The sequence below is a fragment of the Drosophila rhopaloa genome, unplaced genomic scaffold, assembly GCF_018152115.1.
Source record: "Drosophila rhopaloa isolate 14029-0021.01 unplaced genomic scaffold, ASM1815211v1 contig_2, whole genome shotgun sequence".
Classification (NCBI taxonomy): domain Eukaryota; kingdom Metazoa; phylum Arthropoda; class Insecta; order Diptera; family Drosophilidae; genus Drosophila; species Drosophila rhopaloa.
In genome coordinates, this window is record NW_025335083.1 from 17520183 (window position 1) to 17808540 (window position 288358).

General features: G+C 39.5%; 18 protein-coding genes and 1 long non-coding RNA gene across 28 annotated transcripts in view; 9 read left to right on the plus strand and 10 right to left on the minus strand.

Moving 5' to 3' along the window:
- Window positions 1-34, minus strand: part of LOC108041724 (mucin-2) — a 3739-nt gene extending 3705 nt beyond the window's left edge. For both annotated transcript variants that reach the window (XM_044459774.1, XM_044459775.1), the window contains exon 1: window positions 1-34. This exon is cut by the window's left edge. In XM_044459774.1, coding sequence (XP_044315709.1) covers window positions 1-28 — 28 coding nt within the window. In that variant the 5' untranslated portion in view covers window positions 29-34.
- Window positions 35-424: 390 nt separating this feature from the next.
- On the minus strand, window positions 425-18482 carry LOC108041723 (mucin-5AC). The gene is made up of 6 exons (XM_044460270.1): window positions 17999-18482; window positions 4371-4800; window positions 1967-4305; window positions 1500-1637; window positions 1230-1437; window positions 425-1172 (listed from the first exon to the last, which is right to left on the minus strand). Exons 1-6 carry the CDS (start codon window positions 18098-18100, stop codon window positions 862-864), a joined length of 3528 nt encoding a protein of 1175 aa, XP_044316205.1. The 5' UTR covers window positions 18101-18482; the 3' UTR covers window positions 425-861.
- A 4630-nt stretch (window positions 18483-23112) lies between these two features.
- On the minus strand, window positions 23113-36618 carry LOC108044935 (dual specificity tyrosine-phosphorylation-regulated kinase 2). Its single transcript, XM_044460487.1, has 7 exons — window positions 36489-36618; window positions 35562-35928; window positions 34492-34664; window positions 34151-34428; window positions 27330-27468; window positions 27087-27258; window positions 23113-25309 (listed from the first exon to the last, which is right to left on the minus strand). Exons 1-7 carry the CDS (start codon window positions 36510-36512, stop codon window positions 24264-24266), a joined length of 2199 nt encoding a protein of 732 aa, XP_044316422.1. The 5' UTR covers window positions 36513-36618; the 3' UTR covers window positions 23113-24263.
- Window positions 36619-36650: 32 nt separating this feature from the next.
- Window positions 36651-75258, minus strand: LOC108053617. 3 transcript variants are annotated; one of them, XR_006417638.1, is made up of 5 exons: window positions 74762-75258; window positions 70381-70385; window positions 62839-62903; window positions 57509-57556; window positions 36667-36720 (listed from the first exon to the last, which is right to left on the minus strand). It is a non-coding gene; the product is annotated as an uncharacterized LOC108053617 (long non-coding RNA). The 3 variants fall into 3 exon arrangements; XR_006417637.1 differs by having other exon boundaries at window positions 57509-57559; XR_006417639.1 differs by lacking the exon at window positions 57509-57556 and having other exon boundaries at window positions 36651-36720.
- Window positions 75259-110419: 35161 nt separating this feature from the next.
- Window positions 110420-181445, plus strand: LOC108052228 (laminin subunit alpha-1). Of its 3 annotated transcripts, XM_044460403.1 has the most exons (16): window positions 110420-111516; window positions 127476-127798; window positions 135881-137775; window positions 138233-139044; window positions 172395-173754; window positions 173963-174218; window positions 174283-174679; window positions 174777-176464; window positions 176522-177274; window positions 177340-177622; window positions 177684-177834; window positions 177893-178550; window positions 179457-180075; window positions 180137-180270; window positions 180375-180603; window positions 180789-181445. In XM_044460403.1, exons 1-16 carry the CDS (start codon window positions 111117-111119, stop codon window positions 180941-180943), a joined length of 10113 nt encoding a protein of 3370 aa, XP_044316338.1. In that variant the 5' UTR covers window positions 110420-111116; the 3' UTR covers window positions 180944-181445. The 3 variants fall into 3 exon arrangements, with proteins under 3 accessions (XP_044316338.1, XP_044316339.1, XP_016990066.2); XM_017134577.2 differs by lacking the exons at window positions 110420-111516; window positions 127476-127798; window positions 135881-137775; window positions 138233-139044 and adding exons at window positions 152564-153302; window positions 160297-161408 and having other exon boundaries at window positions 180789-181442; XM_044460404.1 differs by lacking the exons at window positions 179457-180075; window positions 180137-180270; window positions 180375-180603; window positions 180789-181445 and adding an exon at window positions 178693-179443.
- LOC108053618 (mediator of RNA polymerase II transcription subunit 22) lies at window positions 123762-127215 on the plus strand. 2 transcript variants are annotated; one of them, XM_044460405.1, is made up of 3 exons: window positions 123762-123959; window positions 126460-126519; window positions 126574-127215. In XM_044460405.1, exon 3 carries the CDS (start codon window positions 126660-126662, stop codon window positions 127080-127082), a length of 423 nt encoding a protein of 140 aa, XP_044316340.1. In that variant the 5' UTR covers window positions 123762-123959; window positions 126460-126519; window positions 126574-126659; the 3' UTR covers window positions 127083-127215. The 2 variants fall into 2 exon arrangements, with proteins under 2 accessions (XP_044316340.1, XP_016991809.1); XM_017136320.2 differs by lacking the exon at window positions 123762-123959 and adding an exon at window positions 126346-126389.
- Window positions 181446-181682: 237 nt separating the features above from the next.
- Window positions 181683-187794, plus strand: LOC108052238. Its single transcript, XM_017134589.2, has 10 exons — window positions 181683-181974; window positions 182025-182371; window positions 182695-183799; window positions 183863-184629; window positions 184932-185735; window positions 185943-186559; window positions 186671-186825; window positions 186879-187089; window positions 187149-187256; window positions 187318-187794. The coding sequence occupies exons 1-10, from the start codon at window positions 181731-181733 to the stop codon at window positions 187679-187681; spliced, it is 4722 nt and encodes a 1573-aa protein (XP_016990078.2). The 5' UTR covers window positions 181683-181730; the 3' UTR covers window positions 187682-187794.
- Window positions 187795-189747: 1953 nt separating this feature from the next.
- On the plus strand, window positions 189748-206134 carry LOC108052229 (non-lysosomal glucosylceramidase). Of its 2 annotated transcripts, none has more exons than XM_017134579.2 (7): window positions 189748-190159; window positions 200809-201078; window positions 202471-203069; window positions 203731-203986; window positions 204046-204419; window positions 204478-204711; window positions 204831-206134. In XM_017134579.2, exons 1-7 carry the CDS (start codon window positions 189885-189887, stop codon window positions 205688-205690), a joined length of 2868 nt encoding a protein of 955 aa, XP_016990068.2. In that variant the 5' UTR covers window positions 189748-189884; the 3' UTR covers window positions 205691-206134. The 2 variants fall into 2 exon arrangements, with proteins under 2 accessions (XP_016990068.2, XP_016990069.2); XM_017134580.2 differs by having other exon boundaries at window positions 202552-203069.
- On the plus strand, window positions 197204-199252 carry LOC108052231. Its single transcript, XM_017134581.2, has one exon. It carries the CDS (start codon window positions 197377-197379, stop codon window positions 198985-198987), a length of 1611 nt encoding a protein of 536 aa, XP_016990070.2. The 5' UTR covers window positions 197204-197376; the 3' UTR covers window positions 198988-199252.
- Window positions 206135-206183: 49 nt separating the features above from the next.
- LOC108052232 (transcription termination factor, mitochondrial) lies at window positions 206184-207778 on the minus strand. Its single transcript, XM_017134582.2, has 3 exons — window positions 207315-207778; window positions 206646-207226; window positions 206184-206592 (listed from the first exon to the last, which is right to left on the minus strand). The coding sequence occupies exons 1-3, from the start codon at window positions 207724-207726 to the stop codon at window positions 206344-206346; spliced, it is 1242 nt and encodes a 413-aa protein (XP_016990071.2). The 5' UTR covers window positions 207727-207778; the 3' UTR covers window positions 206184-206343.
- A 469-nt stretch (window positions 207779-208247) lies between these two features.
- LOC108052227 (defense protein l(2)34Fc) lies at window positions 208248-210727 on the minus strand. 2 transcript variants are annotated; one of them, XM_017134575.2, is made up of 2 exons: window positions 210692-210727; window positions 208248-208866 (listed from the first exon to the last, which is right to left on the minus strand). In XM_017134575.2, exon 2 carries the CDS (start codon window positions 208859-208861, stop codon window positions 208382-208384), a length of 480 nt encoding a protein of 159 aa, XP_016990064.2. In that variant the 5' UTR covers window positions 208862-208866; window positions 210692-210727; the 3' UTR covers window positions 208248-208381. The 2 variants fall into 2 exon arrangements, with proteins under 2 accessions (XP_016990064.2, XP_016990065.2); XM_017134576.2 differs by having other exon boundaries at window positions 210688-210704.
- Window positions 210728-211509: 782 nt separating this feature from the next.
- LOC108042543 lies at window positions 211510-212044 on the plus strand. The gene is made up of 2 exons (XM_017120870.2): window positions 211510-211738; window positions 211797-212044. Exons 1-2 carry the CDS (start codon window positions 211546-211548, stop codon window positions 212042-212044), a joined length of 441 nt encoding a protein of 146 aa, XP_016976359.2. The 5' UTR covers window positions 211510-211545.
- On the minus strand, window positions 212033-214523 carry LOC108052234 (nucleolar protein 10). The gene is made up of 4 exons (XM_017134583.2): window positions 214378-214523; window positions 213918-214319; window positions 213142-213863; window positions 212033-213079 (listed from the first exon to the last, which is right to left on the minus strand). The coding sequence occupies exons 1-4, from the start codon at window positions 214441-214443 to the stop codon at window positions 212098-212100; spliced, it is 2172 nt and encodes a 723-aa protein (XP_016990072.2). The 5' UTR covers window positions 214444-214523; the 3' UTR covers window positions 212033-212097.
- A 63-nt stretch (window positions 214524-214586) lies between these two features.
- Window positions 214587-218525, plus strand: LOC108052235 (ras-related protein Rab-14). Of its 2 annotated transcripts, none has more exons than XM_017134585.2 (5): window positions 214587-214905; window positions 216962-217075; window positions 217134-217314; window positions 217381-217563; window positions 217754-218525. In XM_017134585.2, the coding sequence occupies exons 2-5, from the start codon at window positions 216970-216972 to the stop codon at window positions 217929-217931; spliced, it is 648 nt and encodes a 215-aa protein (XP_016990074.1). In that variant the 5' UTR covers window positions 214587-214905; window positions 216962-216969; the 3' UTR covers window positions 217932-218525. The 2 variants fall into 2 exon arrangements, with proteins under 2 accessions (XP_016990074.1, XP_016990073.1); XM_017134584.2 differs by lacking the exon at window positions 214587-214905 and adding an exon at window positions 216679-216902.
- Window positions 218526-219025: 500 nt separating this feature from the next.
- LOC108052239 (polypeptide N-acetylgalactosaminyltransferase 35A) lies at window positions 219026-222064 on the plus strand. The gene is made up of 2 exons (XM_044459681.1): window positions 219026-221171; window positions 221732-222064. Exon 1 carries the CDS (start codon window positions 219186-219188, stop codon window positions 221085-221087), a length of 1902 nt encoding a protein of 633 aa, XP_044315616.1. The 5' UTR covers window positions 219026-219185; the 3' UTR covers window positions 221088-221171; window positions 221732-222064.
- Window positions 222065-222690: 626 nt separating this feature from the next.
- Window positions 222691-226594, plus strand: LOC108052237 (DNA mismatch repair protein spellchecker 1). The gene is made up of 6 exons (XM_017134588.2): window positions 222691-222809; window positions 222870-222919; window positions 222981-223762; window positions 224006-225093; window positions 225150-225382; window positions 225559-226594. The coding sequence occupies exons 1-6, from the start codon at window positions 222761-222763 to the stop codon at window positions 226105-226107; spliced, it is 2751 nt and encodes a 916-aa protein (XP_016990077.2). The 5' UTR covers window positions 222691-222760; the 3' UTR covers window positions 226108-226594.
- Window positions 226595-240667: 14073 nt separating this feature from the next.
- On the minus strand, window positions 240668-243506 carry LOC108052226 (pickpocket protein 28). The gene is made up of 7 exons (XM_017134573.2): window positions 243026-243506; window positions 242702-242965; window positions 241932-242442; window positions 241724-241863; window positions 241537-241667; window positions 241239-241479; window positions 240668-241006 (listed from the first exon to the last, which is right to left on the minus strand). Exons 1-7 carry the CDS (start codon window positions 243292-243294, stop codon window positions 240745-240747), a joined length of 1818 nt encoding a protein of 605 aa, XP_016990062.2. The 5' UTR covers window positions 243295-243506; the 3' UTR covers window positions 240668-240744.
- Window positions 243507-254197: 10691 nt separating this feature from the next.
- Window positions 254198-275669, minus strand: LOC108052225 (zinc finger protein Elbow). Its single transcript, XM_044459454.1, is given in 4 exon segments — window positions 254198-254885; window positions 254888-255457; window positions 256148-256949; window positions 274552-275669. Coding segments are annotated over 4 exon segments (1617 nt in total). The 5' UTR covers window positions 274621-275669; the 3' UTR covers window positions 254198-254709.
- Window positions 275670-283579: 7910 nt separating this feature from the next.
- Window positions 283580-284094, minus strand: LOC108038166 (partner of bursicon). The gene is made up of 2 exons (XM_017114913.2): window positions 283830-284094; window positions 283580-283770 (listed from the first exon to the last, which is right to left on the minus strand). Exons 1-2 carry the CDS (start codon window positions 284082-284084, stop codon window positions 283600-283602), a joined length of 426 nt encoding a protein of 141 aa, XP_016970402.2. The 5' UTR covers window positions 284085-284094; the 3' UTR covers window positions 283580-283599.
- Window positions 284095-288358: the final 4264 nt, after the last annotated feature.

Genomic DNA, 288358 nt, shown 5'->3' on the forward strand with positions numbered 1-288358 from the left:
TTATTCCGTGCGATGTCAGTCCTACCATCTTGAGCTCTTCATGTGCACTGCTACCTTGAACTGTAGTGCAACTACTTATGTAAAAATTGGCGTTCAGTTTTCTTTGTTGTGGGAAAGATAACCGAATGACAGTGCTTCCACCCTTGTCAAATGCAAACATTCAGTAAAATCAGTGCAGCCAGGAAGGTGTAAGATAACACTCTCGTCCTCTGATAAACAATGCAACTGCATTCCGAACTATTTTAATTCTTTAAAATAAATAAATACAATAATTTTCCTAAAAACGTTATTGATATTTATTTTCGAAATCATATTTAGATTATAATCAGAGGATTTTATAACTGACGAAGTATTTTCAATATCGTAAATTTAAATACACCTCTTATGGTCGGTAACCTTTAAAATAAATAAAACAAATGCCAAATTAAGCTTAACTATATTTTATTTATTTTACAGAATTTTGTAAATAAGCTTGCATTTGATTTAATGCCAAAAATAAATTATATGTGAACTTAGCTTAGATCCCAATTAGATTCCACTTCTATTGGTTTTTTTTACACATTCTTTGCTCCTTTCTTAAATTGAACTATTTGTAATGACTGTTTTATGAAGGCGAAAAAGAAAAATACAGAAAAGTTTATGGAAGCACCAAATCGTTGCGTATATCTTTTACACTCGATGGATTTGCACCAGTTCTATAAAAGATTGTAATTTCTTAAGTCCATTCCAAAACTTTGGCAAGATTTCGCTAAGAATTTTGGATGTGATTGATGAAACTCCTCCTCGCTTAAACTAAATCTTAAGATTTAAACAAAAAACTGCTTAAAGAAGGGCCATTCAGGCCCGGCAGTTCTAATCTCTTCACGCTAGGACCCCATCCAGGGCATGGATCACTCCATTGGTGGCTGGGATGTTCGATGTGACCATCTGGGCATCGTTCACCTTGATCTTGCCAGCGGACGTCTTCTGCAGGATGACGGTTTTGCCCGTTGACAGCGAGTCCTTGACCTGGTAGAAACGCATTCCGGCGGAGAAGAGAGCTCCGGGAACAATGTGCTTCATGGCAAACTGCTCGGCGGCCTCCTTGTCGTTGTAGAGCTTCTCCAGAGTGTCCGAGTCCAGTTCGCTGAAGCTCTTGTCCACAGGAGCGAATACCGTGTAGGTTTTAACACCTATAAAATTGTATTTGTTGTTATATTTTCTTTTTATAGGGTTAAATTTGTTCTTACCCTTGCTTTGCAGCTTCTCGGACAGTCCAGAGGTGTACAGAATCTTGAGGAAATTGCTGAAGCGACCCTCGCGATCAGACTGAAGAGTCTGCAAAATATCTCCAACGGGCAGTGGGAACATCACGCGATCGACGGCGTGGGCCACTCCTTGAGGGATCTTTATGTCCTTTTTGTTCAGCACAACCATGGCTCCGTTGATGGTGGTGAGCTGCAGGGGAAATGCATTACTTTAATTTTCATATTAGATAAATAAATCTTAGCTTTTCTTACAGTCACATCATTCCACTCCTGGTCGTGCATGTTGTACTGATTGACTCGCAGTTGGGTTCCGGCCAGAGATACGCCCGTCATCTCGTCCTGCAGGGTGGCAATTTCAAAGGACCCGGGGATCACATGGTGGAGCAGCAGCTAAGCAGAAAAATAATAATAATAAAAACATAAATAAATTTTTAAATATAACAATTTGTTAAAAAATATCTATACAATTGAAATTCTTTTTATTTCTAAAGTACTTTCTATTTTTAGTATAATATTTTGTAGTCGAAGTTGTAAACTGTTAAATAAAGTTTTGTTTGTAAAAATTGGGCCAAAATATTTTTTTGTTTGGATAAATAGAGAATTAAAACTAATAATTAAACAACAGAATCAAATTATTAAGCTGTGAAAAAGATCTTTTTTTTTAAAAAGGTTTTTAAAAATGTGTATAATGAACAAAATGTAACTTTGTTTCAACTTACCCCACTCAGTAGTCTGGGATTGGACTGGAACTTCTCCTCGGCCCTTTCGGGACCGCCCAACTGCACCAATAAGTTCTTGAAGGCCTTGTCCGTGGGCACAAAGATGGTATAGGGTCCAGTCTCGTTGAGAATGCTGTCCAGGCCGGACTGCCTCAGATATTTGGCCATGGCGAAGAGTCCGTTGGTCTTAAGGATCTGCAGCAGATCCTCGCTGGGATTGGACAGCACAGAACTGGTCGCCGGACTGACCTGTGCCGCCTTCTCGGTGTTCTCCGTCTCCTGGACGAGGGCATCGGCATATTGGGGCACCGGTGGCAGCAACTCGGGGTTGTTCACCACATCAGACAGCCGTTCGGTGACCACTGGCAGATGAGTGGATACACCTTCCAGATATGGGGAAACCGTCACCGTGGAACCACCGTAAATGGGAGCGGGAGTGGTGCGGATCAGACTAGCCGCATTTGCGTGGCTCGTGCTGCTCTCGAAAATCAAATTGTGGCGGGCTGTGGTGGGTGCGGTGGTTGTGGTGGTTGTCGTCGAAGTCCTCGACGGGTGATACTGCCTGTGGTTGCTGGGCGTTCCGCGGGAAACAAAAGGCGTTGGCGTGGTAGTGGTGGTGGTGGTGGTTGTCGAAGTTGTCGTTGGCGCACGTGTGGTCTGTATAATCTTGCCGCTCTTGATCTCCACCAGCTCATCGTTGGGCAAGGTCAGGCGGGAAACGGAGGGCGGCAACTTAATCTCACCGCTCCTAATTCGCTCCAGAATGCTTTCCACTTCGGATCCAGTTTGCTTTGTCTCCTTCTCGCCATTGGCCTTGACTCCTTGGATCTTGAAACTGCCATCGGCCTGCTCCTCGAGATACACATATGTGGCCTTCTTCTTGGGCGGCAGAGTGGGTGGTGGTGCAGCGGTGGCCGGTGCCTGCGACTTTGAGCTTAGACCCTCGATCTCATAGCCATCGGGGATGAGTCCCCGCTTGGCCAGCTCTTCCAGGGATGGTGGATCATCCGAATCCGAGGTAATGACTGCGGAACTGGCTATGCTGTTTGCTCCACTGCTGATGCCCTGAATGTCACCTGCACCACCGCCATAGAGGGCGGCCAAACTGGACAGATCCACGCCACCGGGCAGAGAACCAGTGGGCAGGGTGTCCGACTCCTGGGGATCGGGTGATCGCAGGATCTGCACCTTTCCACCACCGGGCAGCTCGAGATCCTTGCTCTTGCTGGGAGCCACATCACTCAGACTGAGCTTGGCATCGCCACCCAAAGCCTGTTGTGCCAACAGCGTTTGCAGTTGCTCCTGCGAGTAGGCCTTCTGTCCCTGCACCAAGTTGGGATCGGTGGTGCGGATCACCTGAACCCGCTGTCCATTGGGCAGTACCAAATCCATCTCGTCGTAGGTCTTGTTGCCAGTCAGCGGTTGCTGTGGTGCCTCAGACAAGGCTGCCTTCAGTTGCTTCAGCAGATCATCTCGAGCGATCGTCTTCACAGGTTTCTTACCCTTCTGACTTGGATATTTTCCCAATTCCGATTTCACCTGAGCATAAATGTTCTTTTTCGGTGTTGTCGTGGCCTCAGTGGTTGTGGTTGTTGTCGTGGTGGTTGTTGTTGTCGTCGGATGCTCTTTGTAGTACTGCTGCAGGGCACTGTTAAACTGATTGTACTCCGTGGGATGAGCCACAGGTCTTCCACGTGCCGGTGCGGCAACATAGGGTGAGTTCTGGTAGTTGCCATTGTGCTGGGTCACAATTGTGGGCAGGATATGCTGCTTGATCTGGTGTTGCTTGATCAAGAACTCTTCGTGCTGCTGACGCACCTTGTGTTGCGACTTCTCATACTGTTTGGCCACGAATTGCTCATGCTTCTGGATCAGCTTTTGTTTGTACTCCTGGTCAGCTGGTTGGGCTTGAGGTTGGACAGGCGATTGGGCATTAACAAACTGGTGCTGGAACTGTGTCTGTTGCTGTTGAGTTGGAAGTTGCTGCTGCAGTTGCTGCTGCGGTTGCTGCTGGAAGGTTCCTCTGGTGGGCTCCGGAAAGGGAGTGGCCTGGACATTGCTAAAGATCTGCGGCACCGGCAATCCCAGCTGCGGAGTCAGCTGATATTGCTGCTGACTGGATTGTGGTTGATAGTTAAACTGGGTCTGCTGCTGGGGAATGGTCTGGAAAGTAGGAACTGGCGCCTGACTAGGGAGCTTTTGGGTTGTCTGGGGCAGAACTTGGGGTCCGAATTGCTGGGGTTGCTGGTAGGCAAACTGCTGTTGCTGCTGCAATTGCTGTTGCTGGTAGGTTTCTGGCGAAGGTTGAGGTGGAAAAGCCGTGGACTGCAAGCGGGTATCTACGTGGGAGATTGCAGATAGTTGTACAGGTTGAAGATCAAGAAAGATTTCGAGTTCTACTTACCGAATTGCTTGTGGCGCTGTTGCTGGGGATGTTGCTGTTGATGTTGCTGCTGGGAGCCAGCAAAGTTGCGCAAGTCCAAGAAGTTTTGATGATGCAGATCTATGCCCGCGGCGGAAGAGGGTAACTGCTGTGGCTGCTGCGGGAATTGCGGAGCCGTCTGCAATTGGTTTTGGGTCGAACGTTGGAACTGCTGGTTGTTGTGGGGCTGTTGCTGCTGCTGTTGCGGCTGATGTTGCTGCTGCTGCTGCTGTGGGAACTGCCCGAAGCGATGCTGCTGCGGTGGCTGCTGGTGATGCAGATGCGTGTGTTGCTGGTGGGGGCCATGTTGGGCGCGGTGGGGAATGGGTAGCTCCACGCCCGCCTGGACAAAGTTTTGCTGATTGTACTGCTGCACATTCAGCTGGCGGCGCTGCGAGTTGTGAAAGGGCGGCTGCAATGAGGGCAACAAGCGAGTTACAACTTTCCATGGCGATCATTGCATCATCCCGGTCAGAGCAGAAAACCAGCTCCAGCTCGAGATCCCTCCACAGTTAAAAGATAAGTCAAACATTGAGCGAACGCTCCTAAAATAGACATGAACCAGTTTCACAGGTGGTTGTAATACCAATCTCCGCTCCATTTTTGCAGGCAAAACTAGACTGTGTGTCTGGTTTGGCTTTGGGGTCCTTATTGGCGGGCACTCGGTCAAGTTGAAGTCCATAAAAAATGGCAAACTTGTTTCAATTACAAAGTCGTACGTATTAAAGTAGATGAAAGCAAAGGTAAGCTTACCTATTTCTAATTTAAATGATTGTAATCTTAGTCGTAAAAAATGATTGCCCAAGAAAGTTATTGCCTTTCATGCAGTATGATTTCACATCCGAATTCAGCATAAATTTAAGCGGTGAATAATCTGACTAGATAATGACAGTCTCATGCTTCCTCCCAATTGAAGTCTGCTCTATTCACTCGGTAACCCACTTGTATTGTTTCCCATCTGCAGTTGTCATTAGTGGATCTCTCTCACCGAGCGACCTGCTTATACAATCTTGCAGTTAAGACCGACCCACCGAACTAACCGTCATACACCGCGTATACGTATTGCCAATTGAGGGGCCAAGCAATGGTCAGACATCGGGCAATTGTTTAACAACAGTTATCCAACAAAATTTCCAAAGGAGAAGATGAAGCTTGCAGATGCAAGGCGGCAGGCGTGGATTTTGTTTGTTTTTCAGTGTTTTTTTTGGCTTATGGATAAACTGCTGTATGTATAATTTAATTGCCTTGGCCATAAATCTTATTTTTTGCCTGGCTCTGTCGATGCCAGATTGAGGCGTTATCAGGCTACTCCAACCCCTGCCTTTTCTTTTGCATGGTAATTATGTTGTTGCCGCTAATGCCGCACCTCATCATGACGCGCTGTTGTTTTCTGATGATGCCGTCAAAAGATGGCTTTGGATTATGCAACCTAATCGTAATGATTAAATTGGAGAAAAGTTCAGGGGGTTCGAGCAGGTGAATGAAAGGGTTAAGGGGCTTAGTTATAATGGAATAAAAGCTTACTCAATTACAAACTCAGTCATTCTTGGGGTTTATTTTCCCCTGCAATCACTTTAAGACCGCCAAAGCCAATCGAAAAAATAAACCCATGCCTTGTCATGCATCTTCATCTTCATCGTAAATATCAGTTTTTTCTCCAGTCACAATTTTCTTTCTTTTCCGAAGATGACTTTTCCCTGCAAATTGCCTGGCTGGTGAAAACGTCAATCAGTCATCAATCAAGTGCCAAAGCAATCAGCATCCCCGTCCAAAAAACACCAGTCCTCATAGGGCTTTTCATTTCCATTTTTCTCTTTCAATTTCTATCTATCCGCAAGTGTGTGTTCGGCATGTGTTCAACATGTCAATTTCGTGGTTTAGCGTATTCATTCAACATTTTCACGGCGCTTGTATGCAAAACGCTTTCGTTTTTAAACGCAGTCATCGATGACCAGCTGTTAATACGCTGCGCATGCGCATTAACCCATTGATGGGCAGGTGGCTGTAGCTGTCACCAAATGCCACCGCAACCCACACGATTGATACTCAACTGTTTGCCACTGGGTTAAATGTGCCAAATGATTGACAATCGGAGTGTGGGTGTTATTCAAGCGGCAGAAATCAGGAAAGTGACTAAACAATGCCTACGAACATTAATCACAATAGTCAGTTGTGAGTGATGGTGTATTGTTTGTACTTCATAAAAATTAGTTTAAGGCAATAATTTGTATTCGGTATACTCTTTGAAGGAAATATAAAATATCTTTTAACAAATTTTAATTTTGCTAAACAAAAATCAAAATTTTTACATTTCTTATTCCAAATAAACAAACTCTGAAGAAATGGAATATCATTTTGTTTATCAAAACTTTCCTTAACAAAACATACATGAATTTTCTCCAATCAAATTCGAGATTTTGGGCCCAAAAATAACATTAATTTGTTAACAACTAAAATATTTTCTTAGATAAACAAAGAAAGTCCCATTTAGTCAACAAATGGGGATGGGCTCCCACAACCAACTTTATTTCGTTACGTAAACTCAACCATTCGATGGCTGTCAAATCAAATGAGCATTATGCTAATCGGAGAAGATACACCATGAGATAGCCGGCAACAGGTAGAAGTCACTACATTCCACCGGATCGAAACCAGTTTAAAGTAACAATTTTCACATGATCACTGGGGCGTTGTGATCCATGATGTATCTGTCAGTTACATGACTCCGACTGCCAGCTAATTTGTTAATAATTCATAATTGATTTCTCATCACACACCGGGTCGAGACGGGTATTACGAGAGTTAGCTTCAGTCAGATGAGATACAAAATGAAAGCGAAATTTTGGAAATTTCTTTTCGTGGTCAGATTCGGTTTCGTTTCGCAGTGAAAGTGATTTGCTTGATATTTAGTAAGCATTTAAGCCGTTTATGTTAATTAGAATTTAATAGTCAAAGCCGCAAGACCTTCAAGCCCCAAGAAATGGTGCGCTAATTAATAGTCACCCAAAATCAGAGGCCGTAAATTCTTCAATTCTTCCCAAGTTGCGCAACAGCCTGAGGTATCTGCAAGATGCTTCTCGAGTCGCACAATTTACAAGTTTTCCAATTTTTTTTCGGTCATGTCAATGGCCAATGGCATCCAAGCTGGCCTCGTTTTCCAAGATTGCCTTTCGGATTTCCTGTCTGCCCCGCAGCCAAGCAAGAAAAACCAAATGCATTTGCCTTCTGCTTTTGCACTGGATTTTTGTGTGTTCTTTTTACCACTCTGGGTTTCAATTTTGTTTTTCGGCCACCACTTTTTGGTGATTCGCGGAGTTTCAAGGTTGTTTTGGCCACAACTGTGTGTTTGTTTGAAAGATGTGAGGATCTTTTTCAGAGGCGATTGAAGACATGTTGTGCAATTTGTGTTCTGACCATACAAAGAGGTGAACATGTCAGACGTCAGTTCGAGCATCAATCTAATGGCTAATGAGGCTCTATGTTTTTGGGAAAATCACAGATTCTTGTAACTTGGGAGAGTTAAAAACTACATGTAAAAAATGGAATAAGTGGGGCAATTAATATACATTTGTTAGTAGCTCATTCTTATGATAATGTCTTAAATTGGTTTTGTACGATTTTAAGCTATGATCACTGTAAATAAATCTATTGCCCTCGGAAACCGATTACTCCATCTTCATAAAATATATACCTTTATCTATATTAAGAGCCCATTGTATTCTTCCACCAAGCCTTTAAACATTGCAACATTTTAGGACAATGATTTAAGGGTTCCCAAAAACTAAGACCGATCGTTGTTTGAAATTGATTTATTACTAAGCTGTCATCCAGATTAAACGGCTCATTAAATTGTTTGTCTAACTTATCAGAGCAGGGCATCTTGATCTCAGTTAAATCTCAGAAATCGTGCTCACATCATTTCCACATCTCAGATCAATAAAGTCCAGAACTGAGTGCTTAACCAACTTCGATCTTGTGGCACTTACCAGAACTGGTTAACTTGAGGGGAAAACCCCTGTTATCCTCAGTTGACAGTTTCCACATTACAGAAAATGTGCATAATAGGCTTTTGATGGCAGTTGATGGCTTAGTTTTGTGTGGCGGCTTCGTTTCGTTTCATTTTTTTTGAGACTTGGTCAATCTAAAGATTTAGCAATTCCCTTTCACTTTTCCGGACTATCGAGATATGACTGCAATTTGCAAAGATGGCCCAAAAAAATAGGCGAACAAAATATTTCTGTGGATTTCCTAAAGGCATTTTAATTGCCAACAAAATAGCTAGCTGGCTAAGCAAATAAGTAATTAATTTGCTGCCGCACCAAAGAATGGCCAGCAACAATAGCCACAGCAGTAACAGCAAAAAGTGAAATTTACATAAAATTGTGTAATTAACTGAGGTAAATAAGAAATTGCCTCAAGCTCTTTGGCCAACACCTACACCTACAAGTGCCCTGAAAAAGGGGCCAAACACATGAAAGCGAAAGAAGCCACCGGCCGAATAACAAAAACAGCACAGCAACAATGAAAAGATTCCAGGCAAAAGCCGCCAGTGGATAATACAACCGAAATGAAACAAAAACAAATATTATTTAACAATTTCTTTAAAGCCGCACAAGAGAAGGCAAAAAGAAACTCAGCTAGGTTACTCCTCGCGTACGTATCCGCAGATATTATCGCTGGAAATACTTCACTCTCACAAAACCAGGGAAAAGTGCTTGAAAAACTGTTTACAAACAAGGCAATTTATCAGGCATATACCAAAATTGACCGAGTTTGCAAATGATGTGATCCGCGCGATTGCTTGAGTAATTACTAAAGACAATATCAGAATTATTGGTCTTATAAGCGAGGTAAATTATGAACATATTTTTAATTAGCTCTTTAATAGATGTACAAAAATATTTCAAAGAAATTTATATAAATAGCTCAATTTTATATATTTAATTATATACATTTTTCGATAATATAACGTTTCAGGAATTTAAGAATAAAACTCCATTAAGATATTTCAGCTAGATATTTAAGTATTTAAGAAAGTTATCAAAATGGAACTTAGAGCCACAAGTTAACCATCTGCTTAAGCATCCAATGGAGTCAATCAACTTGTTAAATCACTCTCAAACTTAATTATGCAACTTCTGTCTGTTGATACTCTACCAACTGTTTCTCCCTGTTAATTTGAAACTTACACAAAGCTCTTCAAGGATTGCATAATGGCTTGCAGCGAGACAAAATTGTGAGTTAATGCAATTACAAGTATCTTGGCACTTCAAAACTTGAGTGGCATACAAATTTAATTTAATTGAAGAAGCAGGCAAGTAAGTTTGCAAATCAGGCAAAATGCCAATGGCAAAAGTGGCACAAATTCGCTTCCTGTTGAAGTCGTCGGTATCTGTATCTCAACGCCCACACAGGTGGCTCAAATCCGCCAAATGCATCCGACGACACTCCACTAAAGTTGTGCATATATGCTTAATTTGACACACTCTGACACTTTTTACGAGCACCGAAGATTTATTATATCATTAGCATCGCCAGGGGTAAGACTTGCAGTTTCTTTATCTGGTAGATACTAAACTAAACTAAGCAGGTGTAATTTAAATAAACCCACTTCTTTTTTGTTTTGGTCGCGGTTTGGGGCATGAGAAAATTTGGGTTTATGGGCCATCTGTTTTTGGGTAATTAACATGTTCATATGGCTAATTGCACCGTGCAGACTTTTTATTGTGCGCACAGATACCGTCTTATGATTTTCGGATGTTGGTCTTAATAGTAATTGACGAGATGAGAAATCGTGTACAAAACAGACAAAGGTCAGACTTTGGCTAGAAAGTGAGAATTTCTGTTCACGCTTAAGACTAAAATGTACGTAAACGAATTTAAGTTTCTTTATTCCAGTGCAGGCAGTAATTTATCAAACGCAACATCTTTTCGAACAAACAACTCAATTTTCAACCTCAACACACTTTCAATTTCAAAACCACAATATCAGCCGACTAATATCATAACACAATTATTATTTGGCAGACAATCGCCTGAAAGATCCTCATAATTATCAAAGGCAAATTGCGTGCCAGTCCGACATAAAACACAAACCTCTAAAAATTATATTATTGTTGAAAATAAATTTAAATACGCTGCAATTTTTACTTTCCAATTCAATAAATTTGGCGCACGCAGCTAAGCGAATTGCGTGCCATATATCTTTGAATCTTTGCCATGGCCAAGATATATAATACTTCAGGTAGGAGTTATTTGGCGCCCACATCTTTCAGAGGCAAAGATATATTTACTGAGCTTTGTTGATGGACAGTAGCGAACAATCAAGAGAACCGTCGGGAAAATATTACAATTTCGCTTTGAAGAAAGGGTGTACCACAGATTTGCATTTGCCAGATTTCGTTACTCAACTTTACCGTGAAATTTCATTGACAGCGGTGCCACACGCCCAAAAACCTTTCCACGGTCATCATCCGTCAAAATTTCGAGCCTTTGTTAAAGTCATCATTCCAAACTCTTATAATTTTTGTGCAATTTTTCTTCCTTTTCAGCTGTCACTGGGCATTTCAATGGCGCCAATATAGCAAAACATACAAAAGACTTTAATACGCGTATTTCAGCCAACTCTTGTATTTCGCACTTGTATTTACTTTAGTGACTTCAGAGCCATTGAGTTGGGATTGTTTGTCTACTCATTTCCATGGGCTGTCACTTGAATTGAGCGCCTCGATTTCAATTGATGTCGCGTTTGTTCGCGTCTATTTGAAATATATGGGTCAGGCCAGTGTTTGTTTGGATGGTCTCTGGGCAATCTCATCATTTATACGGGTTTTGACCTTGGTTAACAATTCAGTTTGGCGAATTGTGGGAAAAGTGTGAAGCTGTAAGGTCGTGATGAGTCTTGGCAGATTTGATTCATACATATAGCTGCTTTGGTAATCTTCCATCACTCAGTTCCATCCAATTAGGCATTCCTCAATTTCTCATACCAATCCTCTAGACACCTTAGATCTTTCTAGCGATCCAACTTAACGCTTGTCTAATGCTTTAATTACATATTAGCATTGCCTGAGATTCCCAGACATGCGATTGCATTTGGAGTAGACTCCTCCACCATATCATTTGTCAAATGGACTGCCATTGTTTTGCAGTGTGGAATGGAATGTAAAACTTTTGATTTTCTTCCACTTCGCGTTCAGTTGGAATTCATAATTTATGGGTTAGCAGTGCGCCAGTTCCGAATGCTTTGGATTCGAAAGTGAAGTTCTTATAATTTTAATTACGTTCACCGAGCGGAGGAACCAATTAAGTCGTTTCCAGATTATATCGAAGCAACTCGTTGGTCTTGACTCGCCAAATGCTCACATTGCTGGGTCTCGTGCCCGCTTTTGGTCACGCAAGCTCAGTCATTCCGAGAAATAGACCCCATGCAAATTAAGTAGGGTCGTAGGGGCGTCGAGGGGGTCCAGGGGTTGGAAGGTCTATGGTCTGGCAAATGTTTCAAATTGCCACCGAGTTGGAATAGGTGGGAGCCAGAGCCGGAGTCGGAGTCGGAGTAGGTAAACTGTGTTGCTGCAGTTCGTGACAGTTTTTAGCAATTACCCGGATGGGCCGGAACGCGACAAAGTCGGAGACCCATCTGGCCGGACTGCTGACCATTGTTTAGCGGTTAGTAACCCCACATGGAGTTCAGCTAAAAATCCCTCAGATTTCTAAAAGTTTCTGGACTGCCATGCCCCCCACTTGATCAATATCCATTCAAAATGTCTACACCCTCGCCAGGCCAGGGTTTTCTTTTATATAGTTTTCTTAAAGAAATCGAAAGCTCAATGCATTTCGCCTTGCATGCCCAACTGATGCACTCAAATGCGCAGGCAATGCCGCAGTGAAATGAGAAGAAAAAGTACCAAAAACCGCCGAGCAAATTAAAATTTATTATTTGCAACAAAACGAAACACTTTGGGTGCCGAAGAAGCGAGTGGAAAATGCAACTGAAATGCCAGCAATATCTATGGAACTTTTGCGGTGCATAAAACCAGCGAAGCTTGCGAAAAGTGTTTTTCTTTTACTGCAACTCTTGTTTAGTTTTCTTCACTCCATGCCGCCAACGAACCGAAAGTGGCTGACAGAGGCTGCGGGAGTTGTTCACTGTATGTTTTACTGTAGTGGGGTATTCGGTCTGTCGGTGGCGATAATGTGGCATGAAGCAGCCAACTGTAGTGCGAAGTGGGTTGCTGCAAGTTGGGGGCGTGTTCGCAACTGACAGGTACTAAGCAGAGTATCTCCCTCTACGGGGGCTTTGACTTCCTGCCCAGGGAACCTTCAAAGAAGGTGAAAAGTGACCTAGGAGTTGCATCAGCGGTGAGTAAATGCGACAGCCTTGGATGCAACATTTACCATTATCATTAAAAATATAATATTTTTCTAGCATATTGCACAATGAGTTCATTGGTGTTCCGCCTTTCCCTGCAATTTATTCATAAAAAGCATTCCAAATTCCAGTCCTAGTTTATTGTTCACCCATCCATCCAAATATTTAAAATGAAATGAATGGAATTTATTTTAAATTTATATTCAATTACAGCTGTTATATGCAGTTTTTCTAAGAGTGGAAAAAAAAGTGTGATGAGTTTCATAAACTAGTCAGCTGTTTTTGAACACATAACTTAATGTTTTTCTTTTTAACTATACTATTAAATTTATTTGTCCCTACTTCCTCTATCTCCATTTCAATGCCCCTATAAAAATATATTTCCCATAACCTATAACCTTTTGCCACCCAACCCGAGAGATTTTTGCATACATACCAGAGGAAAGTAAAATTGTTATCTGCTTATTTCCATTACACCATGCCCAACCGCAAAAATGTCATTAAATAATTTCGCTGCGCATTTGCAGTGCTCAAAAAAAGTAGAGAAATAAAGTGCAAATCGATGGACAAGTTTTCGGTGCTTTGGGGCAGAGCAGGCGGCTTAAAAACTGTGACTCCCACTTCGCCAGACCAGGCAAAAGGAAAACACCACACACACACACACACACAAATTATGCAACTCTTCGTCGGCTTGCAACATCTTGGGGCAGACCAACCCGTCCAACAGTTGCAGTTGCAGATGCAGCAGCTTGTTGAAAATCTTGTTTTGGAACTGTGAGCCAGCAACAAACGCTTCTTCATTTTCGCGCAATAAACATTTCGCTCCAGACACAAAGGCACAGCAACAATAGCAACAGCAACAGCAAACAGTAAGAAAACGAAAGTGCAGCAACATCGGGCCATAACGGGTTGCCCAGTTTGAACCGCCGTTGGGCTTGGCTATTGCTATTGCTATTACTATTGCATTACGTGCGGTTGGTTCCTCGCCGAGGATCGTTTGACTTTTGGCCATATTTGCGTTGAGTTATGCCGCGAAAGAAGATGCAGCTGACAAAACCCGTTTCACGTGGCGTATGAGTAACGCGGAAGTTGACACTTGCTGCACTTGGTACTGTCGGTACGGCATCGACGGTGGTGGGTGAAAATTGCCTTGATATATTTACTGCACATACCTCAACTAATTGCGGCATTCGTCAGGCGACTTGCGACTTGCGACTTGCCACCAACCAATTCCTATTTGTTGTCGCTGGCAATTAGGCAACAAAAAGCTATGACAAATCCCATTTTGTTTTCTGCATCTCTGATTTTGTGGTTGGCCAATCCAATCCAAGCGACTTTTAATGACCCGGCAGAAGAGATGTGCCATCCGGCCAGCCTGTCAATATCCAGCGATGAGTTATGTCGCCGAGCCCTTTTACTTTCTTTTCCCCCATCTCGGACATCATTTTAACGATCCCCACAGTTGGCATGTGAAATTATTGTTTATAAGTAATACCGTTTTTATTTTTCACTGAGCTAATTTCTGACGATCGTTTCCATGAAATTATGCGGAACCAAGCCTGCGGTTTACTGACTATGTTAATGGCTTAATAATTGAGAAGGGGTAATGAGGAACTATAGAAAGCGGAAGATGCTCTAAGCCCATATATATCAGCGGGAGGTCCGCAATTCTCAGAAGAAGTTTGCTATTAACTTTTACCCAACTTACATTCTACTTTGCATAAAAAGTGGGTCAGAGAATTGACTACACCAAGTTGTAAAATTGCATCAAAGCGATGTTGGCTAAAATTGATTTGGTAGTCCACGAATTCTTAAGCATTAGAAGAGTCTTTCCTAAAATAGTCTAAACATCGGGAGAAAAAGCGTTTTCTATAATTTGCAAGGTGAGAAACTGCAATTCAGAAGATTTCATAATGCCGCTTATATCACCAATAATTGCTTTTTACAATTTTATTTTCCGGGCAACCCTTTTTTCCCTTCTCCGACCAATCAGGCATGACACTTCGTTTTCATTCACTTTTTCAGGCAATTTTCCTCTCATTCAAAAACGAAATTGATTTAATTCTCAATCACTCCGAAAACAGTTGGGTGCAAAGCCAATCAAATTAAGCCAGACCAAAGAAAAAAATACAGAAATAAATAAATAAGGCAGACCAAATCGGACACTCGCTGTCCCGGTGTGATTAGCGTTCAATTATTTTATTTGTTTGTGGTTAGCAGCTGAAAGGCGATCTCAATGGGATTACTTTGGATGCGGTTCGATTTAAAGTGGCGCCAGGCTAATAGCAGCTCGTTACTTTCCTGAAGTGGGAAAAATCGAGGTCCATAATCAGGGGCGATTGAGGTGCGATGATTGGGGCCCTGAGCCTGATTAGCTTTTGAGCACAGGCAAGTGCCAGCATCTTCCCCCTTCTCTTTGACACTTTCCTGTTCTTTCACAAAAACAACTTTCATTTTTCAAGCCAAATCCATTAAGAGTTTGTCACCTCTCTACGCTTGGATACCGAAATATCTTTCAGATAAATATGCAACCGAACAACAATATTGTATAAAGATCTCTCGATTGACCCACTTTCCTTGCCTTGAAATCGGACAGAACCCAGCTCGCGAAAAGAAATTACAATGAAATGCGGCTTCTTATTATGATTTTTGCTTCATTTTTTCTGCTGTCTGATGTTGTTGCGACAACAAAAGCCGAAAGCACCGAAAATGAACAGGTTGTAGGGCCTGTCACAAATATTGGCCGACGTAAGTCAATGTGAAATGTCTGTTGTATTTATTACTGGCTCGGGGCCACATTTAATCGAAAATGATAAGCGGTCCATACCATGGGAAGCTTAATGTGGGCATTTATTAGTTGCCTTGGAAACAGAGAGAGTGAATTTATACGATGAGCAGCAATTTGCCATCGATTTCTTAACAAGCCAAATTTATAGATACGTTAAAAGATTTCTTAATTGTTTGTTGCACTATTATGTGATTAATGTGATTAGGGTCTCTAAAAGAGAAATGTAAAGAAATCATAAAATATAATTTTAGAGTTTGCAGGTTTTATTTACAAATAAAAAGAGCTTATAAAATTTTTTTAAAAATATCAGAGGGTTTTTCGGCGGTGAGAACTTAAAAAACAAAAAGAACAAAAACATCTGAAACATAAATTTAAAATAATTGATCGATTCTAATGTTATTTTTAGTTTTATTGGATGTATTTTTAGCATCTAGAGTATACATTTTATTAACCCTAACAAAAGTGAAAGTAAGGCAAGTAAAATAACCATAAATATGTTAAATAAAGGCAAAAAACACACAAAAACAAGACAACAATTTGGCAGGCCCAGAAAAACATGTTCGAAGACAGCAAATGGTAGTTTCTGCCGGGATACGGATTTCGGTTTGGAAGTCCGACTGCAGCGCCTGCGCCGTGAACTGTGGAACTGCGGATGGACGATGGACGATGGGCAACAGATGGTACTGGGTACTGAACAGTTGACTGCCCGGCTGCCAAGTTTACACGACACAAAGACACAACTGCAAACGCTACGTGAGGCAATATATACAAAATAATAAAAGTTCAAATTAAGCAATAGCAAAAACAAAAAAGAAATTGCACAGCCGCCAATAAGCCGCCGAATCCCGAAAAACAACAAAAGTCGCTTAAGACAGCCACTGCAACTTTTGACATCGACCAGTTCCTGTTCATTGCCAGACAAAAGGAAGATGATGATACTTTTTTTTTTCTTCTGCAGGTTTTGTTGCTTGGCCAAAAATAAAAAAAAATTGTTAAGATGCAATCGCAGGCCATTGCCACAGCTTATGTCAATAGTGAGAGATGATGTTGGCAAAAATCTGGTTCGAACACGTTTTTCTTACGTTATGGGAAAATTGTGCAAGTTGCCGAAAAGGAAATTGGCAAGTCAACCGTTGCACGAAAAGGTTAAGGACAAAACCAATTGAAAGATGAATACGAAATAGTTGAACTTCTCTTATTCGCTAATTGTCTGCCCTAACACTCAGTAACTTTATACATCTTTACGATGATCAGGGCCATTTAATCTGTCCATTCAGCCATAATCCCATATCAAAACATTGCCCGCGGCATAAAAATCATCAAAATAAATCTTTTTACGTAATCCAAACCTCAATTATAGGCATTAGTTCATCCAAAAATAAAGATTAAACAAACGAAAAAAAGAGGAGACAACAAAGCTGCTGATTTCACATCATAAATTGTTGTGGCTTTTGGGCAAATTTTTTTCGGGGCTTCATCCGTGAAAGTGAAAACTATAACAGCGGATGGCAAACATGATCAGATTACATCAACATAGAAACTTCACTGGATCTGGATAGGGTAATCAATTATTTAGGAGACCTTAAACTTGGGACGAAGCCATGGGAAGTTCTCAGATGCCCACATGACTTAACAGTTTTTTTTCTTATTTTGTTTCAACCAAAAAGGTGGGAGATTGGTTTTCTTTTCGATATTTGGTTTCCTGACCACTCCAAGCGAACAGGTTTATAATCTACCAGCGGCCTGCCTTAAACGTTGTCTCATGACTTTACGGCTTTTACTCTTCCTTTGCATCTTCATTTAATCGAGTCCCCACCCCCGACTGAGCGAAAGATAAAAATATTTTTGTGAAAAGGGAAAGTTCATTGAGGCGTTGAAAATCGTTTTCGTTTTCAGTTGCGGTGGTCCTAAATGTTTTAACAATTAATATTGAAATTCCAAAACAAATATTTAAATAATTGAATTTTTAAATAGGCAGTCAAGCTGGTGGGCTCCAACTGAGATCAGTTGGGGGTTATCTTGTTGGTAGAAAGTCTTATGCAAGCCTGGATAGTCAGTGATAGGCGCTCCAAAAATGCTGGCTCTTTGACATATTTATGCGAGTACTACTCAACGCATGGCAACTTTCTTTGGCCGAGACTCGAAAAGATCTAAAAACTGTGTCAATTTGGTCGGGACAAGCGAAGAGTCCACAAAGCCAGATTTAACAATGAATATTTGCATATCGTTCAATGGGAATGCAAATTAAGTGATAAATATTTTTTCTTCATTTTTATGATTATTTGGCACATATTTGGAATGACGTTTATGAGGTATTGCCTTTGTCTAATGGAATGTGGAACACCAGAGACGAGGCTTAAAAGATTTGGGATATCGGATTGTAACAACCGAATGTTGACATAATGAAAAGCGTTTTAAAATTTCATACAAATGTGATATTTCCCAACTTACCCCATTGCGAAGCCCAACATTGGGTGGTGGTATAAATCCTTGTGCATTCGCAGTGACCACCCACAGGCACAAAGTGCCCCACATTGCCAACGAGACTCTCATGATTCACTCGGGAATTCCAGATGCGATATTTGCTCAATAAACTGTTTTTGTTTTCTCAATCAATCCGATATCAATGCACTATTTTCTTTCGAAACAAACACGATACCGCTGGGAATGTCCCAGTAAAAAAGGGCGCGCGAAAAAAATGTCAGTTATGCGACGCGAAATAACAACACTTAATCCAAATCAACTTTGGCCCAAGTTATTTTCGTTACGTTTTCTATTTGCTTTATGCAAATGATGCAGTTTCTGTTTTTTCTTCGCTCTCGGTTTTAAAATTCCGTTAACGTTTTGAGGCGCGATGGGGACTTTTCAAGTGACTGCAAATGTTAGCAGCCGCAGACACGACTTGTCTGGTAAAAGTTCGAAGCTTAACTGAAGATCATTAAACGTTTGGTAACAATTTAAGCCAAGCTCGCGACGAAGATGCCAAAAAGCCATCGCAGTGGCAACGAAGACGCCAGCAACATGCGCACATCGGCAACATGTTGCCGAAGTCGAAGAGTTGGCCATTTGGTCGAAGAGAAAGCAAAGAGCATGGTTTTGTGGCCGAAAGAGAAAGTGTTGCCGGGCTTGGGTTGGCAACATGAGGAAATGGCTTGTATCTGCTTATCAGTTTAGCGTGAATCACAGACTTATCGAATCCAGAAATGGCATACCCGAAACTTAAATCTCTGAAAGCCATTTCTACCTCAACCACGTAGCAGACTCGGAAGTGGCGATAAGAACGCGGATCGGGGGCGTCCGAGAATTTGATCTGCAGCCAAATTATTTTATTGCATTGCACCGTTTAAGCCAAATACGTGTGGGTCTCATCTGTAACCATGTAACTACAGTAGCTAGCCATGTTCAAGCTCATTACCGCATTTATTACCGATTTTTATGGACAAACAACGCGTCTGTAGACTGATTCATATGTTTATGATTCGGGCATGATTAATGCTGAGCTGGAAGCCCGGTTGAGTAATGTGTTTGGCGATCCCCGCTGAGATCGCATAAGGCGATCTACTGAACAGCACCTTACCCCTTACATCATAGCCACTTGGCTGTGAGTCTACATATTTTGCTTGATTTGATAACTTAATAGAAGGCACCATATGAGTTGCTTGCAGGGATCATCGGATTAGTGGAATTCATTTATCATTGGATTGAAAAAAAACAACAAAATTCCCGCGACCTATAGAAAGAAAGAAAGGTCATCTTTAAAAGTCCAATTTACTTTGCCGTTATAGCAGAGGACACTTTTTATTTAATAACATCCGCTAAGTCAACTAACTTAACTTATATTTCATTACCTTTTGAAGTGGAAGAAGTGCCCAAGATTTCGAAAACATTATCTTAAGTTATTATAAGCAATTGCTACCAACAATGATTTTTCCAAATATTACCTCTCTTTAGTTTCCAAAATTTTCTATTGCTAAGCTCACTGATAAGGTTAGTTTAATTGTACAACAATTCCATAGAAAAATGCATTTTATATCAGAGAACCAGCTAGACAGATCAACAAATTATTGCATTTCCAGCTTTCCATCCAATTATTTTCAGATCCCAAGCAATTCGGTGGCGACTTATCGTCTAATCCATCAATCAACTCACCAAACAGACATTTCCTCGCCGTGTTTCATAAATAACTTTTCACTTTCCGGACGCCCAGGAAAACAAAGTGCAATCCAAGGCCAATTATCTGGGGCCCAAATGCAATTCTATAATAAAAGACCGACCACAGGTACCTTTAAGTGGCGATTGCATAAGGAGCAAGCGCCAGAGAGCTTATCAGACTTGGCTTCTTTGTTCCATTCACAGACAATGATAATGACCCGTGATGATACTAAAGATCGGACCCCTCGGTTGTCCAAGTCATCTCTCCTCGGGTCTTTTGTAGTGCGTGCTTAAATTTTATTTGATGACTTTCTTTGTTGACCGATCGGGCTGTGAGAAAAACATCTGCGCAATCCCCAAAAATCGGTGGAAAATATTTTCACCTGTTGCTTGATTGAATTGTTTGCACAATCCGTAGAAAATATTGGCAGGAAGTCAACCCCTTGTCAAATCCATTTCTAATTACATGAATTTAATTTCTTTATACTTTAATTTTTGGCTATTTCTGTCTTTCTCTGTGTGTATTCCGCAGCGTGCTCGTGTTTCTCTAATTACTTCCCACACACGGCGAAAACTGTGAGTTATAATTGCCAATTTCGCTTTTTTATTAATGGTTTGCCATTAAATTTTGACTACCAGAAACATAGACAAGGTAATGCAAGTGTAAAAATAATAAAATATCCAGTGGCAGTTGGGATCTTGTCTTCGATCAATTACAAGCTATAAAAGGTGGTGCAACAAATAAGTTGATACTCATAAACTGTAATTGAGTAATTTCTTACGAATTCAGTTATAATATTTTTGTATTTTTAAAAACATTGTCCCAAGTGTGTGTTTAATTACTATAGCCTTGCCTTCATTGTATCCTAAACCACTAAGATGACCTCTGACAGAGACATTTATGGTTTTTGCCAATTAGTTTTATGCCACAAAATAAACATATATTGGGCAGCCGCTCCTCTTATCCAAAAAAAAAGATTTTTATGAATCCCATTTACATTAAGAAAAACAGGTAAATTAAGTGAAGACATGTTTGAAAACTATATTTACAGAACAGTTCTGAGGCATTACAAAACTTAAAATACAACAGAAATAAATTGCACTTTAAAAGTCTAGTTAAAAATCTTGATGAATGGGTAGCCAATGGACAGTTCATATATCTGCCCGAGATTAACAAAAAACAAAAGCCATTGCCATACAGACGGACAACAAAAACTGAAACACCGAAAAAAGACTAAATGCTTTACAAATACCCAACAACAAAACGCTCGGGGGGAAAGACTTTCACCTTGCGACGAATGATCGAAAGAAAGAAGGAAAGAAATGTATGGGGCGAAAATAAAAAAAACTAAGAAAAAGGCAGGCAAGTTAAGGCAGAAGCGGCCTTCCAGACAGATGCCATGGACCCGAAACCGAAAAACCAAAAAACCGAACCCGACCTGCAATGGCCTCACCTGGCAACAACAAGTGGGCAACCCGATGATCATGATCATGATCATCAGCAGGCGCTGAAGAAGCCACCATCGTACGTCAATAAACCTTTGACTCAATGACGCTTACAGCCCGAGCTTATCACTCGATCCCAGACCCTCGTAGGGAATTGTGGTCGGTGTGAACGATCAGCGGAATGAACGATCGTGAGCCGGCAACTTTTACTTTTCATTCAAGAATGGGGCGGGCATGGCATTGGGGATTAAGTCATATGGCTGATCCGTTGCGAGTACTTAGAATTCTACTTTCCCCGAAATCTGCCGACTCGTTAACCCCCACGCAGACACTTGGGAATCAAAAGTGAAAACAAAGCGTTGGGCATTTGAAGATGACATGTTTGGGACAGGCTGAAGATCTTCAGTACGGCCAGTAAAGTCGAATGTCGGAATCTTCAAGTCATTTAGGATAATCGTCGACTATTTATTAAGCAACTATTGACACCATCTACTAATGGCTTAAACAGATACAGTTATTAGTAGAGGGCCCTATTTAAGTTCAGGCACAATCAATCTACAAAATATACAAATATTAACAACACAAAAAAAAATGGCAACTTTGTTGTCTTTTCATTATAGACGCTGTCGGAAATTGCATAATACGTGCGAACGACCCAAGATTCGATAAATTAATAACAAAAACTAAATGATTGCGGAGCCCTCGCGGCAAACTCAAATGGTGTCACGTGGAATCATTATGCCCAACACCAAAATTGAGAAAGACGAAGAAGCCGGGCTGACAAAATTAGACCAAATATGAATGAATCTATATAAACACATCCGCTCGAGATAATAATAATAATTGAAGGTTTAAAAAGGTTATAAAGAAAATTTAAATGAGAAATAAATGAATAATTGCTCATTCGATAAGCCCCGCTTAAAATGAAAATATATTTTTTAAAGTGACTATAATTTTTTTATTGCAAAAAACTAAAAAAAACCCACTGCGCCTCAATCAAAAAATAAATAAATTTAAAATCTATAAGTCTATACTACATATTTTTGGCAACGTAAGATAATAACTATTAAAATAAATTTAAAAGCCGCGCCAACTGTTAAAAATTTATCAATGATATATGTATTACTTTGTTCCTGGTTAGCCCTTATAAGTAATAAGGGCAAGAAAAGATTAACTATGTTTTAATAGGTTTTAAAAGTTTTTTAAATATACATTTATAAAATTATAAAAACATAAAACAAGTTAAAATATTTAGCGCTCTCTAGTGCTCAAGTTAGCTCACAGAAAACAAAAAAATTTCGCTCCCTCGAATTTTGCCAGAAATTAAAATGCCTGAAAGTAGGCAAACTTTTATCAAGTCACTCTTAACTAATCACTTTAAATAAAACAAAACAATCTTTTTTGAGTACATAGTTTTTTTTTCATTTATTTATTTTTTTGCTGTAATTCTTGTAATTGTAATTGATTACATGTTGTTTTTCTTGATCTATACAATTAATATGCTTCTTTAATTTAAAATTGATATATCTGTACGTATATTTTTATAATTATAAGTTCATCATTGTTTTTTGTCAATTAATACTAAACGTTAAATTCGAACACACTTTGTAAAACAAGTTTTGCAATTGGATTTGTTTTTGTTTTTGTCAAAATTTATAATAAACACATAAAGAAAGTATCAGAGATAATTACGACGAGTGGCAGAGAAAACATTTATAAATAATACGAAACAAGCTCCAAAGGATCGTAGCTGTGTATATATAGACTTAGGTATTGTAGTCCTATATGATATATATCCAAAAGTCATGAGCAAAAATTGCAATTTGTGTACAGTGTTATCTAAACTTACAGGATTACAGGTTACAAACTTCGTTCAAATTACAGTCTGGATTCGGTAAGCATGCTTACCCAGCTCAAGTTCCTACTAAACTGTCTGCCGTCTTGTCTCTTATTTGTAGTACACAAACTTTAATTTGAATAAAACATTATTTATTTGTTTTGCTTTTGCCTCCACTAATACGGTTTACATAGATGTGGCGCACTACAATTATTGTATATTGGGTTGGTTTATTATTCGGTTGTGATATTGGCCATATTTTGTTTCTCTATCCGTCTAGATTTAATAGATTTATAGTTCATTAAATATATGTGTTTTCATTAAATTATGACATGTATTCCGTGTGGATAGGGTTGATCGGTGATAGTTCATTTATTTTCCATGCGGATTACAAACTTATCTTGCATTGGTAGACTAAAGAGTTGATTTGCTTCAGTGTGATGTATGATGTTGGCCATCGAACCTCCAAGATCTTAAACTACGAATACAATTACAGTTAAGATATAGATACATTTCGGTTTCGCATATGTAACTAATAACAGCCTTGATACTGTTGCAAAAGACATGGAAGCTGTATGAAATTGTTACAGATTTGAGTCGTAACCCTATAAATATGTATGTATCTTTGAGTTCGGGTGAGTGGGATGCGTTGGGTGAATCGTTACAAATGTTGTCTACAACTATGTTTAGTATATGCCATATCTAATAAACTATATCTAGGTTATCTTGTTCCTTTGAGCTGGCTTCTGTTTTGTTTTCTTTTTATCTGGTTTCTTTTTACTCTTGAAGGTTTGTTCATGTTGAATACAGTGTGAAAGGATAGCTTGCAACACCTTGGTAGTTGGAGGGAAGAGAATACTTTGCGGAAAAGGTTTGTGGGGGTGTAAATACGATTGCGAATACTTTGAGCTATGGCAGTAGCGAAATAAAATAGGGTTCAGGGAAACTGAGAATACTGCAAAGTGCTGCAAGAAAGGACTACCCCTAGCTGAGATGCAACTATTTCGAATGGGGGGCAGGGATTTCCAGGAGCAAGTGGGTTGACAACAGCAATGCGCTCGCATTCAAATACAATTCACACACACGTCTATAATTCCTATATAGCTTACATATAACAATAACTACAGCTAGGTGCGAGGAGGCCTACTCCTTCTCCTTCTCCACCTCCTCCCGTTCCTTAACATCAGCGCAGTGCTGTGGACGCCACTTCTAGCTCCAGAAGTCCATCATGTTGACCAGCTTGCACTTCTTCAGCTCCAGCTTGGTGGGCCTGGCCCGGAGTCAAGCCCGTCCAAAGATGGCCCTGTCGGAGACATCCCCGGTGGACTGTGAGTGCGACATGGCCATGTTGCCAGCTCCTCCTCCCGACGACGACGACTGCTGCTGCTGCTGCTGTCCCCCTCCGCTCACTCCATGATGGTGGTGGTGGTGCGTGGCCGTGGCAATCGTGGCCGTCGACGCATTGTGGTGCGTCACATTGTGATGGTTGTGCGCCAGCGTCGAACTGCCGTACTTGGAGGTCATGGCGCCCACAATTCCGTTTCCGGTGCCAGTCAGATGCTTCCTGGTGGCCGCCGACGAGACGTGGTGGGTGCTGCCACTGCCCACGCCCCCGTATATGCGATGTAGCGAGTACTGCTGCACCGACTCCAGATCCGAGACGCTGGACGTGATCTTTGAGCGCACCGCCACCTTCTGCATGCTGTTGTACTTATCGCTGGCACTCAACTTGATATCGGGCAGGTGTCCGTTCGACTGGGCGTGGCCGTGGCCATGGCTCTGGACCGCCGGCTGTTGTCTCGACTTGGTGGTGGCCATCGCCGCATTGTGCACCGCCGTGGTGCTGGTGATCGAGGCCACCACGGGACCATTGCCAGTGCCTGGGGAGATCTCCGAAAAGCTGTAGCAGGAAGACTTCTGGGAAACACTGTTCAGGCCCGAGCTGGACGAGCTGCTCGACATGCGGCAGCTGCGATGGCGACTGGAGGCGGAGGGCTGCAGGAACTCGTGGTGGGCCGCCTCGTCCGGCGTCATCCGCTCCGCGGGATCCCACTCCAGACAGCGCTGCAGGAAGTCGATGAAGTAGCGGTCCTGGCAGTGCAGAATCTGTGCCAGCGACTTGCTGCCCGGCGTCCGTTTGCGGCCCTTCGTGTTCGTTATGCAGCGCGGGGCATCCCGGGAGTCGAAGAACAGACGCCGCCGCCTGGCCACCGAGATGAGCACCTTGGGCGGCAGGCCCAGCACCTCCATGATGCAGGCCAGCTGCTCGACCTCGTTCTCGCCGGGAAAGAGGGGGAATCCCGTGTAAAGCTCGGCCAGAATGCAGCCTATAAAAATCAGAGAGCAGAAAAGTTGACATGTAATTAGTATTGATTTTCGGTGCTTGATGGGGGGCCGCAATTGCTGCAGTCATTTTGGGGCGGTGGTCAGACAGGCGCATTGACCTTGACTTTGTAGCGAACACGTGTCCGTCCCCTTGAGCTCAAGAATATTTATTTTCTACCGCACTTTCTAATGGACTCCGAGTCTGAGTGGTGGTCTGAGTGGATGGTCAGTCAAGGAGAGATGTCACTGCAAGATGGCCTTTGATAGACATTTTGTGACTCAATAGTTTTCCCTTGAATTGAGGCTATTCATCTCAATTTGTAATAGCTTGTTGTCGCAGTAAATTGAATTGAATACCACAAAAGAAATATTCCTGGTTAGTGACTAAGCTACTTACATTTTTAAATTTCAGTTACCTTAGCCACGCTCAGTTCATTTATTCATAAGGTAACAAATAAGGTTATTGGAGCTCAAAATAGCTTTCCTCAATGCTGAATTTCTAACGCAATCTCATATGCAACTTATCAGAAACTGTGTACTGAAATTCTGCTCAAAGTGCATCTGGGAGTTTACCTCCTCCTGAAACCTAATTTACCTAATGAAGCTCAAAGCAATCAAAATCCACACGTATCTATTGCAGATGGTCCACTCTGTGGGGGAGCTGAGTTTGCTAAGTGCTCACATCATTCAACACGTAACCCATTTCCATCGCCTACTTACTCTACATGCTCAGTGCACAGTAACTCGAATAAGCAGGCCGGCCCACACATGAAGAAGCCCAAGACAGCGGATAAAAATAAACTGAGCTGGCTTTTATTAGGGCCCAGAAATAACAACCTGCCACCGACAACCTCACGTCCGTGCGCACATTTAATGAGTCCTTTGTTGTCGACGGAGCTCACGATATTTTGCTTGTGCTGCTGCTGCTGACCGGACGTGGTTGTGGTCGGAAATGGGCGCTAAAAGGATGTGCGCGATGAGGCCGGGAGTGGCTAAAGGTCCGGACTGAACTGAACTGGGCTGGGCAAAATTATTGTATACATAAACTTCAAGTGGGGCGGCACTTGTTGAGTGTGGCCCCTGACCCGCACCTCCGGCACCTCCATCGATATCTCATTGTTCGCTCGGATGGAGGAGGTCCTTTTCCGCTTTCGCTTTTGCCTGTTGCTACTAATTGGCCTAGTGCGTGTTCTTACACTTCGCTGAGCTTTTCGGTATGGGCTAGGTCATTTGAACGGGTAAAGTGGGAAGACTTTACTGAGGAGAAAATGTTTAAGATATCTTATAAGTTATTTCTTGTTCCATTTCAAATTGGAATTAAATTCATTAAAAAACCGTTAAAATGTGAGTTTACTTAGTTTCATTTAGAGATTGAAGAACAGTCTCCAGTTGAAATTGAAAAAATGTGTTAATTCTTTGCCAACCTAGAAAGGGTTTGAGCATTTAATTTAAGCAAATAAAGTAAACTCTTTTAACTACAGATTGTAATTAAGAAATTGTGTGTTGAGTTTAATTTTTCTACCTATTTCCCTTATTACACCTTATTTCCTACAAACACAGAAACTCGTCCACGTGCTGTATAACCCACAAATGTTTAATATTTAATCCTTCCCACCATTGCGGGGGATATTTATAGGGCCAACGTGTGTGGGCCATAAATTTGCCTGCCAAATGCAGGGCAAGCATTTAAAATTTCATTGCAAGCAACCGGCTGCACATGTTTGCCAGCCCACTTGGGAACACTGGGCGGAATGTTTTTAATTAAAAGTGGACACTCACCCAAGCTCCACATGTCGATGGCGGTGCCGTATTGCAGGCCGAGAATCACCTCCGGGGAGCGATAGAACCTCGATTGGATGTACGTATAGATTTTGCGATCCACGTAGCATGAGCTGCCAAAGTCGATGACTTTAATAGAGCTGCTACCACGCTGTTTGAGCAAGATGTTTTCCTACATCCATGTAAACAAGAATTAAATAAAGAGTTAATAAAGGAAAAGGACATTTAATGCAATGCACTTACCGGCTTGAGATCACAGTGAATGATGTTTTCCTTGTAGAGCAAACGCAGGCACTTCACAATCGAGTTGCAGAAGCGTCTTATGAGACTCATGCTGAATCCATTGTAGTTATTCTTCTTTATCAATTCGTACAGGTTCAAGCTGTAAGGACAAAAGGCAAAATGGTGTGTTAGTGCAACCCCTTGGCAAAAGCGATTTGAACATGAGTCAGCGACAAACTAAACCCCCATCGGAATCGTTGACAAAACAAGGGACACTCTCGCGAATGGAGAACAAAACAAGGAGTCAAGTCAAACGCCGGCCGCTTTAAGTCCTCGTTGTATTACGGGCAACATGCATTGAATTAATTCCCATTGCATGTCGGGCTCGAATTTGGGCATACAACGATAACGTTCTACGACAGCAACAACAATATTGACAATGTCAGTCATGAGCAGTCGGCAGACGACAACAGAAAGATACTAAAATGGTGGCAAATCAAGCCGAAAAGAGCGGCCAAACAATGTCAACAGTGGGACAAGAAACAGTCTTCGTTTTAAACATAATTATAAAAACCAACCACTTTTTTTTAAAAGCTCGAATAATTTTATGGTACTCCTTTTTAAGTAAACTTTTAGACACTAGACACTAAATTGGCACCTATGATTAGACATTATCTTAGACAACCAAATGAAATCGTGATTCAAATAAAATATATAAAACAATATGTGAAAAATCAACTAACATGTTGAAAGAATATTTTTGTCCATAAAATCAAAAGGCAATATCTACTTGTTTTCGTTTCATTATTCTCCTTAAAGTCCAACGCTACCTTATACATTCATAAAGTATAAGGGTTCTGCCAAAAAACAAAAGTATTTTTGGCTATAACAAATATTTTATAAATTTACTTTTTTTAGAAGTTTGCAATGTATGATAATTTCTATATTTTTTAAAATCTTTTTAAATTTGCTAGTTCAATCCTTTTAACAAAACAATACAATCACTGTGTGAACTCCCTCCCTCAATTCCAAAAATGTGCCCCGTTTGTCAACCCTTTCGCTGTTTTTTTTTACTTTGCGATTTCTGTGCCATGTTTCGCATTCGCAGTTTATGTCGATTAATTAACTGATAACAAAGGAGTTTTATTCCCTCAATGTCAATGCAACCACAAAAGAGACAACAACCTAAGATTACAGCTGGCGGTGGGTGTAATGTACTCGTTGATCAAAAGTTTGGTCAATTGTTGTTTGCCAGTGTTTGGGAACCGATGATTGATGACTTTTTATGGCAACGTCAGACGGTAAGATATTGGCCTTCGTGCTCTATCTGTCCATGAGATTTCCTCCCGTTCATCATCATATATATCTCAATTTATTGAACTCGCTTTCATTTCCGTTTTTCCCATAAGCAGTTATATACACATGGCCATCAATAACTTTATCGCCTGCTGATGAGAGCTTCCTCGACATGTTTGACCTATATAAAAGTGTGTGGAAGATGGCCAAAAGTAATAACTGCTTCTGGAATGAAAGAGCTAGGAACTTGTGTGTGGGAGTAGATGAATTTCTAAAGGTTGGGGAGTGTGAAAATGAATTTCTGAATACTTCCTAGGCAAATAAAACTGGTAAGCAATACGAGTTGAAGATTACACGTTTCGACCCTATTTGTAAGCCAAAAGCTTAAATAACTTTTTATTTGATTTCACACAGCTAGCTTAATAGCTTCTTGAGGCTTTTAGCCATGTTCTACAGCCTGTACATGCCGTAATCCAATTTAAATTTATGTCAGCCAACACACACTCTCTCCGAAAGGCGCTAAGAGCGTTTAAAAGCGCGCTAAGCTGATTGAGCTAACAGAGTGCCAAGGACGTTTTCTCGTGTTTTCCCCCCGCAAAAGCCACATAATGGCATGGATGACTGTCAAATCGTTGAGCAACACTCAGGCTAGAATCGCGGGAATGGAGGAGGCATCCACCCAGACCGCAAAGGTCACGCTGCTTTTAATTTGAAAACTTTCTCATTGCACTGACGCGTCTGTTGGAATACCAAAAATATCAGACCTTAAAGTGGCAGGCTTTAAAGAAAACCGACTGCTATTGATTTTAGGGCCAGCCAAAATAGATGACGAGCGGTTGTGGGAGGAAAGGCCTTTTTTGGCAAACAGACGAGTCTATAACAAACCAATAAGAAAATCATCAAAATGTCATAATTTCAATCGGCGAATCGGGACAGTGTACATGTGTATGCTTAGAAGTCTGCATATTATAACTGCATTATGACATGCCACACAGTCGGCGACGGAGAAGCCAATGCCAAAAGTCCATGAGTCTGCCATGAACTTGAAAATTGTTTTCAGCTGCCTGGGGCGTCTTTTTCCGGGCCGTTTTCCGTGCCGAAATTCCGCTGGTAATTTGATTGATTTGCCCCTGCGCCGTTGCAACTGCAACATGCAATTGTAACGAGCCACTAATGCCTTGCATTTAGCACACCAAAAATAGGACAATATAATGCCAAAATCGGGTGAAAGTGAATTCGGATAAACAAAGCTTGGAAAATCGGATGACGCCCTTAATAATCTAAAAATACGGAGATAAGATTGACTTTTTTTTTAAAGAAAGCAACGACAATAATTTTTTTATATATTTTGTTTAAAGAACATACCCACCTCTGTCAGTCATAGGAATTTTTGGTAATAAACTTGTCTACGTGGCGTGAATTGTGTCACCTTGTTTGTTCGTTGCTTTCGGGCAACTTTTAGCATAAATTTTAAATTGGTTTTTCTGCTGGCTGAAAGCGAAAAGGGAATGCCATTGATTGACAAGGGACTTTGCCGGTGATGAAAGCTTTCCTGTCTGCATTTACATACGGAATTTCAACGTGTAAGCCAACTTGGAGGCGGAATTAATTTTACTCTGCGGTTATCGATTACAATCCCACTTTTCATTTAATATTAACGAGGTCTTTCCAAAAAAAAAAATTTAAAATAAAGCTGTTCTTGCATTGTCATTTTTCCTAGTTAATTTCTTCCTAAATACCCATAAATATTCAAAGTTAAGCGGCTTAACCGAAAAGCTGCCTTTGAATTAATGATGCTGTCCATGGCTGGGACATTTGTGACCTTGGTTTTTGGCTTAGGACTGGCTAAATTTCTCTGCAAAATATCCTTTTTGGGACGTTGTCAAGCGGCATTCTAATTAGTTGACGACTGTATAAAACAGCCAGCTAAGTAGTCGAACCGTAAATAGTCCCAGGAATGCAGAAAAATATACTGCCACAGCGAGGAGTGGAAATAGAGGCGAATTTACCTTTTAGCAGATGATAAATGACTTGGCCTTGGCCATGTTAACTGGCTTCCATCTTCCACCGCGACGGGCTTACAGCAAAACAAACTTAATGCTCGGCAAAAATGTCAATTAGCAGTAATTACTGTGCCATGGCACGGCATAATAATAACCTACATCAACATCCGCGAAACAGCTGACACCGACACCGAAGACACCCTCCCCTCGTCCATTTCCGTCCCCTCGAGTGTTTATTCTCCTGGTAACTCAATTCGCGAACTCGTCCTGCCATCATCGTCCTTGCCGCTCGCCCCTAATTGCAATTTACACGAGCTGAGTGCAAAAATTAATTAAAAAGAATAAACTTGCAGGATCTGCTCATTTGCATGACCACGCCCACTGCTCACGCACACCGCATGTTGCATTTTAATTAAAAATCATTTCGTCCTGTTCTCCCCACATGACCAAAAGGCAGCGGAATGCCGGCGACATCCTGTCAGTTGTCTATGTCACTTTCACGTTGTCGGTGTTCATGTCTGGAATAGTCAATTACATGCCTGATGACAGGCGGCAACATGCTGCATCTGTTTGACATTGATTGGCTTTGAAATGGAAAAGCTGTGGTCATAATGTGGGTCACCATGTTCATAAAAAGCGATGGGTTTTTTCGATTTAAAAATGCCATTATGTTCAAAATTACTTAAATTGAATTTAATAGGAGTTTTATTTATATTCGTATTTGTTGGATTTAAGTTGAAGACACATTTTTAATCCAGTTTTAATGACTACCTTGTGACATTCTACGAGCAATTTGAATAATAACAAATCAATTTACTTATTTTCACAAATTTCATTATTTGACTTATTAGTCTAATAATCAAGAATCCTTGAGTTTATTTGTACAAATTATCACATTGATTTAAGTCTTTTATCGAGCCCAATTTATTTGCAATTAATTTAATACACAATTGCCAATAAAATCTAAGACCTCGTTAATTTAAAAAATTAATTCCCAGACGATTATCGCCAACTTGATCTCGTTATGAGCCATAAAAATTGAAATTAAATCATGACACATTATTGCAAATCCAAAACCCGCCAAGTTGAGAGAGGAAGGCAGTGACATTGAAAGCGAAGGATGGCGACGCAGGATACTTTGCTAGGATGCTAGCCTCCCGGGCAACATTAGCTGAAATTTATGTGCTTGACACACACCCACAGACCTTAACACACACTCACACAGAGAGAAACTTGGCCACACAAACTCGCAAGGCCCTAAGCTTGTTTTTTGGCCAAAAAGGAGCAGACAATATGCTGCATAGCTATGGGGGCTGAATGTATGTTCCCTGTCTTTGGCACTTTGGCAGCTCTCATTTTATCGCTGTCGCTGTAAATTATGTGGCTATGTGGCTCATAATGCTAGAAACAAGACCAACACAGCCCCATGAAAATGCCACCTGCCAGGGTCGAATGTGGGAAATCACCCAAATAGCTTTGTGTGTGGGTGACTGCGAAATGTGTCACTTGGCGTCAATTTAGTTCCTCCCATTCCAGATGCTCATCATACCGCCCGCTGTCCTTTTTGCGAAATGAAGTCCTTGAATGGGTCGGGCTCCGTGTGGAGGTGAAATAAGTGTGTCACTTTAGGGACCAGGATTAAGTTTCGTATTTGCAGACACACACTGTCCGCTGGCTAATTAGCTAATCAGATTGTGCGGCAACTTTCCAACGAAAATGGGTTTCTCGTTTTCACAGCAGCATTGTAATGAAAAAACATGGTCACCACAGTGCTCACTTAATTTTCATTCCAAATGAAATAGGTTTTCTTTGATTTAATTACTTAACCAATTTCTATCAATTAAACCGCTGGACAGCCTTGACTTTCTATAATCTAAGCCCGGCTTGTCCTATCAGGCAAATTAAATCATTTCATCGGAGAAAATTTTACCCCTCACGGCATGCAAATTAAATTGCGTGCACGTAAATTTAATTACGTAAAACTTGCCATACAATTTGTTTACTCGTTCAAAACAAACTTTAAAACTTGCCGCCGAGTTGTCAATGCGGTTCCCCGGCCTCCTGGTCACTTGCAGGCACAAACTTTGTCCGCTGCAGGGAAAACTTCTTAAAAGCGTAACAAAAAAGAAATCACTAAGTGCGCACTCCACAAGCTTCAAACAGAAACGAAAAACAATTTTGCGGCTAATTAGTCGCAGAGCAAATAATTAATTAAATTTGTGTAGCTGTGCTGCAGTGGGTAGAAAGGACTTAAATTTGTTTATCCATTGATTTTTCACTGTCGCCTGCAAATTGGGATTATTTGCTTCTCTTCGATGGCGTGCCAATGGCCCATTTAAATTTAGAAGCCCAAAATCAGTTCTCAAAAATGTCAACTCGCAAAATTTGTTAACTCTTTTTTTTTCTTAGCCAGCAATTAAGACAAATTAGTCGTCCGTCGGCTGACGGAAATGTCAAGCTCAATGGGAATAGCAGGCATTTGGGAGTGGGGGAAAAAGGAAACAACTACAAGACCGCCGACCTTCGACGTTCGCTTTCTTCAACTTTGGCTGTTGCATCGCGTGCCGTTTCCGTGCCTTCTTGGGGATTTATTTTTACCATATTTGCGTTGCCTGCTGTCTAAACTTTGACATATTCAGTCCGTTTTTATGCCCCCCTCGTGCTACCCTCTATAATAGTCAACACCAGCGGATTTCAATGCTGCCAATCAATTAGATTTCTGCCTATACACACACTGCAAAAAAGCAGGCCCGAACAACAGGTTTTCCTTTGGGCATATACACATGTGTGTATAATGGGTGCCAGGGGGCGTGAAATGCATTTTCCTGCGCCTGCCAGTAGGCCACACAACATTCAACATTTAAATTGAAATTGATGGCCGAGCGGCGTCTGCGGTCTGTTGCTGTTGTTGCCGCAGTTGATTTCGATTGTGTCTGCCTCCGTCGGTTGTATGCGCTTTTGTGGCATGGAAATTAAATAGATATTTATATTGTTTACTAGAAAATATGCGGGTATAGCCACGGTTCTATGTTTAAAGAAAATATATGATACTAAGGAAACTACCCTATCCTCACACTCATTATTAAATTAATTTGATAAAGTCGTAAAAAGAATTATGAAAACCACTTGAGAGCATTTATGGGAGGATTTATGGGCTTATAAAATGGCAAACCAAACTCATTTGATACCCAACACACACATCGGCCAATAAAACTTAACTGGAAGACAATGAAAAACATGCGGAAAACGCACATATGTCGGGTTCAGAGGCAAAAGTGAAGACCAACTTCTCATATCGCAATGCGTGCTAGGTACTTGGAACATGGAAATTAATAATAGCCAAATTTTATGGCCACCAATCACGCAACGAAAGTTGGCGAGCAATAATTGGCAGAATGTTAATAGAAATGCGAGTTATACGCGCATTTAATTGAAGACAGTAAAAGCCAACTTCACTTTTTTCCTGAGACTAGAGAAAACAAAACTTCAATTCGACTGCATTGACGTCAGAAAGAGACATAATTCCTTATGTTTATAACTTACCTCATCAGCTCGAAGGTAATGCACAAATGCTTGCGGAAATATGTGTAGTCGAGCATGTGTATGACATTGTGAGATCCATCCGCATCCTTTTCGCGCAGCTCATCGAGGATATTGAGTTCGACGACGGCCTGGTTGAGGAAGCGCTTCTTGTTCCTTATGATCTTGATGGCTACGTGTGAGTTGGTCTTGTGATCCAGCGCTCTGATGACCTGGCCAAAACTGCCTTTGCCAATCACCTCCAGAATCTCATAACGGAAGGCTATGTGATCGTGTTCGATCTGTTAAATGAAGATTATACTTATTGACTTTGCTATCAAATCATATGCCTACACTTCACTTACGATCTTGTAGTTGCCATTATCATCGTCATAGCCCAGATTGGTGGTGTTGGCTGTGGGGGCGGGTTTGTTGTAGTTCTTGCTGGCGTGCTGGCCAAAATACCAGACCTCCTTGTACACCTTGAGCTCCTCGAACTCCAGATCGGTTAGGTAGTTGCGGAACTTCTTCACCAGCTCTGTTAAAAAAGGTTAATAAATGATTTAGTCAATACTTTTTTTATAAACCAAAATACCTTTTTGGGGTAAAGTTTTTACTTTTTCGCTATTTGCATCCCTAGCTGAAATTTAATTTCCGTCATGGCTAAAAGCTTTTTCGTGCTTACTTCACTCTACTAAAGCAACTTGTACCTTTTTTTCACTTTGTAACCACTTGAACAGGTATAATTGAGAATTTTCCCATGTGGCAACTGCCACTCTAAAACCCTATTGACCCTGACCTCAATGCCATTTCACTTTTATTTCTAAAATGTATATAAAATTAATTAGAGAGCCGGCGAATGATGGAGTGTGGCTACCAAATGCCTGAAGGGCATGCTCAACTAATTGGCATTGGGCTGCAGCGATGCAAACCGGCAAACGTACAAAGCTTCGCTAGGCTCTGGTCCCAAAAAAGGGCAGCCTCTTTTTTAAAACACTGGAATGTGAATTTAGTAACAAATCATATTATATTTTCGAATTTTAGTTTGTATTTTCAGAATAAAACTAAAATAAATCATTTTTTATGGACATTTGAAGTGAGCTATTTTTTAGTGAAACAGTAAACCAGTAAGAAATAAAATTTTCAAAATCGAAAACAAAAAAAAAAAATTTAAGTTGATGACTAACCTATTCAATCATTTTAAATAAAAAAGAAATCATCAAATGTCATTGAGTAATGCTTCAACAAGAGAAGTAAAATTCTATTTAAATGAATATAATTTATATATAAAGAAAATCAAAGCTTAGAGAGAAAAAATAATCAGCCAAGACTTTGCAGTTTCTTTTCTCTGGTCTCGCTATACACAAATTAAAGTGAAAATGGGAAAAGCTTTCCCAGCCAGGAATACAGGGTTAAAGGATGGGGATGTGCTTACCAGATGGCGTCATGGGAGTGTTGCATTTGAGCTCGGCACTTCCTGTGCTGCTGGCCGAGTTGCCCGAGCTGCCGCTGCCATTGCTGCTGTTTGATTTTGTGGACGAGCCGCGCTCGTTGACGCCATTACTGCTGTTGGTTGTCGAGGAAGAGACGGGTGATCCTATGTTATTGTTGTTGTTGTTGATGCCGTTGTTGTTGCTGTTGCCATTGCCATTCAGAGATGTGGTTGTAACCGTGGACTCGTTGACTGCCACATGGTTGTTGTGCCCATCCAGGCGTCGCGAGCCATTGCAGAGCTGTGGCAAATCCAGTCGAGAGCCCGTCAATCGAACATCCCGTCGCAGCTTCTCGTTGTCCAGCTGGATCTGCATGGAAAACACATAATCATTAGTCAATTTTCAATGAGGGATCGCATCGTATAGCATACTCCCGGGCAGTTAATGAGCTCCGAATGTAGCACTTCGTAGCCCGTGACTCTGTGCCGCAAAAATAAGCCTACTTTTCGGCTAAAGTCTTTACTTGTAATACGTTTGCGTATCTTCTTCCATTTCATTATTGTTTATTCTTCGTTGAAGTTCTACTTTCTCTTTTCCTCGTTCTTAGAATATTTTATTTGTAAAAATATATTCTTGTCACAAAATTCAATAAAAAAGAGTGTATGTGATTTGAAATTGTCAAAAATATATTATTTTATTTTAATATGCACAATTTGATTGCTTTTGGTTCTTAAACTTTAATTTTAATAACTGTATGTAATAGTCAACAATTTTTAAAGGCTAAAATTCGTAATACAATGGTTTCTGGCAAAACATTCAAACTAAATTCTGATGCTGAATGCTTTACAAACAAACTCGCTAATCTTAATTTACAAATCTCTGTTTACAATTTGTTTACTTCCTCCATATTATCAAGACAATCTACTTACCGGCATTTCGCATCGATCCAACATTGTGCCGACTTCGCTGTGTTGTCGATTTTATCCAAAAGAGAAACGTATCCACAAAGAATTGTTGCCCGGTGCCTGTGTGTTGTCACCCTGAGCCCGGTGTTTAACTGGCTGAGTTGTATCTCCTCTTCCGGCAAACAATTATTGATAACTTTCGTGGTAATATGTCTTTGGGGCGCACATTTGCATTTGTTTTGGTTGTTGGGGCCAACTGTAAAGAGGTTGAAAAAGAGGGAAAAAGTCCATGAGAAATACAATGCCAAAACAATGGACGACGCAAGTCTTTAAGCCCTTGACTTTTAACCCTTTTTCCGGTAACGAAACGCCAACGAAAAGAGAATTCAACGAAATATAGTAATAATAATATAATATAGGAATCAGCGGGCGATGCGCATTCCAAGTGCACACCATAAATAAAACGATAAATGGTAAACAGCAACGCCCCCGAACTATCAATGACATGGCAGGGCATAGGCCATAACTAACTCAAAAAGCTGGCAACAAGAACGCCAGTCCGTCAACGGCAGTAAGCAGTTAGCAGTTAGCAGTTTTCATTGTCAAGGCGGTCGACGACAAGCGGTCTCATCAAAAGTCCCGAAAACTTTATTCATATTTTCTCCACAAGGGTCGTAAAGAACCAGTCGTAGACCCCCGAAAAACCCAACCCAACCCACTCCATAGATCCCATTCCCCCCAAAAATGAAAACGGCCGGTTTGGCTGACAGGCATAAAAACTCGGAAACCAAAGTCATGGCCAATTATTGGCCTTTTTCTCTTCCGCCATGTTTTTTGGGCTCGTTGTGCATTTGACAGTTTGAACGTTCGTAAGCGATCCCAAAACTCGAACTCGCACTCAATATGCATAATAATCCTAACCCTTTTTTCGAAAGACCAAAGCCACCCTTCTGCATGGCTAAGTGCAACGGGAAGTTTGGTTTGTTTGGTAAGTTTCCTTGTGAATGGAGGCATAATGAAAGCAGTTATTCGGAAGTGCACTGTAATGAAATTATAAAAGTTTGTGGTGGATTTTAATACGCCTTTTTAAAACCCTCATGTTTCTCATTAATTATAAAACAATTGAATGTGGAAATAGATAAATAAATTAAATATCTCTGAAGACATATAATTCTTTACCCTACTTAATATCCTAAGAACTTCTCTCACTGCATATTTAATGTGGCTCCAAAAGTTCCGAGATACCCCTGAAAGTGGTAACCACTTGACTAGTTCCTATTTTACTTAACCATTTTCTCTCCCATTTTTATTTTCCTTTTAGCTGTCTCTATATCTTTTGCGGTTTGGCATGCTCAGTTAAATTTATTGGCTTTAAAAACTTTTCTGTCATAAAATCATAATTTACAGCATTCGTTTTCTTCATCAGACTGTCAGTTACTGTGGGTTTGGAAGGAGTCTAACGGTGGGGGTTGAGTTCGAGGCTTTCCTATATATCAAAAGGTATTTCGGTGTTGTCTGCTTGTTAAGTCGTTAGCTCTACTTGTTTCTTTTCCCTACTTTTGCCGAAGTTGGATGAAGTTACTCGGTTTGCCCACCAAACGGCTTACTCAGTCATTCAGGCTGTCTGTCATTAAATGCACTTTTTGGGTTTGCCATTTTCCGACTGTTTTGAGTTAAGCCATTTGTGCAGAAAGCCAAGAGCGACTTGAAGACCAAAAGTCAGGACCAGTTTCACATGGTGTGTCTGTCCGCAGTCTGATAAGCGAAAGTTTTTTGAACCCACCTTCGACCTAAGCTCTTGGCAAGGTTGAACAATTATGACTAAATTTAGACCGTTCAAAAGGTGTCACACCGCTGACGGTCATAAGTCCGCATTGTTCTCCCAGATTTAAATGACAAATCAATTGAAACTGTATGGATACGATTGCGGACTGGCGACTGCCGTCAATTGTAAGTAACTTCAACAATTACACGCCTCAGCAATCGAACCATTTATCGACGTTTTATGAAGCCGTTTTTGCTTTTGCATTGATTCCAATTGAGAAACGTCAAGATCATTGGGGATCGTTTGTCATTGCTTTGACACCCACCCGATGTCTGCAATTTCTATTAATGACACTGAATTTTAAATGTCAGACTGAATGTTTGATTTTTGGCTCAAGTATACGAAGATGTCTTTTGACAAGATCTGTTTGGGTTGATTTGGCATTGAGGTTTTGCATTGAACAAGTCAAATCAAACTTCAAATTGAGAAACTTAAACAGAAACAGAAACCTCCAAAACGACAGATCGATATCAGATCGCATTTCAAACCGAAGTGGTCAATTCAAAGCGATACCACACTGATTTATATCCCCTGTCTTAGTCATCTTAATCCTATTGCGGAATTATGTCCGAGTCCAAGCGAAAGTTGACCCCCAATGAACCTCCTTGATGAAAAACCCGCTTTAATTTGGTAAGCACCCATTTTATTTCTCCCCATTGCATAATCCACTTAGTGTCCGCTCAACTAATTTCGCCTTTGATGATGATGCTGCTGCTCCGCTGACCCAAAGCATTAAAACAAAATATTAAGCCATTAAATTGAAATTTCTACGCCAAGTGTCGGCAGACACCAGAAAAAAAAGAAGAAAATTGGCCACTCAAAGTAATTGAGTTGCACTAAGTTAACATTTCGTTGCCTGTCTCCAAAATTAACAATCTCAAAACAACAATAATGAAAAAAGGGGAGAGAAGATGGCACGGCAACTTTGGTGGCAATAAAAATGTCAAGAAATTTATGTGAATAATTTGTCAATTTATTACCGAGACTTATTTTGACAAGTGCGGGAAAATCATTTCAATCTAAAAAGCCGAAAAAAAGTATCCGAAACTGTGGATGCACTCACTCAGTGCATTTTGTTTTTGGGCAAACCAACTTCCCAGACTGCTGAGGTTTTTATCTTTACTTTTTATGTTTAATAAATGTCAATTGCTCACAGAGGCGGAGAATTTGTTAGTGCTCCTCTGTTCGTCAGCCAGGCAAACATTGAGGAGGAGAAAAATAAATAAAAACAAAACAACAAAACGTGACATTTGGTTGTTGACTTTTGACACTTGCAATCATTTTGGGCAGACCCGAAGCGAGATTTATATGCAAACTCGACAGATCTTCATGTAATGTAAGTTCTTCTTTTTCGCTATATTTTGTTGCAAAGTTTTCTTTTATTTTTCGCATTGGAAAAACCTTCGATGGCAGCTGCAAAATGTCAGACATTGTTAAAGGAGTGCTGCCATTTGTAAACTTTGTGTGGAACAGTGTCAACCAGAGGATGCCACCGGATTTGGTCTTCCCCAGCGAAATGCCAGCAGGAATTCTAGCACTCTCGGCTTTGGAATCTCGATGGCCTCAACGTGTCAATAAGCTGTCTAAAATTGTGTTGGCCAACTCGCCCCATTGTCTGATTTGATTTATTGAAATGTTTTCTTTTGATTATTTGACGCCTCAAGTGCCGCCTGCCAAAAGTCCGTATCAATGTGCATACAAAACAGAAATTTTACATTAAAAATATTTTTTACAATTATTTTACGATTGCGAACGGAACATGTCCGAAGTACCTTAATGAGTCTTGAAGACATCACGTCTAGGGTTTTTATTTTATAGTCTTACAACCGGCACATGCATGAAATCGAAAACGGCTGAATCTATTGTTCAATCAGATTTTATTGATTTGTCTGTGGCCCAAAAATGCCAAACAATTTTTGACACTTTGAAGTTTTGGGGGTAAAAAACACATTAAGGGGCTTTGATCTTTGGGTTTCACGGAATGGGCTTGGAGATTCTAAAAACAGATGCAAGAAATAAGGTGAATATTCAAACTGCTGTAAACATTAAACAGTCTTTAATAAGCTATTGTATAAAATAGGAATCAGAAATTTTGAAGTCCATTAAAGACCATCGAATAAATAAATATCAAATGCATATATTGTTAAAATAAGTATTACCCAATCATCCATAGTTCCAATTGAAAATTAGTTGATATTAAGGTTTTTAAGATTATGACTTGTTGCTCACTTTTTTTCTCGTTAAAATGAGCACTCATTAATATTGGTAAAAAAAAAACACCTTTGTTTTTTCAGATGCCTATTATTAACCTTTAATACTTTTGGTTATAAAAAGTTTAAACTCTTTCGAACTTTTTATAGCCATAATTAACATCCTAATAATTTTTGCAAACCCAATTTAATATTACAACCGGTAGTCTGCATAAATGCACCAAAAGGGCATGCATGTCTAGTTTTCGCATGCCCATCATAATGTGCAACAATTTTATATACATTTTTTATAGCTCTTCGCCAGACATGCATGTTAGGCTCAAATTTTTCAGGAAATTCACAATGGTTTACATGGAGCCACTTCGATTCGGTTGGATATTTGGCACACGTGACCCAAATGGGCGTTACTCTATTTAATTATGTGGCACACCAAGAAACGAGAAAATAAAGCATCATTTGTCAACCGGCAAAATTTCGGTTAACTATTACCTCGCGTGGCCCAGAAAAGAGCCAGCCCACGAAAATAGAAAATAAATAAATGCAAAAAGAGCGCCAGCCCAGCCAGGCGACATGCTATAAACATTTTTGTTCATTTAATTTCGCGCAGACATGAAACATAAGTGAAATTCATTTAGTTTTCATTATTACGCTTATTTTCGTACGCCGAAAGCAGGCCACAAATTGCATGCCACCTAATTTGGTTAGGGCACCGAAATGCCTTTTCAACCGGGCATTAACCAGCCAACTATCCGTGGCACAGGCCCCCTAAATGTGACCTCATAAACCATTGACCCACTAACCCCAACCCTAAGTAATGACCCCAGGGCGCAGAATGTCAACAAATCCATATAGATTTCAGCTGGAGGGAGTCCGAATGGAGAGCGGAAGTGGGAAACGATTCCACTCGGTTGGTCGGTTGGTGTGCTGGGGTCACCAGAGGGGAACCACTCGGTGGTCAGTGCTACAGTTGGCATAGGTCGATGATGGTTAGGATATGATACTCTATATAATAACACTAAAAAATCTAGAAACTGTAAATTTATGTTTACCATACTGACATTATGTCAAACAAATTGTGAATTAATCAGAAATACTTAATTTGTTTCATACCATATTGCTGCTTTGATGTGATGTATAACAACATCATTATAATTATAACATTAATCAAAATTGGGATACAGTTTTTTGTTAAATTAAATTTTCAGCTAAAGTAGACAAATTTTAATAGAGATGTATTCACAAAAATTTTATTAGTTTCTAAGAAATAGCTAACTGCAAAAAACGAACTTGTATAATATAAAATGACTAAGCTCAATTATCCAATTATTAGTTTATACAACTACTTAAGCGAAAACACGAAAAGTAATTCAGTTTTCCAACTATTTTTATCACCGACAGCAGTAAATTCTTGGCCACATTTTCAACCCATACAAAAACCAGAGCAGCGCAAAAAAATAGAGTGCAGCAACAGATGGCACAATGCCTAGATGGCGAGGTGTGTGCCTGACATATAAACCCTAATACCGCAACACCGACAATCGCCAACCCCCAACTGCGAAGGGCCAACGCTGCGTATGGGTAATGGTGGTCAATGCACTGTTTAAATCGGAAAAGCTCCCCAGCCATAACCTCCAAGCTGTGGTGCCCTGTGGAAAAAAGGTATCGGTTGGTAGGAAAACAGAAAGGCAAAAAACAATAACCATTTTAATAACTTCCGTTCTAGAAACACTTTTGACTGGCTATCGAATGCACAAAGACAATGGAGCCAAATGGGGAGCTTTTTGGGGCTTGGGACTGGGGTTGGGATTGGGCGGCATAACAAGTGCAGCGGCTAACGGATTTTATTGCCCATGTTTCTGTGAATTATTCTTTATTGAACCCAACTGTGTGGCAGTAAAAACAAAGGGGATCGCCGCCGTTCGGCGCTATTTTGAAATCGACTAAAGTGGCAACTGGCCGTTTTTGGGTGGAACAAAGTGAAGTGGAGTGGTCGCTTTTGTTGTCGGAAAATGACAATTAGCCGTGTGTTTTCCTCCTTTTCTCTCTCGGCTCACTCATTTGACAGTTGACTGCATTTCTCTTTACCCACAAATGCAAATGGGAATGGGTAAATACAAATAAAAATACAAAAGAAATAGGCACACAAATATAGATGCATTTCATGTTGATTTTCGTAGCTCGTCGCGGAAGTCTTTGAATGTAATTCCAGATTGAGTAATAAACATCCAAGTATCTGTGTGTAACAGCTGCAAGCGCACTGCAGATTTTGGTTAATGGGTCTGTCGACGTCGAGATGGAAAATGCAGGAAGCGAAGTGAAACTGTTACAATCTGAATCAAAATTAGCCACGGGGGATTATTTGTTTTCAAAATAGAGTTAACAATGAAGAGAGTAAGCTGAAGCTAAGAGGGGAAATCGGGCGGAGATTGAGATCCCCAGTAACCTTTCGACTTTGATTGATATGTAGACGTTGCAGTGGATGGAGGCCTTTTTAAATATTTTTTTTTGGAATAGTTAATTTCAACCAACAAATCTGTATGATATTGTAGCTATAAGTTTTAACAAGTTTAATTGGATTTGATTTTAAATACCGTTTCGTTTCAATTTTGTATAAATTACAATCAAAAAGCTTGTACAATAAATGAAAAACTAAACAATTACATGCTGGAATAAGATTACAATAATACTTATAACGAATCGATTCTTCTTGCGACAAGAGGGGACCTTTTAATTTATGTTACACAATCATCTCATAATCAGTTCTAAGTGCCTGAATTTAAATGCCTCCATTTGTATCACCCTTTTAATGCCCTCTTTACGACCCAAGCTGATAATTACTTCACACACATTGCCATATGCTGGGCATAATTTAACAACACCCAAAAAAGAATCTTTGCCACTTATTCAATTCTCGGTTAATGGTCTGCGCAACCTTGATGTTCATTAACCCACCAGACCGCCTCAAGTTCAATCACAAAAGCCTCAGGGCAGACCAAAATAAAAGAAGAGAAGGCAAAAAAAAAAATATATCAACTAATCAAAATGTCACACTTTCCATACAGAAAGCGGTGAAAAAATCAGCTGACAGCTGACAAAACCAAAGCAACCAAAACCAAAAGCCAGCAACTACAAACTGCGGGTATGGTGTGTGTAGTTTCTGGGGGCGGGGAAACACGGGCGTTGGCGCTTTACAATGAGCCATGGAATACTCGAGCAATTGCTGGTGTGTCTGCTGGGTGGTGCAGGGTGGTGCAGAGTGGTGGGGCACAGCACCACGCTCAGATTACAGCAGACAGGGGCCAGGGAAAACGCCGAGCGACGTTGACGACTCGCGACAATTGCCTCAACTTTGGCGTTAATGAACATGAGCACACTTTGCCAAAGCGAGACGAGAGTTTTTCATGGCTCAAGCCCCCTTTTCGCCTCTCCATCGCCATTCACCATCATCACTATCACCATCCCATTTCAAGCCCGATTCCAAGACGGCGTAATGAATTGATGTGGCTATTGCCATGGCGATGATTATGATGAGATCGAGACGAGACGAGACGAGAAAAGCGTTGATGGAGGAAGCAGTGCTCGTCCATAATTTGTGAGAGAAGCGAACAAAAAGCATTTTAACATTTAATAATATCAAAATAATTGAAGCAATTATTAAAAGCAACATACACAAGTGACAGAGCGAAGGCACGATCAACACAATTAACCATATTGTAGTTTCTTTATGATCCAGACCGTTTGCGCGACAATTGTTATATAAAAGCAAGGAGAGATCGTGTGAGCTGTAACATCGATAAGTTTTATTAATTTTGAAACATTTTTTTAAAGGCAAGTCAGGCTTGTATACATTGTAGTACCTGATTTCCTTTAATAATATGTCAAAATCTGTCATTTACTAATTTATTACTTACAAATCAAGGGGTTCCTTTTCCAACATCACATTACTGTTTGATTTGCAATCGAATTTCTGTCACCGATATGTCAATAAATCAGCTATTTTTATATTGATTCGCCTTTTCCCAGCTTTCGGTTAATAGTATTAACTCTGCCACTTGTTTTTGTGGTCGATTAGTTAACCGGCTCGACTTACCAGCCTTTAAACTAGCTCAATTACAGATATTTTTCCTTTTCCTCTTGTGTATCTCATTCTTCCACTAACAACTTACTGAAAAAAGCAGAAAACTAAACAAAACAAATAAGGAAAAAAAAACAACCACAAACAGAAACAATTGACATTTGATTGACTGACAGTTGTTTGTCAGTTTTTTGACAATTAGGCGTCAAAGTGAAATTGCTTTCGATTTCTAATGGAGACGGAGACAAATGCCCCACAATTGCCTTGAAAATTGATTGGGAAATTCTGGGACTAGCCTTGATTGCCGTGGAACTATTTTTAGCACAAAATCTATTTTTTTACTATTTTTGCTGCTACCCAAAAAAAGTCAGAGAGAATGGTTGCCGAAATTGGGTCAAAATTCTCCCACTTGGCATGTGAAATGAAATGGCAAAATGACGAACCGACAAAGAGAAAGAAAAATGTTTTGAATTTGAATATAAAACTAATTAGGGGTTGTGCAAAAGTCTTCTAATAAAATTATCAAGTGGTCGGAGATCTTTCATCGGCTATCATGATTACCCTCATCGCTTGAGAATGGGAATTTTAGTGAGCTCAGCGGGAAGTGGAGCTTCGAAATTCACAAAATCCATAACATTGAACCAGTTTTTTTTTTGCCGGACACGCAGTTCGTTATGAAGATAAACACATCAATCGTTCAAATATAATAGTATTTATTTGGTCTTGGTATTTTTATTGCTAATTTTCACAGCTTGTGCTTTGCTTTATTACATTTTCGAAAATCAAGACAAATATTTGTTGGATGACAAACAATAAGTTGTGTGTGTCGGCTTTTGTTTATAATGCCAAATTTAGAGGTTCACTGAACTGAACCGCTTGTCGCGTGGATGTGAAGAGATGTAATTAGTGATGGCATCTGGTCTGAATTCCACTATTGTCGATCGAACTCTTAGTTTATTTCACAGAATCCAACCGAGTGCTTGGTGCAAATAAATGAGACACATCAAGTTCGGCTTCCCAAGCATCGATTACGTGCAGAGAATCCGTAACGAGTTCAGTCAAAGTAGAAGCCACAAATTGCATGGCTTGCACTAAGCCCATTCACTGCACATAGGAACCCTATAAAGTGGTGGGTGGTTTTTTCGGTCGGGCGGAAAAACAGCTTCTCAAGTGCTTCGCTGCACCTGGGCCAAAATCCCACACGAAAAACTATTTGGGAGTGTTTTTTATTACACTCTTCAAGGCACCTGGTGCGGGGTAAGCCCATGTGCTCAAATATTCAGGGACAAAGTAAAAATGCTTTCAGGGGATTTTATTTTAAGCCTCCCGAATCCATTGTTTCTGATCAGTTTTCCTTCAGCTCTTTCTATGTACATATACACGCTGGCGGCCATTAAAATGCGCTTTTATGTCGCGGTTTTATGACTAAATTTTATTTAAATCTGGACCGTTTCAAGAGTTTTCGTTGAGGCTGGGCAAGGTTTTTATGCAACAGCAAGAGAACAGGCGAATTTCTTTGTTTACTTTTTGTTTGCGAGGAGAATCATTAAAAACTTGACCCAGTTTATCGGGTGAGTCAAGCCCGTGCCAATTTTTTGAACTTTGCTACGGCTATTTCTATTATATAACTCGCACCTGGCATGCACCGGGGCCAGCGATAACGATTGCCATTCCGATTCCGATGACCAGCCGCAAAAATTCAGTTGAAAAGAAACCAAAACACTGGCTCCGACTTTGCCTTTGCCTTTGTTTCTCATTTGTTTGCCAGCCAAGGCTGTAGCAAATCCATTCACTCGCCTTTTGCAGTTCCAGTTGCAGTTTGAGTTTCAGTTTTTCGTTCATCTTACATCTTTCGAACAATGAAAAATTGGCAATCGTCATGAAACCAAACGAAAAATTAAACACCGAAAACGCCGCGAAGCGCAAAGCAATTAGACATGCAATTCTCGAAAGTACAAGTAATGTCAAAGTTGTAATTAAAACACGTTCGTAAAGCTGTTTAAATTTTTAACAGATCATCGCAATGAGGCAACAAGAAAATAAATATAATAAAAAATACGAAATAATAACCTGGCACGGTCCTAAATGTTCGGCTTCAATTGTTACTGTTATGGCACTCGAGATGAGCTCCGTTATACAACTCCTGAAAGTGACATATTATGCATGCAAACTATTTATTCCATTTAGGCTAAAGTCAAACCATATATCATTTTAAGCGTCGGGCCACTCAACGCAGTGCAGCAGCAGCATCATCAGCAAACCACAGCACCGACAAAGTCAACTCACAAAAGAAATATGAGAAAACTCGTAAATAAGAAATGTCACAAAATTTCCATTTGAAAGGTTTTCTTTGGGTAGGAAAAAACAGTCCAGAAAGTGGAAGTATACATATAAGAGCGACCAAATCCATTCAAGAGACTAAAAGTCAAGGTCTGTCAACTCTTTGCCGCTGGAACATTTAAAGCGGAATAAATAAATTACCAAAGCAAACCAATGAAAAGCTGAACGAAAATGGAAAGTAAATGAGTGTCGGGAAATGTCTGGCAGCATTTCAATAAAACCTACAATTTTCACAACGGAAAGTGCAAGTTAAAGGTCTGAATATTGATTGAGCGGGGGAAATACTTAAATGAGAGTCAAAGACTGTCAAACTATTTGGGAAAATTCATTATGATGCTTGTCAATCAGACGTGGAGAAACCTTTCCCATTGATTGGTTAAATCAGCCAAAGTTTTGCTAATTGTACTAGAGGGGAGGTGGGCGGCGGTCTGCTAAAATCCCTAACAACTTGCTGGCCAAAGCCGCAGACCTGAACTCCTGGGGTCCGAAACTTGCTAAACTGGCTTCGGAGGCTTTGGCTTTGGCTTCTTTCACATGGCCAGCGTACTGGCACTGGCACTCTTCGATTGCAGGTTTTTGAAGATCATGGTCCAGCGAGCTAACAACTTGTTGTTACTCTTGTTGTTGTCGCCAAACGCATGCCTCTTGGTGGTTGTTGTTGTTGCTGTTGTTGTTGGTGTTGGCGTTGCACTTAAGTGGCTAAAGATTTTTAAGGTTAATGCACTTGAGTTCGTTGTCGCTTCTTTGCTGACCAAACTTGGTTGCCAAGTTGCAGTTGCTGCTGGCACTACTCCACTCCTTTCGTGATCTTGTCGCAATTTACATTTTCATGCACCAATAAATGCGTAAATAATAATTACCCGTTAGGCTCTGCACATAAATTGCCATCAATTTGCTTTTGTATCTTGTTTTCATGTTTTCTCTCTTGATCATTTTTCGCGTCTTTTGAATTTGACAAATATTACGCATACGCAACGTTGCACGATGAGACACATGCCACATGCAATTCGGCACTTTCACTTGTTAACATCAGATGGTTAATTTAGGAGACAGATTATTTAACTTAGTAATTTGTTATGGAAAAATGAGGAGAAGGCGGCCCGGAGAAAAGTAGCCAAGTCTAGTTTATTGACATTGATTGGAGATACTGGAATAAGTTAAGCTTTTCAAGCTAAAAACTTAAGTTCTGCATTTATTTATCTATATATATAAATTAAATTCAGAATGGTACGTTTTCACCTAAAAAATGCTTTAAATCTGTCTTTTAAGTTATTTCTTTTAGTCAAATAAATTTCAAAACAAAACTTGTTATAAAGTAAACAAAACAGATCTTTGCATGAAATCGTTTTGCATTAATTTTGCATCGTTTTCGGATGTTTATTCATACAAATCGTATAATCAAAATCACCGAAACGTGATTTTATATGCATATAAAACTATTTGTGATTTTTGTGGCCAAATGGGTCAGTGCTGTCAGCAACCGCTTGATTTGGGTCAAATGTGCCCACAGAATATTAAACAAACCGTTGTTTTTCGGCAAAGGAAGAAGGAAAAAAAAGAATAATAATTATTATTACCATTCGCATGGCAATAAAAACACACAAAAACTCAAGAGATCGTAGAAACCCGAGAGGAAGTTGTTAATTAATACCCAAGACAAGAGAGCTGGAAAAACTTCTGGGGAGCTCCGTTGGCCGGCAAGTCTGGTTTTTTAATTAAAAACTGGAAGCGTTCGGTTCTACGATTTTATTTGTGGCCACAATTCTTTTTTATGCACGGGTAATTTGGTTACATTTCAGCTACTCCGTCGAGGGTCATCTTTGAATTTTTTGTGGATACTAAGAAGGGAATTAATGGAGCATTGTCGGCCCCTTCGCTAAGCGAAAATGCCTTAGTCAGTCTGTTTTGGGGGCACTTGGCGCCCAAAGAAATTTCTACTTATTTGGCTAAATGCTTTGTCATTACTTACAGCTTTTCAAAAAAAGGTAACAGAATTTTTCTTGCCCGTTTCGCTTACCTGAAATGAGAGGGAAATTTGAGTGTTGATTAGTGAAAATTGTATTTAATTAAATTAAATAAAATGTATTCTCATGCTAAAATATTGAGAGTAGTCTCATGAATGTTACATTTCTTTCCCATGATAGAGAACGTGACATTTCCGTCATTGAACTCTTAGGAAGTCACTTGGCAGCTACTTTCTATTGATAATCCCGATCAGAGATAGACTTCCGCCCATTTCCTGTATATCTCGAAATTGTCTCCCGATGCCGTCTAAATGTTGCCTATCTGTCTGGCCGCATAACTTGAAAAAGCATCCAAGAAGCTAACCAGAGCGTACTGCCGGCATTTTAAGGGCAGCCAGGGTCGACTTGGCTATTTATAAGTACCTGTGCGTATTTCTGCCCAAGTTGTTTGGTTCTTTTTGCTTTGTTTTCGTTTTGGCATGCAATAAATTTGTGTTTTCTGGTCACTTGCAAGGAAACGCGCTGACAGCTGTCAGTGTCTGTATCGCGCCGTCGAAAAGTATCTCAAAGATAGCTAAAGCCGAAAGATTCGCACTCGTTTTTGAATTGGTTTCCCTGCTTCGTATCCGCTACAAATCAAACTGCAACTTTCCAGTGATTGCGACAAATGTTTTCACTTTTCATTTCCAAACTAACTACCAACGCATTTGACAGCCACGCCTATTTCCTTAACAATCCAACTTCAATTGATTGATTGATGCACTGGCGCGAGGTAATCAATTAAATATTAACTGCCATTGTCAATCAGTCAGTCTTACATCAGTCGCAAACAGGCGGAGTTGCATTAATTACCAAGAGGAGCCGTGACTTTAATCAATCTGCAGTTGCATCAGTTGAGCCAAGTCAACGAACCAAGCCTGCTCAACCCAATTTCCTATCAATTGCCGCCAGTTTTTTTTCTGTTCGTTGTCATAACAACAAAAGCAGCTCTTTAATATATAATAGACAAGATCGAGTTGGAAAAACAAAACCAAAAAAAATACAAAAATTGAAAAAGTGGAAGCTTTTGATTTAACCACTGCCTGCAGCCACAACCATGGCCAATCAATTTTTCTGTTTTTGTTTTTATTACTGCGGCTGACCATTGACCAGCACCTCGACATCATCGATTCGAAGCCGCTGCTTAATCATAGTGGAGCAGAGCCGAAATCCCATCCCGTCCACTCCACTCCACTCCACTCTACTCTACTCCAATCAACTCCAAGACCAAGACCAAGTCGAACAAGGAGCTCGCTTCATTGTGCCAGCAGCAATTTCTTCTGTCCGTGCAGCAGCAACAGTTGCCATGTTGTCGCTGCTCCGACCATTGGCAATCATTGAATCATTTCACCCTTTCCCCCGATATTCCACCTCCAACATACCATCTATCTATCTATCTTTCTGGCCATCTATTTCGGTTCGATTCACTGGCTCTGACCTACGATAAGTTTCGCTCTGCGCCTGATTATACTCGTAAAACTTTCGTATCTCCAGCCAGGGCATGCATAATTGCCTGCTCCGGCATTTTTGGATAGAAGCCGAGGTCTCTTTTGTCCATAAACCTTTTCTTTTGTGGGTCACCGGGGTTGAATATGGTTGAGATATGGCTGAATTCCTGGAGCACCGCATACATTTTGCATTTGTAATTGCAATTAGATGCAAATATGGGCGGGTAGCGGAACATATTTTGATCACTGATCGCTTTGGCTAAGTTTATATTACAATAAATTGGAAAGTTTAACAGGATTCATTTCTTATATACAAATAGGTTCAAAATAAAAGCCGTTTTTGCATAACTAGAGCAGAGAGCAGTTTCAAGGAATTTCTTAACCTTAGTATTAAGAGATGACTTGTTAAGAAAATACCAATTTTGATTGAGTGATGCATCTTTTTGTCATTAAAAAGTTCATTCCACTCTTCTATGAGAACCACATTCCGCATTCCTATTAATTTTCATTTTCAAATTTTCTCAACCATTTCCTATCAATGGCAAAGCAATTAGCCCACTTAGAAACCGCCACCTGTTAACCACAGGCAAATATTTCTCAATAATCCGAATAAATTGCTCAAGCAGAATGAAAATTCAGCGGTAAGAAGCGTCTGCATTGACTAAGAGCTGAAGCATCTAAATAGGAATAAATAGATACAAATCACAGGCGGACTGGATTTTCCAGGGGGCAAAAATTAGTAAACAACCGGAGAGGTGGCACTGTGGGACGTGGGGTTACCTGATGTCTAAGTAAATAAACACGAGAGCGGCAAAAGCAGCAGGGAAGAGTTAGGATCGTGCGGTGGCCCCCAAAAGATCGGCAGTTCGATCACCACACATAAACCAAGCCAGACGCCATCGAGACCGACCCAGTGACCAAGTTATGCTGGTCTAGAGAGGATGAAGCTGAAAACGAGGTGGAGAAAGGAAAGGAAATGGCATTCCCCGCAGTGTAAAGAATTTATGAGAATTTTCGTTTGTGCCCGAACACGTAACTCGGCGATAATGAACGATCATCGTTCATAACACAAGGAGGGAGATGGAGATCTGCGATCTAGAACGCAGAACGGGCGATTAATGGGAACAGTTGGCTAACTGCTGTGAGTGTGGTGTGTGGCGCCCCCTGGCGTCGAAATTGTCATTGCTTTGAAAATGAAAAGCGCCTGCGCGAACGAGTTTCGGCTTTTCCACTGTTTTTCCTGCCTACCGCCGGTTTTTGCTTTCGTATTTTCACAGTGAAATCGATATCGTCGATGTGTGCACGTTTTATAATTTTCCCAGTGAAATTTCCTTCTTGTTTAGATGCATCTTCGAACTGCTAATATTGCTTTTGTTGTCTGCTGCGAGTTGCTTTTGTTTCTGTTCGCTAATTAGCGCTTCTTTCTGTCTGTTTGAACTGCTTTCCAATTGAATTTTATTTTTTCATCAAACGAAACAATTTTCACGCGCCAATTCCTGGCATTGCTTAGGCGGCACGTAAGTAAAAAGTTTTATATTTTTAGAAATAAAATGCGAACAGAAATGCTCAACACTTTAGAGGATTAATGGGATTACAGTGGAGTTTGTTGCAAAGAAAAAAGTTGATTAAATTCAATATGTTGTTAATGATGAGTAATAAACTACTTGCATCAGTAATTCGTTTTATAGTACATTATAATTGAAATATATGTTCCTGCAGAAGAAATTGATAATTGTCCATAACTGTCTGCACAGCACTGCAACATATTTAATCGACTTTCATTTATACTGCAGACAATTTTAGTATTTCCCCAAATTGATTTATTACATCAACAGTATCCTTTGGCTGGGTACCCCCATCTGGTTTCCACATTTCTCCGAAAATTTAGACAACACTTCCATCTATCGGCAGTAGTCAAGTTGTAAATTTTCAACAAATTTGTCAAAAATGCCATTAAGTTGCTTAAGGGGCTCGAATCACATTTGCATTCAAAAAGAACTTAAACACCATGTGGGTCAAAGAGAAACACGGAGGGGGCCTCTCACACACAGCAACAGTCGAAGCAGAAACATAAACAAAACCGCGGCCAATTTATGACACTCCACATAACACTGACAAAAAAGATTTCCAAATGCAGAGAACCCCCTCAAACTAATTGCATTTCCTGTCGGTTCTGTGGACGGGGGATTTCCACAAAACGCATAAATTAACAACAAGCACAACTTCCGATAGACAATAGAACAAAATAACATAAAATAAAATGGAACAAATGAAGCAGAAGAGAAATAACAATCAAATAGGGGAGAACAATTCGAATTCCATTCATCCCAAAGTGGAACCAGGGACTTCTATTTAGAACAAATTCCAGTCAACTCAAGGGGAGTTGTCAGACCCGGGAACTGGGTACTGAGAGCCGTTAAAGCGTGACGAACGGAGTTTTGACTGCAGTACTGCCCCCATCAGTTTCGACCGTAAATGACCGCCAGAGCAGTGGCGTAGATAGGGGGAATATAAAAGGGGTTTTCCCCAACTTTATGTTATGGCAAACATTTCTGACATAAGGCAGATTTTTCTATTTCTATTGTAGCAGGAAATGAGTTGTAAAGTGCATTTAACGTTCCCATTAAAATATATATATATTTTTTTTTTTTTCATTTTTATAGGTTGACCATTATTTATTATTTGTTCAGTTACTCTGAGTAATTTACTCTGAATTGCTTAATTTAACATTTTTTAGTACTTTGTTCTAATAACCTGTTAATTTTATACAATAAATATTTTTTATTATTTTTAGTATAAAAAAGTCATGATCATAAATATAGTAAAGATTTCATTTAGTGCAAGCTTAGGCTTCTGATTATAAGGCCCCGTTGCCTTTCTCTATTGGATTTTAAAATATCTTTTGGAAGAATTTATAACCCCCTTGCATTTCTGCACTGTGACTATCAGAATACCACATGCTGCACAACTCCATTGGATCCCAAGCAAAGGAAGGGGAATTTTAATTAGTCTTGCTTTAGCATGTTTATGTTGTTGTCTGTAGTTTATGTTGCCTAATTTAATGCGCTGTGCAATTACATTCCTGACCAGCGTTGAAGCTCGGACAACTGTACCACAATACTCCTTCGCAGCTACATAAAAAAGAAGACGTGAGTGTATAACTCTATTGCATTTTTATAGCCCTTCTAGACTACTCAACGACATCGAGAACGGATGCTCTAGAATAACAACACTGGAGTTTTCCAAACGGTTTTCTAGTTAAAATCCATAAAACGAAGAATACTTTCGAGTTTTTGTTGAGAGTCATTAGAACTTGCTGAGGCGTATAATAATAAAAAATGTGCATAAATTATACGTTGTAATCGAGGAGGAAAGGAATAAAGATTCATTAAGATTCGGTCAGTGAAGCGCAGATAACTATAAATAAAAGAAAAAAGAATTTCATGGCTTAAGAAGTTCTGTAAAAAAATGTAAAACTTCTAGACATTTTATTTAAACTTGTTAATAAAGAAGTGATTACTTATTATAATACCACATAAAACGAAAAGAGAATGTCAATGCTGTTAATACAAAAATAAGCAATATAGCTTATTAGTAATTCAGCATGTTTGCGCGTTTTGTTTGCAAACACTTGTTAGCATATAGCGTTACTTTTCCCTGCCTTGATTTGCAATTTCCTGTTTATTATCCAAGCATTAACAATAAACAAACATTACTATATAGCAATAAAAAAAAGTGACGCATATATTTATGGGTTTTTATATATTTTTTAGCTAGTCATGACTTAAGAATCAAAAGCCTTGACCACTTGCTGCCAGTCAAGACCTTCGAATGCAAGTGCAACGTCATTTTTGCAGCTATTAGCTAACAATTCAATGCATCCGAAAGGTATATATCTCGATGTATTTATAGTGTTCGCCTCTGCCTTATCTAACCCACCCGAGTGACGAGCAGACAGTCTCATCTGTTCTATATAGAATTACGCGTGGCACATACACAGCCTCAGGCAACAGATTTCGTAATCTTCTGGCAAAAGTGGGTTGACTTGGGTTTGGTGGGCAGGAGAGAGGGTTATGGGTTGGTTACGATTCTGCCCTGCCGTCTGCTTTTCGCTTAGTGTGTCAATCTAAATATATACTCGTTCATTGTTTCACCGCATTTCAATTGTGCATTTCATTTGGGCATTACAATCTCAAGAGATCTATGCCAATTGATCAAGAGATGGACGGGCAGGTGGGAACCAGAGACAAAACGTCGAACTGTTTTACAAATAGTTTCTTATCGCCTTCGATCGTCCCATGTGGGTTCGCATTAATTTGTGGGAATGAAATGAATGGCGTTGAAAGGCGATGATTTCTCGGAGGTTAACAAACTAACGTGAACTAGTTTTATTTGAAACTATATGAATACTAACTGCATGAACTAAAAATTTTAAAATTATTCATACTTTCCGTGACTACATTTTGTATATAGGGGGTGAATAGTTTAGATAAACTGCAAATTTTATATTATTCTATTATATATTTTAATGGGTGGTTGTTAAAAATCTCAATCAGAAATGTTTTGCTTGTAAAAATACAATATATTTTCCTCACTTCTTTGAATATTTTGATGTGAAAACGAATAGAGCAACTCCACTTCTTTATCTCAGAATTCATCCCAACGACGATTTCCATGTGATATCTTTAGCTTAATTGTTGCTACGTGTATTTTCAGAAAAATGTTTGTACTCTTGGGGTAATTGTTGCTTATTTGCCTGTATGCTTGCCTGCCAGTCTGTTGATCGTTTGACCGATCCGTTGCGCTTGGCTGTTGTATAATGTCAATTACTTGTGATTTACGACAGTTTAATGATAGACGACTATGCTCATGGGTTGGCTCGATTTTCTTATGGCGTGTATGCGTTGAGGGCCAGCAGGAGAGGAAGGAGCCGAATCGCATTCACATAATAGTCGCTACATGATGCGAGCTTAGCATGTGATGGATGTGATATTTCAGCTCTCGAATGGTGTGTTCTTGTGCCCAGTGTTGCATGTAATTGGCTCATAAAACTTTGCCCAAGTAAAAAAAAAGCGGAGAGAATAGCCTTTGATGGTCGCGGAGAACCTCAACTCCTTTCAAAGGGCAAATCGATTAGGTGGCCAAGCTCACTTTGATAGATGTCAACAACTTTTCTCATCAGATAAGTGTCGCAGAACGTAAGTCACGTAATAAAGTTAACCTGAACTTATTCTGAACATGAATATGCACCGATGCCTCATCATTTGATTATTCATGAGACAAGTCCAAAACTTCAGGTGTTGGTGGCTCTTCCAGTCGCACTAAATTTCAATTAGTCATATAAGGGAAAAGCTTTTTTGTTTTATTTTTATTTTAAAGCTTAGCTAATTCGCCCATTTGGATAGTAACGAGTTTTTGAAGTGGGGGCGCCAAATTTCTCTTTGAGGTGACGCCAACAAATGGACAAAGCAAAGTCGATAAATTAATCGAAATCTTTGGGTCACTAATCAAGTGGAAAATTAAATAGCAGCTTATTAAACGTATTACGAAAGTTTGAATGCCAAATATTCATAAAGCCACCTATTTCATTAATTTTTTTGCAATAAAAAGAAATTACTAATAGTCATAAACAAAACAAGGTACTGAAGCAATCTTTTGTGCCAAACGCCATTATAATAAATTCATATAATAATAAATATGAAACATAATAAACTGTCAAATTAAAGAAGTCATAAAATGAAAAATGAAAGATAAGTACAAAATATTACATAATTAGGTAGCAACAACTTTACAATTTCTTTTTGTGAGATAGCTACAACATGAGTAAGCCAACAGGTTCTGTTTTAAGTTTTGCGAGATGTTTTACCTTGTTCTTTCCAACTTTGTTTTTTTTTCTCTAGATGGCTGTTTTTGGTTCTAAGCTAAGAGACCGACCACCGACTGACTACCGAAAGGGAAACGAACTCATTGAAATTCTTGACAGGTTAGGCGCGCGAATTGTGTGGCATAACAAAAGAAGCACATCAAACCCATCTGTAGAATAAAATAGAAAGGGGAAGACATGGAAAGACGTCAGTTCTTAGGAGCTATCATCTGTTTTGGAGGGAGGACGACCTCATGTGGTGAGCTCTCTACGTGTTGCAGCCACTTTTCCCGCCTTTTAACGCTTTTCCTTTTAAGGCGGCGCCACTGAACCCACTAAGTCCTCGGAAAGTTAATTTCCAACTGCCTTGACAGTCGGCCACTAATAAAAGCTAAATATTGCAAAAGTGTTGATCCCACAAAGTAGAAAAGTTTTAATTAGAAAAAAATATCCTAGCATAATAAAGAAAAACTTTTTGTAGAAACTTTAAGTCCTGCAAAATGGGTGGGCATGGTCGAGTGGGTTAAAGGCAAGGACCTAGGACAAAAGCCAGAGCTCAATGACAGCAGCCACAGTGGCAGACAATATAGTTGACACATATTGGAGTGCATATTCATATTCATATTCATTGTTTATCGCATACAGGAAGCCGGGGAAAACTCGACTCGGGGTTATTACACTCCCCAGCAGACAGCTTCTGTCAGCCAATGCACTGATTTGTAATTGTTCCTTTTATTATTCGCTTTCTATCTTCGTTTCATGTATTTATCAAGCCGCAAACTTACTGGCTGATTAGAGAGTCGCGTCGCGTTGACGTTGCCACTCAGAAGTGGGTCACCGATTTGTTGACTCCAATGGGCGGCACTATAAAAAGTATCACTTGGCGGCACATATTGATAACTCTCGTTGGCAGTTGCACTTTAGGTTGCATTATGCATTTGGCTTTTTGTACCACTTGGCGTCTCTTTGTCATTTGGCTGGTTTTATGGTAGGAATTTACGATAGTTTGGGGGAGTGCTGATTCCATATCAATCAATCGGTTTCGTAGCAGTAGGTTAGTAGAGCAATTACGCCCAGATAAGGTAGATTTTGAATGAGGCTAATGGGAGATTATTGACTCGGCGACCAATGACCCATGCTGCGATTTCGAAACAAAGGCTTGTGCAAGAACTTCTGCCGCCATTCGATACGCCTCGCAACAAAATTCAATTAATTATTTTTTGTGTTCCCTGTTTCGGGGCAACATGACACTCCAATCGGACTGCCAAAGTTCAACTCACCTTGTCCAAAACAAAAAAGGTTTAGTCTTGCGCAATTTCTTGAGACGTCTGCTAAAAAAAAACAAGAAAAATACTATGGTTAGATAAATGCCAGACAGAGTTACCAATCATATAAAAATAATTATTAATTACAGTCATCGAGACAACTTGTTCTAGCAAGGCTATTAAAATTAATCAAAGTCGTTGCGTTACAACGCATTTTCATGTAGGAGATAATAAATTGTGATACTTATTCTACCTGAACCACATAAACAAAGTGACACCCACCACCGACCAGGCAAAACTTGTCAACTGTAACGCAAGACAATCAACAAAAAATGCATAAATTAATAAAGAGAGAAAAAGGGAAAAGAGTCTATAATGCCTTCGAATGATATCGAGTGCGATGACGGGCCATGTAACTGCTGCAAATTGTCATGAAAGTCAGGGTTATTTACGGGGAGGCACCTTTGCGTAGACGAGGGAGTTTCGTACTATAGGCGGTCTGCTGCACGCAGCTAATTTCATGCTCAGTGGCGCAGTATCTTTTATAATTGATAGAGGCTGGGGCAAAGGCAGTAAAAGCAACTTTGTCCTAAAGTGGTTATATGATATCACAACAGACACAACTTGCCGGGGGCCAGACAGAATTACACAGACTGATGACAAAGTTGGTGAACTTTGGTAACATTTTACTTTGATGCAAAGAAGGAGATTGTGTCATGAAATACAAAAATTCTTGGAAAATATCATAAAACAAAAGTTCAAGCTAAGAATACAGTATTCTTTTAAGTTTTAAGTATTATAAGGTTTCATTTTGAAATAAACTGAAATCTAAAGCTCTATCCTGCAATATATTAAATGTATGTACAAAAATTTGTACCTTAAGTTTGCCTTAAGGGACCTTGCAGAATATTTAAAGTTCTGTCACTCCACATGTAGTAACCTCTTGGCAATAGCAAAACCAATTTTCCCAGTTTAATAGTTGTCAACACACAAACAACCCCATCAAGATATCTATTTTATGTACTTCATAACAATTTCTTACGCATTATCGCTGCTCTGACACACTCGTTTTACTTCTTTCTCCCTTTCTCCAAGTTGTAACCTCAAGTTCATTAGCACCCATAGAACCCCTCCTATTGCACTAAACTCGGGTAGTTACTACAACAAATTGCCAATCAACATCCAGCGATTGTCGTCGTAGTTGCCGTTGTCGTTGTCGTTGTCCTCGGCGTTGTCGTTGTCGTTCGTTGGCCCCAAAAAGGCGAACTATTCACCGGCAATCCCATTCCACCCACAACCAATCCTCCCTGTTGTAACAGCTGATGACACGCACTTTGCGTGTTTATTTAATAAATAAAAATTTGCATAAATTTGCCAATGTGAGTGAACGAATTGCAGAAGCGCTGTTGACATTTCTCCCTCTCTCGTGAAGCTTTGACGCAAAATTGAATAGAAATGCAAACAAATTTATTCTGCCATTCGTTATGGCAAAAAAGAAGGATTCATTGTGCTACAAAATCAAAATATAAATGAATGCCGACATACAATAAGTCATAAATGGTTATATTTATGGGCACCTAAATAATGGGAAGATTTGTTCAATATATATATCAAACGACAACTCAATTATTTTTATGGTCCTCTGACATTTTGGTATATGTTCGAGCATTGTATTTTAATTTAATTCTATTTAAAATGTATGTGTAGATATATAATATCGCCAATTAATCTCTAAAGGTAATACAATTACCAATCCGTTTAAGGTTCAAGTTTTAAGTCGTACTTCCAATGGATATTTAGATCTACAGTTCTAATATCCCTTCATTAATAAAGCTATGAGCAATACTCCTTTAATGTTTTAATGACTTTAAATTATCCAATTTAATCTCCCTTAAAAGCTTTTGCACGTGTGTACTCATATAATTAATTTATCTCAGCTTAGTGGAGCACTTCCCTCAATCCATTTGCCCCATTAGAGGTATGTTCTTAAGCCGTGTCTTGGATTGCCTTGAACCCAGCCTAGCCCCAAGTCTGATGTCAGCTCAAGTTACTTCTCTGCCATCCACTCATCATGTAAGCGATCAATCTCCAACTGCTTTGCATCATAACCCAGGCGAACTAATAACCCGCCATCAGATTTCTGGGCGCCCCGCTAAAGTGTAACTAATATGCGATCTTCGCGATGGCTAGACCGTAGTGCCTTTTGATTAATGGATGCCGCTACTGTTTCGAAGCGGGCAGAGCGGTGAAGATTTACAAAAGCATAGAAATTTATGCGCGTTTTGATTCGAGACGCACGACGATCGCAACGGATCGGATCTCAAAACAAAGCGAAGAGCCAGAGGCGCAAACTGCAAAATTATGGAAGTTGAGAAGATCGAGTTCTCGATCTCATTCTCCATCTCGTTCGGTGTGGGCTTTCATTTGGCTATGGAGTTAATCGACTTTAAGTGATTGGCCAGTGTGTTTGCCTTAAACGGCCAATCTTCAATGTTGAACAAAATCGTTTATCTTTTCCCCCTTTCGATGGCTATAGTTAGAACCAAGCTGGTTTCCTTTCGCCTAGTCTAAGCCCAACCTCAATTAGCGACAATCATTTTTCATTTGTCAGCAATCAGATATCAGACTCATACAAAAAATATTACTGGTTATCTGGTCATTATCTCAGAGACTCAGACTCAATGTCAAGTCAAGCCGGACCGAACCACTTCCCAAGTAGTAGTAGTTCTGTTTGCCCAATTCTCAGTGCAATTTTGTATCTTACAGATACACATAATAGTTGGTTGTGCTTTGCAGTTCTTTTCAAATATTCGTTATTATATAACGGGTTTTTCTCTTTTGTTTCTCGTTGCTGGCTTCGGAATAATTATTCCAAATATTCAAATAAATTATCAACTAGAACAAATGCCGGGGTGGAGATTAAAGAGGGGAGGCTGAACAGCTGCACAGTAGCTGCGATTTGCCAGCTTTTGTTGTTCACATTGTTGCACAAAAGTTTTACATGATAATAAATTTAAGTAAGCGAGGGTGGGATAGAGATAGAGGTAGAAATACTGGCTATTCGCCTTTTCTTTCTTTCCTTCGGCGGGGGTTTTGAGTGGGCCAGAGATGAGGCTATTGTTTGGCGGCTTGGCTTGCAATAAAGTTAGACTACACATTTTCTAGGGTGTCGGCTTGTCAAATGACAAAAGAGCACAAAATCCAAATGGTTATAAATTAGATTATAGAGGAATTCAGAACGAATGAAATTATTTCGTTTAAATGGGTTAGTGATGTGAAGACGAAGTTTTCTACTAAAAATAATTGCAAGGTTAGAACATTTGAATTTGATTTGTCAATGAGAGTTCTTAATTAAATTTACTTATAATTTCGTTATAGATAACAAAAAAAAAGCAATTAGTTATCCTTCTATTTATCCTTCATTCATAAATAAATCAGAAACCTTCTCGGAGATTATACCCATTTCCGGACAATACCTTTTGCATATTGAAAAGCCTTCGAGACGCGGCATTGGCGTGAATAATTATTCATATTCATTATGGCCATTAGCCATAATGCTGGTGAATGGAATAGCTTACACTTGTCTAGTTTTGTGTTGTCTTGTCTTTCCCCCCATTTTCCCCATTTACGGCATGGAATTTTTTCCGACAGGGGCCGAAAGAAAATGCAGCGCGTACAAATGCAAATGCCAGGCGAATGCCAAAGAGTCGCCTTGGGATTGGAGGTGTTGTCTTGGCACTTGATTAAAATGCACCGACAGCATTTCGATGGCCATAAGTGCGGCTGCAACTGCAACGATCTATGGTCGTTGCACTTGTGATAATTCTTGATCCGGGAATTTGCGGAAGTTTCACTTTACTTAACACACAGCTGGAGGGTGCGGTCTGAGAACTTTGCCGGGTATCTATTATACCCTCTTTTTCCGAATCCTTCGACTTTTGTAGTTTGCCGACCAGCTGACATATCAAATATTTAATTATCGCATGTTTTTACCTTTAAATTTATTCTTCTGCGGTTTGTTTATATATATATATACATATATGCTTTTGTTTTTTACGAGCGCTTCTCGTGTGCAATAACCTTGCCAACAAAAGCTCAACAAACTTGACATGGAAGCATTTTACATAAACACAGCCAAATCTCAACAAAAAAGGAATAAAAAAAAAGCGAAGCGCTCCATCTAAGATAAGTTCAAATTGGCATTATTTTTGATGTTTTTCGTTTCTTAAACCGATCTTGTTTAGCGCGGCAAGCATGAAAAGTGGCTCATTCAATGCTCTTGTTTAGCTCGATTTTATTGTAGTCACATATGTATGCACATTCATTCGTATTTTACGATGTTTACATTTCACTTTGTTTGTTGCGATTTATTTCGCTTCCTAGCCGCACAAGGCTGAGGTTGACTTTCACGCATCATGAAATCATCCGTCTCGTGTTGAATTCCATTTCATTACCTCCATTTACAGTTCTTTATTATTTTGTAATTCGAAATCGATTTCGCTTTGCAATTTGTGTGGAAATGGCTGAGCAACAAGGTTGTTGTTTGACTACTTATCGATTGTGTTTTTTGTAGCTTTATGGTTTTGTTTTACGAAACATCTTATCACAAAGAGGTATCAATTTTAAGTGGAAGGCAACGAGAACTTTGTGACAACAAAATAATGTAGAGTATCAGTTTTCAGATTTTAAATGTTTTATAGGTAGTAGAGATAGCAAAGAGTTTTTTCCCGAGATATTAATAATGATTATTAGCAGCCAACTCATTGTTGTTTCATTCGTTCCGGAAATATTTTCGGGAAATTGTATGACAAATTTTTCGACAAGTGATTTCTTCCTTGTTCGACAACAATTAATGGCATTTATTCCTTATCGCAACAGCTCGTTTCCAGCTGGTTTCGCAGTTTACATTGAAATATGCACGAAATGATATCGAGAAATGGTCAGAAAACAATAAACAAAGCTGTGCTCCCTCATTATCGTCTGAGAACATATTGCGACGCCAGAAACTTCATAGAAATGCGTTTTTAATTCAATATTTGTAGGAATTTTCTAAAAATGCAATAAATTGCAATTATTTATGCATACATTTTTGACGCTCAAGATAATGTCAGATTGAGAAAAATGAGTCTAGTTGGAATGAATCCACTTGCTATTCACTGCGCAGCCATTTGAATTTCATTATCGCGCAGTTGCTTTAGCTTAAAAAGCAGTTTAATGTATGACAGTTTATTTGCATAAAAACTAAATGCTGCGATGCGGAAAATATGGTTCAAGAATCTTTGTTCAATATTATATCAATAAGAAAGTAACAGAAAAATGTAATATATAATGTATCATAAGTTTACCTTAAATTATATAAGCTCGTGATGAATAGTTTCTCACTATATGTTCTTATCAAACATAAAGATTTCTGTAAAGATAAGAATTGATATTGATATAAAAGAACTGGGAATTAATCAATCAACAAAATAGTATAACTAATCTCTTTCCACCTTAATTTTTGACCCATTTATGTCATTCCTATTTTGACCCTGTTCCCACCGAAAACCCCCATCTTATCTCTTTACAAATTTTACTGTCCCCAAAATAAACCAAATCAAACAATAGTATTACCCCACATTCAAATTATGCAACGGAACCAGTGTAAATTCCTTTTATTTATACCTAATACCATCTCCACCTTATCGAGGTGCGTGTCTGCAACGTAAATATTTAACTGATAAGAAAGGGTAAATCAAATCTGCGGAATCCAACTTGCCTAATCAGTAATTGGGGGCGTTCATATGTGAGTCAGTTCTTGATAGCATGCGGGAATCCAATTTGTTATCACATTCGTTACATTATTCATAACATCAAACAAGAGTGCCTAATGCGTCTTTGGTATAAATTAATTAGAATGGAGGAACTTAATGCAATATAAAAAGTAATGAAATAAAAAAAAGGCTCTTATTTAAATATGTAACATAAGCTTTTAGGTCGTTAATTAAAATTATACAGACAAACATTTAAATTTAACAGCTAACACAATTTATTTACCCGCAATTAAAATACCGCAAATGTTTTATCAATGAAAGAAATACAATAAAAATAGTTTAAGTGAACCCACAATGAATACGTTTATCAGAAACTGATTAAGAAACATAAATTCAGCGAATTTAAAGCTAAAGACAAACAATAAATTAAGAGCTTTACTGCAGATATTGCCCCTCCTTGTGAATGGCAAAAATCGAAAGTGTCGACGGACGGGAAAAGATTTTGCAAGGCTCACAAATCTTGGGATCGTGTTGGGTCCGGGGTTTGTTTGCTTGGCTGTGAATCACGTCGGAGATTCAATATATTTTGTTTTGTTTCGTTTAATAATTTGCATGTCTGGGCAATTTTTCATTTTATATTTACTGAGCTTCCTTGGTTTCCCCATATTGTTTATGTTGCGAATGCAGCTGGCAGAGGCAACCACCAAGCCCCCAAAAAAATATACCCAATAAATTTGTTATATCCTGTCATTATTTATGATTAAAAAAACAATGATAAGCTAGAATTTAAATAGATTGTATTGCATTACGGAAAACAGCTCTGGATAATAAAAAATATACTATTGTGTTCGGTGAATGTGGGCACATAAAAATCACAACAAAATTGGCAAGTGAAAGCGCCAAAGAAAAAATTGCCACGAAAAAAAGATCAGATGGCTCCGCTGATCAAGCATCTCGGCAGCTGTTTCAATTTATTTTGATTTTGAATCTATTTTATGGACGACCAAATGGATTTCTATCGGTTTGAGTGTGCGCATAAAGTAAGGCAAGCAAATAAATTTAATTGTAGAGCCACTCCAACTGCTGGTCATAAAAATAATAATAAATCATTGCCATCAACCAAAGACGTAATCAACAATGTGAAGATCATTAAATTAATACTATTATTTGGGCATTCGGAGACTACCTACACACTTGCACCGAAAGATATCTGTTATGAAACAGTTCTCAAATCCAATTGACACTTTGGACAATGCCAAATCAGAGCGAGCCCAAAGCAGACATGGCAACAGTGTTTGCCAAGACGGAAAATCCAATTAGGAAAATCACATAGAGTCAGCAAAGCGCGTAAAACCAGAAAGACCCCAACAAAAAATGTGCGAGGAGAAGCGTCACTTATCTACAGTCCCCAGAGAGACAAGAGGAAAACCCGAAATGAAATGCAAACGACAAAAACAAATCTCTTTCAGCTGTTTTGCGTATTAAAGTATCCTGCAAATAAAAAATATGCTGTCTGAGCGCAGCTGCTAATTTAACAACAGACAGATGTAAAGAAATATGATTAACCGCAGAGTAACGATACAAAATGGGTGTTGCAACTCGCAATCCAAGTGTGCAACACCAAGCCAGGCCGAGAAAAGTCAAGCCAAAAGCCGTGGCCATTGCATGATTTTTCCACTCATAATGAAACCGAAAGCAGACAACAACTGCTGCGAAAATCTCCTCAACAGTTTTGGCGTAAATTAACGTAAAATACTCGAAAGCAGCTTGGCCAAGACACCAGACACATTGTACAGCCCCCATGGAGAGTGAAGTGCGGATTTGTAGTTTAGCTTAGCCGTCAGCTTTTGCCGTTGCCCCAACACACCTTGATTTACCTGCGCACAGTAGTGACTGCCTCCATCTCCATCTCAATCTCCGGCTACCGATCCCCTAAATCTAGCGGGCACGATCATTATGAGGAATAAACAGCATCTAAACGATTATGGCTTGGCTTCCAAAACGGCCAACAACTGCGACTGGCAGTAGTTAAATTTGTCGCTGGCTTATCTACCATCTAAAAGGTATCCTAAGGTGTTCAAAGCACGTGCAACCTGGTACTCATGTTGATGGAGATAGGAGAGGCATTCAATCTGCATAAAGCACTGTTAATACCCTTTTGTTTAAATACAAATTCTATAATTTATTTCACGAAGTAAGACAATGTTAATGGCAAAGAAAAGAAATACAAATTTTATATTGTCATGAGTAAAATAATTTTGCTGTCAAAGTTGTCTTTAAAAGCTAAGCTTAAATTTCTTTCGTATGTTTCCTTCTTTTTATTTAGAATGATAAAAAAACTGTATCCTACTTTCTTTTTACTTTTTTCTTTTAGAAAACCCTAGTTTTGGTGTTTCACAATACTTTTTTTTTGCAAAATCAACTTAAGAAATGACTCAAAGTGTGTAAAATGAACACAATCATTAACAAAGTATTTGATTCCTCATTACCAGCAACCAACGAAATCAAAAAAAGATTGCCAAAGAGGCAAGAAAAATGTAAAGAAATAAAACACTTTGTTGCCTGCCTTTCAGCAATTTCCAAAACACATTTTGGCCAAAAAAAAATATCTTAAGAAAATAAATGTTAAAAATTATGGTGCGCAGCAAAAACTATTTTTTTGTAATTATTTTATGGTTTGAATTTCTTTTGCAGCCCCCTTAACGCCACTTCCACCCACTTTGACGCCTATCGGTGAGGTGAATTGCGAGTACGCCTACTTTTTACATCATTTATTATGTGGGCAAACTAATAATGAATGCGTTTGGCCAAAGAGGGGTATATTTTTGAAGGGGACTGGCGATATTGCATGTTTTCAAGTGGCACGCTTCGTTGATTGCTCCTGCGTTTGTCGAATCACTCGGCTGCAACCAAAACCAAATGTATGATTCAATAAATCTCTCTTTGAGTCTATGTTTCGGCTTAAGTAGCCAACTTATGGCTAAAATATTTTACCCACAGATACACTTCTGTATACGAGTATCCGTGGGCGTCTCAACCATTTCGTGCGCTCGATGAGTGTCAAGAACTTGTCTTGGCCATAAAGAGAAACCGGCAGAAATGTGCACCAAATGCAACAGTCAAACAATTTTGATTTTAGTTTTGCAAAAAGTTTAACCAGTTTCCCCACTAGTTGACAGTTGGCAATTGAAGTCATTTTATGGCAACTTGCAGAATGAGGAATACGTTAACTGGCTGACAGCCAAATGAAAGAGTAGGCCGCAGCTCAACTAAAGGTTGCGATCATGGACCATGAGTAGTTGATGTTTGGCGGCTGAAGTGAAATAATTCAAAAACTAAACCTTAAACAATAAAACCAATCAACAAGAGACAAAGTCAATAAACTTTGGATGAGGTTAACCATCCCACAATCACAACAGACCTGCGCTCAGAACAAGTTATAACCGATTCTGCACCACGATCTTCAACTGATAACCCCCACAATACCAACTGCAAATAAAAATTCTGAGCTTGCGAAAAACACAAACAAATCAAAACTAGAAGTGCAGCAGTAAATGAGGGAGATATATACAAAAGCTATAGCCAAAGACTGAGGCGACTTTCAACAAAGCATCGCCTATGAACCTGGCAACCGGTTTTGGCTCCTCCATATAGACAACAAACAAATAGTGTAAAAATACACAACACAACACACAACCTGAGAGGCCATAAACCAAACGAGCGAGTCGCAAAGGGCAGAGTACTGAGAACTGCGACCGAGACTTGAGCCAGACTTTTGAGATACTCGCACTTTTGGGGTAGATACAAAATCGAGTTTCTCCGGATCCCAAAAGAAGTCCAGGAGCCTTTTGGTCAATGACTGGTAGAATTGCGGAGGGGCAGGGTGAAGTGGAGAACTCAGTTCTCCCCCTTCTGGAAACAGTTGACTTGACCATCATTATCATCATTCATTTTTCATGGCTGAGTGCCTGGCAGGCAGTTAGCTCTGATTGTTTACAGCTGCCGTAGTACAAGTTAAAATCTAAACTGGTTTTCCGCCCAGCTGTTAGCCCGGTCCCAGAAACTCAATATGCCCAGCACAGGATGCAGACAGCCGTCAAGTGGCTCAGCGGGTTGAGGTTGTGTTGACCAAGGAGTCACTGAGCCGATTGGCGAGCGGGTGCGGTTGAGTTTGACCCAAAACGCTTCTCGAAGACACCGTCTGCGGGTAAGAAAATGATGAAATTCTGGGGGCCCGAAAGCGCTTGTCTTTGTTCTGCTGGTCTTTTTTTCCTTTTTTTTTTTGGTGCTGTTGCAACTCATTATTTTGCGGTTGAAGAACCAACTTTTGTTATGGCGTTCAAGTGCATAAACATCTTCCTCTTTTTGCCTTTTTAAACGGTAAATGATATACACTGATGTTGTTGTCATGGCAAAATCTCAGAGGCATTTATACAAGTCCGAAGTCTTAGTCAGAGATCTTCAGCGAGATGAAAGCGGTTGGGTTCTTGTGGGTGATGAAATGTGATGATCGTATTTGCGGTCACCGGAGTGAGTGGGGCACTAAAAAAGAAGCTAACGGAACACTCGTTTCATAAAATTAATGGATGAGTATGCAAGAAGCGGGAGGTAAAAATACAGTGCGATTCAAGAAAAGAGATATACAAAATATTTTTAAGTAGTTGATACTGAAACCTACAATTAATCAAAAATCTACGAGGTATAGAAAATACATTTTCTAGAATAAGAAAAAATTGAATTTTAGTTCGTTCTAGAGTAAAAATTTTATAAATTAAAAGTGTTTCTTCTATTTGATGATTAAAAAAATATGTTTTATGAATTTATGAAAAACATTTTAACATACAAATACTTAAAAATATTTGACTACCATCACTTAATAAGTTAATATAGTTATTAATTTTCCCTATATCAAAACCTTTTTATAACAGCCTGATAAATATGAAACGTAATGTCTGCAAATGAAACATTATGAAAACGTTTACTTTTTGGGTTTCTTTTTAATTGAAGTTTGGGTCAGACGAGGAACTTCATTTCATTTCTTAACCGTCATTTCCATTTCTGTCAGTTATAATTAAAATTAATTTATTACCCCAAAAAAGTGAATTAAAAACTTCAATTAATTATGAAAAAATGAGATAACGAAGTAGAATGGAGTTCATTTACACAATCAGCTAATCAAATCACAATGCTGAGTCATGGCTTCGGAGAAGTTTCTCTGAGGTCTGAAAATACCAATTACATTTTCTGGAATCTTGTTGAGAAAATTCAATCCATACCATATACTCAATCATATCGATGCAAGCCCACAAACCCGACTTAAAATATACAAGTTTTTCAATTTGCCGCGATTTCCATATTCTTTGACAAATTTCGTTGCCAAGCAGGGGGAAAACTTAATTAGGCGTCTCTTTCTTGTTTGCCAGTGGGCAGCCTACTCCTCACCTGGCTCCCAACCTGGTTTTCCTCCATCGATACCGCCTCGTCGAGTGTTTGAGCAGGTTGTGTAATCTTTTGAGCTAAGCTAAAAAACAAACTTGGGCCTGACACTGTAGCTAATGCTAATTTGAAAATAATACAAGGAAAATTTAATAAATCTTTAGGAAAAAAGGTTGCCATAGGACTTTTATTCAGATCTTTCAGTAAAAAAGATTTATTTGCTTTTTCATCATAAAACTAATCATAAATAAGTATAATGAAATGAAATAAAATTTTTTAAGAACTTTCGAAACAAATACTAGTTGGGCAGACAAGATATGCTGATGTTTCTTAATTATTTAAAACTCCCAGCAACAGTCTCGGGTTTGAAACAAACTTTTAACGACTCTTTGTCGAGTTTCACCCATCTAATGAACTATTCCTCGCCCCGTCTAGACAAAAATCAATGCCAATCAGCATTATTATCTGGCCAAGGTGTTAACATTAGAAAAAATACAAATAAATAAATAATTAAACAGTAATTACGACATCTAATCGGTCGACAAGAGGTATGTAAATGCAAATCACAAGCGGCAACAAGAAAAAAAAGTTGACTAATTGCAAAGAATTTTGCGACAAAAGTGTAAGTGATAATTAGAAAGAGGGAGAGAAGCAGAAACGGAGACGGAAAAATAAATCAAAGAGTAGCAAACAACGCGTCGATAATTAAGAGTTAATTACAGCTTTTAAAAACATTTTGCGATTTCACTTTTTCTAATGCAGAAAAAAACAAACGATTTAGACTTGACCCACATATCAACACAGTGAGTAGTGCGAGAACGGAGAATTGAATAAAATTGAAAACCGAAATATCCAAAGTACTTGGCGCAGAGTTTGCTCATCAAGTGCGTTACGCCCCCGTGCGTGTTTCTCTCACGACCAAGACCCAATTTCCGATGACAAAAAGAAAACGAATTCTCATTGAGTCAACAGATTGAATGTCTTTTGCGTGGTGGTCTCGATTACAAAGGCAGAATCTAAAAAGCAGCCAGAAAATCTAACAAAGATCTTGGCGACAATTATAACTACATGAGCATGTTTCTACAAAAGCGCTGGCCTCAAACACGCAAATCTTGTTGGACTTTTGCTTATGTTTCTGCCCACTACACCAGCAGTGCACTTGAGGTAGTTCATCATGGCATGCCGCCTACGAAAATATGTGTTTTCAACATGGAAAGTCCATCGAAGGTCTCCTTTTCCTTGTCAAAATTATCTGCGGTTTAGCATTGGGGGAAATTCCTAGAAATCTACACTTAACATTGAGATTTAGACATTTAACCGTTTTAAATCATAATTGGTTGTCAAGTCAAAGTCTTTGTTTTTTTTGTGGTGCTTTTGTTAATTAAATAAGTGCGTGGATGATGTCGTCTCCATAATCAATTTCAATTGAAGGTGTCAAGCTAGGCCCAACTGAAATAGAAACTGACGTAGGCAGACTTTATTGTTTGCCATTCGAAAATTCTCCCAAGGAAGGTTATCTGTGTGATAGAATTTATACGAGTGGGAGGAAATCAAGGGAGCTCATTTAACAAAATATAGGGCAATTAAATTGAAAATTCTGATTTAACATTCTATTACAACTGGTATTGAATCTATTTCACTGCTTACCCAATTTAAAGGAATTTACTTAATCACTGTTGAATAGGCAGATTGACTCACCGAAACTGCAAATAGAAAGGGAAAAGGGAAATTAAGATCTTGTTTATAGTAAATGTGATTAATTGTTTCAACAATGTAGTCAAGTGCTAAAGGAAATGCCAATTTCATTATTTGCTTGAGACTTATTGTTAACGAGTCACGGGCTTATTTAAACTTAGAACAAATGCACTTGCTGAGTGTATGGAATAGAGACCCACCAACCTTCATTAATCTTAAAGGAGTTTATCAACTGAATGGTTAATCTGTCCCATTTATCTATCTAATCATGCTTAGATGTTGTATGCAAATAAACCACTCAATTTACATAGCGAGTTTCATGGTCCGCATAAAATATTCGCCAACAAATTTCTTCTCAGCGACACATGCTACTAGCAATTAACAAAATGTTTCTGTTTCTTTTATCGCTTTAAAGCCTAGCGATAAGGAAAACTATGAACTGATAATTATTGACCGTGATAAGAATATTGACTGGCTGGAAAAAGGAGGCAGAGGCAGAACAAACGAGAGAGAAATAGCGGAAGTAACACATTTGAGACGTATAGCAAACAAATCAGCTGATTCTTTCCAGTAGTTTGAGCTTAGGCTAGATCAAGAAACCCTAGAAATACATACACACAAAAGTGCTCCACGTTTACTATATGCCAATCTTTCCGACAGAAATTCTCAGAGAATTGTGACGCACTTCTCTCCCAATGCTAAATGCTAAATTTAACAATAGAAATAAATGTGTAGAGCGGCAATTTGTATTCTGCGTGAGTCTCTCCCCACAAGTTTTTGTTGAATAATCAGCTGATCGGACAATCTCTATGAGACACCTGCTCTTTCTGCTTGATTCTTCAACTTTGTTGGGGTTTTCTCGCCGGATTCATCTTAAAATTCGTCGGAATCATAAAATTTGTCACCCAATTTATTCGGAAGTTCACAAGCACTATGCCTTCAGCTTTCTTCAGTTTGTTTCAGGTTTATTTCACTTGATAACAAACCTGATTTCTCATCAATGACGTATTTACATTAATCGTAATCGGGGTTTTGACGTGTTTGTACCGCAGAGTTGAGTGATAAGACGGTGGCTATCTGCATTAGTCAAGTTCAATCAATCCTTAACTACAAATATCGTATTTTTTCTTTGTTAGTTACGGTAGTCTATCAAATTACCGTCAATATAAAATTTTATTGGGTAGATAGAACTTTGGCACATGGGTTCAGTTATAGGTTTTCAGTTTATTCTGATAATAACGAGGGTGTGTGTTTAGGCACTGTGGGACATGTGCGTTTGAGTGTTAAGACTCAACAGCTTATACTTGAATGTCGAGTATCTAAGGACGGAATATTTCTTGTTTGCTTAAGGGGCTAAAATTATTTCAAGTACTCGACTCAGTTTAGGAACATCAGATTGAGGCAATGACCCAAAAAATAAACATTCTTCGGGTAGGTCCGTTTATGTTTCAGAATAAACAACATAAAATAGTATAGGATATTACACAATCGAAAGGAACTGCGTAAATATTTAATTGGATCTAAACAAATGTATTAATGCTTTAAGATCACTCTTTTGTTTTAATATACTTTTCTGATACATATCATCTGGCATGCTTTTTCGTTCTTGACAGACACTCAACGTTTTCAGTTTGATAGTTTTTCTTTTTCTTTATTGCCACATTTCATGCAAATTGGTTTGGCCCCTCGAGGGTTGGTTGGGGTCACCTAACGGCTTTTTTATTGCTGTTTATTCGCCCGGACCCAAAACTTACTCGACTTCTCTTGAGACGAGGCCGCAAAAAGTTTTGCTCACTTCATAAAAAATTGCGCAAAACAAGGTAAACAATAAAGAAAACTACAAAATAAATACTTATAATAATAACATTTTAGGGTCCGTTAGGAAACCCCTTGTGGGGCCAATGTGGGTTACTTTTTTTATGACACTTCACTCAGGCCGAGTTAGAGATATGAAGATCCATATGCAAATTGCGAGTTGGCGTAGGAACCCAACGAAATCACACCTGAGGGCATCGCATAATTGTGTCACTGTGAGTGAATTTCATTAGAATTTCTGAGCAGGCTTTCATCAGAACAAGCCGGCACAAAAAAAAATTCATTTAATTTTCTGCCTCGAATTTGCATAAGCTGATGAGTTTTGGTTCTTTGTCAAGTAAATATTTATAAATATGAAATTTCAGTTTGGCAAACACAGTCTGATGATATTCTCATTCTTGATAGTGAACCAAATTGCATTCCCCTGTCCCATAAATAACAAAGTGCTTTAGAATTGCTAATATCTTCATTAGGCGCTTTTCAAAGAAAATTATAAAACTAAGAAGTCAAATCATTTAGCTTTCAAAAACCTTTAAAATTATTTGAGTCCCACAGCCTTCAGCATTTGAATTTAATTAATTGCGTTTCTCAAATCCAATTAGCACCCAAAGTAAACTTTCGAATGCTGATATGTAAAGATCATTCGATAACCTTCTCATGGAAATGAAAGATGAGTTTCGGAGCCCAAGAAATGAATGTTTTTTTTGGGGCTGCGGGCGAAGACAGAACATCACTTGAGTGAAATGGAAAGCTAAAAGCAAAACAAAAACCCACAAAACGTGTTGCAAATTGTATGCAGGCCAAGAAAAAAATAAGACAAGCACTCTGGCAATGATTAACAGAACCGAAAAGATTAATAACAATGGTTAGGAGACCCGAGACAACCACGCGTTGATTAGCCGGCCCTAGGGTAACATAACAACTGAGGAAAGTATCTGAAAGATACGGGAGAGTGTGGCGAGAAATTTCACTGCAGCATGTTTTTTTCCGCCTGGTATCTCAATCGGATTTCGTGAGTGACAAGAGTTTAGTCAGCTTTAATGTGAGCCAGCAGATTTTAATCTTCATTTAGTGCCGCTGATCGTTATCGATCGCTGGAATCGCAAATGGCCTGGCATTATAAATTGGCCTAGTCTGGTTCTTCGTTTTGTTTCATTCGCCCACTGGCTTGTGTTCTTCTCTTCTTTGTTTTTCCTCTATTGATTGTTCTTGAAATATGTTTGACTTTGAAAGGCAGAGGCAAAAAACAAAATTAGAATACGAAATCCGTTTACGTCTATCCTCGACCAGAATCTTTGAGTAGATACTCAGGGCATAAGGTCATAAAATCGATAGTTGTTTTTAGAAACACAGTTCTAATGGTATTTTAAGTTCATAAACTTGTCCAATGAGATTAAATGCCTTACAAAATAGCAATGTCTCTATGGATTTCCTCACTTTTAATAACAGGTGTCTAGAGCGAGCTTCTCTCGTACTAAAAAATAATCTCATCTGCCGGCTGATGCATTAAAATTTTGTTTATAAACACTCGGGAGTGTTTTAAGAGAGATTAGCGAAATTTGAGAGAACGTAAACATTTGTCAAAAAGTGTGATATAATACTAATTATAAAACACGATTATACATTAATTCAAACAATAATTTATACTTAATGTCAATGTACTCGGCGAATATGTAAGGCAGAATTAATTTATATTGTTTTAAATGAAATAATCAGCAACAGCTGAGATCGCTTATAATGACTAGCAAATTGCTAACAATGTTAAAATGTTTAGGTATTATTTCAGCGCCATATGGGAAGCTTTCTTTGTTACAAAATTAGTAATTTAAAACTTATTAAATCATTTGTTGATTATTGGACTATCATAACAAAATGAAAAAGGTGTCGTTTTTCAAGCTTCTTAGAAGAGTTTACTAACATCTGGGCAACTATAATTAGGTTACTAAGGAAAGTAAACATGTTTGTAGGATTGAATTTACTAGATATTCTACCTAGGATTTCATTACCTAAATTTCATTAAAGCTAAATTTTGGGCTTTAAGAAATAAATGGGATTTATTCGGTTCGAAAAAAAAAGTTCTCTCAAGCATTAAGATAAGGTCAGCCTAACAAATATGTAATAGAAGAACCTTCATATTTTAACACAAACCCTCCAATTCCACATTTCTATTCATGATTTCCTTAATTGAAATTTTATCCTTTTATTTTTATCCCTTAATACTCAATCTCCTCTTGTGATTTCCCACTCTTTTGTGCTCAGATTTCAATGGTTTTGCCGCTCTCAACTTCTATTTATTGCCAAGGACATTATTGCAAAAGTTCTCATACACGCACACACACACACTCTCAAACTCGCATCCTTGATGCTGCACAACTCTCTCTCTCTAGCTCTCTCACTCCATCTCTCTTCCTCTCTCGTTTGCGACAGAAAAAAACTTCGTTTTGGAGTTTCGTACTTAGATCTCTCACATCTCTCGCATTATTGTTGCTTTTCGGGGGGGTGGGGAAACCGAAAACTCCACGAATGTGTATACCTTTATGACAGACCAAAATTCACATATATTTCGTACCTTCTTTCGTCTGCAATCTCCGGATCTGTGGCTCTGTTTTGGTTTCTGGTTTTCTCAACTTATTGCACACCAAATCACCGATTTTCCTGTTATTTTTGTTAAACTGTTAAACACTTTAGCATCAGCTTTGCAATGCTAATTATTACGATCAGAAACTTTAAGCGGCTTCAATAATTTGCAATTGAATTTGATTAATTAAGCGGGATTTGTGTTTGGTTGCTATTCCATTCATTGAACAAAAATCGCGTTGACTTTGATTTACCGTTGCGTCGACGAATTTCACTTTCGACTTGCGAGCGTTGTGAATTGGAAATTTTGATGTGGGATATTATTCGATTTCGATTCCGAGTTTTGAACGCCTGCAGTTCTCCAAACGAGCCTCAAACAATGCGCCCGAACAGAAAATATTGAACCTCCGCTGGTTTTTCTTTTCCAACTCGTCCGCTCCGCACAACCGCACAAGCGCGAGATTTTGAAGCGAATGAAAGGCACAAACCGAGCACACCGAATAAACCGAACGGTCCGAGTGGAGCAGCTGCAGCGCAAAACCAGAAAGCAAAAGCAACCCCAACCATCAGAGCTGCCACGGTTTTGGCTCGGAAAAAGCTAGTTCTGGCGGGAAAAAGTATGTGAGTAATAATTTACATCAAAAATGAAAATTAAAATGTCAATAGTATTAATAATCATAAAATTCCTTGACGTAAGGTTGGGACAGCCTATGAAATTCAAATAAAATTATACGATTAAAATTGAAATATTTGGCTTACTATAATATATATAATATATAAAAAATTTGTATTCACTAGTTACTATAAGTTTCTATTGTTATATGATTAAATATTGTTATTTTATTTAATGGAACAAAACCATCGTGTTACCCCCGAGAAAAAAATTCAACAGTTCTCATTTATAATTTAATATATATACTTTACTCTTATATACTGAATACGGTTTGATTAATTCATACTTAACTAACTTAACATAACTTTTTTCTTATTAGCCTTATATCTTAATACCGCTGATATATTGGCATCACTGCCGAACAACAACACAATGATGCGTGGCAAACGCAAAGAGAGCGGAAGAGATAAGAGAGAAACGCAAAGTAAATAAATATCTGGAGAGAGAGAGAGATTATAACCGAGAGAGTACGTTCTTGTTTATTGTTGTTGCGTTTGCTTTTGCTGTTGGGGACTAACTATTGTTGTTGTTGTAAGTGCCACGGCATTGAGAACAAAGCACAGTGGGAAGATTGACATTTGTTAAAGAGGGGCTTAGGACTTTATTCACATTACAAATATTGCTTGAAATAACCATTTTAAAATTATTTTTTGAAGTTAAAATAAAGATTAAAAACTCTAAACTTTAAATTACATATTTTTTAATTACCGGAAAAAAAAATATCTTATTTTTGGCTAATATTTGGGCTAGTTCATTCATTCAGTCAGTTGCCATATGTGCATCCTTCATCTGTGGTAGTTCTCACAAACTTCCCCGTTGGAAGTTCCACCCCAGCAGTTCCAATTTCCAAATCCCCCAACAAACCACAACAAACACTACAAAGCCCACATTAAATATGAATTAACATTAGGCAGATCGATCATGTTGCATGCCGCAATCTCAAGTGAAACCACCCTCATGGGTGTGCGTAATGACAGCTCATTACTTGGTTATTTGGGAGGGAATGCGAAACATGAAACTTGAAGCACGAGGCGTTTCCGACAAGATACCCGCATTCGACCGATGGCCATTGAAATTGCATTATTACGAGGTTGATTGGCCTTCCCCCAAGAGACACCCACCGATCGAATTCAAATACCACCCCTTGGCTATTGATAATTGTAATTTTCCAAGGAAAATTTGCTGATCTTGAAATATCAAAAGGCAGCGACACTCCAAAAGGTAATGTCAATATGCAAACACATCTATGCCCCACTCCAAGCAAACACAAAAAGTAAAAGCAAACATACAAACTCTTTCTTTCTGGCTGTTTTACTCTCTCCCTCTCTCTCTATGCTTGCTCTCCTGCTGTTAACAGCGCTGCGGGTGGTTGCCTTTAAATCGCACTGTTAACCTAACAGGGTTACTGTAAACAACAGTTTAATTTTAAACGCGCTTAAATAATAACATAATTAATGACTAAAATTGATATAAAGCCGGAACTGCTTTGGTTTGACATTTAGCAATCGGTACTGATAATGCGTCAACAAGACAAAGAAATCGAGGTCTCGCAATCTTCTGCGGCACATTTCAGTTCTTATCAAAAAAAAGAAAGAAAATACAGAAAAAACAACCAGCAGCCTCAACAGCAACAACAATTTGTTTATTCAAATTACAACATGCCAACAGCTGGAATTAGAAATCAAAAGACACACAGACCAAAGCCACCAAGCCGAAGTTCTTATACCCTCTCAACTTAAAGGAAAAGTCCGAAGATTGTATCTACAGCATATATATCATAATGTTAACCGATATCAAAAAATCTATCTATATGTACTCACTTATGTTAAAAAATAATCTAGTTTAAGGTAAATTTCAAAATCTCTTAGTCGTTGTTTAATTTTGTAGGTGTTAAACGATTGTTGATGTTGAATATAAGTAGTAAGATCCGAAATTAATGGACCATATTGGTACAAAATACCCTCTGTAAGAGTATAAGAAGACCAAGCCCCAAGAAAACAAGAAACCAAAACAAGCTCACAACTTCACATGAGAAAACATCAGCAGGAAAATTATTGAGGATACGTCTCTGAGATTTATCGTACAAAATCGATGATAAAACGCGATGAAGACATATGGTTTAGCTGACTTCAAAATGCTGTCGACATGACGGATCGACTCGCCTGCATATCGAAATGGGGCCTGCCTTAAACTCCGGGAAAGTAAAGATAAATAAATATGCTTAAGAACCGAGTGAAGAAATTTCAGGCGGTAATAAGAGGGCATTCTATAAAAAGAGCTCAATTTAAGTTATAATTTAGATTGTTAATATGATGATATAAAATATGAATTTTTTAAAGAATTGAATATGGAATCTTAAAACTAGTTTCCTTAAAGGAAATATAAGGATTATGCTATTATTTATGTTCCTCTCATCTAAATTTAGAAGGTAGGATTCTAAGCTCATTTATTTTCTTGTCATCTGAAAAATCTAGTTTAGAAGGTTAGCAACAACAAAGCGATATGACCTTAATATTATCAAATAACATATTTCCCACTCATTTTTTACCACTTCCCGAATGCAACCCATTTGCGACCCTACTTGTAAAGAAGTTCTATCCAGAACTCTCCCACAATTCATAATTGCGTCCACACCATCATAGTGAAGTTGTCAGAGACCTGAATCTTAACACATCAACAGATTCACCCGGGCCAAAAAACGCATCTTGAATGATAAGTCAAAACAGCAGAAAATAAGTAAGAAAAACTTAAAGACAGGCAACCACTTCCATTAGGGAGAGACTAAGGGAACTGGAGGCCCCACAGCAATGTTGAATGTTTTGGACATATCTTTTGCTTACAACACTTACGACAGGAAGAAATCCATCAACACGATTCTTTTGGCCTAGGCCTGCCTTCGGGCCAAAAGACTTTCCACAAGAAAAAGTCCAAGAGAGAGAAAAAAAATAAACATTAAATAAAAGTTGCATTCAACACTCGCTTTCTTTGCGAGTCATGTTGTAATGGTCGCTGGAGGGCCCGCAGACGACTGGTCGACCCTTTAGCGTTAGTTAAACCCTGCACTCTAAAAAAATGGTGACCAATTTGGACGATTAACTTGCATTTATGAAGATTTTTAGTCTAATAAGCACAACATTTCTTTAGATTTTTCTATTAAAGCAATACAAATTTACGAAATACGTACATTTACTAAAGTAAAATATTAACTATATTACATAATATATAAAAATAATAAGTAATTCCTTCTAAAAAATTTTTTTTTTTTAATTTTTTAATAAATATACATTAAAGTAATAAAATCTTTAAGAAAAAGGATTTTATTTCTTATTTTAAAAAATGTTTAATGCATTTCGAAATGAATTTTTACATTTTTCCTAGTGTTTTAGCGCCTTAACGGCCTAAAGCCCATTTTACACTGTCACGGGAAATTGTTTGTTTAACATGCGCGGTGCGTTTAAAATTACATGATGAGCAGCATTTATCAAAAAAACATAAAGAAATCAAAACAACCAAATGGGTGTGATGAAACGGGAGGGGGTTACGGGGGATTAGGGTTGGGGAGGGGGTGCCAGTGCAGCTGCATTGTCTGCGCCTGATCTTGCAGATCCTACGCACTTTCTGCCTCCACTCTTTTCCCTCGATTACATGTATATTTAGCTGCCTGTCTGGGGTCGTCGTCGGGGTCTTGATTCAATCGAAGGAACGACGAGACAACGACCCCCTTTGCACCCCTGCCAAACCCACGCCCCTGGCCAATGGCAATCATTATCATTGGCGTTGGGCTCCGGTCTTGTCTGGCGACCTATGCTGATTTCTCGGAAAGAAATTATGATATTTCTTGCGGTCACTCGATGATGAGTTGCCATTGTCTCATCGCTTCTCGAAGCGAAGAAAAGAACTTCTGGCTTCTGTTGATTTTTCCACGGATACCTCCCACTCTCACAAAATTAATGGTAGACGGGCGTCTTATTACTTAATTGAACTGATCGGAAGAAATAGTATAATTGGAACTGACTGCAGAGCTGCAGTTTGAAATCTTCGGGCGAAAAGGTGATGGAAGAAGTCAAAACTTCGAACTCTTAAATTAGCAATACATATTCTTCATTCTTTATTTACATTTATTCATTAATATTTTTGTTTAGTCACACAATGATGAATACATTTTGAAATAATTATTAAGTAATTGTTCTAGATAATTGGGAAGTTCCCATGGATTGTGTTTTTTATGAGTTGCTGGTATCTGGTTTTATTAATAATTTTATAAAAAATTTAACTAAATTGCTAAATATAAACAAAAATAAAATTTAAACAACACTTTAATTTTTTCCCTTTATATTCTCCGAGTCAATACCATAGTTGAACAAATACTAATCATTGTTAGATTGCTAACAAATCATTCCGAATACTTAATCACACTTTAATTCACAGATTCCATTGCAGTGACTCAGTCCTGATACCAAGTCCAATTGTAATGGGATAATTAAAGCTCATTATGATCAGCGAATGAAAAAAACTTTGCCAAAAGAGTCCGTCTCCAGACTTGTGTTCCACTTCCTTGGCTCTGGCTCCATAAATATCCGAGCCGCCAGCGGAACGTAAATCTTCATTTAGTCTGGTTTGTTCCGAACTTTCCCTTTCCCCAGCTCCTTTCCTTTGGGGAAGTTCCCCATGCCCAAAGTTACGCCCTTTGTGGATAGTTGCTTGAGCCGCAGTAAAATTATATTCCCTCACCGCACCGCAAATGTTGACAATTAATCACAATGAGTAGGGCTACGGGTGTATGTGGTCATACAGTGCGTGGCAAGTCAATAAAACTGTTGTAACCAGATAACAGTAAAATAAATTTTGAACGACCAATAAAATATTGAACTTTATGTTTTCATTTTAAGCGGCGGATGTTACCAATAAAATGGGTAAATTATTATTTTATTGGTAGACTCTATAAATGGTTTATTTATACTTGAGTCACCTAAAGTCAAAAGCAACAAATTTTTTTAATGAAAATTTGAATTATATATATGTAATAACGTAAAAACATATATAATAACATATGAACAAAATATTGTGTATTATTTATAGCGCTCCTAAATTAAAAACTTCTACCTCGTTAGCTTGAATTGAATGAAATTCGTAAATGTTTTATTATCCGAAAAAAAATATACTTTAAATATTAAAATGATTAAATTATGCCATCTTTAGACACTTTCTTAAATCAACAAATATTTAAATCAATTATATTCAATGAAATAAAACTAAAAAAAGCGAGTTTAGCTTTTTTTATAGGAAACAATTGCAGCTAGAACCGTTTGGGAATTATAGCTACTCATGCGCGATATCCAATTTTTTTTAAAGGCTTGCCATATTGTTTTGGGTTACAAAAATATAATATATTCTGCCCCGAAACGACTGTTCACGTCTGGTCCGGTTAATAATTACAAGACTGGAGGTACCCCTCTATAGGCCCCTCCCCCTCACACTTTCCGACACACCCAAGCTCCATCCGCACTTGAAGACTTGAACTTAATCGGCTCTGAAAGAGGAGATAAGACTACCAAGTCCCCCTGAGATTGCCCTGCCCGCTTCTCATTATCAAGTAACGGTTAATGTACGCATAAATTAATTATTTCACAGGGCAATCAACGAATCAAATCCGAAGCTCGTACCCAACCAGAATGTTAATTACCAGATCCAGAATCAAAACAGAAATAGAAATGAAAATGGAAAGAGTGGCTCAGTGAAGAAATGTTTTGGTAATGTAAACAGTAGATCAAAGTGCTGGCGATAAAATTTTCCCTTCTCCTTTTTCGATTCTTGAATCTTAGTTCTATATTCTCTAACGAATCTCAAGTACCCAGAACCGGTTGAGCTGAAAGTTCATGACAGCAACGCATCAAGCATAAAGACCCTGGTCGAAGTCCAACCATGGGAAATTAACCAAATAAATCAAAGCGGAAAATGGTTTTTAGGATGAAATATGTAAAAGTTCTCTGGGGTTATGCGCTTATGCCCCAATGGGAAATTTTTAAAGAGCAATAAAAGAAATTCCGTTATGTGTGGCAAGTTGATTAATTGCGAGTGAATTCTAGCCCTCTTCAAAATGGCAATCAAAAAATGTTTCATCTTTGACTGCAACTGCCTCTCAAGTAGCTATTCACCAAGTAATTCGATATCACGATTGCCACACAACAAGAGTAAAGGGGGAGTAAATTCCCCATCAAAAAATATGTGCATCGTCTAGTCTGCGTTGAGATGATTTTTTACGACTCGTTGCCATCACAAATTGAGCGAAATAAATATAACGATTTTATTGAGAAAAAAAAGGGTTTTATGATATAAAGAAATGTGAGGGACTTTATTTGGAATATGTGCCATTTTCAATTATTTATATTGGTGAGGAAAAATAACTTTAAGGTCTGCATCTGAAATTTAAAAGCTTTGAATTAATGTGATTTCCTGGTTATTTAATTAATGAACCTAAATTTCAGTAACGCAACCTTCAAACTTTTCCTGATCTTGAATAATACGAATTGCACACATGTATCGGGGCAAAAATAGTCTTCACCACTTGACCTACTCTCTGTGCAATTGGCGTAATTAAAACCTTCAAATAGAGGTCTCCAGTTTACAGTCCAGAAGGCACGAACAACAAGTGCGACCCAGACATAGACCTTACACAATCGCCGGGGAGATCAGCCAAGCGATTCCCCAGCACCGACCCACATACCACTAAAAAGCCGAAAATATGAAAATGGGAAAATTACTACATTTTCTCGGTACGAACAGCATAATCGCAAAGTAAGTGAAATCTTTCAGTTTGCGTCACTTAAAGGTCGCTTTCTGCACACCCTAATGGGTTAATTACGCTTCAAGGGTTAAAATAGCAAAGGTTTTCAACTTGCAACACGTATGTTGTGTTCGTTTTTTATTGCAACTCTAAGTATTTGGCTTTTTGCCTGATGACGGTTTGACGTAAACATGAGGAAAATAGAACGCATCATAAACTATTCTCGCTTTTGGGTTGCATTCTTTTGCTCTAGAGCAGCGTGAAATTAGCCTAAAAGCGCATAGAAGCCTTTACTCCCACGGTTCGTTCACTCAACAACTCAGAAACTATAAAATGCACGCGTTGCAGTCCAAGCAAAAAAACAAAAGATTTTCCTACAAGCTCGTGCAATGCAAACAGCGAAAGCAAAATAAATTTTTAAGGCACGCACTCGAATGAGCCAGATGGTTTCGAAAACTTTTCCGAGGCAGGAAAAGTGTGAATATAATGGCGCCATATAGGGCTGGCTGTTATGATCTAAGCAAACTTGGAATGAATGTGAAAAGTGCAAAAATAAACACGGAAGCTGTTAAATATTTCGGGGTTTTCTTTGTACAAAAAATTATGAAGCTTTTTCATCTTTCTGCATCTTTTAAAATCGAGGAATTCTCTAAGAACACAAATACTTTTCAAAATTTACGTTTAAAATTATTAAAGTTTAAAGAACGACATTTTTGGATCTGGTTAAAAAAAGGACAAAGCTTAAATAAAATTATAAAGCATTTTCTTTTCATTTTGCTATAACAAACATTGAGAAAAATGGAAAACTTCTTAAATTGCAATTTCTAAGGATTAAAGTGAGAAAACTACACACCAAATTATATTAAGAAACAAATCAGAAGAAAAGTCAAAGCCAAATGCTGAGCCACTAAATTTATGTGCATTTTACGAGCTTTGTATATCAATTGCAAAGTGGGAAATTGAAATGCGGAATTCATTCGAGAAAATTGAGCAAAAATACCGACTTGGAGAAAATTCTTGCGAAATATATTTACAAGTTGATCCACCTTTCCATGTGAGCACTTGCCAACCTTGAACTTTTGCTAGTGGCAGGCGGAGAATCAACCGAAAGTGAGTATGAAACCCCTGCTCCTAATGAATACCCATTAATTTTAATGCGCACTCATTTGTGGGGTTTGAGGAGGAGAGAAGGCGTAGCACCTCATCTGGAATTAATGAGTTGCTACTGATGCATCATCAGTAGCCAAAGGGGGAGTCTCCACCATACACGATATCCATCTTGGGCCTTTCGACTTAGCTTCCAGTTTATCTGTCTGTCCCTCGGTGTTTGCAAATGTCAGACACTCAATCACGTGCGGATTGCCACGATGCGGCAGAATAAATGTAGGCAAATCGAAGGACAGACCAGCAGGACAAGACTTCCTAGGATTCAACTGTCAGTTTCAGGCTGTAAAGGAATAGTAAAGATATGCAGCTAATGATTGATGTAAAGGGATTGGATATAAAATAAGTGCGGAGGTTGCAAATATAAAATACGGATTAGTGGCACTTAGTAAAATCCGAAATTCCCATTTTCATTATTTTTCGTCATTTTTAAATTTTCAACATTTTCGAAAAATGGGTTTGCAGAAAAATGACCAAAAACCTGCACTTTTAAGCCCATAACTTTTCTTTCAGAAATCCGACTTTAAAGTGGCATACTTCAAAATGATTGTGGTTTAATTCCCTAAAAATCTGTGTACTCATCATGGTTTGTATTTTTAGGTCGATTTTTCGTCTTTCCAAATTTTCGAAAAATGGCTCTGCCGAAAAGTGACCAAAAACCTTCACTTACATTTTCTAACTTTTGATGACTTACAAAAGTTTAAAAATGTACTGATATTCAAAAATTTTTATTTGGCTCTCTTGTCTCATTAATTGGTCATATAATTTCTGATTTTATTAATGAACTCACAATCATTAAGAATGTTTCATAAATTTTCAGTGAATTTTTTGTTATAGCTTTTTAACAATCTCTTAATTGAGTCACTTTCTGTTGGCCGACCAAATAAAGAGGAAAATAATTCTTCGAATGCATTATACACCTGACAAATTGTAAGAGGATCAAAAATACTCAGAAATACAAGAAAAAACCAAAGATGTTTCAATATATTTCCCGTTGTTTTCATGATACACAGCACACGGAAGCCGGTTTCGGATGAAAGTAGCCAACGTACATATTTTTTCACGATATATTTCGCATTACTCAATTAATTTGGGGTAGCGCCGGAGCGGGAACGGTGCCAAACAAAGCACAAGGAAATGGGAAAACGGCGAGAAGGTCAGCAACCTGAACTCGGGGAGAGATTTCGCTTTTGCCTATTAATCAACAAGTGGACGACTGTGACATGTCCAGACAGGCGCGGCTCACACTTTATGAATCGACGGCTTTGTGAGTAATTTATTTTATATATTATATTTATTTCTATCCATGCAAGCATATAACTCTCATGAGGTTTTTCGAGTCACGCAAAAGTTTTGTCCAATCCAGAGTCATTGAACGTCCAAAGCGGAAATCGCAGCCCAGTCCGATTAAAAACGGAAGTCGTCGCATTGTAAAGGATAGCAAGTAAAAGTATCTTATGGACAGATTGCATGCCAGCAAACTGCTGCGAAAAATGCCCTGTCCAGGAGTGAGAAATGAGGATTGGGCGATCGAACGATGGGGCCACAAGCTTTGCGTGTTCAATTTTCCCAACTAAATTAAATTATTAAAGAGTCTGTAAAGGCTATTGTTGGGAGAAGGGAAAATATGGGGATAGACATAACACACCAAGCGGGGAATGCTCTTTGGTCAAAAACAAATATAAATAAAAGAAGATAAAATATATAATGTTTTTTAGCTTCCTCTCCAAATTTATGTTTTATCAGTTGTGTATTTTATTTTCATATTTTTAAGTTATTACATAAACCACAGCAATAAAAGAGAATATTTCTTATTAATTTTCAATTGTAAAGTAAAAATGTTCTATAGGACTATAACTACTTAAACAATTATATATTATATTTTGATTACTTTAGTTATTTACTTATTGCCAAATCACATGTGTAATTTAAATAAACTTCAGTTTAAATATTTATAGTGTAGTTTTGATTAATACTAACATAAAAAATAGCAAGATAACATTTCAAGCGCTGCTCTTAAATAAAAAAAACTATTTCTAACAATAACAAATATTATTTGTAAATATATTATTCATCTTTCCAAGTGAGTTGGATACTCTTTTCTATATGGGAATTCCCACTCATTTAGTCAGCATACCTGAACGCTAACTGTATTAAACAAACTTTGTCCAGCTGCCAAAAAAAAAAAAAGAAATATTTAATGCTGGAAATTGCCCAAACAGCGTTTACCAAAATTATTAGAGTGCGTCAACACCGGCAACAACAAGATTAATGGGCAATAGATGATCAAATTTGTTGTTGCTGCGACGGCATTCGTTGCCCAAAAGTGATCATTGACCGTCACGCCTGACGCCCGAAAACGCTTTCCAAAATCGTGTGCCTTATTTTGAGTGGGTGGCAAATGGCTGAGGGGAGCAAAGATTCGGAGAATAAACTATATGAGATTTGGCATCAGAGATTTGCATTTATATTGGCATAACAAAGCTATGATACAGGTTACATAGAGATACAAAATCCGGCGATGTGAGTGCGCCATGGAAAATTAAATTATAATAAAAAGAGGCAAATTTGCCGCAATGTGAATAAACTTTGGCGTTGAATAGAAGGCGGAACGGCGGCGCACGGGGCGTATGAGTGACGATGCTCGCGAACTAAGCGAATGTGTGTCCGTGTCGGCATGTTTAGATTGAAATTAATTGATTGAGGCAAACGGGAAGGGGAACATGTTCCCCAACGGTTGCCATGTGCGGATTTATAGCCACGTTAATAGTTCACTCACAAATTATATCGGCAATTTTTGGCGCGACGCAACGGTGTGAAGAGTAACAGATTAAGATAAATTACAAAACGAATTTTCGACAAGATAGGCTTTTTGTTGGGCTAAATTTGTTGTGTCAAATAATTAAGCTTTGATTCGAGATTAGACATGGAAATGGTAATTTAATGTAGCTACATATATATACAGCTATTTAATTGGAACAAATATGCTAAGCCAATTAATTTAAGTTTTAGCAGAATTTAAATTTTGATAATAGACAGCATTTTAATTGTGAAAATATTTGGTTCTATCTAACAATAATAATACTTAATTGGTTTAATATTCCTGTCCGACAAAGAGTACATAATTTGAGGGCTTAAAACTAATTTTGTGTTATTTTGCAACGTCGGTAAATATGCGATAAAATGAAAATAAGGTTTTAAAGCCACAAATTGTTATTCTGGAATTGCCAGGCATTAGGCAAAATTGCCCCAGGCTCAACTGAGAAAATCCCAAACAGCAATCAACAGCCTCTTTTTGGCCAAAGGCAAGCAAGAAACAGTATATAAGGGTGTACTTATGTATAATTTGTAATTCAGACACACTTTATTTATCACTTTCTCCTGTTCCCCTAAGCAAAGTACTTTCCATATACATACAGGGAGAAGAAAATGAAGAAAGAGAGGATGGCAAGAGGGAGCAAAGTCCTGGCAAAAAGCCTACGTCAACAGCCTGGATGAGTCATCGTCGAGATTCGTTTCGAAACAGGATACATTCGCCAGACAAGTCAGCATCCCATTTTTCCCTAGTACAACATTTTAGCCTAATTAGGCGGAAACTTGGCAGCACTTTCAGTTTCACCAAAAAAAAAAAATAAAGCTGAAATGCAGAAACCATTTCTATGTTCTAGCCAAAGCATCCATTTGGTTTCCTTTTTAGAAAATTTGTGCTCGTACTGGCCAACGCATACCTCCCCCTCACTTTTCCGGTGTCTATCTCGTTCCGTTTGTCTGGGGGCTGAATTTTGGCATCCTCTGTTGACTGTAGCCTTTTAATTTTATCGATTCGTATCTACCACAATGTTGTTCTTGCCGCCGTCTGTTGGGAGTCCTTTTAGCTGAATTTTTCGGCCGCCAAATGTGTTGGGTGAGGTTGGGAAATTGGGTGGCTTGATTACGACTGTTGGACCATACAATGTGTTTTTTATTGGTCATGGGCAGCCTTGAGTACGCAAAGAGAAAAGCAAAAGGACATGCTTTTACTTTGGCTTGGTTTTGGGGTGGTATTTTTTTTCCTTTGGAAGCTAGGTATTTTATTTTCAATGAGCCTTTAAAAATAAAAAAATTGTTAAGTGTGGTGTTCACTTTTAAAAGATTTATTTTTCTTATTTTCTTAAAAAATATTTATATCTTGTAAAAGAAACTTTAACTGCAAATGCAAAAATAAAACGCAAAATAGACCAGTTTTACGTTTAGCTTTTCTTGACCTTTTAGTGGACTTGTAAATAATTAAAAACTGCAAAAAGGAAAGCCTAGATGGTCAGCTGACTGTTGAAACTGTTGCCTACCTAGTTGGGCCAGGGAAATAATTAAAATGCCTTTTTGATGTACACATTATGGTACTCTCGGGGGAACACATAGATACCCAAGGTATACGACTGCGAATTTCGATGGATGCTGTGCAGCCGTCTCTGTCCAATGGCCTCGGCAAATGTTGAGTTCAAGGAGACGTCACTGTTGAAGTTCTGCTGCCAGGAGCAGCATCCACAGCTGTTTGCCAAAAAAGCCGAAGGACACTCACGGCGTATGCGCAATGTGCCTTCTCTCTCCCTCTCTCTCTCTCAATTTCTCCACTCAAACTGCATCTTTAAAAACTCAACAGTTATGCAATGTTACCAACATTTCGTGTCTGTTACGAACAAAATCTGTGGCTGACATTAACATTCTTCTCACTCACTTCCCATCATCAATGACGTCAGACTTGTGCGCACAGACTCCCCACTGTTATACAAGAGTTGGGTTTCTGGTGCTGACACTTACTCAACACTATGACGTCAATACGGGACGTGGGAACTCTAATCCCAAAATGGCTTAAGTCACCCACACTGCTTGTGCGTGCGAAAAGTCTAAGAAGGGATATTTATAGCCAGAAAAATAAGGATTTGAATAAAAAAATAGATAATAAATAGAGACTAGTGTGTACTTTAAATTCTAGTTTTATTAAAATTTGTATAAGACCTCTGCGATATTATTTAAAGTTTTTAGAATAACACAACAATTAAATTTAATTTTCTAACTAAAGATAAGTTTTGGAACAATACCAATTAAACGTTATATTTTATAATAATTACTAATAACATCTTAAGTAAAGAGTTCAAAACAATAACAGTTTTAATAAATGTACTTGTAGAATGTTTAGAAATCGTAAAAATGATAATGAAAAGATTTCGATATAAGAAAACCCAACAATCTTCTTGTTTAATTCGATTTTGATTTGAAAAATCAGCTACTATTCACAAAATAAATATCTTTAATAAATTATAAATGTACACTCCCCAATTTTTTAAACAAAAACAAACAAATAGCTGCAACAGACGTTTTTCACCTTGGTGATCCGCATCGGAAAATAATTTTTCTTCTCGCCTAAACAAGGGAAACTGATGAAGCAAGCGCAAGTGGAAATCAGTTATTGAGTTGCCCCTCATGATCTTGTTGAGATATAGCTGCCGGTGCAACAACAATGAGTGCAGTCAATGACTGACAATAACAACAGCAAAAAAACAGCAGCATCATCATCAGCAACAGGCACACTAACAACAAACAGCAACTAGAGATAATAACAATAACAAAAGGCTGCAATTGTAAACAAAACGCACGCGCCATCGTCAGAAAAGAGAAGTACGAGTAAATTCAATTTCGGTTTTTGCTGCTTCAAGACGAAAACGAAAATTTCACTGACGTTGCCTCATATGGAAAATTTCACTTGCACGCTTGAAAAACTGCAGTCTCTAAAGGGGGAGGGGGGTTGTTGAGGAGTTAAAAGGGGGTGGTGTTCCCACAGCTGCTGCTACCGTTGAGTGTGGTAATCAGAGACTTTTGAGGAGGGGCGAAGGGGAGGGGGCTATCCAATGCAGTGCGTTTTTGTTTATTTGTTATTGTGTCTCACTCGTTTCTTTTCACACAAAAAACTTTTTTTGAAATTGTCACAAAATATTAACAACTTAAAGATCAAAACCTAACAAAATTATTTAAAACATAATTTTATAGCAGTAAAAAAAAAATAAATTCTTGAAGATTTTATTCATTTTCAAAAAAATCACAATAAAAATAAATAACCATTTTCTATATTTTTGATTTCTATTTTAAAATGTATGTTTTATAAATCACAATTACGTTTCTTACGATATAATAAATTAATTAAATTGACTTACAATATTTGTCGGTCTATTTTCAAGCTTTTGTTTTAATAAACAGAAAGACATTCAAATGCATATAATAGTAAATCCACATTAATACAAATGTTTAAATTCTAATAATATTATTTTAAAACTCCCTACTTTTTCTCAGTGCATATCACTCTTCTTCTTGCGTTTTGGCACTTTCACTCTCCGACGCCCCCCAGACTTTAGTTCGGTTCGTTTAGTTTCGTTTAAATATTACGATATGTTTTGTGTCGGTTGGTTTTTGTTGTGTTGTCAGATAAGCGCCATTTCGAAGTCGGTTTTATTTTAATTTTGGTTTTTCGTTCCGTTTTCCTGTTACTGTAAATATAAACAAGAAACGAATGCAACACATGGAAATTGAATTGAATTTGGAGTTTATTGGCTGGAGTTTAGCCGAAGACTAGTCGAATGGGTTGCCTAGTGGCCAAGGTTCAAGTCGTCTCGCATAAATATTCATGAAATCTGGAATCTTTTTCAGGGGGAAGATGTGGGCGACTTTTGATTGGATTGACTTGAATTACTGGATGGGCTTGCATTTGGTTTGATTGGGGTTATGTAAGGGTTAACCAATGAATTGAAATGAAGTTCAAAATGCCTATAAGAGATCTTATCAAGCGATTATCAAGATTTGTATAAGCCACTGAATTTAAATTCATATTGTGCACATAAACCACCCACACAAACTCAAACTTTAAATTGCATATTTATATTATACATCACAAAATGTTTACTTTGCGGATTATATTTTATCGTATGTAAAAATCGTTGCTTTATTTTTAATATTAATTTTAGATTTTTGTAAGTCCAATATGCATATGCAATATACTTTCAACACGTTGCAATTGACCATCTGTGGAGGTCACCCACCAGCCACCACATCCAAACAAGGTGAGGCACAGCCAGATAAATCTGGAGCAATTTTCCATGGACTTGCATTAAGGTTAATTCTGTTTATTGCATTATTGGTTTAAGAACAATAAACACCGACCAAGGAAACTCGTGGCAACACGAGAAGAAAAATAAAACCTTGCAACGATAATACAAATTGCACAAGGCAATCAATATGTTGCACCCTTCCTTGAAAACTGGAGGGGATTTGAAGGAGGATTTGCAACCAGTGGAGCATCTGCGCACCACATGGTGCTACCTTGTCTCCCGACTTTATTGAACTGTCAGCGAAATGAAGTAAAATTGCGTTAAATGCAAATCTCACATTGGATTTGCATGTACTCCTTACCCCTCCATAAAATGTATTATAAAATAGATGCATAAGAGCTTGCAAAATATATTTCCAACCGGCTCAGTAAACAATATTTCCAAATGCAAGTGCAACCTTAAAGATATGTGAAGAGCATTCAAAGTGTTTTTCGGTCAGACGAACCTGACTAATGGTTTCCACGCATTTCGGGGGCCAAACGATTTATGTGGGGGCGTGGTCGCTGTCAAACGGCAGCGTGTGAAAATTGTTAACAAATTGCGGTGTCGAAAAGTCTTAGAAAAAAAGTTTTCATTGACTTTATATTTAGAAAATATTTATAAATATTTCCTTCTTGCCTTGCGTTTGCGGCGGTTGAGTAAATGCATTGGGTCGGTGCACTCAAAAGTGAAATGTGTGAAAAATTAGAGCTCATTTATCTTAAATTTTGGGTGCCACATCTTGAAATTAGCGTGGGTAGAACATTTTGGTTTTAATTGACAATTTACTTGGGTGAGTTTGACTAATGGGATTGGCCGGAACGGAATCTGTCATTCAAAATGACTTAAAATAGCTATAAATTGAACTTAATAACAACCATTGCCGTAATATAAAAGGAAAAGAAAATAAATTACGATTTGTTTGGAGTATTTTCTTGTTAACCTTCAAATATTGAGGATAATTAAACAAGCTCCTACGGCAATGAAACTTCTTTATTTGCTGTTCTATACTTTAGTGCTCTATTTGCAATATTCCATTCTGCAATTCCTCATCATAATGAACGCAATTATTGGCAGATCAGCAAATAAACGAATACAAATTCTGCCTGCTCATTGGGCGTCAATTTGGGTCACCACCAGCAAAATTGATAACAATTTACACCTTAATATGGAACACATTTTGCGCAATTAACCCACTTTGGAGTGGCAATTCCGTGCCTGGAGCGACGATCCTCCTTCTCACTCAAATCATTTCGAACAGAGGTAATTTGTGAAAATTACGACTTCCCATCATTCGGACATTTTATTGTCTTTGTTGTTAATATAACATTTAGGCTACATGAAATACTTTCGCTTGTAACACGCTTTTGAAGGGTATAAAGGTTTTAACTAAAGTCTTGCAACTAAGATAAATAAAACAGTAGCTAAATATTACTTAGGGGCATTTCAAATAGAAAAATAAATTCATACAAATTTTAAATCTAATATTTTGATTTTTAAAAAGAAACATATAAGTATACAAATTACTTTATAATAAATTACCATTAAAAATACTGTTAGTTTATTTATGAATCGACCTCGAAAGTGTATTTTCTTTCCGGTTTTGCTGTCTGTTTTCTTTGTTTTGATTTTTCAGCTCCGTTCCGCATTTAATTTGTACTTTGCCTTTTTCACATTCTACTCACACGCACTTTCTTTCACAAAAGCGACCAACTTGACTTGGATTCAAGTGCAGAAACGAGTCCCATTACGTGACAGACGAAGAGTGTCTTCTGGCACTCCATCCTCCGTCGGTGCTGTAATTTCGCAAGATTTTGTAATTTGCACATGCGTCAGGGCGTCGGTAACCCGTTTTCACCGTTAGCCGGTTAAATCTGTTGCTAAATTCAAAAATAAATAACAAATGCGCGCGCACACACAATTTGCGTAAAGCAATGAGTAATGGATATCTGATTCATTTGGCCAGCGTCGCTTGTCAATTTTGACAGCTATGCCCATTGTGTGGCTTTTTTCCCGACCGCTTTGTGGAGCAAGGACGTAAACACCATCGATTTGGCCAGACCTTGTATTTCCTGCTTTCACCCAATGTCGTTTTTGTATTTTTTTTTTAGTCTTTGGCCCGCCCCCACGTGCGCAAGACGCCCAAATTTGGTTAGGGGGCAACTCGATCGGTGTGTCTGGCCAAAAGAAAGCCTCATTAAAATAAATCAACTCGTTTATATGCCCGAAAGGTGTGTAATCGAGGCGTGAAATGGGGCGACTTAAAAGAGGCGGGCGGATAAAGACCATGGGTGGCTGGGGCTGCCAAATTCAATTTGCATTAGTGGCATTTTAAATTGCAAATCAGCATTTTCACTTGGTGAATAAAAAAAGGTACTTACTTACTTTTTATTTAGAAAAGTTACTTTTAAGATACTTCTAATCATTTTCTTTGAGTGCTATGTATTGTGACTAAGGATTCAGGTAAAAAATTAAATAAAATCATATCAATTAAAAAAGTGTGTTTTTAGCTTTAAACAAATTCCAAAAGATTTTTCATTGGGGTAACTTAATTGGCTTCATCAAAAGCTTTGCTATCTTGAGATAAGCACTATTAACTAGTCTTGACTTCGGCAAATAAACGTCTCTCTCACCTTTCCGACAATTAGATAGCAACCTTCTCGAGTACAATACCCTATCGATTTTCTCGATGTGGCGACAACATCCAGACAAAAAAAAGACACTTGGCCCGGGACTCAGCTTGCAAAGTCAAACTAATCCGCTTAAAAGCCTCGATTTCCGACTAGCAGCAGAAGCTGAAACAGAACCTGAACAAAACCAGAAAATGAACCCAGACAACGACAACCTCAGCGTCGCCTGGTCATTTGCAATTGAGGCGAGAACTAAGCTCCGCCAGGCGGGATTTGAATGGATATTGATTTCCAGCTGGGAAAATAAATGAAAGAGACTTGGCCAAGAAAGATGAGGTGGTGAATGAGGTGGTGCAGGAGGCACGTGACAACGCAGGTGCTACCCATGTGATTGTACTGGTTGGGGGTTTAACCCACTAAATACCGCACATTAAACTGAGAAAGTATATTAACAAAATAAAAAATTTTGGAAATGTGAGCGAGAAATGTATCTACAATAAAAACTATTGAAATTTTAATTAAAAAGATATATCTTTACTTCAAAAATTGCGTAAGAGAGATGACATTCAGAGTTCTAAAATAAACAACAAAAATATATATTAAAAAATTTGTTTTTCTTTTTGTTTTCTATTTTTAAAGCTCTTAGTTCCTAAAAGACATTTCTTTAGCTGATATAAACAAAAATACCCTAGGTCAAACATCTCTTAAGTTTTCAATGTCTTCCGTTTGGTCTACATGTTCATATAGGAAATCGTTTTTTAGACAGGTGACTAATGGGTTAACGTGTCTATTTTTGTGCACCTAGCTGACACTAAGTTGGCTTTGGCTGGGCTCGGGGATAAGTGGTTAAGACGCCGGCTAATCAAGCCCAAAGCCAGAGCCACGAACCACCCATTGCCCCACCCTTCGGCTGGTGACCCATCCGCTGGTGACCCACTTGAGCATGCACCGCTCGTGACATTCGGCAGGGAAACGTGCAGAAGCGACGGGAAATCGACGAAAAGACAAACAAAACAGCGAAACGTGCAGAACGTCACTTTTGGAACGCTTCTATAGAGCGAGATGCGTCACAGCGAAAAGTGTTAAGAAAGAAATGTACGGAAAATCAGGAAATGTAAGCGGTGAGAAATGCGCATCGCACTGCACTGAAAACACGCACGATAGACGACAACCAAATAAAGCCAAACAGCTAGAAAGACAGCCACCATGTTGACAATTGTTGAAACTGACAGTTTGACGTTTTAACTCACGCGCCAAACGCCAAACGGCAGCAACAACACAATAGCAACATCAACATGCACAACAGCAGCAACATTATAGTATAGCTCAACAAAACAGCAATCTAGGCAAATCCACGGAGTAGACAACTCAATGAGCCATTTTGATGGACATCTCCGACGACAGCAACACGGCGAATGAATATACATATTTGACAATTATTTATGCTTGATTTCGGCAGCATTAACGGATCGGTGCTGCAATCAATGTTAGAAATAATGGATAATAACCAGAGGTCAACAAGTTGATCTGTCAGCTCGAGTCGCAAGCAATTGTTAAGTATTATTTATAAATTATTTGGGACTGTTCAAGGTAGCATAATTGTAGTTTGGTCTTGTATCCTGAATAGGAAATTACGGAAATAAATATCCATGTACCATAAAATCACAGACTTTATCATTCATAATAAAGGAAATTGATAGATAGATATTTAGTGTCACAACAAACCCCATAATATTTATGTTTTTTTGAATTGAATATATATAATAATTTATATCATTCGAAAACAATTGGCTCACAAAAATAAATGTTCTCTTTTTTTAGTGCCAATAATATCAAGTGAAATATTTGCATTTCCAATGCAGCTTTGCCCCAGATGACCCATCTTTGATCAAAAATAACTGAACTAACGGCCAGGAATGGGAATAAACATGAGAATATTTCGGTTCACAGAATGTGACATGAGTCGCGTGCGATTCGTCTCGATGATATTTTTATTATTGTGTCTTGTTTGCTATCTTCTTTTTATAGTATAATTGACACTCTCTGCCCAGAGCTCATAAATTAATAGCAATTGGCGCAATGTGCACTGTAAATTGCTGGCTGACCAGTAGAGAAAAGAAAGAAAGATGCAACGACCCGATCGGAGATCTTTGTGTGGGTTGTCCACTTTTAAATAGCGGAATGCCATGGGATGGAAAGGCATGCGGTTCATCATACATAGTTAGAAAGAAAGTCGAGTGGAAATTAGTCGGACAATGGAGGCTGTAAGTGTAAGTGAGTTGTGTAAACGAGACCAGGAAGAAATGTCTAGCACTTTGTTGTGGTCGCAGCACAAATTATTCAATGTTGACAGAAAAATAAAGAGGTCTTCTGTGTGGGCTGAAGCCTGGGACCGAAGTCTAAATCCGAATTGGAAAAGTTATATTTGTGTTCATATAAATTTTGTGTTTTACTAATCCACTAAGCCTGTACTTATAAATTATTTATAAATACATATGCTTTTAGTATAATCAAGTTCAACAATAATGATGAATGGTAGTCATCTTATCTTACCTCCAGTAATTAATTAACTAATTTGTATGGCTATAAGTTGTCCTGTATTTTCACCAGCTTTTGCTTTGCTTATTAACTCTTCATAGTCACAGTGCTACATTTTGGTAACTTCTTTTTCGCTTGGTAACCGGCCAGAAACTGAAGTGGGAGCCGCTTGTTGACGGCTGATGCCTCTGATTCGATACGTTTACGCACTATTCACACAAAAATCCATTGTATGCTTAGGACAATGACGACAGCAGCGACCTAGAATAGAACAAACATATTCCATATAATTGGCTGAGCGTGTTAGTTATTACATCACACAACAAAATAAGTATAAAAAGGAGGCGCAAAGGAAAAGTAAGCCCTCTGATAAATTTTTCCCTTGCCATTTTCCTAGCAATTTCTTTTCCCGCATGTTGCATACTTTTAGGAAGCGAAGAAAATTTGCATTTTGTGCGTGCGTCAACAGAATTTAATTTGATTTATTTTGCGGAACGGAAAAGTTTTCCTACTGCACAGCAAAAAAAAAAGACAACATAAAAAAGTTTGTTGGCTTATTATTTTGGTAACCTGTTGGTAAATTGTTTGGCATATAGATAAGTGAAGTATTCAGCAATGTATGTGGCTCACTTTTAAAACTGGTTACTTTAGTATGCCGAGAACATAATTATAATTATAATTATATTCCGTTCGGTTAACTTGATTAAACACAGACAAAATATTCGTTATAAATACAAAAACATTATATGATTTTACAAACATGTTGGTTAGTTTTCAATTGTATGTTAACTTGTATGTTTATAAGCAAGCACACTTTTGGGCTTATTTTAAAACCTACAGCAGCAATAGCTCTCAAACTGTGTTGGATGATTTATTCTGGATATAACTTACAAGATGCTTTTTATAAACCTATGCTAGCCTTACTACTCACAACCAGAGTTCTTTCCTTTAAAGACCAATCGAAAAAAGATGATCTGCGACAGAATCTCTGGAAACTAATTTGCATGTAATTTGTTGTGTCGGCACCTTGGCCCTATTCGATTTCACTGCCTTTTTTGCCACAACATAAACACACCAGCAGCAAGTCAATATTTCGTATTCTTCGGAGTGCCAGCAAGATGGTTATCATGGTGACAACAACAACCGAGCCAAATTGGACTGCAACTGGTGCAGCTTGAGGTCTTTTGGAACGGCACTTTGCATATTCCTGGATCCGCAAAAAAATATCAAGTTCATGCTGTGCGCCGTTTGTGTTACCTGATCCCGATCCCCATTCCCATTGTTGTTGTGGCTGGGATCATGTCTTCTTTTGGGCAAACTTAATGCAAGATCATTGGCAAAGTTGGCAACTGTCGGCTGGTTTAACCAGAGCTTCTGGAGGATCGAACAAAGTGTGTGTGGATCCCACTGATCTGGTTTTTGAAATGCGGAAGCTGCTGTTTTGGTGTTTGCCTGCGAAGGTGTCATTGTGTGCTTCTTGGCCATGATTGATTGGATTCTGGGTGAAACGTAGTTCTCTGGCTTTGTTTTGTGACTGCCGATGTCACATCTTCCATGTTTGAAAAGAAAATGAGTGGGTGGGTGGCTTACAAAGTAAAATATAGTACAAAATCCATTATAAGTTGTAAAATTTACAATAAAAATATAAATTATTGCAAAATGTATTTATTTATTTAAAGATAGAACTTTAATAATATTTAATTCTTTGAAAAATAAACAGAAAAGTGTATTAAACTTTAATTATATCAATCTATCTTAAAGGGTATCCACCATAATATATTTATTATTGTTAATTAACTTCCTACACTTTCATATTGAAAAGATTGCTGAAATAATTAAACCATAATTTACCAGTGCAACCCAGATTTGGCCATATATTTTCTCCCAATTATTTCGGAACTTATTTGTTATCGATCTCCAGACTTTCTGCTTTCTCCACCTACTTCACACCCAAGGAACCGTTCGTTTACACCAACCCACGTCTGAAATTTTCACCGCACCGGCAAACTAAACGCTCTTGGCCAACACTTTAATACCTTTAATTACGCCCCAAATATTATGGCTACCTCTTCATAACCGATATGCGATACAATCTGGTGTTTAATCAGAAAAGTAAAGAAAATAAAATGCAGCCAATGGATGTGGAGATGGCAGGCCGAACTGCGAAGAGGACTGGAATGTTATCAGACGCCGGGGATCGGAGCATGCGCCACAGCCTCAGCATCTGGAAAAGCAATTACATGCCGTGTAAGAGTAGCCAGCTTACTAAACTATATAGTATGTGCCCCACTACACCTGACAATGTTGCATACTCACATACTCATATCCACACACTCGTATATGCCGACTCCGTTTACCTTGAACCTCTGCCGTTGCTACTGGAACTGCAACTTCAACTGCTTCTGTTCGGCATGCAAATTGTTTCGTTAATAGACGATAATGCATCTTGTGCTAATTCACAGTTTACATTTCACAATTGCTGCCCACGCGACCGAATCGTAAATATTCTTTAGCTATATCGTCTGCATTTTTACGATCTTTTAATGGTTCACTTTACGCTCAACTGAGGTGTAATATTTTATAGGGAGTGCTACGTGAGCTGTGTCTAAATATTTAACATTTATAAAGATGACTCATTAAAGTTTATTAGCATGCGAAAAAAAAACAATTCAAATAACTAAACTTTACCCAAATGGTCTAAAGATATTACTTATACCTCTTTTTCCATTATTATTTAAAACATTATGGATCTTTAATGGTGAACAATTTAAAATAAGAAACAATTGTTAGCAAGTGCTTAAGACAACTTTTTTCTTTAATTATAGTTCTTAGTGCCTTTCATAAAAATCTAAATGCCATTTAGAATTTTAACTGCCAATTTAATCCCAGTCCTACTGCCATTTCTGATCCCTCAATTATTCGGAGCCTCTTACAATCTTGCCACTTAACTGTCGTATCAGATATGCAAACCGCAAAAAGGAGAGAAAAATAAACGTTAACCCATTTATGACCTCGTTTCTTTATTGGTGTGTCTGACAATAGCAATTAATGGTCATGCAACATAGACAGGCGACTCCAAACACAGGGCAGACAACTTTATTAGCTTAATTAAAACTCTTCAAAAGGTTCATCAAAGCCTAGGGGGCCTAGGAAAGCCGAATCGAATAGAACATAGCCGAACCGAACTGAAGTCCATTGGTTTCGCTTCTCTTGGAATGAAAAATGCGTTGAATGCCGGCAATTTAGCAACTTTACAGCTCCAGCACTCTGTGAACAGACCTTGCAGCTAATAATGGAAGCCTATCCCGAGTCCATAGTACCCAGTACCCAGTACCCAACTCCCCAGTTGAATGACGTTTTACTTGATTGCAGTTAATTTTTTTTCCCTCTTTCTCTGTCCCAGCCTCGAATGCAAATTCCCCAGCTTCGGGCTTCCCTTTCCCTTGGTGTTTGCCTGGATTTGTGGTCTTGTGGCGCTGAAGCATCTTAAATCCAATTGAAGCCACAAACTTTTGATTGTTTGTCCCAGTCTAAGTCCCAGGCGGAGAATGGTCATAATAAAAGGAATTAAGTTGTAAAATGTTGGAAAAACGTGTTGAAAGATTTTTAGGCCTAAACGAATTGGGATGCATTAAAATTTTAAAGACCATTTACGGAGATTTTGTTAAAGGGATTATGGTTTAACGTGAAGAAAGGTTCAGAGTTTATTAATTTGTGTGTGTTTTAATCCTAATTGGATTTGATTTGTTTATAGATTATATAAAACAATAATACTGTTTTGAATAGTAATGCAGCATTATTAAATTAATAAATATAATAAGAATTTTATATATTTTACTAATTACTTAGTAAATATTTTGAATACAATTTTTCAATTCCCAAAAGTTAGTAAGCTACAAAATCTAATTGGTATTAATATTTATATTATTTTTTTCTGAAAAACCAACAATCCCTTCTTACAGGGCAAAGAAAAATGTGAATTTCATGACTCTTTTATTGTTGGCCATTGCACTGTTCACCATTGAACTATTGACCTGAATAGTTCTCTTCAGTTGCCCACGAAGTCGTCAAAGTGATGACGTTGATGCTGATGATGCAGTTGTTGATGATGGCTCGAGTCTGATTTGAGTAGGTCTGGGCATGACTTTGGATTGAAACATTTCGCCAATCGCCGAATGCAAAGGTGACGGGCGAGGTCAGGCCAACAATGCGAGGAAAACTCAATAAAAGCTATATGAAAATTGCTTTGTTGATAAACCAACAATTTGCGGGACCAATTAGTTAGAAGGACAACTTCCGTGGCGAAGAGGAAACCCGTTCTGAACAAAAGGAAAACTTGTTCTTTCCGACCAATATCAATTACACAATGTGGGGGCTTGTACAAAATTAATATCGCAACGAGCAACATGGGCAGAATTCCCGGGGCCTAACTCGCTTATCTAATAGAGTCATAAAAAAACCCACACACACTGATACCAAAAACTTTTTTTTACAGATTTACCAATAATGCTGGAAAAAGAGAGACAAAAACATCAGTACCATTTATGGAGGCCATTTTTGTGGCAATTAACAGCATCGGAGTTCGATGCACAATTAAACGAAACTGTCAACAATTTATCTTCAACGACGTGACTTCCCAGGAAGACTTTTGCGCCGCCTTAACGGGGAAATAGACGTGGCAATGAGTGCCTAAATGGAATGGAACTGGTACTGCAAAAGTAAAAGGTCTCCTCTAATTGGCACCATATTTGGGGTCAGAATCTTAGCTCAAGGCTGAAGGAATTTCCCTTGGCCATATGAGTTATGTCAAAATGTGACAAAATGCGTGTAGTTGAAGCCTTTCTCCTTTCCCGATAAATCCACAGCACATTCCGGTGCGATTGCCATTTAAGGTGTTCATTAGTCGCAGTTCGTTGGCAAAAAGGGACCTACGGGCCAAAAATGGTTATAAAATCTCATCAGCCGGAGATCACAGAGCGAAGATCATCATTATCGGCCATCGCGATGATGAAGGTAATGATAATGTCTGGGGCAAACAGTAGACCATCGATCAGAGATCTGTATATATATATATATATATAGTGATTCTCTGTCCTTTCCTTTGTCTTCTCCTGTCGCTTTCGATTGGCATAACAGTAAAGTTTTTTTTCACCAGCTCTCTTGAACGCCAAAAGTGGCCCGAAAACTTGTCCAGTTCGAGTACGAAAATTAAGCGATTTTCACTGTACAATTTACATTTTGAACTGAATTTCGATTATTGTCTGTCGATCAGATAGCTGTGAAGGTGTTATGCCCAAAATACCGAGTAAAATGCAACAAGCAACTTTCACTTCTCTGACAGGAAAGATATGCCACATGCGCCGCAGGACAAAAAAGCTTAAGAAGCTGTTGAAATCTGGTTGGTTTTAAACGATTTGTCACCAATTAAATGCTTAATTCAAGGTTACAAAAATCGCAACTTAAAAAGGTGTGAATCGACATGGTAATTTATTAATAATTTATATTTTTATTTATGCTTACTTAGTTTACTATAAAAAAATATTTTAATATGAACATTAGTAATTTCAAACTTAAATTAATTTAATTTAAGCTGAAAAATAAATGAAGCCAAGTCCCCAAATTCTAAGTCCCAAGATCCCTGTGCAATTTCCACAACTAAAACATTTTACTATCTCCCTTTGTGTACATCGAGAATTAGGGATGAGTACAAAATAAATGGCTTTCGGTAGCCAAAAGGGCATATCCAAGGAGAATGGTGTGGGAGTCGCCAGCAAGTGGCGTCTGGTTAATCAAAATATTTAAAACAGCATCCCTGGGGGAAAAACGAGTAAGGGGCCTATAAATAGCCTTGGCAGGCAAAGGATGAGCCGCATCTGCCGGTCCAACAGGCTTTATAAATTATGACAAAAAGTAAAACCAAATGGGGTCTCCTCCTCTCAATAATCTACAGCAGTTGCCTATCCCTTTTCTCGTGACCATTTCATAATATTGCATTAAACAATATGCAACTTAACGAATGCGCTTAATCATTGAAAGCAGGGGGAGAATGTCGATCCGAGGGATGGATGTGGATGAGAGGAGGGCGGGGCGTTGAAATGACTTTGTAATTGCGCATGCGCGACATGCCCCAAGCGGCGACAACAACGAGATGGCGGCCCCTTTATATCTGCCTCGTACTCGTATTTTTCGTATTGATAATGCCTTTTACGCGGCCAGCATTGATTGGCCCCAAATCACAGCTCCCCCCTCGAACGCATCTCCATATCTCCATCGCCCTGGATCTTTGGATCTCTGGGTTGGGGTCTCCATCCGAGTGACCTACTAAACGCCAAAAAGGTTGCCCGCTCTCGTCACGCAACATCGAACAGTTCTGGGCGTGATTTGGCATTTCCCTTTCGTTGATTTGAGCTTAAATGTATCTAAGGCCATCCAATAAATATATATTACTGAAATGAATAGTTTGGTTACTGCGTGCTAATATATGTTTTTATAGGTGATCTAAGTTAACTGTAGACCCCTCTAAAAGGGTTAAGAAATTATGGTTCAAGGTTTGTTTAGTAAGAATTTAATGAATTTAAATTATATGTCTGTATTATTTTTTTAAGTTTTGTTATTATTATCGAACATTTTTATTAATAGGAAAAGTTACGATTTGCTTAATTCTAGCTTTTTAATTTCATTATTTACCAAATAACTTATCCACACCTTAAATGAAAAATATTTTCAAAAAGATATACTGAAGTTAAAGAAAATTATTAGGAATTTGTTAACAATATGTATTATTAAATTATATAGACAACTGAACCTTTACATATTTAACAATCGAGATCAGAAACATTTGTGTTATTTAAAGCCTCGAAATTGACAACTATTTCCATAAAAAAGTGCGTGACCTAAGACAAACATTTTTTCCAAACTTGAGTCACTTGTGCTCTTCGCTTCATGACCACGCATACCAAACATCTCTAACGATCTTGCAGTCGTATAAAAACGAAATAACTCCTTCCATGTATTATGCACAGACGCAACCTGCCCCAAAAAGTTATTCCCAGAAATTCCTTCGGAATGAGCAAATTATGCAAGCCGAATAACTAATCAAGTGAGGGTAGATGCATCAGAAAAAAGGGAAAATAAACTTCTTAAGTAGGCACTCGAATCTTTAAGCACTCCACAAAAAAAAATATCGACCACCCCGTGAGTTGAAAATGTGTTCTCTAATTTTTCACTGGTTCTACAATAGAATAATGTTAACGCCTTCTTTTTCCCCCAAAAAAAGGGGTTCATCTTGAATTTACGATTTTTTAAGTGTCATGCTGTGTTTTCCGATATTGACACTTGGATCGCTTGGGTAAGGGATTTAATGTAGTTTGGGTTTTATAGCCCCTGGCTGTGCCCTAAGCGGCGCTTTGAATGGACCCACTAATTAGAGAATTTTATGGGAAATTAATTTGTCTACGCCTCCTGAACAATGCTGTAAAATTAAGTTATAATTGTCGGTCAGGTTTCTATTTTTCAGAACTGCTCGGGGGTGGGATGAATCTCAAAAATGCCGACTCGTTTAAATGAAAATGGTGTAAGAGGCGTTCCTTTTGGTAATTCGATTAGCTAATCCAATTTTTAGCAGGGAAACATATGAAACACAGTTTAAGATTAATGTAAACATTTAAAATAAATCAAAATATAGCTGATCTTTTAATATGGATACAAAATTATATATATCCGCAGCTAAAGGAAACAAATATGTGTGTGATATTTTAAGAAAATCTAAGATATTCGTCGTGGAATAAAATTAACATTATAAAATTGGATAAAGAAATATACACATTAGATCTCATTGAAAAATTTCTTTAAAAAATAGATCCATGAACCGTTCCTTTTCACTTATTTTTTCCAAAATGCAACGGTTATTTATATTTTCTTGATCATTACTAAGAGATACCCCAAGGGTTTTGTTCCCACGCATCAGTTGAGTAAACTATATCGTAACTCATCATTAATTTCCAGGAAACCCAAATATCCTGCAAGGCATTACTTTTTTATGAAGCCCGCAAGAATTGCTACCTTATGGTCGCGATCCTACTCGAAATGCCTTGTTAGCACTGGGACAGCACTTCACCCGCAATCCGAAAAATCGTCGGCAATTTACATAACAAGACCAGTTCCCAAGGCAGGCCAAGTCGGCAAAAGAAACAACAACTGGGAAAGACAATCAGTGGCGCTCTACAAAAACTCCCGAAAGCCTGTCAACGCATAATCCATCAAAAACAAAACCGAGGGACATGTGAGATAGTTAACAAGCGGGGAATTGTGGTGGCAACTACTAGAAACAAACATTAGGGGGTTGGCTGGCGATGGGAATGGGAATGGGTATGGGAATCTGAATGGGTATGGGTATATAAGGAGACCCCCTCTGGGCGATCGAAATCAATTTGGCGCTTTACCACACGAACATGCCCCACACACGACACGCCCACCCGTCCGTCTGTCTCACTGTCTATCTCCATTCGGAGTCGCACAAATGCCCCACAGGAATTGCTTGCAACAGGCCTGGCTAAAACAGGGTAAAAACAAGAAAGGAAAGCTAACTTCGGGCGGAGCCGAAGTTGATATACCCTTGCAGAATACTCTTGATATTATATTCTCCAAACTTATTCATATGATGCATTCTTAATACTTATAAAATATCCCAACTTCCTAACTTTAAGAACACCAAAGTTATGGCATTTCCGATCGTTCAGTTATATGGCAGCTTTAGGATATAGTCGGCCGATCCTTATGAAATTTGATAGGTCGGATTGATTGGCCAAAAATAAAAGCCATTGAAAATCCCAACTTCCTAACTTAACAAACACCAAAGTTATGGCATATCCGATCAATCAGTTATATGGCAGCTATAGGATATAGTCGGCCGATCCTTATGAAATTTGGTAGGTCGGATTGATTGGCCAAATATAAAACCCATAGGAAATTCCAGCTTCCTAACTTTACAAACACCAAAGTTATGGCATATCCGATCAATCAGTTATATGGCAGCTATAGGATATAGTCGGCCGATCCTTATGAAATTTGGTAGGTCGGACTAATTGGCCAAATATAAAAGCCATAGAAAATCCCAGCTTCCTAACTTTACAAACACCAAAGTTATGGCATATCCGATCAATCAGTTATATGGCAGCTATAGGATATAGTCGGCCGATCCTTATGAAATTTGGTAGGTCGGATTGATTGGCCAAATATAAAACCCATAGGAAATTCCAGCTTCCTAACTTTACAAACACCAAAGTTATGGCATATCCGATCAATCAGTTATATGGCAGCTATAGGATATAGTCGGCCGATCCTTATGAAATTTGGTAGGTCGGACTAATTGGCCAAATATAAAAGCCATAGAAAATCCCAGCTTCCTAACTTTACAAACACCAAAATTATGGCATTTCCGATCAATCAGTTATATGGCAGCTATAGGATATAGTCGGCCGATCCCGGCCGTTCTGACATATATACTGCGTGCAAAGGAAAGAAGGGTGTGTGCAAAGTTTGAACTCGATAGCTTAAAAACTGAGAGACTAGTTCGCGTAGAAACAGACAGACGGACAGACAGACGGACAGACAGACGGACAGACAGACGGACAGACGGACAGACGGACAGACGGACATGGCTATATCAACTCAGGAGGTGATCCTGATCAAGAATATATATACTTTATAGGGTCGGAGATGTCTCCTTCACTGCGTTGCACACTTTTGACCAAAATTATAATACCCTCTGCAAGGGTATAACAAGTAAGAACAATGTGCTGGATTATTACAACTATCAGATACCCGATACTGCTTGATTTGGTACTTTTGCCATCTTGATTTTTGTCATAATATAAATTTTATTTGCAGTTTACTTGTGAACCAATTTATGTCCTTAAACATTTTAAAACGTACGTAAGGCTAAAAGTTTATTTTTGTAGCTTACACTTTTTATACCCTTGCAGAGGGTATTATAATTTTGGTCAAAAGTGTGCAACGCAGTGAAGGAGACATCTCCGACCCTATAAAGTATATATATTCTTGATCAGGATCACCTCCTGAGTTGATATAGCCATGTCCGTCTGTCCGTCTGTCCGTCTGTCCGTCTGTCCGTCTGTCCGTCTGTCTGTCCGTCTGTCTGTTTCTACGCGAACTAGTCTCTCAGTTTTAAAGATATCGAATTGAAACTTTGCACACACCCTTCTTTCCTTTGCACGCAGTATATAAGTCGGAACGGCCGGGATCGGCCGACTATATCCTATAGCTGCCATATAACTGATTGATCGGAAATGCCATAACTCTGCTGTTTGTTAGGTTAGGAAGTTGGGACTTTCTATGGGTTTTATATTTGGCCAATCAATCCGACGTACCAAATTTCATAAGGATCGGCCGACTATATCTTATAGCTGCCATATAACTGATTGATCGGAAATGCCATAACTTTGGTGTTTGTAAAGTTAGGAAGTTGGGATTTTCTATGGGTTTTATATTTGGCCAATCAATCCGACGTACCAAATTTCATAAGGATCGGCCGACTATATCTTATAGCTGCCATATAACTGATTGATCGGAAATGCCATAACTTTGGTGTTTGTAAAGTTAGGAAGTTGGGATTTTCTATGGGTTTTATATTTGGCCAATCAATCAGACGTACCAAATTTCATAAGGATCGGCCGACTATATCTTATAGCTGCCATATAACTGATTGATCGGAAATGCCATAACTTTGGTGTTTGTTAAGTTAGGAAGTTGGGATTTTCTATGGGTTTTATTTTTGCCTAATCAATCCGACATATCAAATTTCATAAGGATCGGCCGACTATATTCTATAACTGCCATATAACTGAACGATTGGAAATGCCATAACTTTGGTGTTTTTAAAGTTAGGAAGTTGGGATTTTTTATGAGTATTAAGAATGCATTATGAATGATTTTGGAGAATATAATTTGCAGAATATTCTGCAAGGGTATTTCAACTTCGGCTCCGCCCGAAGTTAGCTTTCCTTTCTTGTCTTTAAAATGATGTGATTAAAAATTACGCAATCTCTATAAGTTGCAGTATTAGATATTTTGAATAAGGAAGTCCTAAGAATTAATTTCGAATAATGATTGTTTTGATTTTATATTGCACCTTTATAAATAATTCTTAATCGCTGGTGATTTTAAAAACTTTATAAGCATCATATTTTGTATAGTTACTCATAAAATATGTAATAAATTGATTTAAAATCCAACGCAATATTTGTTGTTAATTTAGAGTATATACTCTTCAGATCTAATATTACAGGGTATGCTGGCTTAGTCCGAGCCAGAGCAGCCACCTAGCTCTAATTGGGCATAATTTAAATTCCGCTCGTGAGCGCCATGAATTTAACGTTTTGGCGCTTCCCCAACTTGGGAGTTGGACTCTCTTCAGGCTGCCGGCATTGGCGGTAAATTTCATTTGATTTTATTTGGTTTCTTCCAGCTGGGCTACCGGTGCAAGGCGCTAGGCCTAAGGAGTCCAGATCGCAGACAACGATCCTCCTGGATACTTCCTTATTTGTTTCCACCTTTATGTCCGTTAGTGTGTTTGTTTTCGATACTCCGCTTAATTGGTTTTGCGCCTAGAGCTGGCCGAAAAACCCACTCAAAGATATTTGGGGGCGAGAGAAGCTATTGATAATGGTTCGATGCCTCAGTTTTGATTAGGAGGCGGCTATTAGAAAATTGAATATACGTTTGTGTGTGGAATTGCTTGTTGCTGGTCTGCCGTTGTGTGAAAGTCGTTAACAAAAGGTTGCTATATGATTTTTATCCAGTAAATTGTTTGGCTATTGGCAGAACTTTGCCAAAGATCGTGCAGTTTTAGTAGGTCGATTTGCAGTGAACGGTCTGCGTGGTGAGCGGAAAATAATTTCTTAAGATTGCGTCGAAATAGCTAATCCAAATAGTATTTTATTGTGGTCAAAACATGTTGGCTAAGAAAAGAGTTTTAAGTAAATACATGAGTATATGTATTGAATTTCTATTAAAGTAATCTGACTATTACATGTCAGGCCTGAATAAAACAAATATCTTCTTCAAAATATTTCAACACTTATAGAGTTATTAAATTTCAATTGCTAACAGGAAGTCCTGTCTGGTGTTGAAAACATTCCTAACTACCTTTTTGTTCCAGGAAATCCTTTTAGGAATTCGAAAATTCTTTTAAAATCCCCATCCCTTTCTGGTGCACTTGTGCCAAACAATTTGTAAGCCATCATTTCAATTAAGATGCATAAATCACGCCGAAATCAGCAGCCTCATCAGGGTAGGAACGACATCATCATCATCGCCGCCATGATTATCCTCCGCGACCGCGTACACATCGTTATCCTCAAGTACGTCGGGCACTTAAGGCCGGGCATGCGCACAACCTGGAGGAAACCCTTTTATTTTCCTCCAATCTCTCGTTCGAGTTCGTTTCATTCGATGCCGCCTTGGGTTCGGTTTTCGATTCTGTTAAACGAACCAATTTAAACGGCGCATCGACAATGGATAAAGTGTGCGGGTGTGCCGGCGGCATGGGTATTCGGATTCTCAATTCCGGACTGAGGGGTAAGGGATAAGGGCCTTGCTCAATCCTTTACAGGGGCCAAGGGATCGACAATTGCAGCTCTTTTAGCGGGCTCGTGAAACTGCTGTTTCACGCTTCAACAAATGCTCTTTGAGCCACAGCAGAAACTGCAGAGGCATCAACAAATTGCAGCAGATACAAAACAGAGATGCCAACAGGCCCGTTCTGGATTCCACTCTTATTTATGGGTTTCAAAGTTAAATTAAATGAAGGGAATCGATCCTTATTTTTAGATCGAACATTGTGCAAATTAAAATTTTAAAGAAGTTACACAGCTGTTTTGATTTTTTAAATTTTAATATTTTGATGTTTGAAATTAGAATTCATTCTCACATGGGCAGTATAATTTTTGTTTTATTAAATTTGCTTAAATATTCATGAATATTAAACAATATCTAATAGAGTTTCGCTTAAAAGAATATTTTAATCTAAACTTTCCAAAGAGAAATAAATATACTTCAACTGATTTTCTTTTTTTTAAGTCTATTGGTGAAATTAGAAACCAGAATACAGAATTAGCCATACTTTTCTGTGCCCTGCAAACTGGCATATGGAGCGCAAACTTATTAGGGCGAACGAGGTATTTATGTAAGTGCCACACGATTGGGCTGCAAATAGCCGCGGGCAACATGAAACGTGCGCCACCGTAAATCGTCCAATGAGTATCGTCGTATTAGCAGGAAATATCTTTTGAGGGTATCTTTAAGATGCATTCGAACTGGCGTTAAGTGCGGCAATTCGCTCCACTCCCCGGGGGCCCTTCACCTGCTAAAATGCCGTGACGACACGTCACAAAAGCACCGCAAGGATAATGGTAAATGACCGAAGGACTTGGAGGGTCGAAAAGGTCAGGACTCTCGACACAACGCGAAACTGTCAAAACGATATAAAGTGGAAAACATGTGGCGAGGGCTGGAAATGAAAACAAGGAGTAGACAACAAAGACACTTCAAGTGCATGGTGCTAGCAGGACTACAAATGTTTTCTTTGCCACTCCGGGAATTTCCCCGTTCGAGTGCCCGATTTCTACCTTAGCCACTTGCAGCTTGTTACCTGCTAAAGTCAAACGAATTGGCTTGCACCATCCACCAATGCAACAGGTAAATCATCGAATGCCTTCGGGAATTTAAGAGAGATCGCTGCAAAGGGCCAAAGAGAGAGAATTTGATGAAAGAGCAAGGTCCCAATTGTGGATCGTGACTTGCTCTGATAGAGATGTTATCGAATCAGGTGATAAGCCGGCAATGAACTTTTAAAAGTCTGAGGGCAAATAAAAGGTGCTAAAGGGTTACGTTTAGGTTGATAAATGTTAATTCGTAAGACTATAAACGTTTTCGGCAACAGAAATCAAGTTTCCATCTCAAAGGACATGGTTGTAAATTTGGAAATAAAATCAGAAAATGTAAATGTAAATTCAAATATGCTTGTGAGAGAAATCAAAATGGTTTAGAATACCTGGTACTCAGTCCCTTAAAAGCATTGCATACTTTTTGGGGTATACTTATGACAATATCCTCGAAATGATATACAAACTAAAATCTCGTCTGTGACCAATTTAACAAATTGTAGGTGTAAATAAAAAACATATTATATTCCTTCTAAAAATAACACTTTCACCGTATAAGTTTCATAATTCATCCCAGAAAAAAAAATCATTCCTTTGAAATTTGTATGTCATATGTTAACTGATAATAACATAACATTGGTTAGAAATTTAGCCAACATTGTCCCCAGGATCAAAGTAAGAAACTCTTGCTTCTAAGTTAAAATGATTTATGATTATTAAAGCTTCTTTTGGTTACATTAACCCGCAATCTTAAGATATTGTAGTAACATTCTTAATCAACCAGGCAAGAGTTCACATAGGAAACTCCCCACGCCCAAGGGTCAAACATTTTAAGATCGGCCAAGATCAATAAAGTCCCTAATTAGGAGTACGCCGCTGGGCCACCACCCATTCCGAGGTGTTAGATTTCCCAGAAGGCCAGTGCAACTTCCTCCGGCATCTGGCCTCTGCTTCTGCCTCTGCAACTCAGCTCGTAAACGCGATCCACAAGGTTCCACTCACTCGCGATCTCTCGGATGTGTTTCGAACTGCAGCTCGGAGCGATCAGTTCGTGTTTGACGGTCGTTTGCGTAGGAAGCAAGACACGCGACGGGTCTCGAGTGCCGTGAGATGGGTGAATTCTAGATGATAGTGCCTTCGAATAGTTGTGCGGCTGCTCTCTGCGCGATTTATTTATGTGTCATAAAATTAAACGGCAATTATGCGATAAGCCGCTACTAATAAATAAGTAATTGTGAATTTCTGTATGCCATTTCCGAGTTTCCCTGCAACGCCGAAGATCGAACGTTTCGGGCCTCTTTTTTCCTTTTATTTTACACTTCACTTCGAGGATACGAAAATAGCCGCCGTGAAAAATGTTTGCTTGTCGCTGAGCAGGAAAGTGGCAAATGTGTCTGAAACAAAAATAAAATTAAATAGCGCAAAAATGTTGAAGTAGCAAAGTTACAAAAAGTCTGCAGGAAAATAGAGCAATATAAAGTGAAAGATTCGCAAGAGCAAATGCGTAAAAAAGTGTACAAAAATTCAAGCGGAAATCGTTAATGATTTGAAAAAGAAATAATATAAAAAAAAGAACAATCAGTGAAGTGCAAATAAAAAGATTATGAATGAAAATACCAAGAAATAAGTGCTTGCTTCTCAAGGGGTTTTAATAAAAGATCAGAAAAAAAATTCAATAATAAAGGAAGAGATCCAAGTTCAAAGTCGAGCGGGGTAAAATGTATCTTTAGTGCTCTTTGTGCGTACTTAGTTGGTTTTAATATGCAAATCGGAAATTATATTAAATGGCCATTGGGCCTGGTCCTCATCCTGTTGGCCATCCACTGCCAGGCTAAGAAAAATCGAAAACGACTGCACGGATTCTCGAGTGCCAAGGACCTTCAGGAATATCGACTCCCGCTCAACGACAGCTCCTTGGAGCTCCAGCAGAACATCGTGTCCTGGACAGGAGCTCGCATTGTGCCCGGCGAGAACAAGAAGAAGAAGTCATCCCAATCATCGCGAAGGCACAAAACTAAAAGTGGCCTGATCATTGAAAGTAACATTGCCGACTCGGATTCGATGTTGGCTAATGCCTCCTCGGAATCCGTCACCAAGAAGAAGTCGCCGCAGCGTCGTCGCAACGGAAAATTGCAGAAATCAGGAGGAGGTGGAGGAGGAGGTAAATCGTCTATAACTATGGATGGGGTCTTCTAAATATGGTTCCCTGATCGATTGTGCAGCACCAGAAGTTGATCGCATTGCTCGCCTTCGGTTTCCTGGTCGCTGGTCGTGTTTCTGCCATATTTGGCCGCTCAAGTTGAAAGAACTTTCATGTGAAAGTTGTGACAGGAGGAAGAGATTCTTTAATATAGCTGAGCAACTCTTTTTTTTTTTTCTTTTCTGAAATTCTATACGTTATTACGTGAGAGGTCCAGTTATGGTCCGGCAATGTTGCAGTGGTTGTCGCCCAGGTCTTCGCCTGTTGGCACATAGTTGCCCTGGCCTTGCCTTGCCTTTGTTGTTAGTTAGTTGGAAAAGAAAAACTCAGCTTTTTGTTATGTGAACTTTGCCTATTAGGAATATGAATCGCTTCGGCCACTCTAACCAACTGTGAGATGATAGATCTCTGGTTATGGCATTGTGAACTCTGGGTTTAATGGGGAAAACAGAAAAAGTTAACAAGGGATGTGTATTTTGTACTTTTCAAACAGCTGTCATAAGTTGAAAAGTTCACGACAATTTTTTCAATTAAAACCAAAAACCCTGCAAATAATGACCAAAATGAATTATAATTCATGACACAAAAACACTTTAAAATATTGCAGTTATTTGAATCAACTTTATATTAAACATAATAAAAAACACGAATTTATTTAAAACAGAAGGGGCTTAATAGAACCTCTATGGAAATAAAGGTGGAATCGATTTTTGATTATTTTTAATTACAAGGAATAATGAATGATCATTTTATTTTTAACCTCTTGTCCATCTCATTAAAACGAATCAAAACATAAACTTCCTAACAAATTACTATCCTACCTTTGTAACAACAATTGGTAAGGCAATTGAACCGATAAACATAGCGAACAAAAGGCGATCCACAAAGATGAATAGAAATACAATATGCTCATGCTTATGTATGGCTAGATGTTCTCTATAACCCTTGGAGATTGTCCCCGAGAATGTGTGTGTGGGTCTGGGGCACTTCAGGGCATTTGTTTGCCGAACACATGACCCCGAACCGCCGAGAAGAAACAGATTGAGGACAACAATAGCGCCAGGCCATGTTCTAGTGTAATTGTGGTCGATTCTGAGTGTTGAAGATGCCGTAACTAGGCAGCACCAACAATGGTCGATTGTTAGCCAGTTCGTCCCTGGAGAGTATAATTGATGAAGGCAGAGGCATGCGTATCGCCTTTTGGAATGCCTCACGCGCTAATAGCAACATATGTTTCCCAAGCAATGAAGCGAGGAACCCAGAACCCACACACATGGCCTCGCAAAAGGGTTTATTAAAATATCTTCTGGACTGTCATGGTTATAAAACTTAAGTGGCTTACTGTGTCTATTTATGGATGAGTTTTTGTCGTTAAAATTTGTTTTAAAACACAACAAAGCGAACGTCAATTCGTTCTGCTACTAGGGTGCGTGTGGAAATGTTTGGATACATTTCATTTTAAGCTGCCTTTTGATAATCACTTCTTAATGCCATAGTGTGGTTTATAGAAATTACTGATGATTAGCCTAGAAAGATAAGAATTAATTTTATGTGAGAATAGAATTTGGAGACATAGAAAGTAACGATAAGCATGGAGAATGTTTTTTTATCTGTTTAATTAAAATATTTTTTTAACACTTTACTAATGCTTAAGCAAAGAAACAGTCTTGAATTGAAATAGTTTAGTCAGTCCGGATTTTACTAAAATAAAAGTTTGTTTTTAACATACTGAACAAAAAAATAAAATTTAATATTCTGTGATCTCAATAGTAAATATCTATTAACTTCAGGAAAATGTTTATAAAGTGGGATCAACATTTGCTCACCTCAAAAAACACCAACATGGGGCAACTTTTTAATAAGTAGTCAGTAAAGTGGTTTCCTGATGCCATAATGATTGCAAATCAATTCTAAATCATTCGATTGTAAATCGATTCAATGAAACACTTTTCAACGACAAAGCCTTGAAGACATAAACGCGAATTGATGAAGCAAATTATTGGCCAGTTAAGTCGTATTTATAACGCCCGAGCGAGGCGATTGGCATTAATTGATTGATTGGCTTGTTTGGATTAGAGAAAACGAAAGTTTCCCAATGGCGAAATGGGTCACAAATACAGATACATGAACAGATCAAAAAGATACGAATGGATTGACCCACGCTTGTATTTCCGTTGGGTTTATCGGGCTGTTTTCCAATCAAGCAGCGAGATACTTGGACAAACACGCACACTTTATCAGCTCATTAAGTATCTTGTGGATACATTCTTTACACTGGTAGCCATAAGTCATGGCCAACTCAGCTGCGTTATTTGCTTTTCGCTGTCGATCGAAAAGTGTTTGAGAAATGCACTCTTCAATGATTTTTCTCTTTTACGTTTAGTTTCGTTTCGTTTCGCCTCGCTTTGCTTTATTATACCCTTGCAGAGGGTATTATAATTTTGGTCAAAAGTGTGCAACGCAGTGAAGGAGACATCTCCGACCCTATAAAGTATATATATTCTTGATCAGGATCACCTCCTGAGTTGATATAGCCATGTCCGTCTGTCCGTCTGTCCGTCTGTCTGTCCGTCTGTCTGTTTCTACGCGAACTAGTCTCTCAGTTTTAAAGATATCGAATTGAAACTTTGCACACACCCTTCTTTCCTTTGCACGCAGTATATAAGTCGGAACGGCCGGGATCGGCCGACTATATCCTATAGCTGCCATATAACTGATTGATCGGAAATGCCATAACTCTGCTGTTTGTTAAGTTAGGAAGTTGGGACTCTCTATGGGTATTATATTTGGCCAATCAATCCGACGTACCAAATTTCATAGGGATCGCCCGACTATATCCTATAGCTGCTATATAACTGATTGATCGGAAATGCCATAACTTTGGTGTTTGTAAAGTTAGGAAGTTGGGATTTTCTATGGGTTTTATATTTGGCCAATTAATCCGACCTACCAAATTTCATAGGGATCGGCCGACTATATCTTATAGCTGCCATATAACTGATTGATCGGAAATGCCATAACCTTAGTGTTTGTTAAGTTAGGAAGTTGGGATTTTCTATGGGTTTTATTTTTGCCCAATCAATCCGACATATCAAATTTCATAAGGATCGGCCGACTATATTCTATAGCTGCCATATACATAACTGAACGATTGGAAATGCCATAACTTTGGTGTTTTTAAAGTTGGGAAGTTGGGATTTTTTATGAGTATTAAGAATACATCATATGAATAATTTTGGAGAATATAATTTGAAGAATATTCTGCAAGGGTATTTCAACTTCGGCTCCGCCCGAAGTTAGCTTTCCTTTCTTGTTTTTGTTTGTTTCTTGTTAACTGCATTACACAATGCTTAAAGATGAAAAGCGCACTTCAGTTCTCTTCGGGTGCTTCTGGAAATTTAGATTTGTGGGAAAATGTTCAGCGGTCGGCTGCTGCCTGTTGTCATTGAGTTTTATTTGTTTTTAATTTTTTATTGACATGTGAAGTTCGTAAAAGTTGAGTGAACTCTGTTTTATGGTTGATTTTCTTTTGCCTGCCACCGAAAAGCGTGAAAAGCAAAAGTATTAAACTCGAAGAGGCTTAAAGGAGTTGGTCAAGAGTTTGTGGGGAAAAGATATATACATTTATGATGAAACTAATGCACTTAAATTATTAAATTTATGATGCAAGTAATGTGTTGATCTTACCGAATTTATGATAGAACTGATCAAACTGATGAAAGAATTTAAGCCGAATTCTGTGGTTCTTTTTCATGATCTATGGCTTCGAGATATCCCTCGATATCTGAAGTATTTCCTTTGTAACTCAGACTTGTTTATCGTTTATAAATCTCTCATTCTCACCTGCATTCATTTATCGCCCCTCCCCTTGTCCCCACATAGCCCTTTGTTGTGATAATTTATTTAAATGCACTTTATAGATCGACTGAGTAACACCTGGCCGGGGCAATAATTTGCGCTGTCTTAACGGAAATGCACGAAATGATGGATGCACCGGGCAGCTGGCCAGCTAAAAAAAAAATGCAACATTCAACGGTTTGGCCTACACTCAAAGAAAACTCCCCCACTCAAAAAATCAACAAACGGAGCACATGTCAAAACTGAGCCAAAACAAAGGGAAGAGCGATGGGAAAACAATTGTTGAACTCATTAATACCAAACAATAGACCGTGGAGCATTGTTCATGTTCTTCGGGTAATTCGATATTGAAACTTAATATATCTTTCAAATAATTCTGCCCCAGTCTTTTGAAGTAATCGAGCACTCCAGCAACATTAAACTAGAGTTGAAGACCATTAAAATAGTTTTATGGGCCACAAAACGGAACACACAAACTAAGAAGCCCAGAAACTCTGCATGTAAACAACACGAAAAACTGGGGGGCGTTTGTAAACAAAACAGTTTTGTGGACCAAACAAAAGGAAGTTTAACACCAAACTCGGCTGACCAACAGACGCCACAAATGATCTATGGAAATTCCTCACAACCCAGAACTCCTATATCAACATGAGCGAATCAAAACGCTTGGTAGTTTACACAAGTGGAAGCATTACTCTTCTGGAACTTAATTGTTGGTCCGAGATTTTCGATGTTGGTCTATGGTCCATGGCAGAATACAGAACAACAAGTCGAGGGACTTTGAAGTGGTCTATCCAAAAACTCTCCTGTGTTTTGTATGTTTGCATTGGCTATAAATTAATGTTATAGACCAAGTTTTGATAAGACATTGACGCCGTCTGTGCGGCGGCGACGTCGACAAAAAAACATGGGATAAAAGTGGCAACCACAGAGGGAATGATGACGGCCACCGGAACATTTAACGGGTCAGTGTGCAGTCACACGTTGGTGGGTCAGAAAATGGTAGATAGGATGGTCATGGGTTTGGTTTGGGACCGGGGTCTATTTCTATGTCTGGCAGGGGCCTTGCACAGAGTGTATAACAAATTCGAAGCTCGTTAGTGCAGACACTTGAGATAAGAAGACGATGATGGGCGAGCGAATAAATTGTTTCTAGTTTTCAGATTGTTTTCTTCTAGAAAATATGTGGGTCACTTCGAATAGGGAACTGTGGAGGAAACAGCTGCAGCTGGGCTAGTAACTAAATTAAAAGAAAACGCAAAAAGTTATGGGTTCTTAAGTAGTGAATAAATAAATACAAAATGATCATAATTATCAGAACTGTGATCTCAAAAAACAGAAAAGTGGCATTTCATCTTAATTACAAAGCAAGATTTTGTATTATCTAAAGAAATATATCTTGTTTAAAGCGTTTTATATTAAAGATAGGATTGTGAGATGTTTGTCAATGTGATATGATTATTTTGTTAGTGGAATGATTATTTTGTTAGTGGAATGAAACCTTTAGAATATTCCTCATCAAATACCGACAACCAGTTTGCCGCCATCTTTCACAAATAAACTCCTTACCCATCTCAACAGTATCGTGGTGTCAACCAATCGCATATATGTATATCCCCGAATGATCAAAAGGTTGAATGGAATATTTTCATGTTCCGCTTTCTGGGATATCTTGTAACCTCCTTTGAGGGCGACTGTTGTCTTTATCAGGCTGTTTTGTCAATATGTTCGAGACTGATAAACGATCGTTGATCGAATGCCACGGTAACTGTCATTGAACTTCATTGATAAACGCCCTTTAGAGAGACATGTAAGACCGCGTAGTCTGGAGCAGAGTATCGTCTTGCGATCCAAGTGATAAGCTAAACACATATACGATATCCCACAAAGTTACCCGTATCTCTTTTCCATTTCTACCTGTTTCCATCGCCTCCAGGCGTTGAACGTAATGACCTTAAGTCGTGGCAAATATATCAATATCATGCCCCCACATGTCAACACATTCAACTTCCTCACCCACATCAAATCCCATTCCCACTACCTAAAACTTTGGCAGAGATGAAACGCTTTTCGTTTCTGGGAAGGGAAATCCCTGCTTTCTTTTGCCGGAATCTCTGCTGAACGGAACTGCGGGGAAAACACTTGAAAGTGTTGTGTAAATATTATAGGGGGTAAGTTGGGTGAGCTGTCAGGTCGGTGGACTAATTATGCTTTATGTTCACGTTAAAAGAAGTTCTTCCTACTCCTCCGTTCGTGAAAGAAAATGTTTGAAAATGACTTTTCTTTGAGGTGATTTCGGTGTTTATCCCTTAAGTAATCTTTCTGATGAAAGCTTCATTAAAAATTAGCTGTCTTTGACTGATCTTCATGTGGTCTCTATCTTTAACAGGGAAATGGAAAGGGATGTAGTTTTTATAGATCCAACTTGGACCAACCAACCCATTCATAAAGTATAAACACATTTTTGAACTTCAGGAAGTCAATAGCTTTGGCAGTTTCTGTGGTGTTTAGACGGGATATATTTTTATATTTTATTTAGATATATAAGTGTTACAATCAGGAAAAAAAAATGTCAAAGTCGGGTTCAATATTTAATTATTGAAATAATTAACTTAGCAAACAAATAAACTTTGACTTATGGGAACAGATCAAGTTTAAATTTAATATTAATGTTTTAACCCCATCTTCTTCTGGCCAAAACCCAATGATCTTTCGGTAAATCCCTTATATCTCTGATTCATTTATCCAAGAGACACCCAGTCGACCTCCTCAAGTATCTCTTGTTGCATCTTTAGCATCACTTGTCTGTATCTTATGTACATTTACCAATGCGCCGACAGCCAGCGACATGTTTTCGCCAATCTATTTTGAATGTGGTAGACGATGGACGAGTGAAGGCGCAACGGTGGCTCATCCATCAGCAGACTGGGCTCGGACCATGGAGGAAATGGGCATATTTGGAGGGGGGACCAGCTGACAGACAGCTGCTGAAACGTGCCCCCGAACATGAGTCACGCGTAGAGTGTGAAAATCTTGGGGCATCCACCTGAAAATTGCGGTAACGCCCACTCGGATTTTCCGCAAAACACTTGCTTGCTGCACTTGAGTAATGGCAAAGAGAGCTGCATGGAAAATACGTTTTCCGCACACATTTCAAATGCCAAAATCAAGTTGGAGAGTCTGAGAAACTAATGAAACGACAAAACAAATTGTCTGCAGACACGCGTTGCCAACACGCTAAAAAATGGAAGAACCCCATCCTAGAGGATCAGGTTCAGGTTTCAGCTGGAATCCGAATTCACATTCGTATTCGTTTTCGTATTCGGGTTCAGGTTCAAGTCCCTGGCTGTCGACTGCCGTTGGCGGCTTGTCTTTCTGGCTTACAGCCTCTGACAGCTCGAAAGAATTGAAACATTTTGGCATTGCCATTGATTAGTGTTCTAAATAGCGCTGGCCAAGACCAATCAATGAGAAATTGACGCATTGCATGCAAAGTGGCCAGGAGAATCCGATCCGATTCAGTTGAGATATTCGAGCCTTTTGGGGATTGGGATCAGAAAAGTCGACCGACTCGTCGCGACACGACGCCTGACAAATTGCTTAATTAATGCGACTCGAAGGCTATTTGTTGCCGAAACCAGTTATTGGCATTTCTTTAATGAAAAATTTCGAGTTTACCTTTTGCTCTGTTTTATTTAACGCTAAAATTATTTTAACTGCATTCGGTATGTTATAATTGTATTGCGGTTTTTTGGCATCCTTGAAATAATATTAATGAGCTTTTTAAGTTGCTTGCCAAATTGTTGTTTGTTAATTATTCGTTTGCTAATTTTTAACGAGAACTTTATGTGTGTGAGGTAAACAATGGAATAAAACCGCAAATCAATCAGTTGAATGCATTTATTTGCTTTAAAATAAGTGGTTAATTTTTTATAAGCTTCATAAAATTCCAAAATAATTTACTTTTTAGACAACTACACTTTATTCCATAAAACTAATGGTTCAAGCTTATTTCACTTATTCTGTCATCAAGACTTTTATTTCCTATACATTTTCTTTTATCTCCTTCAAAGTTTTCTTAATCTTGCAAACGTAACCATTTTGAATTTGCCATTTGCTTAACCAAAATTGTTAGTTTAATAATCAACGTCGCATTGGCTTAACAGTTACTCCACTCAATTTGGCTTTTAAATTTCTCAAGCATTTTCGCATTCATCTTAGGAGCTAATTCCACCACAGCTTGTTCAATAAAATCGTTAATTGCCACTCAAATGGCAACATTTTTTGTGACGCAGACGCGACAGGATAAAGGCTTATCAAATGGCAATAACAACACAAGCCTGGACAGAGGAAAAACTGAGTCGAAACTGGTTAGATGAGTAAGGCAGCGACAAGGCGATAAAAATTTGTAGGCAAAATGAGAGATCCAAATCATCAACGGCGTCAGGCGACATGCAACGTAAACAAGCAAAATTAATGCAATTTCTTTAATATACGAACAATTAACTTCAGCTCCTCGAATGGAAAGCAACGAAGGGGGTTTTGTGGGGGTTAACAATTGGCCAACTTTAGTCGGTGGCCAAAACGACGGCGGCGCCATCAAATGGTTCAAATGGCGCCTGCGGCGCGATCGTGGGTTGACTTCCCCATGACTTGGTCGGCGCCTTTTTACAACCAAAACTAACACGCTTACGGACCATGTGCTAATTAAATAGTTTACAAGTCAACTCTGATTGCCAGGAAGGTTGGCAGCCGCCCGGTTTGGTCGCCGCCAAAACTCCGCCAGAGATTTATTGAAGTTTGTCCAAAACATCGATTCGGGGCGGAACAAAGTTTTTTTTTTTATTATAAAACCCGAATGGGACAGCTCTCTTGCGGGTAAATGATTTGTTTATTGCCGATCGCGTACAGCGTGTGCCATTAATGGCTGCCATTTCGAATTAACAGCACTCGAGGCCTGCGGATGACCGGACGACCCAGTTAATGTTTGATTTAACTGCCGGTTAGGTAGTTTTAATAGACAACACGTCATAAAAAATGCTCATAACGCAGATATGGCTTGTCGAATGAAATCGTTTAAAGGACATTCAAGCCTGTCAATAATTCCATTACTAATAATTAAGAAAACGAAATCTGTAGAAAAAGAAAAACATTTAATTTTACAAAAAAATTTAAACGTAAGATAAACAATATTTGCAACATTTCAAATCTTTCAAAAGTGCTTAACCTTTAAAAAAGATATGCAAACCACTTAAAAGCAAATGACTATTATAATAATCTGATGTCATTTTTGCATTCATACTTATGTGATATCTTTTTGTTTCCTTTTTTGTGCACCCAGAGAATTCCACAACTCCATTTGGACTTCCTGTAGTTTCCCATTTTCTGCATTTGCTTTCCTTCAGTCCTATGGCAGACATAATCTCAGTCTGTCTAGACAGACGACACTGTCGGCGACACAACTTGTCAGTTCCTCTCCAATTGTGGAAGAGATGACTCAGACCTTTAAATTTAATTATGACATTACTTATTATGCGACTCGCGCCATCGCTGGGACGCAGAAAAAATAAAAACAAAGTAAGATATTAATAAAATCTGACAGCTAATGACAAATTAACAGTGCACAAATAAAATCTGAAAGTGATTCCAAAAAAAAACGGCCCGAAGGAGAAGTGTGGGCGACTCGTGTCGTTTCGAGGGGCTTTACCAGATATCGGATATCACAAAGCTCACCCAAGGCCCACTCAGGCGTAACTAATGAGTGCGATATTAGAGGAGACCCCTGAAACCCCAAAAACCCCAAAACCAAACCGATGAGATCTCGTCTGCGCATGTGCAGCATTCGGAGCAGTGTTGGTTAACAGACGTGGGGCAAACATTGACTCGAACCGAAGCTGAAAATGCATTTCGAGTGATTGGCAAACAGACGGTGGGGCCATTTGTCCACCTTTCCCATCTAATGGCCGCAATGCTTTTTGGCTAATGGTTAAATGGGCCTTTCGACGCCTTTTATGCGCTTTTCGTGCGATGATTGCAAGTGGCCGATAAGAGCTTTTCGACTCATAAATCGTGATAATTATCTCAGCACAAGTGCACCAAAAGGTGGGTTCATGATTTCGTGGGACTTATTAAATTATTAAGTGAACCACTACACGAAAATATTTTGCAGGTAGCTTACACAATTCTGATTCCCGATTAGATAAAAGTAGCCAGCCTTTTTGGCACTTGGCCTAAACAAGTCGCTTAATTAAGAGCCAACAGCTTAATGGCTTTCCGGAAATTCCTCGATGTCAGTATCTTGTTCGGCAATGAAACATTTTGTATAAAATGCTTAATAAGATGTTATACAAATATTATTAAAACCTCTAACTTAACAACTAATATTTTAAGTTAACTAAAAAGTTGAAGCAATAACTGGCATTCGGTAACAGAAATGGTATACATTTGTTGAAGACCAGACAGTATTTGCAAGAAATTATATTTTAAATTGTTTGCTTTTTTGGGCTTTGAAAAATTGTATAAAATTTCAAAAAGAGCGAAATAATATAATAATAATATTAATAATAATAATAATAATTATCAACTTACGTATGAATGTAAATCATGAAACGTTAAATATTTATACTAAAGCTTGTTTAGAGTTGATTAGTTCACTCTGCCGAGTGTGGACTGTTCTTGGATATATATTTAAAAATTAGATCAAATCTGAATGTGGCAAATTCAACACTACATGGGGAATTTTCACACACACAACGTTTTCGGTAAACAATTTCCTTTCCTTTCGCAACCAAAGTTTAAATCAAACATCCGCAGAGTTGAAAGGGGAATGGAACTGCAGGGCCTTAGAACTTTTCACCTGGTGTGGCAGGCAGGTGACAATTGCAGTCAAACTTTTACGACACTGGATGGGCGGGCTTAAGAACGTATCGTATCTTTAGAAGGGCGGAGAAGGGCGGTACTGGTTTTGAGGCACTTGAAAAATTAATGTACCCGGTCGGTGTTGGCAGCCAAACGCTTGACTTGTCCTCCGAGGTTCGGGAAAAATGCATAGACAAATGTCAAATATTTATTGAAAATAAACAAGACTGACTAACAAACCAACTGACAAACAAGTCGACAACGGACACGACCAAGATGGACAGGGGGTTGCGTCAACAGATTTCCAAGAAAAGAAATAAAATGGAGGCGGAGGTGGAGGTGGAGCAGCAGGGGCATCAAACTGACCAGAACTGAAGATGTTTGGTCATGCATCAGTGCAGCGCAGCGTTAAAAGCCGGGAAACAGTGGGAACCGAACGGGTTGGGATTGGAGCTGCCGCCAAGTGGATGGACTCACGGATGGATGGATCGTTGGTTGGTTGGCTGGTTGGTTGGTTGGATAACTTGGGTGCCAGACGGATGCCGAGTTCTTGTTGGGTCCCGTCAGTGGGTGCTTCAAAAGCTGATGACCGATGGTGAGAAGAACACATGCTCTGCTGTCCAGCTCAGCAACTCTTTCTCCAGTTGCCGGCTTTTGGCTACCGGCTTTTTCCTGACGTCTTCAAGAGGCATCCCGTCCAGGCCGAGTTCTCGGATCCCCATCTCCGTCTGTCCGGGCCTTTGTGTTCGAGTTGTGTTTTAGAAAAATATTTATCCATGCTCGGTCTGCCCGACGAGCCGATCGCGATGATGATGTTCATCATGGGACAATGTGGTCGATGACTCCGCTGGGTTATGCAAGTAATGCTTGATTTGGTATTGAAGACTGGTAGCTGCCACTCAATGGTCGTTCGTTGTTGTTTGGATGACTCACAACAACATACGCGAAATGTGTGGGTGATGCAATTAGGGGGGAATGGTGTTTAAAAGGGGATACCTTTAATATTCTTATCTTTTTTGAGATATGTAAGTTTATTAACAAATTATTAGTCTGTGTGAATAACACTTTAGGATTTATTTTACAATAAAATAAGGCTTGATTTTAAGTGGATAGTGACCTAAAATCTGAAGTTTACAACTAGCTCCAAAGAATCAAAATAATTTGAACAGAAATAATGTATCTATCGTATTTGATACCCCACGAAAACTAAGTAATAAAACTAAGTAATAAACTAAGTAATAAACTTTATCAATCAACTCTTTATTAATACTTAAAATAAAGGAAACTGTCATATTCAATTCCAATTAGTTTACTATTCCTCTATCGATCTAAACTAATATTTTTTCACTGTCTTTTTTATAATATAATACAAAACACTAAGGCTTAGACTTGTATACCTCCTAACGAGAGATAATTTCATTTGTTTATTTAAAATCAGGGCGAATAACGATGCTATACGCGAATATCGTTTTTTTCAAATATTTTCGTGTATATTTGCCATTATCTCTAAATATCGATATGATATCGATTAATCACTATTGTTTGCCATCCCTGTTGTTGGACACGTGTTCTCCTGACAAGCTTATTCCGTAAAAGTGCGTAATTAAAATCAAATAGCCAAAAGTGCACAAACCAAGTGAAGTTAAAACTGCACCAGTTCAATCCTCATTAATTGAATTCTATTAAAGGTAATAGGTAATGAAGTTTCAGGGGAACTCTGCGATGCACGTGCTTCTGGAGTCTGAAAGCATTTCACTGTTCTGCATTTCATTCATATCGACATGGCGCACACGGTACAGAAATGTTTCCTCTATTTTTGGCCAGGCTGCAGGGGATTTGGCTATCTGCTGCCCCACGGGGCACATCCATTGCCATTCTTGTTTTCCTTCTGGCCAATTATGCACACAAACAGACAGCTGGAGGCAAAAATTACAGAGAACGAGGCAGCAGCGCTCCTCCATTTTCCAGCTGCTTATTAAGTCGTTGCAATGCAACTTCAAAGATGGCAATGGAACTTGGCCAATTGCTGCGGTAGATAGTTAAGGTAATCTCCAGTTAGTCAGCAGTGCTTGGAGTGCTTCCTGTCAGAGCCAAATTCTCATGTCCAATCAATTCTGGCGACTGCTTTGCATAATCAAATTGCCTTCAACATGCATATAAATAATGAATTTCGGTAGCTGAAAAATTCATATAAAATTTTATAAAGAGTAAACCCAAAAAGGAACTTTATGCCTTTTGACAGCCTGCTAACGAAAAGGCGAATGAAGTGGCGAAGGCAGTTCGATGGATGGTCGGGAAAGTAATCAAAATTGTGGCCATAAATAGGCTTCACCCGAGATGGAGTCCTCTTTGAGGACTGCCTTTTGGCAAACGGCTCAATTACAAAGATGGCGACAATGAAAAAAGAGTTGAGAGCCAAAGATAATGGCCATATAACGACAAAGTGTGGAGGAGCTCTTAAAGTTAATGGAAAATTTAAATACATTTTAAAAGAAAGCAATCAAAATGTATTGATGAAGAAAAAAAGAAGATAAATATAATAAAAAATGTATCACACTTTTACAAACACACAGTAAAATACTAAAAATAGTAATCAATTATGTTACTTGAATGAAAAGGTCACAAATTTCAGACTTGATTTTAGCTAACCAATTAATTTTAACAAATAAAAACAAATTTTGTCTTACTTACACAAAAGTATTTTCAAGAAACTAATTCCTCAGTCATCAATAATTGACACCAGACATGCCATCCAATAATAATCTGAAATATAGTTGCGAGAGTATCACTTTCACTTTAAAGCTAAGAAATGAGAAAACTAGGCTTACCTAAAAAATTGATTTAAAGCGATGCCAACAAATGTCTTCAAGTCAAAGCGAATAACAAGAAACACTGCTCTGGGCAAAGTTCAAGCATAAAGTGTTAAAAGCGTGAAAGAAAAACTTATCGACAGCTGTCAAAATCGCCCAACTCAAAAGGAAACCGGCAAATGGCATTTAAATGTTTTGACAAATGACAAATTTGCGGTAGCGAAAAGCAGAAAAAATAAAAGAGAAGTTAAATAACTGGAGACTTGGGGCTGGAGGTGGCCTTTTCAACAGCTGCCCGGCACCCAAAACATTTTCGGAGTTATGTCTAGGCCTCTTGGCTCCCGATCCGCCCCTCTGATACTCCAAACCCCACTCAAAAGTATTCACGTTTTACAGCGCTGACAGCTTAAGTGAGAAAAGTATTGCTGATTAAATGATTTGACAAATTGAATGCGCCACAAAAAATAAAAATATTTATATGTGCATTATAAAAACGTCTATAGACTAGCAAGAAATAGTAGCTTTAAAATTAAGAAGAGGCACTTTTAAACACTCTAAAGATTGAGAACTTTGAATTTGAATAACTTACAAAACTATATAAACCAATTGTACAAAACTTATTGAACCAATTGCTTTGTCTCAACATTGTCTATTTATCTTTAAAAAGTTTTTAAACCAAATTCATTGCTTTTTCATTCCCCACTTAACCCATTGAAACTTTAAATTCAAGATTCCAGGCTAAACTTTTCTCATTCGACCAAAAGTTTGCTGTTGATCCTTTCCTATAACTTATATGCCATTTTCCTGCAATTACGTCAACATTTTTGTCTGGTTCGCCAAAGTTTTGTGTTGACAATTGCCAAAAAAGCTGGTCAAAAGGAAACAACTGCAAACAGCAGCAGACTGCAATTTGGAGCTACCAGAACATGCAAATGGCATACCAGGTCAACATCTGCGCCCCAACTACAACTTAAACTGCAGGCTGCTGTTGGTCAGTCAGCGATAAAGTTTATCTCGAAAGTTGCCCAGCTTGGTTATCTGCGCACCGTGAGATACTTGTACATTTTTCATGCAAACCAGCCAGCAAGCCAACCAATCAATAATTCTCCTGGCACAAAGTTCAGAGCAATCCAGAGCAGCTGCCTGGTAGGTGATTTATTGGCAATGTTGTCTTGAGGGCTTGTTCTCGACTTGTTTCGGTTTGAGCAATTTAATTGATTGGCCTGGGAAAAACTGTCAGATTTTGAATAATGAAGCTAAGGGCATGCAGGAACATTGGGGGAAGACGATTGAAAGTAAACGATTTCGGTTTGTTATAATGTTAAGTTAAGTGACTCCTTCAGTCCATTAATCGATTTTTGATATATTTTATTTGCAGTTGAATTCAAGGCTTAAAAGAGTAAAATATTAAGCGAGGATTAGTTGGTGGATCTTTAAGGTTTTTAACAATCTATTTATAAATTAAATTATTGATTGAACGGCATTTTTTCAGAATTTGTTAGTCGTTCTGTACTTAAACCAAATCTGAAAAGATCCAATTATAGAATTAAATATATTACGTTGAAAGAAAGGAGGAACATGGCTAGCAGTTCGAGGATCCCGCAATCGAAGGAGACGCTGCTTAAGACCTATAAAAACCAGCTAAAAGTCGACGTTCGCAACATGCTGGTGAACTTTGAGGAAATCATGAAGCTGGCAAGTCGCGAAAGTCCCAATCAAATTTGTAAGGCCACGCAATGCGAACAAGATGCTCTTGAAATGCAGGTGCGGGCGGCCAATATGGTTCGCGCGGGAGAGTCCCTTATTAAGCTAGTGCATGACATCAAGGAATTCCATATTCTCTACGATTTCCCCGCTATCGACGAGGATATCAAGAAAAAGTCGGAATTGTGCAGTGCCATGCAAGCCGAGTATGACGATAAGATAGCAAGAGTAGCAAAGGACATGGCCGATGAACTGTCCGACCTGGAGGATGAGTACAACAGCAGCTCACATACGTAGCGCTTAGAGTTTGGATTTATTACTTTATAGCTATGTTTTTCTGTTCAAACAATGCTGAATGCTTTGCATCACTGACTTTGCCTTGTATACAATTAAAAACTATCTGTATATCAAAAGAAATACATACTATTCAAAATAGTATTTAACAAAATGAGTTTAATAACTTTACCAAGTACAACTATTTGTTTTAAACGAGTTACTACATAAGAAATCAATACATATTAATTGTCTATATTATTGATTAAATTTGAGAAAAGTTAGAAGGAGATTCCAAATTAATAGCATTGCATTTCAATGCGAATTCTCAAATTTTAAGTTAAGTAAAATTAATAATGTATCGTAGTACTTCTATTTCAACCTTATATTAAAGTCTGTATATTACACCACTTTCAGCCCTTCGATTGCTTAAAACGGACGACTTGTACTCATCTAGCAACTCCGGAGGCCTTTATCCACCGCTTTTCAATGTGGTTCCCCGGGCTGAGATCTCGGTGAATGCGACATGTGGCCAGAATGGAGCCGAGACGTACTGCAAACAGGTCGGTGCCAAGCCGTGTGGAATCTGCAATGCCCACTCCTCGGATCAGGCCAAGCAGCGCTCCATTCAGTCGCTGGTTTCAACGGGCTCCGGATTTGAGGAAGGCTGGTGGCAATCACCAACGCTCCAGGGTGGCCGGCAGTTTGAGTATGTGACCATCTTGTTGGATCTGAAGCAGGTAAGTCAAACCTATTCCAAATGGGCTCTGGTGAGGGCTGTCATCTAAACCATCCAAAATCCGTGGGGCTAAGCTCTTGTGACAGACGAGCTGTGATCCAGTTTGTAATTAAGCCGCTGAGTTGTCACTCATTTACAAGCGATTTAACGCCAGCTCCATGATCCATCGTTGGACATGCCTTGCTCTGTCTCATTGGAACTTTGAAATATGATCTTCGCGGGTTCGGACTGGAACTGAAACCCGTTTGAAGCCTATTCAGTTCTAATGCTCAGGATGGCAAACATAAATTGGTTTTGATGGATATTTGATTAAGTCATATTGGTTTACATACTGTTATTTTCATGGCGACTTTCCCTGATCAGTTAATTCGACTTTCATTTCCGGTGTTGGATGGGGAATATATCTTATTCACTTGATTTGATGCTTAAATAATTCAAATATAGCAAGACACATATTCTACAAAAAGATATTACGCTTTGGGTATATTTCTAAAAAAGGTCTGTTACTGAAAGTTTTTTGTAAAGGTTGTTCAAATAAACCTTGAGGGGAGAGACGAGATCATTTTTAAAAATCGCACTTAATAATATTTTGAATTTACTTAGGGATTTTACGGCAGGAAATTACAAGATTTTTCTCTTGGTTAACTCTAAACACAAATTTAGGCTTTTATCCCATTTAAAATAGCATAGACCTCCCAGAAGGCGTCTGTTACCATATTTTATTTCACACTTGCCGCGGATCTTTAAATCTTGATTGGGTGCTAATCGCTCGCCGATAGTGTTAATTGGAATTTCAAAGTGCACTCGAGCACAACGTTTCGCCCTGCAAGAATCAGATCCACACTTTTACAATCGACCCTATTGGCCAATAATGTGCTGAAAACTGAGAAGAAATGAAACGGAAAATGTGTATCATCTGTTTAGCATCAGCCGACACAAAGTTGTCATTTCAAGTGCGGCTTGCACTCGAATCTTCCAGCAGATATTTCAATGTTTTGATATAATTCCCTTACTGTCTTATGCCAAATGCCATATGCCATGGTACCGAACCGGACCATTCCGGCTCACAAAGATGCTGGCCCAAGACCAAGGCAAAGGCATTGAGTGTGCACTTAATTAAAACGAAAAGCAGCCAAGGAGGAGGAATATATCCACAGACTGGAAGTGATTTAAAATTAAAAACATTGTTTTTGCATATGCCTTAAAGTATGAAAGATTTATGACAGCCATGCGTTGCTCTCTGAGTTTATTAATAAATTCCTGCACGTCGCCCATACAAAGGGGGAACTTTATTCAGAAGTATTTAAATTGGTCTCTTCACTTAATTAATTCTGACAATACCTATTTCTAGTTGCCAAACAGAATCCAAATATAAATGGCAAACCTTTTACGGCATCTGCTTAACTCTTTGTATATGTCAACCGCTTAGTCGTTTTTTTATGCAATTGTGGCATGAACTACATTTTTGGCCAGACAACGACCATAAAATGTATAGGTTCCCATGATTTTCCAGATATGGACACAACAGCGGATGTCGAGAAAACGAAGTCAAATGAGGGGCATGTGTCAAAATTTACACGCTCTCATTGCGTTGAATTGCTTGAGTGACAAAGAATATTCAGAGATTGTCATGATTTTTTTTTAAATCATTTTCTTGTTCTCGATTTTTTTAGTGTTTTTATTTCTGTGAGTTTTTAAAAAAAGTTTAAAAACAGTATTTAAATAAAAACATAAATATTTTATTTATATGCATTCATTACTTTTACATTCCTTACTGTTTTACTCATTACTTCTAACATTTTCCCAAGCACTTTTTACAGCTGCTGTCTGTCCCATTCAATGAGCATCGACACAATAAATTCTCCCCTAACAAGTTCACTAATTAGCTATCTCCACAATTAAGTGTGTTGTGTGATTTGGCTGTGAACATATCTTGTGCATTTGTCACAACTATTTAGAAACACATTAGAGAGATCTCCCTCTGTTTGTTGGCCAATGTCAAGCCAACCGAAACAGAACACGATTTATGACCTCAGACGAAACTTGACATTGACGATGGCGATGTCTGGCTGTTGTTCACGGGCGACAAAATCTTTGGGACTTCCAGTCTTCGACGGATTCTCCATCCCGGCGTGGATTTTAACAATTAGACTAATCGATGTGATTTACAGCAACAACAGCGTCAGCCGTTGAAGAAACACGATAGAAACGACAGGCGTGTGTCAACGATTTGACAGCTTAAAATATTTCTTTCTGGGTTGGGAACAAGGCAAAAAGGCGACAGACTCCGGCAGTCCTCGCAGACCGGTCAGAACCATAGCCCGAGATTGTCCGTCCATGTGTCCATATGTCTCTTTGTCAGCCAGGCAGTCAGCCATCCAGTCTGTCAGTTTGCCAGTAAGCAGTCTGTCAGCCTGTCTGTTCGTACAACAATGTCTAGATTTATGCTTGAATGGCTTTGGGGCGCGCGTGACTAATTGAAAGTCTAGCGAGAATTCTACGAACAACCCGGCCAGTGGCTCCAAAACTGTGACTGCAGTTCTGAAATATAAATTTTATTTGGAAAAGGAAAGCAATTTCTTTTATAATAAATCATAAGATAATTCTCTAAAAAATTTTCCAGGAAGAACAGAAATTTTTTGTAATATGGCTTAGCTCATACATGCCTATTTTAAGAATAGGGTTCCAAAGAACCCTTTCTTTTTATTACCCTTTTTTTAATAAAACAAGTTGGCAAAATTTACAAAGAAAACTTTAAAAGTTACTGTTTTATGTTAGCCAATTGTGTAATATATATAAAAGATGTCTGTTTGCATTAAAAATGGATTAGAATATATAATTTATAAGAAATTGTCAAGAAAATGTATCTTTAAAGAATGAAATGTTGTTCAATATTAAAGTCACAGCAAAATCGGTTGCCTTGCTTTGAAGCTTTTTCATTATTGGCGGCAAACATCTGACCAGCCTTCCAAATAAGTGTATTTCCAATTTCAAATGTTTAATGTTTTCAATACAGACATTTAATTGCTTCATTAAATTTAGCCAAATTTGGAGAACGAAAAAAAAATAAATGAAATTCGAGGGGCCGGTCATTTGGCATCGCTTGGTTTCGTAACTGTAATTCAAATGTTTGACAAGTTGTTGCAACATTCGCAGCGCCAACAGTAACAACAACTGACTGCCGAAAGAAACAAATGCAACAACAAGGGGCAAAGCGTGTTACAAGCCACGTACGAGACGCATTTTAGGCACAGCAATTATTTTAATGGTCAATTTATTTATTTGTTTGGCCTGTGATTTTTGGCTTTTTTTCTCTCGACATTTTCCCTGAATTTGCCTTTTAAAGAACGCTTCCTCAGTTCAAGCTGCTGCATCAGTTGGTTTTGCATTTGCATGAATTTCCTGCAAGTCTGTTTTTTTTTTTTGGGTCGGGGTCTTAACGTGATTGAAGCTTCGCATGAATTGTTTTCATGTCATTTACCAGGAAGCAGATTTTATTTTTAATGGCCAACGGTGCAGGGAGCTTAAAAGTCAGGGACGAAAATATGTTAATGATGAAAGAAAAGGAAAATAATAACGTATTAAAATTCTCTTTTTAAGAGCTTTCGTTATACGAAAGCAATTTCGTTAAACAAACAGATTCTTAATTATGTTTTTAGTGGAACATTAATTTATCATAAATCAGTTTGTTTATGACTGCAAAAACTAATAAAAACTTACATATTGCTAGCAAAAAACAGACGTTAAAGACATTCAAATATTAGAGGTGCAACCAAGGAATTATTCAAAACCACATTCCATTTGCATTTAGAGCATTAAGCTTTACATTCAATATGCCTCACAACATACATATCTGCTTACTTACTTGTTTAATTCGTATAACTCAGTTTTATTTCTTGAAGTCCAAACAAGTTATTCCAAACTTTGTTCATTCTTTAGCCGCATTAATGCGCCAATTTTCAGAGATAAAAACTTGCAGCAGACACAAAACTTTGCGATTACTTCAGTGCGAGCGGCAAACACGTCGAAAAGTCTGAGTGAGCGATAGAGAAAAGTAAGAAAATGTGCAAAAATATACGAGAAACATGTCTGCCATGTGGGTTCATTCACCATGTTATCTAAAAGCGTGCCAAACCAAAAACTGACAAAAAAAATAACAGATTCTATTCCCTCCAATGGGCCACCAAACTGTATAATTTGCCAAAAAATATGCCGAGATAAAATGCTGTCTAGCACAGGCCCAAATAAAACTTATAGGCAAGCCCTAAATTTGTTGTCTTTTATTTTGGCTCCTTCACTCTGTCTACTTCAATTTTTCGCTCGTTTATTTTTAAAATTTTTACGATGCCATGAGTTTTCACAGTTTTGTGTGTTTTTGGCAATTAACTGAGCGTCCGTGTTAGTTTTTTGGGTGCTTGGGCGCAGAGGAAGTTTCCTGTCGGCTTCGCCTGGTGGATTTTCTTCATTGAGCGATAAATATTTGATTGCCATAAATGTTAATTCGTGTAATTTACGACATGCAATGCTCCCTCTTACCACTCAATTTCGTCCATCAACTCAAATTGACCCGCTAAATTGGTATATCCCCCCACACTTCCACTGAATAATTTAACAATTTTGTTAGTCCCTCTTTGATTTGGCCTTATCAGTTGACAAGTATCTGGTAACAGGTTTCCATGCATAAACAATAACTCACTCCCTCTGAGGAGAATCCACTGACCAAATATTTATACTAAGTGTGATCTCCATCGGTCCGTTGTAAACAAGTTTGCTGTTGTGGCCGTCAATTGGTCGAAACTGATAAAAACGTCAAAGTGTTACCCCCGAGGCCTTCACCTGCCGCTTCTTCGATTGCAATCTACAACGATTTTCACATCTCCACAGGGAAGGAGCCGAAGGAGACCACGACGTGGCCTTTTCATAGTTCGCCTCCTTTATCTGGAACGTGTTTCTGCTCAACGGGCAGCAGGAAATCGGTTCAGAAGCCCGCGCTGCTCTTGAGCTGATTGCAATCAAGGTTTTGGACAGAAATTTGATGGGGACAACATAATTCACTAGAGATAACTTATCGCCTTAATTCGTGTGTGTCAAGTTCAGTGGCTCCTCAGCGAGTAATCGGTATTGGAGAAATTCGACCAAGGTAGCATACTTCGTCTTGATATGAACTTTTTTTTTATTTATATTGTAATCCTGCACTTAAACAGCTCTAAATTGTTTTAAAAAAGCACACGAAATATATTTTCATAGTAATGGTCGGACATTTTTAGATGGGAATTTAAAATCTGAATGCTGGCTTAAATTTATTGTTGCACTGTTACATAATTGAATTACTTATTCAAAAATTATACTTCCAAAGTTATTTGTTATGACTGTGAACGAATTTATTAAATAATTTGATTAACTTTTTTTTTTGAGTTTTTCCGGCTCCAGGTCAACAATTAAAATTTTTTTTAAATAAAAGTTTTTAAATTTAATTTTTTTAAATAAAATTTAAAAACTTTTATTTAAAAAAATGTTTCAATTGTTGACCTCGAGCCGGAAAAACTCTAAAAATTAAACATACATCAAAGGTCGCCAACAAACAATTCGATTAACTGTAAACTGAACTACTAAAGTATGATTGGAAGATGGCTGGATTTTGTCTTTTAAGATGTTAACATCATTAACTTTTTGTAAGTTGATTAATAGTATATTTTGAAGTTTTCTTGGGTGACTATTTATTAAGATTATAATATATGGTCGAATCTGCTTCTAAAAAATCAAGCAATAATCAATTTCACTACATAGAGTAGACGAATAAACTCAGAGTCTTCGAACCATATATTTATTTAGGCAGAAGGCACTTAATTTGAATGCCTCTTTCAGTATTTTGTTAATCGTATAGAGCTCTTCTTTGTCTCGATATTATTGCGAACGTTATTTTTCGTTCTGCTGGCTACTACAATATCTTTAGATATTTTTAACGATATTTTAATCTATTACTGCGTTGAGCTGACAGGTCCATTCCTGTAAATTGATTAGCCACAGGTGTATAATATGAAACATATCCCTTGGACAATCCTGAATTGCAGGATCCCAAAAAGTGTCATGTTTCTGTTTCAAAAAGGCGTTTTGTATAGCATTATTACTCGGATATCCATAATTTTGGGGCTTACCACAAAACCGTAGAAATTCTGCCATTACTTTTGTTCTGCAATTATTATGTAATTGGATCAAAAAGACAATGAATTAACATATACTTACTAAAAGGTCAAATCGAGGAAGATAAAGCTTATCTGTGGACAACCGATCTATATAAGTTTTAGTCGAAGACTGCAATGAAAAATACTTTTCTCTCCCTATTTATACAATTCCATGATTCCTGTATTTTGTATTCCTATTTTTCCCAACTGTCGACATGTTCAATGAGAATATAATCTTTCGCTTAGAGCCACATCCCAATTAGGATTTGTTTGCCCATATGTCGGTCCTTGAAATTTTACAAATCCTGAGGAGAAGCATGGAAAAGCCAACAATTAGTGGCATGCTTTTTAATTGACCAAGATGGCAGTGCCACTCTGTTAAGGAAATCGCTTAATGTACAATTATTTGTTAACACATAACATAAAAATAAAGTTAAAGAGCCAAAGTCCCTGGATTTTTATGAAACCAGACTACAAAAATTAAATCTTGTTACTATTGATACATAAGACTCTGATTTCTCTTCTTATTTTCGCCGGTCTCTTTCACTTATTTATTTTGTTAATCTTATCGGCTTGACTGACACTGTTGTTGCTGTAATCGAATACAGTCGGCATTCAATAAGGAGAACGCACGCAGGCGCACACCTCTTTCCACTCTCGCTGGCATTTGACTTCTTGTATTTTTGCATTTTATCAGCATTGGAAAATCGTGGAAAATGTGTGTGCTGCTGATGCCATTAGCTACTTAGTGAGTTGTGGGTAAACAAGTGGCTTTGAAATTTGATAGAGTTGTTTTTGAGTGGGCGCTACAGCGATTGCTCTCAGATATCGTTTTCTGAGCTGAGGATTTGCTTTGGCCTCGCGATGACTAGCGAAAAGTTGAAGGAAAAAATATAAGAAATAATACTAGTCACATATCTGGTTAGATGGCGCCATGTGGCCGCTCTAAGTCAATGCGTCGTAATCAATTATACACCTGGCCACACCTTCGCCACAAGTCGCCCGTCGGAAAATTCAATTGCATGCCTTTTATTGATTTCTCATTTTGGTCTGCCTTGGATTTTGTGTGGCTTTTTTGGCCACTGATCTTCGATAGGCGCAACATTTTCAGCGTCTCGAACACGCGACGTTTTTGGCATTTATATTTGGTTTTTTTTTTCTTCATTTTTTCTTAACAATTTCCCAAAATATCGTTTGTCAGCTGTTGCTGCCGGCCACGTTAAAAGAGAGCCACAGAGTTGGGCGGCAGTTTTGGAGGGTCGGCCTGCGTCTGCGGTTGGTTGACAGTTCGGTAAATTTATGACGCGGCGATGGCAATGTTGGGTTAAAAGATTTTGCCAATACCATGCGGCATTAGCGGAGATATGGACGCAGTTTGTTGGTAGTCACTGATGCAAAGATATATGCCTGCGACTGGATAGAAACATCAGTTGGCGACAGAAACACTGACATTTGGGTGCGTACATTATTTATTGCTCATTTGCCCATTGGCTATAAAACCGAACGGCTGAGGTGTGATGGCAGTTATTTTTATGGTGGGAAAATCCGTACCTCACGGAAATTTAAATAAATTAATTAAGTGGTTGACCAGAAAGTCAATAAAGAAATCTCTTAAAGTCATTCGGGATTCTGCCTAGTTCAGATCCTTAAACATAATTATGCTTTAAACATCATTCCTTATTTCTGAAGTTAATAATATTGTAGGCCAAGTGGTTAATTCATTTAAAAACGATTTTTAAATGCCGTTTTACACAAAAATCTGGCAATAAAGACTGATCTCATATAAAGTTTTACCATTATTATTAATGTTCATGCTAATGTTTATTTAAACACAAATTTATCTAACACCCAAAATATAATCTGTAGTAATTCAACAACATCTATCGTTTTCCGTTTTACAGACCTATCAAATCTTCTCCGTGTGGTTAAAATCGGCCAACTCGCCTCGACCAGCCTCTTGGATCCTCGAAAAGTCCCTGGATGGCATTAACTTTGAGGCGTGGCAGTACTTTGGCCTGAGCGATGCGGACTGCCAGCGACGATGGAGCCTGTCCGGACAGAATGGCAAATACCTGTTCCAGAACGACACCGAGGTCATCTGCTCCACTCAGTTTTCCAAGCCAGGTCCTCTGGAGAACGGCGTGTTGCATGCGTCGCTGCTGAAGAATCGACCCGGAGCCACGGACCAGAGTCCAGAGCTAATGCAGTTCATAACGACGCGGTATATCAGGATTCGTCTGCAGGGCATGCATTCCACTGCCAATTTAGACAACAGTTTGGACTGGCTTCTGGACTCCCAATCGCTAGAAAAGCACAGCTTCTACTCTCTGTCCCAGTTGAAAGTCAGTGCCCGCCTGGATTGCCATGGCCATGCAAATCGCTCCCAAGATTCGCCGGGAGAGCCCCTGCTGCAGTGCATCTGCCAGCACAATACATGCGGTGGTCAGTGCGAGCAGTGCTGCCCGCTCTTCCAGGATCGGCCTTATCGATCGGACGGAGGAGAGTGTGAAATCTGCCAGTGCTATGGTCATGCGGAGAGCTGCTCCTATGACTCCTTCCTGGACAAGGGCATCTGCCAGAGCTGCTCGAATCACACGGCCGGCAATGAGTGCGAGTTCTGCGAGAGTGGTTTCTACAGGGAGCTGGATGCACCACTGACCGATCCCTGTCTGCCCTGCTCCTGTAATCCTGTCCGCTCCACGGGAAACTGCCAACCGGATGGAGGAAGCTGTGATTGCCTGGAGGGATTCCAGGGCAGAAACTGTGAGGAGTGTGCTCCGGGCTACTATGGAGACGAGTGCAAGCGTTGCGAGTGCGACGAAAGGGGAAGCCTGCCCTCCGAGGGATCCTGCTCGGGAACATGTCGATGCAAGCTCAATGTGGATGGAAGGACCTGCTCCGAGTGCGCACCGGGATATTATGATCTGAACGAAGAGAATAGAGAGGGTTGCACCAGCTGCTGGTGCTCGGGTGTCTCACAAACTTGTCACAGTGCCAAGCTACAGACTTTGGCCTTCGAGACCCTTAACGATTGGAAGTTAACCGATATACAGAGAGTAAAACCCATTTCAATACCCGTCGATGCCGAGGAGAACCGATTGATCTTTGCAAACGAACTGGATGAAGTGGAGGCCATCTATTGGCAGGCTCCATTGGGCTACTTGGGAAACCGTTTGACCAGCTATGGAGCGAGGCTGCAACTGCTCTTGTCGTGGGTGGTGATGAGGGGCGACACCTCGGGAAAGCCCACCACGGGACCCAATGTCATCCTGTTCGGGAAAAACGGCCTGAAGATAGCCTTTGCCGATGAATCCCTGGAGGGATTGGGGATCAGCTTGAACGTAACCCTCACTGAAGAGGGCTGGTATCATGTGCCACCTGCTGTGAAGGATATAAAAACGCGACTCAGACGCACAGAGGGCGGTGACTATCACGGCGAATCCGTGACTCGATCGCAATTCCTCTCTGTTCTGGTTTCACTCGATGCTGTCCTTATCAGAGCTGCCTTCCACACCGACCAGGTGGAAACCTCGCTGGAGCGGGCTGTTATCTATTCGGGTGGCGTGGAGTTGGGCGGGAAGTCCTCCAGCCAAGTGGAGCAATGCCTCTGCCCAGCCGGCTATACAGGTCTCTCCTGCGAGGGCTGCGCCTTTGGCTACAAGCGAATCTACGAGAACACCTCGGACCACCAGGTCTTGAGCAAGTGCATCCCTTGTCCCTGCAACGGACACTCGAATTCCTGTGATCTGCAGAGCGGAAATTGCGGCGACTGTATGCACAACACCTTCGGAGATCGGTGAGTAGGAATATTTTTGAATATCTTCAACATTAGTATTTATAATACCATGCTTCAATATTAATACTAGCTATTCCACTAACTTTATTTAATAAATATAAAAACAATTATTGAAACAATTGTTGAATCAAGTCAGCAATTTTCAAATAATTAAATAACTTGCAAGCATCCATATTTCCTATTGATTAAATTCACGTAATTTTATTTTAAATTTGCATTTTTGATAGCTATAATCTTCAATTAAAGAACTATTATTTGTTGTCCATTCTTTATTGTAGTCTAGACACAAACCCAAAAATTGAATAGATTTACATTCCACACAATGCCATCCACAGTTTTTAAAGTCACAAACCCATGCAATAGTTTGTGTCTTTGCTAACCCACCACGCCTAGCCAGGGCACACACCCTTCATCGAAGAAACAAATCTGTTAATATTCAAAAATACTTTTCTTTTAGTTGCGAGCGTTGCCAGTTGGGTTATTACGGGAATCCCCTGCAGGGAACGCCCCACGACTGCAAGCGGTGCGCCTGTCCCTTGTCCGATGACTCCAACAACTTCTCACCCAGCTGCCAACTGAAGAGCTATAATTACATGGACCTTAACCCGCAGTTTGAGCTCATCGAGCACGCGGAATACATTTGCACACAGTGCCCGGAGGGATATACTGGTGATCATTGCCAGGTTTGCGACGATGGCTACTTCGGGAATCCACGCCAGCTGGGGAGCAGCTGCCAACGCTGCGACTGCGCCGGAGGACCTTGCAACGTGACCACCGGCGAGTGCATCACCTGTCGCGGCAACACCGAGGGCTGGCACTGCGAGCGCTGCAAACTGGGCTACTGGGGCGATCCGGCCGTCGGCTGTGATCCCTGCCACTGCCATCCGGAAGGATCGGAAAGTGGGCTTTGCGACAGCACCGATGGCCAGTGCCTGTGTAAACCACGATACGCCGGACAGAAGTGCGACGAGTGCGATGTGGGCTTCGCCAACGTGGAGTTGCGCTGCCCCTCCTGCAGTTGCGATCCCCTGGGCTCCCTAATCCCGGACAGGTGTGATCCCCGCACGGGACAATGCCGTTGCAAGGAGGGCGTGATGGGAGCCAAGTGCCACGAGTGCCAGGATGGTTACTTCGGCATGAATGCTGTGGTCAATCGCTTAGATGACCTAGCTGACTTGCGTCCAAACTCTGATGATGACGATGACGACGACTGGGAATTGGTTGCAGAGAACGAGGATCCCAGCGGCGACTCCACGGTGGCCTGCGAGGGTAAGTACCCCAGATTACAGCTCAAAGCGTAGCGTCTAAGAACAAAGAAATTCCTCGAAATGAGTTCACTCACTGATAGATCGAGTGCACCTATGAAAAACAGATGTGGCAGAGGTGGGCCGAGTAGTAGTCCATCAATAACTCGGAAAACATAATTAAATTGGTGTTCTACTTTGCGCCGCTAAGTGAAGCGTTTCTGATGCTCTTCATTGACCCCAATTCAAAGCGCTTAATGCACAAATCAGTCAAGTTCTGGGTGGGATGTGCATCTGGTTTTTAGGGGCCGTGAGGGTACTAAAATATAAGATCGTTTGAGGTATTACAAATAATCTTTAGACACTTCTTTGTTATAGTTATTAATTATCAATTATCTTGCCTCAGACAACTCAAACATTAGGCCCCAAATTACAATTTTACTTCAGGCCATCAGCGCTTCAAATTCAACTCATTCATCATACAAAATGCATTACATACAATCTATTGTAATGGGATATTTTTGTTATCCGGTTCTCCTTGAAGTTGGTTTTTCTATCTTTTTTAACACCATTTACAGACTGGACAATGGGCAAAAACCCGTCTCAAATAACCTCTTGGTTTGTGATGAAAACCAAAAGCGGCTGCCAAGAAGATGGCCTGGTGTGTTTATTGAGTTGTACTTGAACAAGAACTCGGATTGCATAACACCCTGAATGCCTTTTCTTTTTATTTATATTTACTTTTGTAAACGAGACTCTTTGCGGTTTTTCATCTCGTTTCTCAGTTTTCTAATTGTTTGTCTGTCATCTCTTCGTGCTTTTGGATAAATTGCCCCTTTGGCTATACACAATTTTTTAACTTTGCACCACTGTTGCGGTTTTCATCTGTCCGAAGTCATTCAACGTATTTATGGCTTTTAGGATTCGCTCCTGGGTTTTTTTTTGGCCAAGCATTGGGTTTAACTATCTATTTTTAGGAATATTTAAGCTTCTTTAAAGTAGTTGTTTTTATGGGGAAAATTGTTGTACAAAGTTGTATTGTATTGACTAGAGATACAACCTCTTATATTACCTAAACAATAAGGTTTCTTACATACAAATGTTGCTTAAAAAATGTTTGGGAAATATCTTATAAAAAGCAAGCAGCAAGAGTTGCCCTTGACATTAGCTTTTTCAACATTGAGGATTACTTTCTTAAAGCGCTTAAAGCGCCAACTTTTTGCGGCCAGATTTATTTCAGGACAAAAGTGTATTACTTTGTTAATAAAGAGTTTTTTGAGGGGCTTTCTTCAAAGTTATTCAAAGTCTAAAGTTGACAGGCAACGAGTAAAACACTCACAGGTACTGGTAATAAAAGTTTCCAATTCTAAAACCAAACTCGACGCCTATAAGGTGAAGTAAAAGAATAAACCTTAAACCTTTGGGTTTATTGTTAAGTAAACTTTAAGCAAACGCACCTAACAATAATTCCACATTTGCATGCCGTCTTGGACAGGCAGTTGGGCGTTTGCCAAGACAGAAACGCCACATGCAACCAACAGTAGCACGTGCGTTTGGACTTGAGCTTGCTGGGAATTTATAACCCACGCATAAAATTGCGCAGCTATCTAAGAAATTAAGCAGCAAACTGCGAGATACATTTAGCCGCTGGTCATATTTTGTAATCAGTTCCATTTGCCGCTCACCAAGCAGCAGCAGCAGCAGCAGCAGCAGAGTGTACAAGCAGACACACTTTTGTGTTGACCACAGACTCCGGCACAGACTGCATGGAGCCATGCTGGTGTCCAGTTTTAAGACCAAACCCAAGCCAAGCCAAGCCAATCCAATCCAAGCCGAGCCAGCCACTTTGGCAATTCCAGCCGAGCGGCATATTTTCATTAGTCTGAGGCTCTTGTGCATTTGCTGTTGTTGCTGCGTTGACATTTTTATGGACATCGGAATGCTCGGGCCGCCGACTGACTTCTCAGGCGGACCCCGAAAAAATCCAACTCGAAAAAATGGCCAACAAAAATCGTGGCCACTTTGACTTTGCCCCTTTTCCGTTTTAGCCAACTGATTAGCGAAACAATTTCAAATATTTGTGTTAAATAACTTGACAATTAATTGCATTTCGTGGATGCGGTTGCGTTTGTTGTGGTTTCGATGGGTTTGGTCATTCGCTTTTCGTGGTTGGGGGCGTCGAAGCAATCCGAACCAAATGAAGTTATACGATTTGAGAGCAAATTTTGTTTTGGCATTGGCGGTGCCTTAAAAGGAGTTGAAGAGGATAATCAAAATGACTTTGAAAAATTAGAGCTGAGCTCTAAATACTTCCTGGAAAAGTAATGAAGTCATGTTAAAAATCTCTTTATAATACGTTTATCTTAATTAGTCTGAAAACTGAATATTTCTCCTTTTAATGCCTTCATTATTATTTGCTTATTTAGTCTGCAAAAATATATTGTGAATTACTTTAAAAGTTAAGTGAGCCTTTTAAATTTCAAGAAAAAGTAATGAAATCTTGTAGTAAATCTTTTCTTGACTATATTTATCTCATTCAGTCTGCAACGAAAGTTAATATTAGCACATGTGCAAATGTAAAACGACTCAGTTGCCAACTAGGCCGGACAATTACAAAATTATGCTCGCCGAAAAGAAAAAATTGTAAGTGGCACAGTATCTTTTTCACCAAGCTGCACAGCGATGTGACTGAAAAATTGCCATGAAAAAAGCATCTTTATAGACAAGTCGAGCCACGACTAGTTGGACAGACGGCAGACGGACTGTCCAAGGTAATCAAGAAGCGTCTAAATGGACAAAATGGAGCAACAACCACTGGCTGCTGTTGCATTTATCCGTCAGTCTGTCAACGCATCATTCGAAATGGAGCAAGAGGATTCGATCCTCGGAGGCAATAAATTTCAAATAACTTCCAACCATGGCCAAACAAATGTGACATAAATCGTCTGTGTAACGGTAACGGAAGCATGCAAAGCCAAAAACATTGACACTAATGAATGTGGCCAACACAAATGTAATTGTCGAATGACAATTTGTTTACAATTGCCAATGCAAAACCAACCAACATAGGAATTTATTACTTTGAATGGTAAACAGCTCAAGGGATTTCGACTAGGTGATACCCAATATTTGTATTTAATAAAAAAAAGAGATGATAGGCAAATGTTATGATGATATCGCAAACGATGTAATGATATTGCAAATTTTATTTACACAATTGGTAGCGAATCTTTTTTGTAAAAGAATGCAAAAAAGCTATATTTCCCAGTGAAAAAATTTAAAATCTTTTTTTATTTTAATTTATATACCGCAATTAAAAATGGGAATAATGAATAATGATGCGACAAAACCTTCTTAAACCATTGTAAAATATATTCACTTGAGCCTTTTGCTCATACCGGAAATACACTTAATTTAATTTCAAAACTGAGAAAATCCTTCACAAACAAGCACATAGAAAACTACATATGAAAAGAACATGATTTTTTTTTCGTTACTGATTGTATTAAAATCAACTAACTAACTCTCTGAAATGGTATAATAATCACCACAGAGTCTTTCAAACTGTAACCGGGTCATTATCGAAAACACTTTTCGCCGCGAAGGGGAAGCCAGAAGTTTGGCATTTTGATTTTCTTATTTATGGCCCAGACTTTCGCTCCAATCGAAGGCCTGTCTCTGGTGTGCCCCTCCGCAGCCCCTCGTCGTCCCACGTTGTATCTATATCTAGTTGCTTGGTTGCCATGTTTCGCTATCGCCAGCGTCCATGTCGTCGTCTGCTTCTCCTTTTTGGTCGTGGTGTGATTTTAATTGCTCTTACAAATGTTCTTCGTCGCGCATGCGCCGCTAACTTTTCGAGTGCAAATCTATGTAGCCCAGCTCCGAGCTGGAATTGGGCAAGACAAAGGCTGAGATTTATTGCCAACCAGCCATATGTTCGAGAGGGAATTTCGTCCTATTTTTGGGGATACTGCATGCAACGTTTTCATTTTAGCCACCTCGTGTGGGTAGCAGATTTAGAAAGGCCTTATGTTGCTTAGATTAGATGCTTACCTTCGGCTCAAATGGCTCTAAAAGACTTTTAGGATAAAACACAGCTCTGTATGTTAAAATTTATGTTGAGAATTTAATTATTTCTATTATTATGACTACTTTATCAACTGACTATATCAGTTAGTAAACAAATAACCATAAACCGTTTCCTCTCATAAACACCATCAATATGCATTAACATCAAATCTCATTTTGTCATTTAACACTTCGCATCATTTGCTGCCACTGGAGTAAGCAATTGATAATTATTAAAGCCACTAATCAGTCTTTCTAGCTATTGCAAAACCAAAGCCCCACAATCAGCTTCAAAATGCCACCCAAATGAAAAGCCATTATTAATAATCTTCAAAGCTTTAATTAGAAAATAATATTCTCGAAAATATACGTGCACACGCAGCGACTTGAATGAAACCCAAGTCAGGCGCATACAATAATTAATAAATTATTTCCAGTCAATAAAGTTTTCAAGTCTCTGGGCATTGCAACATATATTTTCGGTTGAGATTGCAACTCGGGGACTTGGATGGTTTGGGGGGTTTGAGGGGAAATCCAATCCCGGCACCCCGCGGATGAGCAAGCGCCGCACCACGATACTGGACTGGAGTCGCTGTGGAAGTCGCCCCATGTCAGTTCATTAGGGTCAGCCAGAGACTGGGAAACTCGTGGACTGAGTCTCTGTCTTGGCGGTTCATAAAAATTAGTTGGCTATAAAATTAGCCTGCGTGGAGGAGGAGAAGGGTATTCAATTCTCGTAAAATCAACACAAGTTGAATTGCACTCCATTCATGGAAATCAAATTGCGTTCGCCGTCCAATAGATTCATACTTTATGGCTGCCACATTTTCTGAATGGAAATCAAAAGAACTCAACTCCCTGCCATCGCCAAACTCAGTTCACTGACTGTTTATTAACACTCGGGAATTAAGGAAGTGAGAAGCGCAGGTGCGATCACTGTATAAATAGAACTCTTTGGGCAGGTGAGTTTGGTTTTCGGTGTGACTTTTAGCTGCTTGTAAACCGAAAACTCTCAAGGAGATGCAAATGTTCTGCTAGACGGAAATCCCATTTGAGGGTGAAGAATTGTGTGCCATCGACAACAAAGTGCTTTGAGTGACGGCTCCTGGGAGGCACAACTTTCTCAGGGCATAAATATTTTGGAAAAACATGTAGAAGAAACATGATATTGAACCCATATTTTAAATAGGTTTTTTCTTAGTCTACTTAATAAGCTATTTACAGTTGATGAAAGTGAATGGGGTGTTCTGTAAAATCAAACCGTTTAAAACATCTTACTAAGAAAACTAATTAGTTTAATTAGATTTATGTGCTGAAATCAATGGTAGTAAATCGAATAGGAAAAGTCGAACAACATGTTGGACTTGCTAGTAATCAAATAATGTTCTGATATTGTATTACATATTACATATTTGTCTTTAATAGAGATTATCATAATCATCAATTAAAAAATGTATAACTCTAAGGAAAGTCAACAGTTTTTTCTGCCTTTTCATGTATTTCTGTATCCCGGAATCTTGTTAGCACATTTCATGCCCACACGATGATATCTCCTGTGCTTCCCGCCAACCGTATCTTTAGTATGTTATGCCCCTTACTTTCAGACAAACTTTCCTTGTCAGATCAACAAAATTCGCAATACTTTCTCCGGCTCTAGTATGTGTGTGAGGAACCTTCTCTAATCTAAATGACAACTCGTTGGACTCTTCGCTGTGTTGCCCAAAGACATGGCAAGAAAATATTTTGGTCTTGCTTTTGGTTTGTGGCTTCTAACAGCACATTGATTGATTACAAAACGTGCGCCAGGCATTTTCACGGCAGCAACAACAGCAGCAACAACAAGGCACGGCAATTGTTTTTTTTCCGCTCAGCGACTTTTCCACAATGGCATTTTCTTCATTTGCGCCTAACAATGGCATCATTTTGTCACGATTTCTGCGCTGCACTCACAACTAACAAGACACACCGGCAACATGTTGCTGGCGGTGCCTGCTACTGCTACGATTTAATGTTGCTGCGGCCGTTGAATTATCACCGCGCATGTGTGACTAACCTCCCGAGGCGGTGCACAACAAAAAGCCGCGGATCCGCCGTAGTTGCAAATATATATGTATATGTAAAAAAAGCGCCACACTATCCGCTCGCTTTTTCGGCTTTCCTCCAGAGTCCCCAACCTGCTGCTAATGTTTTCCTCAACCCCAGTCATAATTCCTGCCGCCAACTGAATCCCAGGGCAGAAGACAGGCGAGATTCCTTTTTTATTTATGGAAACGGCAGATGGTGCTGCTGTTGTTGGTGCTGCTGATGATGTTGCCGCCGTGGCTACTGTGGCGGCTTTGAATTTTGACCGTCAGCGAGCGGCATGTGGCACGTTAATGATCTTGTTACCCTGGAGACTCCGTTCGACCCTTTTGCATAAACCCATTGAACGAGGTGTGCAACTAACGAGCAATGGCTGTGGCCCCTTTTCTCCGCTTGAATTTGTGCGCGGCGAAGTGTGAGATGATGGATCTGTGAATCATTAATAGTTGGTAGAAAAGTTTGGTTCTGTATACAGAAAATATGAATGGTGTTGGGGAGAAACTAATTATAATTATTACTAACATTATTTTATTTAATGGTCAAGCATTAAAAGGTGTGCCCAAAGAATATGTGCAAGCCTAGAATTGTACATACTTTAAAAAAAAAATTGTATAGTTACTTTAAATCCATTTAGTTCTTGTTAGTTAAATTAAATTTTTGTTAATTTTTAGAAATAATAAAAATAGCTGAGCACATCCAAGTTAATAAGAAAGTAATAAATGACTTACTTATGATTACTCAAAAACTCATTGCCATATAATAATTTATTAATTACTTTGTAACATTTTAAAAAAATGTTTTTAAAATGGTTTTGAGCAATATAAATTAGTAAATCATTTAAGAATTAAAAATATATATTTATAGCAATGCTTTACTGAACATGGATTCAATTAAATCGCGACTCTAAATAGCCAGCTAAAGAGAATTACAAATGCTAGAACCTTACAAGTCAAAATGAAGTATTTGCCTGATGCAATTATCCCCTTTATCCCAGTTCCCCTCAGAACATTCATCATTAAGAGTGCAATGCGTTTTGATCGTGTTTCATGCTCTGGACGATTAGCACACATCCCGCAGTTGCGGTTTCACTTGAATTTGTTTAGACTGCTGCACTTCCGTTTGGCGGTTGAGATTTTGTGTGCCAGCTGCTGTTAAAATCATCTGGGTATGAAAAAGCCACAACAACATCTACATCCCAGACTCAGATTGAGATCCAGAGACACAGCGACAACACCAATCTCCTGGAGACAAACAGACACGACACGTCATCAACTTGACATTTAAATTGTGCTCCTGATAAAGTTGCCAACATTTCTTATGACACGGCCAGAGAAGAAAGGTGGAGATACTTGGGGTCCGGAGCAGTTGGACACATTGTTGCAGCGGCACACAATGCAGATCTTGTGGTCGGCTGTCATATCCCCAAAGTCTCTTGCAGATCTTCGTGTGGTCCCAGAAAAATATATCATGCCAGGCAATTAATGTCAGCTCAGGTGACAGCTTTTTTCTTTATTCTTGTCGGTGCTTTCACGGCCAAGAGTTATAAGAGATTTGATTTGTAAACTTGTTTTTGGGCTTAAGTACTGGGGTTATTTCTCACTTACTTTATATGCATCCCAAAAAAATACAAGAATGAAATATATGCTATTTGTTGTGAAACCTGTTTAATGATAACTAATATTTACATCCAGATAAGTAATTACAAACGTGCCCGTTAGAATTCATTTATTGTTTGATTAAATAGTGAATCCCATTGAAAAAGCTTGAGTCATCCACAAAAGCAAAACAGTCATGTAGATGTTGAGTTACTATTTTACGGTTATTAGAATGCTTTCAACGCATGCTAAGCACATTAAAGAATCGTAAAATCGTATACTGAAGTAGTTACTTTTAGTACACAACTCTGGAGAGCTGAAAGTTTTGCTGTGCCATTAGTTTTATATGTCCGCCCGAAGACGGTTCTCCGTTGATCACCAAGACATGTCAAATGCATTTAGATAGTGATTGCATTTTGGCCCAGAGCATCGGTTGTTTCTTTCTCTTTTTTTTTTTTTTTGTGGGCGTTTCTTGGACTTTCCCCCCGATGCGTTCAATCAATCACCATTTCTCACCGTACGAGTGGACTCATCTTTCTGGCTGCACGCAAACTGAAGTCAATTCGAGGCGTTTAATCAATCCGGCCATGTAAATAGTTCGCCTCCCTCGATCCTCTAGTGGAGTTTGGCCATCATCCTACTCCTCATCGCCAACCGCCTCGTTGCGTGTGTTGACACTCGAAAACGTAAATCACAAGTGCAATTAACAAGGCAAACGGCGGAGATCGTCAAGCAATCCATTTGCAGTTGGCATCGCCAACGGAAATTGTTGTTTGCTCAATAAAAGTAAATTGCAATTAAACAAAATTGCTAATTTCAATGATGACAGGCGCCATAAATTCGTAGCCGTTTGGGCGGAATATTGTTACTAGATGGTAATGGATACAGATAAAGCCAGCAAAGGAGTTTTGTATGTTTCATGTTCAACAGTTGTCAGTTTTGGGTAATTTAAGTACACAATTTTAAAAACGATTACATTAATGGCATTTAAATGTACATGTTGGTTTTTACAACATTTATATTTGTTTTATGTTTTTCAAACTTAAAAGCTCATATTTTTTAATGAAGGGGTGTTTGTATATTTTATTTACAAATTAAACTAATGCAACATTTTAGCCTATTAAAGATGAAAATAAATTAAAGAAAAAAGATTTATATTCTGTTACTCATCTCACCCAACCACATATTTTTAGCCAATAATTTATTCAGGTCCTGACTACAAGAAACTTTCGCCTCATAGCAACACGTTCTCTCACTACTTAAAACAACGATTTTGCCGCCAATTTCAGCAATTCGCTAAAAAATCAATTAAAATCAAGACGACAGCTGCCGTCGCACCAAAAAAAGAAGCGAACCGCAACAAGCAAAGCCAACATTTGGCCAACGTCAAAATTTAATGCATTTGCACTTGACACGCAAAGGAAGTTGCAACAGTTGCAACGGCGGCGATGCAACAGTTGCAGCCACCAAAGACTTGCCCCTGGCCGAAAAACACATTGGCCAACGAGGAAAAAAGCATAAAAAGCTGGCTGTGGAAACAAGATCAAAAGGTCGAAGATTGCGCTAACCCGAGGACGCCCACTTTTTCGCACGCTCCACGCCGGATACGCGGATACGTGTCCACAGATAAACATGGTGGATGTATGCCCGGGTGTAATCTATAAAAGTGCCTGGACGAGGCCAGCTAACACCGAACAAAGAGATATCCTAAGGGCGAACAACCTCGGAGTTAGAAATTGAAAAACTTCTAGAGCCCCTGGTGAAATTCTTTCATCAGCAGGCGCGTTGCGTTCATATCGAATGGAAAGTCAGAGGAAAAAGGAGGGATTAGAAGTTGGGGTATATAAAAATAAAAGGAGATGCAAGTTAACAACAGGGCTGTCCAATAATACTCAGGACATTAAAAACAAAGTTTACTCAGGTTTTTTTATTTATGGTATAAAAATGAAATGTTGTAAAAATCCCTTCACTTTATTCAGTAAAATATTGTGTGTGGTTTTTTAAGAAGCATCTCCAAGTTTTATATTGTATTTACATTATTAATGGGTTCTAAACATTAACTTTAATAGTCATTATGGGTATTTTAAGCGGGCACCACACCCAAATGTTATTTTTGAACAACTCCCGACAGCCCTGGTGAAAGCCATGCGTAGCGGCGTATCTTCCTGGACAGGCCGAAGCCAAAACAAGCAATAAATAGTATCAATCACAAATGATCGCAAACGAGGAGGCCTCGACTGCACCCAGCGGCACTCAGCTGGCCAAACTTGCAGCTGTCCGTGGCCAAGGAACCTTCCGGGCCTCGCCCCCTCCCCTGGCACTCTATCTTGGACTTAGCACAACAAATAATGATTCATGCGAGAAAAGTAGCGGCGGGAACAGGTTCCAAAGTTTGGCCAAGCGGCGAAACGTGACTGGGGAAGAAGGAGAAAGGGTTGGGAGACCTTGCACCAAGAGCCGGTCCCCAACTCCTCCAATCCCATCCAATCCGATCCGATCCTTTTGCGGCACATGTGCAGTGGAACGACTCCGGCATTATGGTTCAATAGGTCAACGATGCGTTGAATGACGACCAAGCGAGTCGGGGACGAGGACTCCGTAAAGGAAAAGATCATTGCATGAAAAATTACGGTAAGGCACGTCAATCGTCAAACCGATCTCCCAAACGAGCCATGTAATAGACCTCGAGAGTTCTCCTGGAGAGCAGGAGTAACTGGAACGTATTCCAAACTCCATAACCGATTGCGATCGCAACAAATCAGAGAAAAGTTGTTTTAAGCGCGACTCGCGTCCGTTCTTCTCCAATAAGCAATGAGAAATGAGAAATGTGTGTTTGTCGGGACCACCAAGGGGAATTTGGGAGATGGACGGGAAAGGATGGGGTTCGGTTCGCAGTTTGTCAAAAAGATGTTGGCGTTTTGATAATTTGCTCCACAGCTTAGAAGCCTGTGTGTAGGATTTCCTGTTTGCGACCAAAGTATATTTTCTATGTTTTTCATTTTCCCCTTTTTTTTTTTTTATAGCCTTTTTCTTTCACTCTGCTCGCGGAACCGCAACAAATCTGCGGCTGATTTAAATCTTTGCATTTACTCTTTGTTACCTTGCAGTTAGAGGTTTATGAGATATACGTAGGGGTCTGGGTCTGCGAGTATGTCAGATTTTATTTGGAATTTTACTGGGCTTGACTTTGACATTTCTGGCGTAAAATCTCTTAAGTGATTTTCTAGTTAGCCTTAAGACCAAATGGGATCGGATTGCTCTTTGGCTAAAAAGAAATAATGACAATGTTGTGAAAGATGGTTTTAGGAATTGTTGAATTGGAACATAGCGTTATAGACTCTGAATTTTTAAAATATTTGAATTTTAATTGATCATTTTAAAAGCAATTTAAAAAGTAAACTTTAAGTAGTTAAGCAATCACAAACAAAGAAAAAAGATTATTGTTTATTGTGCACTTTCCCGAATCCAACCATTTGACCTTGTTTTTAACTTTACCCCAAGGCAGTGGCAATGATTTCAGAAATACTTGTTGCTATTTATAAGCATTTCTTTTGTACTTTAATTGTTTTAATTGTAACTTTGGTCGTCTGGCGATAAGATCAACAAAGTGCTTTATTTTCGGCTGCACTTCGGCACGTGTTGTTATGTAGACCAGACCTCGATCTCGTTCCAGATCAACTCCCCCGCCCGAACAACTTCTGGATTCGATGAAAACACACCCTAACAATGCAGCTAGAGACTGTGGGGTCCCATGCATACGTAATTTCCAGCATGGGTGCCTAATTAAGTTTTCTGCCTTGTCCGCAGCAATTCAACGGAAAAGAAATCACTGAAATGTTAATACCAAGCTTTTCATTATGCGACACTCGTCCGATTATGGGCCATAATTTAGAGCAAGTTTTTCGGATTTTTCCAGTATTTTGTGTTTTTGACATTTTTATAGCTCACTTAGACGAAGCCTAACTAATTGGTGACAAAAAGGTTACGAAACCCGAAGAGCGAGCCACATGTGAACCACTTTGGCGTGGCGATCCGATCGTTTTGCTTTTAAAATGCCTGGCACGTTTCCAAGACGATTTGCTATATTGGAAAAAGTAGCCGACCAGCAGAAGATCGAAGCACTGGACGCTGAAGAAAGGAAAGAAAAATGAATTTTCCCGCTGCTCTCTGCACACAGAATGCGGACACACGCAGTGGACTCCGAAGAGTTGGACTTGAACCGGCTATATTTTTTTGCCTCTATAAATTTTTTGTATTTTTTGCCCAGTGCGGCGGCAATTAAAATATTGACAGTTGTGTTCATAGAGAGGAATAATAAGTTTTGTGTGTTAGATCTCACATGCATAAAGCTTATGGCCATCATTTGCCCGGGACCCCTGCAGTTGCTTTTTGGCTCTGACTTTGGCTAGAAACGAAAGGTTAACGCGACATGTTCATGTGACAATGTCAGGCAAACTGCCGGCATTCTGTCTGTCCGTTCGTCCAGTCTGAAGCGCATAAATAACTGCGTTTGTGACATGGAATGTTTGTTTCGACCAAGTGTAAAAGGCCCAGTCGTAGGCCAGATCTCACTGCCCGCCAGTCTGGCCATGTCTGGTGCGGATTGCTGGAGTATCTCAGCCGCTTAGCAGGCACAGTCACAGAGCTGCTGCTGGTAGCAAGGTGCGGTGCCCATATGCAGACAACCCAAAAGCTATTTGTAGCTCACTGGCTGATTATGGAAAAATTGCTAGATGTTTTCCTTGAGTCGGTTTCTTGTTAGAGTTTTTCCAGCCCCGTCTTCAGATTCTTCATCTTTTACTTTTCTCCATTGCATCACACAGCTGTAGATGAAAAAGAGGCAACTTTATGGAATTCTGTGGGATGCAGTCGGATACATAATATTTTGTAGGTAAAGAATGGCATATGGCTTAGATCACTTCGGATTATAGGCTGCCACGGCAATCGCAAGCATCTTTGGTTAAGGTAGGGCTACAAACTTAAATCGTCGACTTAACTTTGCAAACGATAAAAGATTAAAAGGTTCTTAATTAAATTTCCTTCCTTTGTAAACAAGTTTAATGTAGGATATTGTGTAATATAATTAATACTGCAAAGAAAAACCACAAAGTAAATGGGAATCAAATTTATTTTTTTCTAGGCAGCGACTTTTTTTGGAGTTCAACTTTTGATTCGTTCAACTAGTCGGCTACGCAATTTCTAAATATAAATATTTTGGTGACAAACTCAGAATATTTGTGGTTTGTTTATAGTATAGTTATTAATTGTAAAGCGTTTCCTTTCTCTGACATCCATCAATCAATCAATTGTAAACACTATTAAGCTGTAAGAATTATAAAATTCATAAAAGTTTACTGCTCGAAATGCTCAATAATTTACCAATCGATGTTGTTTGCAACAAAAGTTGCTGAGCCATAGCAACATTCTGCGCGTCTTGCAACATGCTCAAAGCCCCAGCTTCTTTTCCATATCATCCGATCGTATCCCAGCGAAATTGAATCTTTTACAAGTTAAGATGTTAGAAACAATAATATAAAAGTCATATAATGTGAATCATAAAGTTCAAAAATGGTAATTAATATAATTTGTAAGTTAAAATATAATACTTTTAACAGGTGAAAGATTCAGAGCGCCAAAGAGTATACATGGCTAAGAGAATTAAAAGGGAGTATATCTGTCCCGGCGAAGAGAATGTAAAGCGCACGAAGACTGTTCGGGTTTCTCAACCGAGCACCGAGAAAAAACCCCGGCGTTGCGATGGAAACTCGAAAAGTCGAATCAGTTGCAATGGGACGACGCGCGCGTTTGGATTCATGGAAATCGGCCGCGATCGCGATCGTATAACGCGTGCTGGTGTGGGAAATTGTTTAAGACCAGTGCAGAAATAAACCCAAAGAAAAGACTCTTTTCTTTGTATTTTGTATTTTATTCGAATTTTGTGTGTTGTGTGCACTTCTGCGGAAATGGCAAAAAGGAGAAAAATCGATTCAGCACTAAAATGTTGACATTGATTTTCGTGAATTTCGATTGATTTCCACCGGTTCGCGCCGCACGTTCGGGAAATCGAGACAACAACAACAAACAGGGAGTTGGCTGAGAGCGATTGGACGGATTGATTGCTTGATTGATCTATTTTTGCACTTGATTTGCGACGCACGCGCCGTAAACGCGACGTGACTGGCGCTTCACTCCACCTGAAGTTGGAGTCGTCGGATGCCCCACCTCGTCCACTTCTTGCCCCACCGAAACCCCAAACCACCCAACCCACCGATTCGCCTTTTGTCGGGGGCAATTATGTTGATTTGTGCATCGCATCGCCGATTTCCCAATGTTGATAACGCGAAATTTGCAATGCAAAGAAAGAAAATTGATTTGATGATCGCCCATCTTGACGCGATATCGGTTGATCGTGACACGCCCACTATTTGATTATAGAATGTGTATGTGGATTTAAAAAAGGTGTTTATCAAACAATAATTCTAAAGAATTTGTTCTTGTGCCAATAAAAAATATATAAAATGTGAAAATACCTGAGAAGGTGAATAAGAGTGAAAATAATTTCTATGTTGCAATATTTTGTGGATTATAGTTTTTAATAAATAAAAACACTTTTAAAGTTCTTAGAATAATAACATTTATAATTTGATGTACAAGAAAACTTCTTTTATCAGACAGATTTAAAAACTTGTTTTAAAAACATTTTATAACAAGACAAGATTAATTGTAATTGTTAAATTTTAATGATTTGCTTAAAATGATTAAATTTTGTATTTTTCTTCCTTTCAATCAAAGCTTCTCAAAAAGCCATTCTCGTATTTTTTCGTTCAACCTTGCCTCTGAAGTTTTAGTTTTCGATTTAGTGTTGCCCAAGGCTTCATCTCGTTATATTAGACGCCTCTGCGTTTATAGATTTACATATGTAATTACCAGAAGATTACTTTTAATAACTAGCTGGCCAGGCTAAAGAGACACCTCCATCGGGGAAGATGGCAATAAAAGCTGCTTAATTAAAAGTACAAAATCAGTGAGTGGAGCGCTAATAGCCGAAATGATTACGCAAAGCCACAAAGACCCATAACTCATTAGCTGACGCGCCCCAGAGGTCCACATATTCGGTGGTAGCCCAGCCGCTGGTCTTGCAAGTGATGATTGGACTGGGACATCATGATGATTAATGGGATGCAGTGCTGAGAGCGGCGAGCAGATTTATGGATGAGCAGCGTGGACTTTCTTGTTTCTGGTTCTGGGAATGCTAATAGAGTTGCAACCTGGGGCCAGGCATTATGGCCCCCTTTATTTCCAACTGCTCTTCTCTCTCTCCCTTCCCCGGAAACATCCTACAGTAGTTGCCTTTTGTCTTAGAAACCCTGTTTGCCATGCAGTAAGATAACATTTACAAGACGCTTTTCCCTCTCAAGATGAGTTTTTCCATCAGCCGACTTACACTTCACACTCAAAGATATGCAATGAGGCAGCGGGTGACTGTTTGTTTAATGATAAATGTGGAATGCGGCTCTTCAAACATAGGTAAGCCCTCCACTACGACCACGCATTCAAATGAGTCTAAGGGTATAATTGCAAAACGCACGACCAGTTGTATTTACGATGAGTGACTCAACCCCAGCGAATTGGGCGCGTGTTGCCAAAAATAAAGACTGACCGGGACGATAGAGGGATCCATAATCAAAAGGCGGTAATCCAATTAAACGGCTCAGAGTCCCGAGACCGGCTGACCCAATTAGACCCGCTCCTCGATCGATCTTGAGGATCGTCGTCGTCGTCGTCATCGTTTCGCATCGCATTGAACTTGAAAGCGGCGGCGCCTGCCCATTGTTTTCCTACCCAGTCAGTCCCGAACCGCAGCAAAAACAAGTTCTTACTCCCTTAATAAAAGATCGCATCGGGTTCGATCTAACGGCCGCCCTGCAAGACTCTTGTTCGGCGCTTCAAATTGTAGATCAAAGATCAAGCAAAAACCAAAGAGAGAAACCACAAACAAAAAATGCTTAAATTGGCATACCAAACATAAAGAAAGGCCTGCGGGAGTTCGAAGTTTGGGTACCCTGTGATTTGATTCCCGAGTGGGGAACCTATCATAAATGTGATCATGAGTTGGTTGGGTGATGATCATTTATGTTTGCTCAAAATGCACATACATATATCGCCTCAAATCGGTAAAGTTTTTAAGTTGATTTCGTATTCTTCTTAACTATATCTCAATCTCCTTTTTTGTGGACAGATCGATCTAAGCCGGAAAAAGGGACCGATTTCATTACTTCGTCAGTTGTGGTCTTTACTTTAAAAGTGAAAGTTAAAATTAGAACGCAATGAAAATCTTTTCAAATAACAATTTTAAAAGTTTGTACAATTTTGACTCCTTTCTATGTTGCTTTTGGGTTTCGACCCTTTTTTGACCCTTCTGCTTTTTGATATAGGTTGCTGGCAGCTCTGTTTGGAGTATTGCCTAAAAGGCTATAAATCGCGATTTTCTTCGCGTCTCTTTTCAAGTGATTGCTTTAAATTCCCTGATCATATCGCACTCGAATCGATCAGGGGACCGGACCTCCCACAAAAGCTAAGGCAGGCACATAAATCTTAATTGCCAAACAGTCGGGGTTATCTGACACACACACACTGTATTTGTCCTACTGGCTGATGATCTTATAAGAACTGCATTTGGCACACTATATTTCCAGTTTTCAATTGTTCACTCAAGTGCGACCAGACAGATGGGAGTTTGAAAGTAAGCATCTGGTGGTCAGTCAATCGGGACAAGTGCAATCAAGCTGCACACAAGTGCCGTGGCATATTGACTGGGTCAGTCCGTAATATGCATATGAGTGCCACTTTCTACTCCCCATGGGAAAAGTCCATGGCCCACGACACACACGATTAATCACAGAAACCCTCTCGGAGGCGGCAGCCACGATCCCTGATTGTAATCGAAAGAGGCATAAACTGACACAAAGTCAAAGTCAAAGTTAAAGTTAAACAATGAAAGCAACTTGAACTCTGGACCAGACGAACTTAGCCATCCAGCCAGTCTGCCAACTCTCCTTCTCCACCAAAGCCAGCTTTCCGATCATGCTGTGTGCGATCTTAACAATCAAGATCAATATCATGCATTTACAATGTACAAATATTGCCTTCTCTTCAGTCTGGACTGGTGGAAGTCTCTTAAACGCTGCCTTAGGGTAGAAAATGGCAAAAAAAAAAAGACGATGGAAATACGTCTTTAGCGTAATGAAAACCAAATACTCTGGATAAATATAAAAACGACTTTTTGAATATTTCGTTATTTCCAGTTTAATCTCAACTACCAATAAAAAACATGATATTGTAAATTAGTAGGTGAAAATGTAAATTGTAGTAGTTTCAACGTCCAATAACAAATTGTATAATATTAATATTCTTTCAATATTGTTGAATATAAGAATATTATAATTTATTTATTTCATTGGAAACTGAAAACTATCTGTCTATCTTGCAAATGTTTATTTTTTAAACAAAGGGAATGGTTATTTTATAAAGATTACAGAGAATGTTAAATAGGTCTCTCTAAAAGAGTTTGAATACTTTGAGAATATAAACTTTTCAGCACTCCCTTTCCCAGAGTATGCCATAAATTGTGAACAAACAATCGATTGCGTTAAAGTTAGGGGAAGGAGAATGCTAAGCAAATTAGCCTGAACTGAACCTAGGCCGGGCCAAGAGGAATGTGGATGAAGCAGTCATTGGCTGGCTGGCCGGAAAATGCTATAATTATGCAATTCCTCAAAGGCGCTGACGGTGGTCCCCTACATCCTTTCCCCGTCACCCAACTGTCTTTATTCCCACTATCCTCTGGGTGGACCAACTCTCAGACATATAATCTGCAAACGATTCGCGTTTCGGGGGCCTCAGAAATTATTGACTAGCAGTCATGGGTTGAGGCCTTCAAGTAAATTGCCGTAAATCTTTATTTGTGCAGCTACTTAAAGACCATGTCCCGTCCCCCGAGAGACCCACGTATATAGCAGGAGTCGGGCCTTAGGCTGGGGTTAACAAGCCGCCAGCGATTAAGTCATTTCTTATGTCGGTTCATTATTTCTATTTTCCTTTTTTTTCTCTTTTTTCCCCCCATTGCATGCGTAGCTACTGGGCTTGTCTACCTCCCAGTTTCGGTCCCCTGGCCAAATGCATGGCAATTTTTCTTGGTCTAAGCCAAAAATTTAAAGTTACGTGTGTTGTGGAAACTCGTTTGGCCCAGTTGATTGCCACTGCAACTTTGTTAGTATTAAACATTTCGTATTTTTTTCGCATTTATCTTGACAATGAGCGCCTGAAAAGTGTCGCCGGCTCCTTCGTATGTGTTCTAATTAGACGTGACAATTCTACGTAATTAGGCGGCGGGTTGTCTTAACACTTGACTGATTTTCTAAAGGGTTGAATGAGGAGGCAGACCGGAATATCGGATTTCTACACTTTCCTGATTTGGTTGTTTAGCTAAATTTGGTAATGCGAATCGACACTTTTGCTCCTGTGTTGTATTCAACGGGTGTCTTTATTTGGAAGGCAGATTCTCTAAAAAAAAGGTTTATATTCAAAACCTGATTAGGAAGGCTTTTTGAATTCCATATATTTTTAAATATTTTAAACTACCAAGAAACGTATTTCATAAAGTCAACATATTCTGCATATAGAGAGTTTTGAATTTCCTTAGCTTCAACCATTTTTGTTTAATATTATAACTATTATACTATCAACAAAGATTTTCACCTGTTTGCAACTTTGTTTTCATCCAGCCAGCCACTCACATCTTCATTAAATATAACCCACTCAAAGAATCTGTTGAACACTTTGCACATGTCCAAGTGCTCCACAATTCACACCACAAAAACCCGCCAACGGGCCAGGCCACTGGGGGAAACTCATCATTTAACGCCTTCATCTTTCGACTCCAGAAAGCAAACAGAGAGTGGAAAAGTGCCATGGAGTATTTGAATATTTTCCAGAGCTCTGCCACTGGAGCAACCACCCGCTGACCCGTTTGATCAGTCTCTACCAACTGGACATGACCACATGTTGATTCGCAGATGGAAATGGCTTCGCTTCCTTTGCTATTCGATTTTCCAATCTTTATTGCATAATTGCAATTGAATTGTTTATCGCGTTTCAATTTCGTTTTTCACTCCGTAAATTAGAAAATGTGTTAATGACTTAATGTACACTACCAGATCAGCAAACACATTTACTTCATGTTCAGTCATAAACTAACCCTATGAAATATTTATTTTGTTTAAAATTTTTATTTCAGCAGAGTGAGATAGCGATTAGCTCCTTTGGTTTATTGTTGATGAGCTCAAACTATTGGGGGCCTGTTTATTTCTGTTTCCTACTTTGATTGTGAAATGATGTAGGACATTCATATAAGCATCGAAAACAGCAGGTGACTTGGAGAAAGGTTTCCTATAATTTAAAATGAGGTCATGGAAATGAGGCTAATATTGTTAAAGCGATAAATACGTTCTTTGATCGATTGTTATGCGTTCTGTGATCTATATCTGGATCATTTAAATAGCTATGATCAGTGTTTAAGATTAAGTATATCTTTCTGAATATATTTATTTAGTAATCGGTTAATTAACCAATTGATGGAAATTATTTAACTTTGTTTTCAAAAAAATTAATGTAATGGAAACATGCAAAGCTTAAAGATTTGTTGAACAAATGGTTTGTTTAGAATCAACATAATTACTTTTTAAAATAAATGGGAGTGCTTAAAATCTCTAAATGAAACACAGTGCTTAGTAAATCAAATTGATTTACATTTTTCACTCTAAAACTTGTATTTGATTCTTCTAAGCCATACCCAACTTTCTTTTTATGTATTACACACAAATTCCGATCCCAAGGACCAACCCATGTCAGAAATTATTGGAGTCTTTCTGTGAGACAGACACCCCTGAACCATTCGAAAAACTGGTCGTGGCCCGCCCGTCACATTCAATTAGGTCCAATTTGAGAAATAATTATATACGCACAGAGTTCTGACATTTTTTTGAAAAATTTTACATTAATTTGGCACTAAACTGTCAGATGTGGAATGCCATGGCACTCAAATTTACGCCGAAAGGTAAACGGCCCAGGTACTCGTAAAACGGTCCAACAGTCGAATCTTATGAACAAGTTTTCTTCAAAATTTAATTGTAATGTGAGAAATTTAAATTAGGTAGCCAAGAGGCTTCTCAAAAAATGAACAGCAACACAAAGCCAAAAAACAAATAAAAAGCCCAGACTCTGACAATGACTAAGAAACCTCAAAAAGCGGAAGATGACCAAAGAAAACAAAAATTATGAAAAAATGTTGCTCTTTTTTCAGTGGGGTTTGTTCAGAATAGAAGAAAAAAGATCAAATAACCGAAAGCCGCCAAATTTCAAAGGAAAACAAAAACTTGTTCACTTATTTGAAATTGTGTTGCCTTTTCAACTAATTTTCCTCTTGTGGATTTAAAAAGTGAGCTGAGGTGGCTCTGAGTTCAATTTATGGATTGTCCTATTCGCTATTTGTCAGTCGATATTTGATTATTTACGATCCACTATTCATCAGTGGATTTCAGTTTGCGTCATTTTTGCTTTCTGAATTGGTTTTTTATGGATCAACAATATCAAACAAAATCGCCAGGCATTTTGTTGTTCACAGCTTAACTTTTTTATATTTTGCTTTGAAAATTTATTACATCACGATTTCAAATTGGTTTCCTTTACTTCACTCCATCTGTGGGTTCTTGAGTTGCTCGTTTGTAGTTTTTTCTGCTCGTGTGTGTATATTCTGTATGCGAATTTGTTTGCAGCTGGGTTTCCTGGAAAATATTTATTTCATCTAGCGGATGCTTCAGTGCCCGCAACAGTATTATAGAGATCTCTCGCCGGATCGATCCCTTTTATAATGAAGTTTTCAAATAGATGTTTATGGGATTTACCCAGCAAATTTATGTCGTTCTTTCAGCTATATTTTTGTTTGGTTTAATGCTTCCTTATTTATCGAAAATTTTGCATTGGCTTTTTAAGCGACCCATTTTTGCATAGAGCTCCCACTGAGATTGGGCAGAAAATTTTTAAACTGTTTTCATGTTTTCTGATCTATATTCCCTCGAATTTCTAAGCAAATAAACAGACCAGAGAGTTCTACAAATTGTAACACGTTTGTTTAAAGTCTATGCTATTTTTGTTTGTCTTCACTAATTAGCTTGCAGACCCCACATCAACACATTTGTGGATGAACTGAAACTGTGAACTATTATTTGTTTATTTACAAATTGTCAAATGTTTTTCTCTTAAATAAACATTTATCACCAGCTCGTAAATTAGCTTTTGCAATGGAGCTGGAAAGTTTGTTTTCAAGCAATTTTGTAAGGGGTTACATCACAATTTTAGAAGTTCTTGTTCTATATTTATATTAACATATTTATTCTGAAAAAATCTAAGAACACAGAATATTGCAACAAAAAATACAAAATTTACAATAAATAAATTTAAATCGTTTTTTTAAGTGTTCGTACGAACTTAATTTTTATGAACCGTGTCAAACCGCAAACGAAATGGGACACAAACCTAACAAGCCAAACTCATTGAAAATGATTAAATACTAATTTGGAAAAATCGCTCAATCCCGGCCAACAAAAGAAAATGTCAGCGTCTGACAAACGAACTGTCAAAATGTCAGTCGCGTCAATAAAGCCACGTAAATTACAAAAACATCTGCGGGCAGCAGAAAAGCCCCATCGCAGTATAACAACAACACTGCTGCAGCTATGCGTCTATCTAGTCTGCATAACGCAAACGCTGCAGCAGCAACAACAGCAACACCGACAGCAGCAACATGGCCAGCCCGAGGGCAACATGCTGCAGCAACATCACCGAACCAGTGTAAATAGCAGTGTAAATATCAATATAAGCAGGCAATTCAATGAAATTATCCAAACGGCAACGGCAAGTGCCACTGCCACGGCCAGCAGCGGTCCTGGAATGGGAGCGGCAGCAACTTTCTCATCGGCGACGGCAGCAACAACCATAACGCCAGGACGTCGAAAATTGCGTCGCAAGCTGCAGGGTCAACAAAACCGAAATTCGACCTCGGGCAGGAGGAGAAAATGGCGCCTGCATCCCTATCGACGCAATGCCACACATGCAACACGAACCACGACGGTGGCAAGTGTCTCTGCCACGACAACAACATTGATACCAAAGATGCCCCAGCAGCCCTACAACTATCACACCCACCTGCACTCGAGTTTCCACCAGCAGCAGCAGCAACATGTTGCTGGCGGGCAAATAGGTCAGCACCAGCAGCAACAGGTGCATGTTGTTGCCGTAACACCGCGCCCGCACCAACGGCAACAGCCTGGCTTTGCCATTGTGCCAGCCTACTATCAGCAACATCAACAACAGCAACGGACATCGCTGGGCAACCTTACCCAGCAGCAACAGCAGCAACATCTCCTCATACAGCCGGGCAAACAAAACATTTTGGTGTACAGCAACCTGGGCCCAATACCGCCTTGTCCGCCGGGCCTGCTTTCCGGATCGGGAATGCCGGTCTATACGCAACAGCAGCACTTTATACCGCTGCGATCCACGACGACCCCGCGCCCCAGGCAACGTGGTAAGCAAATCCTCCCCAGGTTCGCGTTTCCTTGGTCTTTTAATTGTCATCACTCCTGGGAGAGAGAGGCTGAGATACCGGCAATAGGTGTTAATTACGCTAATAAAAACTGCATTCACAGCAGTTTATGGCATTTAATGTGGTTAAATGGATGCCAAGTCCGCGACTGGCGCCTTCATCGCCGTGTCCAAGTCGTGGTCCAATAATTACCCCCAGCGGCGGTTTCGCATAGAAAGCCTGCGTAATTGGTCAAAGCAATTGACTTGAGTTTTGGTGAGCAGCAGCGGGATTTGAAAGGTGTCAGAGAGGATTGCTATAAAGCCATAAAGATGCGGTACCAGTTTTTTTTTGCAAGCCAAGGGAGTACTTGAATTTAACTATTTCCAATTTAACTATTTTGCCATGATATGTAAAAAAGATTGTGTATCTAATGAAAAAACAATAATATTTGTGTTGAGATAAGAATATGTTTAAGAAACTAAAATGAATTACATAAAAAGATTGACACGAAATAGATTAAGTAATTGAAAAAGTACATTTACAATACACACTCATGAGCTTCGATCTTTCTGCCTATTAATTTCTCATCGCTTCCAAACACGAGTGCTTAGGCTGATACGCAAACATTAATAAATTCCATTAAGAAAATACAATCAACTGCTTGTCAAACATTTTTCTTATCATTACCAAGTGTCAGTTTTTCAAATGTATACACAAATATTTTGATTGCAAGTTGTTTTTCACAGTTGGTTGTTGTTAATGGTCAAGTATTAGGCAAGTTTGTGCTTCAAATCAGTTGACAGGCTCTCGACTAAATGAATAAACGAAGTAGTTGGGGGACAAATACAATTTTGAAACTCGTTCAAAAAATACATTTTGCAAATGCAGCTGGCTGGAATATGGTAAATAAAAATCAATTGAGAAAATTTTCGACGGCCGTTTATTGATTTTCTCTTCCCAATTGATTTTTTGCTTATGTAATCAAATCACTCAACAAATTTGCAAGCAAATCAAATTTCACACACTTTAAAATGCATAAAAACTGTAAGTTGGTGGAGAAAAAACATTTTTTTTCTTTTTGAAAACTGTAGCTACCGCACATTGATAGATTGTCCCTGGTGGTGGACACACATTTGGCGCCTGCCTGGTCGGCCTGGCGTTCAATTAGCATTTCGGAGAGGAGAGCCATGGCATCCCAGATCCAGACATGGCCCCAAACCAGCACGAATCTGGCATTATGTGTAGCGAGCCGTGGAAACAGACGCTAGAGCGAGCAAGCCAGTTGTGGCCGCCTTTAGGCCATTTTTGGTTATTGGTGTGTAAAGTGGCGCCCAGCAGGAGGCTCTGATGACATTCTCCCCGCTTTTTGATCCGATGCCAAACGGGGTTGGTTCCATTTGCTTTTGGAACGCCACAACATCAGGGTCTGGCTGAATTCACAGGGGACAGATTGCCCAAACGAACTATGCAAATTTTCGACTCGCATGTGAATTGAGAGTTCATCAATTATTCCCTCGGTTGTCAATGATTTATTCAAATTTTGAATGTCTTGAATTTGATGCAGATTAATCAATCAGCTGGTTTGGTTTGCCCAAATATAAAGCATATTAATTTAAAGGGGATTGCCGATATACTCAGGGTTTCTTTTTTTTTCATTTTGTCAACCGAAGTATAATTAATAATATTTCTTGCATTTATATTGTACTTATTTCATATGAGTTTTGTTAACATTGTCGTAATTTCAAAGAAAATCACTGAAATACTGTCAGTCTCCCAATACATTGGAAATTTAAATGTTGTTTTGAGTGTTGCATTCCAGAAACTGGGAACGTTTAGCTCTTGAGACCTAGATTTTTTTCCGGTCAGTGGTTTTCCACACTACCACCCAGACTCAGACTCCCTCTACCGAACACAAACCGCATCAGAATCTCACACAGTCATTAGCATAAAGGCATTTGTGAGCAGCAAACATAGGCCGAAATGAAAAAAATCAACTGGCTGGTTAGCAGCAGCAAATATTGACATTTTCAGTGTCTTAGATCTTCTAGCGCGACGCCAAAGACAGAAAAAATGGGATGGAAATTGAGGGACGGACTGAAAACCACAACGAACACCTACATAGTGTTTTTTATGCGAACAGAGCATGGAAACTGGCCAAGTCAAATCTTGTCGCGGGCAAAACGGCGATTTTTTAATTACAATGAAACGTGCCACACAAAACAAACAAACAATGCGCTCGCTAATTGCACATAAAGCCCAAAATCACGGGAAAAAAGCACCAAAAAAAACATAAACAGAAAACAGGAAAAAACAAAGACAAAATCGAGGGGTTAGTTCAGAGCTAGAGAAATACTGTAACAAAACTTGTTGTTAGCGAAGCAAATGGACGGATAAACAAACCCTAACAACAAACAAGCAAATGAGGCGAATGACAAATGCAAGTGTCAATCTTGTCGACTCAGACGCAATTTCAGGCCGACATTAAGCTGCCTTGCCACACAAAACTGTAGGGCCCACGGCAGTTGATTGTTGAAACTTATGGATTAAAGTTCAATTGGTCGAGGGCCATTTGTCTGTGTGTGGTACCTGAACTTTGAATTGGGAAATCTCAAATTGAAAGGCATTTTATTTACTTTATTTTTCAATTACTTTTAGCAATATAACTTGACGCGCGACTCAAAATGAAAAAAATAGTCTATGTTGCGTACTTGCTCATGTGAGTTTATAAAATTTAATAAAAGACACAAGAAACCTGATCCATCACCGAAAATGTATTTACGCCTCCCATAATCAACCTCAAAAGAAAAATGTTTATAAAACTTAAATGGCAAAAAGCCAAGTTCAACAGCTTCAACCAAAAATAATGCCAATTTTATCTCACAGTTTTCATCTATCTTATAAGAAAACATTAATTCCCAAACTTTTAGCCACGTTTTTGGGTAGCCAGCTTCTGGGTGTTTAAAAACATTAAAGCAAAATATTACGGCAGTTTTCAGACATTTTTCTTACCCGATTGCACGCCTGATAGTATTTATTATTCAATTTTCATTAAATCTGATTATGGAGAACTTGTTTGGTGCCTATTTTTTGTGGCCCCATGCCAACGACTGAGCAGATCGAAAAAATGCAGGCAAATTATTTTTCTGACGCTTAAATTAAGCATTAATTTTGCAACGGCAAAGAGTCTCATAAATATCTTGCCGAAAATGTTTATATAGGTGTTGCGGCAACAAAAAATAAAAGCAATATTACATATTAAAATATTTAACTTTTAAGTGGTTAAAGCTTGATTTATCGTTAAAATGTAAAACAAATGTCTAATTAGTAAACAAAGGGGGAAAATACAATAAATCAATTTCCAGTTAAAAGCTAGGTTAAAGACCGGAAATACGAAACCTAAGGCAGCTGTCTTCTGTGGTTTCTCAAACGGGAATTGAGGTTAATCAGAGAGAAAATTAAAAAGTGACATAGGTAAATTTCACTATTTAATCTTTCCATGGGACACTTTTGTTCAAAAATGTAGTTTACGGGTTCAAAAGTCTCAGCAGTACTTTCAGACTTCAGCTTAAAGTCACGTTTTTCATATTTATTTGGCAATTTTGATTTGCCAACAAGTCTCCCACAACGTGTGCCAGGTTGTCTGAGGTCAGAGTCGATCGACCAGGTCCGAAGAAACCCCGGCGGCCAACAGAGAAATCCCGCAGTATCAACACTCCTGCCCTGGCGCCTCTTCGGTCACTTTGATCTATGCACTTCAAATGATTTTGTTGCCGTTGCCGTTTCAGTAAACGTATCTGTATCTGTATCTCTATCTGTGTCTGTCTGCGCCTCTGTTATTGTTTGTGCCGATGCGTAAACAACGAAGCGGCGGTTTAAATGATACGGCAACTTTTTCTACCAAGCAGGCAAGAAGTTGGCACATAACATGTGCTTGACTTTACAGCAGATTCACCATAAAATGACAAAGAGGAAAAGAAGGGAGTCTGCCAGTATGAGAAAGTGTTGTCTGTGTGCGGATATCTTGAGACAGGAGGCACTAAAGCGACATTTGCCCATTATAAAAGAGAAAAGGGATTTCTTACATATAGCTTTTGTAATTAAAATCTACTTTGATTTAAAAAAATGCATAAACAATGTTGAAAAAACATGTTTACAACCTCCCCCTATATTATTAAAAGATTTCTTAGTAGTTGTATCCAATAAAAATAAATTGAAAAGTCAAGAGTCTCAATTTCCAACCTTATTATCTAAAGATATTTCTCCCACCCTTCCAAATCTGACCTCAATCAACTTTGAGTACCGCTCCTAATGGCATGAAACAAATTTGCGCGCTTAATTAAGCAATTCCAATTAAAACCAAAGATATTTCACTTGGATTACGCCCACTGAGGCGGCAACACCCACAAAAAAAAAGGAGAACTGAAAATCACATGTGTATTACTCCCAATAGACTTGTGTACTTTCGCCTATCAAAAGCTAAACGCAGTCAAAAGTTTAGAGCACTCAAATTGCATTTCCTGTCACTTGGTCGCGATCGCTTGACTGCTCCTGCCCCGAATTGGCCCCTCCATTTCATGTCCCTGCTCCTGATCCTACCGAGCTCTGCAAAATGGGTGTGTTCACGTCTCTGGGCCTCCGGATCTCCGAAACCTCCAAAAACCTCTGAAACTCGGCTCTGGGTTGCCTGGCTGTCTGGGGCGGTTCGCGTACATGGGACATGCAAAGTTACCTGTGTGTCAGCCCCAGTATGTGGGAGTGTCCATGGGCGTGTGTGTTTCCACAGGCCGGCGAAACAGCATCAACTTCAACACCAACACCAAAACCGGCATTAAACTGAGGCCAGTTACTGTTACATGACACACGGTGTCAAAATATGAACAGTAATCCAAGCGATACAAAATATATTTGTACAAACCGATTAAATACCCTTGCGTGGGCTAGGATACCCAAAGAAAGTTATAAAAAAAGTTGGTAAAAGTAAATGTATATACATTTACTTAGGCTCTAAAAGAAACAAATATTTTTTATTTTAAAAATTCAATCTGTACAACCAGTACTTTCTATTTCGATAAAACGAGCATTCAATTAAAATCCCTTTTACTTTCCATACTGATGCTGAAATTAGTAGCCGAAGCTTAGCATTAACACAATCTTTTAATTACACAATTTTAACAAAGAGGTTTCCGCCCCTTAAACAAACTAGTAATCAAAAAAGAGTGTAGCAACATTGATGTGTTTTTGGCTAATTGCAGTGAATTTTAATTACAATTGGGCTGCACTTCCAGCTCTTTTTAATTAACTTTAAGGCCCGCATTTAAACCACCCTCGCCGTATTATACGGAAGGCCTGTCGAACTAATCCTTATCTTTATTAGCGACACGTATTTCCAACTTTAAAAGCAACGACCATCAAATATTTAAGCCGCACTGAAAGTCCAGACTCCTTGGGAATTGATTTTGTGGAGCCAAATTGAAAATGCTGCTGGCTAAACCAAAAAAAAATGTATTTAATAGCGTGCAATATTCATTGAATGTACCTTGTTTTATTTTTGATCAGTCGTCGTCTGGCGGGGGAGTCCAAGGGGCGGCAAATAGTTTTGTTAATTGAAATAAAATTCAATTTGACGTTTTTATGGCATGTGGAGATAGTTCGGCTAAATACGTGAGAAGCTGATCGCGCAGATGCGAATTGCAAATCTGGAGTGTGAAAGTTGTTAGAAAGATGCAACCAGTTCGATCGCTTCCTTACAATTCATTTACGATGTGCGATTGAAAAACACCCCGGGAAATCTGGAAATCGTATTCATTGATGTTTAATAGTTTTTCTTATTTATTCATCGTTGCAGCTTAATCCTTATAGCCTCGTATATCTGTCGTCCGATACAGTTTATATGAATAAATTGGGCTACCGAACATGCGAAAAGTATAGATTTGCATAGATAACTTTATTTTTTACTGAAGTCCCCAGCTGCATTTAATTTTTTTGCGGTCATCCGGAGGTCTTAAAACAAGTGGCAAGCTGCCATAAAATTTATATGCTCGTATGTACACATTTAATCCCCATATGCAAATTTTCTTATGCGGGCTCAGTTTTCCATATACCATAAACTTTGGTATTACCCACATGTGGATTTTCCTCTGCTAACTTTAGAGATTTTGCAACCCACAAAATGTAGAGGCGGCCATCAATTCGAGACGCTGTGACCTTTGCCAATGCTTGTCAAACTATTCGCAGCATGATGGATTGGAGTAACCGCAAATGAATGGCACATTAATTTGCATTTAAATGTGCCAAAAATATTTCTCGCCATTCTCAGCATGTCATTGACTAATGAGCAAAGCCGCCGAAAATATTGTAAATTACAAACAGCAAAAACGAAAACGTTTTTGCAACTGCAGGAAACATAAATAACAAGTCCCAGACGAAATAGATTGCAGTGGTGCTTTGCTATTTGCTATAGGCACAGCAGCGGCAACTTGGATATGAAAAATATGAAAAACATTTTGCAAATGTCACATTCGCATGGCTATGGAAACCGATCTGAGAGAAAAATATCTGGCGCACCCTATTGGAAGCACCAATTTGTGCTATATATTTTTTTTGAACCAGGCGTTGGCGGTATTTTATTGGAGTTTGTTCGTAAACATCATGTTTTATCGCCAACAACGCATAATTTATTTTTTTAGGTTTTTGTTTATTTAAATTACTGAAAAGATTAAATAATCTTTTTTAATATATTAAAATGGTTTTTAAATTAAATTGAAGAGTATATTTAGATTGGGTTTGACACCTTTTTTGCTGAAAGCTTTTTGCGTGCGAATTTATGCACATTAGTTTTGTTGAGTTAAAAATGCAAATCGGCTTTCGGCACATCATTTGAAGACTCTTTGATTCATAATGCTTGCAAATTATTTGTGCAAACAGTTTGCCCCACGATTGCAAATCAAGTGATTTTTTTATTTTGTTTCGTTTTATTACTTTTTTTGTCGGTTGTGCCTAAAGATCTTTTATTGCCATTTTTCTTGTCTACACGATCGTTTATATGGAATAGTTTGAAGTGAGATAAGAGGAAGTATTACCATTTACATGTTTTGAAATACGAATGAGATTTTTATGAGGCATTTAAAGGAAATCTTTATTACTACAACATGACTTGTAATTTCCCGGATTTATTACCGTTCCTTTCGGCACTTTGATCGATTTGTGAACATTTGGCAGAAACTACGAAAGTATCCGACAAATTTTGTTAGTTTTTCTTAGTATTTTTAGAAGAAAAACTTCAAAAACATTTTTGTAAAGGCTTTATTAGTGGAGGTATACAAATGATAGGTATTGTTTATGTCTATTAATCAAACTTCCGTTTCCGTTCATTTGGTTAAACGATATAATAATCACACTGCCAGACACAATAATCTCCAACACGATATCCACATCTGGCCAACTCAATTCGCAATGAAGTCAACTAAGCCAACACGGCTCAGATATTTATAAATTGCATACGAGATCGAGCTTAATGTGGCCACTTTAAGAGACGCCGCCACTTATCGAGCGCCGTTGATCCGAACACCAACAGCAAGACACTCGGAAGCCATTTATTATAACAAACAAAATGCTATAATTAATTTTTCTATTATTTTCTCAAATACACCCAGCCATTACCAAGGAGGCGGTGGTGTAAGTGGGGCCAGAACGTGGCCAGTGAGGAGTCAAACACAATTTCCTGGCCAACTTAATACTCGATTAATTTACGACGGGCACGAAAACAATTGAGGTGGCCATTTCGGAGAGGAGGCGGCCGTGGATTGAGACTATTATGACGTGCCGGGCCGAGTTCGATCAAAGAAAGCATAAATAATGTCCCGACAGCCGGCCGAGGAGTAGAACTGGTTCAGGATTTTGTTGCTGTGTCTTCCGCTGGTGGCCCGGGCCCGAAATTTATGCAAACGGGTTAATTAACTAAGGCTGAAAAGGAGGAGGAAAAAATAACGAAATTCGGAACGGCTGTTAGGAGGCAGACTTCAGCCGGGTGGTCCTCCCCATCCCACACCCCTCCTCCTTCAATTACTCTCTCCTCCGCTTTAAATGTGGGTCAACAGTGGGCGGTTAACAAGGCAACAAAAGCCAACTAACTGCATTTGTATCCATCATTTTGGACATTTCAAATGTCAATCTATATATATAGAAGTCGTTGGCAAGTCAGTTGGTCAGTGAGTCAATCACTCAATTGAATGCAACTCATTCACTCATTCATTCGTTCATTGATTCATTTATTTATGCAGTCAGTCAGCCAGCGTGTTGCCAACAGATTTTTATCGCAGTTGCCTACAGACGCTTAATTGCCTTTTGATTACTTGTGGAAATATCACAATTCAATCGGTAAAACATACGTTTATTGATATGCTCTTTTGCACACCGAGGGAATTATTAGTAATTTTTACAGACGTTTGGTATTTACGTTCAATTTAATCTACCAACGTTATTTTTTATTTTTTACAATTTCAATTTAATTTTAAATAATATTTCCTACGTTTCAAACCTTCAAACTGTTTATAAAGATAATAAATTAAGTGTATTTGTTATTTCTTGTTTCCATATATTTTTTCTTTTTGATCCTTCTTGTGTTGATTTGAAATTTATGATAATTGATTGCCATCTATCGGTACTCTGTTTTTATTACTATTCACGGCAAGCATGCATTGCGCATACGCAACGTTGTCCCACAGTTCAGTGAGCGAACCCAAAAATCATTTAATCAATATTTTGTCGTGTCGAGAGTAACATAAGGTATGTTGCCAACAAAACACGTGCTCCAAATTAAAGCGCAACAAGTGAGCTTAGAGCACTTACATTTTTCTGCAATTCGTCCACTCTTTTATTTTTGGTTAGTGCTCAAAGGCAAGAGATTTTGCAATTAAACTGTCAATTCGTTGGTATTTTCAGAATTATTAGTATTTGATTGTTAATTTATTACATTGCATTTGATTTGTGACCGCGTTGAATGGCCAGACAACTTGAGTATTGGTAGTCACATTGTGTATACGCCGTGTTTTGCAGTGGAAATAACATGCCCCAAGGCCACTGTCGAAGCAAGACTAATGATAAAAGCTTGATTTGATGTTTTGACGATTAGATACGAAACTGTAAGAAGAAATAGGGATAAGGCTCAATCATCCGCCAATTTTAAACGCCATTCCCAGCAGCAGACAAGGCAATCTATCAATCCCAAAACTGTTCCGCCCATGCAAATGTGAAGTGGAACCCTCAAATTTTACGCACATTCAAGTCGAAAACCGTTAAACGAACGGAAGTACTCTTAAGACGGCCCACACACGAGATCTCTGACCACCGGACGACCAGTCTAGCGATCGGCAGCCAGAAAAGCGAGATATAACTTGAGAGGAAAAAAATGAAAACAGAAAACAAACAAAACGTGCTCATTAATAAAAAATCAAAAACAACAAAAAACAAAATTGTCAATAAAACCAAAGGCCCGAGAGACTAACAACCGAACAGAAAAAGACTCAAGACCCACGCAATAAATCTCCAGTGGGTGTGCAAGTGACTCTCAAACTGTGGCATGACAAACGCATTTTCAACTAAAGCACCAACCAAAAACGATGAAGGAGCAGGCGAAGAGTCGTGATTCTCATTGTAAACTTTAATGACATCATTTGCCAAGGCAAAACAAATCTGAATGGCGTCAGTTGATTGAACTTTTTATTGGTGGCTACGTCTGAAGGAGTCCGTCGTAGGCCTTTCTCTCGCCACTCATTTCATTCATGAAAATGCAAATCCCCTGAACGCTGGCAAGCACTTGACAGCTGCACTATAGTCAGTCTTCAGTCTTCAAGTCTCGACCATATGCCAAGTGCCTTAAGGCGCAGCTTCCTTCTCCCCCCGCCCGAAACAATCTTCAGAGACCACGGAGCAGTTTTGGAGTGGATCTACTATCACCTCTCCTATCGTGTCGCGTGCTAGGCTTGTTCATATTTCCATACTTACATTGGCAATACCCTATGATTGGGTCAAAGTATGTTTGCAGCCAGCTTTATAAGAATTTAAAGTTGCACCAAATGTTATTTTTTCTCAAATCTTAAATTTTGCCTAATCGCCTAACACTCTTTTTAACAACGCGTTTAAATATTTACGTTTGTTTACTTATTATATCAATATTAATTTCAAATTTATTTAAAGTACTTCCTTCAATAGATTTTAAAGCGAATTAGAGCACCAAAGATTCGTCGTTTTAGTAACGCAACTCTCTTCCAATTTGGATTGCACTTTTTGCCTATATTTTAGCCTTATTTTTTTTATAGATCGTGCAATCAATTTGAAAAGTGTTTTCGCGTTGGTTTTACCGGATTTATGAATGAATTTATTTTCGTATATACCTCCTGCCTGTCCACATACTCATGTGCTTGGCAGACTTGTCTGGCTTGTTCCGACGTCGTCGTCTCCCACAGCTTTTTTTCGGGGTCCAACGTCCGCTGAGTCCGTCGTCGCATTTGTCGTTTGTCGCCCGAATAGGAAACTCTATGCAAATGTGGGCGGACTTTAAGGCTCTGCCTACGCGCAACCCACAAACCCACCGACTGGCTAGCGGGTCTGGTGGGTCTAGTGGGTCTAGTGGAGCTAGTGGCTCTGTGCGCACCACTTGGTGGCTGTTTAGGTGCAGTTAGTTGGCTGCCACTGACAATGACGTAGCTGTGGCCCAGTAACCCAAGACGGGGAAAGCTGACAGGAACGGTATTAAATGTTACAATCGAACATCGACATTGATTCATTGATTAAATCCCGATTTTGATAAATAAATCTTTCGTATTTTTCTTTTTAATAAGAAAGTAAAAGTTATCAAGTGTTTGTTAATTAAAAAATTACAAATTAGTCGAGTGCTATGATCTGTTTTCTGTTATCCAATACAGACATCCACCAATATCATATATACCACTCATACTAACAATATATGCGTCTTTTCTTTCCTTCCAGAATGCCACTGCAGTAGTGTGGGATCCTTATCTTCGGATTGTGATAAGCGATCAGGACAATGCGCCTGTCTGGCCAATGTGACCGGAAGGAGATGCGACAAGTGCCGCCCGGGTCACTGGAACCTTACCCAGGGTGAGGGATGTCGGGACTGTCGTTGCGATCCGCACGGGTCGCGTGGTCACGAGTGCAACCCGTGGACGGGCCAGTGCGACTGCAAGATCGGGGTCGGAGGTCAGCACTGCAACGAGTGCACCGAGGGCTTCTTCGGCTTCAGCACCGAGGGCTGCCAGCGCTGCACGGCCTGCAGGTCGGAGGGTCAGGTGTGCGATCCGCACAATGGCCGCTGCATCTGTCCGAAGTTCACCCGTGGCCTGGCATGTGGACAGTGTGTTCCGGGCACATGGGGCTGGCAGGCTCGCCTGGGTTGCCGGGAATGCCAGTGCGATCACATTGGCTCCATTGGCCAGCAGTGTGCCACCGCCGATGGACAGTGCCAGTGCCGTGAGGGATATTCGGGAAGGAACTGCGACACCTGCGCCATTGGCTACTTTGGCTATCCGGAGTGCCGTCGATGCGGCTGCGATCCGGAGGGTTCCTTCACCCAGTCAGATGGCTCCATTGCCTGCGACTCGAATGGCCAGTGCCCTTGCAAATCCCTCGTGGTGGGTCTCAAATGCGACACCTGCATGCAAAGTACTTTCGGATTGTCCGCACAAAATCCCGAGGGCTGCACCCGCTGCTTCTGCTTTGGTCGATCCGGTGAGTGCGAGCAGAGCGATCTGTCCTGGGGCCACATCCGCATGGCTGAGGCTAGGAATCTCAGCATCCAGCAGATTAGACCCCAGAACGTACCCAGTGCGGACTACGAGTACATTGTGGTGGTCCAGATGGAGGGCAGCAGCTTTCATCGCGAGGATGCCGAGATCCAGCGCATGAATGATCTGAGCTTAGTGCCCAAATCCACCGGGAACGTCTCCATCGGAGCATATGGACAGTTCTACCACCCGCTGTATTTCCAACTGCCCCCGCAGTTCTACGGAGATCGGACCACCAGCTATGGTGGCTTCCTGTACTTCACGCTGATCACCGAGGGTGCCCACAAGCCCTTGGAGCGAAATGTTCTGGGTCAGTACCCACTGGTGCAGTTGCATGCCCACTCCAAGTTGCTGCTAGACTTTTACGAGTACGAGGAGTACGAGTACTCCTTGAACGTTACCCATCGCGTACCGCTGCATGAGTCCTTCTGGAAGTACCACCACACAAGTCAGGCTGTGGATCGAAATACCCTAATGGCCGCCCTCCAGAACATTCGCCACATATTCATCCGAGCCTTCGCGTTTGCCGATTTCCAGGAAGTTGTGTGAGTATTCTGTATTTTATATAATATTCTCTAAAAAAAATGTGTTAAGACACATCTCTTTGCTAAATGGGGTCATCCCAAAACGATCATGGATTATCACATATCTTTTCAAAGTTAAATCGTAAAATATCTATTATTTATAATTTAGGCTAAAGCAAGAAAGCCTTTTACGATTTATAATATCGGAATCCTTTATGTCCTTTTTTAGCCTCCAGAATGTGCACATGGATGCGGCTATCTATATTAAGGGTTCTACCAATCTCATAGCCAAAGGTGTTGAGCGTTGTAGATGTCCGAAGCGTTTTGATGGTTTGTCTTGCCAGGATCCGGGAAGATCATTCTACCGTTGGCGCAATACCACCGTTGTGGAGAGTGTGTTCATTGAGGATCTGATAGGAAGATCAGCTCCCTGTCATTGCAATGGCCGCAGCAACGATTGTGACCGGGAAACTGGAGTCTGTCAGGTAACTACAACTTATTGGGTTGTCCAAGCTAAATTTTAATACGTTGTAATAATATTTCCCGCAGAACTGTCGTGGCAACAGCGGAGGAGATCACTGTCATCAATGTGCTGAGGGCTTCTACGGCGATCCTAACTCGCACCACGGCTGCCAGGCTTGTCCTTGTCCGGAGACGAACCGAAACTTCGCCCGAGGATGCAATGTTTGGGACGGAGAAGTCAGTTGTGTCTGCAAACAGGGTTACACAGGACGATTGTGTGAACGGTGCCAGCCGGGATATTTCGGGGATCCCATGAGGTATCCCAACAGTACTTGCCAGCCATGCAACTGCCATCCGGATGGCATCCGAGCACAGGGTTGCGATATGGAGACGGGACGATGCTTCTGCCGCGAGGGAGTCACCGGACTGAAGTGCAACAAGTGTCAGGCGGAACGACACCATCTGGTGGATAACGGATGCAAGAGTAAGTCAATGTTAAAATAAAATAATTAAATAGGTGTTAGGACTTGTCTGTAAAACTAAATTAATTAATTCCTATTTCTAATATCCTCCTCCCATAGTTTGCGACAATTGCACTCTGCTGCTCCTGGACTATGTGGAATTGGTTGGTCACAAGCTGCGGCGTGGAATGCACAACATGGATTTGACGGGTATTCCAGCACCATACCGCAAATTGTCAGAGTACGAAGATGCCTATGATGAGTGGAATCGACGCCACTGGGACTTTAGCCAGACCAAACGACGTCTTCAGAATTACGACACCGCTGACATCCTCAAGCTCGAGGCCCACGCCGAAAATCTTAAGTTTCAAACTCGCAAGGCAGTGGCCACCATAGGGAAGAGGGAATTCTCCCTCAAATCGATGACGGATGATGCGGTGGTCCAACAGAACGGTGTGAGCTTGGTCCGAGCGGAGATCCTTCAAACCATCTCGGATTTGCGTGGCTATGGGAAGAGTGCTCGCCATCTGAGCCTTCCAACGGCTCTGAAACAAGCTCGTTTCTACCTGCAGGCGATTCGGGAGCACGACCAACTGGTGCAGGGAATCCGCAGTACCAACGGCTGCGCCTGGCGGAACTTCTACGCCATGGGCAATGCCTCGGATGCGGCCTTCGACGAGAGTGGCCGCCTGGAGATGCTCTGGCGGGATCTGAACCAGACCAACCATCGAGTGGTGGACATGCGGCTGCAGGTGGACCGCATTGAGGAGGTGGAGAGCGAAGCAGAGGACGTCCTGGAGCATGTACGCAACCTAAATGTTTATGTGGGTGAATCTCACCAGGAGCTAAATGATCTTAACCAGCGGATTTCTGAACACCTTGATCCCGGCTATCTGGAGCAGGGTGAGGGCTTATTGAGGTTGACACTGCAGCGGCAAATGATGCTCAATGGACAACTTAACCAGTTGGATAGCTCGCGAGTTCTACTCAATGCCACGCTGGACGTAAAGTCTGAGCAGCAGCGGGAGGTTCGCAAGCATTGGCTGCCCAAGGCGGAGAAGCAAGCGAATCACCTGCTGGCACGATCCAACGATTACGCCCGCCAGTTCCAGCCCACCAGGAATGGTGCCCGGATTGCCATGCTGGCCAGTTCGGCCCACAGCAATATAACCAAGGCCATAAACGATGCGCGGCAAGCTTCGATCCTGGCCAAGGAGCGGGTGTACGAGGCCCAAAGGACCCTCTATCCCAACGACGGCAGCTCAATGATCGATCGAGCTAAGCACTCGCTGCACAGATCACGACAACTCCAGCAAGAAGCCCTTAAACAGATGCACAAATCAAATGTGCTGAAGGACAAACTTCATCGGCAGGAGCAGCAGGTGGAGGGCATTAAGGCCACCATCTTTGACTCCGGACGGCGCATTAACAACATAACCGGACATCTGCAAGGCCTCTCGGAGGGATCAGCCCGCCGGCAGGCCAAGGAGAGTCTAGATTTGGCCGAAAGAACGGGTGAGGAAATGCAAGCAGAACTACGAATAGCCAAGGAGATGCAGGAATCCATTCAGAACATGCGCAAATCGTTCTCCAACCTGGAACCCGACTGGGAAATCAAACTAGGCATGGCCCAAGAGAACATATCCCTGACCCAGACCAACGTGCGGCTGGCCAACGTCTCTTTGAGCTATCTGGAGCAGCAGGCCGAAAAAGAGCAACAGGTGTTCGAGGACTGGAACAACACCATGGCCCAGCAGCTGCAGCAGCTCAGGGATCAGATTGCCAAGTCCAGACATGCGGCAGAAGCGGTAATAGATTCAAAGTCTCTATTTTGTTAAATATTTTATTATAAATCCCTCCTACAGATCGATGTCTCCCTGGAGTCCCTGGGTCCGAAATGCAGTCGATCTTACCTACCGGCCTCGTATGGTTTGAGTACCTCGAATAAGCTCCGTATGAGCTTTGCTTTATCCAATCATCTCGAGAGTTCGCCTCTGATTCACTTGGAAAGCAGCGAGGGGCGTCACATCACGCTGGAGCTTCACAAGCGTCGAGTACGCCTGGTGTGGAATCTTGGTGGCACCACCGCCACCGTGACGCATCCCATGGTGGTGCAGACACGGGATCCCAAGTACGATGATGCCTGGTACCATGTGGAGGCCAATAGGACACTCAATCTGGGCAGTTTGATGGTGCGTCGAATGAACAACTACGGTGAGCTAACACCCGCCAATCCTGTAACCATCACGGGATCCACGGATACGGAACACACACGTTTCTATCAGTCACGAAGCGATCGGATATCGCTGGGCGGTTTTGCATCAAAGGATCTGCAATTCACTCCGGGACTCAATGTGGTGGTGCACCAGGTGGAGGTGGACAATAAGCCTCTGGGTCTGTGGAACTTTGTGAAGAGCGAGGGCAGCTGCGGCGGATCCATGGTTGGAGCCAAGGAGTCCTCCGCCTCATCCACTGCTCGTCACTTCAATGGATTGGGCTATGCCCAGCTGATGAAGACCCGTCCGCGACCCACTCGCAAAAATCTTTTCTCTGTGCAGATAACCTTCCGTACGCTGGATGAGAATGCCTTGCTTTTCTTAGCGGTTGATGACAAAAACGTGAGTCAAATTACCCCACACAATGGTCTATTTAAATTATTTAAACTCTTATAATTCCATTGTAGAACCGCTCGGTGTCGGTAACTTTGAGCCGAGGTCGGATCATGTTCCGCATCGACTATGGCGACGAGTCCAAGTTGGAAATCAACACCACCAAGAAGTACAATGTGGGCCAGTGGATCAAGATCGAGGCTGCGCGCGAGTTCTCTGCCAAGCGTAGTACTGAAAATGGAATGCTGCGGGTAAACAATGATCGTCCCATTTCCGGAGCACCCACACTACCCGTAAACATTCACTTGCTGCCGGATCTTTCCAAGGCGGTCTACTATTTGGGAGGTGTACCACCAGGTAATGATTTCACTTTAATTTAAATATTAGCAGCTATTTTTAAGTCAATTTCTTCTAACAGGTTTCACTTCGGGTACCAGCAAAGCCCCTGGAGCTGATAATCCCTTCCTGGGATGCATGAAGGATGTCCAGGTGAATGGTGAGACCTACGATCCCCTGGAAAGTTCCAGCTTTTATGGGGTGGAGCCTTCCTGCAAGGACATGATCACCAAGTGAGTAGAGAACTTAATAGTCATTAGAAGTATTTTCTATAAACCAAATTCTTTGCAGGGCTGGTTTCTCAGGCAATGGTTATTTGGAGCTACCATCGCAGTCGCTCCGAAAGCGGTCCAATACCGCTTTGGTGTTCCGTACCCTTCAGCCCGATTGCCTTCTACTCCTGGCCGCCTATCCCCCTGAGATCCTGGCCGACTACGATGCGAAGGACATTAAGGGCAACTTCTCGATCAGCCTGGTGGATGGCCAGCTGCATGTTTGGGTCAACTCCGGTCGCAGCTTCATTAAGATGTCTTCGAACTCCAGTCAGTTTAATGATGGCGAGTTCCATGTGGTAAATGTGATCAAGACGGGTCGCAAACTGGAGCTGATGGTGGACGATGAGCTGCAGGAGACTCGCAGCTTGAACGGTAATCCCACGGTGGTTAGTCTGCCTAGGGACACAGGTGGCCTTTATATAGGAGGAGCACCGCCCCACGAGAGCTACACGCCTTTGGCGCCAACCTTTGTTAATCTGGAGGGAGCCATCCGCGATGTGGTGTTCAACAACCGAACAATGAACTTTAACGACGCCTTGACCTTCGCCAATGTTCAGATCGGACGCAATGGTCCTCTAATGGGCAGTCTCAAAGGAGGACTCTACGATGTCCTGCTCAAAACGGAACCTATGATTGGAAAGAGTTTCACAGCCTCGCCTGAGGGCTGCAAGCGGGTAAGTCACTAAAGTTTCTCTACTTCTTGGATTGGTTTGGATGGGGTTGAAGATATTAATGGGTGCTGTCCATCATCTACTGCATGTAAATATGTGGCTGCCTAACTCTGTTAAACTCAAACGTTTCTTTTTGTTCTTATAGGATTTTAGTTGCTAAGCAATTATGTCAAAAGCGGCTACGCTAAAAGCTTCAAGCGCTGCGCTTCAAGAAAGCTCATTTGTATACTAATTTCGCCTAAAACAAAAAGCAAAAGCTAACCAAACAAGCTACTCTATGTGGTCTACATGTGGATTAATATAACCAATCATCATCAAAGATATAACCTCAGTTCATGCCTAAAAAGCATTGGGAAAGTGGGCCCATTAGAGCATGATCCTAAACAGAGATTTCCTGTGAAGGACATTTCGCTCTTGTGGGCAGACTGATTTAGCTTTAAGCTAGCGATCGTTTTAAGCTCTCGGGCTCCTCCTGGTCCTCAGATAACAAAACCATATTCTTAGTTAATAATTATCTTTTTATACACATTTGCTATTATGTAAATATTTCATACGACTCTTCTGCTATTTAATAAGCTTCAAAGATCAATTTAGAGCGTAAGATTCACCATACTCAAATCATACACATCACTCATCAACGCTTTGTGTACGTTTTTGCCTTCATGAATGTATCATACAATTAACATTTGCTTACTGCAACATGGACATTTAATTGTTATCACATTTACCTAAATAAAACATTTTATAACAAAAAACAAACAAAATCATGGCAAAGTTTTTACTTTTTTAACTCACAATCGCTGAGATCGCTACGCAAAAGCTCAGAAACTAACACAAAGTCGTCGGGGTGAGTTGAGTTCCACTAGGAAACACAATAGACCTGGTCATAATCGGGTTGCTCTCTTGCAGATCGGCAGTTACTCCTACGAGCCGAACGCCTTTAAATTCGGAGACGATATCTACAGCTATTCCCAGCTGAAGCTGCCGGAGCGTCACTTCTGGCAACGCAACTTCCATCTGAGCTTCGACTTCCGCTCCTTCTATCCGAATGGCATGCTTTATCTATCCCCGGGAAGCAAGGAGAAACCCAAGCACTATGTGGCCCTCATCCTAAAGGACGGACAACTAGTTCTTGTGGTGAGAGGTCGTCGTCGCGAGGAACTCCAGTTGACCGCCAAGTTGAACGATGGGGAATGGCACCGGGTGACGATTAATTGCCAGGATCGCAAGGTCACCATGTCCGTCGAAATCGGGCGTACCGACCAGAAGACATCCGCCCAAATGAAGCTGCCCAAGAAGATCGGTGCCTCCCAGTTGCTCCTGGTTGGCGGCTTGCCCCAGTCACCGGTGAAGGTCTCCTCGGATCTGTATGTCCGCCTGGAGCCATTCAAGGGCTGCCTCCGCCGGGTCAGCATAAACAACAACACCCAGGATCTGGCCCGACCCGGCAAACACTCCAATGTGGGTCAGTGCTTCCCAACGGTCGAGAGGGGCAGCTACTTCCCCGGCGATGCCTATGCCATTTACAGTGAGTATAGCTGCAAAGACAATTCTACAATATCAAATAACCCAATAAACCCTTTCTACAGAGAAAAACTTTAATGTGGGCAAGTACCTTGATCTGGAAACGGAGTTTAGAACTTCGGAACTATCGGGAATTCTGCTGAGTGTTTCCGATCCAAACGGATTCCCTGCCCTTTCGTTGGAACTGCATAATGGCAATGTAAGCTAAGCTGAATTCTATATAAGATTTATTTTACATGACACTTTAAAAAAGCATGGTCATTTATGACAAATGTATATTAATTTCATATTTTCCTTTGGTAGATAATATTCTCCTGCGATCTTGGCAACGGAGCTCCCCTACGAGTGGAATCGTCACTGCCCACAAAATATGCCTTGTGTGACAACAAATGGCACAATATTTCGGCCCTCTATGACGGTGAACAGATTGTATTGCGCATCGATCAGTTGCCAGCCGTGATCAGTGTGGGAAACCAGCGAAATGCAGGAAAGATGCAAACCCGGTCTCCACTTTACATAGGCGGTCTGCCAGGTATGCCTTAACAAAATCCCATAAAGGGAAACAATTGTGTTGGTTTTCCATTAGTTTCTTTATTAAATTAAAACAAGAAAGAGTTGGTGCGTGATAAAAAGAGATAAAAGAAAAATTTCTATGAAAACAATCATAAAAAAAAAAATTTTTAAGAAGTTTGAATTAATCTTTGTATTTCATTACAGAAACTGCTCCGAGTGGGTCACTGATGTCGCGGGAGAACTTCAAGGGCTGCATCCGGCACGTGTCCATCCGGAACGAGAGGCGTGACTGGATCGACATGGAGGATCTGAGGAACGTGCTCCTCAGCGAGTGCCTCGTGTCCAGTGATGACAGCTAAGGATGACTGTCCGACTTCCGGTTCCGCTTTCCGGGCGCTTCTGGTTCCTGTTGATGCCACACCAAAACTTTTTCCAAATGTATTGTGATCAATAACGAGTTTAGAGCCAGTTATTTATAGCCCTTCACTGCCATATAAGTTAGATTACTATAGCATTAGATTTGAATATTTGTATATTTGACTACAAAGTTTATTGCCAGTGACTGCATTTTGTACTTCGCAATCTGATTCATAATTTATTTCGCCTATTTATAGAGTTTATTATTTTGTCCATTATTTATTTTATGTTATAAAGAGGCTTTAAGTTTGTATTTCATTTTGCATACAACTTACTAAAAATTTGTTTTACGAATCTCCTGTTTGTACAGTGCGCAACGAAAATTTACTTAAGTAGCAATAACTTCCATTATTTTCATTTGTAAATAGAAATGCCATTTAGTTTGTATTCATCATAGCACATACATACATGTATTATTCCCATCTTAATAAATTAAATAAAAACCTATTATTTTAGTAAAACTTTAATATTGAGCCCATAATCCGTACCAAAATATGGAAATAATTACGTTAATGATAAAGCGATACAAAATTTGGACTAAAATTATAAACATCCTCTGAAATGGTATACAAATTCATAAAGCCTTTGAATTAAAATCCTATATTTTTTGCAAGTCTGTATCCAAGTTTTGGTGCAGCATTTTTTCTGTGAGTTTACTTTCACCAACTGGGATCACAATTTTCTAGTTTCCCCATACAAGCATTACATACATATTTTCTAACCCACACGATGAGTGTGATCAAATCCGTGAGGGGCAGCCGTCGGACCCGAAGATCCACAGCTTCCGCGTTCGATCCCGGTCCCTACATCTACTGTGTTAACTTCTACGACAATGGACTGAGTGCGGTGCGGGATGAGTTCGTGAAGCGGGTGGTCAGCGGCTCTCGTCGGGCTGTTTTCGTCATCGACATGGACAAGGAAATTTTGGAGGCCAACTTTCAGAACGAGCGAAAGTCAAAAGCCATAAAAAATAGTAAGTTTGTGTTAGGCTTATTTTATGAGGTACTCAAAAATGTCGTACAGGGGAATCGGCGAGTCTAAAGCCCTTGGATCCGTTGAGCATTGTTCTGCGATGCATTCAGAACTGTGTCGACGAGTTCGACAAGATAACCAAGAAGATTGAGCTGGAGGCCAACTTCGATCTGCACGCCTACTGGCAACGTAATATTCCCGCAATGCTTAAGAATCTATCGCCAGCGGGGGGTAAAAAAAAGGGTGCCACCGACAGCAAGGGTGGTGCAAATACAGCCAAGCCCAAAACGGGGAAGTCCTCCAGCGACAAGGCGCGTCTGGAAAAGATCCGCTGCACGTCCGTCACCGCAAAGGAGCATCACAAAGTTGGCAAGGGGCTGCCGGCATCCAAGTGTGAGGTAAGTTATGAAATCAAATCTATTTCCTCTTCCTATAATATCTGCCAAAAATACTTTGAGATATGGATAATTTCTTAAATTAAATTAAAATAATAAATTACCTTATTATTTAAGACCGGCTACTATCATTATTCGTTATTTTGGTCACTATTCCTAAATCTTCTTTTATCTTCAATTCCTTGACTTATGTTTTCCTTCCAACGTATGGTATACGCAATATACAGTTTGTAAGAAAATCACTCCTCAGACTATTTTATTTAAAATGAATGGGTATTCCATTCCATTAGCTTAAATTTTTTCTAACTGAAATCATTGCCTTTCAGTACATTAGAGACAATCCGCTATTCACCAAAATACTGATCCTGATCATTGGTCAAATGGATAACCATTTCTACAAGAAGCTGCTGGCCTACGATCAGCCGCTGCGAGCGATCATCCACTTTATGCCACAGGAGAGTGCCTACGATCTCTTGGTGCCCCGACCTCGACGCGAACAGAAACTCCAGGAGGCACTGGCTGCCATCCAGCAGGATATCCACTCGCTGCGCAAGCGGACTCCCTTGAAGCCGGTGGGCATCTTCCAGCAACAGTTGCCCCAGATGTCCTCCTGCATGGCGGCCAAATTCACCGATGATGTCTTCGATCAGCTGAGCTGGTACATGTACGATGTGGAAACACTTCGGGAGTGGTACCGCATGTACTACGTGGAACCATATAGGGAGATTAACGTTAAGATGGATCCCTCGCTGTCATTGCAGGAGACTTTCCACATCGTCGAGTCACTGAGCATCCAGGGGCACTACCTCAAGGCCCAGATGCCGGCATCTCGGGCCGATGATGCCACCGTCTATCTGTACATGGAGTCGCTAATGAGCACTTTCGGCAATCCCAAAGAGCTGATGACCGAAACGGAGGTCCTGCTCCTGGCCAATCCCACGCCATCGGTTCAAACTCGAGTGCTGGACAAGGTGAAGGTCTATGCGAACTCTTTTAAGAGCATCGTAAAGCTGAACAAGAACGACCGCTTATTCGTGGAGCAGGCCAATGGGCTACTGTCCAATATAATGTCCTACATGGACCAGTCTCTGATGAGGAACGTATATCACGCCTGTCTGGAGTACAATCTATTACGGCGCTACTTCACTTCCGGCTATATCAATCACTCGCTGGCAAGGCAGACGTACAATGGCGCCCTGGAACCGATCTATCTGCCCAAATACGCCGAGCTTTACCTCACGGACGACTCGGTGATGCAGCGGATAATTCAGCTGGTTAAGGACTACGATGACTTCAGCGTGGAGGAGGTGCAGCCCAATGTACATCTTTACACGTTTCGACGCTCCCTGAACGAGGTCTTCGAAGAGGAGAAACAAACTGTGATCCCCACACGTCTTTGCTTTAGGGACTTTACCCTGTACGAAATGAATTGTAAGTTGTAATTTATCAACTTAAGATTTATATAAACTTTAATACATTTCTTTTCTTTTGCAGATTTCCTTCAGGACTTGGTCACGCCGCAAAAGTTCGCCGAGATCACCGAAAGTTATATGTCACGCGAGACGCAGAGTGCCGAAATCATTTCTGGTTTTGACCCAATGATGGTCAAGTGCAATGAGGACAACGATCGGGTCGCCATCGATCCCAAAGTCTTTGTTCGACCAAACTCGATCAAGGGACAGCAGGCCAAGAAGAAGGAAAAGAAGGATCAGGATGATTCGCGGTCCGTTACCCGCAAAACTTCCCTAATTCCAGACGAACTAGTAACAGCAAGATTCAGGCGACAATCTGCAAAGTCGGTTCAATCTGAAACCCGGCGAGTAACAGCTTCCATGTTGCAGCCGAAGATATCCGGATTCGACTCAAAACAGGGATCACACCATTTCATAGGACTCCGTCCAAACCATCCCATGCTGGAAGGTTATAACTTGGACGACACCCTTCAGACCATCAAGTCCAAGACATCAAAGTACTTCTTTGAGGAGGGTCGTATCATGCTCTATGAGGAGAGGTGGAACTTCCGCCAGATGAACAAATGCCTGGCCCTCGAGATTGGCGGCCAGGAGGTGCATTTCCGGAGTGCAGGCGATCCACTGGGAGTCACAGCCACGGATTCCAGTGTGAGGATCGAGTCGAAGAACGGAATCAGTGTCCGAGTGATGCCTAAAGAAAGCGAGTGCGCCAAGGCAGTCCTAAACTTCCCCAACGGTCTGAGCACCTTCTGCCACGACACTCATACGGAACACCATTGGCAATATCAGGTATGATTAATACCCCATCTAAAATTTAATGAAAAAAGCATATTTTAAAGTGATTAAAAACGTCTATATATTCACTATCCTATAAAGTAAGTCTAAATGGATAAAGAGATGAGCTGCAGTCGAACTTTCATAACTTCGAACTTGCTTATTTCAATTGGTTCAATGTCGACTATATATGAAACAAGCTTATCTTCATTATCCATTTAGATATTATAGATACAATTTGGAATATATACTATGCAGTCTTTTTGAACTAGCTAAAAATATAATTTATAAATTAATACATTATCCCGATCTCCCAGCAAAATGACCTAAATGAAACCCGGCGTGTCTGCACTCCTTATGGGTGTGTGATTGTGTTCTACCAGAGCACCGACACCATAGTGATCATGCGGTACAACGGCGAGGTGTATCACCTGTATAGCTTTACGGGTGCTGACAACGAGGAGGAGGAGGAAATGAACTCGGAGTTCATCAACGCCTGCTCCACGCAGTCCACCTACTCCAGCTACAAGCCCCTCCGCGAACCCAAGAGGAGGGACAGGAGTCGGGATGGGTCGTCCCAGAAGCGTTCGACCATGCGCAGTGTGGGCGGACTGGACATCAACCTGCGGCCATCGGCCCTGAGCAGTGGCTCCAAGAAAAGTCTGCCCTCCAAAGCATCCACTTTGGGTGGACGGAGGAGCCAACTGCTCAAGAATCAACAGGCTGCCGCCTTGTTTGAAAGCATTAAGTTCGAGCTAAACTACCTCAATTTCATCATGGCCCTGTATAAGCTGAGCTATCGCTACCTCAAGTTGACCACTTCGCTGGGCAGTGTAGTAAATGTGCAACGCGATGGGAAGATCTGGTGCGGCAAGCCCTTCCGGAACACCGAGTGGCATGATTATTATGCCGATGAGTCCTACTCCATGCGGGACGATGGTGTCAAGATGATCTGGACGGCGGAGGAGCTGCGGTGCTACCACAACGACGGCACTGTCATCACTTCGGGCACTGGCATAGGTTGGGATCCCGGCACGGATGTCGACGAGATCGACATTGAAATCAGTTCGAGCAGCTCTCATGCCAATGCGGATAGGGATAGCTTCCAAAGGCTCCGAAAGGTTGTATAATTAAGTTAAATGATCAGTCTTATTTAAGATTTACTAATTATTTTATCACAATTACGATTAGTTTATCTTCTGTTCTTGAAAAACCATAAATACTCTATTAAAACCATTTGATTTCGTATAATTTGTCTGGTCAGAACAGTTTTTTATTTATAAACGATCAAATTATTTAAAGCTTATATCACCAATTCCTTTTGACAGGAAACTATGTTCATCAATGCACCAGATGGCTTGCCGTTTAGCGATGTCACTTCGGAAGTTGAGTCTCGAAGTCTCAGTGTGATTATTAAAAATATATCTGTGAAGAGCGACTTAATGGTGGAAGAGGAGGAAGGAGAGATTATCCATGATAAAAGCTACATCACTTACGTGCCAAACAGTTACTTTATAAACCACAAAGTCTATGCCGGGATCCACTTCACTTTCAGCCACATAACCGATGTGGATCTAAATCTTGAGACCTCGATCTTCACCTGCGACGACCTGAAAGTTCGGGTGTTTAAGGATCCTATATCGACTGGGGATCGGCAGTCAGAACCACAAACGGAGACTCCATCATCTGAAGCGGATTCAGATGAGTGGACAAAAACCAAAATACGGAAGCCGTCCGAGGTGCCGACACTAGATCCAACTTCAGACATAACACCCTCCAGTGGGGAAGAACAGTCAACGGATAACTCGGAAATCATTGTTCCCACCTGTGTGGAGGTGGAGTGCAACAACCTGGTTTTAATTACGTTTGATGATCGTGTCTCAATACAAACCCACCTGCGGAAGTTTGGATGCGACGAGAATGCAAAGTGCGACTTACAAGTGCGGTGAGCTTAAAATTTCCTTTATCAAATGATTAAAAATTTAAAACTATAATTAGTGAAATACTTTAAAGTTAATAATACGTTCCTCAAAACTACAACTTGATCTCTATCCAGTGACGATATCGAATTGAATGTTTATTTTGCCGAGAGCCTGTCAACAACTTTTCGGAATTGGGTAGACGAACTTACCAGTTTCATCAACTGTTTCTGCCCCAAGCGACGCACCTTGTATTTCCTGGAAACCCAAAGCCTACAGTGCCAAAGAAAAGGTATATTAAATATTAGTTATCTATTCAGCACGATTTTAATGACATTTTTAAAGGGTTCGAGCTGATGAAATCGGTGCCGCCTCTGGGAAAATACAACTTCTGTGCTGGCAACTACTTTATCGATGTGAACGAGCTGAGGTCAGTCAATAGCCAAATGAAAAATGAGTATGAGTGGTTCGACAAGGATATGGAAAAGTTTCCCCGCTTCCAACTTTACAAGAAACCACCGCAAGAACCCGATTTTCCCATGGTTCTGAATGCTAGGTATCGAATAGGAGTTTAAAAGATAGTAATATATATTTATTAAGATGTATCAACCTTAGAATATTTGTGGAGATACCAGCACAACTAGCGAATACGGATCGGATACACCAGTTCGTTTCGGAGTTTGACTCGATTAAGTTTAGGAAACAACGCTATCGCTTCAATGAGTGAGTTGTAAATCACCTTTTTTTTAAAAGGTTTTTTAAAAAATATTTTTATCTATTGCAGATCTGTTCTTTTCCATCTGCATCCACGATTACGCCTGCTGGTTCAGCAGGAGATTAGCAAACGTAGCTGGAAGAATCACCATGACGAGCACCTTCGTCGCATGTTCATAGAGCAACAGCGCCTCAGCCTCTACATGGCCATGCTGAAGCACAAGGTGTATCCCAACTACTTCCAGTTCAAGGACCAGTTCAACTCCCACGTCCGCAACATCGAGTTCTTCCAGTTCATGACATCCAAGTGCAACGAGAAGATCCAACCCGAGGAGCCCATTGTTGATCCCGCGGATGAGCCAGCTCCACCGAGCAAAGTCAAAGGAAAGAAGAACAAATGTGTCTGTCCCAAATACCTGAAATCTTTGGATTAGAGTCAACAAATTTACAAAAGCTTTTTATAGATTAAAAATGAAAAACTGAAATCTATTCTGCAGGCTTACATTTATAAGAATGAAAATGTAATATTAAAAAGTGTAAAACTAAATCTGGTGTTCTGTATGTAGAAACATTTGGATTATTCTGGAAAAAGGTTTTACGCGAACATTTTTCAATTACCATTAATACTTTACTAATAAAAGTCTTGACCATTGTTATTTAACACGTAATACATAATTATCGTTTCAAATTTTAATTAATTTTAAGGTAAGGAATTTGAATGCTGTGGAAACATTTTTATACCCTTGCAGAGGTTTTAATAAATCTATAAATGATCGGCTTGGGCAGGGGAATGGGGTCCGGTATCTAAATGGCCAGTGAGGCGGCGGACTTCTCCTTGATCACCACTGACGCCTTGGCGGAGAAGGAGGAAGGGGCGTCGTGGCGCCACCTCCTCCCTCTCCGCCAAGGCGTCAGTGGTGATCAAGGAAAAGCCCCCCGTGGCACTGGCCATCCAGATACCGGACCCCATTCCCCTGCCCGAGCCGGCTCCCATTCCGGCCGTTCATGCGCTCGATGGCGCAGGCGCAGTCCTCGGGTCGGGCGTACTCCACGAAGGCGAAGACACGCCCAAGGCGACCATGGTAGCGGTCCACCGGAAAGTTGACGGCGGTGAGGACGACGCGACGCACCTTCCAGGAAGAGCGCTTAGAGGAGCGGCCGTGGGCGGGGCGATGGCGGCGGCTGCCATGCCCACGATGGCGGTGCGAGTGGCTCGAGGGATGGTGGTGGCGTCGATGGCGGTGATGGTGGCGATGGCGGCGGCTGGACTGCTTCGGACGATCCGGCTTCCTGATGGAGCCCTCCGGCTACTCATCGCTGTCGCTGGACGAGGAGCTGCTGGCGGTGGAGCTGGACTAGCTGGAGGATCTGGTCCCCTTCCCCTTGGGCATCCTGAACCTGATCTCTTGCACTTTTTCAGGTTTTCCGGAACTGCTGCTGAGTTGCTCACGCGTCGGGTGACTGCTGCCAAATGAAAATGGGGAAAAGCAAATGGCGGCAACTGTCTTCCTGGAAAATTCAAAGTGACCAAGAAAAGCTTCTAGATTGGAGGTGCCAGGCTGCTTACATCTGGATTGCCACCTAATAGTTGGGATATATACTATGTACATCTCTATGCTAATGAATTGCTGAATCGTTGAACAGGACTGTTCAATTGACTAAAAGCATTCTAATAGAAGTAAAAAGGTATCATCTGGTAACAATCCAATAGAAAATAGAAATAGGAATAGGAATTTTCTCAATACTTATTATTTATATAAGTAGTGGAAATATATTTAATAAATTAATTTCAAAAAATGTTTTTAAGGGGTTATATACCATTTTCATTCTCAAAAATTCGAAAAATTGTTTATTGCTTTATCTTAAAGAACAACTTCTTGAGAACAAATTTGAGCCCAAATTTATCCCAGCCCAAACACAAACTTGAAACTTTAAGCGCGAATATCTCGAAATGATTTTTTTTGAAAAATTACAAATTTCATAAGGATCGGCCGAGTATATCCTATAGCTGCCATATAACTGAACGATTGGAAATGCCATGACTTTGGTGTTTTTAAAGTTAGGAAGTTGGGATTTTTTATGAGTATTAAGAATGCCTCATTTGAATAATTTTGGAGAATATAATTTACAGAATATTCTGCAAGGGTATATCAACTTTGGCTCCGCCCGAACTTAGTTTTCCTTTCTTGTTTATTGTATTATTCTGTACTATTTTCATAGTTTCAAGTATTAATATTGTGGAAACTTTTTATTTCATTATTTCAAGTATTACTAACAATTTTTATTATACGAAATTCTTTAATAGTTTCAGTATTTCAAATGTACTCGACTATTTTCACCGTAAAAATGGTTGCTCAAAGTCTCACTGTCAATTTGAACTTGGCGCTCTGTCTGCTATTTCCCCAAGTTATCGATTGGAGCTACCCCAACATTTATCGTTTGGTGTTTTTGAGCCATCCCAATCCGGTCATATTAGGCTCCCTCAGATGTTGTTGTTTTTTCAGCTGCTCCGGTCGCGCGTTCGTGCTGCTCTCGAAATAATTCCGATATAGGCGAAATATGAATTAAAAAGATCTCCAGAGAATAGAGCATAGTTCTTCGAACCAAACACGCGATCATCGAAGTCGAACCAACGAAATGGCAGAGCCTGCAGCAGCGGAAACCAAAGTGTTGGGCAATGGGAGTGCGGGTGGCGGAAACGCCAATGGAATCGCAGCCGGAATCGCCGAGTCCGCCAGTGCCGTCTTCCAGGAGAAGATGAAGCTCCAGCTGGAGGAGGAGCCCAACGAGATCACGGCGGTGCCCAAGTACGGCCTGAAGCTAAAGTTCGACCATGTCTGGCCAGAGCGGAGGATTCAAAACGCCAGGGCCTCCATTAGGCAAACGCTTCCCCTGGTGCCCCTCGTCTGCAGGTGGGATATACATATGTGAAAAGATATAGACATAAATGGAGTAATTCCACAACTCCAAAATTTTCGTGCGTGCAGGGTACACAAAAATACAGTCAAACATCAAAAATGAAAATAATGATGCATTGAATGTTTTAATTTTTATACCCTTGCAGAGGGTATTATAATTTCAGTCAAAAGTTTGCAACGCAGTGAAGGAGACATTTCCGACCCTATAAAGTATATATATTCTTGATCAGCATCACCAGGAGAGTCGATCTAGCCATGTCCGTCTGTCCGTCCGTCTGTCCGTCTGTCCGTCTGTCCGTCTGTCCGTCCGTTTCTACGCAAACTAGTCCCTCAGTTTTAAAGCTATCTGCTTGAAACTTTCCCAAAAGTTGTATTTCTATTGCAGGTAGTATATAAGTCGGAACGAGCCGGATCGGGCCACTATATCATATAGCTGCCATATAACTGAACGATCGGAAAAGCCATAACTTTGGTGTTTTTAAAGTTAGGAAGTTGGGATTTTCTATGGGGTTTATTTTTGGCTAATCAATCCGACCTACCAAATTTCATAAGGATCGGACGACTATATCCTATAGCCGCCATATAACTGATTGATCGGAAAAGCCATAACTTTGGTGTTTTTAAAGTTAGGAAGTTGGGATTTTCTATGGGTTTTATTTTTGGCTAATCAATCCGACCTACCAAATTTCATAAGGATCGGCCGACTATATCCTATAGCCGCCATATAACTGATTGATCGGAAAAGCCATAACTTTGGTGTTTTTAAAGTTAGGAAGTTGGGATTTTCTATGGGTTTTATTTTTGGCTAATCAATCCGACCTACCAAATTTCATAAGGATCGGCCGACTATATCTTATAGCTGCCATATAACTGAACGATTGGAAATGACATAACTTTGGTGTTTTTAAAGTTAGGAAGTTGGGACATTTTATGAGTATTAAGAATACATCATATGAATAATTTTGGACAATATAATTTATAAAATATTCTGCAAGGGTATATCAACTTCTGCTCCGCCCGAAGTTAGCTTTCCTTTCTTGTTATTTTTAAACAATGTTTTCTTTATACTCGTTTCTCATTGAGCAACTCGGATTTTTATACCCTTGCAGAGGGTATTATAATTTTGGTCAAAAGTGTGCAACGCAGTGAAGGAGACATCTCCGACCCTATAAAGTATATATATTCTTGATCAGGATCACCTCCTGAGTTGATATAGCCATGTCCGTCTGTCCGTCTGTCCGTCTGTCTGTTTCTACGCAAACTAGTCTCTCAGTTTTAAAGCTATCGGATTGAAACTTTGCACACACCCTTCTTTCCTTTGCACGCAGTATATAAGTCGGAACGGCCGGGATCGGCCGACTATATCCTATAGCTGCCATATAACTGATTGATCGGAAATGCCATAACTTTGGTGTTTGTAAAGTTAGAAAGTTGGGATTTTCTATGGGTTTTATATTTGGCCAATCAATCCGACCTACCAAATTTCATAAGGATCGGCCGACTATATCCTATAGCTGCCATATAACTGATTGATCGGAAATGCCATAACTTTGGTGTTTGTAAAGTTCGAAAATTGGGATTTTCTATGGATTTTATTTTTGGCCAATCAATCCGACCTACCAAATTTCATAAGGATCGGCCGACTATATCCTATAGCTGCCATATAACTGATTGATCGGAAATGCCATAACTTTGGTGTTTGTAAAGTTAGGAAGTTGGGATTTTCTATGGATTTTATTTTTGGCCAATCAATCCGACCTACCAAATTTCATAAGGATCGGCCGACTATATCCTATAGCTGCCATATAACTGAACGATTGGAAATGCCATAACTTTGTTGTTGTTAAAGTTAGGAAGTTCGGATTTTTTATGAGTATTAAGAATGCATCATATGAATAATTTTGGAGAATATAATTTACAGAGTATTCTGCAAGGGTATATCAACTTCGGCTCCGCCCGAAGTTAGCTTTCCTTTCTTGTTGTTTATGGGATTAGTTAATCATTACCTAAAATTATTTGTAGGTGTACAAAAAGCCAAGCGAAAATTTAAATGACTTTAAATAAAATAGGTAATTCAAATCTTAAAAAGTTAAAGTTGTCTTTAATTTAAGTTAATCATTAGCTTGAATTAGCAATTCTTTTGGCTTATACTTAAATGCCGTCAAAACAAACTCGTAAAGAAAGTCATAAAAAGTTTAAAATATCTTAACTACAAAACGCATTAAAAATAGTGTTCACTGTTATGAAGGTGGTCTGTAAATAAGCCTTGATTGCAGGAATTCCAGTGTATTGTTGTCTGATGCTGGGGTATGGACACCTTATCCATATTTAATTAAGGCACAATAATGGGAAATCAATATCTGGGCCTAATAATACCTCAACAGGAGTGACATCGAGCCTGTCTCCCTTTCTTTATCTCTCGTGCGTGCCAAATATAGCGCCAGGTCCTGGCCAACAAGCCCACACACATACAAACACAAACAGACACACACGAGTGGGCCCAACTCATAAATTGAATTCTTTTGTGGTCCCCGTTGCCAACTAAATGTCATTAAAAACGTTAGCGCAATGGTTTAGAGGACACCAACACGCAAGGATTTAGAACAGGAAGAGGTGAGGCTAAACAGCTTAGGTTCCCATGGCAAGTCACTTTCGAGGGGTAATTAATTAATAATTAAAATAATTATAAATTATTTGTATTTGTAGCGGTTAGCTTAATGAGTTGGGTAACTTCCTAAGAAGAATTTGCTTAAATTGACGAAAATAAGGATGAAAGAACAAGTTAATGTGTATAAGTCCCTGCATTTTAAATTTTGCTCAGTAAGAATTAAATCTGCATGCCTATGGATACTTTCTGAATTGGTTGGGGTAACTTTCTAATTATAAACAAGGGTGTAGAATCAAGAACTAGACTATGCATATAAAGCCATGTATTTAAAAATGGGTGTAAATATTGTGCTATAAAATCATCGTTAATTAACCCCTTGAGACGATTTGCCCTTTATGCATAATGCAGATTGACTTCGGCATAATCACTACTTTATGCTGTTCCCTACTTTCTGTGTCTCCACAAAAAAATCCCGCATAGCTTGGCGCCACAATGTTTCCATTGTTTCACCCCCCTACTCCATTCCTGTCTGCCCGCATTGGCGCCACGTTGGGCGTCCTGTTTGCGTGTCCTGGCCACATTTTCGGAGCTACAAACGAAAGGACTCAAACACACAAACACATCAGTTCACTTTTCAGCTCCCTTTTCATAGTTCCTTTGACTGGCGTTGAACTGAACCCGCATATTCTCGTTGTAGTTGTCCGAAATCACAGCATTAAATGACCTAACAAATGACCCATATTACAAAATGTTCAAAGTGCAATGAACTTGTGGGTCAATTATTCAATTATTATTCTTATTTCTTCACTTTAAGAATATTTAGTAAGCTCTTAAAAATCAAATCTAATAAATTTAAAGCCTCAATCGTTTTTATAAGTATGACTAACTCTGATAAACATTTCTATGACGTGTACCTGGCTGATATGGCTAATGCATATTTTATAAACTTCAATTATAATTGCTTATCACTTCATATTGACTTCGCATGTTAGGGTACTCTCTTTCATAAGCAAATATTAACGCTACAAAAGCCTTGGGAAATTCATTGAAATAATATAAACGCAGTGTTAATATAATCTCTTAAAACTATCAAAACATCTAACACTAGATTGCAGATCTATTTAAAAAACGGTATTTATTGATAGACTTTTTAATAATGAATAGAAAAATAGTCAAAAAGTAACATTAATACGAAATTTAAATGTTTGTAACGTTGCACAACATTATTTTACACCTAGAAAGATAAGATTTAGGCTACCTAGCATAAACTAGTCATAAAATATTTTAGCAGTTACTACCTCTGCCTGAATCGCTGCCTTATCACGCCTCAGAAATGTTATGTCATGCTGTTGATAGTAATTTAATCTATATTTTTAGGCCCATTTCTCGGCAACCCTATCGAAATTGTTTAGTTCTGTAGAAACGGTTATACTTTGTCATAAAATCATCCAGTATTATGAAAACTAACCTATCTCAAGATTTCGCTTATCGCACTTACACATCAATATTCTTTCGACTAGTTTCTTTGTGAATTCAATTCTGTGTTTGTCACTTCAGCTGCGTCAATCTGTGAAGCTTATATTGTTTCATTTCATTTTTATACCCTTGCAGAGGGTATTATAATTTTGGTCAAAAGTGTGCAACGCAGTGAAGGAGACATCTCCGACCCTATAAAGTATATATATTCTTGATCAGGATCACCTCCTGAGTTGATATAGCCATGTCCGTCTGTCCGTCTGTCCGTCTGTCCGTCTGTCCGTCTGTCTGTCCGTCTGTCTGTCCGTCTGTCTGTTTCTACGCGAACTAGTCTCTCAGTTTTAAAGATATCGAACTGAAACTTTGCACACACCCTTCTTTCCTTTGCACGCAGTATATAAGTCGGAACGGCCGGGATCGGACGACTATATCCTATAGCTGTCATATAACTGAACGATCGGAAATGCCATAACTTTGGTGTTTGTAAAGTTAGGAAGTTGAGATTTTCTATAGGTCTTATTTTTGGCCAATCAATCTGACCTACCGAATTTCATGAGAATCGGCCGACTATATCTTATAGCTGCCATATAACTGAACGATCGGAAATGCCATAACTTTGGTGTTTGTTAAGTTAGGAAGTTGGGATTTTCTATGGGTTTTATTTTTAGCCAATCAATCCTACCTATTAAATTTCATAAGGATCGGCCTACTATATCCTATAGCTGCCATATAACTGAACGATTGGAAATGCCATAACTTTGGTGTTTTTAAAGTTAGGAAGTTGGGATTTTTGATGAGTATTAAGAATGCATCATATGAATAATTTTGGAGAATATAATTTTCAGAGTATTCTGCAAGGGTATATCAACTTCGGCTCCGCCCGAAGTTAGCTTTCCTTTCTTGTTTATTATACAATATGTATATGCCGCAAGGTTGACTAAGCGATTTCCCAGACTGAGAGAATTCGCATTAAGGCATGATAAGTAGTTTAATGCGACCCCCTTCTTATATGTTGTTTTTATCAGAGTTTCTTCGAATAGAGAGGTTTATTTGGCTAATTATATTACCACATGTTTGTATTAAATAATGGCTGATTTATTAACTAATACGAAAATAAGTTTTGTGAATTAGAACATATATTTAAAGTTCTATATATTTAAAGTTCCACTGTAAAGTTTCCAATGAGGGGAATTCAACAAACTCATTTTCGTTTAATATCTGTTATATTATTTGTCCATAAACCAAATACATGACATTTGTATTCCTTCCCTTGATTTTTTTCCACTGAAACCAGTTCAACGTATCTTTGATGACACAGTTCCGGCAATTTTCTTTTTTTGATTGCCAACTACTTTTCACACAATTTCAATCCCAGCCAGGGGGAGAGAACGGCGCCAGTCGGAAAAACATGCATGTACATAGTAAGCCCATCTCCTGTTCGAAACCACCCATCCAGTCTGTCTGTCACACATCAAATGCTTTTTGGCAAGCTCCCAAGGCGTGTGCACAATGTACACACACTCCTTGATGCTCCTTGGGCGAACTAAGAGATGAGGTCTACATATCTTTGGAGCATCTCCAGGACGCCTCAGAGTATCCGCTTGAAAAAAATTCTGTGAAAAGCCCCGGACTCTTTCGAGCCATGTGCATTCGTAAATGAATAATAACGCAGTTCGTTTTCCTTTTTATTCCCCTCTCATCGCCCACTCAAATCATATGTTCATCCATACGAAGCACTTTTGGTTATTGTTTTCTCACTGTCGGAACTGAAAATTTGTGGTAAGATGGAAATCTTATACAAGTTGTTATAGAAATGAGTTCCCTTAGGGGAAAACATTTTGTTGTGAAGCATTTGTACTTTTCCTTTTGCCATTCAACTTGTCACAGTTTGTTTATTTTTGATGCATCTTAGGGAGTTTTTGTTCGGTCTGCTGGCAAAGGAAATGCAAGCACAGGGGATATGATATTTATAGAGTGTTTTCATTAAGTTCTACAGATAATTTGGGGGAAAAATAAATTACTGAAAAAAACTATATATCGTATTTGTTCCTTAAAAATGATGGAAGTATATGTGTTTATTGAGACTGCCAGGAAAAAAAAACTTTTTGACCCCAAAGAATTAACCACATTAAACTTAACCTGTTCGCCAAAGTTAGCAAACAAATGTAACTCCTGCAATATGTCAGCTTACCTCAAGCTAACTTATCTAATTCCCAAGACGACAACAAAGTTATATATTAATTTCTGAAAGCAATTTATCCAGGTACAAGGACGACGTCAGCCAACTTCATTAGTGACTTGCCACAAGCAATTTGATTCCTGTCCACTCCTTGCTATCCCTATCCCAATCTCCTTCTTCTTTTTTTCCTGACCATGGTGACCCGGAAAAAACTTTTCTCCAACAATTTCACAAATTGTGTGGAACATGAAAGTTGGTCTCACGAGCCAAAAAAAAAGAGAAAATACATACACAAAGCATGGAAATGTTTGGATGACCCAGACGAAACCCGAGCTTGGTTGGGATCTTAATTGGGCGACTGAGTTGCAATTCAATTAAGAAACTATTTTCATGTCGGGATGGTGCCCCTGGTTAGAAGTGCAATTAACCATTTACTGAAGATTCGAAAAAAAGAGTCCCATCAGGAAACTTAACTTAACAAGTAGTTTAACTTAAGATAAATCTATACAAGAATTGTTTTAATGGTGAAATCATTTTGATGGAGATAAGAAATAATATCATGGCATAACATTTACTTTCGCTACTTGGTAAAATGAAGACGATTTTAAAGTGAGACACCTCTTAAGACTTGCGGTTTGATTCTCTCTAAGTGAAGAATACATTTCCGACCCATTAAAGTATATTTTTGCTTACTTTTTTCTTTATTTATATTTCCTAATCTCTAATGCGAGTATTCTAAAAAGGCTATTTATCTTAAAAGAATTACTTTGCAATCTAGGTGGCTTCTAAAAATCTGTCGAGTGAACCCTGCCCAGATCCATTCTCAGTTTTAAGTTGAAGTATTTCATTAAGTGTTCACTTGTGTGGATTTCTTGACTTGAAGATAGCCCAACTCGACTCTGTCTGGGCAACTGGTGATCCTCGAGAAGCAGACGCAGAGCAACCACGATGAACCGCCACGAGGGCGTCGTGTGCAAGGGATGCGGCAAGGAGTCGTTCGCGGGGAGGTGCTACCGCTGCCTGAGCTGCCGCGACTTCGACATCTGCGCGGACTGCTACAACGCGGACTTCACCGCCGCGGAGCATCCGTTCGACCATCCGGTGATGTGCATCTACACGCCGGCAGACGTGGAGCTGTACTTCGGCGGCGAGTACATCAGCAGCGATCCGCCGCAGAGCTACCGCTGCCCCTACTGCAAGCACTGGGGCTTCAACGAGTCCACCTTCCTGGAGCACGTCTCCACAATGCACCCGAACGCCAGTCCTCTGCTGGTCTCCACCATGGTCACGCTCTTCGAGCAGCAGCAGGCGGCCCGTCTCTTCCTGGAGGACGAGCAGCTGGCCTCCATCTCGGCGGCGGCCACATCTCGCAACGCCCAGATGCGCCGCCCGGTGGGCTCGCTGGACCTCTACCTGGAGCCCCTCAATCCGGATGGCAGCTACCGCAGATCGGCGGGCAGAAACGAAGATGGGTCGACGTGCAAGGGCAGTGATCTGGTGGCCAGGGACCGGACCCATCGGGTTTCCCGCCGCAGTGACTCGTCGGCGGGCAGAAGTGGCTCATCCGGCCGCATATCCAGACCACCACCGCCCGCTGTTGCTGTGGAAAGCAACTCCGCCATCGGGAACAATGACTCCTCCATGGATCTGGATGACGAAGAGTTTCTCATCGCGAACAATCCTCGCCTGAATTGGCTGCGACAAAATGTGGCAGCCAGGGAGAGACTGCGCCTAACCATCACGGAGTCGGGATCCAACCGGAACTACGTTCATCCGCCGGCGGATGTGCCAGCCACTCTGGGCGCCACCGCCCAGCAGGTCGTAGCTCCGAGCTCCAATGCTGCTGCTCCCATCACACATCCCTCGCTGACCGAGATGATGCGCTTCTACGGCGGCAGTCTGCAGGTGCCGCAGGAACCGGTAACCTCCTCCGGTCGAGCCATCCGCACCTGGCCTTTCAGTTCCGGCTCACAGCCGGCCACCGGCAGCAGCACCCGGACCATCAATGTCTATGGCCCGACCTCCACTTACACGCAGGCGCCGCACAATGCCAGATCCTTTTTCCTGGCCCCGGAAATGTATTCCCGCGACGAGCGTCGCCGAGCGGCCAGGATGCCCAGCTTCCAGGGGAGTGGAGGAGGAGCTCAGCAGCGCCTGGGACCCAGCTCCCGGGCCTTGGCCGCTCGCAATGTGGATTTCAGCGATCTGCCGACGGAGGAAGGTGATTTGGCCAGCATCAACGCTTCGTCGGTGGACAACCTGTTGCGGTGCCTGAACGAGGAGACGCCGGTGGTGGTGAAGAAGAGGGAGCAGGAGCGCAAGCGCTACCTTTGCCATCGCTTCCTGGCGCCCAAGAGCTCATCTCGACCGAAGAAGACCTTCCTGGTGCTGCGTGCCGAGTTCGTGGCCCAACTGCTCTCCTCCGCCCTCTGTGAGGAGGACTTCCAGGGCATATCCTTCGCCCCCATGGTGAACTTCAATCCCACTCCAAAACTGAAGAAGGTTTCGAGCAGCAACATCGCCGGTGCCGGAGATGCTGAGAAGATCCCGCCTCCATGATTTGTGAGATCAGTTTTGTGTACTATTTGTAGCAGTGCAGTTTCTTATATCATTTTATATTGGTTAAATTTTCGGTTGACATCAAGACAATACCTGGTACTTTTGGCTTTAAATACCAGTAAATTAATGGCAGATTGGAAATAATTTGTAAGATGCCCCCAATCTGTGTATATATTTTTGTAGCAGCTCATGGTTTTCTTGGTGCACTTTTCTCTTCAGTGCTGAAGTTTTCTTCGCCTAAATAAAAAAAACCTCTGATTTAGGATTATCATTTAGTTTAACTTATAATAAAACAAAGGCAAAAATCAAATTTATTCCTTACCAATGAAAATTGTTATTAAATTAAACATTTAATTGGGTTATGACTATAAAAAATATAACTAGAGCCTTTTTAGGACTTAAATAATATACATTTGCAGAAGTTGAGATTTTTTCCCGGAGTTCACGAAAGTGTTCTTCAAAACCCATACCACTCAGTAAAGTGCAAACCACAGAGTTTGCATATTTCTCCATGTCGGCAACGTTCAGAAAAAAACCCTCTACACTTTTATTAAGCTTAATTAAAAAGTCAACAGGCTGTAGAGAGACCCAAGAATTAGCTCAGGCAGGCTTTGAATCACAGCCATTTTCCCTCGTTTTGCAATTGGCCAGCGGGAGATTTTCCTGCTTTTCAATTAGCCTCTTCGTTGTTGTCGAGCAATTTTCTTGACCCCATAAAAAGGGTGTAGGTGTGGCAGTGGAAAGATGATTGTGAAATAAAAGGCTTATAATCTGCAATATGAAATTGCAAGTTTTTAATGGAAAATAATTGGATAATTGAAATTGAAGCGCATCTGTGCGTAGCTTATCTTGTTGCATGACGTCAAACGAAAATCCCTTTGAGATTCAAATAAGTCCCCTGCCACCTCGACTTGTTTTCTGTGGCAATCATTGCGCAGGCTTATTTACTTTACATACCAGTTTTGTGTAATTTTAAAGAAGAACTTTAAAATGTTTAAATAAAATAGTTGAGCATTATTTACCTGAATATACATTTATAATATTTCTGACCTATATTAGAATATATTTTGCTTCAATGACGCAAATTGGTTTACCTTTATAATTAATATTTGTAATGATTGACAATATAGGTGCGTCTAGTGAACTAGGTATAAAGTTTGCCAAAGGTGCGTTCCTAACGGCACAACGTATTTTATTGTTTAACCTTAATATCTGATAGGAATCCAAAGCGAATAAACTTGAAAAATATAGGGGTTGCTACATAACGACATTCATTGTGTTACTAGTTTATCTTATTTAATTTAATTAAATTATATGTATCAATTTTCTGTTGTACTGAATAAGGTAATTACTTATAGTAATACAATTTTCCTTGCACAGCTCTTTAATTTAAGAGTTAACAAAGTGGAAGCCGTAACATAATCTGGTAGCTCCCATCTTTGGATTCGTTTGCGATTTCCCTGATTTACATGGCTCATGAGAGTGTCTCTCCCATTGGCTTTCGCAACATTTCCGTATGGCTGACAGCATTCTGGGGCCATGCACTTGACTTTGGCACCCGCTGACCTTCAAAACAGGGCCTAGAAACCCCAGGGGAAAACGGCAAAGCGGAAGGTTAAGCTGTCACAGCCACAAATGCTGAAAACTTGGGGTTGTTTTGGGGGGAAAGCACTCACAAATATGACATCATCGGGGTCAGGGCACGCAATTGGATTGGGATCGAAAGTAAGAATGGGAATGGAAATGTAAATGAAAATGGGGAAAACATTAGCTGCCAAAAAATCTAACTTTTCGTTGACCCACTCTCTCTTTTTTCGGTAGATATGCGGCCTACTACTGGAAAGTGTCGCGTGAAGGTCGTCGGGTGTACATGGACTACTACTACATGGAGAACGGCAAGCAGATCTATGGAGTGCCCATCGGCGGAATTGGAGGTGGCACCATTGGCAGGGGCTATGCCGGCGAATTCTGCCGGTTCCAGATGCGTCCCGGCATCTACGAGTACAATGTGGTGCAGGCCAATCAGTTCATCGTGACCATCAAGGATCAAAAGGGATGCACCATCTTCCAGAGCCTCCTTTCCAAATGCAGGTGAGCATGTTTTCCAATCGATCTCTCTCTCATTCTATCCCCCTTCTCATTGTTGCAAAGATAGTTTTTCTTTTCCAAGTTTTTCCACATTTACTTTCCTTACTTGTTTCTTTTTGTTAGGCATGATTCGTGTTGTTTGCATGCTATGAATTTAGTTATATTTTCTACCTCCCTCACTCGCCCTAAAAAAAACTACCTTTTGGGAGTATCTGACGACTGCTGGCTGTTATTTTTACTATTTATTTGTTACTTATTTATCTTGACGGGTTTTCCATGTTTTACTCTCTAAACATTGAAAATATTGATGTAGGCTAGCCTAGAATTATTACTTCGACATGTGGAAAAGCGAATTTTCTGTACATAGCGTGACCAAAATGTTTTGGTCTTTGAAATACGCCTTTTTTTTGAGTACGTAATTGAAACTTGATGGTTGTCTCACATTTGATTGTCAAATTATATTTTTAAGTTCAATGCACTTTTTGCGTAGGCACCTTATGTTAAATATTAAACAAATTACGAGCAACGTCTTTGCAATTCCACATTTTTAATGCCTTTTAATTATTGAGTTATATTTTCACCATTTATAGACATTGCCTTTGTTTTCTTTAAAAACGCATATCAAACATAAAAAAAGGTGCAACTCCAGTTTCAACGTGTTTTATTACTTACTTCATATTAATGGCGTTTGTTAGATATAAAATAAAACACTTCACAAAAACGTGAATAAAAAGCTTATTCAAGCGTAGCTGACGTGGATTTAATGACCAGTGTAGTTGTCAACATTTTTCCCTACTTGTTGTACTTCAATTTTTATATCAATACACCCTGAAAACATCTATTGCTTACTTCCCAACGAATTTCTACTACTGTACTATTTCTAGTTTTATTCCATAACTTCCAATTGTACTAAGTAAATGTGTCTCTCCCTTAAAAATCCTAACGAAAAGTGTGAGCTTTCTTTAACCCCAGATCACTTCAAATGCTAACCCCACTCACCTTAAAAATAGGTGTCGGTTTCTCTCTAAAACTGAAAACTGTAAGAAGCCATACGTGTTTTGAATGGAGATTATAACTTCAACAATAAATATTTTTCTCTAATTCTTGATGCACACTTAAAACGAATTTTTAAACACGCAACTCTTATCGACAATCACACCGACAACAATCACCACATATGGATATGTTAACATACAAACCACCGATTCCGGGTTATTTTGGGTTATCTGGCGCAACGACAACCGTTTGGTATGATGTTATGATGGTATAATGGTATACGATGGTATGGTATGGTATCGGGCGTTCTACCTTGTTGGCTTCTATTTGGCTTATGCACTTTGGTTTCGATTTGATTTTGCTTTGTTGCCTTCACACACCCACTCCACACCCATCCAGCACCAGGTCGAACAGCGATCGCAGCGATCCGGATGCCGATCCGGATGGGGAAAGAACTAAATGTCAACTGCCCAATTGCAGCAGTCGCACCAAGCAGCCGCTGAGTGCCTGGCACTCGAACATCGAGGACTCCCGCTGCAGCTACACGGGTCTCTATCCGCGCTCCTGGACCGAGTACGATCTGTCCCACTACGGGGTGCGTCTCACCTGTCGCCAGGTGTCGCCGGTGATCCCACATGAGTACCGAGAGTCCAGCCTGCCCTGCGCCGTGTTCGTGTGGAGCGTGGAGAACGTGTGCGACCAGGAGCGCAAGGTGTCCATCACGTTCAGTTTCAAGAACGGCACCGGCAACAAGAAACAGGATGCCGAGGGCGGAGCCGAGTCGCAGCTAATCAGCGAGGGCAACGCCAAGGGCGTCTCCATTAGGCAGAAGATCGCCGACATGCCCTGCAGCTACAACCTGGCCTGTCGCGTCCTCCCCGAGATCAGCATCACCCGCTGTCCCCAGTTCGATCCCGCCGGCAACGGGGAGCAGCTGTGGGCCCAGCTCAAGGAGCACGGCCAGCTGAGCGAGCAGCCCACCGCCGAGACCCTCAAGAGTGAGTCAAAGTTACTTAAGATTCCTGACTAATCCGAACCAATCGAATTCAGCAACATTTTAGAAACTACAAATCAAAATAGATCATATTTAATTTGCTAACATTTTCTGTAGTAAAAAAGAATCTTAGAACTCAAGCATTCAAATATTTAAAATATTTAACGAAAAACTTTAAAGTCTCGATAAAAATGTTGTTTTCTGGAAATTAGCTTTTTTCTTTTCTTATCTTCAATATGGCATTACCCTAATCGAATTCATAAGAATTCTCGAACTTCCGGTTGAAAAATCTAATTTTTATTTATCTGCTTTTCGTCGTTGACTTCGTTGCCCTTTAGGCTTTGAAAAATCAAAAGAAATAGAATAAAGATCGTGCAAAAATGTATTGCTTAAAAATGTTTAGATCTTTTAACATATATAAAATTCTGTTTTATTATCTATACTTATAAAATTTCTAGGCCCTTATATATAAGTACAATTTCTTTCTCTCAAAACTTTATTTAATTCGACCTCAATGAAAGAAGAACAATTGAAATAACCCTTCTGGGTATTAAGCATTCGAATTAACTAGGCTGTAAATACTTGTATTTAGCTAGTTACCTAATAAAACTCCTAAAGTAAAGAATGACAAAAGTAATTATATTCTTCACCCCTTTTCCCTGTAGCCAAAGATATTGGCGTGGCTGTCTGTGCCCAGGTGGCTCTGAAGCCAATGGCCTCGCATGAGCTGGAATTTGTGCTGGCCTGGGACATGCCGAAGATTCAGTTCCCCAGGAAAATGCAGACCCACACGCGCTACTACACCAAGTACTTCGATGACAGCGGTGACTCTGGACCCAAGATCTGCGAGTATGCTCTGAAGCAGTACGCCTCCTGGGAGAGATTAATCGATGCCTGGCAGAGGCCCATTCTGAATGATGAGTAGGTTTAGGCCTAGGTTTTGTTGCCAACTTGGCTAATCTTTATCCCCCTACTTTTAGGACCCTTCCTGACTGGTACAAGTGCGCCATTTTCAATCAATTGTACTTCATTTCCGATGGGGGAACCATTTGGTTGAAATGTGACTCTTGGCTGGGCAAGGAGTTGGCCTACGATGATCCCCGACTCGCCTATGGACGCTTTGGTTACCTCGAAGGGCACGAATACCGCATGTACAACACCTACGATGTCCACTTCTATGCCTCGCCGGCACTGGCTCATCTCTGGCCAAATCTACAGGTCAGTCTGCAGTACGACTTCAAGGATGCCATTGCCGCGGAGCTGGGCGATACCCGCAAGATGCTCTACGATGGAAAGGTGATGCCGCGCAAGGTTAAGAATTGTGTACCCCACGACTTGGGGGATCCTGATGAAGGTGAGTATTGAAGCTCTCTGTAAACTATTCTTAACTATAAAGAAATTTCCCTTTCCAGAGCCCTTCACCCTTATTAACTGCTACAACATCCACGATGTGAATGATTGGAAGGATCTCAATACGAAGTTTGTGCTGCAAGTCTATCGGGACTATTATGTCCTCAACGAACTGGCCCAGGCTCAAGCGGATAACGCCAGCAAGTTCAGCTCCATCGAGTTCATCGACAAGGAGAGCTTATATGAGCTGTACAGCCAGGACAACAAGCGCAAGAATTCTGCTGATGAAAAGCAACGTAAGTTTAGGCATTTTTTTTATCTTAATTTATTTTAAAAGGTATTCATTAATTTATGAAATTAAGATCTTTGAATAATTCGCTTTTTTTAAATCGAAATCTTTGATTTGCCTTTTTAGAGAACCGCAAGTCTGCGTCGATGTACATCAACGAAACCAATGGAAAGGTGTACCTAATGGACGCTATTGGTTATTTGAAGGCCATGTACGGAGCATGCAAGGCCATCATGGAGCGAACGATTGAGTACGACAAGGACAACGACGGTCTGATCGAGAACACGAAGATGCCGGACCAGACCTACGACTCCTGGGTGATGGACGGGCCCAGTGCTTACTGCTCCGGCCTGTGGCTGGCTGCTCTGCAGTCCATGTCGGCCATGGCCTCGATTCTGGACCAGCCGAACGATTGCCTGCGCTATCAGGACATTCTGGAAAAGGGCAAGCGATCGCTGGAGGAGAAGCTGTGGAATGGCAGCTACTACCGCTTCGATCTCTCGCATAGCCATCGGGATACGATTATGGCCGATCAGCTATGCGGCCATTGGTATCTGAAGTCCTGCGGCTTTGACTACGAGATCTATCCGAAGGAGAATGTGCGCACGGCCCTCAAGAGGATCTATGACAACAATGTGATGGGCTTCCACGAGGGCAATATCGGTGCGGCCAATGGGTTCATTGCCAACGCGAGCGAAACCACCAAGCCGGGTCACGTGGACAACAGCAACATCCAGGCGGAGGAGGTGTGGCCGGGTGTGGTCTATGCGCTGGCGGCCACGATGATCCAGGAGGGCATGTTCGAGGAGGCCTTCCAGACGGCCGGTGGAATGTACAAGACCCTGTCGCAGCGCATCGGCATGAACTTTGAGACCCCAGAGGCGTTGTACGGGGAGAAGCGCTACCGTTCCATCGGCTATATGCGACCTTTGAGCATTTGGTCGATGCAGGTGGCTTTGGAGCGACGGCGGGCCCAACGCGACTAAATCGAGAGTACAATCTTATCCGAAGTCTACACAACCAAAGATATTTCTAAGCCAGCACAAAGATTTTCTTAGCTTTTAGTTTGATTCTTCTGTCGAGGTTGAAAGTGTAACGAGCTTATCGAAGGTGCGAGTGGATGAAGATGTTGTCCGAGATGGTATTCAAATTTATAGCTTTATGTGTACTTTTAAGCTGGAATCTGTAGGCGCTTACTCCATGTCTTCTCTAGCTATAAAGCCAGTCACAAATCAAACTGCTACTCTCTGTTGAAGTACAACTACGCAATGGTATTCAAATGGAGCACAATTCGTATTTAAATGTTAGCTAAGCAAAATATTTAAATCAATTATAACTGTTTTAATTAATTATTAATGTCTTAAGAAAGTATTTCAATGTGTAAACCGTTGCTGTCTGCAATAAATGTGACCGAAGAGTCAGAAATTATTCATGTTATGATCAATCTTTTTGCTTAGCGTAGAACTGACTGATACCAACTGCAATCAATTGTTTTATTTTTTCAAGACTTTTATGTTTTATATTCAAGATTTATCAAATCTTGAATTCAGTTCATAATTTTTACGATAAAGGAAATAGTTAACTTAAATTCACTGCAACTTGTAGTGAGTTCCTGCCAAAACGTGATGGTATACATTTTTTACCCTCTAATGCCTTCTGTATTTGGCGAATTTCTCGTTTGGCTTATCCAGTGCTGCAAAAACTTGTCATATTCCCTGCGGCTGCGACAAATGATGACGAGGGAGGAGGGTCGACAGCCGTGGGACTTTAGTTCATCCATACGCATCTTGGTGGTTTTAAGGCTGTGGCACAGAATTCGAGGCACTTGGGCTATCTCAAATCTCGTAAACTTGGCCTCGTCGAGTAAGTAGTCCAGCACCTCCTTAATCTTAAGGACAAAATGATTATTGCTTATACTTCTGTCAAAGTAGTATTACTTACCTTGGTAACCCGCACGGTGTGTACCTGCGGATGTCTGTCCATGATTGTTTTTGTCTCACTCGGGTTAAAGCCCAAACGATGCGCCAAGTATTCCACCACGGAAGAGAACTCCCCCAGAACCTTCAGCTCATCGAGGGAGAGCTTCAGGGAGCGCTGCAAGATGGGCTCCGGACATCGCACCATCCACGGCATGATCTTATCCTTCTTCGCTCGCTTGGCGCGCTCCAAACGCAGCTGAACCGACTTAGGCGTATAGCGAAAGGCCCAGAGATCCTTGAGAATGTTGATTGGCGACACATTGTAGTCGATCATGTGCTGCAGGTTCTTCTCGAACATCTCGAAGGGCATCTCCAGGATAAATAGTCGCTTCGACAGGTATTTGGTCACAATCTCCGGACTGACCTCCAGCTTCTCGCTGATGTAATATACACGATTCTGTTGCGGTATCGTGTTCCGCTCGGAGTTGAGGGCACCAACCAGCTTACGGAGGCGTGGCACAGTGAGGCGCAGGAAGGGCACAAAGTGGTTTATGTCCCGCATGTCCATCGACTTGATTAACTGGAGCTTAAGTGTCAGGCGCTCTGCGGTAATAGAAAATAATAATCACAACAATCACAATAGAAAATGGGCAAAAGAATCTACGGTAAGCTAGGATATTAAAGGACTCACTGTTGTCCAGGGACAGTAGCCAGGAATACTCTACAAAGCTGTTCCTGCTGACCCCCTCCAGCATCAGTGTGTCCAGGGTATGGGCCAGCGATCTGCTGCGGTAGGTGCGGTGCACCAGCTCGTCGCTCATAATCCTCTCCAGCTCGGCGTGTGTGAAGCGGAAACGTTCCCGCAGAGCTTCGACCAGCACCCGGGCCTTGGTGCCCCTTTCCTGATCCTGGCTGTAGGGCACATAGTCGTTGTCCGCCTCGTTGCCACCAAATGTCGCACTGGTCAGCAGGGATTTTCTGGGACTCTTTTGGTTTTCGTACTGCGAGAAGAGCAGGCGTCTGCTGCAGTGCAGCGGAGCTGGGCTTGTGGCTGCATGGAGCCTAAGGGCAGTCTCGAAGCTGCGCACCAAGTTTCTCAACATTCCCAGCAGTTCAATAAATGCGGTAAATAATTAAACTTATAAAACAAGCGGCGAGAACAGCTGATTTGAATATTATGATAACCTAACAGCGACCAATCGATTTTTGTCGATTATTCGATTGAAACTTGTTGCGCTCAAGGCCAGTTGAAAGCTGAGCTGTACGACACTAACTTATTTGTCGTTTATTTTATTTAAATTGTGTTTTGTCAAAGGCTGAGTAAAACAAATTACTGATATTTATATTAACTATCTATAAAATTAGTTAAAACACAAAGATTACATTTTTTAAAAGATTAGCCAGTAAATGTAAATAAGAAACTTCTATAAAACTTGTTGCGAATTCTTAATGGTCTTTTTCAATAACATTTTATACGTAAAATCAAAAGAATGAAAAAATTAAAAATTAAGGTAAATTTAGTCCAGACATTGGTATTAATTCGTGTATAATATCATACCATTTAAATATCTAATTCTATCGTATATGAAAACAATATCCCCCAGATAAATTACTATACACCTGCTTCTTCAACGAACTTTCGACTTTATTTTCAAAAATACTACGCTCCAAAGCTAATCGGAGCATTAACGGTAAACATAGATTTTGGAAAAATCATGAAAATTTCTATCACAAGCTGGGAAGGGGGAACACATCGGCCTACTCCACGGTGACGTCCTTGGTGACGCGACCGACCCAGTAAACGAATCCGGTCTGCACCACGGTGGCCATGAACTTCACGTTGCCCTTGTATCCTGCTGGCGGCGCCCACTCGAACTCCAGCGACGTCAATGGGCTTCCCTTGGTGGCCTTCAAGTGGGTGAGGGTGTCGCCCTTGGCGGAGCAATCCAAAGTCTGCGAGTGCTGGCTGTCCACCACATGGAACTGGCCAACCACACGGTTCTGGCCATCGCGAGCCTGGATAATGAATCCGAGGAAGTCGCCTCCTTCCAGTTTCAGGTTCAGCTTCTGATCCCCATTCACATGGGTCAGTCCAGAGATGAAGTACGGCGGCTTATCCGTCTGCAACTTGGCGCCGTGCTGGGGCGTCAGATCCCCGCAAGCGGTTTTCGGAGCACCATTGGCGTAGCCGTGGACACTGATGGCCAGGCAGGCCAGGATCACCAGAAGACGGAACATAGCTGCTGAAAAAAGGTAAGACACCTCATTAATTAACTGCATATTTAAATCGGTTTAAACGTAATCCAACTTAAATTCCATAATGGAAAAAAGGGTAGTCTAATTTATTCCACAAAATTATTAGAATAACAACCAAAGATTTGTTAATGTTCTTTAAGTTGCTATTCTAAAATATTGAAAATAGAAACATTACTGCAAACTATTTATGGCCCTTTTGTGAACTATGAAATAAGTTTATTTAACAAAAAATGTAACTAATAATAACGATTTGAATATCTTAAAAATGAAGCTCCCACTCTTAACTTCTAAGCCAAATTTAGCTTATTTAAAATTGTTGCTTTTTGTTTTGTTGCCTTTCCTGTGCATGCTATTTAATTGCACTTACTAGTTTTTCATAAATTAATTAATTAACATTTCCACTCAAGTGCGACTTTTTCGTTGGCCTTGGCCAGCTTGACTTTGTTGAAGTTTTTTTTTGCTTTGATAATTTTACATATTCGTAGGCAGTTACAAATGTATTGAAAACTAGCTCCAATTATGCAGTTTGTCAACGACAACGTTTATTATGCAGTTTGTTCAGTTTCTGTTGTTGTTGTTATATAGTTACATATATATGCAGCCTTGACTTTTGAGATCTGAGATTTTACAAGACATATTATTAGTCGGTTAATTTTTTGCCAGGTTGATAACCCTCAATAGAAGTCTACAACTTCATCAAAACATTTTAAGTGCTTAAATGAATCCAAATGAACTTAACATTTCAATCACGCTCGCCTAATAAATCTACAGATTCGCAGAAACAAGAAGACACGTTTGTGTCTTTTTTGTTTAAAAAGCTGATTTTATTCAATATTAAAATTGGCCAAGATACATGTTGATAAATCCAATTTAAAAAAAAATTAAACTGGTTTTTCGGACGTAAACGAAAACTTTATAAAGCCCAAACCAGTTTGCAGTACATTTCCATAGAAAAGTAAGTTTTTAATTGTTTTTTTTTTTTTTGTTTTGTTAAACTGTCATTACCATAGCGATTGAATAGAAATGTTTGTGACAATTTAAAAAACGTGCACAATAAAGAGAGCTAAGTACTTCCTGAAACCAACTTCAGGTTCAAGGTGGATTGGGGTCTTGTGAAGTACCGATCTGATCGATCATCGGCCTCCTCCACTTTTGTCGGCCTCCTCCACTTTTGTGGATTCGAGCTCCAAAGAGACCTTGTGAAGACCGGGCCGAAAGCCAAGCCTCGATTTGTCTTGCAATATGCTAAAGTTCAGCATTGGACATGCTGGTGTCTGCGCCAAGTCTCGCTTCTTTATTTATTCGTACTTCTGACTTTTATCTGTGTATTTATGGGCCTTTGTCCAACCGGTTGCCAGATTTGTTTAGATAAAATCTCAATACATAGTTGTTTAATTTTTTTTTTGGTGCCTGTCATTACGCTGTGCCATGAGCAGAGGCCTCAATTAGCTAACTTTTATAATGGCTTGGAAAACATTATTATTAGCAAGTGGCTGGGATAGAATTGCTGAAGCTTGAAGTTCCCATTCAATTCTAAAACTATTCAAGCCACAAATGTGAATATTAAGTAGTGAGTGGGATTATTTAATAAGATGTTAGGTTTCCTTTAACTGGTGCACCTTTGAAATGTTCCTATAAGTGTGGCAAAATAAAGTAATTTCTTAAGGAAAAGTAGTTGAATTTCCTTTAAAGGCTGACAGGTTTTTAAAAAAACCTTTATTTACACCAAAGAATTTTTACACAAGAACTACACAACTTTATTAATCGCTTAGGATCTTAAAGAAAAATAATTGCTTAACCGTTTTTACCTACCACTAAAAAACAGACACTAACAGCACAAAAGAAAAACTTTAAATGAGCTGAAAATTCTTACACAGCTTCCTATTTATACCAAACATGGATCAAAATTAGAAAAAAGCTTTACGAAGCCAACTTTGTAAGCAAAAGAGCTGTCGAAGCCGAGCTTTAACCGCAAACTTAGCGGATTGGTAAACTGAAAAGCTTGTAAAGCTCAGCTTGAAAATTGAATTTTTAACGCTTCATTTAAAGTGCGACATAAACAGTGACTAAGTGTTTACTTCGGTCTAGAAATCAAATGGCAGAGCAATTAGCAATTTTTATTGATTTAAGGGAGAAACTTTCAAATTAGAATTCGCTAATAAAAGTCACAGCTGCTCAATGGAAAGCTTGTGGGTAAGCTTAGCTTATAGGTCAACTATCAGTCTGCATTTAAGGCTGGTTCCGGATTTTGTTTTTAAACTGGGATGTTATATACCTATGTTGTTAAAGCTAAACTAAAGTATTAAGTAAGTCTTAATGAGATGATTTCATTGAGCTAAATAATAAATAAAAAAAATGTATATTGTATATTAAAGTAAAAACTTTAATGCTACTTTCTCAAATTACTTCGGAAAGTTTATCTTGTAATGTATCCTGCAGCTCTGAAAATTCGTAATCTCTAAGTCAATGTTTACGAGTCGGGTACAAAACGAAACTTTTTCCTTACTCTTAACATAAATACGAATGTTATAAATAAAATATATATATTCGTATTATAAATATAAAAGTTTAAGGATGCCGCTACGTTTTTTACCCAATCTAAGAAGGCCAACCAAAAATGTCATCTTAATTCCTTTCTGGATTCCATTGTTAATTGATTTGTGAATATGGGCGCAGAGCAATCAGCCCTGTTGGTTTGCACTCAGACAGGAAAGCCAGAAAAACCTCTGGAACTGATCAACTCCGAGCTGTTTTTCCGATCTTATTTTGAAAATATGCCGGAGCCTGTGACGGGTCCTGTGACAGAAGCGCTGTTGCACTTGGTATCAAATCTACACACGACAAGGAGAAACGTTAATGGTAAATCATGATATATTTCACTTTTCTCAACTGTCCTTAATATAACTTAATACCGAAGCTGAAGATGCTCAATCGGTCCATGATGAAGATGACAGCGAAGAGAGTGAAAGCGGCTTCAATTCGGAATATAGCGAAGACAGTGAAATGTCGTCGCCTTTTACATCCTCCACTGGTACCGATTCTGATTTTGAGATAGAGCCTCTGCAGATAGCCGAATTTGATTCCATGGACGAATATGATATACCTAATGCCGAATTTATTGATCCGCATGCCCATGATCTCCCATTTTTCGAGTCTCATGATTAAATTATATTAATTTAACATATGAATTTATGTACAGAACTAATTGCAACATGTTTTTACTTAAAGTTAACCTTCTTCAGTCTCAGCGACTTGATGGGTCTGACTATGCTCCTTCGCTCCTCGCGATGCTTTTTCATCTCGGCCTCACGCTTCTTGGCATGGTACTGTGTTTTCTTCTGCTTGTTAACCTCGAATGTCATTTGCCGATTGCCGAAAGAGCGACCCACATTGGTCACCTGGCCCTCCAGCTGGGACATGACTTGTACACGATCCTGCAAGCTGGCCTTCTTGATCCGCTGCTGCACCAGACTGCTGCTCTGATGCTGATCCAGGGCGGACATGGTGAAGCGGTTGCCATTGACGGTGGGTTTTGAGGTGTGTCCATTGGTCTGGGGTCTTGTCGCAGATACGGGAGTTTCATCCTGCTGCTGCTCGTCATTTTCATTCTCTAATTCCTCTTCATCCTCGCGTTGTCGTTTTACCTGCTTGTATGCCTGCTTCATTTCCTTAACATACTCCCTTCGGTCGTCATCGTCTGAAGAGGCTTCGTCACCGCTTTCATCCTTCGACTCGCCATCGCTCTTCTCAAAGCCAAACAGATCTTCGTCGTTGTCGCTTTCCTCGCGCTGCTTGGCCTCGTCGGCATGCAACTCCGCCACATGAGCCACTTCCACGCGCTTCTTAAGTTCCTTTGCCTTCGATTTATCCAGACGATTCAGCACAGGAGCCAGCAGACGATACTCCTCGGCAGATTTGTTAACTGCAAAGTCAGCGTTCTCGAACATGGCCTTGAAACGCGAATCCTCAAGAAGGTTGGGTACGTTGCGCTGCTTGCTACTGTTCGAGGGATTAGCCTGTTCGTCCATAATCTTGAGGGCCAACTCTTTGTTGACCTTAGGCAGCTTGGATTCAATTTGCAGGCGCGACTTGCGCTCGCTTTCGATTTCTTGGCGGATCTTGTCCTTGCGGAAGCGATCGAAGGCGAAGGGTTCCACCACAGCCTTGGCTTTGTTGTATAGTCTTGCGTCCATAAAGTACCTAAAAGAGATTTAAAGGGGTTAAATAATACTTTAAGCTGCTAGTATAATATTCAAACTTACCCATGCATGTAACCCTTAAGCAAATTGCTGCCAACGAGATGCTCCATGCCCAGTTCCGCCAACTCCTTGGCTGTGACAAACTGGTAGTCATCGTAGACATTCTCCACAACCTCTGATTCGATCTCCTCGGTGAGGTTGTCCAGGAAGGAGCACCACCGCGGAGCTGGGCCCATGGCAGGCACGTAATAGGTCAGCATTTTCAGATCCTCCTGGGCCACGAAGAACATACCCGTGTCGGGAATGGTGCAGAAATCGTTGAAAGACGTGGTTGATTCAACGTAGGCGATCTGCTTGCCCGTCTGCTCGTCCCACAACTTCAGCGTAGCCTCATCCAAGCTGTAGACGGCATTCTGGGCAGGATTGAAAGCCAAACGCTTGATGGGCAGTTGATTAAGATGGTTCTTCACTAGCAGCGGCTGCTTGGCGCGTATATCGTAGATCAGCACATGCCCCGAAGCAGTTCCCACTCCCATGTGCAAGCCATTCCGGAATTTGAGTGCCGTCACCGAGGGAAACTCCTTGACGCATGGCAACTTCATGGCCACGTCCAGGGTGGAACAGCGCTGCTTGGTGCGCGGGTCCCAGGCCTCTACGATGCCTTCTTTGGTGCCCGCCAGCAGGAGGTGGTGCTCGGGATTCACATCGCAGGCATTCAGGCAGCTGGCATCCGTTTCAAAGGGCTGCAGGAACTGTCCGCGCTCTAAGTTCAGCCGGTAAATGTCCTGCCAATAAAGTGTTCAGTATGGGGAAGTACCTAAATGAAGACCGGTACTCACCCTGCCCACACCCACGATGAACATGTCGCAGCTGGGCTTGTGGTACTTCATGTCCCGCCCGAATCGCGGAATCCTCAACCTGTAGTGGCGTCCGTGGGCCGCGTGGATCTCCACGAAGCGGTCGCACTGCAGGAACACCATCTTGCTGTAGTCCTCGCTAATCACCTCGAAGGTGGTCACCTCGGAGTCGAAGCAGCGTTCGAATTTAATGGACAAGTTGGACACCTCGAAGCACTTGACGCGCGGTTTGTATGTGCCTGTAGCCAGGATGTACTGCTGGTCGGGACTCATGCGGATGCTGGTGCACACGCCGGGCATGTCAAAGTCTTGGATGAGCTCGATCTGTCGCCGGGAGTCCACCTTTTTCATCAGCTGCGACCTCTTGCGCCGATCGGTGAGCCACTGTGGCGAAGAAATCCTTAGTTCATATGTTTTAAGAAGGAATTATCGCGGTACTTACATCTGGCACCGATTTGCCGGCGCTCAGGTTGTAGATCTTCACATCGTTAACTTCGTTTACGAACATCTTGACCGCAATTTGTGAAGTGCTGCAACATAAACACGCCAACACGTGCGCCTTTAGAGATGGACTATTCACAAGCGATACTGCCGATCTATCGATTGTTTGTGCTTGCGATAATAGGGTATAACCGTTCGCTCGCAGACTTATCAGTGTGACCGCAGAAAACAAAGCAAAACAAGAGAACGCAAAAAGTGTCTACTGATTTTCAATTCGATTTTGCCAATTGAAAATAATTGCAATAATAGCCCTTCGGTGAGGTCCCGCCCCCTCGAAGAAAGTGTGTGTGATAGCACGCGACTGAGCTGCATTTTATATTGCCAAATTGGCATATATTTGCACTTGAATTCCGCCCAACAAACAACAATACGCACACAGACACATACACATCCCCCCGCTCTTCGTAACCGCCCTACATTCCGCATTCCTTCCGCTCCCTAAAAGTGATCTAAACAACGTACTAAAACGGTGAGTAATATTCGTCGTTTTTTCTTTAAGCCAATTAAAGACTGATTAAATTACACGAAATGGAAATGCATCTGCAAGAAGGGTGACGCAGTGCTTCAGTGGGTGCTCACAAAACTTTCCCCGTGTACTCGCTCTCTCTTGTTTTTGTTGTTAGGCAGCCCCACTCCATTGTTGTTGTATACACCCCCTGAATGCTATAATACCCTTAAGTAGAGTCCTTTAATTTTGATTTAGCATTTCTGTTACCCTGTAGAAGGGTAAAAAAACTATGATTAAAACATGCACATCAGCAAAAGGGTTTTCCCATAATATACAGTTTTTAGATCTTAGGAATAATTGTTGTTAATCATAATTAACTTATTTTTTGTTACAATTGTTATGGAACTAGGACTTTTATTGAGATTTACTAGCTTTCAAGGACATAAACTACAAAAATAATGGATGTACATATTTATATTTACTTACATATGTACATACTTATATAGGAAATCAATAGGTTAAGTGCGGGCAGAGCGAAACCGAAAGTTTATTTAAAACCGACTTCAATCTTATCTCCCAGCTGAAGCTTCTACAAAAATGTTTTGGAAGCCTGAATGGAATTCCATCATAAAGTGAGCAATTTTCTAAGAATTCTTTGTCACTAATTTTTGTTTTCTTCTTTATTCAATTTTTTGGGTAGCTTTATTGGGGATGATTTTTAAGCTTATTGTTCCAAGAAAATAAATCCGAAACTGTAGTAAAAATATGAAAAACAATTAAAAAGGCATTTTTTTTCGAATTTCTTGGAATTTTGTCTGTATCTACCTAAATATGCTAAAAGGGTATAAAAACGTCTGCGCTACTTTCCTTTCTAGTTTTTTTCGCCTTGTTATGGGTGCGCCTTTGTGTTTCTTTTATAAGGGGGGTGAGATGATCCACTTCTATTCAACGCAATTTGCAAATAAGTATGTGCAAGCTCGAGGATTCCGCCTCCATTGAATGCTCCACTGATGTGATGTGTGGCCTCTGGCACTTGACTGATAAGACTCGAGACCGAGACCTACTGGCTAATCGTAATTGGTTGCCGGAGAGTCTATAAAATTGATATTTCTTGGCAGTTTGACAAGCAATGAAAGGTGATTAAAGCTTATATTTATCAAATCGATATTTATGGGGGGAATTATTTTTTGACAAGATTTATAAGATATTATAATTAAGTTACTCATTAGTATGCGATGCTATCAAGAACTGTTACTAAGTTGTATTCATTTTAAAAATATGTATGACTTTTATTGATCTTCATTAAAGTAATCACCGTGTAATGAAATACAAAAGTCACTATTGCTAAAGATATTCTTTTAATAAAAGCAAAACAAAGATTTCATTTAATGGAAACTGTTCTCACATCCACTCGCTTCTAAATCAGCAAATGTTTATATTTATGGAATAATCAATTAGCTATTCTTCAATGAATGAGTTTACTGCAAAAGCCATCCGTTTGAATAATTGAATTCCCACGATTACTCGACGGCCTTGCGCCTAATTCCTTGCGACCTGAGTGAAGGGTTCGCTTCACTCACTCAAGCTCCCTCAATTGCGGCCCAAATCAAAGGCTCTCGAGCGATAGTGATACTCTGAAAACCCAAAGTCAAGTGGTATGGAGGGTTTTTACCCGCCACTCTTGAAACATCAGTTGGCTCTTTTTATTATTGTGGACTCCAGTTGGCATATAAACAAACTTGGTCGGCTGTTCAAACACAAGCATGCCTTAAAAAAGAAATATCGGGGCCAGTTCGAAAAAGGGGAACAAAATGTGGAGCCGAGGCAGAACAAATTAATGCAGCGCCACAGTTTGTTGATAAGCAGCGCCAATGGTTGGACATTCAAATGCGCACCTTACATCGTGATAGACAACCTTTTGTTTGGGTCATAGTTCATTGCCGTGCATGTCAAGATGAGCAAAGTGCGCAGTGTGGTGAATAGGCTGCACGAACGTATAGACTATCTCATCGAAAAATGTGAAAATTACCATCATAGAATATTCAAAATAATACTAATAGTACTGATTGCCTTTTAGGTCCCAACATGACTGCAGCACCGTACAATTACAATTACATCTTCAAGTACATCATCATCGGTGACATGGGCGTGGGCAAATCTTGCCTGCTCCACCAGTTCACCGAGAAGAAATGTGAGTATCGCCCAAAATAAGATCAGATAGGAACTAACCTTGTGATTTAACATTCTAGTCATGGCCAATTGTCCGCACACGATTGGCGTGGAGTTTGGCACACGCATCATCGAGGTGGACGACAAAAAGATCAAGCTACAGATCTGGGACACAGCGGGCCAGGAGCGGTTCCGGGCTGTTACACGCTCCTATTACAGGGGAGCAGCAGGTGCTCTGATGGTCTACGATATTACCAGACGGTGAGCTTTGATAGTTTTTATTATTTGAATATCTAAACCTGACATTTTAAACCTTCACCATTTCAGCTCGACATACAATCATCTGAGCAGCTGGCTCACCGACACTCGCAATCTCACCAACCCCAGCACTGTGATCTTTCTCATTGGCAACAAGTCCGATCTGGAGAGCACTCGCGAGGTCACCTACGAGGAGGCCAAGGAGTTTGCCGATGAGAACGGTCTCATGTTTCTCGAAGCAAGTGCTATGACGTGAGTATTGCATTGGCTTTTCAGATTCTTTCTCTACTTGAACAAGATTCTTATATATTAAAAGGCTTTGGTGTCATAAGACAAAAAAAACGATTTCGTTAATTTTTTTATTATTACATCGTTGGTTGAGGAATAAATCTCCTATTTTTAAATTATGAACAAGATACTAACTCAAATTTGTTCCAAACAGTGGCCAGAATGTGGAGGAGGCTTTTCTCGAAACCGCTCGAAAGATTTACCAGAATATCCAGGAGGGGCGACTCGATTTGAACGCCTCCGAGTCCGGAGTTCAGCACCGACCGTCGCAGCCTTCGCGAACATCGCTGAGCAACGAGGCTACGGGCGCCAAGGATCAGTGCTCGTGCTAAATGGATGCACCTTAACTTTACACAACCCTAGATATACAAATCAACTTTTATTTTTAGCCGACTCGTAATCTACAAGAGCCCAAGCAAAAACCAATGTATGTAGTTGAATGATTTGATTAAGCATAAATGTGAGAGCCAGCAACAGCGACAGCAACCACAAAAACCAAAATATTAAAGCCCTCCCCGATAATAAGACACAACCACTTCAACATTTATAATATCGAGTAAGCGTAATTATTAGATAATTGAACACGTTTGTTGGTTAGTGCGAATAATTCTCACGCATCGTTAGAGGAACCAAAGTTTTGACTATGAAATTTCGAAAAGTTTATCGCTCTATTCTAAACACCAACACTCGTTTGGCCCCAAAATATAGCTAAATGCGTTTAATAAACCATGTTTTCTGTTGACTGTATCTTTGTATATATATGAATTTTTGTATCTCCTTTTATCAATAATTTTTTGTTGAATATTTGTTGTAGTCGCAAGCAAAGTCGGGAGAAAACGATCAATGTTATATGAATATTAACGATGTATTAATGGCATAATGCAATAGGAAATAAATAAAACGGTATTTATAAAGCCCCTACCAAATGAATTTGTTATTCAAATATATTGAAAATCATTGCTGGGCTTATGTTTATTTATATTAAAAATTCTTCTTACGTTTTTATTTGTTCTGTGCAATAGTGCAAAGAATGCGGTTCGACCTTTTATTTGCAACACTGTAACTAAAAGTGGCAGCATCAATAGTAACGAATAAACATCAATCTTTTTCCAAGATTAGGTGTTTCCAAAAGATTAGTTGGTTTTGGTCCAGTTTGGGAGAATTTTAGGGGAAAATACTTTGTGTTAAGTGATTTATTTTCAGGAACTTCGATGAACGAAAACTTCTCATTTTTCCAAACAACTTTTAAGCATGCCACAAATATGTATAATATAAATTAAGAGAAACAATATCCATTATTTCTGCCAACTGCTTTTCTCATTGTAACTATTTTCACAACTTCATTATGAGATTTTATTTTTTTTAAATATTTAAAAATGCGCGCGCGTTTGAAAGTAAAGGGATTTTTTAGTAGGAATTCCTAGTTGGTCAAAGCTATTGTTTTGCCAGCTGGTAACACTGTGCTGAAATGCAAATTAAAATTAATTTATTTCGGTTATCATGCAAGTGACGAAATAGCTATTTGAGTGGCCAGCGAAAGGGGCAACGTAACCGAATCTCGACTCCCGACACTCCACTCTCGACCCATGATGCAAATCAAGCGACTCCTGTGCAAGTCCTGTGGCCTGGGCACCCTTTTGGTGGCGGTCGTGTGGCTGCTGGCGCTCCTTTTTTACTCGCACAGCTTGAGAAGCTCCATCCGCTCGGCAGGATGGAAGATCGAGGAAAGGAACGCGACGCCGCGGGCGGAGTTGAGCTACCAGGCCAGGGTCACAATCGGATGCACTCCGACCGCCGACAAAAACGGCACAGCAGCCAGGGAATCTCCTCCGGGAGCTCAACCCAATCTGCAGAGTGATCCCGAGCAATTGGAACTGCTGGGCGTGGTGCGCAACAAGCAGGACAAGTACATCCGGGACATAGGCTACAAGCATCACGCCTTCAACGCTCTGGTGTCCAATAACATTGGACTCTTCCGGCCGATTCCTGACACTCGGCACAAGGTGTGCGATCGCCAGGAGACCTCCGAGGACGAGAACCTTCCCCAGGCCTCCATAGTCATGTGCTTCTACAACGAACACAAGATGACCCTGATGCGGTCCATTAAAACAGTGCTGGAGCGCACGCCTAGCTACCTCCTACGGGAGATTGTCCTCGTGGACGACCACAGCGATCTGCCGGAGCTGGAGTTCCATTTGCATGGCGATCTTCGTGCCCGCCTCAAGTACGACAATCTGCGGTACATCAAAAACGAGCAGCGTGAGGGTCTCATTCGATCCCGGGTGATTGGAGCCCGCGAGGCGGTCGGCGATGTCCTGGTCTTCCTGGACTCGCACATCGAGGTCAACCAGCAGTGGCTGGAGCCGCTGTTGCGCCTCATCAAGGCCGAGAATGCCACTCTGGCCGTGCCCGTCATCGATCTGATCAACGCCGACACCTTCGAGTACACGCCCAGTCCGCTGGTGCGCGGAGGATTCAACTGGGGCCTGCACTTCCGCTGGGAGAACCTTCCCGAGGGCACACTCAATGTGCCGGAGGACTTTCGCGGTCCCTTCCGCTCGCCCACCATGGCTGGCGGTCTGTTCGCGGTGAACCGGAAGTACTTCCAGCACCTGGGCGAGTACGACATGGCCATGGATATTTGGGGTGGCGAGAATATCGAGATCTCGTTCCGAGCCTGGCAGTGTGGTGGCGCCATCAAGATCGTGCCTTGCTCTCGTGTGGGTCACATATTCCGGAAGCGCCGACCGTACACATCACCGGATGGAGCAAACACCATGTTGAAGAACTCGCTGCGGTTGGCTCACGTCTGGATGGATCAGTACAAGGAGTACTATCTGAAGCACGAGAAGGTGCCCAAGGGCTATGATTACGGGGACATAAGCGAACGACTAAATCTCAGGGAGCGGCTTCAGTGCCGAGATTTCGGCTGGTACATGAAGAACGTCTATCCGGAGCTGCATGTGCCGGGTGACGAGTCCAAGAAGTCGGCGGCAGCACCCATGTTCCAGCCTTGGCACTCGCGCAAGAGAAACTATGTGGACACATACCAGATGCGTCTGGCGGAAACGGAGCTCTGCGCCGCCGTGGTGGCGCCCAAGGTGAAGGGTTTCTGGAAAAAGGGAAGCTCCCTGCAACTGCAGCCCTGCCAGAGGACGCCCAACCAGCTGTGGTACGAAACCGAGAAGGCCGAGATCGTGCTGGACAAGCTTCTGTGCCTGGAGGCGTCTGGAGATGCCCAGGTCACGGTGAACAAGTGCCACGAGATGCTGGGGGATCAGCAGTGGCGGCACACCCGCACCGCCAACAGTCCCGTCTACAACATGGCCAAGGGCACCTGCCTGCGGGCGGCTGCTCCGGCGGCGGGCGCCCTCATCAGCCTGGATCTGTGCTCCAAGACGAGCGGAGTGGGCGGAGCCTGGGACATTGTCCAGCTCAAGAAGGCGAAGGAGGAGGACAAGGCCAAGAAGGCGGACAAAGCGCTGTGAGCGGGATGACCTGCTGGCGTATTGCAATATTAGACTGATAACTGTTTAGGGCAAAAGTGTATTATGTTCAAATAGCCAGTATTTATACCCGTTACTCGTAGAGTAAAAGGGTATATTGTATTCGTGCAAAAGTATGTAACAGCTAGAAGGAAGCGTTTCCGACCCTATAAAGTATATATATTCTTGATCAGGGTCACTAGCCGAGTCGATATAGCCATGTCCGTCTGTCCGTCTGTCTGTCCGTCTGTCCGTCTGTCCGTCTGTCCGTCTGTCTGTCCGTCTGTCTGTCCGTATGAACGCTGAGATCTCGGAAACTATAAAAGCTAGAAGATTGGCATTTTGCATGCAGATTCTAGGAGTTCCTACGCAGCGCAAGTTTGTTTCAAAAAGGTGCCACGCCCCCTTTAACGCCCACAATCGCATATATACGATTTTAAAAATTTAAATATTTCGGAAAAGTAAAAATGCAGTTTTATTGTGTTTATCAATACCTTTCGAAATGTAGAAGAAATTTTTCAAATCGGACCATTCGTTAAAAAGTTATGCGTGATCAAAGTTTCTATCTCCATCTCCCTCGCACTCCCTTTACCTGAGTAACGGGTATCTGATAGTCGGGGCACCCGACTATAGCGTTCTCTCTTGTTTTTCATGAAATTTTTTAATAAAATGTAGAAAACAAAATATTAATATTAAGTTATTACCAACACAAGGTCGGATGTCGAATTCGATTTACAATTAAATCTTAAACGCGACTTTATGAGCAGCTGCAGCAGAAACAGGTTTTTTCAAATAATAGTTAAAATTATATTTTATTTCCGCATGTCTCCAATTGATGATGACACATATTTTAAGCTGTTTAATATTTAAACCCAGCTTAACTTACCATCTTATATAATTAAATTGCATATGTATATACATATCTAGATGTACATTATCGAGATAAATATTCAACCTTCTTAACCTTTTTTGAGATATAAATTCTTATTTTAACCTTTGATCATTACTTGTTTTTAAAAGACCAGCTTGCTTTCAAAGTAATTAAAAATATTCGCTTTTACACTGTATATTTTATAATATAAATTTATAAATATATATATAGCTTAAAGTAATTTTTAAATCACTTTCGTTGATGAAAAATCATGTAAAATTGTATTAAATAAATCATTACATAAATCTTGTTGGCATTCAATTTTCAAAATTAAATTCTGTGTTTAATGACTTTCTTATTTTTGAAAGGTAAAATATAAAATGTTATAGTTCCGGAAATTAAATTAAGAAATATTAGTTTAATTTGTAAGTTTGAGAAACCCGAATTCTTTATTTTAAAAAAAACTGTGTATAATTTAAAATCCGACTAAAAGAAATTTTTAGTCGGATTGCGCAAAAATGAAATTTATTTTAAAAAATAATTGCCGTTTCGATAGCAAGTTAAGCAAACAAACAACCTTTGTGGAATGGCTACATGATCATTTTTCTGAAGGAAAACATTTCAAGAGATATTATTTTCAGTGTAATACTTCCGTCGTAATCAAATTTCGGTATTTTTTAATCTGAAGTATTTTTTTTGGAGTCAAAGAGTATTTCTTAACGCGCTATTAAGGGTCACACTTAGTTTATGCTAAAAACAGGCGCCAATTTGTGTGATTTTTATAAACAATTTTAAAGGCAGAATCATGCAGGCCAAAGCAACTGACAGCCGGCAGGAACCAACGTTGCATTTGGGTGAGTTAATAACAAATGTTAACAAATATAAAGGTGTCTTAATTTGATTGCATTTTGTAGACACAAATGCGCGTCGCAATTTTATCAAATTCCATGCGAAACTTGGCGAGGTGAGTAAAGTGAAGTCTATAAAAATCCGGTTAAACTGCATTCTACGGCACTACTTTGCAGAAACCCGGGACCACAGTGCGGTTCTTCGACCACTCCGACTGCTATACGGTCCATGGCACCGATGACTGCGAATTGGTGGCCAAAATCGTGTACAAATCCACGGCGTACATTGGCGCACTGCTGAAGGAGGACAAGGACTCGCTCCAGTTTGTGTCCATGTCCAAGGGCAACTTTGAGCTGGCTGTGCGCGAACTGCTCCTAGTGCGGAATTTCCGGGTGGAAGTCTATGTGAAGAAATCCAGCGACTGGGAAATCGAGTACCGCGGCTCTCCCGGCAATCTGTTGCAGTTCGAGGACATTCTGTTCGTTAACAAGGAGGTTCTGGTTGGCAACAGCATCATCTCGTTGCTGGTCAAACTGGAGGGAGGTGGCCAGCGCCGGGTAGGCGTGGCCAGTGTAGAGCAGAACGACTGCAAGTTCCAGCTGCTCGAGTTCCTCGACGACGACTTCTTCACCGAACTGGAAGCCACCGTGGTGCTTCTCGGACCCAAGGAATGTCTGCTGCCCAGTTCGGAGGGCGACTATGCAGCCGTGAAGACACTACTCGAACGGAACGGCGTCATGATCACAGTGCCCAAGAAGAACAGCTCCAATGATCTGCTGCAGGATCTTAATCGTCTACTGCGCTTCGCCAAGGGGCAACAGGAGGATGCCACAGGCTTGAAGGAGCTCCAACTGCAGTTGGCCTCCAACGCCCTAAAGTCGGCAATCAAGTACCTGGACCTCGTCAACGACGCTGGCAACCTGGGACACTACGAGATCAAGCAACTGGACCTTAATCGGTGAGTAAAAAGTGTTTTTATAAGCCTTAATTCTTAATGAACTTATTTACCAAGTGTTCATCGGTTTTCCCATTATTTATGTTAGGAGGGATGCACACTTTATCTTGTCTTTATATCTAAGCAGATGCTTGATTAGTCACTGCATTTATTTTCTATGATATATATAGAACACAAAGAGCCGATTGATTAAAAAACCTGTATTGAAATAACTAATATAAACTGAAACCAAATATTTCTTTACAGATTTGTCCACCTAGACTCGGCTGCCGTGGCTGCATTGAACATCTTGCCCAAGCCGGGCACCCATCCGTCCATGCCCTCGTATCGCTGGCAAAGCATTATGGGGGTGTTGGACCATTGTCGAACGCCGCAGGGTCATCGCCTGATGGGACAGTGGGTTAAGCAGCCACTGCGAAGCCGAGATGTCCTGAATGATCGCCACAATATCGTGCAGTGCCTTCTCGAATCGCCGGATACAATGGAGACGCTTAGCCTGGATTATCTTAAGCGCATTCCGGATATTCTGATGTTGACAAAGAAGTTGATGCGTCGCAAGGCAAATTTGCAGGATTTATTCCGCATCTACCAGGTCATTCTGCGGACACCAAAGATTCTGAAACTCCTGCTCGAGCTTCAGAACTCAACGATAGAGAGTGTGATCTCTACGCCGTTTAGAAGCTTCCTAGAGGATTTGACGGGTCTCAAGCAGATGGTCGAGCAGGTGGTTGACTTTGAGGCCATCGAAAGGGGCGAGTATCTGGTGAAGGCTTCGTTTGACAGTCGACTGATGGAGCTGCAGCAGACCATGACAGCGCTTTACTCGAAAATGGAACGGTTGCAGGCCAACTGCAGCAAGGAATTGGATTTGGATGGGAAGAATCAGGTGAAGCTGGAAAATGTGGCGAAGCTGGGTCACCATTTCCGTATCACAGTAAAGGATGATTCCGTGCTGCGCAAGAACAAGAACTACCGCATTGTGGATGTAATTAAGGGCGGTGTTCGCTTTACATCCGATTCGTTGGAATCCTATGCCGAAGAGTTTGGTAGCTGCCGTACTCGCTACGAGGAACAACAACTGTCCATTGTGGAGGAGATCATTCAGGTGGCTGTGGGATATGCAGCCCCACTAACGTCACTTAACAACGAGCTTGCTCAGCTAGACTGTTTGGTCAGCTTTGCTATCGCCGCCCGCAGTGCGCCCACTCCTTATGTGCGACCCAAAATGCTTGAGGAGGGTGCCCGCGAATTAGTTCTCCAGGATGTGCGTCATCCCTGCTTGGAGCTGCAGGAGCATGTCAGCTTCATCGCTAACAGTGTGGACTTTAAAAAAGGTAAGACCAAATTAAATATTTTACGCATATAATTTCATATCATAATTTTGATTCAGAGAAATGCAACATGTTTATCATCACGGGACCAAACATGGGTGGAAAGAGCACTTACATACGTTCTGTGGGCACTGCTGTGCTAATGGCCCATGTCGGTGCTTTTGTGCCCTGCAGCTTGGCCACAATCAGCATGGTGGACTCCATCCTTGGAAGAGTTGGAGCTAGTGATAACATCATTAAGGGCTTGAGCACATTTATGGTGGAGATGATTGAAACAAGTGGGATAATAAGGGTAAGTAAAAAAGCGCAATATGCCAATATGCTTCAAAAGGGGTTTAAAATTCTATGCCACCAAGAACACAACATTTGATTTAGTTAACTCTCAACTGATTTTAAAATTGAAAATAAACCAAAAGCAGTAGCAGTCAGATTTAATAAAAAAAAATGTACAACTATTTCCTTTTTCAGACTGCTACTGAAAAATCCTTGGTGATCATTGATGAACTAGGTCGTGGCACTTCAACCTACGAGGGTTGTGGCATCGCCTGGTCCATCGCCGAACATCTGGCCAAAGAGACCAAGTGCTTCACTTTGTTCGCCACTCATTTCCATGAGATCACTAAGCTGGCAGAGTCTCTGCCCACGGTTAAGAACTGCCACATGGCTGCAGTGGCGGATGCTGATAACTTCACTCTGCTGTACCAAGTGCGACCAGGGGTAATGGAGAAGAGCTTTGGCATTCAGGTGGCGCGATTGGCAAATTTTCCCGAGCATGTCGTCCAGAACGCGCAAGAGGTGTACAATGAGTTTGAGGACGAACATGCGGACAAGCAGAAAAAGGAGGATAAAGCGCTGCTAGATAAGATCCAAGTGGCCATTCAACAGCTGTCAACAGCCGGGAATAACGTGGATATTAACGTGGAGGACTTGACCCAGCTGGTCACGAAGTTTACAAAGGACATCGAAAAGCTGGATAGCGATTATTTCAAATCCGTGCTGGCCACTAGTGAGGCTTAAGTGAAAAAGAAAGGTGAACAATTTTTTTTATCAGGTAGTATTACTTACAGAGGCAGCATGGGGGATATACACACATTTATACGTTTTCCTCTCCAATACTCATTTTTCGAATATGCTTTCATTAGTTTTCATCATAATTTTCATTACATAAATTAACTTGAACATTAATTTTCCTGGTTGCAAACCATATTCTTGCTCTGCCAAACAAAATAGGCTATTGCTGGTTAATATTACATATATCTTCCATCGTTAAGTAAACATTTATAATAAGAGCAATCAACTCTAGGAGCTGATGATTGTTTTTTAACTTGAGGCAAATATTCCCATATCATTTACACTTTAATAAATAAACGGCATTACAAATAAATACATAGACATATGTATAAAAATCCCGATCACAATATTAACTCCAAATTATTAAGGGCGGCAGCATAGTTGTTAGTATCTGAGATGAATTTCAGTTTTTCAACACATTTTTTTTAAATATATATTTTTTAAAGTATATTTTTATGGCTAATTGTATTATTTCATATGAATTGGAAGGTTCGTTTCCACCACCGAGAGGTAAAAAATTTGTAAGATGAATCAGCAGCGCTAGACGTTAATCTAATTCATGTTCCACAACCGTCACATGATTTGGAAACACGGTGATTTGTGTGTTACTTATAGCGCTATTTCTTCGGCTCGATGGCCAGTCACATTGAACACGCTTTTTAACACAGCGCAAACTACAAAATACAGGCCTGACAAACTGTCAATTTAATCGGCCGGGTTTTAACCTCAGTTGTCAGTTGGGCCAAAGCGCCGCCGTTCCGTTGGCCCGATCTTTAGCTCGACTGTCATTTCCAAATTCAACTTAAGTGCTGTCAAAAGATAATTACCGTTTCGGCTTTGATTTTTCTTACCTTTTTTACTCTGAGACAACTAAATGACAACAGCTCTCTGAAAGGCCTAAACCAGTTTGTCTCTGCCGCCTCGTCTGGTGTGATTCAATAATATGGCTTAAATGGACGATTACTGGAATTACTTTTTTAGACAAACTATAAATAAATATCCTAAGAAATTAAATAAAAACAATAACGATTAAATTTATTTTGTAGAGATGTTAGGAACCACATTGTAAATAATAATAGATGAACAACATGATTAACAGATGATTACTAAAAAAAAATATATTTTATATCCTTAGAGAGGTGTAAAAAGTTTTGATTGATGACTGACACTTTAAAGCTTTAATATGTACAGACAGCCATGGATAGTCATATAATATATATAAAAAAAAAAAAAATCAATTTACTTTTTTGTTTGTTTTTAGGATCAATACGAAAAAGTAGATTTCGAAAAGACGGACTTAGACTTGTAAATTCCATCCGTTTATTCTAATATTTTTGCTTTAAAAGCGGTCATTTAAATGTGTTAAAAATTAGGAAAGTTCTCCTTAAATTAAACTTTCTGAATTGTGCTTTCTGGAAATCTTGGACACGACACTATTTGTTCGTATTCCTTCGCCCGTGGCTGTGCACACATTCAATTTGATATCGCGTACTCGACAAACATGGCGTGTTAGCAACGCTTAACAGCATCCAAAATTGACAGGCAACTTTAAATATATTGCATTTGTGGCCAGTTCGGCATGCTTGTCTGCCACGATTAGTGGCAAGCAGCCAGCCAACGAGGCAGGCTCCGATCCGGCTCCATCTTCATCTCCATCTCCAGCCCCTTTAAAGCCAACTTCATTTGGGTGAATGGGGCGAAGACGTCCGATGCGACGCGACGCGTACAATTATTAATTTGATACGATATAATTGACATGTTGCCGATGCCAAAAAGGAAGCACTAACATGCAGACAACAACAGCAGCAGCAGCAGCAACAGTAGGAGCAGGAGCAACAACAAGGTGAAACCTCGTAACGTGGCCAACAAGCTAAGCCAGAGCGACGCATATTAACGCCATGGCTTAGAGGCAAGGACCTAGAGATGACACTGAGACACGGGAGTTAAATGCACAAGCTGCTTTGATAGATATATACTAACTCTTAATTAATGTGCTTTCCAGTTAAACATCAAGGTCTTGTAGTGTTTCAATATTATACTGGCTTAAAGGATATGATAAACGACTTACAATTATTTGATACAAGTCTTTGTAGTGTTTTGACAGGATGAAATGTATTCGTTTAGGATAAATATGGCCATAAAGTTATTTGCGAAAAAGAGTTTTGTATAACAGTAAAATATTTTCAGATTGAAAAACAATTTTTTTCAAATTTATTTTAAAATCTTAATAGAGAATATTCTGTTTAGGAATTAGATTATTTATTAGTCATTAATATGTAGTTATTAATATCTACATTAACTACATACTTTAATTAATTTTGTTTAATTCAATACCACATTTTCCATTTTTGGCACAAAATATTTAAAAACAAAACCGGTTTCATAATTGTGATGTGCTCACCTCTAACGTTTCATTTTCATGCTCCTGCCTTTTTCAACGCCGGCCACTCGCTTTCTGGCAGGCAGGCGTGTAAATTGTTTTTACTTAATCGTTGCGGACACAAACGCACATGTTGTTTGGCCACAGCAAAAAAAAGCAACAACACCCAGGCCCACTTGCCTCCTTTGCCGATCTCCTTTGATATCTGCTTGGCTCTGTGGCGCGCTTTTGGTAATTGCACATCGTCTGCTGCTTCTGTGTTACCAGCATTGTTAGCCACAGCCATGGTCAAGAAAAAAGAGCTTGAAAGATATAGATTTACCCTATAATTATTGATTAACATTTTTATGGGTGATTGATAAATTTTTTTGGAAGTAATATAAATAGTTAGTTATAAATAGTAGGAATACAAATAATGCAATTCTATGCTTTAATACATCACACATATACCATGCATAAGTTACTCTTAAAGTAAAACCAGTTTTTGGTCAAATTGTAGTTTTAAATGCATTTAACTTGGATTTGCTACCATCAGTATTAATTACTTGATGGGTTTCCATTAGACCATTTAATTTTACCTTATTAAGATTCAATATTAGAAAACTACAAAAAAACTTTCCAATTTAATACATATTATATACATTTTATTACTTTGTCCATGACTGTAAGACCAGGGGCCAGTTTGTTTGTGGAAAATTGTTATTTTGTTGTTGGTAGCTTTCCTTGCTGTTGGTAGTTGCGGTTGTTGGACCGTTGGCCAACTTCAGTCGGTCAGACATGCAAATTTTTGGTGTGTCTAATGTTAGTTGTTTGTTAGTTTTTTATGCAAATTTTCTTGTTTCACTTGACAAATTGTCTGTTCGACTTAATGATGGAACGTAGGTTGGCGATGGTTGAGGTCCAATCGGGGGCAAAATGATTATGTGCATAGTAGTTTGGGTTTATGATTACGCTTGATTATATATGAGCCACATTGGCGGGTTTTTTGAGAAAGTTTTTCAAATTGTGAAAAGTAATTGCTGTGAAAGGTAGTTTTTTTTCCGGAAAAGATCCTTTCATGGTTTTAGATTTCGGTTCTACAATTATCTAATTTCTACACTTTTCCTTTATAAATATCAATTTCTGTTTTACATGGTTTTTAATTGAACTAAAAAAGAAGTACAACTTTTGTGGAAGTTACCACATATATTCAAGGTTACAAAAATCCCCATCTTTTAAGTGATTTTTGTTTGTAATAATTTAACTTTTATGTTACCTGTTTTATGGCTGTTTTAAAACACAGAGTTGACATAAGTTTCCAACTATATTATAACCAAAACACCTTTCCAGCTTGTCTCGTGTCTGAATCCCATTTATCCACTCTCACACCTTGCACAACAGCCTTGGTCCCCTAATTTCCATTGAGGTGCAGCCAATCAATTATAGTTATAACAGGCAGTGAAAAGGGAAAATCATTAAAATCTTATCTTTTAACCAATAACGTGGCAGATGGATGGATGCCCCCCATATGAGTGAGACAAAATGCCTGGCATCGACATCTATTATTAGCGGTCGTATCAAAAAATGATTAGCAGAGCCGCCAACGCCGAAGTCAAAGCGACGGTGTTGGCCTGAATGGCGGAGCAACATAACAAATTATGAAGATGGACGGGTTTGCCTGGTTGGCTGCATCCACAAGACTGATTATAGACTTTAAGGTGTAACCGGGGAGAGAAAACTACATAACACTAATTTCATTTTAAACGAACAGAAACGTTGGCCGTGCATATAATTTAAATAATTGCATAGGCGATGTGAATACCGCGGCTATTGATGATGTTATCATGTTATGTTCGCATACGATACACACTTATACTTAGTTGCTGTCTTACAATCTTATCTACAATTTCCGCTGGCAGCTGCTGGTAGTCGACGCGCCTGGTTCCCCTTAATTATAATGTATCGCTTAATGGGCCGCACTTTGCTGCCGGCAGCCGCTCTGTCTCCCCAAAAACATTGTCTTCAAACTGGGCTGATTATTGGGTATTCGCCGTTTCGTTTGGGGTCGGGAGGAGCGCCATTTTAATCCACTGATAAAACAATTCGCTCTTCCCATCCGTATCGTTCTGCTGCTTAAATTATGGTTACAAAATTTTATGAAGCCATTTATATCACTCACAAGATGTGCCGCCTATAGCTTGTACTATAATCGATGGGTTGCACCATGAGCTCCACTCTTTCGCTCTGTTTCTGCATGGAGCACCTCCCTTTCTGTACTTGTTTTCAATTTGTGCCAGCCAGCTGAAAAAAAAAAATGGAAATCGCCAATGAGGGTAGGCATTAAGTTATGCAATTACTGTTTACTTGCCATACTAAGAAATTAAATAATTATATAAATTAGTTGGTTGGTTTTCAGGGAAACATTTTCGAAAGCCATAAAATTAAGTTATTTTTATGCAACAATGTATAAAATACAGGAACATCATTTTTCTTTAAGAATCCCTAATATGTAAAATAATTTTTAATCGTTCAAACTTTTTTTTTATAAAATGAGTAGGTTTTTTAAGTAAAAGTCTCCGTAATGAGATGTTTTTATAATAAGCTTTATAATTACCGTGATGTAATAGGTACAAATATAAAAGAAAAGAGAACTACACTTTTATTTTTTTAAGAATTCGTTTAAATATGCAATTTGTTTTTAATCTCTTATAATTTTCATTATGGCCTAAAGTTCATCAAAATATTTAAATTAAATTATATCGCTATTTGTAATATCTCGACATGTAAATGAGATTTCCTTTAAAACACCTCAGCCACGCTATCGCCTTTCATACAAAAAAGCTTAACTTGTGAATCAAATATCATGTACCGGCCTTATAAAGATGTTTCCATGAATAATTTTTTCAACTGGGTTTTTTGTATTTAACAACCCGACTCTCCCGTATTATGGCAAGTGATTAGCTCCGAAGAAAAATTACTGAAGAAACCAAAAAAGGCGAAAAAAAGAAACGTGTGCAATTTTTATTTACCAACACTCGAGAGCTGGCTAACACAAATTTAACACTGGTCGCCGCCAATGTAGCCATCAGGCGGCATGCAATGCTCGACTAACGAGCAAAAAAAAGGCAGCAAGAGTAACTGCAACATGGAAACTACCAAACTGCCTTCTCGTGGTAATCAATTTTAAAATTTATGACAAAATTTGCAGCTTTAAATTATGCCATTAAGCACGGCATGTAACTCATATCGTCAGGCTGCCTGCCTGTTGGCCTGGACTGCCTGGTGGCGGCTTAAAACAAGAAAAAGCCGAAGGAGAAACATGTTAACTGCTTTCCTTCGCCCCAGAGTGTGTGTTGTGTGTGGTGTGTAGTGTGTAGTGTGTGTGTGCCTCATGCAATGGCGTTTGCATTATACGCTCGTATTTCGCCACATTCAACAACGAGCTACAGAATGACGGGTGGCCATAACTCATGCCCGATGCCCCATTCCGCTCCAATCCGCCCCAATCCTCCCCAATCCCCCGACTGGAGTCCACCGCCTGAGACCTGGGCAGCAGTTGTTGCAATTACAACTGGACACCACATGCTACAGCTGCCTCCTGTGCCGCTTTGTGTGTGTATGTGTGTTAAATATTGCAATTTATCACGCAAATGCGTTTTTCAATTTTAACATGCCGCCAGGCATCATAAAAACGTTACAAACCCACAATATGAGCCAAGAGCCACGGCGAGTAGTAGAAAAGCGACATGGGGGTAAGCTGAGCCCACAGATGAGGCACTATCATATGCTGCACGGAAAGAAAAATTTATTTGATAAGATCACCAGATTATTTTTCATTTCAATTTGTACCTTTAAAAAAAATGATTCGATTTGCACCATTTAAAAACTAATTTTAGCTAAACTATTGCAGTATCAGATACTGATAAGATCATCTGATTATTTTGCATTTGGATTTGCACTTAGATTTTACATTTACATTTTTATTGATATTGAAATTTAGAAAAATAAATAAATTGTATTTGGACTCGATCTGCACTATACAAAAACTGTATTTTTTAGCTAAACAATATTTATGTATATTTATATATGGTAAAGAAATATTATTACATTTACAAACAAAATGGTTATTCTTAGTAAATATATGCAAGTCATAAAAAAAGTTCGAATTTAGAAACCCCTTTTTTGACATGCTTCAAAAGCTAGGATTGTAGCTAAGTAAATTGCTGAAGGCGTTACAATTATTTTTATTTTTTTTTCCATTTAAAACTTTTTGAGCCCTTTTGGGTTTTTTTTTTATACCCAATAATTATACGTTTTTTTCTGTGTGGCAATGAAAGCTGGAGAGTATAGGAAATAAAGTGGCCAACACCCGAGCAGCCAACACCACATATGGAGTCGGGTCCCACAAGGTTGATGATGAGCCTGGACAAGCTGCTGCTCAGCACATCGATTGAAACGGACGCAACACGAAATATGAGCAAGAAGAATGTGCACCTATGGCAATGGCAATTGTAAAGGTGATAATCACTGAGAGAGTTGCGACATCTATGGGTTGTACTGTAAAATAAATTGGAGACATAAAGTAGCCAAGAGTTTCTTAAGGATTTCAAACGATTGTCTCCTTCTGATAATGTCCAGATCTTATTGATACAGGCTGCATTAAGTCAAGATATAAATATTTCCTGAGCTTATCTAAATATTCAAACCAAAACGAACCCATTTTAAATATGAATAATGCGTGATTGTTCTGGCAGGAACTGCGTGGCTTAATCATGAGGAATACAAGACACTTAATTGGTCCAAATTAATTCGAAGCCCTCTAAAAATCGAACAAAGGACATGGCTCGTCTAGCATTCAGGTTTCGAATGCACTCGTCTCGATATTACCTTGCCCACAGTCCAATTAGCCGGCCAACCATGCAACCTCTGTCATCTCGATGTCAGTCCGTTTTGTCCACTCCTGGCATTTGGAAAATGTTAATAAAATGGTCTAGGACATGCCACCATGGCAACGACACAGCGTTGTCAACGATTGCCAATTGGCAACATTCGTTAGCTGGGAGCGGGGATGTCAGAGAAGTCTGGACATTGATATAGAGATAGCCAAGTTACGGACTGGAATCACAGTCTGATCTAGTTTGGTTTTGCCGTGCGTGTTGGGCTTTTTAATCATTGGCTCAAAACGCCGCTGGTCGGAGTCCGTAATGGCGCTTAGTTTATTTGGCATATCAATTTGCATGACATTCGCTTATAACGCTTTCTTGGGGTTTTGCCCCCTGTCTCGCTTTTGTCAGAGATAAATTGCAGAGAGATAGCCATTGGGTGGCAAGTTATGAAAAGAAGTTAGTCATGAAGTTATTGCAAATCGCGAACAGGTGACTGCTACACTGAAAAATAAATGCCTAATATATTTCCCATTCATATTCCATTTTTTATATGAATCATACATAAGCTGAATTTAAAAACCCCAAATGTTAACAAAAATGGGTGTGCCATTTATAATTAAATTGCTTATGTTTGTATTTGAATTTCAAATTCACGACTAATGAAGTTTATTATACATTTTTATTACGCTCCTAAAATATTGTATTTTAATGATTTCGTTGCGTTGTTTCTTACATTCAATAATCCGAAAGTGGGCGATGAGTTTTATAGTTAAATAATAAACACATGTTAGGAGATTAGGGTATATTGCTATGATAATCCGCGAACTATGATTTTTTATGATTTAGTATAGATTTCTTTTGGAATTTTTTGAGTGCTTATTATTTGCTAAGTGATTACCCAAGCAAATTATAAAATATTAATTCTGAAAAGTACATCGAGATTTCAGCAAATAATTAAATACTAAAAATAGTAATCAATATGAAGACTTTCGGTAATAAAATTAGTTTAGTAATTTATAAAAATTGTTTGAATACGATATTATCGCTTTTAAAAGGGTAACAAATAGTTCATGTTATTTATATAAATATATAGAGACGCAGCTAGTTTATTAACGCTTTTGTCATTTCATTGAACAAAATTTAAATATTAAATTAACACAATGTTTAACGTCGACCAAAAGCGCACGCATCGTAAAATTCACAAAAATATTTTTATGTGAAATGGTGTGGATTAACCTTTTTGCTTTTTTATATTTACTTTGCTCATTTTTACGTTTAGTTAAAGCATTTTGCTGATAATTTATGGCTGAATAAAATACATTTCGGCGGCGGCCTTTTTTGTCTAAATTGTTTTCGGACAAATTGAAATGTATTAATATGAGATGATATAAATAATTTATAAAGGCTTATGCAACAGTCTTTCCAATTTAAAAAAAATGTGAATTTAACAGAAATTGTCACTTTGAACAAGGAATTCATTTGTGTTTTTATTGTTCGCTTCAGGCTATCAATGCTAATATCGAAGTTCAGACTGTCAGAAGTCATTAATATCCATGGAAAATTATCACAAATTTATTGCTTTTATATATGTAGAAGTTCGGTTTTCGCTGTATAAATTTATGCTAATTGTTGCAAAGTGACGACATAGATCACTAGTTGTCAGTATGAAACAATAGATGGATAATTTTATTTTACGGTTTCTTAATAATAAGATTTGAACTTTTGTATAGATTTTGCTTACCACCTGAGACCCCTCAATGTAACTCCCTATTAAATCTATACTTTACTGCTTTAGATTCAATCAAATGAGATGACAAAAGTGCCGACAATACATTTGCCAATGCTATGCAAATCAATAAGGAAGTTCAAAAGACTTAATGTTATAATTTATGGCTCCGCACAAGCACACTTCGATTTATGATGTCAAGCATATGAGACTGTGACAATTAAAGCTTTTATAAATTGCCTTGTGTTCCTCTATAATAGATTGTCACCTTCTTTGCTTATAGATATGTAAATGTCATATCTTTGTTTGCTTGCTCATTATGTATTTTTAGTGTCTTCGCTCCTAATGAATTGAATTTGTAAAATTTGTTTACGGCATTATTATTTGTCACTGATTGAGCAGACTATAAGGTCAGGCCAAACATGTCAAGTATTGCAGAAGGGTTTACGCATTTGGGCCTTATGCTGTCTATTAACTGTCACAAGTTATTAGGCATATTCAAAAGCTCAAGGCTTGGCTTATAATACAATTTCCAATTCATTTTCGATATACATATATGTACTTGTATGGCATCAACAAAATAAAGGTGCCAACTCAATATAAATATTGGTGTCTAATCTTGATGGCCAACTAATAACATTTCTTTAATGTGTTGCTTTATCCGCTGCCTATATCTACAAAATTAAATATCATTCTTCTCGAATGAACAACCACTTAACCTGAATTGGCCAGCTATCGATGTAAAGGTATTTGCCAACACGAGTGCACTGCGACTTTTAATTCGATGGCAACTCCACCCCCCAAATTGCTTTATGCTAATTATGTAGATGCCTTCGATAAGACAAACTGACAACAGTTTAAACTTTACCTGTCCCTGTGGCAAATTAATTCATTTTCTTGCAAGATTGCTGCTTGAGAATTTCCCTTGGTCTGAACTTATCTTTTGCTGACCATCGCCATATTTAAGTTAATTGCTTTGCATCAATTTTTAATGCGGTCCAATTAATTAGCTGGGACCTCAATCAGCGGACATTTGTTCTTATTGTTGTCGGTTATTGCTGTTTCAGTTGTTGCCATGTGTCAACGATTTTATTTATGCACGAATACAAGAGTTGTGGCTTATAAATGTAGCTGTCAGTTGTCATAATTTATAGAATAACTGTCAGAGCTGTAACACCTCTGCGCACGATTTTTCTTTCTGGTCTGCGGCTGTTTTTCTTTCTCGGAGGCCTCTAAAAACCTATCGCTCGCAATGCTGCCATAATCATAGCGTCAACGTTTTTGATTTATGTGCACAGTTCTCCATTTTGGGTTTTGTCTTTATATTTTTTGTATTTTTTTGTATTTTGTGTTTCCATCTTTTCGACTCATGGGAGTCCAATGGAGCTGGCCCGCTGGAAATAACAGTTAGTAATGTGGGTTGGTAGGTAGGTCGCCAGATTGGTAGGCTTGGAAGTTTCGCGACAGTTGATTATGATTAAGTGCTAAGCCCCGAGCCACAGGCGAATAATTTTATAGATTTGTGCCATACAATTCTAATACTCTGCGCAATGCACTTATAAAAAATTAAAACGATTAATGTGTAGAAACATTGTACACTTGAAAAACTGTTACCTTTTATTTTGTATAATGATGAAAAAACGGGAACGGAAAGGTATAGAAGTATACAGTTTTCAGTTTCTTTCCATATTAATATATAATATTTTATATTTTATTATTATACCATTAAAGTAATAACATATAATAGAATATTTATAAACGAATTAAAAATTATGTAAAGGTAAATGGTTTCGAATGCCTTTTTCTTTAAGTAAGCTAGTATTAAACATAAACCCAACTGAACTATGTAAGTTATCAGAAATGTTTCCATGTGCATAAATACACCCAAAATGATTTAAAGAAAATATCTTATCCATGTCAGATTTCAGATTAAAGATTGTTATTTGTTTATGTAAGTTCGTTTTTAAATATAGTTAAATATTTTAACGAAATTCTATTAATGGGGCTTCTTTGAGAGTCTTTTTTAAGTCGAAACGGAAGTTGATTTCAAAATGTTGTCCATCAATTATCTCTAAGTTATTTTTGAACATTTGTTTAGCTACATTAGTACATTTATTGGTTATCTGTTAAGAGCAGAGCAAAAAATCACAAAAACCGAGTTAAATGTATGCATAAATCAATCAATTTCTTCATCTGACAGACAGTCTCGAGTGGCGAGGCAGTCGAGGGTATTAATGACAGACAGTTACGTTGTGTAGACTTTGTGTGCAAAGTAGGTAACGAAATAATGAATATGGTAATAGATCTGATACCCTTAATAAATAAACAGAGCAATTTTGTTCTACAAATATTATATAATATATAATACTTAGGCATATGGGAGTATTTTTATAAAATTATTACGTATACGTAATTATATCAACTCACATTACAGGGCCATCATTTAAAAATAACTTTGAAATATCCTTTTTAAAAAGGTAATTCATAACAATTTTGAATGCAAAATGTAAGCATTATAATTAACCGAATATCAAGCTCATATAATAGAGCATTTAAAGTAGAGTATTAAATTTATTGTAATTTCACTTACCTTTGTTTCAATCTACTCTCTTTTTACCCTGTTTCCTTAGCCGTCTTTCTATTGGCGTCTCTGCCTCTCAACGGCAGCGTTTAGCTGTCAAACTGATTTATGCACGAGTTTGACATATATTAATGGGCGGCGGTGTAAAATAAATGCGCATTAAATTATTAAAATGTGAAGCTTATTTTATTTTATATTTTTTTTGTCAGTTTTAAATATGCAAATACTTGAATACAATAGTTAATTTGGAGAGCCTTGTCAATAGTTGTTAATGAGGAATTGTTTAATTCAATTAAAAAGAAATCGCGCTTATAAATTGTTTCTAAAATATCTTTTATCTTTATTAATATATTTGTAATGATACTGTCGTTGGGCGTTAAATTAATTACCTTTCTTTCGCTAAAAATTGTATTGTGCTTTTACGTGACGTAATCTGAACATTACGTAAACTATAAATATCTGCATATTTGTGCGTTATGATATTTGTTAAACAAACAAAAAAAAATGCCAACGTAGAAATATTCTTTTGCGAATGAACATAAATCTGTCAGCACGCAATGCCATAAAAAATTGTGTCACAATTAATTATCTGTTTTTTATTATTGTTTTTGTTTGGTCGTGGGTTTTGTGTATATCGTAATTACATTACTGGCATCGATTAATGAAAATTGTTTAATAATTTTATGTTATTTTATATACCTTGTTTTTTATTGGCAGTTGATTTGGTTTGCAACTGATTGCATTTATAAATAAAATGAATTTGAAGGCTGAGCCATATATTTGGTTAGCTTGAAAATTAAAATTAATGCGATTAATATTGCAAAAGCTTGTTCGGAGTGCATTTGGAGTTGTAAATTGAGAGCAAATCCTGTTTTAATTACCGCGATTAAATTTACAAATTTAAATAATTAATTAAAAGCAGAATAATTTTGTATAATAAATGGATTATGATTGTTTAAATTAGAAGAGCCCTAAAATTAAATAAAGTAAAAACAGAGTGTAAATACAAATGGTTACCTTTCTAATGGAAACTTTAAATATATTATGATTCACAATCTTAATGGATTTCCACCTCAATTTATTTGCTCGTTGAGTAATCCACAAAAAGGGGCACGAGTATTTCTAAACAATTTCTTATTTCAAGACGACAGATCTGAAATGAGCCAAGACGATGCATGGCCATTAGCCGCCCACAAATGTAGTGCGGATGAACACGCACGATTAATAAATTAAATTGAAAGACACACAAAGTGTGAGAAGGCGAGAAATACAAATTTTCCAAATGAAATTGTTAAACACTGACGGCCGGCTGCATTATTCTAAGCATGTGCCTTGAAATATGTCGCGACATGCTAATAAAAATATTTGTTTTCCCTGCTCTCTCAGCTAGATTTATATTTTTTCCTGTGGACGGCGGTGTAGTGGAGCGATGGTACGTTTGAGTTGGTTTTATTTTTGTTTATTAGCCGCCTGCTAATAAAAATTAATTTGAAAATACTTTTTAAAATGCCTTCGACTTGGATGGCTGGCGGGCATAGCTTAAGATTTTTATTTATTTGTTTTTCTAATTTGTATTTTTCGTTTCACATTCATTTTTCTACGTTCTGAGTACGTTGTAGTTTGTGCGATTTATTTATGAGCCTTACGATTATATTGTGTGTTATTTTTTCTTAGTCTATAAGACTTTGTTTTTTCAGTATCCCAATGATCTGTTTGCTCGATGAAACACAATGTGTTTATTCTACTTGATAAATGGTTTCTTGAGGGATATTATTTTCCAAATGTCTGCGTGTGTCATATTTAAAAACTTAGAGGGTATCATTTCGTTTAGAAATACTCTTCAACATTAATCTGTTGTTTTGTCTGCTTTTAAAATACACAGTATTATTGACGTCTTAAGAATTATTTGCTCTAACATTTTGAAGAATGTTGCGAAAAGCTTGGAAATTTATTATTTAGGACTGCAGTTGATTTATGCTAACATATTATTTCTATATATACTGGTTGTATTTCCTTGACGACTTTCAATAGGAATTTATTTTCGTCACAAGAGTCGTAAACAATTTAAGAGAATTGGATTGAGGGTCATTAACTAAAATCCATCTACTTATTTAAAACACAAACAGCTGTGCCAACAATTTGTCAACCAAACACACACATATAAGTATGCTTCATAAATTTAATAATATATGAAATCTTTTTACAATTATCATAAAATATCCGAAAATGAAACTTTCATAATTCTCAACCGTAAACAAATTGTGACAGGAATGTGAATTTAGAGACTTAACCCATACGCATTATGCAGATTCTCGAGTGACTTTTCTTGAAGGCAAAATATTTGTCTGCGATAAATCTCCATCGTCTCCCCTTCATTTTTTCGACAGCCACACGACCTAACGAAAAGATCAAAGCGAAATAGCGAACACATTTTTTATTGTAGTGCCTTATTAATAATGCTGAAAATGCTGAAGTTTTTAATATTCTTTTATGATTTGTGGCCAGTGACAAAATCCATTAGATCTGACATTTGGTGCGAACAGATTAAATTTAAATATATACTTTTCGGGGTCTCGACATTTATGAATTATGTTCGAAGGGAAAAAAACAAAAAGCGACGGAATTTCGATGGAAACTTGTTAAATGCTTTATTTATGTTCCTCCTTTGCATCGGCAATTTAATTAATTTCTGTGTTCTGCTAGAGTGTTGCAATCAATTAATTAGAGCAAATCAATTGCTTTGACGGTGTGCTTATCAAATGCATTTTTAATTTGTAATCGATTACCTGGACTACTAAGTGACTGGAGCACTAAATAAATGCATTTATTTGCTACGTTACTACCGGCATTCGGAATGTGTCATTCAGAGTGAGAAATGTTTTTATGTTAGACAACTTTATGTTGCTATTTGAATGACTTAAATAAAACAGTGGGGTTAGATTTGCAATACAATCGATTTATTTTCAAATATGCGTTTACACAACGTGTTATGCGATTGAAAATCAAGTTTGGTGATCTTTTAGATCGCCGACTATTTCTCAGATTCATCCTCCGGTAGATCCACTGAGTTCTGCTGTTGGATTTTGTGCTTACGCCTATCGCGGCAACTTCCACAGATTCGCATGCAGAAGAAGTAGATTAGCTCCAGGAAGCTGAGGCACGAGATTCCCATAAACAGGCCGCAGATGCCACCGCAGTTGGAAATCAAGGTGGAGACTCCGAAAAGAATTGTGCGTTTAATGGCCGTAAACTGATGCTCCTTGAAGTAAACGGAGAGTCGAGATCCAATGGCACTAAAAGATTGTAATGTTACTTATGTTAGAGCTCGGAATACTTTAAATTTAAGAGTTTAAATAGGGGATAATATAGTAGATTCCTCTGCATTTTTTTTAGAACAAGAGACATTTAGTTTCTTTAAAAATAAAAAAATATATGTTTTTTTGAGATGTTTTGAAATAAGAAGGCGTTTTTATTGAGGATTGTAGTTAAACAAAAAATAGTTATATAAAAGGTTTAGTTACTCACTCTGTATGCTCATACACTTCGCGGAAGGCTCGAATGGTTTTGCCCACGTCGTATTTGGCCCTGGAAATCTCGAAATTATACTCAAGCGATGTGCAGGCCGGCATGCAGTTGCAGGTGATGTCGACACTGTCATCGATGCTCTTGGCCATCGTCTCATTTTGCAGCTGGGCGTAGAGCTCATCCTGGGCAGTTGTGTAGCAGGTGATGTCATTCAGTCCACAGACGGGAGTGCCCACGGGTTCTGTAGAAAATACCAATTGAGATAAAGTAATTTAAAGCCAACTTAAAGATCACTCACTGGGCATCCAGAACTTGGCACAACCGCATTTGGAAACCGTGTAGTTGGCCAGGCATTCGGTTTGGCAATTGCTCTGCGAATAGGACTTGAAGAAGCGCAGCGATCGCTCATCATCGAACAGACACTGTCGTCTAAGCAAAAATAATTATATCGAAAGTGTCACCGCTTTGAACACCTCACAACTCACTTCTCTGGGGTAATTTCGTGCAAATTGTCGGTGGACACGACATAAGCGGGTAGCACACTGACCAGGACCTCATCGCCATGGGGCACCAAGATATAATTGCCCGACGTCAGCGGCACACTCTCCGGGGAGTTGAGAAAGACCTGTCAAATTACACATTAGTTGCGCTCAGATCCACACCCAGTTTGGTTTTTTTCTTTTTAAGACACACCTTATAGCCCTGCTTGAAACTGCGACAATCGTAGTCAAAGTTGTGCTGCAAACCCTGCAAAAAGGCGAAGAACCCATTCTTCACCGATGAGAACACCGTCCTTTGGGGATACGCATTCTGACCCTGGTCCACGAATCCGGTATCCAGTGACCAATTGCCAGTTATGTTGTTCCAGGGCGGCAGGTCCACATCGAAGTAGTCGTTAAAGTTCACTACATCCGGATCGACATAACTGATGAAGTTCTCGTCGCGATAAATGTCCTTTGGTCGCAGGCCGTTGAATTGATAGCAGATACCCTCATCGGTGGCCACGAAGTCGAATATCTTGTTGCAGAAGTAGAACCGTCCATTCCACTTGCAAAACGGCCCCGTCACGTTCTTCGAGATACTCAAGTCAATCAGAGTTTCGGTTACGTCCACATTCGTAGGATTTAGTTGCGATAGCAACGGTGCGAGTCGCTGCACCACGTCCGGATCACAGATGTGCATTGCAGCCGCCATTCGGACCAAGCTGGGGATTCAGAAAAGGAATTATTTAAGGTATTTTTCAAATAAAAATTATACAAATGCAATTTAAGTCAGAAATGTACTATTAAAAATTAAGAATATGTTAAGAGATACGGTGTTATTTTGATATTTACAAAGTTATTTCTCCTTTGCCTCATGGGGTTTTTTAGTTTCGGTCATCACAGTTTGTTTTATTTTAAAAAATATACCTATCAATCAAATCCTGCTTAATTAATACCCTAATAATACCCCAAATACTCAACTCTTCATCGTCTAAATCGCTGACATTGCCACTCTCCTTGTACTCGTTCCAAAGTAGACGTGATACGTTCGTGTAATCGAAGACACTCCGTTCCATTTTGATTTCTGGACAGATGGTGATTGTGGGAAAGGGTATCTTATGCACAGGCACCAGAGTCTCATCAAAGCCCAGGATGACCGGCGAATCCTGCCATTTAAGATAGGTATCCCAGATGAGGGAAACGGCAAAGTAGACGGAGATGCAAGTGAAGAACAGCCAATATAGTCTGTAGGAATAGGAATTTATTTAAAAATGGATTCTGGGATTGCTCTTATAAAGAACACACTTCTCGTAGATGGGTCTGTGAACCTCAAAGATATATCGGATGCCGTGAATAGTCGTACTCTTCGCGTACTCCAGAAGTAGGCCTTTGCAGGCGGACAAAGTACTTCCGTATCGAATGCGCGACTTGATGATCACATCACTGGGCACATCACTCAGAGCAGCCGAGGCGATACTCGCCCGGGTATCAAATCCTGGAAGAGCCAGTAGCTCCGGACCGGGCAGAATGCTGATGCCCGACTTTTGCTCCTCGTCCTCTTTAATGTCAGCCATTGTCCACGAAACTGGACGCTTGGAAGGCGACTAAGCTGCGCCATCCATGCGGAGTGTCCTTTTATAGCTGACCCCCGCGAAAACTCCTGAAATGTGGGTGCGTTCTCCGGTTCCAGTGGGTCCTTGCTCGGGGACTTCAATTTGCACGCACCAGCGACGCATTCATCTACTTTAGCTTAATTACGGACCCACTACGTTTCCCATTTTTTTTGCCACTACATGTGCTTATTTACTAACTCTTTGGCTATAAATTTAAAAATTTCCTTGAATTGGGCACGCCACAATAGAAACAAGTGTATCTTTATCTTACAAAGTAATATTACATGCACTTTAAAATATATTACTTTAAAAATCAACCTACGCTATAAGTGGATTGACTTTCATTTCTTAGATAAGAAATGATTGGACCATTAAACAATTAATTATAAATTTAGTTATTTATTTAAACTAAACCAAACTAATAAGGAAATGGTGTTTCAGGCATTAGCTAGGATGGATTCTTACATCTTTTGACATTCCTTGCAATCCCCCAAGGGAATATGAAAGAATGCTGGCATTTGTATAGCTGGACCACTTATCAAATCATCTCGGCCGCGAGTCACCGATTTTGGAAGTATCATCGAGTACTTACTTTGATTTTATGCTAAAAAGATTGTCACCATGGTCGGGATGCCGGCGAACATTACTCTTTTTTCCGAATGCCCGACATCGTTTAAACATGTTCCAGGAATTTAGTGGGATACTCTCCTTTTGTGCCGGCCCATACTGGACTGGCCTCGTCTGGCGGCATTCGTGCGTGGTTTGATTTTGTCTGCGCAGCGATGCACCCCTTTGAATGTGGCTCAGTTGTTGGCACCGGCACTTATTTGGGGACATTGTCATCGATATAAAACGGGCTTTTTGCAATGTCCATTGGTCAAGAGGCATCCGTTGCGCATTTTTCGAATATTCAGCCAGCTCTGTGTGGGTTTGGGACTCTGCAGTTTGGCTTTTTTTTTTTTTTTTGGCGCATTATCGGAGTGTGTGCATCAGCATTTGGTTTCGCGTGAAATTCACTCACGACTTGTAATTATTTAATTTTATTGTTTGTTTTGTGGCCAGCCGACAGGGAACAACGCCTTGTTCGTCGGGTAGAGAGTGCCTACTGTATAACAAGATCTCGGTATCAGATCAATTGGCCAAAGGCCATTTAAAACTACACTAAATTATTATGCAGATAAGTATTGCAATGCCCAGCGAACAACGCCTACAGTGGGCGTCAAATCTGAGTAAGAGGGCTTTTTTATTTGCGTACCAATTGTATTCGCATTGGGGCGTCAAATTCCGTTTTTGTGTGGCTCGAATATGGTTATTAGTCATTAGGCTTATAGATACAATTATTACTGGTAAGTGGTGGGCTTAACATGCCCTTAACTGAATTGATAAATGGACTTAATGAGCGGTACTTATGGAATCACGAATCTAAACTGTTCACAAATTACTTGGCAATGTTTTGAGCTTACGTAAATAAAAAAAACTGGGACAGGTTTTTTATTCTCATTTGTAACGACGGAATTCGTAGATAAAGTCAATAAAGTATAGCATACGCAAAAAAGGCAAAACAGATATGTTATAACATTTCTTTAATAAAAAAAAGAATTTACTTTTTATGCCAGAGTGAGATATATTGAAAGTTAAGCTTTAAGAATATTTAAAAATCCACAATTTCAGAAACAGACATTTCAAGAGCTCTCGAGTAATTCAGTGTAAATTATTCATATTTTAATGTGTTCCCACATAAGGCCGTACTCACAAAATCTCATAGCTCCCAAAAAAAAAGAAAAACGACACAAAAACTCAATGGCCTGTCTGCATTTTTAAATATTTTTTGCTTTTGCCTTGAGTGTGTGCATTTGATGGAACTGTAATTAAATTGGCGAGTGCTTCCAAACGTCACGACAGTCTACATATTTTAGCAATTCTATTTGAATAATTGACGTTTCGTTTGTGGGTGGGCTGAAAATTGTCGGAATTACCCTTTGAAGGTCCAATATGGAGCTGTTGAAGAGTTTGTAAATTTGCCAACTAGTTTTACCCTGCAGGGATATTCATTAAATATTTACAATGGGCAGATAAAACAAAATAATAAAAGAAAACAGATTAAATATGGCAAACAAAGCTCTGAAAATTCCAGTTGCAGTTTTCTATTTAAATTTGGCAATAGAATTTAATTTGTGATTGGTTTGTTTCTCCTCGTTATTTAGATCTGAAAAATGGTGACATTTTTTATTGAAATGTTTTGTTTTAAAAGTTTATTTCCGATATCAAAGTATTCATCCAATTAAATTACATTTATACCATTTACAATTGTACTATTTAATCTTTGAGGATATAATTTAAGCAAAACCCGAAAAACTAAATTGTAGAATTTTTGGTATGTGCAAACATTTCCCATATTTTGGAATCAAATTCTATTTCAAGGAGGTATTTTAACTAGAGGTACCGCAAACACCTAAAAATTTGTATTTCTAATCAGTCAATGTCATTAAAAAAGACTATAAGACCAATTCAGTGTGCAAATCATAATCTATAATTTGCAGGCCATACACATGTTAATGTTTTGACTTTTTCAATTCCACTTTTGTCAGTTGAACGGGGAAAGCTAGGAATTATATATGGCATCATAACACACGTTATGATCTCATCAATTCAGGCTGCCTGCCATCGAGGGCATAACTACGTGCATTCATAACCCGGGGCCCCCCAGCTCCGCCCCCAATCCACCGTCCCCCGTCCCCCCTCCCCAGATGGACGACTGTTATTCCCTTGTGGCATACAGTCCTTCCTTTCCCGGCTCACTTTCCCATCCCAACTCGACCGATTCGCATTTGTTTATAAATTATGAGGCAGAGACAAAGCTGACTGCAGCTGCTGATGAGTTGAGTTGCCATTCTGCCAGGAAAGGCTGCTCCTCCTCATCCTCCTCATCTTGCTCCTCCGGAACCTTCTCCTGCACCTTCGGTCCGTTTTCTGTAATAAATCAAAAGCAGTTTCGCCTGCAAATCCTCTGTCTTGGCCTGGAGTCTGTCTGCTTGATGTCTACCTGTCTTGTGTGTGCAGTTCCAGTTGCAGTCTGTGGCACCGGCGAGTTGGGGGAAAATTTATGCATGGCTTCACATTTCTTCGAGTTATCATTTGTTACGTAAATTATGCATGTTGAGTTGGAGTTTTTGTTGTGGAATTACTTCAGACGATTAACCGACCCAAGGCTAAATGGTCAGTGGATGGCTGTTGTTTGGTATGCATTTGGTATGTGTCAGTTGCCAAAATTACAAGTTTTAACCCATTCTACTTAGTCAAATGCATGAAAATTATGCTGATATACATACTCAAAAGCTAATCAAATATATTATAACTTGGGCTCGATTAAACAAAATTTCAATTATGAAAATTGGACAAACAAGACATTTATTTCATGATTCCTTCGGGAATCCATTGCACATTTGGTACGATAAATTGCTTCAGCAACGGAAATCATGGAAAATAATTAAATGTATAATTTAGTGAACGATTCTATCCCCAAGCACAACCACAACAAATTGTTTACAAATGGTCCACGTTTAACGTAAATTGTTGCTCACATTAGTTGCCACAGATTTTCGCTCATGATTATCCTAATTAAAAGCGTAATTTTCCAACGCATCTGCACATTTTCCCATGTACGTATTAATATAGATATATGTAAATTTTCATGTATACATATTTGCCTTTAGCACATTTGTTTATTTTTAGATGTTTTGTTTTAGTTTGATAAGTGTTACTTTAATGTTGTCGAGTCGCGATATGTTTTTGTATTGTTGTATAGGAGGGGTTTTTAGTGGGTGCAAGCCCCACATACCACACATACGACGGTAGTGTGAGATGCAGAAGGCATTTTCCCCCCTCAGCCCAAAAAAAAAAAAAAAAAAAAAAAATAGTTAGTTATTACAGTTAGTTATTACAATTTTTCTGAATTTAAAATATACAAATTATATACAAAACTAATCGCGCTTACTGACATTAAAAACATATTGAAAGGCAACAGACTTATTTCTTATTTAGTTAGGCGTTAAAAATTAAAAATGTACACATAATGGTTTGTTGAAAATATATATGGTTACAAATATGTAATATTCCCTGATAGCTAGAACTAGAGAATATAAAATAATGTTATATTTTTGTTAGTAAGTAACGCCAGTAGCCAATTTTCAAAGCAACAGAGTGATTTATAAAGCGGCCAATCTTAACTCATTGCCATGACATTTATGACCGGCACACAGGTCGGAAAATGGGAATTAACATTGAACTAGTACTCAGATAGATGTGATGTCGGACAGTATAAACAAGTGCATAAGTATATGGCTTAAAATGACTGTGTCAACGATATTTATCATGGGCTTACATTGTCATTAATAATGCCGCCAACTTGGGCGAGAGAATTGTGATTCGTTGGAGGAGTGCGGTGCACAAATTGCAATTTCTATGCAAATTTATAACAAATAATTACTGACAGCCATATTTCATTAGTAATTGCAGGTACTACACACTGCGCTCTCACTCTCTCCATCGTGCAGTGGGTATTTTAAAGATAAATTCGCGGAGGCAACGCGGCCAAGTCGAGTGAACTCGGCTCGTAACAGGCCACTTCGCACAGTGAGGCAATTAAGCTGATGACGTTGATAAAAATCAACAGCAGTCAAGCTGCCATATAGCCCATAATTTATAGCCCCGCGCTTGAGTATCGGACAGTGAGGAAATTATCTACATATGAATATGTGGCGACACATTATTAAAAGGTTGAGAGTCTGTCGTATAACATGTCTCGTATATGGAGCCACATATCCGCCAGTGATCGGTGTAGATGACATACGATCGTTAACAAGTGCGACCAACTTTGTAACTATCTATCGACAATGATAGTCGTGCTAAAAATCTAATGGCAACGGTGCATTTATCGCTCAATAATGGCCTTGTGCTTGTTTTGACCTAGTCTTTAACAGTAACTACATGGGCTTGGCTTTTTAAACCCATTATAGGCGGAGATTCTAAGCTTATTTGCATTTCTAAATTATAATTATCTAGTACTTCTAAATTACTGGAATGGAAATTATTTCTCTCAGTGCTTACAAAGATTTACTTATTGAAAGCTTGATTAGAAGACGTTTAAAATTCCTGTTTCCTAGATGGTGTTGAACCTTATAAAGTCTTTTTTGTAATATTCAGAAAACTTTTAAAATTAGCATTAAAAATCAATTTGAAAATAAAACATTTGCATTTCAAAATCATTTAATGTTAATAATTTGGGAATAATACGATTTGATGGACTGACAATTACAGTTTTAAGATACTGCACGATCGAGAAATATTATTTGAATTTCTTTTGACAATCGCGCGTGCTAAGTGCTGGCTATAAAATCGTGGCATATATTCGGGGTAAACGCGGACAGAAATTAACATGCAACACGACAGCAGCCGCTGACAGAAGGCCCGATGGTGTTGCAAGGATGGGGCAGAAGGATGGGGCAGGAAGATGGCCGCAGTAGGATCTGCGACTGAGTACGTGGAGTGTCAAGCTGCCAGCGAAAATTCCCGACAAGATTGCACAACAGCAGCATTGTGCTCATATTTAAAATGGCCAACGCCACAATGGGCTCTGCTGGGATGGCAATTGGCCATCGATGTCAGACCTCCAGATATAAAGTATTTCGTGCTTTGTGGCTCCCCAGTCATCCTACACTGCCGAAAATATTCCATAAAATGAAAATGGGCTTTAAAATGTTAGTAAAATATTTTCAAATTTAAAAGGGAATGCTAAAAATTCTTCATAAGAGATTGTAACCATTGCAAGTTGGAATGTGCCAAGATGTATTCATTAATTATGCTTTTAATAGTATTATTATTAGTGGTTGTATATATGCTAAAAACTATAATAGTCTCATTAAGGGTATATAAATTATTTGAAGTTTAATTTGGGAAATGTTTTTTATAATTTTAAAATATTATTTATTAATTATTGATAGTCTGATTTATTTTTTAGTGCAGGGGCTCCCAGAAGGCCTGTCAAATGCATCGGTTTCATGGCGGTCCCCAAGTCCCAGTCGAAGTCCCGGTCCCAGACATTGCGTGTGCACCGTGGCTGCAACTTCAACACCTTCGAAAGGGGCATCATCATTACCATCATCATCGATAAAAGGCATTTGCAAGCGCATTGCATACAAACTGTTTGCTAAATTTATTTATATGTAATGTTCTCGCTCATGCATATTTAATGTCCACGCATTTTCCTCCTGTTCCCGGAGCGAAGAAACCCAAGGAGTAAAAGATAAAATGCAGTTGCCGTTGGCTTTCCGACCTCAACCCCGGGATCTCCATCTCCTCCAGCTTGGCCAACAAGTAGCTGCTGTTGCTCCGCTGGTATCTGCATTTGGGCTTCTGGTTTGTTGGCCAGAACGGTTAGCTGTTTTCGCCTTGTTCTTCTCGTGTAGCGGTTGTCAGCCATCAACGTGGTTAACATCGATTTCTGGCTCTGATTTGGTGTTATTTGGCTCGTTTGGTAGTATTTACTGCTTAGTCACGGCAAAATGGGATTAGTAAAGGACATTTGGAAGCGAAATTAATATTAAACAAGAAAGAAAAGCTAACTTCAGGCGGAGCCGAAGTTGATATACCCTTGCAGAATATTCTGTAAATTATATTGGTTGACCATAAAACCCATGAAAAATCCCAACTTTACAAAAACCAAAGTTGTGGCATTTCCAATCGTTCAGTTATATGGCAGCTATCGGATATAGTCGGCCATAACTTTACCAATTATAATCCGATTTCAAAGTGGCATACCTCTAAAGACTTGTGGTTGGATTCTCTAAAAATCTGCATTCAAAATTTTCATTTTAGCGTTGACCGACTTTTTGACTCATTTTCATGTTGGTTATTTCTAAGTTTCCTATGAGTTACCCAAAGGTGACCCACAATTGGACTCCTAGATTCCATAACTTTACCAAATATAATCCGATTTCAAAGTGGCATACCTCTAAAGACTTGTTGTTGGATTCTCTAAAAATCTGCATTACAAATTTTCATTTTAGCGTCGACCGACTTTTTGACCCATTTTCATGTTGGTTATTTCTAAGTTTCCGATGAGTTACCCAAAGGTGACCCACAATTGGACTCCTAGATTCCATAACTTTACCAAATATAATCCGATTTCAAAGTGGCATACCTCTAAAGACTTGTTGTTGGATTCTCTAAAAATCTGCATTCAAAATTTTCATTTTAGCGTTGACCGACTTTTTGACCCATTTTCATGTTGGTTATTTCTAAGTTTCCGATAAGTTGCCCAAAGGTGACCCACAATGGGATATATAAATAATATTTAACATTTCATTTATCATTAATATGTGTTATTAGGTTCATATTAAACTATTGTATGCATTATGTTTTCTTTTATTGTTTGAGTTAAATATAAAAGAAACTTCCATAACATTTTTGTAAGAAACAAAGGGATCACAGACAAAACAAGCTATATTTAAATTCTTAAAAAAAATCGAAGTAATAAACAAATTTTAATTCGGTGTATGAACTGTATAGGTAAATATATAAATAAGGTTAATAATCAATTTTGTAAAGATTGAAAAACAATACTCAACAATGTAGTTTACGTAAAATATTTACATAATAATTTTAAAGTTTGTGTATAAGGAATACAAATGGCGGATTAACCATTCGCCACGTTGAATGGCTGTTGCTTGTCGCTCGCTTTTTCACATGGGAGACATAACGACTTGTACTTTCAACATCTCAATGCTCGAATCTAAAACTCGCACTCCCGTATCACCCCCCATGCGAGTATATAGGAAAGTGTTCCAGAGGCTCATAAATCAAAATGACATGACCAACTCTCGGCATTAATATTTCAACACCATAAATGCGGCGTCAATTCGCACATGGGAGATGGCTGAAGGAGACGACGACGTGACAGGGACATGCACAACGATGTCTGCAAAATTGTGTGCATAATAAATAAATATGAAAGGCCTTCATCATGATCGCTCATCACACCCAAACTCCGACTCCGAATCCGACCCCAACCCAATGCCCAACCCCAGTCGATTCCAAAGTGCAGCTCACTCCTGGCATCAAATCAAATCAAGACAAGCGTCCAAACATGCAACATGAGCGGTGAACCGACCAAAACCAGACCAACAGAGACACGCTCGACTAATTATGGAAATGTCATCAGACGTTGATAGTTTTCTGTGAGGTCTCCTCAACCTCCAACCGCCAAAATGGAATGGAAAAATACATGCATTTAGTGCGCGCAATTTGCTTGCAATGCCTCGACACATGCGACAATTTCAAGCAGCACTTGGATGGCAATTTATTAAACTCGTGCAACTTCTTTTCTCCTCTTTCTTATTTGGTTGAAGAAATTAAAATTTTGTTGAGCGGGATTGGGGATATGGTGACGACAGACACTGGTTAAGACAGCCAGCGACGCCTCTGAAGTGACAAAAGTTCAGATCGTGGGTGGCAAAGTCAGACAAGACGGTGGCGTTGCCTCCATGCACAATGATATATGGTTTTGTCGGCTGTCATTTGGTTTTGAAAATTATTGTTGTGGCCTGCACTTTGGGTTTGGGTGTCTTTTGTTCATACTCTGTGCGGGCTGTGGGTATGAGCCACTGCACTATTGCCACTGCCCGCTGGTAGATATAAACGGTTAGTTGGTCAAAATATGGGCTCTCTCACAAGACGGTAAATAAAATTATTTATACAAATTGGAGTATAAATTGTACCATTTTAAGCATAGATTTTATACTCTTTTTCCAAGTCAAGACAATGAAGCTAAAGAATTCGCGAATTTTGTTTTGCCGCTTAAAAGTGTTCATCCATAAAAATTTTCTTAAATTTAAATGTAATTTTTAAGAGCTTTATAACTTGAATAAACATATCTATTTTGGTGACTGAAAAGTGGAACAAAAAAACAGTATCTCATATTCGTTTAGCATATCTTTCGGTTAAGTGTTTAGCATTCTGTTGTTTTTTCTTTCATTTGTCTGGCTGCCATGCTGCTGCTGCAATCGTAAATTTCAGTGAATTACGATTTTACCTGCTTTCGCACAGTGCCAGCATGTCTGCATTAAATATGCAGTCAACACTTATCACGAGCGAAGTATAGTCCAACAAGTCGACGATTTTAATGGCCGCCAAGATGGTGGGGCACTGACTAAGTACGATCACAACACCCCAAGTACAGTGAACACTCGCATCAGGAGGTACACACACATACATATATTCATATATCTGGTGCGGGGCTTTCTTTTCCAATTGGCTACCTTAACAATTTACATGCTGGCCCCCAAACTAACCAAAAGGACAGTCATATTTTATTCGAGCTTCTCTTCGTTTTCGGTTTTTCTTTATGGTTTTATTGTTGCCTCGCGTTGTAATATTTTTGTATCTTTTGGCGATTTTTCATCTCCATTATTTTGCAGGAAAAATAAATTTGCAAACGGTAGAAGAAATATTTTCACAAAATCCCCAACCAATAAATTTCATTCACCCACCCATTCCCTAGTGCCGTTTTCTCCTCTTTCTCCGCGAGCTTGGGTGACAAGTCCAGCCTGGTCGAATGGGTTTTTGGTGGGTGGTGGTATGGTGGCACGGTGCGGGGGCACCTGCCTCCAATGATAAATGGTCGCGGCTAGAGGGAACTATAATGGCCAGCGCGATGGCGGTGGCTTTCACCTGCGATGTGGTATGAAACAAAATAAAACAAGAATCGGAAAGGAGTATTGCCGGGGAGAGCAGGGCGAGATCTTCATCCTCGGCTTGTCAAAAGCACTGAACGTGAACATCACTTATATATAAGGTCCATACCCCATACGATACCCATTTCCAGTTGCCCCTCTTCCCCCAGAACGATTCTCGGCTATATGTGGCGAAATGGACATTTATGAAAGAATTATTGATGCCAACGCCAATATGTATGTGTGTTTGTGTGTGGGTGGGAGGTTTATGGCATATTTTTTATGACTTCCATAGAGGGACAGAGAGATGGTGACCAGAGTCGGAGTCTGAACCATGGCCTGGCCAGGTCAGAGGGTGTTCCCCGGCCCGTTCTACCGCCGTATAATACAATAAATTGTCAGGTAGGGCGGCTAGCTGTCAAAATGCAGGGGCATAACTCTCTCCAAGCCTCTCCCCTCCCCTTCCACCACCAACCATCTATGGCAAAAACGAAAATTTTAATTTATCGACGCCATATGTGGGCAGTGAGCAGAGGAACTATTGCCAGTCAACTGTGCCCATGCCCCTTAAGTTTCACCCACTACCCACTTTCCACCTCGACTTCTTTTTGGGGAAATATAAAATTTGATTTACTGCCATTTCGTGTGTGTGCGGGAGCAGTAGCTGTTCCAGTAGCTAGCCTGGTATAATTTAGCGGCAAACGTAACCGAAATGTTATGATTTGTGAGCCAATGGATACGTATACATATATTTTTTCGGTTCCTCGCTCAGTCTTGTTTGCCTTTTGGCCATGACTTAAAGCTTTTCCGATACGGTTTTAGGCATCTGGTTTGGTCTCAAGCCAACTGCTTGTGACAGTTTTCCCTGAAAAATGAACAGGAAGTAAAGGAAAGTGGAGATTGAACTTTTAATACGAGATAATTGTTGGATTTCGAGCTTGGTGATTTTGTTTCAAATTGGGTACAAATTGGTCAAGAGAGACCATAGAAAACAAGTTATTTAGATTATTAGGAATACTTTTAGTACGAGATAATTTTCGAACTTCTATCTTATTGTATTTCATTTATACCTCGAACTTTTCCTAATCCCATTGCAAAAGTATAAAAGAGAAAAACGGTTTTGGTATTTAATTTTCTTTGATTTATTGATTTCTTTGTAGTGACTTAAGTGAACATTAAAATATTGTTCATAATTACACATTTATGTATAGGTATGTATAGAATTAATTATAAGCAGATACTCATATACTTTACAAGAATTTTTACAACTTTAAGTTTTTGGACAATCTTTTCATTTCGTTAATTCTGTAATCGTTTCGCTTGAATATAATAAATAATATTACAATTACCATATGCGTTTAGTAGCAACCACGAAACACACACAGACACACAAGGACGAGCGATATTTGATGTGCTGCACTATATCATCGATATTCAGATATATATATATACTAATATCTAGACGCTAGACTCCTTAAGCTAAATTGTAAACACATTTGTATGTAACTACAGTACATTAGATCACTAGCTTTTCGTTTCACGAGTGAGTCATATACACCAAAAAAACACATAGAGATACGACGACGACTCAAGAGAAATGATGGTTTTGACTGAAGGCCGAACCTCTCCTCGCAGGATCCTCGGTCTACTATGGATGCGACGATCCCATCCGGGGTCCGTATAACGAGTAGGGCGCAAAGTACTGGGCCAGGGCCGGATGCGGGGGTAGGCCGGGCATTCCGGGGGGCGCCAATGAGGGCGGCAGCATCGACGGCTTTCCATACGGATGATAGCGGGCCGCCGACAGCGGACTCAGCGGGGGGTGGGGTAGGTGCGCTGGAACAGCGGATGATTGGGCGGTATCCCGCCGGCGGCCGCTGCACTCAGTACCGCATCCGGCACGGAGGCCGTGTGGGTGCGCAGATGCTGGAACAGGTCGTCGGAGGTGCCGAACCGCTTGCCACAATAGGCGGCATCGCTGCCGATCCACGAGCACACGTACGGCATTTGGGAGGCGGCGGCCAGAGCGGCCAACTGGGCGTGGTACGAGGAGGCAGCCGCCGCCGCCGCCGCTGCCGCCGAGGATCCCGCTCCACTCTGAGAGGACTTCCCTGCCCCACCTCCACCACCACCCCCGCTCGCCTCGCACTGCGGACATCCCGCCGGACACGGCTGACCCGCCGCCTTGTTGATGTAGTGCGGACTGGCCGGACAGCCCGTGCAGTAGGGATCGCGGCACACATTGGGCGTGGCCGCCATCATCGACTGCTCCGTGAGGCCCTTCATCCGGGCGTAGTTCAGATACGGATTCATCGCCGACGCCTTGAACATCGCGTGGTGCGGCGACATCAGGGAACTGGCCGTCATCAAGTCCATGGAATAGGGGCTACCGTAACCTGCAATGGAATTGTCGAGAAACTAGTTAGTAAACAATCTTGGAAAAATAATGAAAAATAATAATTCCTATCTAAAGAACCAATTTTCATATAAGTTGCCAAAAAGTTGTTAAGGATCAACACTTACGGAAGCCTTGTCAAATGTTTAAACATAATATGTATATTATTCTATTCTAGCATAGGACGAGAATTCCACAAAAAAAAATTGTTCAAAAAGTGCAAAAATTATTATAACAGGCATCAGTAATTTCGGCTTAAAAGTATTAAACTTGATTCTTACAATTTCAAAAGTTCCCAACATTTTTATTTTAGACAACTTTTATTTGTGTATTTGCTAGGTCATAAATAGGTTTACAAATAAGTAAACTTGGCTCTTGTTGTATTTTTTATAATCTTAAAAGATCCGAGCTTAGATATTTGAGAAACTTAACCTTTTTTGCGTATATGTTAAGACCATAAATAAGTTACGAAGAAAGAAAATGAAATTCAAAGTTATAGAAGAGCTTAAATTGTGAAATTGTTATATCTGCATTTCAAAAACAACAGAAAATGCCCTAATACTTCTGTAAGAGGCTTACTACTGGGTGTATATAGTAGGTATACTAAAGTGAGTAGTTCCTACCTAATCCCCTCCATTCCGAAAATGCATTTGCATTAGGCAATTGCTCTGCAATTTCTGTTTGCACTCACCGGGGGGATAGTAGGATGCGGATGCGGATCCCTGTTGGCTGGCCGCGTGCAGGGCCTTCACATAGCTGGCCTCCTTGGCGGCGGCCAACGCGGCCTCCTGCAGGCGATTTGAGCTGGCGATTTGGGCCGCCGCCGCCGCCGCTGCCGCTGCACTGGGACTGTGCATGGCGGCCGACTCTTTGGAACTGCTGCGGCCGGGCGTCGAGGAGGAGTTGGGCGGCAGGCTCAAGCCGGGACTTCCATTCAGCTGGGCGCCCATTCCCGAGGTGGGGGTCCTCCTAAGACTACCAGCAGCTGTGGGCGATTCTCGCTGTGAGCTGGCACTTTGGTTTGAATCGCAACGCTGCCCACCACCGCCTCCATTCGATGTCGTTTTGGGGGTCCGCACCCTCTGTCCACTGGTGTTACTGCTACTGAGATTTGTGGCGCCGCAATCGGCGGCTGTGGTGATATTGCTGATGTTGTTGTTGGGCTCGTAGGGCTTAAAGGTTGTCGGGGTCGGCTTGCTGCCGTGGGCGGGGGGCAGCTGCTGTTGCTCCACGGAGCCGGTGCTAACGCTGGATGAATGACTGCTAACCGGCGAGGATTTATCGCGTGCACTGCCATCCGTTGATATCTGCTGGCCCAGGCCGAAGGATCCGCCACCTCCGCCTCCGCCGCCATTGGATCCCTTGGGCTGGTGCTGCAGTTGCTTTGTGGACTTCTCGATGTTCGCCGCCAGCAGCTTGGGGTTTGTGGTATCCGCTCCGATGGCGCTGCATGTTTGAGCCAATAGCGCCAACGGACTGCTTTTGTTGTCCAGCTGCTGGGCAAAACCAAGAAGAAAAAAACAAGAAAAATAGGGATATCAGTACACTGCGTTTGTCTGGCAATATCGTGCGTTTTGTGCATCGCCGATAAGATCTCGTCCTTATTGTCTTTGCCTCTACTTTGTTCGGCAAACACTTCTTTGTCGACTCTGTTCCAGATCTTTATCTTTCGCCACAAAACTGGTGCGATCTTGAAATACTCGTGCAACTCGATTTCTTGCCCTTTTTGGGCGACATAAATAACAGGCCCATGGCTATAAATATTTATAATCCCACAACAAAATAAAGGGAATTATGAGGCCATTAAAAATGTTTGCCAAAAAAAGTCGAACGGAAAGATATAGAAACACATTTATTTAACGATGCCAATGTGGTGCTGAATAAAATCTAACTACACCCTAGGGAGTGGTTGTTTGTTTGGTTTGAGGGCACATCAAAAAAATAAGGGCGTATCGTGAAGTTGACATATTTTGTGAAATAACTTTTAATTTGTATACAAAAAAATATATTTCCGTAACGAAATTGACTTTGAATTCGATTCCGAACTTCAACTGTTCTGCTAATCATGAAATGAAATCATCGCTTAATCGATTAGCTAATCCATCTTACTTCTTTTCTATAATTATATGCAGAGCTCATATTAATAAAATTTAATCATGCTTCATCGGATTTTATGGCCATTTCCAATTGAGCAATTAGGCTAATGAAATTATTAGCCATTTGAGATATATTGAGCAATAAACAAGTGCCAAAGTTATGTGTGTGGTGGTGGTAATGTACTACGAATGGGGTTGAGTTTGAGAGGTTAAATAAAACACTATAGAAATTAGACGGAAATTTTCCAAAAAACCATCGATTTTATTTGATAAAATATGAGTTTTTTTTTGACTTGAAACAGAGTACAATTATTAATTTATTTTTTAAATACTTAGACTCACAATAAATTAGAAAGCAATTTAGAATGTTGAGGTAAAAATGGTTTTACTACCCCGCTGTCCATAATTTTGATGACTTTATGCTTATTGCTTATCAATTGAGGGCTTCGTATTGTGATTATATGGGAACTTTCAGCCATTCTAAATATAGTAGGCTTATAAATGCGATCGTATATATCAGCATTCAGAGCTGTAGGAGTGAAAATTACCGATTGAGTAGTACAAAGGGGGATCGAACGAGTGCCGACATACAAGCTGAAATTGTAGTCGATCGTAGTTATAAGTACACATAAACGAAATGAATATTGCCCACTCACAGTTTGTGCCATAAACACGAAACACGGTTTTTGCAATAAAATCCATTTCGCCGCATGCCATAAATTATGGCCAGAAGAAGAAGAAGAAGAATAAGCGGAAAGGGAAAACCCGAAACTGAGGCGAGAGTTGAACGTTCATAACTCATCGCCCAACTACAATATACACACACACACAAGCACACACACAGCCACATCGAAAATAATGACGTACACTTTGTGTGTATGTATGCGAGCGTAATTACGCTTATGCCCAACTGGCGCAAGTCGTAAACTACAAAATATTGAAGCTTTTATAACACTCAATGGGCCGCCATAAATTATTATGATACTATTGTAAAAATGGCAAAATTTCTTATCGGTACTTAAGAGTACTTTGGATGCCCTGTAATCAGAGTGCTTGTGTGTGCACATAAAATAAGTAACATTAATTTTGTAAAGGGTAATGTTTAATGGTTCCTTTTCATAAGTTACGTCTTTTAAGCTCAATAGGAAAGGTATTGTCCTTAAAATTAAAATTGAACTCTTGTTTTAATAAATAAATAATTATTTAATTTGTTTAAAATATGATTACTATGATTTTATAACTTTTAAATATTTAATTTAATTTTGAAAGTTTTATAATAAATTTGGCTTATGTACCAATTTCAATATTTTATTTAATGGTCGATCGGTTGCTTCAAAAGTTTCCATTAAGTGCAATAAACGCTCAGGTTAAAATTATCTCTTTGTAAAATAAAATGTATCTTGTAAAATATACATTTTAAATGTTTTCTTCAAATCTATACCTCCCTTCAAATAATAAATACAGTGTATAGCCTTAGTCAACCGACAATCAGGCCCCTTCATATTTATTCGATTTGAATTTGTGTGGATATGCCCAGCAAACCCCCTCAAATCCCTCCCCGCATCAACACTTTATTAATTATTGGCGCAAACAGAGGGGCGGGCAGAACTCACCCCATTTCGTCTCGTTTTTAGCACAATTAGTCATAATTTATTATCATGTTGATAAAGTTTCCGTATTGATTTTCGGTATTACGCATATTCGTGTCGCACATTTTGTGTTTTGTTTGTGATTTAGTTTATAAATATTTCCCAACCCCAGCCGTATGAACGTGCGTATGTACATGTGTGCAGATAGAATGAGCCATATGGGGCTTGTTTAATTTACGATTGGACAATAGCTTCATAAAACGTAGATATATTTTATTTATATATGAGAACGTCAATTGACTTGTGCGAAGCGAAATGGAATTATTACTCTGTCTCTGACCTGTTCATATAATAATTGAGGCCAAGTTGGGGGTAATTACACAAATCAACTTCCACTGTAGTGTAACTTAGCCTATCAAAAATGTTTACTATGCAGTATTGAATGTTTTTTTATGGACATGCTAAAATTTGAGAATATATAACTATGAAAAACACGTATTTTTAACACTTAATTAGCTCCTAAAAGTCAATGGAAAATAAAAAAAACGAAAAAAACGTAATACGTATAAATTATGAGTTTTGTGATAATTAAAATGTTACACCTTGTGAAAAATGTGTATACAAAACATCGACACTAACAAGGTAAGCAAACAACAGCCTGAGTACGGCAATAAAAACAAGTGACTACGACAACAACAGTAGTCATGGCTGAGCAAGTTGGAAATGAAACCTCAACTGAAATGCATTTAGTTATGCCTTTGCACAATCAAGTCACAGCCGCTTGTTAAATGCGTATAATTTAATTAGACACTTTGAACTAAACACACTCAGCTGTCATGATTTGATTTGATTTATTATCGTTTGTGTACATATTTTTAATGCTAATTTTATTTTAAAGGTGTGTGAAGTTCGGCATAGATGTGTGGGAATGATGTGTGACACCAGACCTGTATTTTAGTTAGAAAATGGCGTTTCCATAAATGCCCTAATTAAATAAAGAGTTTTTTAAAAACCTAGCGATCCGGTAAGATCTTAACCATAACAATCATTCATCATCAGGCTGTTAAAGTTATTTGCTTAACATTTCACACAAGTGTCACAAGCAAATGCCTCAAGTATTATACAAATTAACAAGAAAAGCTAAATGTGTCAAACTATTTTATAGTGCCCTAAGCTACTTCCCCGCCAGCCCCTTGAATACACTCAACATTTGAGAAGTATGACACATCGACATACTTAAGTCATCATCGCACATAGACTTGAAACAATAAAAGAGTCTTTGGTAAATAAAAATAAAGTAAATTATAAACAAATAAAAGCGGCACGCGAAGCTTTTGGGTTGTGCAAGGGAAGAGGTCGAAGGGAAAGAGTGTGGCTCACGCACTTGAAGGGCCCTTGAAAAATCATACTTTATGTTAATATGACAAACAAAATGTTGAAACTTTGTATGTTTCGTTTTTCTTATTCGTGAAACAGTGACATGACAGCCAAGTTTAATTCGAGGTGGAATGAGGAGGGTCATACAACGTAAGTTGGTAACAGACAAGCTGAATTGTTGACTTTGGCTTGTTGCTTCTCAAATTGAAACTTTTGATCGATTCACTTTTGAAGCTTTGCCGAAAGGTGTTGCTTTTTGTAGGGTATTGTGATTTGGTTGGAAATAAGTATACTTGAATCGTTTTCAAGCGATTTATTTTCGGTAAAATTAAAGTAAAGTAGCATACATATCTGGTTACTTATATGGATTGTAAAATATTTGATTTATTTGCCAGTCAACAGCAATAAAAGTTATCTATAATGGACTTTGAGATCTAGCCAGCCGCCACTTCTCTTTCTTCTTGTGGTACCACATTTTGCTGGCAATATTTTGTAAAATGCAATTTTCAAGATTCTGCGGCTCAGGAAATTTCTTTCCCTCGCACACATTACGATACAGAAATAGCTGCTATAAATATGAATTACAGGATAAGCATAAAAAGCGGAAATTGTGTGCCGCCGCCTTCGTCGACGACGCTTTGCATAAGCCAAAGGCAACGTCTTTAGCAGACCTTTCCCCCAAACCCATACTAAAATCCATACCCAACCCAACCCCTGACTCAGTTTTTTAAGACGCCCTTGCAGTTTTGCTGCGGAATTATAAAATAAGCGATAAAAATGGTATAAAACTTTATGCAGACTTTGTATTTTCTTCTCTTTCTGGCAATGGCCCCTTCCCTTTCTGGCCCACATCGTGTATGCCCAAGACCCTGACACCGGGAGTGGGTACTCTGTCGTTATACATATTATGCATGTATATTATATCATTCAGCCTGTTAACACCTTTTTGTATACGCTTACTTATATACATTCTTTTTTTTCGTTTGGGTGATAATAAATTTTGCTTGCCTTGGTAAAAGAAGAACAAATATAAATGTATGAGGAAAATTTGCATAAATGGCTATAAAAATATTAAGGGCTTTTGGGCCCAAGTTGAATTAAATGATTCATCAAGAGCTGTGATATTGTGGGTAGGGCAGTAAAAATTGTGAGATATGTGAAAATTAGTCGCTTCCTTATTATTAAACTCGAAAGAAAACTAAAAGAATGGGAAGTAGAACTCTTAAATAATTAAAGTAAGTAAGTAATAACTCCTGTTTAATAATTAATCACAATTTATAATAAAGTAATAATACTTAGTCCCTAAAAGGTCTTTTCATAAAGAATTGATTTGTCATAAAACGAAAACTGTCATTTCCTGGGATTTTCTAGTTTTCAGGGTGGTATAGCCCCTTAAGGAATCAAAGCACACGCCAAAGGTCATAAATGGTTAGCCCCTTCACTCAATCGTAACCCCATTTCATTGGTCTTTCCCCGTTAAACCCCCCCAGCCAGACAGTCCCGACCGCAACTGCAATTCAATATGCCTGTTGGTTTATTTTCAGCCGGCATGGCAATAAGAGAAACACAAAACGCTGTCACATTAACTGTCAACTGCCGCACAACTGACACTTGTCATATTGACAACCGACAGCGTCATTTGACTGTCAAACGCGGGCCAACAGAGAGGACGAGGCGAACAAATAGCAAATAGCAACTAGCAAATAAAGCCGAGATCCGACGAGACGAGGCCATCCCTGGCACTCGACTACTCGACTACCCGACATTTCGACTATCTGACTACCCGACTATATGGCATGTGGCAATGCGATGCATAGAGTTGCCACTGCCGCTGAAGAGCACTTGGCGTTAGACAATGTTGCAATTTTAGACGTTGCATGAGTCCCCGACTGTCAGCCATATCATTGCAATTGTCACAGTGGCTTGCTGCTGCAGTTGCTGGGTGCACTTTGAGTGACACATTAATGCCATTTTCATGTGTCACTCTTTCTTTCATTTGGAGCCGTAGTCCCCCTCCCCGCCCCCTCTCTATGGGACCTCTCGGAAAACTTGGCTGGGGTCGTGTCTTGTTTCTCTGTTAGATTTCATGTCAGACTTTTGTCAACATTACGTGTCTATTTAGTTGTCAGTTGGCAGTTGTTATAGCTTCGCTGCTGTTGCTGCATTTTCCACAGTTGGCCTTTTTTTCATTTTGGCTTCCAGAGCTGTGTATGCAAACATTTGTTTTTCGTCGCCGCATTCCTCGCTTTTTTTTGTTTACTTATCTTTGTTGTTTTTTTTGGTGTTGCTGTGCAAATTACTTCGTTGTTGTTGGCTTTTCTATTTGCATGGCGAATATTTTTTTATCTTTTTTCAGGTGGGGTTTATTTAGTTGCCCAGGTGGGTGAGTCAAATTAGAAAAACAAAAGCGATTTGGGTAATTAGGGGATGAGAATAAATATTTGAGGCTTAAAATAGAGTAAAACGTGTAAGCCGTTGACATTTTTGGGTTGATCATTTTTATAAAACTGTTTTTTCCAGATCAGAACAAAGTGCCTTATAAAGTTTTGCCACCCAAATAATCCTGAATTAAAGAGACCTGCATTTTGAAACACTTATATATAAAGTTCAATAACCTTAAACAAAATCAACCCCAAATGTTGGTTTATCCATTATTGTACGTGCTACATCAATGTCTGTGGGTAACACAGTGCGTATACGCAATGCAATTAACCCAATAGCCTTAAGCAAAATTAATTGCCACAGAATATGAGAAAAAACATTCAACAAGCCAATGCTCTTTTGCTGATCTATCACTTAATCTCACTTCCCTCTGTCTGGCAATGTATTTTTTTCTTGTTATTTATGTCAACGCCAATTGGCATATTCCATTATTTCGCTCATCACTCATGTGGCAGCAGAGCAAAACACCAAAATACAAATAAAATACGACTCGAAGAGGAGGCCTCTCAAGGTTGCTTTTAGATTAGCTTAGTTGTCTACAGCTTAATGGTGTTTATTTTTTAAATTCTCGCCATCGCCATCTCTATCTGTGTATCCTCTGTATCCATAATTTGGACAACGTGTTTATCAATCATACGCAACGTGCGCCTGTCACCTGCCAGCCTCTGTCCAGCATTGTGATGGAATGCGTCAACGTGGGCGTTACTTTATGACGGGCTGTACTTCCTCCCGCAACAAAAACTCAGGCCATATATGGTGTACGAAAAAAAAATATGAATACATATGCGTAAATAAATAAAGAAATTAACAGCTGCGAGGGTTATGCAAACGCGGCTTATTGTTATTATGACATACATAATTATTTACTTTTTGAATTCTTTATGGATGAATGAGCTGGATAAGTGAACACTTATTTTATCTTATTTATTTGACATTATCTTTAAATTTTGCATTATGACTCAAATTAGGCTTGCATATTTAATGGTGGAGAACTATTATTATCAGCATGCATAATATGATACATGTTGGGAAAATAAACTATTGTAAATAGTTGATAAATATTTTGTATTTTATTTTTTGGTTTTATAAATCATTTAAAAAAGGTCTCTCTTACTCATCTTTAACTCTTCTGATTTATTTTAATTTGCCTATGCTTACAAACACTGTGTTTCTAAGAATCCCATTAGCTGTCATCTCGGTTAATATATAAAGACTGTTCACTAAATTGTGTGTATACAGTTTAGCACCTCGAACTGGATCATGAGGGGTTCACAGAATTTAAATGTAGCATCCGATTATTTCACCACAAATCTTTGTTGTTCATCAAGAACAATAATTTCGATACTTTATTCCCCCCATTTAGCGGAATTCTTATATACGTGCCTGTGTGGTGGCAGCTGTTGGCCTGGCAAATTAGCATAAAGCCAAGCAAAAGGTGTCTGTCATTGCTGTCAAGTGAATTGAATGCCTGTGCCCACATGCGGCATTCATTAATTCCTACTTTCCGACTGATCCGCGCCGTGTTTGTCGCTCATTTTTTTTCGATTTTATTTTTATTAAGAAAAATCTTTAAGCTGACAGCTGACTAAATTAATTTGACAATAATTAGCATTTCAAGTTGTCAGCGTTAATGAAATTCACCCCTCGCCGCACCACCCCTCACACCTGATGCGCTCGTCTCCATCGCGATCGCATAATGAAACCAACGACACTTTATTATTTTAGTCCACTGCAAATGCAGTATTATTGGTGTCTCGATGGCATTGTTGCCTGTCAGCTGGCTGTTGCCTTGGCTCGCCTGTCAAAATGCCAAAACCACCGACAAAAAGGGGGATGCAGGGGAATATACACTTTCCGAAAAGTCCTGATTAATTTTATCAAGTACAAGTTTATTACCACAAAAGAATTAATTTAAATATGACTATCAGGCAAGGTCAATTTAAAAGGCGATTCTTAAAAAACGGATTCAAAAACAAATTAAATAAAATTATAAAATACATATTTTTTCTAGCATTAAGTAGAACTTGGGTTTTTTTGTTCGAACCTAATAAAATCAAAAATCACAGCCAAGCCTTTAAATTTAACTCATTGATGGTTTAATTGGTTAAATTTTGAGAACGTTCGTAGAATTTGCATTAATTTGAAAATTCGTAATTCGTTACTAATTTCTCTGAGTGTATGCCGCTGACGATGAGCCAGAAGATGCGGATCAGACCCGCCCAGACCCACAAAATGTTCGTTCGGAGGTGTCATTCGCATTTGGCATCGCGTTAATTACGTGTTATTTATAATTATGCCGCTCTACGGCTGCGTTGACAAGTGTTGTCAGCATCCCTGCCTCTTGCTCCCGCCACGCCCCCCTTTGCACACGCCCTTTTCTGATTATGTTTTCTGCTGCATTTGTAGCCTCCTCGTTTTGGCATAATTCATTTTACCGACTTCCCTTGCGTGCTTGATTTCCTTTTTTTTCACAACACAATTAAATGTTTTATTTGAGTGTTAATAATGTTTTTCGACATTTTCTTTAATTTCCGCAGGAAAAATGAACTTTTACAGTGAAATTTGACACTCACTTAGGTAAAAACGAAAATTAAAAGTTAAATTTGTATTCAATTTTTGTTGCTTAGGGAAAACGCTAAGTAGTTTCGGGATCTAGTATTGTTCAATATTACTGAAATTTGTATATCTTTTAAACTAGATAGCCTATAGTTATTCTTCACTGTAGATATCCAACAGATAGCGGTACAGAAACGCCATACTGAAAACTTGGTAAAAGAAAACAAATTGTTGTTGCACTTCCGTTGCCAGTCAACTCTGACAGCCAGAAAGAGATGGGGCTAGAGGGGGAGAGGGGGATAGATAGAGACAGAGATAGAGAGTGGGATCTTACACTATTTTAGCACTTCGCGCCGGCTCTGCCAAACTGACAGTTTTGTGTTGCACAGCTGTTGGCCCATCTCCCCTAGCCCCTGACCAGTACACAGAAAATTATACTTTAATTTCAAATCGAATTAAGTTAAGCTTCCTTTTTTGATTGGTCCCATTGTACATTGACATAAAATAAATGTAAAAAGTTCTGACAAGTGCACTAGCTTCAGGAATTTAAAAATAAAACCAAAGAAAAGTACAGTAAGTGCAACATTCCTCTAAGCTCCACAAGGAACCATGTTCAAAGCTTACCAACGTCAACTTTTTTGTTATATTTAAATATATTTTATATTATCATCATTATCATTTAAAATAACAATGAACCATTAACAATAAAAATCGAAAACCACAACACATTAAACTTTCTTTCTGTGCAGATACAATTCGCGAATAAAAAATGCACTTGGCCTGTCTATTCCAAAAAACGAAACTGAAGCGGTGGGATTTTCGAAGGGAGCAGGGGGGAGGGGGACGGGGAGTCCGACTGAATGACGTGCTGACGCCTCTTCTCTAGCTCTCCTCCCCCCGATCCCTGCCCCTCTAAGGCCTTCTGTCTGCATAATAAAATGCGAAAATATGCAAATAGAGCCAAATAACGCGAGCAATGCAACCAACAACATATGGCAGTGGAGGGGGATGGCGGGTAAATAGGGGATCTCCCCTTTCGTTAGATTTTTTCGCTGCGATAAGGCAAAGAAACAAAAAAACCAGCGCACATTTTGTTGTATTTTTTATTTGCAAAAGTACACCGAAATGACAGCGCGACAAGCCAAAAAGACAGCGGAGACAGCTGAATAAATGAATTGCAGTAGGTAAATTTTATTCGCAACACTCGCTCAGCTAATTTGAATAGGCAGCCCATCCCTTCCCCCCTCGATTTCCTCGATAAAGATGCTACCCACACGAAAAGTGTGGAAAGCCTTTGTTCGGTGCAAGATATTTGACACGTGATAACGCACACGGCCTGGGAAAATTGCAAAAAGGCGTGAGATGTGCATCGCATTGTTCTGTAACAACTCGATGCACTTCCTACCCCTTTTAGTGTTTTTTTTTTTTAATTCCAAAGGCCATAACAGAAATAGGTTACCAATAATTAATTTAATTTTTTCTTCCTGGACTGCTACAGTTGTTAGATTGCTCATCGATATATCTACTTATTAATCATAATTTTAGTTAGTTTAATTTTTATCATAATATATTAAATACAATTTGTGTATCCATGTTCTTAAATATTTATATGTGAGCCCAAGTTTAAGTTTCATATGCGAGTCGAACCTAAATAAAAGAATAACATTTTAAATTAAAACATGTTGCCTGAGGAAATATTACTATGATTTGAGCCACTGACAATTTGAACAATTTACTGTCGATTTATTTAACCTTTTGGCATATGATTTCAACATAATAACGAGTAGTTGATTTGAACAATTCCCAGTGTTCATGAGTCTGTCAGCAACATTTCCCTGCGTAAGTCAAACGAATATTATTCTGACTTGACATTTGACATGACATTCAAGTCATCGGAAAGTAAAAACTCTGACAGTGTCTTTAATTTATTTTATTTTCTCTAAGCGTTTTCTTTTCTTTTATTTTTGTTTTGTATGTTTCAACCTTGCCATTTTTGCCTTGAAGTGTCACAAACACTGTCTATCTATGTATGTAAGTAGAATGAAGGGGGGAGGGAAGGTTGGGAAAGTGTCAACGGCAGTCGAAATACAACAAATCGGAGAAAAAAAGGAAAGCGAAGAAGAGCTAGAAATTTGTAACCGAATAGCAATCAAAAAGTGTCACTTTGACACATGTCAGTTTGTATTTAAATGAACTTTTTCGCTTCTTTTGTTGATGGGGCATATTTCATTGTTTTTGTGCGCCGAAAAAATGTTCAACAAAATAAAGATAACCTTTCTTAAGACTTAAATTTCATATTTCAGACCGAAAACAATCAGTCGGTCTGCAAGTCCTAAGACATAAAAGTTACTAATTATATTGAATGAACTAGAAATTTAAATACTTTTAATTTCTGGTTTTTATATCATTGTTTTAAAATGCACTTTTAATTTAAATAACAAATGAATTTAAGTCCCAAATGTAGCCCGTTTAAAACGATAATGCCTACGGATAATTTATGATCAATTTAGCTTTTTTTGCCTTTTGTTGTTTCGTGTGACGACTTGGTCATAATTTCTTTATCGCAATCGACTGAAAGTGCCTCCGCCGGTCACTTTCACTTTCGGGGCTTGGTGTAAATTGAGACCAGCTTGCAACACGAAAAGTAATTTGAAACGCTTTCAAATGACTGCCACAAAATTAATGGACACCAATCAGACACTCACATAGAGTGCGACTCGTTCAAGTGGCGCCAATTAAAATGATTAACATCGCGATAGAATAAATAAAAAATATATAGAGCCGAAAAAAGTGTCACCCAAACAAGCGGCGGAAATAAACGGAATACCCGATGATAAGAGGGCTTTCATGGCTCACAAGTTGTTTCAGCGCATAATTGATGTGATTGAGATTGATTGTTTATTTGTTTTCCGTCCGTTCAATGGGTTGATTTGATTGAAATTGTCGCTCCCTTCTCGGACCCCGAAAAAGGCGCCAGTTTGACCGCTTTGTGGGCTTATCAGCATTACATTTTTAGCCTATTTATTATACCCGTTACTCGTAGAGTAAAAGGGTATATTGTATTCGTGCAAAAGTATGTAACAGCTAGAAGGAAGCGTTTCCGACCCTATAAAGTATATATATTCTTGATCAGGGTCACTAGCCGAGTCGATATAGCCATGTCCGTCTGTCCGTCTGTCCGTCTGTCTGTCCGTCTGTCTGTCTGTCCGTATGAACGCTGAGATCTCGGAAACTATAAAAGCTAGAAGATTGGCATTTTGCATGCAGATTCTAGGAGTTCCTACGCAGCGCAAGTTTGTTTCAAAAAGGTGCCACGCCCCCTTTAACGCCCACAATCGCTAATATACGATTTTAAAAATTTAAATATTTCGGAAAAGTAAAAATGCAGTTTTATTGTGTTTATCAATACCTATCGAAATGTAGAAGAAATTTTTCAAATCGGACCATTTGTTAAAAAGTTATGCGTGATCAAAGTTTCTATCTCCATCTCCCTCGCACTCCCTTTACCTGAGTAACGGGTATCTGATAGTCGGGGCACCCGACTATAGCGTTCTCTCTTGTTTTTATATTCTTTTCATGTGTGTGTTTTCCGCATTGAGGCATTTTCGAGTTCCCGTTTACATACATATACTTATATTCTTGAACACTTTGTTGCTTCTTTTGAAATTTCAGCTCGGGCTTCGAAAACAATTTGTGTGCATTTAGTGTCAAATGTTTTGTTGAGCTCTGAAAGCCCTATTTGTCCAATGATCTGTTTTGTGGTACTTTTCGTGAGGGGCTTTGGGCGGCCAACTGATTAACATTTATACACAATTTTATGGCAATCACTCATACGCCCCGTGTTGTGTAGTAACCAACTTAATGATTGATACCATTTGAAGCCCATTTAATTTTCCCCGGATTACCGGGCATTAAGAATTCCGCGGTAACGGTCAAGCGTTTTGCTTTGGACACTGGGGAATTATGGGTTTTTCACTCTGTGCCTTGGCTTTAAAACCAATTTGGGAAAATGGGCACGATAAACACCGGTTGTCACATGGTGACGGCACAAGCATGTGCTTGGGCATAATTGAAGCCTGGCTAAATCTTACAACGTTACTCACAATATAGAAGATTTCTTCTCATTATTATCATTATTAAATGTACAACAAATGGTCTTCATATTTCAATTAATTTGTTTACTTTGTATTTCATTATTTTTTATGTGCTAGCTTTTTAAATTTGCATATATTTTAAACTTGGCGCAACCCGTTTAAGCCAGCAATTCAGCTTGTGACACATCTCATGATGCTGTTAATGGTGATGATGATAATGCAATTGACAGTTATCAGCGGGAACATTAATTTGATTACTTCTATATGAATTTATTGGTTAATTTGCTGGAGCATTTTACGATTATTGACTTTGACTGTTTTATAACCCACATTCGCCCCCCTTTTCATTCCCCTTCCACCAAATCGATTATCTCGGGCCATAATTTGTAATGCCGCGACTTAACTCTATAGAAAAAAAAATAACCGAGAAAAAACCGGGTTATTATTTTGCGGTTTAAGCGGCGATTGCAATTCATTATCATAGTTGCCGCCTCGCGTGCATTTAAATGAATTCATTGAGTTTCACCCATTCAATTTGTACATACGCAAGCATTTAGTTTTCAAAATGATATTTGCCATGAATGGTTATGACTATAGTTTGGATAGAGGGGGGTTGGGAGGTGTTGGTGGCACGATTGGATGGGGCTGAGCCGAGTTTCGAGTGATAAATGCCGTTTGATTGTAGTCTCGAAAGGCAATAATAATAATAATGCGGAATGGTAACATTGAGTTGGGCGCTGCTGTTCAAGTTTTATTGCCTTTTTCATTTTTTTTACTTGATATTTATAGTTGCTTATTAACGAAATTGGATCGTTAAATTTATTAACTCACCATAAAATGCCATAAATTTATTATTGAACAGCAGTAGATATCGATTCAATGACGGTTTATTTTTAAGTCTGTTCCTAATTGGTTTCTTATCGCCCTATAATTCCAAGTGTTTAGCTGATAATCCAACAACAAGATATAGTTTCATCGAAGTTTAGTTCTATGAAATTTTTTGCAAGCAAATTTAATGACAAAAAGATTGATTGATTGACTTGTAGTTTGACTTGGGAATCTCGATTTGATTAAATTACGGTGAGTAATACTTTATTTTAAAAACACTGATAGGGTGCCTCAATAGCACAGTCTGAATGACTTTAATATAATATTTGTTTAGGACTTTTTGAACAAGCATTTAAAATATTCAACAACTTGACCTTAAAAATAGGTGACGACCCCTTCATTTGTAATTAGCTTAAAGTCAAAAGCTTACTGTGTTAATATAAAACTTTTTTTTATGTATGCTAAACCCTCTAATGACCTCACAAAATAACAAGAAAGGAAAGCTAACTTCGGGCGGAGCCGAAGTTGATATACCCTTGCAGAATATTATGTACATTATATTCTTCAAAATTATTCATATGATGCATTCTTAATACTCATAAAGAATCCCAACTTCCTAACTTTAAAAACACCAAAGTTATGGCATTTCCAATCGTTCAGTTAAATGGCAGCTATAGGATATAGTCGGCCGATCCTTATGAAATTTGGTAGGTGGGATTGATTAACCAAATATAAAACCCATAGAAAATCCCAGCTTCCTAACTTTACAAACACCAAAGTTATGGTATTTCCAATCGTTCAGTTAAATGGCAGCTATAGGATATAGTCGGCCGATCCTTATGAAATTTGGTAGGTCGGATTGATTAACCAAATATAAAACCCATAGAAAATCCCAGCTTCCTAACTTTACAAACACCAAAGTTATGGCATTTCCGATCAATCAGTTATATGGCAGCTATAGGATATAGTCGGCCGATCCTTCTGAAATTTGGTAGGTCGGATTGATTGGCCAAATATAACACGCATAGAAAATCCCAACTTCCTAACTTTACAAACAGCAAAGTTATGGCATTTCCGATCAATCAGTTATATGGCAGCTATAGGATATAGTCGGCCGATCTCGGCCGTTCCGACTTATATACTGCGTGCAAAGGAAAGAAGGGTGTGTGCAAAGTTTCAATTCGATAGCTTTAAAACTGAGAGACTAGTTTGCGTAGAAACAGACAGACGGACAGACGGACAGACAGACGGACAGACGGACAGACGGACATGGCTATATCAACTCAGGAGGTGATCCTGATCAAGAATATATATACTTTATAGGGTCGGAGATGTCTCCTTCACTGCGTTGCACACTTTTGACCAAAATTATAATACCCTCTGCAAGGGTATAAAAAACGCTTGATGTAAATTGACTTTTAACCCAGCCCAACCCCAATTAGAGTGCCATAACAATTCCGCTGTATATCTTGTACTTCAGTTGTCTGTTTCGCTTTTCACATATTTAAAATGTTCCAAGAATTAATTAACACTTTGGACAAAAACTATTATTTGTGTGCGAGTACAAAAAATTAACATGACAGCTCTAGACATGGCAATTTATCACCAGCGTATACAACTCTGCTCGACTCATTTGTTGTAGCCTGGCATTTCTGCTGTTGCTGTTGCTGTTGATGACACTTTAATTAGAGCCACACGCAAACACAAAGCCGACACACGGATGGATGGCAAAAGAATGGCCCATTTGGGGAGGGTGAAGGGGGAAGGGGGGTGGGAAGGAAAATTCGCCAGGGGAAAAGCCTGAGACAGAGCCGTTATGTCAAGCGCACACTTTAACTGCCAGATCCGACCAGTCGTTGGGTTATTTGGTGGCCCAAACCAAACCAAACCAAGCCAAACCAAACTGATGGCTGCGTGTGGTTAACTGAAATGAACGTCCGACTGCATAAATGGCCGCTTGACTGACACATTTAATTATATTAATGATGTTTGCGGTCAGCTGACATTTGCACTTTATTTACCTTTTCCTGCCGCTTCGTCAGTTTAACTGACTGGTCTTGAGCTCATGTTAAGCTCTGACATGAGCTGAGCCCGGCCGAACTGGAACTGACTTTCACGTTCAGATTTTGAGTTATTGCCCAACAGATAGCTCGCAGTCGCATTTATTTCCATTTTGCGACGCCGTTTCCTTTTTCGGTCAAAAAGTTTTGTAATTTTTCAACATGTGACAGCAAATTATCAACAGTCACTTCGGAGATCTCTCTTTCATTTTCGCTCGCAGTATCTACATATATATATCTCTTCCCGTCTCTGTCTCCGCTTTTATGGTCTGGGGCGCCACATAAAAGATATACAAATGATGACACTGACAGCTGTCAGACTTAGTTTATTTGATTTTATTATAATTAATTATAAGCAGCTGCCATTAATCATTGAATAATTTATACGTTCGCAGATAGTATCTCAGATAAAGCACAAAAGAAGAAGGTTAGTCAGTCACCGGGAGACACGTAAAGCTAAATTTACTTAACACTTCGCAGCCAGTTTATAATATATAGAAAAAGTATATTTATTACTTTATTATTATTATCGTCATAAAAATATTTTCTGGGCCTTAGAGCTTTTCAAAAGATTTTTTGAATATTTTTTAATATAAGGCAACATTGCTGGTTGATCTGAATAGCATCCCATTACTTTAAGCCCGTTAAATAGTAATGAATCCCAGATTTATAGAATCCGTCAGTCACTTGGCACCGGAACGAATTGAGATACGATCCGTTGATTTATAGATTTTGCCTCATTTGCGCTGCTGAACAAGATTCACACGACCAATATGGCGGATTGGCTGGGGCTCTTTACCGAAATCCGTAAATCACGTAAGCTCCGAAAACGCTATTTCAAATTACCCAGTTAATGAATGTACTACTCATCGTGCTGGTGCCATAAACTGCTTCCGTTCTTTATGAACAAAATGCGCTCAACAAATTAAAATGAAAATTTATGGGTCTCACACAACAGTTCGAAGAGAGATAGTTTGGATAAAGTGGGAAAGGGGAAATGGGGACCACAACAACTTTGACTCTGATTAACTGCCATGGTTCCTCGAACCCTGGCTGTGTGTGTGTATGTGTGTGCGAAATTGCATTTGTTTTCTGTCATTATAAATTCAAATTTGGCGCGCCATAAATTTGCATACAATTTCCAGAGGTGCATACACTCTCTAAACACTTCTCCAGACGGAGGCAGCTCGGCTACAGATTTACATAGTTTAATATGAACAAACATAAATAAGTTTTATGTGCAGATATTGGAGAATTTATCGTTCTACGATTGTGAATTCGCTATTCGCCTTTTCCCCTCCTCCGAAAACAGTTCCGTTTGCGAGCACATGGAAAAAAGTCTTCTGGAAGTTTAGAGGAGGTTGTTCGGTTAGGATTGGTTCGCCCGTGGCGAGTGCTTCACAGTCGACATTTTTATTATTTATGAAATATTGCTCGACAATCTATTTCAGATGTCCGAAATGTCGATAGTTTGTTATTCATGGCTGTTAGTTTTATAATCGAATGAAGCGAATTGGATGTTATTGCAAATATCCTTGTTATTCATTTTACATTCACTTAACAATGATGATCTTGGAATTCCTTTTTTTTTAATATGTTTTTTCATGCTTAAAAATCGAAAGGTAAGGAAAACCAATTTGATAAGGTACAAAAACTTAAAAAGCTGACTAAAGTGTGTATGAGAAATGAATATAATGCGAAATTAGCAACGCATTATAAACAATTTTAAGTGGCATACTTTTGAAATTAAAATGTAAAAACAATTTTGAAGTCTGTATATAATTATTATACAGGATAAAATCCAGTTGCTGGGAAATAAAATATCTATAAAAACGTATAAAATATCTAGAAGTACTAAGATAAAAATGTCAATTTTATTTGTTTGGAATCCTTTCGAATTTAAGTGCATCAAACAGGTTTGTAATCGCATTAATCACTGACCTGAATTGAGCGATAAGAGCGGATAAATTCAATAAATTTCTGATTGCCGCAAGGTGGTAATTTTGAATTATACCCCAAAAATAAGACAAAAGGAGCAGAGATGAGGGCTTACCGCTGTTGGGGCAGCTGCAGCTGTCATATAATCCGGCCTTAAATAATGATGATTGCTGGATTGCAGCATTTTATTATAATTTGTTAAATCCACTTTGACGGCTTTTCTTTGGTGGTTCGGTGGAGGTGTTGATTGGTTGTTGTTGCTGTTGTTGTTGTTGTTATTGTTTGTTGTTATTGCCTGCCCCGACCGCAAAGTACGGCAGCGCGCTTAACGGTAAATGCCAATTTATGTGGCGTGTGCTGCCAACTCGTGTGAAAAGCGGCGCCTGCGCCTTGCCTGCTAAATATTTTCCAGCTGCCTGACTTTCCGCTGATTAAGCCGTCCACGTTCCGCGGCTCTTGTTGATGTGTGTACTTATTTATGATTATTTATTTATTTGTTTTTTATTCCGATTCGCAATCGTTATTGCTGCTTGCTGGGCTTTGTTTGTAATTCGATTTCATTAATAATTCAGTGCTGTTGGCGCAAGGGGGGATATTTCTCATGCGTCGAGTTGTGACTTTCACGCCAGCGGCATATTAATTTGTTGTTGTGTATTAGTTGGCTTCGCTTTAATTGTGCAATAAATTCATTAAGTATTATAATTGCCTCAGCTGTATTTAATATTTATATACACGAAATATGTGTGTAAAAGAATTTACACTTTACTTTCTTTTCTTGCTGGGATATTTTTGTTGATTCACGCATAGGTTTTTGTTATGTATTTATGGGTTTCCTTTGTTAGATACATATACTTTTATATTTCTTTGGCTTGGCCGTTTTTGGTTTGTGGTTTCGCTCGAATGCCTCGTTGAGGGCGCGTTTTATGATGAGGCACGTACGTTAGATGGTTCCGGAAACGTGGGGTTATCCAAAAGTTAGCTATTCACTTAGTTAATTTTGTTTCACATGTATAAACGTTGTTTTGAACTCAGTCTAAATTTGATAAAGCACAAAGATCACTCGAAAACGATTCAAAAAATAGGCGACTTTTTTGGGGGAAGTACATATGTATGTGTATATATCCGTGGTAATTCCGCCTGGCCGATTTACGCTTTCGCACTCACAACACAACACTACGGTCGCAACAGTCCGTCCGTTCAGCGCACGTACGAACTTTAAACGTGAAAAACCGAAATTCGACTAAAAATCTATAAACAACATGACGTGCACGCTCCTACTCGCTCTCTCCGCGCTCTTTCTCTCACTAGTTTTCGCGCTCGCTGAAAAACCAGTTCGCTCTTTGTTGTTTGGGGCCGTTTTCATTTTCAACAAGTGTGCTTTTGTTGTTGTCCGAGGCCATGCGCTCCCCTTTTAGAGAGTGAAAGAGCGGTAGTTGGTTCCGAGCAGAGAGGGAGAGAGAGAGAAAAAGCATAAGTTTATAGTGCGCCACTCTTTGCTGAGCGCGCATGCTTTTTGCTGAGCCAGCAATTTTGGCGTGGGAGCGGAGAGTGAAAAAGCGCAGTAGATCTGGTGGTTTAGTAGTAGATGGTAATAACGAGGCAGAAAAGTAGTACTGACAATGGGAAGCAACGGAAATTTTTGAAATGTTGGGTATTTTTATAAATTTGTGGTAAAAACGTGGTATAAACTTTCCAGAAGATTAATATAGTCTTGCAATAGAAAATAAAACTGCCTGTAAAAACTGTAGTTTCCATATTGTTGAAAATATACAATATTAATTTTATTTCATCTTAGAATTTTACAAAATGAGTTTTAGTAAAATAAGGTTGAGGTAGTACTTAAAAGTTATTACTTTTAAAATTGGTAAGCAGATGAAGCAGAGAATTTTTAAATATTACGTATACGACCAGTTGTCAGAATGAACTCTCAAATCTACCACAAATCAATTGTATGGTGAAACAGTTTATTGTAAATAGATTTGTCTTGTTTTTTAGTATTTTTCGCAACTGTTTAGTAAAAAAGGACATCCTAGGATATTCTATTTTATTAAATATTAATGTTTATAACAACGTCTAGGTAAAACTATAAAAATTTGTTTTTAAATAAGAAGATAAAAGTCCAAAAAAAGGCCACACTCACACACATAGCTGGCCACACCGACACCAACACGCTCATTGGGCGATCGACGCTTCTGTGTAGCCATTTTGGGTAATTTTGTTGCTGCCGTTTCGCAGTGTTTTGTGGGGAATTTATTTCCACACATATGTGTGTGCAGCCATGACGAGTGTGTGCGTGTGGAGAGCGCAACGGCGTCGGCCATAATTGTTTACGAGCAGGTGGGCGAGTGGGCGTGTGGCGCTTGTTAGCTTATGTGTGTGTGTGTGGCGAGAGGGTGGGGGATGTGTTAAAAGCTGCAACCGAGCAATTATGATTTACAGCATTTACAGAGAGCCAAAAGGAGAGCGCCAACTTCCTGTCGAGAGAGTCATATTAGAGCAGAGAACAAGCCCAAAACTTGGTCCATTTTCCTCACTTTACTGAGAGTTTTCCCCCACTGTAAACAGAAAACAGCTGGCGGAAAACTTATCGTGGGTCCAACATGAAGACGGGAAGTGTCTGATATTAACTTTTGACTAATTTTGCGCATTGGTTTTACTATGGAAAGTTTTCAAGCCCTATTTGTCGCTCACGAAAGTTTAACTGTTTTACAAATTTCCAAAGTCTTGCTAAGGATTTGGCTTTATTTTTCTAATTTTTAAACTCAATTAGTCATTTTCCAAATTAGTTAATTGCTATTTATTTCTTTTTATTTTAAGTATGCAAAATGCTTAATATCTGAATCATAACTCCCACCTTAAAGCTATTTAAAATATCATATATAATCTAGTCAAATTGCTCTATTGAGGCCGCATCATCGTAAAAAACAAAAAATGGTCGTAAAAACAAACCCAAATCCACGCAATTGGTTAAATATTCAAAAGACGAAATCTTGCTCTGGCTTTAAGGCATTAAAATGTTTAGGATTTGAAAGAGAAACACACAATTATACTAATCGTGGCGCTTTGAATTAACAATCGACAATTTACATATTTTGGCCATATATTGACAGCTGCCGCTGCTGCCCCACGCCTTTTTGAAAGATTTTTGGTGATGCTCTCATAAAATGCCCCCCGTCCATTGTGGTATTTGTCATGTTCATTAAGAAGCTTTTGAAAGTTTCGCCATTCAAAAACCATAAAATGTTTATTTAGATGCCATTTTAATGGCGGCCAGAGTCAAACGTTTTATAGCTTCCTTTGTTTCACAATATTGTTTTAGTTTCATTTTTGGACTTAATAGACTCATTTCTGGTTTAACACAAAACAATCGAGTTTCAATTAACCACACAAAAAGTATATGTCTTTCTCGTTCTCTCTGGCAAACCGCAAAATTAAGTGGCTAACAGTATTTTGTGGCCACAACACATTACAAACCACAAAAGGGGGAAAAAAATAATAATAGAGAACCCGGTTTGTCCATATCCCTTTTTTTGTGTGTTCCTCCGCCGCGCCCAAGCGAATATCCCCAACAGACAAATGAGAAGGGGTGCGTGTTTCACGGTGCGGGGGTCGTTTCCGTTTCGGGCTTTTGTTAGCATTTTAGCAGTTCATTTATGTGGCTCACAGGATGAGGATGCGGCACATGTGACCGGAAAAGCCCTTTAGTAACACAAAATGGTCACCAAAGTGGTTGAGTGCTTGTTAGTTTGCAGGATGTCTTGGGCTAAATTTGAGCTTTGGCAATGTGTTTTTTTACATATCCTGTTTCATTTTAAACTTACTGAAGGAAAAAATGTATTTAGGCAATATAGCCAAAAATAAAATTAATAAATTGCGAAAAAATGTTATTTTTTTTAAATTTGTTTAAATATTTTATTAATTTGCATGCTAAGAAAAGCCTTGTAAAATTAACTAGGTATCTAAAATGAAATATAATTATCCGCAGTGCTGCCATTTGTATGCACCCTCTTTGGAGATGCTGCAGTAGTCCTCATCTTCATCTACTTACCCGTTGCTCGATTGCAGTTAAGCATTCCCCTTTGCCACGCTTTCTCTTACGCTTTTCATCTTTTTACCCTTTGGCCATATTTTCCAGGCGACTTTCGTGTTGTACATGTATGTGTATGAATTATATGCTGCACACTTTTTAACCCTTGGCATATTTTACAAGCTGCTTTACTTGCCTCATACTTATGTTGGTACTCTCCAATAAACATACAAACGCACTTACCCTGTGTTTGTACATGGATGCCAGGAGTGTGTGTTTGTAGGTTTTTGCCTTTTTTTCTACTCGTTTGTCGTGGCCTCAAGTGCGCTGGCGAGTTCATAAATTTGCCCACTGGGGCGTATGAGTAATGTGCCAAAGGGGCTTCGCTTTCTTCATGTATAAGTGTGTGCAACATTGCAAAAACGGTAGGAAAAATGGAAAAAATCTAAAAGCCACAGGCCAACAGGCAACATATGTTGGCTTCAATTTAATATTCTTTCATTCAGAGAATTGGTTTTCAATAGGTCGTGCTTTAAACAACTTAATATTAATATCATATATTTAGAATTATATTATTTATATGTGCATAGTTCTACTGAATTAATTTTATTTCAATAATGTTTATAAGCCAATAGTTTTATAATTTTATTTAATTATTGTTTCAGTTAAAAAACTACCCTACTACTAGATTTTATAAATTGTTTTTAGCCTAATGAAGCAACAAATGTGAGGGTTAGCCTAATGAAGCAACATGGCTATGTAAGAAATGTGAAGGTTATAGGCTTTGGCTATTACTTTTTATGCTCTTTAACTTATACTAAACAATTTAGTTGTTTTGAAAATATGTAATGGAGTAACTAAGTCCTAATTGATTGCCACTTTTGCTAAGTCTCTTAAATTTCTTTCTTTCTAATCTTTTAGCATTTCATGTTTATTGTCCATTATTATAATTGCGCAATCTTAGCGTTACAAAAGGTGTCCCGGTCTTGGGCCAGTTTTTCTTTAGTTGCCCACATCCGGTCAACTGCTGGCGTTTATCATAATTGCAGCTCATTTGCATGCCCGAGAAAATGCAGCTTGCTTTTCACATGCATTTTTTGCTGGCGCTGCTGGTGCTCTCTTCATCTTTTCTGCTGTCGCCTGTCGCCGCCTCTCATGCGGCAACAGCAACTGTCGCCGTTGCTGTCACTTGATGTCGCAACGCATTAGAATATGTTGCATGTTGCCCCTTTTGGCCCATTCCCCTCCCCTCCCTTCGCCACTAGACAACCAGCAACGGGTTGCAGTTGCATATGCAATATGCAGGCGCGGGCAAATTTTTATCTTATGACAGCTGCTGCTACCTCTCTTGTTGTAATACCCTTGCAGCGGGTATTTGAGTAATGCAAAACATTTTAAAATCCAACAACATACTTTTTACACTGTGCTAGCTGCAAATTATTTCTATGCAAAGGTCTATTAGGATTAGTGTTAAAAAAAATTGTATTGGAATTTTTATTTACATAACAAGGTCATATTTACATTTCTATAAACTTACAGAAATTATTGTGAGGAAACTTTAATTGCCCTATAAACTTATTCAGGAAGTAAATAATGTTGCTAGTGCGAACAATTTTAAGCGTTTCTGCATTTTTCATTAAAAAAACCTTTTGAAATAAAATTTGATTTAAAATACAAATAAAAATCCTTCTTTAAAAGATAAATTAAGTGGTATGATTAAAATATTTTGTGGTTTTAAGGATAATTTTTTTTGCTTGGTATGGCATTTTAAGAATCTAAGAACCACTGGAAAATAAGTGAGGGCATTTATCAATTCGTTCTTTCTTTTTATATTTTGGGATTCAGTTGCAGTTGCTAGTCGGAAAAAATATGTTGCTGTCGTGCCTGGTATTGTTGGTGTTGCTGTTGCTGTTGCTCCGCTACATGTTATGCCCTACGCACATGCGGCTGCTGGCTGAGGAACACACAGTCACACTCACGAGTGCTTTTGGGGCTGCAAGGAGGAAAAGGCGCCCGAAAACAAATGTCAGCTGTAAAAATCATAAATTTAATGCAAAATGCAAAAACGCTTTGCGCTTCGTTGCGCTTTTACTCTCTGACAGGTGACCCCTCATACCTCGCATTTAGTGAACCCAGCCCACAGCACTCTGCAATTCTGCCTCTTCTAACTGAAATATGATATATGCGAAGTTTAAAACGGAAACTGTTCCAATGTTACTTCCTGAATACTCTTCATAAAGGAAAAATTAGGGTAAATCTGTTACACACTGTGGAGTCAAGGAATCCTATTTGTTTAACTAGTGGAAACTTTGTAAGGCATTATTAACAATTAATTATTAACAATAAATGTATTTATTAATGGAAATTCTTAACCTGTTTCTTCTATTATATTATTAAAGATAATTTATCTACTGAGCTAAATCCATCACTTATTTTTTGTTGTATTGTCCTAAGATCTGAAGCGGCATTAGGCTAAACTATACTTATAATAAACACACCATAAATTTCAATCAGAAAGCCAAGCGATCGTGTTGCCAAGCTTCAGACTTATACGTCTATAGGCAATCAAAGAAATCTGAAAAAAGAGCCACAAAAATAACTTTGAAGATAAAGCCAATCAATGATGTCACGCCTTCTTGTTTTTGGCCATTAATGTGGGTTGATTGTGTTGAGGGCTGAGCGGTAATACGACAGTGTCTTGACACTAAAAGCATTTTTCCGTTCAACAAAAACTCTGTTGTTTACATTTCTCCTTGAGCTTTCATTAAAAACAAACAGAAATATATTTCACCAAATGACAAACATATCAAATTAATTGCAAATTCATGCAAATGAGAATGAACAAGAAATAAAGAATCCGAAATGATGAAAATTAATTGCCAATATTAACGCGTTTTAACACAAAAAGTATGTTAGATATTGTATAAGCGATAACCAGCAGCAGCATCGCCAACAATAACAATAAAGTAGCATTCAAGTAAATGTTTATATTTTTTGTCCCCCTTTTTTTGTGAGTTTCAAATTTGTTATTAATTAACATCCATTAATTATCATCAAGTGACTCGGAAGAATATAGAAACTTAACGTTGCCTGCCTTTTGTGGCTTGTGTTTAATTTATAACTTATTAATATGCAGCAATTTATTTAACACGGACTTATGCATTCGATTTGTGAGCCTGTGGCCTGCGAGTGAAATTTATGGGTGTATTTAGCGATCGAACTCAATAAATATTCAATCTACACAACATATTTTAAAAGGGTAATTTTTATTTACCACCACAAGATTGGAAAAATGGGTAAGTGTATACGAGTTCTTAAAATCCCCATTCTGTTGTTTATAGCAATTAATTTTAAAACATATCGCTTAACTAAATAAGTTAATAAGTCCATAATTTTCATCAGAAAATCTTAGAATGATCTCCATTTCCCAAGCGATCTTCAATTAAAGCTAAATAAGTAATTCAACAGCTGCAAAAGCCAAGTAATTGGTTGTAGGAACCCGTTCGTTTAGAGACTATATAATTTGATTGCCCTAATGAAATGTTAAAAGTTCTGGGTGATCATCTGATCTCCGGTAGTTTGTGCTCGGCTCTACGTGACTTCATCCGGGATGCAGCTTTGGCCGATAATGGCTAAAGTCGCGGCTCGATGTATGTTATAAATATAAATATATAATTTATATTGTGTCGGCACGTTGCTGTTGATGGAGCCACTGACGCGCGATGCCACCCAGGCACCCCCTTCCTCCTCTGCCAAACCTTCGATGTGGATGTGGATGGGGATGTGGTTGTGGATGGGGATGTGGATGTGGGCCTGCAGCTCGGGAAGATCGCCTGGCCCGATGTTAATGGGCGTGTCAACTAAATTATGAGTTTCGCACACACGAACGAAAGGCGGCAACAGGACCGGCCGGCGGAGATCACATCGAGATGAGTAAGTATATGGGGAGCGGTGGAAAAATGCTTAAGTAAATTACAGTGCGTGCAAATGTGCTTGTGAACATGAAATTATAATTTTGCCCCGAACCGAGCGTGCTCCGTTCCAAACCGCTCCAATTTACAATTAGCCGATGTTCTGCCCACCCTGGCCTCCATCTGCACTGGGGCCTTAATCAATTCAGCCCAGTACTTGCATGACTATAAAGGAGAAGAAAAAAAATCAGCGACCGGTATAGGGAAAATAATGATGAAAATTAACAACCAGAAAGCGGTTTTCATCTTAAGTGCAGTTTACGCTTGATTATTATGTTTGCGGGACGAGTTTCCGGGTGGTTAAGCCTCATGTCCCGCACAGATTCCAACATAAATATGGGCAATTGTGAGTGCTCGACCCCCGACTAAATGAGTTAATTTGGAAGCCAGGCTAAGCCAAAAAGTTAAAATGCCCTGGTTGGTATTTCCGACACAAAATGCCTTTCAAAAGCCGAGTGATGTATTCCATTTTGGTTGCAATCAATTTTTGGCCTCCAGTGATATGTCAAACATTTTCGGATTCAGGATTGCATTGCATGTTTTTGGGAAATCAAACTTCATGCATACATGGAGTAACGCAAATGCCCCACAGTGAAATTCCGACTGTATTTTCAATCAAACAGATGTTAGCCTTTGGGTTATCGAATAACTATGAAATAGAAGTTCCCCAAAAAACTGCATACAATGCTGCATGTAATAACATCCAGTTTATTGAGAAGGCCTTTCAAATTAGTGATTGAATTAAATTTCATTAAATAAACTGCTTGCAAATAAGCGTTAAAACATAGAGAAAATAGAGAATCCAAGTAAAAGTTGAAGGGTTTTAAATAGAATAAGGTCCAATAATGATTTTTATATACCCCATTAAACAAAATATTTAATGATATTGGGAATGACTAAGCTTTAATATACTTTCTTTAAATAAAAATATTTCTTGGATTTTATAGATGGGCTACATTTATAAAAAATTGGATTTAATTTTTGTTGAGCTTAATTTACATAAAACATATGAATGATGAGTACTCTATAAAAAGAGAATAACTGGAAGCAAACTGTGGGAAAAACACCAATGACTCCTAAGACAACTGGCTATCAAAATATTTAATAACTATTTAAGAGTGACTTGAATTATGCTGTTTATAAATATATATCGCTAATTGCGGCATTAACGTGTAAAATCGCCGCATTTGAAGCACTTGCATTCGGTTGGCTCCCGAAGACGTATATCCATGCTGCCCATTTCCGGGGAAGTCAGACGAGTGCCATCCGGATCATAGCAATGGGTTAGGGTGATGACCTTTTCCTTGAGGAAGCTTTCGCGGCAGCAATAGCACTCCTAGAATCAATATAGGATTTTTTATTTATTAAATAAATAACTGGCTTAGTCGTACTTACTTTCAAAAACCCCGTTGGAGTTATAACCGATGGCTGCACTTGACTATTACACAATCCCTCGCACTTGTTCACGATTACGTCGGCATTGCAGGTCCTCTGCATCCTTCCCAGCTCATCGAACTCCTCCTTGATCAAGTGTATTTCCGATTTCAGTGTTTCACAGTTCTCATCACCAGTGCCCTGGCTGTATCGCAATGCCCTGAGGCACTGGGGCATTAGGACCGCGGCGACGAAGAGCAATTCCTGGACATGCATTCTGACCCACTCCCAATGCCCAACTGTTTGCAATCACTCGATTCGGAGGCGCTTTTATATGGAGACGAAAGCTGGACTCGATTTGATTCCATGATATATGTCAATGACTGGCTGATGGAATCTTTGTGTCCTGCCCAGCGGGTGGAAATTTAGTCGGTTAAATTGCGGTAGGACCATGGCCATTTTCCATCACTTTTCTGTTCTGGTAATTGGTGATTAAATCCAACGACTCGACCGCAAGTTGAGTTTAAGTGGGTGTGAAACACATTAAGAATATATATAGATTTTTTTGGTGAGAATATGCATTTCCTTATAGCACTTTTTGGCAGCTCTTTATAACTTTTTAATACTATTCATAGTGATGAAATATATAAAACATAATAGTGGTTATTTAAATTGTGTAAAAAAGTATGATAAGATAATATGTTAAATAGTAGTCAATTTTATTTAATTAATAAAAATAAAATTATATCAGTGAGTTATAAAATATATACATAATATATATTTAAATTGCTAATATGTCATGCATTAAGTTCCAGTAGAATACGAAATAGGTATGTGCAATAAAATGGCTCATATGTGTGGCTCTAGTCTGAAGAAGATCCGATTATTCCGGGGTATTCGCCGCACTTTTCCGGCCACGTAAACAACAAAAATGAAATCGCAATCTGTCTGAAGTTTCCCACCTCTCGAATCTCTTTTCCCCTGTTTTTGGCCTAAACCTCCCCCTGTTGGCATCGTCTTTGTATCGCCCAATTTCGCAGCAGCCACATTCTCCTCCGCCATATCCCTCGGTGGGCCTGCCTTTCTCCACTTCACTCCTCTGTGGGCCATGGTCGATGGTTGCGCTTTAGAATCATCGACGCAAACGCAAAAAGTCTCAATGGCGCAGTAAATTATGTTTTATTATGCAATAAAGTCAACCATAAAAACGCTGCAATAAATTAAATTAACTACTAAAAATGCTGATTTTATTTTTACCCTCCGTTTGCAAAATTGTTGTTCAGTCAGTCCCGTCTTCACATATATATATACACACGAGTATTTGAATACATAAACAAGGATGTATGTATGTTTGTATCTATCGGTGGGGGCAAAGTTTTGTTCTGGTATTTTGGTTTTCCGTCTGGATTTTTGCCTATTTCTAATGCTGCTTGCGAATTGTTCTGAACTGTAGTTGTGCCTAGATAAAACATTGTTTTAATGTCTTAAATTGTTTTGGTATCTATAGGTATTCAAGATTTTATCATAATAAAATATAAAATAAAATTAGTTTTCTATTTTTACGATTCCTAAGATAAAGTTTTGTAAGTTTAGGATTTTCTTCAAAGTACTTAAATTTATGACTTTTTTTTCTCTATCGTTTGTCCGTTAAAGCTTCAAATTAGTGGGTTTCCAAAGAAGCCCAGACATCAAAGGATAACTAAGGGTAAAAAAAAACATCCTGGAGCCTTAATGCACATGAATGAAATGCAGGGGGACACACGACCGGCAGAAGTAAAAACAAAAGCGCAATGCTTTAAATGAATAAATATGACACATAAATACCAGCCAACAATGGTTGGCCTGTGTGTCTCTGCCAAAATAAAAAAGAAAAAAGCCCAATTCAACAGATTCTCAAAAGCAAAACAAAATCAAAAAAAAAAAAAAATAAATAAACAAAAAAAATTGCAAACATCGTAACAACAAAGCCAACCGACCAAGCGACAGGGACCGACAGTTAATTCCGCGAAAGAGGAAATTACAATTCATGCCCTTTGGCGGGACTCCATGATTATCAGATCGAATTAGTGTCTGCCTGGGCCTCTCGTCCTCCCGTCCCCTCGTCCCTTCGTCCTTCTTCCAGGCTCACTCTTCCGCATGTATGGCTTTTTGTCCTGGGGCCACATGAGCCACACATTTTTTATTGCCGCATTCTGTGCCGACCTGGCCCGCAACCGAACCATTTGAATGAACTTGGACTGGCTGCTCCTTTTGTTTTCCGTTAACAACAAATACAACAATTATGAGTGTGTGCCCTGTCTGGCCATGTCCTGTGCAACCTGTCATGACCAGAAAGTTGCCCTTATTTTTTGGTTCATCGTGTGTTCATTTCGCTGTTTGCAGAAAAAATAAAAACATGTGAGAAAATCATAAAACAAAGTCTGACAGACTTGGCTGTGAATTTTCATTAAGTGCGTGAGTGGATGTTGATTTCCAATGCTTCTGAAGGCATTGTATTCGTTTATTCAATTATTGATTCTGGAGAAACAAAGATTTTTAATCAATGTGTATAGAATGACAGCTACTTATTATTTGTGGAAAAAAACTAAAAAAATTGTGAGCTTTTTTAAAGATAGATAAACTAAGAAGACAATTGTCTTATTTAAACATTTTTAAGTGCTTGGACATTTTAAAAGTAGTAAAGTAATTTTAAAATGTGTATAGTACATAATTAAACTAAGAAACTTAGAAAAAACAAAGAGTATTTTTCAATAAATAAAAAAAAACGCTTTAGAGAACGAACTTACATTGAGAAATATAATTTTTATCAATCATAGTCGGCCGCAGCCTGAATTATATATATGTATACCCCCTAATAGTTTTTTAATGTTACCCAATTCATTGACATGCTCTCGCTTAATTGATTTAGAATTGATACTTACGGCCAGTGTCTGGAAATGGCAGCTGTGGAAACATACTCAAAAATTAATAATCAGCAGGCACATTAATTATATTAAACCGATTTGAACGCCCTGGGGGCTGTCTGTCTGATGACTAGACTGGGAGTGATTTGAGTTGAGGTGGCTCTTACTTGACCAAGTCGCCGTTGACTCATTATGGTAAAGACATGTGTTAATTTATGTAACTTTCCCAAACTGCCATTGTGACGTTCATTAATCATTTTTTCGTTTCAAGATTTTCAAGTTGGCCCCATGTCTCGCGGAGCGCTGCCTACTCTTTTATGTTATTTTTAGTTAATTGTTTGCGCTGTAAAATGTTTATGCGTTTTGGCCAACAGCTCGATTCGGCTGCCTTTGCCCTCTTTGACTAATGTGTGCCGCGTGTTCACGTTTTTGTCTCAATGATTTATAGTTGTCCGCTGGACAAAGTCATTTTTGCTTTGGAAGCGGTTTCGTGTGTCTGCAAAACATATCAATCATATCGGAAATTAATTTTGATACCCACATAAAGCTTGTGATATAAAAAATAGAGGAATAAGCAGATACGAAAACAAAAAAAAAGTATTGCACCATAGTCAAAATGCCATTTTTTCTGAATTAATTTATTTCGTAAATAACTTGCTAATGGATTTCTCACAAAGCTATATAATTTTTTGAGTATAATTACAAAATATGTTTAAAGTTGTTAACTGTAAGAAAAACAAGAGAGAACGCTATAGTCGGGTGCCCCGACTATCAGATACCCGTTACTCAGGTAAAGGGAGTGCGAGGGAGATGGAGATAGAAACTTTGATCACGCATAACTTTTTAACGAATGGTCCGATTTGAAAAATTTCTTCTACATTTCGATAGGTATTGATAAACACAATAAAACTGCATTTTTACTTTTCCGAAATATTTAAATTTTTAAAATCGTATATAAGCGATTGTGGGCGTTAAAGGGGGCGTGGCACCATTTTGAAACAAACTTGCGCTGCGTAGGAACTTCTAAAATCTACATGCAAAATGCCAATCTTCTAGCTTTTATAGTTTCCGAGATCTCAGCGTTCATACGGACAGACAGACAGACGGACAGACAGACGGACAGACGGACAGACGGACATGGCTAGATCGACTCGGCTAGTGATCCTGATCAAGAATATATATACTTTATAGGGTCGGAAACGCTTCCTTCTAGCTGTTACATACTTTTGCACGAATACAATATACCCTTTTACTCTACGAGTAACGGGTATAATTATGGACTTAGATAAACCAAGATAAAAACACAGATTTTTAGAGAATTAAGCTACAATCATTTAAAGGTATGCAGCTTTAAAATCGGATTTCAGCAAGAAGAGTTATGGGCAGGTTTTTGGTAAATTTTCTGCAAAGCCATTTTCCGAAAATTTGGAAAGGGGTAACATCATTAAAATGACCAAAAATCGATCCAAAAATACAAACCAAGATGAGTACACAGATTTTTAGAGAATTAAACCACAATCATTTGGAGGTATCCCACTTTGAAATCGGATTTCTGTAAGAAAAGTTATGAGCTTAGAAGTGCAGGTTTTTGGTCACTTTTCTGCAAAGCCATTTTCCGAAAATTTGGACATCATTAAAATGACGAAA

Excerpts from the sequence above, each read along its gene's own strand:
- LOC108052239 (XM_044459681.1), top strand. The coding sequence starts at position 219,186 with ATGATGCAAATCAAGCGACTCCTGTGCAAGTCCTGTGGCCTGGGCACC.
- LOC108052237 (XM_017134588.2), top strand. The coding sequence starts at position 222,761 with ATGCAGGCCAAAGCAACTGACAGCCGGCAGGAACCAACGTTGCATTTG. Across the intron at positions 223,763-224,005 it reads AAGCAACTGGACCTTAATCG|ATTTGTCCACCTAGACTCGG; the intron begins GTGAGTAAAAAG and ends ATTTCTTTACAG. Across the intron at positions 225,383-225,558 it reads AAACAAGTGGGATAATAAGG|ACTGCTACTGAAAAATCCTT; the intron begins GTAAGTAAAAAA and ends TTCCTTTTTCAG.
- LOC108044935 (XM_044460487.1), bottom strand. The coding sequence starts at position 36,512 with ATGTTGGATCGATGCGAAATGCCG. Across the intron at positions 35,929-36,488 it reads TGGATCGATGCGAAATGCCG|ATCCAGCTGGACAACGAGAA; the intron begins GTAAGTAGATTG and ends TTTTCCATGCAG. Across the intron at positions 34,429-34,491 it reads ATAATGGCAACTACAAGATC|ATCGAACACGATCACATAGC; the intron begins GTAAGTGAAGTG and ends TTCATTTAACAG.
- LOC108052238 (XM_017134589.2), top strand. The coding sequence starts at position 181,731 with ATGAGTGTGATCAAATCCGTGAGGGGCAGCCGTCGGACCCGAAGATCC. Across the intron at positions 181,975-182,024 it reads GTCAAAAGCCATAAAAAATA|GGGAATCGGCGAGTCTAAAG; the intron begins GTAAGTTTGTGT and ends AATGTCGTACAG. Across the intron at positions 186,826-186,878 it reads CCTACAGTGCCAAAGAAAAG|GGTTCGAGCTGATGAAATCG; the intron begins GTATATTAAATA and ends ACATTTTTAAAG.
- LOC108038166 (XM_017114913.2), bottom strand. The coding sequence starts at position 284,084 with ATGCATGTCCAGGAATTGCTCTTCGTCGCCGCGGTCCTAATGCCCCAG. Across the intron at positions 283,771-283,829 it reads CTCCAACGGGGTTTTTGAAA|GAGTGCTATTGCTGCCGCGA; the intron begins GTAAGTACGACT and ends TATTGATTCTAG.
- LOC108052234 (XM_017134583.2), bottom strand. The coding sequence starts at position 214,443 with ATGTTCGTAAACGAAGTTAACGATGTGAAGATCTACAACCTGAGCGCC. Across the intron at positions 213,864-213,917 it reads TCATCGTGGGTGTGGGCAGG|GACATTTACCGGCTGAACTT; the intron begins GTGAGTACCGGT and ends CTTTATTGGCAG. Across the intron at positions 213,080-213,141 it reads CTTAAGGGTTACATGCATGG|GTACTTTATGGACGCAAGAC; the intron begins GTAAGTTTGAAT and ends AATCTCTTTTAG.
- LOC108041723 (XM_044460270.1), bottom strand. The coding sequence starts at position 18,100 with ATGAGAGTCTCGTTGGCAATGTGGGGCACTTTGTGCCTGTGGGTGGTC. Across the intron at positions 4,801-17,998 it reads ATGTTGGGCTTCGCAATGGG|CCGCCCTTTCACAACTCGCA; the intron begins GTAAGTTGGGAA and ends CCCTCATTGCAG. Across the intron at positions 1,438-1,499 it reads AGGAGTGGAATGATGTGACT|CTCACCACCATCAACGGAGC; the intron begins GTAAGAAAAGCT and ends TTTCCCCTGCAG.
- LOC108052231 (XM_017134581.2), top strand. The coding sequence starts at position 197,377 with ATGAACCGCCACGAGGGCGTCGTGTGCAAGGGATGCGGCAAGGAGTCG.
- LOC108052227 (XM_017134575.2), bottom strand. The coding sequence starts at position 208,861 with ATGTTCCGTCTTCTGGTGATCCTGGCCTGCCTGGCCATCAGTGTCCAC.
- LOC108052232 (XM_017134582.2), bottom strand. The coding sequence starts at position 207,726 with ATGTTGAGAAACTTGGTGCGCAGCTTCGAGACTGCCCTTAGGCTCCAT. Across the intron at positions 207,227-207,314 it reads GCTACTGTCCCTGGACAACA|AGCGCCTGACACTTAAGCTC; the intron begins GTGAGTCCTTTA and ends CTATTACCGCAG. Across the intron at positions 206,593-206,645 it reads ACACCGTGCGGGTTACCAAG|ATTAAGGAGGTGCTGGACTA; the intron begins GTAAGTAATACT and ends TTTGTCCTTAAG.
- LOC108042543 (XM_017120870.2), top strand. The coding sequence starts at position 211,546 with ATGGGCGCAGAGCAATCAGCCCTGTTGGTTTGCACTCAGACAGGAAAG. Across the intron at positions 211,739-211,796 it reads GACAAGGAGAAACGTTAATG|CTGAAGATGCTCAATCGGTC; the intron begins GTAAATCATGAT and ends TTAATACCGAAG.
- LOC108053618 (XM_044460405.1), top strand. The coding sequence starts at position 126,660 with ATGGCTAGCAGTTCGAGGATCCCGCAATCGAAGGAGACGCTGCTTAAG.
- LOC108052229 (XM_017134579.2), top strand. The coding sequence starts at position 189,885 with ATGGCAGAGCCTGCAGCAGCGGAAACCAAAGTGTTGGGCAATGGGAGT. Across the intron at positions 203,987-204,045 it reads AGGCCCATTCTGAATGATGA|GACCCTTCCTGACTGGTACA; the intron begins GTAGGTTTAGGC and ends CCCTACTTTTAG. Across the intron at positions 204,420-204,477 it reads CTTGGGGGATCCTGATGAAG|AGCCCTTCACCCTTATTAAC; the intron begins GTGAGTATTGAA and ends TTCCCTTTCCAG.
- LOC108052228 (XM_044460403.1), top strand. The coding sequence starts at position 111,117 with ATGCAAATCGGAAATTATATTAAATGGCCATTGGGCCTGGTCCTCATC. Across the intron at positions 176,465-176,521 it reads CCAGACATGCGGCAGAAGCG|ATCGATGTCTCCCTGGAGTC; the intron begins GTAATAGATTCA and ends TCCCTCCTACAG. Across the intron at positions 178,551-179,456 it reads CGCCTGAGGGCTGCAAGCGG|ATCGGCAGTTACTCCTACGA; the intron begins GTAAGTCACTAA and ends GCTCTCTTGCAG.
- LOC108052226 (XM_017134573.2), bottom strand. The coding sequence starts at position 243,294 with ATGGCTGACATTAAAGAGGACGAGGAGCAAAAGTCGGGCATCAGCATT. Across the intron at positions 242,443-242,701 it reads AGCGATTTAGACGATGAAGA|CTTGGTCCGAATGGCGGCTG; the intron begins GTTGAGTATTTG and ends CTGAATCCCCAG. Across the intron at positions 241,864-241,931 it reads GTTTCAAGCAGGGCTATAAG|GTCTTTCTCAACTCCCCGGA; the intron begins GTGTGTCTTAAA and ends GTAATTTGACAG.
- LOC108052235 (XM_017134584.2), top strand. The coding sequence starts at position 216,839 with ATGAGCAAAGTGCGCAGTGTGGTGAATAGGCTGCACGAACGTATAGAC. Across the intron at positions 217,076-217,133 it reads CCAGTTCACCGAGAAGAAAT|TCATGGCCAATTGTCCGCAC; the intron begins GTGAGTATCGCC and ends TTAACATTCTAG. Across the intron at positions 217,564-217,753 it reads CTCGAAGCAAGTGCTATGAC|TGGCCAGAATGTGGAGGAGG; the intron begins GTGAGTATTGCA and ends TGTTCCAAACAG.